At 28.9% G+C, this 242,667-nt stretch overlaps 9 protein-coding genes and 7 long non-coding RNA genes across 18 annotated transcripts; 6 read left to right on the forward strand and 10 right to left on the reverse strand.

Annotated features, from left to right (window-relative positions):
• Positions 1-1,224: 1,224 nt before the first annotated feature.
• Positions 1,225-32,044, reverse strand: LOC136976232 (centrosomal protein of 76 kDa-like). The gene is made up of 12 exons (XM_067271455.1): positions 31,830-32,044; positions 31,680-31,751; positions 26,553-26,814; positions 18,860-19,093; positions 15,439-15,624; positions 14,929-15,350; positions 14,697-14,860; positions 14,511-14,619; positions 11,830-12,027; positions 4,436-4,523; positions 4,191-4,320; positions 1,225-1,368 (listed from the first exon to the last, which is right to left on the reverse strand). The coding sequence occupies exons 1-12, from the start codon at positions 31,887-31,889 to the stop codon at positions 1,230-1,232; spliced, it is 2,064 nt and encodes a 687-aa protein (XP_067127556.1). The 5' UTR covers positions 31,890-32,044; the 3' UTR covers positions 1,225-1,229.
• A 210-nt stretch (positions 32,045-32,254) lies between these two features.
• Polr2C (RNA polymerase III subunit RpII33) lies at positions 32,255-54,952 on the forward strand. Its single transcript, XM_067271574.1, has 7 exons — positions 32,255-32,421; positions 41,393-41,564; positions 41,727-41,855; positions 50,659-50,710; positions 50,779-50,947; positions 51,032-51,069; positions 54,688-54,952. Exons 1-7 carry the CDS (start codon positions 32,336-32,338, stop codon positions 54,867-54,869), a joined length of 828 nt encoding a protein of 275 aa, XP_067127675.1. The 5' UTR covers positions 32,255-32,335; the 3' UTR covers positions 54,870-54,952.
• A 273-nt stretch (positions 54,953-55,225) lies between these two features.
• Positions 55,226-56,202, forward strand: LOC136976325 (uncharacterized). Its single transcript, XR_010880916.1, has 2 exons — positions 55,226-55,895; positions 56,087-56,202. It is a non-coding gene; the product is annotated as an uncharacterized lncRNA (long non-coding RNA).
• An 8,255-nt stretch (positions 56,203-64,457) lies between these two features.
• On the forward strand, positions 64,458-65,310 carry LOC136976347 (uncharacterized). The gene is made up of 3 exons (XR_010880923.1): positions 64,458-64,493; positions 65,008-65,093; positions 65,187-65,310. It is a non-coding gene; the product is annotated as an uncharacterized lncRNA (long non-coding RNA).
• A 16,618-nt stretch (positions 65,311-81,928) lies between these two features.
• LOC136976357 (shematrin-like protein 1) lies at positions 81,929-85,242 on the forward strand. Its single transcript, XM_067271605.1, has 4 exons — positions 81,929-81,943; positions 82,022-82,260; positions 84,859-84,922; positions 85,000-85,242. The coding sequence occupies exons 1-4, from the start codon at positions 81,929-81,931 to the stop codon at positions 85,240-85,242; spliced, it is 561 nt and encodes a 186-aa protein (XP_067127706.1).
• Positions 85,243-93,159: 7,917 nt separating this feature from the next.
• Positions 93,160-93,819, reverse strand: LOC136976326 (uncharacterized). Its single transcript, XR_010880917.1, has 4 exons — positions 93,805-93,819; positions 93,612-93,707; positions 93,369-93,540; positions 93,160-93,276 (listed from the first exon to the last, which is right to left on the reverse strand). It is a non-coding gene; the product is annotated as an uncharacterized lncRNA (long non-coding RNA).
• A 12,696-nt stretch (positions 93,820-106,515) lies between these two features.
• Positions 106,516-107,066, reverse strand: LOC136976240 (uncharacterized). Its single transcript, XR_010880897.1, has 3 exons — positions 107,042-107,066; positions 106,705-106,966; positions 106,516-106,634 (listed from the first exon to the last, which is right to left on the reverse strand). It is a non-coding gene; the product is annotated as an uncharacterized lncRNA (long non-coding RNA).
• A 17,816-nt stretch (positions 107,067-124,882) lies between these two features.
• LOC136976241 (uncharacterized) lies at positions 124,883-196,565 on the forward strand. 2 transcript variants are annotated; one of them, XR_010880899.1, is made up of 4 exons: positions 124,883-124,966; positions 125,035-125,255; positions 125,345-125,462; positions 196,548-196,565. It is a non-coding gene; the product is annotated as an uncharacterized lncRNA (long non-coding RNA). The 2 variants fall into 2 exon arrangements; XR_010880898.1 differs by lacking the exon at positions 196,548-196,565 and having other exon boundaries at positions 125,345-125,470.
• On the reverse strand, positions 131,234-131,823 carry LOC136976239 (glycine-rich protein-like). Its single transcript, XM_067271463.1, has 3 exons — positions 131,691-131,823; positions 131,390-131,615; positions 131,234-131,296 (listed from the first exon to the last, which is right to left on the reverse strand). The coding sequence occupies exons 1-2, from the start codon at positions 131,700-131,702 to the stop codon at positions 131,397-131,399; spliced, it is 231 nt and encodes a 76-aa protein (XP_067127564.1). The 5' UTR covers positions 131,703-131,823; the 3' UTR covers positions 131,234-131,296; positions 131,390-131,396.
• LOC136976327 (uncharacterized) lies at positions 140,249-140,900 on the reverse strand. Its single transcript, XR_010880918.1, has 3 exons — positions 140,790-140,900; positions 140,471-140,670; positions 140,249-140,386 (listed from the first exon to the last, which is right to left on the reverse strand). It is a non-coding gene; the product is annotated as an uncharacterized lncRNA (long non-coding RNA).
• LOC136976328 (neuropeptide-like protein 29) lies at positions 144,735-145,263 on the reverse strand. The gene is made up of 3 exons (XM_067271576.1): positions 145,234-145,263; positions 144,907-145,162; positions 144,735-144,829 (listed from the first exon to the last, which is right to left on the reverse strand). Exons 1-2 carry the CDS (start codon positions 145,243-145,245, stop codon positions 144,926-144,928), a joined length of 249 nt encoding a protein of 82 aa, XP_067127677.1. The 5' UTR covers positions 145,246-145,263; the 3' UTR covers positions 144,735-144,829; positions 144,907-144,925.
• LOC136976329 (chorion class A protein L11-like) lies at positions 153,872-155,013 on the reverse strand. Its single transcript, XM_067271577.1, has 4 exons — positions 154,966-155,013; positions 154,663-154,889; positions 154,039-154,583; positions 153,872-153,936 (listed from the first exon to the last, which is right to left on the reverse strand). The coding sequence occupies exons 2-3, from the start codon at positions 154,672-154,674 to the stop codon at positions 154,074-154,076; spliced, it is 522 nt and encodes a 173-aa protein (XP_067127678.1). The 5' UTR covers positions 154,675-154,889; positions 154,966-155,013; the 3' UTR covers positions 153,872-153,936; positions 154,039-154,073.
• On the reverse strand, positions 163,764-165,898 carry LOC136976330 (uncharacterized). Its single transcript, XR_010880919.1, has 3 exons — positions 165,753-165,898; positions 165,437-165,670; positions 163,764-163,992 (listed from the first exon to the last, which is right to left on the reverse strand). It is a non-coding gene; the product is annotated as an uncharacterized lncRNA (long non-coding RNA).
• On the reverse strand, positions 183,072-206,278 carry Tmem18 (transmembrane protein 18). The gene is made up of 5 exons (XM_067271462.1): positions 206,080-206,278; positions 190,878-190,995; positions 186,716-186,770; positions 186,442-186,535; positions 183,072-183,445 (listed from the first exon to the last, which is right to left on the reverse strand). The coding sequence occupies exons 1-5, from the start codon at positions 206,149-206,151 to the stop codon at positions 183,311-183,313; spliced, it is 474 nt and encodes a 157-aa protein (XP_067127563.1). The 5' UTR covers positions 206,152-206,278; the 3' UTR covers positions 183,072-183,310.
• Positions 206,279-208,351: 2,073 nt separating this feature from the next.
• Positions 208,352-213,247, forward strand: LOC136976331 (disintegrin and metalloproteinase domain-containing protein 10-like). Of its 2 annotated transcripts, XM_067271579.1 has the most exons (5): positions 208,352-208,408; positions 208,586-209,034; positions 209,299-209,969; positions 212,304-212,862; positions 212,934-213,247. In XM_067271579.1, exons 2-5 carry the CDS (start codon positions 208,667-208,669, stop codon positions 213,178-213,180), a joined length of 1,845 nt encoding a protein of 614 aa, XP_067127680.1. In that variant the 5' UTR covers positions 208,352-208,408; positions 208,586-208,666; the 3' UTR covers positions 213,181-213,247. The 2 variants fall into 2 exon arrangements, with proteins under 2 accessions (XP_067127680.1, XP_067127679.1); XM_067271578.1 differs by having other exon boundaries at positions 208,358-209,034.
• A 6,376-nt stretch (positions 213,248-219,623) lies between these two features.
• Positions 219,624-238,594, reverse strand: LOC136976358 (uncharacterized). Its single transcript, XM_067271606.1, has 20 exons — positions 238,540-238,594; positions 232,267-232,451; positions 231,952-232,185; positions 231,712-231,895; positions 231,518-231,642; positions 230,501-230,650; positions 230,277-230,409; positions 230,047-230,202; positions 229,892-229,977; positions 229,599-229,811; positions 224,769-224,781; positions 223,540-223,718; positions 223,226-223,459; positions 222,977-223,160; positions 222,784-222,908; positions 220,608-220,757; positions 220,397-220,529; positions 220,143-220,298; positions 219,985-220,070; positions 219,624-219,861 (listed from the first exon to the last, which is right to left on the reverse strand). Exons 1-20 carry the CDS (start codon positions 238,592-238,594, stop codon positions 219,640-219,642), a joined length of 3,003 nt encoding a protein of 1,000 aa, XP_067127707.1. The 3' UTR covers positions 219,624-219,639.
• Between the last annotated feature and the right edge of the window lie 4,073 nt (positions 238,595-242,667).

Raw genomic sequence — 242,667 nt, forward strand, 5'->3', positions numbered from 1 at the left:
AAGCTTTTTACCATTTTGTAATAATTAAAAATATAAAAAGTTTTAAATAATAAAATATCATGACAGATGATGCTACCAAACTTTTAAATGTTTCCAGGAAAGTCAAGAAATTCATTGCTGTATTTTTTATGAAGAAATACAATAATAATCTTACTCCACCATCTAATACTTGCAGAGAAAAATTGTTTATTAAACAAACTTTTCAACCTATTATCATAGGCCATTTTCAGATTTTTAAATTTGGTAATAAATCATTACAGAAATAGAATATTTAGATATTTGAATTTACTAAACTAAATTTCTAATTAAAAGTTTAAACTTAAACAAATAAAATAAATGTATAATGAACAAAATATGACAAATATAATATAAAAAATAGAAGTAAAAAACAAAATTGATTGTAGGGCCATATAGAGCAAGAGTTTTTATGCTCTAATTTATTTTCTATTATGTATTTCCATGCCAAGGGCAATGTGTTTGCATCCCTGACATTCAGGCATTGGTTATTAATTTTGTTCTTGTATGTTTCTATTTTTTCCATGTTCATTGCAAGAGTAGGAGAGTGTACTGCTTTCACAATGTTCACTTCCACTTTACATTCAAGCCTTCTATTTGTGACATTGTTGCTAATATTGTGTTAGTAATAATGCTTACTAAGAAACTGTCCTTACTAAGCAATTTCTCAGCAACATTAGGTGGTGAAGTAAGATTGTTGTATCTCTCTGTTGAGTGCAGTGTTTGTGAAATGCAATAAAAAACATGCAACATTTATTAATTTAAAATCATTTACATTTTTATTGAAGAAACATAATTGCAAATGAAAAAAAAAACAGTACAGAATTGATACAAATTAAAAGAAACTTTCTAAAATCTTTAAATAGTCAAATAAAAAAATTAAGTTTATTATTTTTTAAATAATCAGTAAAAAAAAACATATTTAAAAAATACAAATTATTATATAAATTTTAAAATGCTTTACAAATATTGTATATATAAAACAAGATCAATTCTATACAATAAATTTTGTATTTAGTTAATGGATTTATATTAGATTATTATATATAATTTTAAAATTTATTTTCAAAATGTTAAAACTTTTAATAACAAAGTTAATTTAGATTATAAGAATAAACTTTTATATTTATAAGAATACTTTTATTTATATACTATAAAAAGTCTCTTTAAGTACAAAAATTATTTTAAGTTTTCTTCAAGATTAAGAAATAAATTCAAATAACAGGTTTATATTTTACAGAAAACATTACCCATACAGATATGACATCTTCAACATATGTATAAATTCTGACCCGAACAGCCAGTCTCACCATATCACCTTGACAACAAATTATTTCTTGTCCTAACTGACTCCTAAAATTATAAGTATTATATACTATATTGAAATAATAATTTTGTAGGAAACAGAATCACAAATTCTTTCAATAGAAATTTTAAAGCTTAAAATATAACTTACATTTTATACATAGTTAAATCACTGTTAAAGTAATATTCTAATTTATGTTTATTTCATTTTTAACAACATATGAATATTAAAAAAAATGTTTAATATTTTAAAATGCAGTAAAGTCCCCAAAACTGGAAAACTGATTATCTCAAGGGTCTTGTTAAAGGAATGTGAAAAATAATGGATACACAGTACTATAAACAGAAATACTCTGTATATTTGTTATTCTAGTGTAAGGGTACGACTATGCAGACGCAACAGAGCAAATTTTCCAAGTGAGCGAGAATATGTGGCGAGAAGAGATAAATATCAAAACCTATCAGATATGTGCAAGAACTAGAAATTCGCTCTCGCCAGCATTATTTCTCGCTTCTCGCTTGTGCATGGTTTTCCTTTGCGAAAACTAAATCGCTCGCTCTAAATTCGCATCTGCATAGTCACACCCTAACACTACATAGTTACAAGGTTATTGTGAAGATATAGCAGAGGCTATTTACTACACTACACTATGCTGTAAGAAAATTTATTAATGCATCACATATCTTTTTATGTATTGTACACAAAAGTGTAATGCACAGTCTTAAATGTTTGATTTAAAGGGATCTGAAATGGACATTTGCTTTCTCTGTTTTAACTTTTTTTGCTAAGATGATGCTTTCAATATTTCTTTATTTGGTCAAACAGATCCCTCTTTAAGGCCAAATGGATTTAAAAACCACCTAAATCCCACTCAGTTTTGTCATTGTTATTTACCATTTTATCCATCCTATTAATGGAAAGATTAAATTCATTGGCTTTGTTATATTATTTAATTTTGTAAAAATAAACAGAAAAAGAATAAGGTTAGTAAGAATAAACAGAACATAAGAATAAAGCATATGTTAACTTATTGTTGAGGATATTAACAGAAAATTATGTATATCCTTCATGATATGACCTAATAGGAGAAATTAGAGACATTGAAGCTAGGAAAAAAGATTGAGACAAATTTTTACACATAGTGCAACAGAGCAACATGCCCAACATTGTACATGCCAATAGTTTTAATTTTATCATACCACAAGAATGATGAAACTGCTTGCCTTAAGAAAGGTATTTCACACAGAAATTATGAGTCTGGGTAGTCATTGGTCAGGTGAAGAAAGTTTTGCCTAAGGAGTATTAAAATTAATGATTCTGTGGAATAAAAATTCTGTTCTAAGAAAGTCTGGTCATCTACAGGGGTAATTATTTGGAATGGTTTTATCATATATGATAGCTCTTTTCGATTACTTAATAATAAATGAATATTAAAATAAATTATTATGGCAAAAATTTTAATAAATGTATTCTAACAGTGCAAAAAATTAAAATATGGACTGGAAAAAATTGTTCAATTGAAAACTGACTATTTGCAAAAAGTCAAAAAAATATATTTTTGAAACTAATATCTCAAATACTATAGTAGAGATAACAGAGACTTATCACACTGCTACTGGTAACATCAAAATGACACTTCTATTGTCAGAATGCAACTTTATTACTGGTATACATTTTGGTACACAAGACCCTCATCACCTATACATAAAAATATGTAGATATCTGTTGTAGAACAAATTAGCAGAGAAATTGATAACAATTAATGTCTGTCTATATGGGAGTGAAGCCATGATAATATGACAAATTCAAAATAAAAAACAAATTAATAGTAATAATTTTTATTAACTGTCATTGTTGATACATTGTTTTTAATTTAAATTGCTTTATATATATTAGGGTGTCCCTTAGTTTTATGGGAGCCCATAAACTAATTTGTAAACTTTTATTTCTTTATATCTGAATTTAAATGGATAGTGAACAAAGTGAATATTCTCTAAACCAATGAGCTTTCAGACTTCTATTACTAACACCCGTAGAGTATGAATAGAAGCAAATATCAGTTAGATTGGTTGGAAAATTATCAATATTGGATTATACAGCAGAATTCAGTATTGTATCATTTCTAATTAAAATATTTAGTTTTTTGTAACCATTATAATTTATGTGATTAAAAACTATGCTATAAATGAAAAATGACTTAAATAGAAGTGAGCAATTATTTATTGTGACATCATCACAATGCTGGGCTACAATTTTTAATCAATTTTTTAAATTTATTTAATTTAAAATATGTGCTCTACACCTCAAATTAGTAGTGTCTGGCTCCCCTGTACATAATAATTTTCCTGTTAGCAACAGAGTCATGCCATCATCTATCTAACTCCTTATAGGGGAAAACATTTTAATTGAATAATGTGGCTTAATGTAACTTCTGGTTTGCATTGGAAGTTTGTATACAGTTAATCAGGGCCTACTGTCCCTAAGCTTTCTGTATCTGGTCTTGGATTTCATCTATCTAACTTCATTCTCAAGATTAAGGAAAGACAGATGGAAGACAGTGGGAATTTATAGGTCTACAATTTTTTTCAAATTGTAGCCCAATAATTAATTTTTTACTTTTAAATTCCTATTTTGAAAATTAATGTATTTATTTTTAGAATAATAAAGAAAGAAAAAAAAAATAGAAACAAAATGTGAACATCAATTATTATTAGAATGTGTAGCTATATAATGTACTGTAGTGGATGGATTAAAAAAAAAATGTATAGAAGTTCCTAGATTTTTTAAAATAAAAAAAATTTTTAAGAATTCATATTACTTTGATAAATATAAACTTTTACTCAATAGAATAAAAGGCTTTTTTTCTTACCGCAAAATTTCTTGAAAGATTTGTTTGGCATTTCTATGTAGAAAGTGAACTGGGAGAGCTTTAAATGTATGGCCTTCTGGAACTATTCGATAAATAGCATCATGAAAATCATCATCTTCATTCAACATACCTATTTAAAATTTATAAAGATTTAAAACAATTTTTTAAAAATTATTATTCTAAATAAAAATATTAAATCATATTAAAATAAAATAGATTTGTATCTAAAAATATTAAAAATTAACCTGTTTTTCCTTGATACTCATAATTAGCAAGTGCTGAAGTTAATAACTGACAAAGATTTTCATCCCAAAAACAAGATAATTTTTTTCCCTAAAAGATACATTAGAAAAAAATTATTACAGTCATTTATTATTATCTTTTATAATTATGGCAATATTTATATAAGTATCTTATCTTTTATTAATATTGTTATAAAAATGAAATAGTAATGGATAGAATTTAAAATGTAAAAAAATTCTCATATATAACATCTAAAAGTAGAAAAAGTAACATTCTAAATTATTTAAAATTTAATATTAATAATAATAATAATAATAACTCTCCCGTGGTCACCACCTGGTCATGGTGGGAGAGCCCAGTAATTTTATTGAACCATAGAGCAATGCAGGCTGGAGCGCAAGCTCCTGGTAGGGACACCCGCGCCAGTAAGGTCTATGGGGAGAAATGAAGCTAAGAGTGACCACACCCATATTCTGTGGAGATATCTATCATGGTAGTAACCAGATCAAAGTGTGATACCGGCTCAGACATTGCCCGGGTTAACAAGGTAACAAGTTCATGGATTAGGCAAAGGCTCACGTTCAAAAAAATAGGCCGCAGTCTCCCTTGGTTACTGGTGGCAAAAGCAGCACTGGCCCAAGCATAGCTACTGCAATGCCCTCAAACAGATGTGAGGAACCAACCTAGCCTTCGTGTGTCTGTGGCAATGCATCCACAGACTACAAAGGCTGGAAAACCATGCCAATGGATGAAATGGACAACAGAAATAAACAAGTTTATCATCCATACTTACTACGCCTTCACAAAACTCGAAACAAACATGACAGCATACAACTACACTATAGATTCACACAACAATATCCTCACCTCACTGTGACCAAACAAAGGGTTGTTGATCAAAAAAGAACAATTATACACAACAACCTTATTCCACAAACAACATTTGAACTTATCAAACAACAGATTGCTGATCAAATACATCAACAGACAGAAACATTTAACATTATTAATGAAGATCACGTAGCCTGTCAGGATAATCCAGCAACAAGCATTGAACAAGCACACATACAACAACTACCACTAACGATACTGGAAACACTTCCTCATTCACCACTGATAACAGACATAGATTTAGTTAATACACTCACTTATATTTCAGGAAACACTCACTAAATATACAGGCACAGATCCCACACAAAGACCATGAATACCAAAAATCAACATGTCAAAGGAACTAGGAAAAACACTAAATTATGTAAACACTCACTTACTACCACACTACATTCATTCAATTTCTACACTCTCAGACATTCATACATTAGTTTATGCTGGGGCAGTCACAGTAGTAATGCACCATGGTCTGAAAATACAATCACAAACAGACACACACAAAACACAATTCTATCACAAGCCTGTCTGGCAGAGAAGAATAGAAATACAAATAAATGACATTAGACAGCAACGAGGCAGGCTGACACAATACACTAAAAACAACATAACACCCAAATTAAAGAAACAGCTCAAAAACATTTTCAAGAAAATCAAAACAAACACAAAACACGAACATCACAACACACACATTATAGAATACATCGATACACTAAAACAAAAACTCGCAGCCAAAGCACATAGACTCAAATGATACAAAACATGTTCACTACAAAAACAACAAAATAAATTATTCACAAACAATGAAAAACTCTTCTACAGACAAATCAGTACCAAAACAAACAATGATACACAGCACAGTGGCACACCAACAGAATAAGAACTCACAACTTATTGGTCTTCTCTTTGGTCCAGTGCTGTTATGCACAATGTAGGATTGTAATCCTTCAATGCAACCGTAGAATTGCATTGAAGGATTAATTAAGGATTGCAGAACAACACTGTTACCGAAAGGAAATCATAGAGAAATTAATCACAATCTTCCAAATAACTAAACAACATCATTCTATGGTGGACCCAAAACAAAGGATAGTTTTAAATTATGTCCCGTTTTTAAGACAAATACATAAAAAAACGGCCAAGACTAATAATTCCAGGTGATATATCGATGCAATCCTACAGTTTTCAAGCTCATAAGAAACGATAAGAAGCGATATGACTGGAAATTGGCTTCAGGGATCTATTCTATACCATTACACAATCAACATTTTAATTCTGATCTTGTCTATGTGGGCGCAACGATGTGCAACTTGCAGCAACATATCAAAGAGCATAAATATATGATTAATAAGAACCTTGACAACAACATGCTATCAGCTTACGCAAGACAACAAGACATTCAAGTCCATTGAGATCAGGCAGAAATAACTAAACCAACAACAAATTTACACACAATGAAATATCTGGAAAAGTTAGAGATCTCTAAAGTGCACAAGACAACTGGTTGCATCAACCATAGAGATGCAGACGCTTTAGCTATCGCATGGCATTCCTTTCACAAAAATTAATGATATTAAGAGACTTTATTTGTTTTAATTTTTTATTAAGGGACATTTTCAGCTTAATTTATATTATTTCTGTGTTTGTTTATTTTATCCACCACATCTACATTTCCATTATTTATAGTTTTTATTTTCATATTTATGTTCTATTTTGGTATTCGATTTTATCTTCTATTGTATTGTTAACAGAAGAAGATCGTTAAAAAATGGTTGAAAACGTTTTTATATTATTAATATTTATTTGCTGGATTATTAAAGGTGTGTTTTTATTCACACAAACATACACATGGCATATATTGATTACAGAAAAAATTCAACAGTGTCTAACACATTTGGCTGCTGCACACACTTTGCATCTACAAAATTCATCCCCAACTTATTAGTTTCCTTGGTTTTACTATGCTTCACTGGAGAACAATATTACATCTTAACCTCTATAACAATCAGATATAAGCAAATCAAAGATTCAAGGCGATTCCTTAAGTCTTCCTTGGTTCTGCCTTGCACTTAACTTTGTCTAACACATTGAACAAAACACAATATGGTTACAATATCAGACACGACAAAACAATACTGTTTACATTATCATATCTCATGTACTGTACAGTATATAGACGATATCAAACTTTATGCATCCACACAAAATCAGCTTCAACATCTCTTACAAACTACATACACAAAATCTAATGATATACAAATGGAGTTTGGTCTAGACCAGGGAAGGCAAATCTTTTTGGGTTCACATGCCATATTGTAAGCATTCTTAGTATTAAAGATGTTTATGCATGTCAAAGTTTTAGACTTTGAATAATGATACCTAAATAAATTAAAGGAATATGCTTTAATTAGAATAAATGTAAAAAAGCTGATTGAAAATCCAGATGCCAGATGATTTCTCCTTATGTGCCACTTTGGGTATGTGTGCCATAGGTTCGGCAGCCATGATCTAGACCCGTGGTTCTCAATCCGTGGTCCGTGGAACATGGGTGCACTGTAAAGCCACTTCAAGTATTCCGTGAAAAAATCAAATATACAATTAAAAATTGTTGCAAAAGAAAAATCAATACAATGTAAAATAATTTTTGTATAAAAATGTAATCTGCAAATGCCAATGACATCATATACTAGACCTCAAGTGTGCTCTTGATTTCAAAAAGATTTGCCACCCCTGCTTTAAAGCTAATGTATTTTAAGTGTTCCGCAAAAAAAAAAAATGTCAAGGTTTAGTGTTCCCTGACTTCAAAAAGATTGAGAATCATGGGAGATAAATGCAAAACACTCCACATTAAAAAAGGAGTTCTGAAGAAAGGAGATTTTGTACTCAGAAGTAGAAACATTATCAAATCCATGAAAGAGGGAGAGTTTTACAAATATATAGAATTCCAACAGGCCAAACTTACAGAACATGCACAGATAAAACAAAGATTAATGCTTGAAAATCAGAACAGATTACAAGCAGCACTAAGAACACACTATTAAAGCTATTAGTACATATGTTGTTCCTGTACTCACTTATTTTTTGGAGTTATACACTGGACATGCACGATCTCAAGCAACTCCAAAGAAAAACAAGATTAACACTTACTAAGCATAAACAATATAATCCAAAATCATCTGTAGAAAGACTAACTCTTCCTCGTAAAGGAGGCTGTGGCCTGACGAATATAGTTAACGTGCACTAAAAACTTCTGACACTGCAAGTTTTTCCACAAAAAACAAGAAACATCAATATTACATAAAGCTGTAATTCTGGCAGATAGTAACCATACACCTTTAAACTTACACTCTTGACATAAATATAAATAACATAGATAGCACTAAGCACTCATGGGCCCAAAAGGCACTTCATAGCAGACTTGTCTATGACCTAGCTCAGGACTATGTTGACAAAAACTGGATCAAACTACTGGCTGACTAGGATCTGTCAATTTGGAGAGACTGAAAAGTTTATGGTTACCATTCTGGTCATAAACAAACTAAAAAGTACATCCTGAAGAATATATCACTAACAAATGACTTTTGTAGAAAATGCCACATTCTGTTAGAAATAATACAACATATAACTACTGTAAGCTCTTAGCACAAACAAACTATTTACATAGGCATAATCAAATAGCAAATATAATACACTAAGACCCTCCACACAAATACAGATTATTAAACATACTACAAATATACTCCACAGGCAGTACTAGAAAATGACACACAAAATATACTATGACATAATCACAGATAAAACAATTCATCACAATAGACCTGACATCACTCTCATTGACAAATGCAGTAAGATCACTTATATAATAGACATCTCTGTTCCAAACACTCATAACTTAAAAATTGCTCATACTGAAATAATCAACAAGTAGACTCTACTCGCTCAAGAAATAAGACAGATGTGGAGGATGGATAAGGTATTTATTGTATTTGTTGTCTTCTCTTATACTGGTGTTATACTACACACACTACACAAAAGTCTAGAAACATTAAACCTTAATAAAAACATACACATGATACTACAGAAAGTTACAATATTGAACATGTCACATTGTTAGGAAGTTTCTAGATGTTGACACATACCAATAACACAGCTTAATGTTACACTTGTTTGGGTAGCTATGCTTTGACTTTAGTCTGGCATAGCACTTGGCACCATTATCAGCTGAGCATGACATTCTCAACAAAATAATAATTATTATTCTCTCCTCCATGTTGAAACTATGTCCTTTATTAAATTATATTTTGAGACACCATGAAGTGTTGATACTAGACACTGGACTTTTTCACATCCACTTTATTTTCTGATGTACAGTACTTTACAGTGTATAAACCAATTGTTCCAAATGCCAATATGTGTTTTGGGCTAGTACCCTCATCTGTTGACTAATATAAGTTTTCTACAATGGTTGTAAATGTATTAAGTTATAAAATAAATATTAAAACAATGGGATCGGTTATTGTATGCAAGAATGATTATTCTTAAAATTTACAATTTTTTAGAATTAACGAGTTAAAATTACTCTTTTTTATCTGACTTTGAGAAAATTAAACACAGAGATGGACACACAATTTAAAATTACTAATTATGTCTTACTTTATTCTCCATATGCATTTCACCTGTTAGCCTCATCAATGGCTAACAGGTGATGTATTGTCGTATTGTTGATATAAATGTATCGTTGACATACGTAAAACCAAACACCGTGTGTTGTAAACCAGTTAAAAATTCCTAAAATTTGAATAAAAATTTAAAAAGAAAATTGGTGCAATTTCCATTTTAAAAATTACTTCAAAGTTCCATTTTTACAGTGGTATATTTTACCATATAGTATGGATAACATTACAAATAACATCAGATGTTATTTGCAATGTTATCCAGAGATGTCTATTATATAACACTAGCTGTTACCTGCGACTTCGCCTGCGCAGATTTTGCAAGCAAACACCATTTATATTCAGAATTTCAACAACCATAGTAAGTGTTATATAACACCTACCACTGAGAATGATGAAAATTGCTGAGAATCAAATGAACTGTTTTCAATTTGATCAATTTTCTGGAACGTTTAAAATCGTTCTATAATCAAACCAATATGCAATAACAAATTCAAATTTAAAACGGTTTGAACATTTGGTTAAAAAATCGAAATATATAAAAATATTTATAACAATGTCTTAAATGTTATCAATTTAATACACCTAAGTACTCAATGAAGACTAAACGTAGTTAAAAACAAAAAAAATCACATCTAAAATAGCACAGTAGAAGCCGTTCTTCAGGTTAAACCTTAATGCTTTCCCTCTAACCCCGCGGGGGAATTTCGAAAAATCCCTTCTTAGTGTGCATTTTCATGATGTATCCTAACTGTGTACCAAATTTCACCACTTTAGGTTCAGCAGTTTGCTCTGGGCGATGATGAATCAATCAGTCAGTCAGGACAAGTAATTTTATATATTCAGATTACAAATACATCAGATATTATTTGCATCAGATGTATTTGTAACATCAGATGTTATTTGCAATGTTATCCATATTGAAATTAATAATTATAATAATTTACTATTTATTAAATAAGTTTTAGAGCAGTCTGGAAGAAAAAAGAATTGGCCCAAAGTGGGATTTGAACCCACAGCTCCCATTTACCAGACAGTGTGCTGCCAAACTGTTCTAAAAATTATTTAATAAATAATAAAGTATTATAATTATTTTGATAAGAGATAGTGCCTAATATCTACCTCTAATACCAAATTACTTAATATGTAATTATTAATAGCAACAAAAAATATCCCAATTAATTACAGCAATCATTTGGTTTAGTATATGTTGGGCTTTGTGATGCTTACATATAGAAAACTTGCACTATCAGTTTTCATTAAAGTAAACATGACAAAAGGCACAAAACAAATTGAAAATTTCAATATTCTACAATCCATGGTCAAATTTGAGACAATGCACATGTTTACTTGAATAAAAAACATCAAATAACAAGAGTTTGCACTAAAAATTGTGAAATTTTGTATGGAGAATTTCCCAAATCTTTGAACCATGTTGTACAGGATTTCCCCAAATTTTGAACTATATTAGAGTGAAACCATGTTGTATGAGGGATACCTGTACATATTTGAAAATATTTTATTCATTCTTGATATGAATAATGAATTTTCATAAGAAAGTTTCAAAAAAATATTTTAACTAAAAAAATATTGAATCTATATGTCATGAACATTGTTTTGAAATGCATTTATGATGAAATACATAGCTTAACAAAAATTTCTTATTTCTTAAGTTTATATTGTTACTAACAGCCAAACATTTGTACAGTATCCATTAATAAATACATTTCAGTTTAAAGTATGACAAGAATTATATCAACATATCATGAGGCCAACACTAATCAATTAAGACTTGTAATACAATCAAATTAAATTTATGAATAAATTATTTGTACCTTTCTAAATTCTGCAGTGAAATGTCTTAACTGTTCTTCCATATCATAACTTGCTTGCATTGAGTCCAATGAAGATGGAATTATCATTGGAACAGTTGGTACATAAGTTGTAACTAACTTCATGGCATCGGGTGACATAGATTTCCATTTTTCTGAATCCTCTAAATCAAAACTACATAATTCTACTGCGTCAGTTGGCTACAATATATAAAATTAAATATTATCTATTTTATTATTATTAAAATGTATAAATTAATGTTTCTAAAATTCAATTAATTAGTAAAAGTTAGACTGCTTTCTACTTTAAAAACATAACTTCAATAAAAATAAATTTACATACAGAAATAATAAAAACAACATTAACTCTGGTAAATAATATTTGATTACAATATACCTTAATTAATTTCAGGAATAATATCTATTTAACAATTAATGTCTTGCTGTTGTAAATTTTATTTCTCAATATAATGTACAGCAAGACATAATTTCCTGTCATCAGTAAGACATTTAATACTATTGCAGATCTTGCAGATAATAAAAGTTTTACCAATTTTGAGTATGTTTAGAAAAATTAATTACAACCATGGAAATTGTCATAAATTAATTGCCAAGAGTGCAAATGTATTAATATAGCCTCACTTGCAATGAATTTTCTTCACCAGTAAAACTTAAAATACAAAGCAAAGATGTTTTTTTTTGTAACAAAATGTAATTTATTATAAGGATAAATCATCATACAAGCATATCAGAAACTCAGATTTTGAAAAAATATTTTATTATTAAATACATATGTAATTGTTCTAACATGTGAGGATGGCATTGAGTCATCTTTGTTTTCAAAACTCTCCATATATTATAGGTCTGGGCTTCATGCTGGTCAGGGGTGTACACATATATGATTAGACTCTAGTCAAGCTTTGATTTACCTAGCATTGTGTGTACAGGCATTGTTGTGCTGAAAAATACAGACTTTGTTTTTGGAAAAAGTTTAAGTTTTGATTCACATAGATGTTGTTGAAGGATTAGAATATAGGCTTCAGAGATCACAATACCATTGCAAAAATGCAAATATCCAACTTTCTCCGTGCTATGCATCCCAAAACCATTACAGACTGTGGTTTCTGGACTTGTCTTGAATAGCATACTGGATTATTAGCTTCATCTTTAGTACAAATAACTTTCTTGCTTGTATTCCTATGGTTTACACGAAATGTTGATTGATCCAACCATAGTATTTCCATCCACTTCATATCAGTTCACTAAGCTAAACATCTGCACTTGCATGATTCATTTATGAGAGGTTTTCCCTTGGATTTGTACAACCTGTATTTGCACTCAGACTCCACAATGTGCATTCAAATAATGAGATATTAAAGTAATCTCTTGCCCACTTTGTTAAATCTTCTACGGAAACTGTTTTAGGAAATATAACATGAAAAGAACTGCAGTTGTCTGGAACTGAGAGATAGTTTTCTTCCTAAAGCTTTATCTGGATGAGTGTTTCACCTTTCTTGAAAACATTTTATAATTCCCTGGACTCTAGACTGAACTATCTGCATATCCTGTGCAATGCTGCATTGTACATCCTTCTTTATACTTCTGGATAATAATTTTCCTAATTAATTCCATTACTGCCTTACCTCACCCTTTTTCACAAACATTAATGTGAACAACTATAGATGACTGCCTTTTACATGCAAGACATGTGACATAAGAAAAACTATAAGAAATTCCAGAAAAGTCTCCAAAAACTCTCTCTGAGTGAACTTCATTTCAATGTGTTGCCAAGCAGTTGCAAGATTTGCATAGCTATGTATTCCAAACTAATGAAATCCAAGGTAATATGTTACTGGAATTAACTTGTTTATTTACAAAAGAAATTATTTATAGTACCTGGTTTAATATGTATGCAAGACTTTTAAATTTATATAAATTTCAAAAAGTTTAAATGGTGAACGAAGTCCATTGAAAGCATGGTGGTAAAATTTGTAAACAGGAAGAAGTTTTAATTTTATTTATTTATTCAATTCTTGAAATTAAAAGCATTAATGTCTTTATGGCATGAAGTCATAAGAAGTAAAGATACCTTTTTATATCAAAAATATTTTAATATTTTATAAACATAAAGTATAAAAGAACTGAATATGAATATTAGATGACATACTGATGAGGAGAAACCAAAACATACTTATGGCTAACTAAGTTATATAGTAGTAAAATAAAATTGATAACAGTATGACATACATTGTTAAATGGAAATTATTCAAGAGTAGGGCTTTTCAAATTTGAATAACCAAACTTAATGAATGTTTTAATTTTTACTTAAACTAGATACTTCATCTAAAACTCAAAAATTCAAATCCAAATTTTATTTGTTTTCACATTCATTATTCTTCATAAATTAAAGTAATAATCAAACAATAAATTCGATATATTGACTCTTTATACAAATCCAAGTTTATCATTAGCATATTAGAGATCTTCCCATAATAGACAAGACAGTTTGGATAGAGAACTCAATATGTGCTGTTGCTTTTATGAAAATGTAGCATCCATTCTCAGTAACTTGTAATTTTCAGTAGAAAAATGCAATTAACAATAAAATATTAGAAATATTCACAGTAAAATAACTTCTAGAAAAACATTCTCAATTAGAAAATGAGGCTATAATAAATTCTTACCTGGCAGTTTGCATAAAATCTATTATTATTAAATATGCATCCAACAGTTTTATATGGGTACTTCACTTGATTTAATTCATCATCTTTTATTACAGAAGTATAATTATATCTGTCTTTGAAAACAAAAATATTTGAATTTTTAAATGAGCTATTAAGATTTAATTTATATACATCTCAATACTGTACCTAGCAGCAGTAAGACTATTCCAGAATATAATTTTCTTATGTCTTCCAATTGTCACTACCCAGGAACAAGGCTGATTTGTTTTTAATGTTCCTAAGCAAACATAAGCATCTAGGCCAAAACCTAATAAGAGTGAGCAAAGTAAAACAGAATGATCTTCATAATCCTGCAATGAAAATATAAAATAAATCTAATGTTACAAAATAATTAATAAAAAAATCAAAAATTACTTACACCCTCTTTTACACAGAGAAATGTAGAAAGATTTTTCCATTGCTCATATTTTGTCCTATCAATATTGGTGTAGATAGACAGATTTTGTTTAAATAATGATATAAACCAAGCAGCTTCTCTGGGAGTTTCCAAAAGCCTATTTGTAGTGAGTGGAAATACATAACTAAACACAGGCCTAACAACTGCATTTTCATCTTGGGCAAAAATTTTAACAAGTCTTTGAGTATGTTCTGGTCTCATTTCAATATATTCTTTCCACCAAAGTTTTGCATAAGCAAGAAAAAGACGATCCCGTTCAGTTTTTCTGTTGTGTTCTAATGCTAACTGAGCTGAGACTATATTAGCTTGTAAAGGAAAAGTTAAAGATGGTTGCAATTCTAGATATAATTCTAACATTCCAGCAGGAACTTTGTTTTCAACTCCTAAAATAAATTTATATTTTAATAAGAAATTTGCTGAAATGATATATATTTGTTAAAAGAAACTTTATTAATTTATAAATAAAATTACCAATTCCCGGAAGTTCAATTGCCAAGCTCATCTTGGAGCCTACTTTAGTTAGTATTTGACGCCATTCCAAAAAGTATGATGATACTAAAAACTGATTTTGATCAGAATCTACTTTAGTTAATATAATATGTATTGGATCATTCTTTGATAAGAGAGTGCTAGGATCAAATGATAAATTTCCTTTATCTGAAATTAAAAATTGTAAATCCCAGTAAATGACATTTCTATTGGGTATAATTTTATTTATTTATACAAAATAAATTTATTTGTAAAAAGTTCAAATTTTTTAAAGATCAAATAACAGTTCAAATGTATTAGTCACAATATAAATTTAGAACAAAACTTTACAAGAACTTCTAAATGAAAATAAAATTTTCACTTAAAAATTAGTTAATTTTCATTGTAAGAGGATATATAAAATAGTTAACGCTTTTCATAATTAAAACAAATAGTGAGAAAATATAATATTTCTACTATTATCATCATTTATTGTCTATTGGAAATTTCTTCCCTATTACAAGGGGGTTACATTTACATTGTTTACTTGTTTTTTACTTTATAATACTTTTGATTTTAATTTACACCTATTTTTCCGCGAATACATTCCAAACATTTTTAATTTGAATCTTACAATTTTATTGTTCTATTTCATTAATAATAACATGTTTTAATACTTCATTAGTGTTAGTTTGTTTTGTTTTTATAAATGTCGATTATTTTACAAAAATAGTTATAAATTTTATATAAGTCTTTTTTACCCATTTTGTTGAAGTTTTTTAACAATTCTATTAGCGAGTTGCATTTATAAGTTCGAGTTATGTCATAGTGTTCACGAATATCATTTAATTTTGGACATTTTAATATTAAATGATAAGGTGTTGAATCATCGGAGTTACATAAGAAACATTTTGTTGATAAGCTTATGTAAGTGTTGTTAACATACAGCGAATTTTTATTTAAACGAAGTTGTGCTATAAAGCGTTTTACATTCAAGTTTACCGAATACAACATATATGATTGAACTGATGGTATTTTAAATATATCTAAGTACCACGGATGATATTTACTGCTATGTAATGAGAACTGATCTTTGTTTATGGATTGTGCCATAGCTGAGTTTAAAAGTAGTGAGTAGCCTGTTTTCCAATCTTGAATGTTATCTTGAAATAGTAGTTCTGATACTCCAAAAGAGTTGAAGATAGTTTTTAATTTGTTATGCCATAGCATATTTCTACTATTATTGTAAGCAATTTCTCACTTTATAATTAGCAGATAGAGGTCTGCATAATAACTTTGAATCTTCATTTTAGTATTATATTTGAAAATTCCATCAGTTAAACTCAATATTAAAAATATTTCTACAAGTATTTATGTATTATAAACTTTTAATTAAATATAGTTTTATTAAAAAAATATATATGCAATCATAACAACTGAAGAATAAATGATAGAAAATTATTTATTATGACCACTCTTGATCTTTATCTGAGGCAAAAATATATAAAGAGAATATATATAACCTTTATATGTGTAAAGCTTCGGAAGTGGGCCTACTATTTGTGCAAATAAGAAAATCTTTTTTTTCTAATTTTTGTATAGAAGCAAAATAATAATTGTTGTTATTATAGATTAACGTTGTAAAAAGAAACCGTCAGACAAGAAAAAAATAGTTAAACGAAAAGTGAATATTACATGTCCATAAAAGGACACGTCTGTAGAAATTTCTGAGAAAGTTATTCTTCTCAGGTTGAAACAATAGGTGAATTTGAGTGCTTAGATCGAACATCTTCGGTAGGAATCGAATTGTCAGTCGATGTTGACTCATCCGACGACCGGGGTTCCGATCTCGTTACGATGCGTAACGAGGGGGGGACCAATTAGAGAGCGGAGGCAAATCGACATCGACCTATCGGAATGTTCGATCTGGGACTCAAAAGAAAGTTATAAAAACCCTGAGAAAAAGGGATGTGACGTTCTCGGTTATTAGTCCTCTCGGTTCTTGGCTCTTAGAGCTTTGTCTCGCGATTGTACGACGGGATTTTTTCCCGTGATCTTCGGCAGTTGGATTACATCTCTTTTGGAAGGTCACCCACTCCCTTGGATTTGTCACCTGTAATTTGAATCGTCCCTGCTTCCGGAACTCTCCCTCGAGAAACTGAACAGTGCGCCCCGAGGCCATCATACTCCTGCGAAACATCGGAAGACTTTTCTTCTGGACTTTCGATTCCGAGAGAAGGCCAAGAAGACTCGAACGCCGCCGCTGATAAAAGTGTATCGTAGTTGTAAGCACCTTTTGTTATATAAACGGGTTACGAATGAAAACCTGTCTCTTGAGAGTTTCTTTCACTCCCACACGTGGATCGTGACCGCGCGACATTCTGACTAACGCAGTCGTTCGGCAAACCTCACATATGTATACTGTGCATGTATACACATATACAGACATACTCCAGGCTATGACCATCTCATGATAAAACAAACCACAGATACAACAGTCATATATTTCTACCCCTACTATGATCCAACTCAGCTATCCCCACCAATATAATGATTTGTCTGTAACTATTTGAAATTAATTGCATATCTTAAGCCTTTATAATAATCTTTGGACTAGGAATAATTTCTCAGTAAAAAAAAATAACTAAAAGACAAATTAAAACTAACTGAAAAGTAATTCCTTTATATATCATTAATAAAAAATAGTTTTTTCTGCTCAGCAAAGAGCACTAAAATACAAACTTTACATTCACTTCATATGCTTCCTATCCAAAGCACTTCTATGACAGATATAAGTAATGGTACTTTTTTGGAACTTCATATTAGAAACAAAAAAGAATTTTTAATCAAAATATATGCTGGAATTTTCTTATGTTTTACTTTGTAATATTTCTTCATAAATGTGAATCTCTTCTATAATGTATATGTAGAATGGTTCAGAAAAATTAACTATGTTTTCAGTCATTAAAGTTTGTTTGTAAAAAATAAAATAATGTCCATTTTTATGCTAATTATAAACTGAATCTGTATTTTAAAATCTCTTTTAAGACGTATATTCAGTTTATTAAAACTATGGATTTACTGTCTTAATCAAATACATTTATGCAAAACAGAACATCAAGTGAGAATGTTTGCTTCATATCCAAAAAATAAAATATCAAACTGTTGCTAGTTTTATATTCATATATGTTTGTTATCTTTCAAAATAAACATGTCACTGCAAAGCAATTTTGTCTGATAAAGAAAAATAATTTTTAAAAACATTTATATCTAATAACTGTAACGATACATTTAAAATGCAAGTATCATTAAAATAACAATTATAATAAATTTAATCATCATATTAATAACAAAGAATTAAAATCATCAGTTCCATTAATCTCAATTATTATAATTAATAAATTGTTTAAAAATAAACATTTACCATTTTTATGTAGAAATAATTTAATATCAAAGGAAAACTCAGGCTCACAGGTTGCTGGAGTTGGATGAGATTGGAATCTCTGACCACAAAAATAAACATATAAAAGAAGATATGATGCTGATTTTCCACTTAGAATAGCTGGCTCCAATAAATATTCAACAAAGGCTTTTCCTCTGATTACATTAAATCTTAAATAATGATTGGATTCATTTTTCTGTTCTATTAAAAAGCAATCTGAAAAAAATTTCAAAATATTTTATTAAAAATGAATAATATTTTAAAAATTCAAATCATTTAAATTTTATTCATTTAAAAACTATACAATAGCTTTTTTGTTTCTAAATAGTCTACTTGGACTTTATAAATAGCAAAGAGAGGAAATCTTAGTCAAAAGGTAAAACAAAATATCTTTATTTTCACCTGTATGCTCTTTTTATGTGTTTTGATCTGTAAGCTCCTCTTCAGCAAGTGTACAGTACACTATTCTATATGTTGTACACTCATTTATGCTCTGTTTTTTGGATACTTTATGTCAGTATTAGTGTTGTATCAATATAATAATAAAGAAAATGTAAGTAATTTTATTTTATCTCATTGTTGGGTGTAATAACACTGTTTAAGCTGTTTTAAACTATTATAGAACATTGTACAGCTGCTGAAGAGAGATCTACATGTCCTAAACACAAAAAAGAGGGTGTACAGATGAAAATAAAGATATTTTGTTTTACCTTTTGACCATAACTTCCTTTCTCTTTGCTAATCAGAAATTACACCAGTAAAATAAGTCCTATTTATATGTTGAATAACTTTTGCTTAGTAAATATTATTTATTTATTATAAAGATTTTTTAACTTAACAATTATTTTAACAAAAATATGGCTATGATTATTTTTAAAATTATAATGTTATCAATCATTCATGAATAATAAATCACTATTATATAAAAGCAATCCCCCTCCATAGGTATCTCCATCTTGTCCTGGTGGAGGATTTGCATATACTGATATTCCTGTGAGCTATGTCAACAGTAGCTTAGCTACTAGTAGTATTTTCCAGGCTGGACAGGTAAAAGGACATTACCCTGGTCCTCCAGGTTGGGTACTAGTCCAGGACTACTTATCTTGAAAAACACTATTTGTTATGAAACTTTGCCAAATAGTTAATAGGACTTATCCTCATCCTACACACCGGGGTGTATAAAATATAAATCGAACTCACTTGTGCCTATTGACCGGTGTGAAATAAATAAATTCAATTCAACGAACGTTTTCTGGACGCCTTCCGTGTCCTTCTTCAGGTTAACTGCTGGATTCTATTATTTTTAAAAAACTGCGTTCCGATCTTTTAAGAACAAATTCAAATGAAGATAGTTCGAAAGCGCGATGACCATCGCGCATGCGCTATATCTGTCGTGCTCCTTGTCGTACTGTATCATATTCTTTTTAATCTTTGTATTCTTTTTTATCTTTGGGTCACATGATTTCATGTGTTATCGGACCCAAATAAATCTTTATGCATCCTCTTGTAATAAAGTTTGCCAAGCAAGCGAAAGAGTTATCTCGTCGCGTGAATTAATGCATGTTGTTTTAGTTTGCGCTTTATGTATCTCTATCGCTTCCAGCCATTTGAGGTGTTCCATCCGAGTCGTTTTAGTTATTAGCGTGGCCCCCGCGAAGTCCACATTAATGCCCGGTTCAGAAGCGTACACTGCAAGCGACGTGGTAGCTCTGTTGTATCTTATATCCGCCTCGTGTTCTTTAACCCTGACTTCCATAGAGCGTTTCGTTGATCCTATGTAGATCAGATCCCTATTAAATCTCTCGTCCTTTATCGGGATTCGGTATACGCCTGCCATTCTATTCGGGTCCGATGGGTCCTTTCCGTTACGTAACAAAGTGTAAATGGTTGGGCCTCTCCTATAAGCAACGGTGACCTTACGTCTCCTTGCGATAGACGCGTATACGGATTTCAAGGTCGGGTTATATGTGATGGGTATTCTCTCCACCTCCGTATTTTGGTTGTTACTTTGTGCCACTGCAGGTGCGTTTTGGCTCATTCGTGCTCTTTGGCGTTCCGCCATTCTTGGAATAATGTTGCGGTAGCCGTGTATATCCGCAATCTTCTCAATATGTTTCAACTCTTTCTTAAGCGCTTGTTGAGTGGAAGAGTGCGTGTATGCCCGTCTGACCAATGATCTAAATGCTGCTATTTTGTATTGGATCGGGTCGCATGAGTCACTCGGGATGTATGTGGGGCTTGCACATTGTTTGCGATACACAGAGGTATGGATGTTGTGCGAGTCAATCCTGATATCCACATCCAAAAAATGCACATTGGTATCACTATGTTGCTCAACTTCGATTGACAGACCATACGTGTTATCATTCATCTTTTCTACGAATTGCGCCAAGTTCGGTGTTGTCTTCCATACGATGATGACGTCATCTATATAACGTCTGTATAGTAGGATATCGTTGGTGAATCCCGGGAGTGTTTTGGATTCGAGTTGTCTCACCACCAACTCACACAAGTCCCCTGACAGTGGACTTCCCATCGGGACACCCCGCGATTGTGTGTATGTTACATTTTTAAATTGAAACACCGACCCGTAACACATGAGGTGCGCTAATTCCAACACATTCTGGTGGAGGGCTGTGTCATTTACTTTCGTAAACAGGAAGTCTCGAAGTGCGCAAAAGCACGGTGGTATCTTGATGGAAGGATACAACGATTTAAAATCCAGCACCGTTATGTAAGCTGGGGAGGTGATCTGTTTCAACTGAATGATTAATTCTTCCGGATTAGAGATGGTGAACTGATATCCGCTCATGTGTGGAACAATTATGTTGTGAATCGCTTTTTCCAACTTACGGGTGGGAGCCTTGGTTTTATCCACAACCGGACGAAACTGTTGGCCTTCTTTGTGCGTTTTCGCGAACGCAAATAATTTGGGTACGTCCGGGGTATCCATTGTGATGTTCTTTAGTTCTAGCTTCTTGGCCAATTTCGAGCACGACAATCTCTTAACTCGTGAATGTAGTTTTTCTACCCAGTTACTTCCAACCTGATTGCATTGAGTTGCGTCTATGTATTCCTTCAGCCCTTTCTCGTATGTTTCCCTTTTCATGATTACTATGTTCTTGGTTTTGTCTGCTCTGGTGATCGTGACCTTGTTCAGACGTGCCCATCTAACCGTGCGTTTGATATTTTCTCTCAGAACTAGAAGTTCCTTGGAACTCCTGTTGTTTTTAATTTTGAGTGTGGCTACCCATCTGTAGTATTCTTTCTGCGTGTCGGTGAGGCCTCTTATCAATAGCTCTAAATCCGGTATCGTGGATGTGAAAGTTTCTGCATTAGGACGTGTCGGTGCGAATGTTGGCCCAAACTTGAGAATATCCTTGACAAATCCAGGGATTTGTAAATTATCCCACACAACGTACGGGCATTGATGTTGTCTTTGGTCTTTAGGGATTTGGAACCTTAAAATCCAATTCAGTTTCTTGCTGTACCGCTTTCTTAGATTCATTCGAAGTCTATCGGCCATGTTTATGATTCTATTATTTTCCATCTCCAAAAGGCGGGGGTCCTGTTGGAATAATATGTTTTCAACTTGTATTAGTTTCGCTAGACTGGAAAATACTAATTTTTTGGTCGTCTTTATGGCCCTGTTCAAACACATCCATCTGACTTTCTTCTTTATGCTCTCATTGCCTGGCGGTAGGTGGATGCGAAATATTGTCATTGGGAACACTCCGTTTCTCTTGCATGTGTTCAGGAAATCCAGCCTTTCTCTTGCCTTAGTTAGGCCTACTACTATCTTCCGGTAATCGTTAGTCGGCATCACTGATTAACATATCATCATCCTACACACCGGGGTGTATAAAATATAAATCGAACTCACTTGTGCCTATTGACCGGTGTGAAATAAATAACTTCAATTCAACGAACGTTTTCTGGACGCCTTCCGTGTCCTTCTTCAGGTTAACTGCTGGATTCTATTATTTTTAAAAAACTGCGTTCCGATCTTTTAAGAACAAATTCAAATGAAGATAGTTCGAAAGCGCGATGACCATCGCGCATGCGCTATATCTGTCGTGCTCCTTGTCGTACTGTATCATATTCTTTTTAATCTTTGTATTCTTTTTTATCTTTGGGTCACATGATTTCATGTGTTATCGGACCCAAATAAATCTTTATGCATCCTCTTGTAATAAAGTTTGCCAAGCAAGCGAAAGAGTTATCTCGTCGCGTGAATTAATGCATGTTGTTTTAGTTTGCGCTTTATGTATCTCTATCGCTTCCAGCCATTTGAGGTGTTCCATCCGAGTCGTTTTAGTTATTAGCGTGGCCCCCGCGAAGTCCACATTAATGCCCGGTTCAGAAGCGTACACTGCAAGCGACGTGGTAGCTCTGTTGTATCTTATATCCGCCTCGTGTTCTTTAACCCTGACTTCCATAGAGCGTTTCGTTGATCCTATGTAGATCAGATCCCTATTAAATCTCTCGTCCTTTATCGGGATTCGGTATACGCCTGCCATTCTATTCGGGTCCGTAATGGCGGAACGCCAAAGAGCACGAATGAGCCAAAACGCACCTGCAGTGGCACAAAGTAACAACCAAAATACGGAGGTGGGAAATACCCATCACATATAACCCGACCTTGAAATCCGTATGCAGTGTACGCTTCTGAACCGGGCATTAATGTGGACTTCGCGGGGGCCACGCTGATAACTAAAACGACTCGGATGGAACACCTCAAATGGCTGGAGGCGATAGAGATACATAAAGCGCAAACTAAAACAACATGCATTAATTCACGCGACGAGATAACTCTTTCGCTTGCTTGGCAAACTTTATTACAAGAGGATGCATGAAGATTTATTTGGGTCCGATAACACATGAAATCATGTGACCCAAAGATAAAAAAGAATACAAAGATTAAAAAGAATATGATACAGTACGACAAGGAGCACGACAGATATAGCGCATGCGCGATGGTCATCGCGCTTTCGAACTATCTTCATTTGAATTTGTTCTTAAAAGATCGGAACGCAGTTTTTTAAAAATAATAGAATCCAGCAGTTAACCTGAAGAAGGACACGGAAGGCGTCCAGAAAACGTTCGTTGAATTGAATTTATTTATTTCACACCGGTCAATAGGCACAAGTGAGTTCGATTTATAGTTAATAGGACTGACTCTGTGGATAACTGACCTAGGCTACAAAATAAAGGACTGGAGTTTATGATTTTGTACTGTACATGGAATGTTCTGAGCAGATACAGGCTTTTGCCAAAATAACTTACTCTTGAAAAATTAGTTAAGTACAAACTTAGTATTACAGCAATCTAGGAAACAAGATACTGGTACTGAGTCAATGAAATTCCAACAATTCACTGTGTTGTAAGGAGGGGCTACTAAGAACAAACTGAGAATTGGTTTTTCATTATTGCAAACAAGTACAGTAAATACATGGAGTTCTTCTCTGACAAGCTGTCATATATTAAAGTGGTTTAATTTGTCAAGTTTAGATTATGCTCCCAGTCATCCAACAAAACCTAATGATACGGGTTAAAATGTTAAAGTCATAATTTTTTACCATCCTATATGATTTCATTACTCCAGCCTATGGACTGAGGCGATTTCAACATTTGAAGTCTATTAACTATGTAATATTTTGATCCAGCAATTGAAAAATGTCAAAAGAATTTTGGGAAAATTTTAGCATAAAATGCTCTTGAAAATATTGATGAAGCATGGAAAGAAGTTACTGTAACAAACATGAGAGCTGTTTGTCAAAAACTTATTCTTGAATGCACAAATGATTTCAATTGATTAATAACACAATTTTGTGTCTAATCTAAAACAATGTCCATTTTTATGCTAATTATAAACTGAATCTGTATTTTAAGGATTATTCAAAGGATTGACTCTGAAATTAGTGGCACTCCAAAAATTACACAAAAACATATTAGATTTGGATTTGATTAAAATAGATACTATTTTAGTAACTCCAAATCCAATATGATTTTTTGTTCAAGAATTCCAATATGCAGGTGTTCACAATAAATGATCTTAGCAATGAAGAACTTATGAATGTTCAATAACAGTGAGCTGAGAAATAAAAAATGCAATTTGCTGTTATTAAGTCATGTAACAAAAAAAAAAAAAAAACCAGAAATCTTTGAATCAAAATGTCTCCTACATTATTTTTCTGAAAAACAGCTCATATGATTTTTTGTTTAATAATAATGTTTTAAAACTAAAAGCTACATTTATTACCTTCCTCCTTTAAAGTATGTACATAAGTAAATATCTAACATAATATTTAATATTTAAATTTCTAAGCATAATTTTGGAAATTCTTAGCAACAATCTCCTATTTTTCATATGTTATTTTTCTCAATTATTGTGATGTTTTTCTAGACAACATTAATCGCAATAATTGGGGTTTCCCTGTACTCCAGAGTTCTCATCAAAACAAATTTCTAAAACTTTTAAAGCTAAAAATTTACTGTACCATCACAATGCCTACTACAATTTATGGATATGAGATGTGGTACTCTTTGACAAGTAGAAAACAGATTATAAACCTTTGAAAATAAAATCTTAAAATTATGACCCAAATGATACAAGTAAACAGAGGAATGAAGAAGACCACACAACAAGAGTTGATTGAAAAATATAATAGTGACGGCATTACCTAGGTAATAAAGAAATGTAGATTGAGATAGCCTGGACATGTGGCTTGCAATGACCAGACAAAGCATATACATCAGCTCCTTACAATATATTAAAATATTTATTGAATATGTTTACATGATTAATGTTGGCACTACTGTTATCTTGAAAGAGGAATTAAATATAAAAACAGTGTTCATATTAAACACACATTTTCTTAAATTTTACTGAAGTGCAGGTATCGCTCGTATAACATGGTAGTTACATTCTGAAAAAATGCTGTTATGTGAATCCATGCTACACAAAACAAAAGCTAGTGCAAAACATAGGGTTAGGTTCTAAAAGTTAACAGAAGTATACTATTCTTTTTCATTACTAAGAGAAATATGTTTATTAACACGATCAATAATTTTTTTCCAATTGATAATTAACTAACAATCACAATTAAAAGTACTGTATTACACATTAATATTAATTTTAGTTAAATGAGGGTGTTTTCTTTTTTACAAAGAACCATCATCTGAGCTTTTATGTTGATCTTGATCAGTAATATCAGCAACATCTTCATTTTTTTATTTTTATCATAAAAATTTTTTATAGATAACAAAATAAAAGTAAAAATTTATTAATGAAAAATTTGGTTTTTATACCTTAGTGAATTTAATCATGTAGAACAACAATTTTTACATCATTTATAACACAGTTAATATAAAGTATTTGCATTAGGTTTAGGAATAAAAATGAATATTATTATATACAAAATAGACTGTTATAATGTAAGATAAACCATTAATATTACATTTTAATATTAATAGTTTGTCTTACATAAAAAGTTAAATAATAAAAGGTAACAGAAACAAATCATTTTGTAATACATGTTTCATTTTAAACTTTCTTTTTTAAATTACAGTATAAGAAAAGTAGTGTACTTACAGATTCATCTTGGATAATTGAGATTCTACTATATATGGAAAAGAGATATTTTATTTGTTTTATTATATATTAATATCTAACCTTGTTTTGTTGTTTTTTCAGTAGAGTTGGATTTATGAATTTCTGATGATTGTTTTAAATTTTCAGAAGCTTTAACAGGACTGGATTTTCCTTCTTTGGCTTTTTTCATATTAAAGTTTTTCAAAATTTCTTCAAAAACACCTTCTTTCTTTATTATTGAATATAGTTCTTCTTTTTTAAGTTCTTTTTTATTTACATTAACTACATTTTCTTCTTGTTTTTGTTGAGAAAGCAAATCTAAAATTTTAGTTTGAATGCCTGTCTGAAAATAAAATACTTTGTTTTAAATTTTAACACAGAATGCCTAACTTTTAACTTTTAATAAATTTATTTATTCATTTTTAATATTAACACAGTCAAACTTGTTTTTATGTGGTCTTTTTTTGTGCGATTTTTTATTTGTGTGATATAGTTGGCGACTAGTCTCGTGCGATTTGTCATGTCTCACGTTGACTTATTATAGCTAAATAAACTTATTATAGCATAAATGAACTTATTATAGTAATATTATTGCATGAATATGTGAAAAATGAAATAATTTATTTTTTAAGTCAACAAAACATCACCTGGACAAAAATTTGTAAAACAGACGATAGACGAGACGATGCAGTCAAGTGCTGACATCTGTTGTCAATAAATTCTATTTCGTAGATTTTGAGTTATTTTCTATGTCAGACTTTTTTTATGCGGTCCCTATTGACCGCATAAAAAAATATATTTTTAATTGTGTTGCGAAAACTATTTTTTATAGCCACTCGTGAAGTTTCGTGCGATTTTTTTTATGTGGTCCCTATCCACCGCATAAAAACAGGTTTGACTGTATTCATATCCATATACAAATCTAAAATGAATTAATTATAACATTAATTAATATGAAATCATTAATTAATTAATTAATGGTTTGATATTATCAATACTTAATTTAAAGCTAAATAAAATAAAAATAATTAAGGTTTTAATTTATTTGCTTTATCATCAATTGCTGATTATTTGAAATTATAAAACAAAAGTTATTGTAATATTTTAAAAGATTCTTTCAGCACAACTTTAGAGCTATTAATAACTCATTATTTATCAACTCATTATCTATTAATAAACATTCATTTTGGAAACTTTTTGTTGTCGCTGGGACTCAGGATTGAATTCTAATGAGCAACCCCAGGAATTTTCAAGAGTGTCTGTCCCAGATATGTTGGGCCCAGTCCCTCACCACTTGACTGCCCTCATTGTGGACCTGACTGAATCCACAATAAGCAGAATTAAAAGATCCTCTTGTTGCTTACAGGGTAAAACAGAATAAAAAAATAATAATTATATGGGCAATATCTACCCAATTTACATCAATTATATTAAGAGATGATTGATGAGAAACTTACTTAGAATATTGATAAACTTATTTTTAATTAAAATTTACCGAAAACTTTTGAATCTAGATGTAGAAAGATTAGCTAATAAGATTAGCTAATAACACAACTAATAAGTAGCTGATATTCATTATTGAGTTTATTTGATAAATATCAAGCTATTTTAATTTTTCAAAAATTGCAAAGATTTTAGATTTTATGATTCTTTAGTGTACAAAGAATTATCATTATGAGTATAAAAAATATTTCCAATAGTGTTTATGATGTCTGAGAAAACAATCTCTTTGGTCAATATCATCAATTAATTTGTACCAGTGGTGTGCGGTGACATTTGATGATAGGGAAGCTGTGCCTGCCCTGGATAAAATCATTGGAAGCATTATACAATATTTTGGTGTGCAGCATCCACAAACTAAACCGTGAGGTTGGTGCTCTGTAAAATGCATGTGCGACTGCATGTAATCTGGCTGCTTTACACCATTCAAATATTTTTGCCGTGGAAGCTGTCCCCATATTTGACAATACAGCATTTCCATTAGGAATATGCATATATGGATTTATATTCAAATATACAATAGCAATCTTATCAATTTTTTTTCACAGATAGTATAGAAATTTGTAATAAGACATATAATGCAGTTATAATAAAATATTAATTTTAATTAATTCAAAGTATGTTAAAATATGAAAATAATCGCACAATATGTATTTATATTTTAGAAATACAAGGGAAGTGGTGCTTCCACAGCTTTCATGGACAGCATGCCACTGATTTCTTCTCAGTGACAAAAGAGAGAAAGGCACTGTCAATTTCATGCTATTGTCATAATTTAAGAACAAGAAATTTGACTAGATCATTCATTAATTCCATAGAATTGTTCTCACTGCACAGAATAAGATCTATTTATTAGGAAATGTCCCATTTTAAGTGACAAAATAACAAAGGGACAAATGAATACAATGTTTTTTCCAATGTTTACTTACAATTTTATTTACACTTAATGATTTATCTTGGAACTTATTAAATTTAAGAATAGTTTATAAGAAAATGTAAAAATAACCCTGCTAACTATAGAGCTATTGCTTTGTTGCCTGATTTAGCAGAGTGATAAGTCCAATGATCACTAGGCAAAGGTTCAAGAATCACGGTATTTCAAATTCTATGATAAATCAAAAATTATTTGAAAATAACTTTGTGCAATAATAGACACTCCATTAATTTTTTATATGTCATAAGGAAGCTAAACTAAGTAAAATGCACAGTGCAATATAAAAAATGAAACTCATTACCAATCACAGAAATTTTATTCATTTAAAAATTATACAATAGCTTTTTTTGTTTCTAAATTATCTACTTGAACCTTGTTTATTAATAGAACTTATTTTACTGGTGTAGTTTCTGATTAGCAAAGAGAGTAAATCTTAGTCAAAGGTCAAAACAAAATATCTTTATTTTCACCTGTACACTCTTTTTGTTGTGTGTTTTGAATCAAAACACACAAAAAAGTATGTCCTATTAATAAACAAGGTCCAAGTAGACAATATAGAAACAAAAAAGTAAAACAGTAAGGACATAGAGGTAAAAAAACTATACAATAGCTTTTTAAATAAAAAATATGAGTAAGGTAATTAATTGTACTGTACATTAACTATGTTATATAAGGTTACATAACTATGAAAACTATAAATAGTACAATACATTAATTTAACAAACAATGTAAAGCCTGATGAGTACATATAAACATCCAATAATTGCCTAAATGATCTCCAGTAGCAAATTAATTTGTGTTAATTATTTAAAAATAGCCAAATTGTAGCCTGATCATTTAGGCAATCGTTGGATACAATACATTAACCTAAAAAAATCAACACTTTAACAACTAGAAATGCACTATTAGAACAATGTAATAAATTTTGTATATGTGTTCCTGCTGTCACCAACCATGGTAAATCAGCTCCCTAAATCAGGAGTTGACTGTAGAAAAATATCTAACTCGATTTTGGCAAATAGATTTAAACAATGGATTAATGGGTATAATTGTAAAGCAATTAATCAGTTCACTATCACCAAAAATCTTCATACAGAAGATGCATAATTCCAGTTAGTTTTGATGATAGAAACAATTCAAAAGATGCATAAAGTATATGTTTACTTTGTACATATAAATAAAGTTTTTGATTCAATAAATAAAGAAAAATTACTTAATAAACTACAGAAATATCAAACTGAAAATAAGTTTATTCATCTAATCAACAGATTATTTGGAAAAATATAATATTTGATGATGATACAAAATACAAATCTTTTGTGATAAAGAAAGGTCTATTACAAGGAGATCAGCTATCATCATATTTGTTCAATTTTCATTTAAGTGATATTGATCAAATTTTTATAAGATACAACTTTTCATTATATATGATATGCAGATGATATTGCGATACTTGTTATAAAAAAATATCTTTGCAATGAAAAATAAATTTATGAAATAACTAAACATTTGAAAGAAAACGATTTAAAATTAAATCTGAGTAAATCTAAAATAATTACTGTACTTTTAGAAACAGAATGAAGAAAATAATTGGAAATGATAAATTTTATATTGACAAAGTTGGGTTTGAGATAGTAACTGAAATTTAAGAATTTATTTTACTTAATTGTCATTTAAAGTATATTTTGATTATGTAAAAATAATCAAATGTAAAAATAATCAAATGTAAAAATTAATAATCTTATAATATAATTGAGATGGGTTGATAATAATAATAATTATTATTATTATAATAAGCACTGAGCCCAAACAGTTAGGAGTTGAAAGTTGGTACACAGTTAGGGTACATAACGAGAATGCACACTAAAAAGGGATTTTCGGAAATTCCCCCTGCAGGGAGAGAGAAAAGGTTAAGGATTACCTTGAAGAACTCTGCTTCTACCATACTATTTTAGATGTGGACTTTTGCATTTTGTGGGATATCAAGCATGTTTTTAGACCCATTTAAAAATTCTCTAATTAGTCTGTAAGAATACTGTAAATGAAATGGATTATGTCCATTTCATTTACTTGTTCATTTACTTGTTAATAGATTTTGTTAATTTTTTAGGCACCTGTGGGATTAGTTTTGTGCTGGATTACTGGACATTTTTGTATTTTTGCAAAATTCAATAAGCTATAGATATGTGAACTGAACATTATGGATATTGGGAATATTACCTGGTAAAGCAGCTTTAAATACAGTTGGATGAACAAATCCAACTGTATTTAAAGCTGCTTTACCAGGTAATATTCCCAATATCCATAATGTTCAGTTCACATATCTATAGCTTATTGAATTTTGCAAAAATACAAAAATGTCCAGTAATCCAGCACAAAACTAATCCCACAGGTGCCTAAAAAATTAACAAAATCTTACCGTACCGGTATATAGAAAGAATTACAACTGGATTATGTGACCATTCTGTATAAACAATGATAATGTTCATAAGTTATGACCATTGTGGTTAATGTAACCCTTGGTGTCAAGATGGCAGCTCGTCTCTGATTCCAGCAAGGAAACAGTGGGACGCACGTTCTAATCTAACCTAACCTAACCTATTCTAATAAATTACTATAATTATTAGCAATCAAATTATTAGAATAGGCTAGGTTAGGTTAGGTTAGAACGTGCATCCCACTGTTTCCTTGCTGGAATCAGAGACGAGCCGCCATCTTAGCACCAAGAGTTACATTGACCAAAATGGTTCTCGCTTATAGGAGATTATACTTACTTCTGTTAACTGCACATTAATTAATTTCTTTAAATTATCTAAATTCGAGAGATCAGCTTCTTTATTTTCAATCTAAAAATACCATTTAATTAATCAAACATTATTATTTATAATATTTCTTCATTGTGACAATACAGATTATAGAATTACCTCAATTAATTTCTGACGAATTTTATTCTCCAATTCGGATTTCGTAGATACTGTAGCCATGTGGATACTCTGCTATCACTTATCTATGTATATTTATCTAATTAAGTTAAAATTGACCGAGGAATTTCCATACGTTTACACATAAACGCCTAAACATCTCTATACGATCCCATTTAAACGGGAAAAAATAATTTCAAATATCAATAACGAACATGCGACTTTACTTTTGTCTGACATTTTCCATTATTTACAAAATTTTAATTGTGTATTTTTATATATCGTTTTTAATAATTTTAATCCGGTTTGAAATATTAAAACGTTGTTATTTTAAAAATTTGATTTAAAATTTTAATATAATTGATATTTTGTTTTCTTAAGGTATTATTTATCCGCTAGGGGGAAGAAATACATTCAAACGTTTTTTGACGCGGTTGGAGTCGTGTGTTACTTCTTTAATGTTTGATATTTTCCTATCAAATTGGTTATTTTTTAATTAGAAATTTAAAATGCCGTACGCAAATCAACCGAGTGTTCATATTACTGAACTGACCGAAGAAAATGTTAAGTTCTATATTGAAGATACCGATTTGAGGTAAGACACGGCTTTCGAGTGTGAAAATAAACAATAGATTTAATGAAAACTATGTAGAAAGCTTTTAAACAACGATCGAGTAAATTGTTACCAATGAATACAAAATTACGGTTAGGGTAAAGCAAAAGGTATCCAGCTAAAAAAAGGTCTTAAACTAAATATTAACGAATAGACATAGACATATTTAGATGTTATTTGACACGCTGAATCGATTGGTATTAAAAAAAAATTACTTACGATCAACCGTTTAAAAGTTACGAACGATTTTTTATTTCCGGCTACTTGTTTCGTTTAAGAACAACTTTATTAAGAAATACGCAGGAACTCATCGATATTAACAAAACGAATTACTTTAATTCATCATAATACATTCCATCTACGAGAGAAAGCGACATTAAAAATGCTAAAATGGTGTCGTTAGCCCGTGAACGCACGTACACGCGACAACCATGTAGGGACAACTGACGCAGGGAAATTTTCCCTGACCGGTGGGGAACATGTCGAGCGTGACGTCACTTCCACAATTCCCTACACACACGTGTGCGGTAACAAAAATACATGACACGAAAATATGATTTTTATATATTAAAACAAAAGTAAAAATTTACTAACAAGTTTAGTTTTCCACGTGTTTGTAACAACATTAACGTCTTTAGCTCTTTATCCCCAGATATCCGGCTGCTCTGTACTCTACCATCAGAAGTTAACGAAAAGGTCTCCAGCTATAATTGCGTTTTATACTCATTCTTTCCTCACTGTTTCTCGTCTAGGGGTTTAAACAGTGTGCATATAGTACACACTCGTCATTAAAGCCTTCCTACGCATCTTTTATGTCACTTATACAGCGACGAACGCTTTTACCCTAGATGCTGGCTGCTCTGTACTACGACCATCACAAGTAAAGCAAAAGGTATCCAGCTATAATTGCGTTTTATACGCATTCTTTCCTCACTGTTTCTCGTCTAGGGGTTTAAACAGTGTGCATATAGTACACACTCGTCATTAAAGCCTTCCTATGCCTTTTTTATCTCACTTATACAGCGACGAACGCTTTTACCCTAGATGCTGGCTGCTCTGTACTACTAACATTAAAAAGAAGTGACAATTGTAAAGTACAAAAATAGTATTACGTTATGTATGGGTGATTTTGTTCTAATGATTTTATAGAATTCGTAAAATTTATTATGAGCAATGTAGTAAACTTAGGTTAATATATTACGAAAATTTTTGCGTTTGAGGCATGCCAACGTTCTGCTGCTTTTTTTTTATTAATGTGACTGAGTTGTAGTGAGCGATAGTTGCTATCAGGAAACGTGCAAATACTTTCTTTCACTGAGTAGAGCATAATGTTGACAATAAAAATGAGATAAATATTTTATAATTGCATCTCTTCGAAAATTCACATCTTGTGAAAATATGAATGTTATTTTTCGTTCCGGTTATAATTGATCTGTGTTTTGAAGACTATTTGTTATAGAAAATGCAGGACACTGGTCCAGCATTTTCTATAACAAATAGTCTATAACAAAGCAGAAATAAGCAAGGTTAGTTCAAAACTAACAAATTCTACACAATTCGATTACTATAATCTTTTATACTTATTCATACCGTTTGATTTGAGAACAGTTTCTATTCTTCTACATTGTTAATTCTACTGTCATTTTTTATATTTTGATTTAATTTGTATCACAATTAGACAGTATGTTATCTAATTGTCCAGAAACGGCTGCCGGTGGTCAGTGTTGTTATTCATTCAGCCACTGATAGAGTCGAGTTAATGATAACTTATTTATTGCATACTTCATAATTTTGAATCACCTAGAGTTAGAAATAACTTGGTTAAATAAGTTAAAATCTACCTTTCATAGTTTATTGTAATGTATTAATAAGTTTAAGTGCAGGCTGCACATAATATACAAAAAAAAAACCATAAAAACTTTCAAATGAAAACTTATTTACCATAAACATTTTCAGTCTTTCTGGTTCATAATCACATGTCATTAGTTTAACAGATAATTACAACTTCTAGTTCTGACAGAATACTACAAAGTTCTTAAACTCTGATATTTTATTATTAAAAATATAAGTCAGAACCAAAATTTTACACATCAATATTTTCTTTCATTAAATAATCATGTTACATTTTATTTCTGTAAAAGTGTACATATTGATATATCTAATAAATTTCAGTAATTTCATTTTATTTCATTTGTTGTAATTTCAGCAAATGATTATCTATTAAACATTTTTTGAAGATGTAGAGTTTTTCATTGAATTTGTTAATATTTACAAGAAAGTTGCGAGATCTCACTAGAGCGCGTCGAAATTCTCAATGTAGAATTTTGTTACAAAAATATCACACAAGTCAATAACTTTAACTTTTATTTAAAGAATATTTATTTCTTCTTAAACAACTTTATTTTATCTACAATACAAAACTTGATAATATTTGAATAAATGCAATATGATGAGGACTCCACTAAATATAGTAAATGTTCTGCAATATAACAAAGTTTATTTAAAGTATTTCAACATTTATAATTTGGTTTTATATCATAAATATCTGTCGCTCTGAAAAATGTCCAAACAGCAGAACTTATTTGCTGCTTTAAACATTAGAAGAGACTTTAATCTCACAGTTACTGTTCTGAATTGTAAAAAACCATCATCACCCAGAAGTGAATCCAATTGAATATCCACATAAACACTATCAAAATTTTATTAAATTACTTAATACTTTTTTTTTTTTGACCCACCAAGAAGACCTATGAAGCCAGGGTCATCCTAGCGGTTTTTATATTTTGAATACTGATGATGAAAATATACAATGAAGGTGATGTAATAAATAGAATAATGTATAGAGAATAGAGAAGAAATGGAGGTTGGGATAACCGTTGAAGATAGAGACATTAATCAGTCCAGTGTGCAGTGGAAGCCCCCCAGCAGTGGCTCCCCGGCGGTAAGTCCCACCCCAGTGTTGATACAGCAGACCAGGTGCAGTATGGTGGCACCGACGGTATCGGGGCTTAAACTCCACAGGGGAGAAGGAATCGAACATGGGACCCTGCAGGGGAGTTCTTAATACGTTAATTAATGTTACGCAAACAATCTACATTTAAATAGAAGTTATCTATACATATCATATACATACTGCAAATGTGTTGCACAATTAATCTGACTAAAAATGACCAAAAACAATCTAGTGTACTATTTTGGGTTAGCTTCTCCTGTACAGTATAAGTAAGAATGGAATAACAGTGACTCACTGCTATTAAGCTAATTCGCTTGTGCGTTTCCTGACGGTAAAGTTAGTTGTTCGAAAATATTTTAGAGAAACTTGTTAATAAAGTGAACTCCAGTAAAGCAGCTTATTATTTTATTATATTTACTAAACTATATAACCTATCAGAATAAATCCATCTGTTCTAATGCTAAAGAGGGAAAAGTTCTGTTTGTGGGTTTAAATTCGTGTGGGTTATTAACTACTGAAAGAATGGGACTATAATGCTGTTGATATAATACTACTCTAACTGGTGTATGCTCTGCAAATGCATCATTCGCCAACTGCAGAAAACCGCCTCTAAAAGTTTCAGAAAGTTTTCTGAATTATTTACTGTATTTAAAAACATACCTTTACTAGACCTCATATCTAAATATATGTAAATTGGTCGACCTAATGCTATTGCGCAACTATAAATAGATATAGAATTAGCCCAAATATCTGTGTGCGAAATCGATGGATAATGCTGTTTTGCCATATTAAAAAGTCTATTGCTAACACTTATTCCGCGGACCATATGATCCAAAGTTACCTGCATTTGATTTTTTTCAATCAGTAAATGCATGCTGCTTTTATATTTAATGAAATAATAAAGGGTGCATAATCTTATTAATTCAACAAAAGTATTATTGCCGAACAGAAGAACTGACACGGAAGAATAAAAACAATCACCGTCACCTAAAACGGAAACAGGATGAAATTCAGTTAAAAATAAAGGGTGCAGTATCTTATAACTGGGATAATCTATTTTATATTTCACCTTATCAAAAGCACTAATCCTAGCATTTCGAAGTAATTTTATCATACAGGTAATTTTATTATATTTTTCAAGACTTGCTGATACAGTTAAAATACTAGTACATAGTAATTCTTCTAAAATATTTTTTGCATCAGTTTTTAATTCATTGTTTTCTGTACTACTTTCTTGATTTTTATTATAAACTATATTACTTTCTATATTTTTATTAGGATAAACCTTATTTTTTAGTTTTTTCTTAGCAACTACATTATTTTTACATTCCCCAAAATTATATACATTTAATTTTTTAATCTTACAGGCAGGTTCATATTCTAATGACGGCAATTGCCTTTTTGCCTTTACCATTCCTGGATATATTTGTTTAATATGATGTAGGAATGTTTTAAATCTAAATCCAAAATTATTGATAAATTCCCCTTTTTCATTTTTAAAATACCTCTCAAAATATAAAAATGTTCCTAAATACTGATCCACCATTTCAGACTCATAACTACTGACATTACTCTTAACAGATCGCCAGTGACGTTCCATTGTGTTGGTATGAACATCTTTGTTTTTAGGGTGGACAAAATACTTTTTGTGGCAAACGGTGTAATGTTCCATAAACCCATACTTTTTTAGACCCTGATACACTCTAGCACTATCTGTAATAATTACGGACTGCTCATCCACATATTTTAAAAGGAGAGGCGTAAGTGTGCTTTCCTTCCTATCTGCTACTCTAACTAAAAAGCTTTCCCTACTTTGCCTGCATATTCCTCCAAAAATCCAATCTTGTTCGGATATTAAAATCCTGCCTCTGTTGTACTTCCTAGTGCATAAATGTGCTTCGTCAACTTCTACTGTCAAACCTTTACCTCCAATTTTTTTATTTTCTAAGTTATTCATCATCGTTATTACACACACTTCCCTACAGAAACTGTACCAATCTATAGCTGTAGGTTTAGAAATGTTCGTATGTAGTGCAGCCTGTGTAACGGGTAATCGACAAATAAAACAAAAAGTTACTTTTAATACTTCTAACACAGTTAATTTTGTCCCCGAAAACCAAGTGTTTTCTAAAACTGAAATTCTATTATTACATTTTATCCCATCTATTCTATTATTACAAAAGAATCTGTAACCAAATTTGGATGATTGATGCTTAGCAATTCTCATATTACCATCACATTTTGGACATGGTATAAGTAAGGTAGAGTCATGGAAATCTGGCACTAAACCAAGTTTAAAACATATTTCTATACAGTTATCATCATTAAAATTTTTACTAAAAGTAAAAAAAGTTAAACCCTGAAATATTGACTCTGCATCCATTATGAAATTCTAAATTATAATCCTAAATTTCAAAAGTTATCTACTTTTTTATAATTATGAATACAATTAAACTATAACTCTAAAAGAAACTAAATCATATATATTTTTAATCTAAACGTTATAAATCTTATTACTTATTCTATTTATTATAAATGTAACCACTAGTGTCTAAAAGATCGATTAAATTAAAAAAAAAATTAAAATAGATTAAATTAAAATATAAAATATAATAAAACAATTTAAAAATGTATATATTGGGTATTACTAATATTAATATATACTAAATTTAAATTATAAATAATATAACCACTATCTTATTATATTAAATAATATATAAAATCGTCGAATAATTAATCTTCAGGTTTCTTCACAATAATATCTGCAATAAAATATAGCCGATGTATCAAAGCACTCAATCCTTGGAAGGTATCGAGAAAATGGGAATGAATTATAGTGAGCATGTGTATTTATAAAATTTAATAACTAGCTGTCACGTGATCTGTGCAAACCAATAGTGTACTCCACTATCATCCCATGAGAAATACGAATCGTTGATTTCATTAGCCATTGTTTGGAGTTTGCCAAATATGCAGGTGTGGTTGAACTGTAATGACTGCCCTCCAGACATTCTGTACCCGTATTGCACTTGAACAATTAAGAAATGAACAGCTTAAAATCTATCCGCTATACTGACCCCTCCGGAAAAACCGAACCACCGGAGCGAAATTTATACATTAAAATTACTTTATATTTGTACCTCGTTTTTATCATCCTCGTGAATGACATTACTATATATCTCTTCTGTTAGGTGTTTCAGTTAGATCAGGGGTCACCAAACTTTTCTTCACAGCGGGCCAGATAACTGAGAGAATGACGAGCGCGGGCCGCATTAATTAATAATTCTACTTTCTTTCAATTGTATACTTTCTCTTCGTTCATATCTTAACCAAAAATGAGATATATTTTTTTATCTTATTATTTTCTACCTTTTAAATGTTCGGAATTTTAAAATAATTTAAATATATTGTTTGACGCATTCCATATTCGAATTGTACTGGTCAAAAGCCTGAGTAAGATCATGATTATGGTCGAAAACGTTAGTTTTAATTAAAATTTGTCGTTACTGGGATATAATAAGGTTCTCGTGGGTTAATTATCCTTCCCAATGATTCTGAGAGGAAGTTTCTTTTTTAGATATATTTATTTACACCAGAACACTTGACATGGTTTGTTCCATCTAATATCACCTATGTTTTTGAACCTATTTGTAAATCCTTTCTTTGAGGAAGCGTTGCTCAGCCAACCAGCCAACAGACATTTGTTTAATTTAGAATACGTATTTAGGAATTGCTATTTGTTCCTCTTTGATCTCTTATTTTATAGATTTCATCTATACTTTTATCTTTTTTAAAATCATCATATTTGACATTATAAAATATATTAATTAATAAAAGTATATTCCATATATTGTACTCTAAGAAAAATTACATGTTTTATCCAGCTATGGCGTAGTAAGACGTTAATGATGGAATACATTTATATTACATTTCATACTATATGCACACTGTTTAAACCCCTAGACGAGAAACAGTGAGGAAAGAATGTGTATAAAACGCAATTATAGCTGGATACCTTTTGCTTTACTTGTGATGGTCGTAGTACAGAGCAGCCAGCATCTAGGGTAAAAGCGTTCGTTGCTGTATAAGTGACATAAAAGATGCGTAGGAAGGCTTTAATGACGAGTGTGTACTATATGCACACTGTTTAAACCCCTAGACGAGAAACAGTGAGGAAAGAATGTGTATAAAACGCAATTATAGCTGGATACCTTTTGCTTTACTTGTGATGGTCGTAGTACAGAGCAGCCAGCATCTAGGGTAAAAGCGTTCGTTGCTGTATAAGTGACATAAAAGATGCGTAGGAAGGCTTTAATGACGAGTGTGTACTATATGCACACTGTTTAAACCCCTAGACGAGAAACAGTGAGGAAAGAATGTGTATAAAACGCAATTATAGCTGGATACCTTTTGCTTTACTTGTGATGGTCGTAGTACAGAGCAGCCAGCATCTAGGGTAAAAGCGTTTGTTGCTGTATAAGTGACATAAAAGATGCATAGGAAGGCTTTAATGACGAGTGTGTACTATATGCACACTGTTTAAACCCCTAGACGAGAAACAGTGAGGAAAGAATGAGTATAAAACGCAATTATAGCTGGAGACCTTTTCGTTAACTTCTGATGGTAGAGTACAGAGCAGCCGGATATCTGGGGATAAAGAGCTAAAGACGTTAATGTTGTTACAAACACGTGGAAAACTAAACTTGTTAGTAAATTTTTACTTTTGTTTTAATATATAAAAATCATATTTTCGTGTCATGTATTTTTGTTACCGCACACGTGTGTGTAGGGAATTGTGGAAGTGACGTCACGCTCGACATGTTCCCCACCGGTCAGGGAAAATTTCCCTGCGTCAGTTGTCCCTACATGGTTGTCGCGTGTACGTGCGTTCGCGGGCTAACGACACCATTTTAGCATTTTTAATGTCGCTTTCTCTCGTAGATGGAATGTATTATGATGAATTAAAGTAATTCGTTTTGTTAATATCGATGAGTTCCTGCGTATTTCTTAGTAAAGTTGTTCTTAAACGAAGCAAGTAGCCGGAAATAAAAAATCGTTTGTAACTTTTAAACGGTTGATCGTAAGTAATTTTTTTTAATACCAATCGATTCAGCGTGTCAAATAACATCTAAATATGTCTATGTCTATTCGTTAATATTTAGTTTAAGACCTTTTTTTAGCTGGATACCTTTTGCTTTACCCTAACCCAAAATTACCAGTTGTAAGAACTAAAATTACTGCACAGCATGAGTTTCTTGGGACTATTCTGACACTCGTGTTGTCGAGATTCTGGAAGTGCTGCCATAGGGACTACCTAAGTAAACATCTACCTGATTTTGTTCTTATAAATAGCTTTGGTATCATAACTTTTGCAGCTTTCCATATTTTGTTCAGAAAATAAATTCTTTTTGAAGCAAAAAATATATTTAAACTTGGGAATCATTAATCATTGAACTATAATTTTTATTGTTTTGACATTAGCATACATGTGCACTCTTAAACTGGGATGCTGCTATTATATAAAATATTAACAAATTTGTGCATTGGTATTTTTTTTATGCTTATAAGTTTATAAGTAGCCTAATGTTGAACGTCGTAGCAATAGTGAATTACCATATTTATCTGTATATAAGACACAGTTTTTATTCATTTTTCACTGCTTCAAAAACCTGGGTTGTCCTATACACACGAGTGAAGGATTCTTTGCATTTTTTACCGGATGCTCACCCTCCAGTGTTTAGAAACAAAACTATTTTATCTGTGTCGTTTGAATCGTTCTTGTGTATTGTCAGGAGTAAACATGAATAGCAATAGGAAAATCAAAGCTTTTGAAATGAATTCCAAATTGAAATTTCAAAATAACATGGGAACGCGATATAAGTTTTAATTCGTTCCCACGTGAAAACAGATGATTATTCGAAAGTCAGAATTCTCATTCATTTTTCAAAATTTTAATTTTGAGTGTAATTATTAGAACTAACAATGTTTTGATATTTTTAGTGTTGCAAATAGCTTAAGAAGAGTGTTTATTGCGGAAGTTCCAACATTGGCTATTGATTGGGTGCAATTGGAAGCAAACTCAACTGTTATTCATGATGAATTTATAGCACATCGTCTTGGACTTATTCCTTTAACCAGTGATGAAGTTGTGGACAGGATGCAGTTTTCAAGGGTATGAATACTAGGGGGGATATGTTAAGGGCATGGGTATGTTAAAATTTTTAATAACTAAAATCATAAATAGAAAAATTATAAAAATAATAATTAAAAAATAGCTGAGTAATAACTAAAACTTTTAATTGTATTTTACAATGAATAAAATAAATTTTTACAGGATTGTAGTTGCAGAGATTTTTGTCCAGATTGTTCAATAGAGTTCACGCTAGATGTAAAATGCACTGATGATCAAACTCGACATGTAACAACTGCAGATTTAAAATCTAGTGATTCAAGAGTTGTTCCAGTAAGTAATAATTTTAAATTATATTCTATAAATTTTATAATATTATGACATGCATAATACAAAAGAGAAAAAGTAACTTTGTGATTTGCTAATAATTTTAGTGCCTTGTGTAAATTTATATTGATTCAGGACAAAAGCCCAATTTATGAATTTACAGATACATTAAAAAAATAAAATTAAAACAGAGTGAACAACAAATGTAACCTTTACAAAATTAATAACAATACTATAAAACCTAAATTAAATTTATGTAAAATCAAATTAAAAAAATAAATTACAGAGCAAAGAAGATATATATATATTGACACTGAGTGTGAGTAACAATAAACGGTAAAGCAAAAACAATGGTTATAAAATAAATGAAAATATCTGAAAAAGCCAAAAATATTGTTTAGTTAGTCAAATTGGAACCAAAACAATTACTCAAACATGGTGCCAACTAATAAATATATAAAAATATAAATATGACTATACAAAGATAAGACTTTGCTTTTGTCTTTCCTTCTCGCTGTTCACACCATTAGCAGTCCTTAGACGATTCACAAAATCTCGTGGTACTAAATCTCGCTGTACTAAAGTCTTATCTTTATATAGTCGTATTTATATTTTTATGTATTTATTAAATGTAAATAATGCCGGCCATGTACTTTTTATTAATTTTTTACTTTAAAATGGTGCCAACTGTTCACAGTATAGTGCTCTATATTTATGCAAACTGATGCTGTCAATAACAGTCTGCCATTTTGAATCTCAATGTCAATTTACCAATTATTGATAAATTTGTTTGTATAAAATATTTCATAAAAATTAATTTTGTAAATTTATTATAATCTTTTATTTTTAAAATATACAAATATAAACATTTGTAAGCCCAATATTAAAGCCAAGCAGTTGTCAGATTAAATTTCCTCAGAACAATAATTTTACCTCAGATGCATGACATATCATAAATATATAAGACTATCTTTGTACCAATATGAAATCCTGAAATTAATCTTATAATATAATCAAAATGGATTGATAATAATAAGTGCAGAGCCCAAGCAATTAGGAGTTGAAAGTTGAAATTTGGTACACAGGGTATGTCATGAGAATGTACACTAAGAAGGGATTTTTCAAAATTTCTCCCCTGTGGGGAGAGGGACAGGATTAAGGCTTATCCTAAGAAACAGCTTCTACTGTATTATTTTAGATGCAATTTTTTATTTTTAACTGTGCTTTAGTAGGGTACGCCACGAGAATGCACCCTAATAAAAAATGTTTGGAAATCCCCTGCAGGAAAGAGGTAGAGGGTTAAAAATTACCCTGAAGAACTTGGCTTCTACTGTACTATTTTAGATGTGGTTTTTTGTGTTTTTGACTGTGTTTTAGTAGGGTATGCTATGAAATGCACATTAAGAAGGGATTTTTGGAAATTCAGCTCTCCGAGGGAAAAGGGAGAGAGAGAGAGAGTTTTAGTCAGTATAATGTGTAAATAATAAAGAAGGAAATTAAATAGTGGCACATATAGTATACATTTTGGAAATTAATAAATATTTTAATCATTTCCACTTTTCGGGTAACGCAAAAACGATAAATATGAAATAAACGAATTTGAACGAATATTTGAAATTGTTCCAAATTTGAAAAATTCAAAATATAATGTTTCAAACAAGTTTTCTTAGATTTTAGAATTTAAAATTAATCATTTTATTCAAGTAAGGTTATCATAGTTCTTGCACCCAGTGAAAACGGATAAGATCAGCTATAATCTAATAATCTTAATCTTCACTACAGCTACTTTCTGCCCGAGCAACGCCGGGCTCATCTGCTAGTTATAAAATATTTACATAAAAAATTGTTTCTGCTTGCTGTCCAATCAGCACTCCTCAAATTTATTTGCCATATTTTTTTGATAATTTTCATCATTTGGAAAATGAAAAAGTTTATATACTTTATGTCTGCTATTATTGAAGATATTGTTCTATACTAAACTACTATATTATTTTTGAAAACTGAAATATAAAAAAACCCGTTTAATTAATACATAGTAGCCTGTGCTATCTTGAAATGAGATACAAAATGGTGGATTGTTATGCTTGTATATATATAGAGGGCTTTACACTAGTGAAGAACACTTTTATAAACAGCAATAACACTTCATGGTGGTTGAAGTAATGAAAATACTATATTAGCATATTCATTACAAAATAGAATAACTGATTATACATAGAAATATCATTAATAAAATTTTAAAAATATTTAATAAAAAGTATTCACTTAAACATTAATACTATATTAATACACTTAAACATTAATACTATTTGTTACCAAAGAAAGTACATATCCAAATCAAATAGTAAGTGTTAAGCAAAATTGGCTTACAAAAAAATCACAAAACTTTGTACTATTAATATTATACAATTTAACATATTATAATGTACTTTTAAGTTTAAATCACAATTTAAATAAGAAATATCCATATAGCTTTTGATACTTGATTCAAGAGCAGGGATAATATGACTCCTTTTAAGCTGGCAGATAAAAATCTTAGCAGAATGAATTGAAACCTACTTGAAAATTGAGTGCTATTTAATTACTCAATTTAAAAATTGAATACTTGATTATTTTTTTAAAAATTACATGGCATTTGACTGTCTGCTAGCTTAAATAAAAGTTAGCAGGCAGTCAAACAAATAATGAGCAAAATAAATAAATACTTAATGAAAAATTTGTTTAATATTAATTAAGTACTAATTGAGTGCTTCAAAAATTTACAATTTTCACACAAAATTAGTAAAATATAAAACAATTATATTATTATATAGTATTCCACTGGTATTAGATGTAAAAGAGTGAAATATAAAATTATTTTTAAAGTTGTTTAAATATTTCAGTGCTCTATCTAAAAATTGAGTACTTATTTAGTTTTTTAAATTTGTATATATGCTTTATCATTTCAACTGTTATTAAATTTGCAATTGTTTGGTGACAATTTTATTGTAAAAAGTATATATTGGTTGAAACTGAGTCATTATTTTATGTCTTCTATTTTGCAGTAATTGTCCACATTGTTTTACTGATATTGGCATTTCATCTTTAGATGAAATGTGATCTAATGATGAAGTTTGTACTGACATAGCCTTATTTTTAAACACCTATTTCGAATATCTTTTGTAAAAGCACATATTTTGTCATGGTACTTTCAATTTCTGTAAAACATTACCTTTCAAATTGACAAAATTAAGGGTTAATTTTCCTAATTTTTCAAATGGGGAAAATGTGATCAATTGTTAATTTAGAGAGGTGATGATTCTTAGAAACTATGGGTGCAATGTCAATACTTCGTCAGATTAAGAAAATTTTATTTAATCAGATGTTGGGTAAAGTAATAATGACTAATGAAAACATATATACTCAGAGGCTATATTCAAGGAAGCGTTGGAAGACAGTGATTTTGGGATCAAGGTAAATGGCAAATTAATTAACAACATTAGATATGCAGATGATGCAGTGGTTATAGCAAGTAGTCCTGAAGAATTACAACAACTGATGGACCATATTGTCGAGTACAGTGAACTGCATGCTCTTTTTATGAATTTTGCCAAAACCAAACTTCTTGTGTTCTCAAAAACAAGAAAAAGTGCTAATCTTGTCATTCACAGGAACACTATCGAGCAGGTATCATCTCTCAAATACCTTGGCACAATAATAAACGAACAAGGATCAGCGTAAAGAAATAAAGAGCAAGGATCGAACAAGCCAGAACATCATTTATGAGTATGAAAAAATTTTTTATTAGATCCAATTTGAATTTATGTCTGAGGATTCGAATGTTAAGGTGCTACATCTTCTCTGTCCTGCTGTATGGATGAGAAAGTTGGACTCTGTACTCCCAAACTGAGAAAAGAATTGAAGCTTTCGAAATGCATTTGTACAGGCGAATACCTCGAATATCATGGGTGCAAAGGATTACTAATGTTGAAGTTCTGAACCACACGAACATCAAACAAAAACAACTCCTGCTAACCATCAAGATCAGGAAAACACAGTACATTGGTCATATAATGAGAGGAGAGAAATATTGAATACTTAGACTAATATTAGAGAGGAAAATACAAGGAAAAGGTCTGTTGGGAGACCAAAGAATCATTGGTTGAAAGACATCACAAGGTGGTTCGAGCGAACATCTATGGAGATATTCCAAGCTGCTATATTGAGGACTACATTAGCTATATGAATCGCCTACCTTCGACAAGAGATGGCGCATTAAGAAGAAGAATGAAAACATATTCATGTAACCAATCAATATTAGTTTTATCACCTGATACTTCCATTACAATAAATTTTTTAGAACTAAAAATTTTCCTGCCAAGCATGATGGACTACTTTCTATGAGAAAGTAGAGATTGAAGAATTGCAGATTTCAAGTAATTCAAGAAGAGTAGCTAATATTTCTACAAATTAAATAGCCTATACTGTCCATTGAAACATAATTGATGCATGATAATACATTCTAAACAAAAGGCTTATTAGATTGTTACTTCTGATTGGATAATAGAATGTCACATAGTCACTACAAGAATATTTTTTTAATTGTTGTAGAAGCAACATGATGAGGTTGTGTTTTAAAATTTAATGTGTAAATTTTAAATTTAATAAAGTAAATTTAAAATTATGTCATTTGCTAAAATATTTAAAACTGCAACTTACAATAAATGACATCACTGATGTCACTGCAATGTAAGTAACATCAATGAGCCAAATTTGATAAAAACCCTTTTTATAACAAATAACTAATATTTCCATTGAAACACACAAAAAAAATAAAAGAATATAACCAAAATTTCACCTGAATTGGAAAAAAATAGCAAGAGATATAGGAAATTTACAAACACACACAGTCGATGGATTTTATATTATTAATAGAATAAATGACAACTAACAATCGAAAAAAAAACTGTATAACAATTTATTAAATTACATTCCATATAATTTCATATGAAATGAAATCCAGTTCTGTCAATTTCTTTACTCTTGTCCATAACAACTATTATATAAAATATGAATAATCATTTTATATTTTACTAATTTTGTGTAAAAAGTATAAATTTTTGAAGTATTCAATTAGCACTTAATTAATATTAAACAAATTTTTCATTAAGTATTTATTTTGCTCATTATTTGTTTATCTATTTGCTAACTTTTATTTAAGCTAGCAGACTAATTTTTTTTTAAAATTATTAAGCACTCAATTTTTCAAGTAAGTTTCAATTTATATTGTATAATTGTCATGTTTCATAATGTGATATGTTTATCAGAAAAAAGTGTTATTCTTTAATTTTCTTTCAAAATTTTAAATAATAGTTGCCAACCATAAATGCAAAAAGATTATCTAATTGAAAATTATTAATTTAAACCATATTTCCATAGTAGTCATGTGTTTTTAAGATATGAACTAATGTTTTACTACAATGGAAGAACAAACATCTATGTAGCTTTTGGTACATATTATGTAGATCTAAATAAATTTTGATAAATTATAAGATTTTAAACCAAATAAAGATTCTCTTAAAAATAAAAAATTCAAATGGCAGGGACTGAAATGTCAAATAGAAGACATTTAATGGAGCTTATTTTTTCAAACTATACAATTATATTATAAAATTTCCAAATATACATTCAAATCTAAAACTCCAATCAATATCCCACACTTCGGCTGCATATAAAAACAACAGACTGTAACAATTAAGGGTTGCAAATTCACCAACTTTTTTATTATCAGTAAAATAGTAAATTTTCAAAATATTATTGTTTTACTAGTAAATTACCAATAATTTTTAAATTTGACTCCAAATGAAAAAATTAATGCATTAGTTATTGCTTAATTGCTGATTCATCAATAAGTGGAAACTAAACAACCACTAGTGTACAAATTAATTCCTTTCTTCTGTTTTGAAAAGCAACAGTTTTGTTGATCAAAAAATAGGCCATGACTAAAAGGTGGCCAGTGCAATTGCTCATATTCAAATAACATTTTAGTTGACAAAATGGGACACATAAATGTGTTCCATTTTGCCAAATAAAATGTTATCCATGTTAGCTTAATATGATATTGTGGCATACTTGCCTGTCTTTAGGTCAAATTCCATAATTCAAATCAGCATAAATGTAGCCTGAAAATTCAGTAGTTTAGATTTATTATTAATCTGGGCTTTGATCATTAATATACATGTATAATAAATTATGCCAGGATGAACTCAAAGTCAGTTAAAAATCTTAGAAGGGTGTGGATATAGACATTTCAAGTCTGTTCAATAACTAGCCTATATTAGGGCTCCGATGGTCTTTAGAAATCTTTAAAAAGTGCTTACATTTTTTTATGGTGCTTAAAAGTATTTAATTTTTACAAAAATGTGAAAAAAGCTTTATAAATACTTAATTATTTATAATTGAAGACTAAAACAAACATATAAAAAACAAAGTTGAAAAAATTGATTGTTCTGAACAGTTAGAAACCAAATGACAGAACAACTAATACCAACATTTGATTGGTTCATTCTTTTTGCAGGGGTAGGCCAGGTAAGGAATTAGGGAAGACACTGTGAGAAATTGAAAATTTTAATTATGAAATTTCCTCATGCAAAGAATCATTATTTGTTTATTTGTTTTGTCAAACCGTGCCTTCTTTTTCTTGTTTTGTTTGGTGTCACAACTTGGTGAATTTATAGACACTTGGCAAATTCATCTATTTAATCCATAATGTTTACAGAGACGCGTTTCGGGCTTTCGCCCGTCTTCAGTCTATTACGTGATATACATATGTTGTATCTGGTGGGCATCTGTCCGGCACCTTCCGCACTACGTCTTCCCACTTACTTTCCCCTCCCTGCTAACTTGACTGCTTCCCCTGCATGTCTCACAGCGTGTAACTTCTCCCTCCCAGAATGCTGCACACAGCCACGCCTACGACTGTATAAATATACTTTTAAGATATTCTATTTAATAGTTGTAACCAGCTTTTATGAATTTCTGTGCTTAGGTTCTTGTTAACATTATTTTTGTCTGTAGTAATTTTGTAGCTTTCTTTAAATTTTCTTTTGTACCAATTTTTTTCTTTGCGTACTATTTTATCATCAGTTTTATCTATGCTGCAGTTATGAGTTGTGCAATGTTCGTAAAAAACAGAGTTTATTGTATTATATTTGAAATCCGCGACGTGTTCTTTTAATCTTGTTTCCAATCTTCTTTTTGTTTCTCCAATGTATGCTTTTGGTGGTTCACATGTGCAAGGTATTTTGTAAACGACATCAGTAGTGTTGTATTTATTTGGTTGTTTATTTACGCCAGGTTTAGTCTGCTGGATTCTTTTTTGTAAGTTTCTATAAGTTGGTGCCAGTTTTATATTTATTTTATTGAAACTTTTATTTATCTGTTCGAATAAGCCACGAATGTAGGGGGAAGGATATGTATCTTAATCTGCTTTTATCTTTGTTTTGTTTATTTTCCAGTCTTTTTCCAGTAAAATCTTCACTGGAAAAAGACTGGAAAATAAACAAAACAAAGATAAAGGCAGATTAAGATACATATCCTTCCCCCTACATTCGTGGCTTATTCGAACAGATAAATAAAAGTTTCAATAAAATAAATATAAAACTGGCACCAACTTATAGAAACTTACAAAAAAGAATCCAGCAGACTAAACCTGGCGTAAATAAACAACCAAATAAATACAACACTACTGATGTCGTTTACAAAATACCTTGCACATGTGAACCACCAAAAGCATACATTGGAGAAACAAAAAGAAGATTGGAAACAAGATTAAAAGAACACGTCGCGGATTTCAAATATAATACAATAAACTCTGTTTTTTACGAACATTGCACAACTCATAACTGCAGCATAGATAAAACTGATGATAAAATAGTACGCAAAGAAAAAAATTGGTACAAAAGAAAATTTAAAGAAAGCTACAAAATTACTACAGACAAAAATAATGTTAACAAGAACCTAAGCACAGAAATTCATAAAAGCTGGTTACAACTATTAAATAGAATATCTTAAAAGTATATTTATACAGTCGTAGGCGTGGCTGTGTGCAGCATTCTGGGAGGGAGAAGTTACACGCTGTGAGACATGCAGGGGAAGCAGTCAAGTTAGCAGGGAGGGGAAAGTAAGTGGGAAGACGTAGTGCGGAAGGTGCCGGACAGATGCCCACCAGATACAACATATGTATATCACGTAATAGACTGAAGACGGGCGAAAGCCCGAAACGCGTCTCTGTAAACATTATGGATTAAATAGATGAATTTGCCAAGTGTCTATAAATTCACCAAGTTGTGACACCAAACAAAACAATCATTATTTGATTATATAAGAAATTGTGAAATTACTAAACAGCTATGGCTCTCTCTCTGGTGGTAGACAGAAATATATATTTTTTTATCTTTCATAGAAGTAAGATGAAAATAAATATGCCAACCAGTGACTATATATTTGTATAATACCACTGAACATTGTGTGGATTTTCATCTCACTAGTAGGTTGGCTATGTGGAGTTTTCTGGGTTTACTTCATGTGTCAAACATATAAATAGGGGCCAGTTTTCTATAGAAGTTTTCTGGAAGATATCTTTCTTTGGAGATTGTGTGTGTTGTGTTGTTGTATTGCATCAAATCAAACTGAAAAGAAATAAAATAAATGTACTTGTTTATTTCCAAAGTTTCATTTTAAGTATAATATTTCTGTTTATTTTTTAAGGAATTTAGTTTACATGATCAGTAATTAAATAACTATTTTTATTTATTATTATTTTTTTTAGGTTACTTCCAGACATAGAGAGGATGATACTAGTGAATATGGAGAAACAGATGGTATGTTTTTTAATGTAATGTAATTCTGTTATTTAGATTATCATTACACAAATGTATGTATCTTATAGATATCCTTTTGGTTAAGTTGCGTAAAGGACAAGAATTGAAGATAAGAGCCTATGCAAAGAAAGGTTTTGGAAAAGAACATGCAAAATGGATTCCGACATGTGGTGTTGCATTTGAATATGATCCTGATAATGCTTTTCGTCATACAACTTATCCAAAACCAGAAGAATGGTACTTAAACATTTTTTAAAACGTTAAATGATTTTGTAATATTTTTGTTATACACTTTTATTGAAAGACATTTTATCACTTCAGGCAGAAGAGTGAATACTCAGAATTAGATGAAGATAAGTGTAAGTCACAATTAATATCACATTTATTGACAACTATATTTGATTTATAAAAAAAAAATCAGATATTGTATTTATTTTTAATATGATAAATATAATAATTATTGGAATTTTCTATTATTAACATAGAGGGCATTTATATTGCTATTATTTTATTTTATTTTTCTAATTATTAGAATAATTAAACATTTTTAGAAATAAGATTAATTTCCATATTTCATGTTCAAATTTAAAACATTACAAGAATTAAAAAGTTTAGCTTAAACAAGTTTTATAAAAAAAATTCAAATATTTATTTTATTTTTAATATTAATCTGTTTTCCATGACAATGATTATTTTTAAAAATATTATCAGATAGAAGAAAAATTTGGAAAATCTTCAAGATGGGAATTAAAATTAAATTTTTCCAGTGAAAGGATTCATTTTAACATATTTATTTTTTCACTTGATATCAAAATATAAAGTGAAAAGCTTTTATATGAAAATACCACAAAATTCAAAACAAAAGAAAGATACAGTACAGTAATTTGAACTACTATGTTTTTGTATAGTTAATGATTTATCTATCTTTCAATAAATTTTGTATCTATATATATAATCAAGATGGGTTGTTGATGATAAGTGCAAAACCAAAATGATTAGGAGTTGAAAGTTGGTGCACAGTTAGGATACACCATGAGAATGCACACTAAGAAAGAATTTTTGGAAATTCCACCCATGACAGAAGAGGGAAGAGAGTCAATATAAAGTGTAAATAATAATGAAGATCAATAAATAGTGGCACATAGAGTACACGGTATACAATTTTGGCAATTAATAAATATTTTAATCATTTCCACCTTTCAGATAACCCCAAAACAATAAATTTTAAAATAAACAAATTTGAACGAATATTTGAATTCGTTACAAATTCGAAAATACGAAAAATTTGAAATATAATGCTCCAAACAAGTTTTCTTTAGATTTTAGAATTTTAAATTAATCATTTTATTAAAGTAAGGTTATCATTAAGTTAATTTTCTTTATAATGAAAATTTTTTGATTTTTTATTATATAGGTTATTCAGTTTTTTAGTTTTTAAGTTACTTAAATAAAAATCTTTTTAAATACTAAAGATTTATTCAGTTAAAATTCAATAATGATTTTAATCATTCATTATTATTTTTTTCTATTAGATATACAATAATTAGAAGAGTGAAAACAAAATTTCTCATAAATTTGACCCTAATCTTATAATGTAATCAAGATTGATTGATAATAATAAGTGCATGCCCAAATGATTAGGAGTCGAAAGTTGAAATTTAATACACAGTTAGGTTAAGTCATGAGAATGTACACAAAGAAGGGATTTTTTTTGAAATTTCCCTGTGGGGAGAGGTAGAGGGTTAAGGATTACTCTGAACTCAGATTCTACTGTACTATTTTAGATGTGTTTTTTTTTTTTTTTTACATTTTTGTGGGAAATCAAACATATTTTTAGACCCATCTAAAAATTCCTTGGAAGAGAGGGGCCTAATTCTTGCACCTGGTGAAAATGGGTAAGATCAGCTATAATTGAACAATCTTAATCTTTGCTATCATTACTTTTTTCCCAAGCAATGTCAGACTCATCCACTAGTTTAGTAATAAAATTTTCTAATTACAGTGGAATTTGGTTGACTTGAACCCAGATAACTCGAAGTCATTTTCTTTCCCTGATTGTTCAGCTTAGGGATTTACATGTTAAATCAAACTGTTTAACTTGAATGGGTTTTGATATGGTATTTTCATAAACTCTCCAGAATTTTAATTTTTTCATTAAATAAAATAATTAACGTTTATCTCTTGAATAAATGATCAGAAACAAGTGTGGAAAAATATCTTAAGAACTAGGGTTTGATTTATGCAACAGGTAGAAAATACAAACCTTTATAACAGAATGGTAAACAAGCAGAACAGTGTTTCTAACAGTTTGCTGTGTACCTCTTACTGTAACTTCAGCAGACTGCCACAAATATTTCCAAGTAAAATAAAAATAATATGGATTAAAATATGTTATTTTTATTTAGCTTATTGACATAGAAATTAATATAATAATAAAAATGTAGTATAAATGAGAACTATACCACATACTATTTCCAACAGTTGATATGCCTCATTGATGCAATTAGTAGAGCATAAAGAGAGACATTCTACAGTATTCAACTGTCATATATGATATATAATGATACTTTACCACATAAACTATTAATGCTGTATTAGAAGTGTAGATTTTGGTGTGGATATGTTTACCAGTAGACCTTTTGTATAATAGGTTAATTCTTACCAACATAACATGTTGAACATTTTTAGCAGTTGCTTGATATTCTATGAAGATCTTGTTGGCACATTCTTTTTCACATGGGCTATGTAATGTATTGAAAGATGTGATTATTTTTTCAATATAAGCAGTGTGGCCTTATGACATACTTTTATTATAAGCCATGTAGCCTATATCATATATTGCAGATTTAACCAACTGTATATTTGGAAGATTAACTTAAATCACAGGTATGAGTTTAAACAAGAATTTTGAGCTGAAAACCTGAGTTGATTTATATATCAGGATAGTTTGACTTATTGTATTGTATTGTTTAAAGTTCCTTTTTACAGAATAAAAATAGAGACTGTTTTACAGAATATTTGGACAAATTGTTTTAAGTTATTGATTATTAATTGATACCAATAAGGTTTTGAGTCTTGACTATTTTTTTATTTTCTCAGCTCTAGGCATTTCTGTTTTCAAGTTTTGAGGATTCCCAAGATACAATTTCAATCATGAAATTGTTTTTAAATTATACTTATTATATATTTTATTGCCATTTTAATATATTTATGCACAGAATTAAATACCAATTTTAAATTAAAACAAAAAGTTTTATTATAGCACATTTTTTTAGGAATTAATGCATATAAAGTAAAAACATTTAAGTTTAAAATAAGCAAAACATATCAAAAAGAAATATAATTTTTATTATATGCAATTAATAATATAGAAAATTATATAGTTGATTCTGCTTAATTGGACATATCAAGACTTGACTAATTTGTCCTGATTAAGTGGCTGCCTGAATAAAGCAAATTTTAAGGGAACAGACAAAATTAAAATGAAAAATGGGTAATTAAGACAAGAATCATTTATTGGAAAATATGATCAATATTCAGTATTTTGTATGTACAGTACATATGTATAAATAAATTCTAGTAAAAAAAAGTAACATCAAAATGTAATTGTTAGACCAAAAAAAAAGTTATTTTTACAGAAATTTATTGAGCATATATTGAATGAGTTTTCTTTATATTTTGCAAGTGGATAAATCAGTGCAGGTATCCATTGCAGAAATGGTAATCCTTCATTTCCATCTTGCATAAAATACCATCTTAGTTCAGAAATAAACTTTCTGCCTTCCTAGCTGGAGTATTGTCTGTAAATAATATAATAATAATATTGTTATTATTCTCAAATGATTTTACATGAGATATAATAATTATTTCAGATTTTATTAAGCTCCTAAAAGTATATATAAAATATATGTTTAAATAGATTAATCTTCATTAACGATTTTACAATAGTTTAAAGTCATTCATAACTATATTTTCAGACGAAAGTGATTTTATTTGCGAAGGAAAACCAGACAAATTCTACTTCAATGTGGAATCTTCGGGAACTCTTCGTCCAGAAAACATAGTACTTTCCGGTCTGAACATCATGAAGAAAAAATTAAGCGATTTGCAAACACAACTAAGTCACGAAATGCAACACGACGCTCTCGCTATTAATTAGTGAATTTTGTATAATTGTATATTTATCTTAACCTTATGTAATTTCGAATTTTGATCAAATAAATGTAATTTTCTTACAAAATATTTTACTTGATATTTTTGGCTGTGAGAAATTTGGTAGAATTTAAATACTAACAGTTTTTAGCTATTAAAACATAATAGAAGATTATTAATAATTATCTTTTATCTTAAAAAATCAAATAGAATCGTAAATATAAATTTGCTTATTTTTTGGAGAGTTTTATTTGCCAAAGATAAACAAAATAGACAAAAAACTAGTAGAATCTAACGATACGATTTTATACCTGTACCTTTTATCATTTATTTCCTTACATTATAAAATATTTCTAGGTAGTTTTTAGGTCAATTATAATTACTTTCTCGATATAATTTTTGTGGTATTCTTCAATTGAATTTTAAATTTGCATTTAACTTTCTTTGATGATATTTTCTAATAGAATAAAAAAATAAGTAGAGTCATCAAGACCGCACATGTCCTTGGTTTATCAGAATTTATGAAAGAAACAATGAAAATGTCTGGCCTTAGTGCCTGTCACTAATGGCCACACCCAATTATTTGAATCATTAAACTGACCTATTTTCAATCCTAGTTACGTTTTTATACTTTCTTTGATTAAAAAAAAAGTGATGTCATTTGTGAAGTCGACAATATTTTATACATTATCCGAGTTTATCAACGAAATTTCTACAGTAATAAGTGTAGAAATTATGTAAAATCGTTCAAAAATGATTATTAAAAAATTTCTCTTCCTAAATGAATTACATATTTCCTGTTCCACTAACCTTCAAATGAGAGCGGTTAGAGTTACTGACCGCTCTACGCGTTCTAGTTTCCATCTAGTTCTTATATGCTGCTACATAGGTGCGAATCCGCACGTATGTTACCGTAAACCTTTCGGGAGCTTAAATGACTGATTTTAGATGGATCTATGGTGCATTCCTTTTAACCTGTCTTCAACTTATCTTGGCTATTTTTCTATCTCTCTTCGATAGAAAAATTCAACCGGTAAGTTCAGTTTATTATTATCAAAATAGCAACGAAAGGGAATTAATAGCGTTTTGCAAAATGTAACTAGGAGTTCTATAAAATTACTCTTGGCATTTAGATGAAACAAAGATTAATTTCTCTACATCCAAAATTGTATTATTAAATAATATCTACTGTAATAATAATAAACTCAATTTATGTTCATACAGGTAGACTGTTTATCATCTGACGTTCAAGACTCCAGTTTTTGCTTATCTCCACCTCAATGGCTCCATCACAATCACGAAAGGTTTCATTTATTATAATAAAATAATGATTAAATTGATTTCTGCATTTGTTTCATTTACTGAAAATATAGCACTACAGCAAATAACTGTTTAAATTATATTATTTTTTTCTTCACTAAAATATTGAAATTTATTTAGATTAGAATTAACAGAGTAGAACAAACTCGCCATTTATAGAAACCAGTCTTTCGAGAAGGACGAAATTTTATGATTATTCAACGTTTGAATTCTTTGAATTAAATCTTGAACGTGGAATATATCTTCGGTGAAATCTGTTCGACATTTAAGATTCCAAGGTTCGTTTTCAAGAACCTTGAAATTGAAATGCGATATTTCACATTTAAAAGTTTGGTAAAAATAATTAAATATTGAATTTTAAGTTTTCAGTATTTCAAACCTCTAATGGTTAATTTAAACACATTAAAAACCTGTATTTTTATTTTTATTTTTAAAATAATAATACATTTAATACCTAAGCTCGTTCTGTACTATTTATAATACTCGTTTAATTAGATTTTCGTCAGTTACAAAATAAAAATATATCAGAAATGTCTTGTTTTTACACTGATATACATCGATAAATGTCTATAAGGTTTATTTAAATTCGTGTTTAAAAAATATATATATTCTATCAATCTGATCCTATTTATCTTCTCCAATTTTGTTAAATTAAAAAATTAAGTTTTGGGCACATTTTTCTCTATTTTTTGTCAAATTTTCGAAAAAATAAAGATTTGAAAGAGGTTTGAATGAAACTCTCATTAGAGGATCGTCTAAGCCCAACAAAGGAATACAGTAACCATTTCAACTTCTTTAAACCTCAATTTAAAAATATTTTGATAATATTTAAAGTATATAAAATATATGTATTATCGAAATGGGAAGCTCTTCTTTCAATTTATGACACCGAAACAGAACAATTCACTCTTGAAATTTTCAAATTTGTCTGTGAATTTAAATATCGTCAATCTCGCCAACAATGAAAAAATTCTCTCTATATTAAAATGTTAATATATCCTCTCTATATATGTAATATTTAGATATTTTTATCTATATAGGTTGTGTTTGTTCTTCGTTCTAGATTCCGCATGCAAATCACATAATATATATATATTGTACTGTACATATGTACATATAAATACATTTTCTGCAATAAATTTCTCCAGTCTTTCATGAAATTTACTTAAACTTTTAAATTTAAAATTAAAAAAATAAGAATTGTCTCAAAAGTTTAAAAAATTCCGTACAGATGGCAGCATATGCAATCAAATGCAAGCAAATTATTCTATTAAGCTTTGGTTATTTAATTACATTTAGAATGCAATCAAAAGATAAAATACCAAAATACGACACTACTCTACGAAGGAGCTACTAGTTTTAGTTTATTATAATCAACTACACGTAGAAAGGCGTAGTTTTTTTTTTTATAGAGGATTGTCCATAAATGACGTCCACACTGGAAGGGAGGGAGGGAGGAGATTGTAGGATAGTAGGATAAAGTAGGACAAGAGGTAAGGGAGGAGTTGAGCTTCGGTGGACGTTCGTTTATTTCATTAAATTTTACACAGTATGCATTTTATTGTATTTATTTCAAAATTTCTTGTATGTTTCGTTTCTACTTACGGTATCTATCATTCGTAAAGTGATAAAGGTTTTGAAGGGGTTGTTGGACGTCCGAACTCATGGACAAACTGGGATAAGAGGGGTAGGGAGAGTAAAAATTTCCTGAAAAATGCGGACGAAATTTATGGACAGCCCCATAGCCATAAATGCATGCGTGTAAGAAAATATTCGCCCGTTGAGCAAGAATTTTGTGTTTGCACGTTCGATGTACTTAGACTCCTATAACCGTGTCTGTAGATGAATTACCTCCCTCGGGTAAAAATGTTTCTACACAAAACATTTTGCTGGATACTAAAACATTTCAATGAATACCGATCAAACTAAAGCATCTTTAGACAAAGCATTTTGTCGATAAATATTCTGGTTTATCGCGTTTTTGCCTTTTGATCAATGTACTGTACGTTGGAATCTATATAAATCGGATTTTTGGAAAACAATTTTCCCATAGAAAAAGCATTACATTTTTATCGCCATCTGCTGGAGATCGCGTGGATAACCAAGAGGTTACAATCAGCCTTAACAGTTCTGAACAGAATTATCCTTATCATTTAAATTTCGAATTAGCAGGATAGCAGATATTATTGTAAAGCATTTCAGAAAATAAACAGGAATTACGAAGAATTTGTTGAAATAAATAACGAGTACGTTGCTATCAGTAAAAGCAACAATAATTATGTACTTAATTATTGTTGCTTCTTTTGTATTGTTGCTTAATTATTGTTGTAGTGCTTATATCATTATATAGGCTACACACGACACATTTTTTTTTTTAAATTTGAAATTAATAAACTTATTCCACAAATTAAACTATGTATTTTGTAAATTAGATAAAAGTGTTGTTGTCGATCTGAAAGATTATATCGAAAAAAATAAAAATGATTAAACTGTATTTAAACAAAAGTTATTATAATTTAAAATATGATCAAAATTTTATTATACTGAAAAATATATCTACTTAACTGCAGTATAATAATTTAATAAGTATTTATTATAAACTATAATTCTATATATGTTGGCAGATTGTCATTTAAAAATCTTTTTTAGTGACAACATACATAATGCTTGACCTATATTTGCATTTTGATGTAGTGAAAATTAGTTATTAAGGATATTGAAATAAAAAACAAAATATATTGTCCTTTCCTTAGACAAGTTTTGACTGCAATTACAGTTACATTCGTTACAAAGTATAACTACTGTATATACAAGTATTTTCTGTACATCCTCGACAGAAACAGTAATAAATATTCGCTAATATTTTAATCAAAAATTCAATAAAACTTTTTCTATTAATAATATAGGTTTTCAAATTTTTATAATTCTTTTCTCGCATATACTCTACAATCTTTTCCCTTTTGTTTTGCAGTAATGGCTCCAATATATTTTATAATTATTATTTCCACTGTTTAACTAAAATGTTGGCATTTTCTGTAACCTTACGTTTTGTTTTTGACATACATTTTGATCATATTTATTATCCTTTCTCACTTTCCTGGAATCTTTTTCTCATTTTGCAAGTTGTGTATCATGTAATAAACGTTTTTTCTAAATTCTAAAAGCATAGAAAAGGCCTATTATACAGAAAGTTTTTCATTTTCTGCATCAGTTATTTATCAAATAATGTTAGTGTATAATTCGATATCTATAATGTATAATGTATAATATATAATGTATAATTTGATAATCTAGATGGTGACTATATCCTCCATAACGAAAGCCATAGGGAGAGAAACCAAAGTGGACGATGATCGTATCTATAACTGACTCCATGTCCACCAAATCCTGGATGAAAGGTTACTTCTCCTGCCAAACACGCATCTACAAAAGCTAAAATGAAGGCGACGAAAATCTAGAATAAAATAGTAATAATAATGAAGCCCGATAACAAAATAATTTTATATTATCATAAAATGCAGCCTTACTGTTATTATCACAGATTTAAGCATTTTTCCCTGAGATGTTTAAATGTATGGATTCAATATCGAATGCATTTATATATACGGCTAAACAAATAATAAATCATTTAGTTCAATTCCACGACTTATAATAGTCTTTCACCTTTAACCGAGTAAGTAGTAATATTCGTTAATCGGAACAAGGTCGATAGAGGTCGAAATCTATTCGATTTAATTTTAATTTCGTAATTATTAAATTATTCATGCTAATGCTGGAACTTAAAATTTTTCCTGTTCGAATATTAATTGATATTAGTTCGTTCTTGCTATCACACAGGCCTACGAAGAGGCAATAAAATAAAAAATGCATTGGATTATTATTACTTATAATATTCATTACACCTATACCAATATGTCACGTCTTTCTTATTTCTATTAGAAAATATAAAAATGCAATGGACTTATAAAGACAGCATTCACTTTTATCGGGTGGTCATTATATCGAGAGTCAACTGTATTTGAAATATCAATTTTTAACACAGCTTATATTCATGAGACGTTTATAAATGTATTAGTAATCAACAGTACTATAGAATTGAATCAAATATCCACAGAATTTATGAAATTCGTATTTTGCTCTTCTTCGGCCAGTATAAAGAGGTTCATTATAAATGAACATTTATATAATAGCAGATTATTCTATAAGCGAACTAAGTGCTTGTTTGAAACTCCTAGAAAAGGAAATAATTTTATATTAAATTCTATATTAGCTAGACCTTAGTTTCTAGTTATTTTAATTAGCTATTGTTATTATTTTTCTTTTGCTATCTCTAGAATAACTGAAAAAAGTATACTTACTTATTAAGATATACTTTTTCATCAATTAAGTATTAAGTATTTGTAAAAATTTGTTTCTTCTGCTCATCTTTTCTGTATTGGTTTTCATTTCAGGTTTATTCGATCTATTTTCATGATATATAAGACTTTTACAAATTATTTTTAATGCTTTTATTCATAATAGTGCATTTCAATTTCGACAATTTGGTATAAAATCAAAGGGAATTTGCTTAGAATTTTATCGAAATACATAATATTATTATATAAATTATTTTCTATTAATACGTAATGAAACAAATAGAGGATTCAGTTTTTCAAATCAGAAAAATTTTTTAATTGTAATAACTTCACATATTCTTCTTCGAGATATTTATGTGCCATATAATCATAATCGCAATGAAACAAAATGAATAATATTTACAATTCCACAAAATTAAATAATTTGACATTTTAATAATTAGACTAGTATATATCTACACGGAAAGTCTACACGGAATTTTTCAGTTTGGGACATGACCTAAAGGCAAAAATACGTGACACGATTTTTACAATATGTTGACAAATATTATTAGAGAACAAAAGTAAGTAGATAATATTTTTTCTTTATTTCAGAAATTTAATTGTAAAGTTAATAATATATACTTCACATCGTTTCATTTATTTATAAAGTTAATCAATAGCAATTAGCAAATTCATCATCCTTAATTTTCTGTTAAACATTTAATACTAATAGATTTATGATCTTTTCACATCTTGGTTATTCATCAGTTGTGTACTTTTATACTAACTAGGTTAAGACTTTTACCGATTACATGAATAAGGTTTCATACAGTTTTTTAAAATCGTGTAACTGATAAATTAAATTGTATTTAGAAGCATTTTATGATAAATTTTTTATATTATTATATTATTATATTATATTTATATTTTTTATATTTTATGATAAATTTTTTAATTTTTAAAATAATTTATATAGAAATTTCTTATGAGATATTAGCGAAGTATTTGATATATATACATACTCTTCTATATTTAACAAAATACAGTGGTGCCTCATATAACGTACTTAATCCGTTCCAGGTGCACGTCCGTTAAGTGAAACGTCCGTTATACGAAACGCATTTTCCCATAGAAATACATGTTAAAACATCTAATTCGTTCCGCAGCATAAGATAACCGTACTGTATCATAAAAAAAAGAACATGGGTGCGTTCTTTTATTCCTCCGCGTAACGCTGCGCGAGCGACATCCGTTTAAAAATTCCTGCGGAACGCGTTCCTAAATTCCGGTGGGAGTGCGCGCCGTCGAACGGCAAAAACGGCCGCTTGTAACAGTGGTTTACGGTGGAAAGCAACGTGGTGTCCTTCATGGCTCAGATAGTTTCGTTTTCGGGTCCATTATGTGGTTTTATGAATGAGAATTTAGAAATTGTGAAAGCGCAAGTTAGCGCACGCGGTGATGTAAGTGTCTTTACGAATTTTTTTTCGAGGCTATTTTGAATGCTCTTTCAACAAATAATCCATTTTATGGTTAAATTTTACAATTGGGACCCTTCTTTTGCCTTTTAAAGCTCTTATTTTAGAATTATAGATTCCTCCATCACGATACTACCGATAGTGCGGGCGCCGCCATCTTTCTTTCTTTCACAGTCGTTCCTAAATGCCTACAAACAGCAGCGCACTCCCGTAATAGCGGAGACGCAGAGCGACCGCTATTAAAGAACGCACCCATGGAGCAGTCACCAATTATGCCGGAAAGTCCGTTGTTCGCAGCCAGTCCGTAGCTCGAGTCACGTAACGGCCAAACAGAAAGTCCGTTGTTCGCAGCGTCCGTTATGCGAGGCGTACGTTATACGAGGCACCACTGTATTATAACTTGTCATTACACTTATAATTTACAATTAACATGAATTATTTTAAACATTTTTGATATTAAAGCATTTTTAATTTTATTTAAAACTATAAAAATTGTTTAATTAAATGTTTAAATCTGTAAATATTACAAATAATTTTTAATATTCAACAATGTATATATTAACTTCTTATAATTTAATATATGAATAATAAATTATAAGAAGTTTTTAAATTTTAAAATGATTTTATTTGAAAAATTTAATTTATTTGAAGTTTAGAATTCAAAATAACATCTTGCAAATCTATTTGTTTCTATTAAAACATTTAAAAAAATTAAATATTAACCGTAAAAGCTCATTACATGTCAGTAGTAAGTGTCAGTCTCTTATAGTAACTATCATTAAATATTTTGATAAATGCAGTTTGAATGTTATATTCATCTTAATTTGTTATTTATACAGTTCCAATATTCTAATAATTAAAAATACAATTCAAAATAAACATGTAAAAATAAATCTGAAAAAAATTTACGAGCTATTTTCCTAATTTTTTTCTTAAATCACCACAACAAAGTTGTAGAAAAACTCTAGAATTTTTATAAATATCTCTGGTATGATTGTATGAATTGTATTTTTCGGGCAAGAAGACCCCTAATTCGCCGAGTACGGCCTGCAATGTATCGAGCCAAAAACTGAATCCTTCTGCACGATAACGAACCTTTCCACACTTGTTTCAAGTGCGCCAGTTTTTGGCCAAAAATGGGGTAAGTGTACTCGATCTATTTACTGGACTTGGCTCCCGCAGACTTCGCCTTGTTCCCCAAGTTAAAACTGGCGCTCAAGGGGCAGCACAACGTTGACCTAGAGGGCACCCAGAAAAACGTGACGAGCGTCCTCGGCACCGTAACTTTGGAAGAATATTCGAAAATGTTTGAATGGCTGTACGAGCGTTCCAAAAATGTATCGACATGGGAGGGGATTACATTGAATAAAACAAAAAATTTCGTTCATAACATAATATTATAATATACAAGTAGTTATATGTCTATTAAACAATAGTATCTTGTTGAAAGAATAATAGCTGTGATGGTATCAGTTATCCCACTGTAATAGAAAGGATAATAACCAGTTATAATCATAGACTGTTACACACAGTCTATGATTATAACTGTCAAAATAAAGTTCAGTGCTGTAATAGTAATTCAATAGATTTCTGACAGAACAAAAACAAGAAAAAGTAATGAATTATACTATAAAATTTTTGTTAAACATAAAAATATGTAGGCCTATATATTTTTATTCTAAACATTGCTTTTGTTTAGGAAACATAATTTTTCCGTGAATCAATTGATTGGTTAATTGATCTAAATCGTATATGTAACAAAATCTTGTCGGCACTCTTGAGCAATAAAGTATTTTTATTACCATGATTTGTAAAACTTGCTATAAATGTAAAAAATGATTATATAGAATAATATTAATACTTTTAATGTACAGTACAAACAATATCTAATAATAATATTTACAGAAAATACAAATATTGAGAGTATATTTAAATATACGAGTATATATATATATGTATTGATAGTGTAGAAAATTGATAGTATATATATCATGCATTTAAAATATCTTATATCACGTCTCATCTGATAGCATCTTAATCAGAATTAGCTAAGTAATGATCGATAACGACTAATTTAAAAAAAAAAAAATTCAAATTAAGCATGCAACTAAAAGATTTTTATTAAAAGTCATTCAGTATCGATACTATCAGAACATGAAAATTAATAAATGCAATTAATAATTAAGATATGTGTCTTATTATATAAATGTTCTAATTACAATAGTTTTTTTATTATCAGAGTAAATCATTTAAAGAAAATAGAGAAGTGAAAAACGTGTGAAAGAAGATAACGAAGGCCATCTTCTTTCTCATTAAATCTTATTTAAAGAATTACTCCTCAGACCTTCAATATTTTTTATTTTTTGTGGTTTCCCTTGACATTGACAAAAAGCCATTAATTTCAAGGTGATTTCGAAGTGCACCCAGTTCTTTCAGATTAAAAAGTGTAGAAGAGAAAAGAGTGAACTCAGTAGATAAAATTTGAGAAAACACAATGAGGTAAATATATTTTTAAAATATGTTTGCTGTTAAAGTTTGTCTAAAACATTTTATTATATACAGTAGAGCATCGATTATCCGACCTCCGATTAACCGATTTATCGGTTAACCGACCGCGTTCTAGTCGGCAAATTCAAATGTCCGCTAGTGATGTGGCGCTACAATATTTGGTTATGTCTTGGCTACTTTAATATTATTTTTGTTAAATTTTTGCATGTTTTAGCTGGCAGCACTGGCTCGACCATGAAAGGGAGGATAGTATTTAAACCAGGTCTAATACACTATACTAATAATGTATTTTTTCGTACTTTTCAGTTATCCGACCAACCCCAGTCCCCAATTGAGTCGGATAATCGATGCTCTACTGTAATTATATAAATATATATGTATATATTATCATTATATCTTTTGTCTATTCTCACATGCTTTAAAGAAGAAAAAGATATGATACGATAAAAATTTTGTTACAAGAGAAATTTTAAAATAATTCTCGTAAATTTATATTTATTTTTAGTTAGCTATCACGATAATTTACAATACTTCGGATAATTATGAACACTTCAGACACTCGTCACGAGGTTAATTTTTAAGCAATGTAAGGTAAGAGTTTATGGTTTTATTTATTTATTTTTGATAGATTTAGATATTATTTTCAAAAATCAAAACATTAATATATTTTTTAAATTTTTGTAGAATCATTCATGAATTTTTGGAGATCTTTCTATCTACTGGGATCCATTTAGGGCATTATTAATAACATTAATAACCTTTCTTAATTTTTTGTAACCATTTATATGGGTAAATAAAAAGTTTATTATCTAAAAATAATATAATTTTATTTAATACCGTTTACAACTCCTGGATAATTTTAGTCAATTCTGGAGATTCCCATCTCTTCGTGACGATATTCACATACTAAAAATAGAGATCTTAGCTATCACCAACGCCTAGAAGTACATTTTATTGTTATTATTTTTTAAAATAAATATTAAAATTTGTTTTAAAGTTTTAAATTTTTAATTCATTTCGTAGCACCCAATTTATTCTTTATACAAAAATTCTATATTTTTGATAATTAGTCATAAAATTAATGACAAAACATAGAATATTCGAATTAGGATGTTGATTTTCTTTACATTCAATTTTAAGTTTTCTTCGTAGTTTCTTTACGTAAAAAAATTTTTTTCTCAAGTTTTCAAATGTAATGTGAAAGTAAAGAAGAAATTATTTTTGATTTTTGCGATAAACAAAAACATTGGAACGTTCTTCATCAAAATTAACTATTGCTATCTGTTGTTGTCGATCTCTTGAAATATACTAGATATATCTAAATGTATCTAGTTCATTTGTCAAACAAAATATTTAAAAAAATTAAAAATTAAATTTTTTGAAGGCGTGAACTAATTAATATGCAACCTGCAACCTTTAATAAAAACACATTTTTTAGTAAATAAATAAACTTTTTGCATACTTTTTCTATTTTGTTTTTTATTTGTTACATACTTGTTCTATTTTATATAAAATTTTATCTACTAGAAAAACCGTTTTTAAGGAAATAAGAATTATTATAACTTATTTAATTTTTCAATCTGTAATTTTAAAATAATTGATTAGGCTGTAATAATTTTACTCATTTACGTAGTATAATTATTAAAGAAATTTGAGGTTTCATAGATTTTTTTTTAGTGCTTATTTATGATTTCTGATAGGCACGTACTGTACACTTTATTTTGCTCTTCTCACAAGATAAATTTTAGTTTAGTGTAATTTATTAAATATTAATTCTTGTTTAATCGTCAAGAGTAATTTGATATTGTGGTACTGAATAACGTATATTTTAGACTTTTTATCTTAAAATTCCTTGAATTATAATCAGGGACGACGACAAATAGGGGGGCATGTGTGGGTACATGCCCCTCTTTGTCGTCGGGTTTCCCTTTTCGTAATCCCCAAGGAAGCTCTAACTTTTTATTTTATTTTTAAAATTAATTACTCATTTTTATTTCAGAAAACTTTTTACTGGTGACAAAATTAAAATAAACATATTTGTTGTTAACCGAAAATTTGTTCTAGCGAATCGTGATTGTTAGGTCGAGTATTTGATTAACGCGATTTTGATATACTAGGCATCTTACAGGGATTAATCAAACTGCTTCAATCAAGGAAACCCCGTATTATACCTGTATACAGTAATACCCCCGAGTTATCTAAGACCTTTACGTAACTCGAATTTGTAAAGTGCTTAAGTGTAACTAGTAATTAATAACTCAATACTGTACTATATGTGTACTGTATATGTATTATTTATTTTTTAATATAAAAGAATTATTTACGAGAAAGAGTGCCCGGTTCGCTTGCGTGCGTGCTTACAATTAGACCGCAAAGCAAAGGATTAGCAGAGCAATAAAGTAATAAATCTTTAATTCTTAATTTTTTGTAAAATCACATATTACGCTACTTGGACTTTTTCCCCAATTTTTTACATTCACATTTTACGTAACTGCGAATTTACGTAAGTCGCGTGTTACGTAACTCGGGGTATTACTGTATATACTGTATATATATTATACCATACTGTATATTTGATATAATGTACAATACTGTACGTATGATGTCTTTTTTTATAGCTTGTGCTCCCCTTTCATAGTTTGCGGGTGTCGCTGATTGTAATAATTATTTATTGTTCAAAATCGTCGGTCGAATAACTAATATCCTTAGCCTCGAGAACACCTTGAATAACCAAGAAAAAAGATATTGAGGAAAACGAATTTCGAATTATTATTATTATTTTTAGTGTACAAATATTATTAAATATTAATGATCCATGTGATACAACTATCGATAAATGAGAACAAACGCGACATCTGTCGTTATGAAATGCACATAGATTACTTCATTTTTCGTTCATTTCTTCAGTCTTGCCATAGAACATTCTAATTATAATAGTCGTTTCTTTATGTATTAATCTGTTTAATTCGTTTGCTGTATCTAGATTTATCAATAATAAAATTAATAAATAAATTCGCATTAAAATTATTTAAAACGAAATATAAATTTATTTGCAAACTAAATAAATCTGAAACGTTAATTTTTATCATCTTAATCAACCTCAGCAGACCTATTCAAAATAAATCAACAAGAAAATGAAATGTTTGAATAAAGGATATGTCAAGAAAATGAAATGGATAGTGAATAAGGAAATACCAAAAGACAGAAAGAATAGTTCACCATTTATCTATGGGGCCAAATGGAAGTCTCGAAAAATGTTAGGGAGGTCCTCGAAAAAGGCCCGAACTTTGTTCCAGCTAATGCAGGGCCGTGGCAAACCTCAATTCTAGTACTGGGAGAGAGGAATTTTGGATCTTGGTGATATGGAAAAAGATTACTTCAGATGGAAAGCAATTATACAAGACCAAACAAAAAAGACAAAGAAAAGCATCAGCAAGAAGGATAGAGGAATAAGCTTCAGTGGGAGAACAAAATCGTGTCACACACACAACATCCATAGAGACGGAAAAACCACATTTTTTTTTTTTTCCTCGACGTCTCAAGGTTCCCTGAATTCAAAAATATAAAATCTTGGGACGGTCATTTTTTGAACGATCGCCATACTCCCCACTGTTAATTATGACATGTAAAAATAAGACATTCGAGGATTAACCGATTAACCAGCAAGACAATAAAAAAAAAATATTTTTCAGAAGTCAACCAAATCATCTTAAAAACTTGTAAAATTTTTAAAAATAGTATTTTTAGTAAATGTTATTTTCAACAAAATTGATAAAATAAAAATAAACTTTTTCAATAAAAAGCTCACATTTATTTACAATATAATAGGCCTATATATTTACATTACATAAATCGCATTGTCCTAAGGATTATTTACAATTTAAAAAATAATAATGACCATACAAATTTAGGTCTATTTAAATCTTTATCGTTTTGCTGAAATGTAAATATATTTAAAAAATAATATTTTTTGAATATATTTACGTCTTCAGCAAAAGCTCTGTACTTTTACACAACAATGAATTGAGACGAGTGGCATCTTTCAGACGATAAGAGTCATTTTTTATGAAATTTCTACCAGTAATGAGAATAATACGGATAGCCTCCGTAATAATGTCCTAAACCGTATCCGTAATATCCTCTAGGATATACTCCATAGCCTCCATAACGATAACCATACGGGGAGTAGCCGTAATGATAGGGATAGTACCGTCGATCGTATCTATAACTCACTCCATGACCGTAACCAGCGAATCCTGGATGAAATACGTCTCCAGCCAAGCTCAGGGCTACGCACGCCGCCAAAACAACAAATATCTAGAAAATATTTCGAAAAATTTTTAACAGAGTTCAAACTATATTAAATATAAAGAAACACAATACTTACCAAAGACTTATACATTCTTTTTCGAAGTAGAGTAGTTTGACTAAATCCGAAATTTTTCTAAGATTCCTTGTGTGAAAACGAATTATAAGAACTGCCTTTATATACAAAATTGCGGAAGGCCATACTAGAATAAACCATGACCTTTAATGAAACTACAGTTAAATCAACAATAATAGCGCTTAAGGTGGAGTCGTGTTAATAGAACAAGGTCAATAAAGGACAAAGTTTATTTAAGTTTATTCTTTTACGAATAAAAAATAAATTTACATTAATAGTTGAAAATACTGTACATGGTCATGCATATTGTCGTAAAAATGTATTTGAATTTAATGTATAATTATTTTATAAAACTTAAAAGAACCAATAATATGAAGTTAAAAACTTTAAGAGAAATAATATATATACCTAATTAAATAATTTTGTTCAAAAATTACAACTTTGTCTAAAGATAGAGCTGATACTTATAGATGTCGAATTATATCTCATAAACGTATTAAAATTTATAAAAAAGTTGAAACTAGCTTTTAACAGAGAACAATAAAAAAGCTCTTACCTGCTCTCTACTCAACTAAAAGTTTTGTTATATCTAACACAGTAGATTTCTCTAATTACTAATTAAACGTCTCTACAAGCGAGTTTAAATAAATATTTATAAAATGCAATACCGAATTCAAATATATATACCGGTATAACGATAAGACGATACTCTCTAATCCAGAGGTCATCAAACTTTTTTCACAGCTGGCCAGATGACTAGTGAGAATGACGAGCGCGGGCCGCATAATCACTTTTTTCAAAACAGCACACTAAATACACAAAAAATAAAGACAACCAACATATTTATTTATCGATACACAAACGTGATCGCTGCAGCAAGCTCGTAATTGTTTTCTTAGAAACTTCATTGTAGGTACTGTACTACACAAAAAGCGCTCTAATACCCGAAGTCGCAAAAAGTCACTAAATTTTTATTTCACTGATTTTCCTAAAAATTATATTACTGTCAGATGCAAAAATCAGGTTAGACCAATTTTGACATTTTTACTTATTTTACACTTATTTTAATTTTTTCTATATAGTAAGTTTACCTACAATTTATGATATTTCTATATCATTAATTATATTTTAGCTCATTTGCGGCACAGTGCGGCAGCGGGCCGGATAAACTGACCTCGCGGGCCGTAGTTTGGTGACCAATGCTCTAATCTTTCAGCATCAGGATACCGATATCAAAACCAATTTTTTTAAACTGTCCTGAGAACACTGAGAGAGTTATTTTAATCATACTCATTATCAGTACAGCCACACTGCCAATGGAATTGGCCAGATGAAAAACGGGGTCCGAATATGCCCAGAACGGACCATTTATGAGGTTCGGACCTAGATCCTAATAAGATCCAAATTCCGATCTTTATAGAGGTCATTGTCCCTTCGACCATCTGCTGTCAAAAATGCTATATTTAAAAATCTGTATTATTCGTCTATAAATTGAAAAATTTTTAATTTATTGATAAAACTTAACAAAAATAGAAGTAATAAGATCATCAATAATTTTAAGTTTCAGTTATTGACTCAGTCTTGATTAAGCCAGCCCTTAAAAAGCAGAAACTATTGTTTAAACGTATATAGAATTTTGTGCAAATCTGGATTTTTCCTACTGAAAAAGTCCCTTTGACTCACACTTTTCGATGAAATTCTGAATGAATAGTCGTACACAAGTTTCAAATTCAAGTGTTTAATACTTTCATTTTGAAAATACACGATTTCATTTTAATAGCCTTTTTCGATGCCAAAAATGCTTTAACTTTAAGGATTTTGACTTTCTGTTCTATAACTAATCATAGTCTTCTAGGAATCAGTAACTCGTTATCCTACGGACAAAAAGGACAATCTTTTATAAGAAAATATTTCTTCCAAAAATTTACCCCGAAGAATCAACACTGTACAGTACGTAAGGTCCTGTAATTCAGATACGCTTGGGCTCCATAAAGCTATAACGCGCCACTGCCAAGAACATGCCACTAGAGGATGCAATTAACATTTACGACTAGAAATGATATAAGTTTCTTTTCTTTTTTTTCAAATTAAATATAATTTGTTTAGTCAAAATAGTTGTAGTATCGGTATGTTTTTTTTTTCTTTGGCATCACTCTGTACGTTGGTTCATTCTAACAAAGTACAAAAACAAATTAACATAAATTTCTTTAGTACATAAAAAAACAAATATTTTATTGATAAACAAAATATTTTGTAAACACGCCTAAAAATGCTTATATACGGAACACGTAAAAATAGTAAGGTACAGTACAATCGTTTATAACGATTGAAGAATAAACAAGCAATTATTTTATTGTGACACCGACACAATGTCAGACTGCAATTTTTAATTATGTTTTTTATTTATTTAATTTCTCCCATTTGCTCTCCATCTACAAATAGCTGTGTCTTGCCCCTGTACATCATACTTTTCCTTTTCTAATCGAGTGGTGTCTAACACCTTTTAGAGGAAAATTTTGAATTGAAATAACATGACTTCCGGTTTTTATTCAAAGTTCATATATAGTTAATCGGGACTTCCTATTTTCTATATCTCGACTTGTATTTCATTTATCTAACTCCGTTCTCGACATTAAGGAAAGATAGGCGGACAGACGGACAACAGTGGGAATTTATAGATCTACAATTTTTTCAAATTAAAGCTCAATTACATCAAAAAAATTAAATTAGCCATTTAAAAGTACAACAGTCTAATCCATTCCTCTACATAGTCGCACGTAAGTTAGATAAATTTGATATCATTATTTAATGTCGCCTCTATAAAGTTTTAAACGATTAAATAAATATTTATGAAAGTTAATTACAAAAATTTTTAATGGTATGAATAACAAAAAAGAAAACAATTAAAATTATTCAAAAACAATACTATAAATTATTAAATTTAATTCAACAGGTATATTTAAAACTAAATATAAAGTTTAAGAAACTATTGTTTTATTATTGCGAATATAAACAGAAAAATTATTAATAACACTACTTTCCCGTTAAACATTTCAAGCTATTTTTATGTCGATTGTTTTTAATCGTAGATAGGTTCAGGTAATAAAGTAAAATTGATGTTAACGCTCTCGATTAAATTAATGTGTCCGTTATCTTTGAAATCTATTCTATAGTAAAATAAACACAGAGAGGCTTTATTTAAAAGTCTAAAAGCTTGAATAAATATTTCCAACGAAGTTATTTTACGTTCAAACTAATTAAATAATTCATACTGAACTCATTCATACAGCAATTCACCATCATAGCTGTAATTACAACTTTATGACAGAAAATACTATAGCCGTTTTATATACTGTTAAATAGTTTTAGCGAATGAACAGCTGATGAATCTAAACTCCGAGTATAAACAGAAAAAAAATGAATAAAACCATAAGAATAAATATAAAAGCCTAACAAAGCAATTGAATTTGACAAAAATTCTCCATTATACAATTTTTTTATTTATTTTAAAACAGAATTCTGTGAAAACTGAAATAGTCATAGACTTATAAAAGTAAATAAAAAATATAAAGACGTTCTTTAACTTTTTTCGAAGCTCTCGAGCTGCATCTATAATATAAAATATCATAAAAACTAACGACGTTGATACAGTTTTCACTATAATATTACATATTTATTGCCAATTGAAATCTGGTTTTTTATTCTTCTGCTTTAAAATATTGTTTTCGTTTCTAAAACTTATTGAAGCGAAAATATTAAATTTTAGTAAGCGTGAATTTTGCAAAATTCGATATATACTTAGCTCTTTCACTATAGTCTTTTCGGTAAGTTAAAATAATGAAAATAAACTTTACTGATAAAAAGCTCATATTTATTTACAAACAAATATATATTTACATCTTCAACAAAAGTTCTGTACTTTTACACAACAATGAATTGAGACGAGTGACATCTTTCAGAAGCTAATGATTATTTTTCATAAAATTTCTACCAGTAATGTGAATAATACGGATAGCCTCCGTAATAATGTCCTAAACCGTATCCGTAATATCCTCTAGGATATACTCCATAGCCTCCATAACGATAACCATACGGGGAGTAGCCGTAATGATAGGGATAGTACCGTCGATCGTATCTATAACTCACTCCATGACCGTAACCAGCGAATCCTGGATGAAATACGTCTCCAGCCAAGCTCAGGGCTACGCATGCCACCAAAAGGACAAATATCTAAAATTATTAATACGAGAGCATTAATAGTAGAATTATAGAAAGATATGCTAAATTTTTCACAAAGTGTAACGAAACCGATACTTACCATGGATTTGTACATTTTTTATTCACGAAATACTCTGAGTATATCTAAGATTTCTCTAAGATTTTCTGAGTAAAAACGAACTTCGGAATTCTCTTTATATACAGAAATTTCAAAAGGTCAAATTTGAAGTAACCATGACTCTCAGTGGAAATACAATAAAATTATTTTAAGGTGGAGTCGCGTTAATGGATCAAGGTCAAAAGTGATGAAAGTTTATTCAACTTTAAATTAATTCTGTTTACGGAATTAAAACTTTTGTAAACAGAATTAATTTAAAGTTGAATAAACTTTCATCACTTTTGACCTTGATCCATTAACGCGACTCCACCTTAAAATAATTTTATTGTATTTCCACTGAGAGTCATGGTTACTTCAAATTTGACCTTTTGAAATTTCTGTATATAAAGAGAATTCCGAAGTTCGTTTTTACTCAGAAAATCTTAGAGAAATCTTAGATATACTCAGAGTATTTCGTGAATAAAAAATGTACAAATCCATGGTAAGTATCGGTTTCGTTACACTTTGTGAAAAATTTAGCATATCTTTCTATAATTCTACTATTAATGCTCTCGTATTAATAATTTTAGATATTTGTCCTTTTGGTGGCATGCGTAGCCCTGAGCTTGGCTGGAGACGTATTTCATCCAGGATTCGCTGGTTACGGTCATGGAGTGAGTTATAGATACGATCGACGGTACTATCCCTATCATTACGGCTACTCCCCGTATGGTTATCGTTATGGAGGCTATGGAGTATATCCTAGAGGATATTACGGATACGGTTTAGGACATTATTACGGAGGCTATCCGTATTATTCACATTACTGGTAGAAATTTTATGAAAAATAATCATTAGCTTCTGAAAGATGTCACTCGTCTCAATTCATTGTTGTGTAAAAGTACAGAACTTTTGTTGAAGATGTAAATATATATTTGTTTGTAAATAAATATGAGCTTTTTATCAGTAAAGTTTATTTTCATTATTTTAACTTACCGAAAAGACTATAGTGAAAGAGCTAAGTATATATCGAATTTTGCAAAATTCACGCTTACTAAAATTTAATATTTTCGCTTCAATAAGTTTTAGAAACGAAAACAATATTTTAAAGCAGAAGAATAAAAAACCAGATTTCAATTGGCAATAAATATGTAATATTATAGTGAAAACTGTATCAACGTCGTTAGTTTTTATGATATTTTATATTATAGATGCAGCTCGAGAGCTTCGAAAAAAGTTAAAGAACGTCTTTATATTTTTTATTTACTTTTATAAGTCTATGACTATTTCAGTTTTCACAGAATTCTGTTTTAAAATAAATAAAAAAATTGTATAATGGAGAATTTTTGTCAAATTCAATTGCTTTGTTAGGCTTTTATATTTATTCTTATGGTTTTATTCATTTTTTTTCTGTTTATACTCGGAGTTTAGATTCATCAGCTGTTCATTCGCTAAAACTATTTAACAGTATATAAAACGGCTATAGTATTTTCTGTCATAAAGTTGTAATTACAGCTATGATGGTGAATTGCTGTATGAATGAGTTCAGTATGAATTATTTAATTAGTTTGAACGTAAAATAACTTCGTTGGAAATATTTATTCAAGCTTTTAGACTTTTAAATAAAGCCTCTCTGTGTTTATTTTACTATAGAATAGATTTCAAAGATAACGGACACATTAATTTAATCGAGAGCGTTAACATCAATTTTACTTTATTACCTGAACCTATCTACGATTAAAAACAATCGACATAAAAATAGCTTGAAATGTTTAACGGGAAAGTAGTGTTATTAATAATTTTTCTGTTTATATTCGCAATAATAAAACAATAGTTTCTTAAACTTTATATTTAGTTTTAAATATACCTGTTGAATTAAATTTAATAATTTATAGTATTGTTTTTGAATAATTTTAATTGTTTTCTTTTTTGTTATTCATACCATTAAAAATTTTTGTAATTAACTTTCATAAATATTTATTTAATCGTTTAAAACTTTATAGAGGCGACATTAAATAATGATATCAAATTTATCTAACTTACGTGCGACTATGTAGAGGAATGGATTAGACTGTTGTACTTTTAAATGGCTAATTTAATTTTTTTGATGTAATTGAGCTTTAATTTGAAAAAATTGTAGATCTATAAATTCCCACTGTTGTCCGTCTGTCCGCCTATCTTTCCTTAATGTCGAGAACGGAGTTAGATAAATGAAATACAAGTCGAGATATAGAAAATAGGAAGTCCCGATTAACTATATATGAACTTTGAATAAAAACCGGAAGTCATGTTATTTCAATTCAAAATTTTCCTCTAAAAGGTGTTAGACACCACTCGATTAGAAAAGGAAAAGTATGATGTACAGGGGCAAGACACAGCTATTTGTAGATGGAGAGCAAATGGGAGAAATTAAATAAATAAAAAACATAATTAAAAATTGCAGTCTGACATTGTGTCGGTGTCACAATAAAATAATTGCTTGTTTATTCTTCAATCGTTATAAACGATTGTACTGTACCTTACTATTTTTACGTGTTCCGTATATAAGCATTTTTAGGCGTGTTTACAAAATATTTTGTTTATCAATAAAATATTTGTTTTTTTATGTACTAAAGAAATTTATGTTAATTTGTTTTTGTACTTTGTTAGAATGAACCAACGTACAGAGTGATGCCAAAGAAAAAAAAAACATACCGATACTACAACTATTTTGACTAAACAAATTATATTTAATTTGAAAAAAAAGAAAAGAAACTTATATCATTTCTAGTCGTAAATGTTAATTGCATCCTCTAGTGGCATGTTCTTGGCAGTGGCGCGTTATAGCTTTATGGAGCCCAAGCGTATCTGAATTACGGGACCTTACGTACTGTACAGTGTTGATTCTTCGGGGTAAATTTTTGGAAGAAATATTTTCTTATAAAAGATTGTCCTTTTTGTCCGTAGGATAACGAGTTACTGATTCCTAGAAGACTATGATTAGTTATAGAACAGAAAGTCAAAATCCTTAAAGTTAAAGCATTTTTGGCATCGAAAAAGGCTATTAAAATGAAATCGTGTATTTTCAAAATGAAAGTATTAAACACTTGAATTTGAAACTTGTGTACGACTATTCATTCAGAATTTCATCGAAAAGTGTGAGTCAAAGGGACTTTTTCAGTAGGAAAAATCCAGATTTGCACAAAATTCTATATACGTTTAAACAATAGCCTCTGCTTTTTAAGGGCTGGCTTAATCAAGACTGAGTCAATAACTGAAACTTAAAATTATTGATGATCTTATTACTTCTATTTTTGTTAAGTTTTATCAATAAATTAAAAATTTTTCAATTTATAGACGAATATACAGATTTTTAGATATAGCATTTTTGACAGCAGATGGTCGAGGTGACAAAGGCCTCTATAAGGATTGGAATTTTGATTCCATTTGGATCTGGGTTTGAACCTCAGTGAACGCTTATTGGTTAACTTCTAACTTTTGATTTTCGGTTATGAATACAGCCGTTAGTGTTCTCAAAAGAAAGTGTGTTAAAAAATGGGCATTGATATCAGTATCCTGGTATTGCAAAATTAGAATATCGTCATACCGGTATATATATTTTAATTCAGTATTGCATTTTCTAAATATTTATTTAAACCCGCCTGTAGAGAGTTTAATTAATAATTTGAGAAATCTATGAATTTAGACACGAAAGAACGTTTAGATGAGTAGACATGAGTAGATAGCGTGTAAGAGCGAAGAGCAATCTTCTTTTATTGCTTTTTGATAAAAACTAGTCTGAATTTTTTAATATATATATATATATGAGATATAAATTTAGAAAAATAAAAAATATATATATATATATCATAGTTAAGCATAATCACAATTAAATTGACTAGTGACTTGTTTCACTGAGTATTATTTGAATAAATTACCTGTAGGCATCTCACCGGTTTTTTCCTATCTTTTGTTAAATTAATTTTTAATTTAAATTATTAATTATTATATTTTTATAACATTTAACTTAAGTATAGGGTAAAATTGGTGAGATGTCTAGTCGGGAGAGACGTCTAGAGGTTGTTTATTTAAATAATACTCAGTAAAATAAGTCACTAGTCACTTTAATGGTAACTATGCTTAACGTTTTTGAATTTCATTATTTTTCGAATGGTTGTTTGATTTTTTCGTTAAAAATAAGTTTATATTTATTACGGCTCTACAAACGTTTTTGGGACATTTACGTTTGTACGAAATGTTCCGAAATTCGAATAGGCTACGCTTATGTGATATTTCTGTTTTGTGTGAATGTAGGATTAGTTGGTTGTGTTGTAATCGAAACCACAGGTCCTCCTAATAATTCTAGTCTAAAATATAGAAATAGGCATATCTCTCATATGGCTTGAGTGAGATGCCTAGTGGATTTAAGGGATGCATATTTTTTCTAAAATATTTTATTATGAACTTAATTAAATTTATTAACTTTAGATACCTATTGAATACAAAAGAAAGGAAACTGGTGCCAATAGAGGAAAATGGGCAAATAGGACTTGGCTTTTCCAGCTGAAACAGTACATACTAGTCGTCTAAATTACTATCAAGCAAGCAGAGTTAAACATTCTGTATCATACGCTTCGCAGAAGACTTAAAGATAGTAATTTAGCAAAGCGAGCTTTTGGATTAAATTCAATGTTAGGCACCTAAAATGAAAAAACTGTTTATCATATAATTGAGTCACAAAATCGTGACAAGTAAAGCCGATTGGATTCTATGCACAATGTTCAAAAAATGAAGGCACGAAACATGCACACTGCATATTACAGAGTATAATAAGTATGCAAAATACAAAAAGTGCTAAATGCTGATTAAATTAAATGTTAAGTAAAACAGGCATCTCATTCTTTAGCATTAGGCGACTCTGCTATCACTCTGTTACATCGAGCTTTAATTTAACTTTGTTCACTTTTCTTAAGGAATAACTCTTGGCTGTATTTGCATTATATATTTATTTCTTCTGAAAATCACAGTTAAGCGAGATGTATGCGTTGTAAAAACTATAGGCATCTCACCCAGTTTTATCATATATAGGGTAATAGTTATACATTAAATTCAAATAAATTTTTTTTTTTTTACAATGTGATGTATATATGCGTGACCATATACAGTATTTTCAACTATTGTATATAAATTCATTTTTCATTCGTAAAAGAATAAACTTAAATAAACTTTGTCCTTTATTGACCTTGTTCTATTAACACGACTCCACCTTAAGCGCTATTATTGTTGATTTAACTGTAGTTTCATTAAAGGTCATGGTTTATTCTAGTATGGCCTTCCGCAATTTTGTATATAAAGGCAGTTCTTATAATTCGTTTTCACACAAGGAATCTTAGAAAAATTTCGGATTTAGTCAAACTACTCTACTTCGAAAAAGAATGTATAAGTCTTTGGTAAGTATTGTGTTTCTTTATATTTAATATAGTTTGAACTCTGTTAAAAATTTTTCGAAATATTTTCTAGATATTTGTTGTTTTGGCGGCGTGCGTAGCCCTGAGCTTGGCTGGAGACGTATTTCATCCAGGATTCGCTGGTTACGGTCATGGAGTGAGTTATAGATACGATCGTCGGTACTATCCCTATCATTACGGCTACTCCCCGTATGGTTATCGTTATGGAGGCTATGGAGTATATCCTAGAGGATATTACGGATACGGTTTAGGACATTATTACGGAGGCTATCCGTATTATTCACATTACTGGTAGAAATAATTCAAAAATTTAATTTTGTTGCCGAGAGCCATTTCTGTACGATTTACAAATGTTTGTTTTAAAAATGTAAATATATTCTTTTTGTAAATAAATCTTTATTTTTAGCATCAAAAATTTTATGTTGTTCCAATAATATTAATTAATTAATATTTTAATTTATAAAATTCCAATAAATTAATTAAATACATAAACAAAATTATGCAATAACTGGAGGGTCGTTTAAATATACAGTAGCATAACGGCCATACGTTTCCCATTTATTCGTCGTTTCAAAACATTGCTATTCCTTTCAATGGCGATATATGTTGTTTATATATTTTTTTAGAAAACTTAGAATTTCTAGAACTCACAAGTTAGTTTTTGTTTTATTTGTGTAATATAACTTCATATTTTCGGTATTAAACGCAATAAAATTGACTCCTCTCTCTCTCAGAGAGGGAGAATTAGTTGTAGATTATTATGAGGATAATGGATGTGAAGTGATTACTAGCAAAAGTTACATGTTTGCAGTAAACTTATCCTGTAACAGCAAAAGTACAAGATAGTTTACCAGCATTTCAGTCTTAAACAAAAATCACTTTTGTATTTTATATCTGTTCATCAGTTCATGAATTGGCTATATCTAATAGACCGCTTACTGCTATGACTTTAAAACAATATATGCAATTAAAGTGACCAAATCTTGAAATGTAAAAAGCATAACTCTAGAAGGGTGCTTCGATATGACGTCAGATGAGTCACATGATCGATTTCAGTCGATTTGCTTTATGATAGCATCGATGAGAGATGTTACGAACAACTAATGAACATTTTACTTATCCGTAAAGTCTTGTTTTTAAAATAACGACATACAACAATAGCTTTAATAAATAGTTAATTACGGCTCCGAATATAATTTTGCTTGCTTTATTGACAGTGAAAGAAAAAAATACGAAAACGGATACTGCTGTCTGTCGGAGAACAGTGACTTTGTACTGCACAGTATTGTGCAGTACAAAGTCACTTTGTGCAGTACAAAGTCACTGTTCTCCGACTAACCACACACCATGTGCGGATCGGTTATAAAAAGGAGTTGATGGTTTGTGCTAATTATCTGAATTAAAATAAGTAAATGCAGCATCTAATTATTTTAATTTTTATAAGAATAGCGAAATTTTATGACAATTTTTTTGATTGCTATTGATACTGTATTAGTATCGTGTTTGGCAGCCGTTTAATTGCTGTTAAATCAGAATTAGTACATTTAATCAATTCTTTTCCTAGAGAGAGAGATAAACGGTGCTCCACTATATCTATTATCTTCAAAGTCATTCACATGGAGTTTTGAGAAGATTTAACTCCTTCATTTGAGAAAAGTTTAAAAATTAAATTAACAAAAATAACATTTATTTTGTACCCTTTACTTCCTTTTAGAGTAAAAAATTAGGTTACTCTACATTTGTATATTGTAGAGATTAATAAACTACGATATGAAAAAATACTGTCTTTTAAACCCCGCCTTTTTAAAAATTCTGCGTATGAGCCAGATTGTTACATTTTTTTATTTCAATAATTCTCATTCAAAACTGATTTGCATATTCAGAATATTTTTGTTCGAATAAATTAAAGTGGAACGTGCATCTTTTGAAGTGAAAACTGTTGTATTACATCATCGCTCCTTTAGTACTGTAATCAAATCTAGATTCTACAAATGAGTTATATATATATATATATATGTGTGTGTGTGTGTGTGTGTTTGCAAATAGTAATTTAATTTAGAATTTAAAATACTTAATGGTTAACTATAGTATTCTATGGGGGAGGATATGGATTAATGTAGTCTATAAGAATCGTTCACTGCCATTGCGAAACAGAGGCATTGAAAAACTAAAATAAAGAAAAATTTCTGTCCTTTCTCGTTTCCATAAAGGACAAGGCAGTTTAGCTAAAATGAAGGATTGTTCTTTGAAATAAAGGGAGACTGTACAAAAAAAAAAGAAAAAAAAAATGTAATAATGAGTCAATAAAATATCTTACTTTTTAAAATGGTTTATTTAATTTTTACAATTTAAAGTAAGCTATTGACAATTTTTTAAATTTATTAAATCTAAATTAATTTTGTAAAAATGTAAAATTTAATGAAGTTATGAAGTCCTTAATTTATATAATTTGTATATTTTTAAAGGTAGGCGTACAATTATATTGAATTAATAAAAAAACACGTTTTAAATAATAAGAAAGATAAAGTATTTGCGATCTTTGTTTCATTAATTCAATTCCATCTCAAATTATAACATTATATATATCTTAAGTTCTGCAAAGATAATTCTACTTTCTGTGATTTTTCAAATTTAAACTTCCGCTGTTTCTAAATGTAAGGAGATTTCTTCAAATTTTATTCAAAAATTATGAAATTAACTTTAATTTTTTCGGGAAAAAAGCATCCAAATATATATTTTTAATATACAGTATTAACATTATTTTTGCGTGCTGTAATTTATATTAAATTTTTATCTATAAAAAATATTATTAAAAATACTCGTAATTAATTTTAAATGGCTGAAAGGTATCATCAATTCTTTAATACTTGTACAGTGCACAGTTTTTGTAACATTACATTTCATTTAATTATTATTAGTGTAATATATTTCATAATTATTATATTTTTAATTTATAATGAATTACTTTGAATATATTTTTTCGTTTTAAGTTAGTTTAATCGTGTATTATTGAAATATATAGAAGATATTGCAATACAAGTATTTCCATTAATTCTTTTTTCTAAATATTATTATTATTATAGTGTATAATGAACTAACGACTTTAAGTGTATCGACCTTGCTTTGCAAACCTGCTTTAACCTCTAAAATAATTATTAATTATATTTATTATAAAAGAGTTCAAGGTGTAATTGGAAGACCTTCATAGTTTGTATATATAAAGGATCTTTCTTCGATTCAGATCAAAAGCATCAGAAGTACTGTACAACAACATTCGAAAATGTCCAAGTCTCTGGTAAGTTAGGAGTTTTCTAATCCTTAACAACTTAACATCGACCAAGATTTATTCTAATAGATTGTTTTATAATTCTAGGTTATCGTCCTTCTTTTGGCTTTCGTAGCCATGAGTTTGGCAGGAGATGTGACTTTTCATCCAGGATACGCTGGTTATGGACACGGGGTCAGTTATAGATACGATCATCGCTACTATCCCTTCCATTTTGGATTTTCTCCGTATGGATTTCGTTATGGGGGATATAAAGCGGGTTATTATGGTTACGGATTAGGAGATTATTATAGTGATTACTACGATTATCCATATATCAACTACTGGTAAAGACAATAAAGCTAAACAATGTGCTATTACCTCATTCAATTACCAATAATTAAAATACTAAAATATGTAAATATATTTTTTGTAAATAAATAATTATTTTAAAATATAATTCTTCTTGCCCGTTATTTTATATTTATGGATTTTTATTGGGTGAAAAATAAATACGATAATTACACATTTTTGCCTCTAAATTATAAGTACAGTAGAGCGTCGATAAGTGGAACCAATTGGGGACTGGGGTCCTTCCAGTTAATGATTTGTTCCAGTTTCCGACTTTGTACGAAAAAATACATTAACCTGTCCGATGTTCAAATTTTTCTCCGTTGCGTATCGCTTCGTGTTGAATTTTCGTCGATTTTATTTAAGCCTAACGAAAATTTTTATAATAATCATCGAGGCTATCGTATCGTTAAAAATTATTTCTGCATTTTGTACAAACAAAATAAATATATTAAAGAATATAAAAAACATGAAAATTATACTTTAGAAGTAAATTTAGTATCAAAAACATTCGATTCAGCACGACACAGTCCGACTGAAAATCGTTCCACTTTCCGGCCATTCCACTTATCGACGCTCTACTGTAATACATAAATCACAGTTGATTTTTATTGTATATTAAAAAGAGACTTTTTAAAATTAAATTCTATTTTTCAATGATATTTAAATATAACATTAATACTTTAAATGAGACTAAAATTGACTTCAGATTTTTAATATGTACGAATGGAAAAATTTAATAAAACAAAACAAATTTTTTTTTTCTTGTAAAGATTTTAAAATAAAATCAATTAATTACATATTTATAAAAACTGGTTAGAATCGCAAACAGAATTGACGCAGAGGAATCGTTAGAAGCTCTCTATTTTTATTATTTACCGATCTGTTAATTAAAAAATCCCGTAAAGTTTTAGTCAGTCAGTAAAATTTCGTTTGAATTTATTAAAATTACTTTCTAACATTTTATGATTTCATCGATATTTATATTGTTGGTGTAACAATATGAACAGAACAGAATAATAGGATATAAATTTATTATCTTTATATACTTTTAGGCCTACGTTAAATAACTTTCGTTCCGATCCGTGTAAAAGAGTGACGATCGGAAAACTAATACGTCATGTTTACTAGAAAAAATTATCAAAATAAATCAAATCTGTTGATTGCTAGAAAACAAATTCGAAGTGAAACAATTTTTTCAATTTAAAAAATTAACTTAAATCATTTTAATTAAAAATATGAATACAAATTATTTAAAATTATATTAAAATTCGGCTGTAATTTCCTAATATAATGTAGACATAGTACATATGTAGACTACGGTACAGTATAGCTATCGTGAAAATCTCAAATCTTTATCTCAAACAAGTTTCGAACATATAAAGACTCACAGATAGATAAAGCGATAACACATCCATTTATTTAATGTTCGAAGATGTTTAATATCCTCCTTTTTTGCATAAAATTCCAGTTATATTTGGGGTCCGAATTTGGAGCACTTTTCCAAGTCATTTTTGATACCGCTTCTAATGAAAGGAATTCCTGAACAACTAATCAAAAACTGTTCGGCGTTTAAAAAATGTTAGGTTCAATTTTATTACAGTTACAGAAGTAAAAAGAAATGGAGGTACAGTACAGTACAACTTTGGCGTATTTCATCTATAATAATTAGACAATAATACGTCTGAATATCGTCTCGGAAACCATATTAAGCATGCTCACAGGAACGGTATTAGGCACTTACCGTCATAAAAATGACTGATAACTGATTTTTCCAAGATCTTGAAAAATTGAGCATTGAAATTTATCTGTTGACATCTCCAAGTACATAATTTTTTATAAAAAATCACCTTTGTCAGTTTTTTGAAAATTTTTTGAAGACATGTCGTTTACACTTGTTCTTTCAAACTCTCGCTAGTGAACACTGGCGAGAGTTTGAAAGAACAAGTGTAACACCACAACTTGTAGCACCACTAATTCAATACTTCACCATAAGATGTTTAACAATTTGTATTGTTAAACATTGCGGGAGGATATTAGGTCGAGAATCGACATTTCGAAGAAAAGGAAGTTTAAAATCTTTTATAAATTTGTATGATAAAGAAAATACAGTATAGGAAGTTCGACTTAAAAAAATAATTTAAATATAAGACTGAATAAAAATAAATTTTAAGAAAAATTTTATTTATTATAGCCTATTGAAATATAATTATTTTATCACTTCTAGTTCACATTTAGTGTATAATTATTAGCATTTCTGTAAAACAATTTTTATGATTTAATAGTTACTTATTTGATTTTTAAAAGTTATATTAAATGAAATGCCGAGTTCACTCTCAATATTATTTGAAATATAAAACTCAACATTATTTTAAAGAAAAAATTAAAAACAAAGACATTAACATTAATACATTATGAATATTAATTACGCGTTGACTAAACTATCGACTTTGATTTTATCAACCTTGCTCTATAAACTTGATCCAACCTTCAAAATTGAACGTTCTAAATTATAAACACTAATTTTACTAATTTTGATTTTTTAAAAAGTTCAAGATCGTGTTAAAAGACCTTCATAATTTGTATATATAAAGGACATTTCTTCGATTCCGATCAAAAGCATCAGAAGTACAACATTCGAAAATGTCCAAGTCTCTGGTAAGTTAGGAGTTTTCTAATCTTAACAACTTAACATCGACCAAGATTTATTCTAATAGATTGTTTTATAATTCTAGGTTATCGTCCTTCTTTTGGCTTTCGTAGCCATGAGTTTGGCAGGAGATGTGACTTTTCATCCAGGATACGCTGGTTATGGACACGGAGTCAGTTATAGATACGATCATCGCTACTATCCCTTCCATTTTGGATTTTCTCCGTATGGATTTCGTTATGGGGGATATAAAGCGGGTTATTATGGTTACGGATTAGGGGATTATTACAGTGATTACTACGATTATCCCTATACTCACTATTGGTAAAATCATGTAACGCAACTACAATATATTTGTTATTTTGTACGATAATCATTCCTAATTATTAGAAATATAAGAGATGTAAATATATTATTTCTGTAAATAAATAAATATTTTTAATGCAAATTTTTATGTCTTGTTTTAAATATGAAATGTAAATAATACAATATTTTAACACATTGAAACTCGTATTGCAATTCATCTTGATATGATTATTTTGAAAATTACGATTTTTTCCTTTTGATAACAAAGAGGAAAACTTGATTCTCAAAATAATCATAAATTTTAAAATAGTTTCAGTAAAATAGTTATACAAGTAAAACAAATTCATTGAAATGAGTTCCCTAGCTATTTTTTTTATTCTATGTAAATAAATGTTTAAAATAGTCAGGGCGAGATTTACAAATAAGAAAATTAGCTGAAGTTTACGATCTCGCATTATGAGTTTAGTTAGGACCTTACATTTTTAACGTATCATTATTTGGTGGAGGAAGTACTGTTATTACTTAGGGATAACAAGTCAAGTCCAGATCTGAAAATATGATTTTAAAATTAAAAACTGAAACAGGAAAATTATCATGAAAATATTAAATAAATTTAAACTTTTATTCCTTAGAGTAGTTTTTCGGACATTTTCTTAAGGCGAATCTCGAATATTACACTATTACACATGTGCATGTCCAACACTTTTCATCACACGCATCTTATTGTATTCGTGATTGTTGCACAGTATTAAGTAATATTTTATATAAATTATAATAATAAAGTTTTATAAAAATTTTTATTACTTTTTCTTTCCAATTATAAAACTATTTAAATTAATTTTTAAGCAATCTACTGAAATGCATTTTACTTTCTCGACTGTTATGCGTATATAACAAAAGAAAAGTATTGGAATTGTATAAAATTTCAACCTCCGAGGTTTTTGCAAATCTTTACGTTTTGAAACCTCCTGAACCCTCCAAAAAATAAAATAAAACCGGAAAAATATTTATGGATGTGTGTGTATTTTAGTGTCTATTTCGTTTTATATATCAGGATAGGGTAATCATTAAGAAAGGAAATTTGGCATGGTAGTTTATGTATGAGGGGCATTGATGTCCCTCATATATAAGCTATCATACCTCAAAATTAAGTATTTTGCCATTCTATAACAATTTCTTTCCAGGATTGTAAATGGTTTATTATACAGAAAATTACAAATTATGTTCTTTTTGCAAGAAATCTTTTAATTAATGTCATTATCAACAAGTAATAATGAATTTCTAAGCTGGTGTCGTTGATAGCAATCACTAATATTGATGAACTTAAAAATAAAGAAAGTTTTTGTAACAAGATCGCATAACAGATGGCATTACACACAATTTTATTTATTATGCTTAATAATATAAAAGTTATTTTTTAAAATTTTATAACAGCCGGGAAAGTTACTCAACTCGTTGCTGGACCTTTTCTTTTTCTCAGCTACTCAACAGCGAACGACATATTGAGAAATTCTGCTGAATAATATTGTTATTTTATAAATTATTTAACTTTATGCCTAAAATAATATCAAAACAGAAGTTAATTTCTTCGAATAGCAGATTATCTAGATCAGGAGTGGCGAACTCATGGCACGCGTGCTCAAAGTGGCACATAAGGAGAAATCATCGTAATGTATCATATTATTTCGATTTATCATCTTTTTTTTCAATCATCCTTTAGGTTTATCACCCAATAATTCTTTCTTCAGTCAGTTTTTTTTGCATTTATTCTAATTAAAGCATATTCGTTTAATTTCTTTAAATATCGTTATTTGAATCAAACTTTAGCACGCATAAACATCTTTAATGCTAAGTATCATTACTATATAACATGCAGGCTCAGAAAGGTTCGCCACCCTGATTTAGACCAAAGGTCGGAAACCCTTTTAAATGGTGGACCAGATAAAATGTGAAGTTACATGTACGGGGCTAAACTTTCTAGGTTTTTTACGATTTATAGACAGTTTGGTTAAGAAAGCGATTGCGATTGACCAATCAATTGAAAAAATACAGCGAAAACAGAAAAAAAACGTACGCAGAAATAATATATCGGGCAACAAACAAAGAAGTAATTGATTTCATTATAAATTTTATAATAGAAATCCGGCAAAATTTTTGTTTTCTCCGTTTATAGTTTCTGGTTACGTAGCTGATCTAGACATAGAAAATTATGAATATTTTGTTATACGAATTAATTAGTATTGGATTTATTAGACAAAAATAAACGATTATTCGAGATATTTCGAATGATCGTTTATTATTATTATTTTTTCCTGTACTATGTAATATTAAAATTAAGAAAAAATCGCTCAAGAAATTACAAAAGTCATTTAGTCTATAGTAGAAATTTCTCATACAAATTATTTTCGCCTCTCAAACATTTAAAAATAGGCGATATTCTATCATAATCATTTTATTACTCAGACTATTTAAATTCTAAAAATTCGTTTAAGAAAATCACTCAAAAAAAACCCAGCATAGAATTAATTAAAAAAAACATCTAATTTTATTAATTTAATCCGATGGTTTGAAATCTCGTATTCTGTTTGTATGCATAATGTAATTTAGCATGAATAGATGATATAATTATTCTGACAGAAAAATATTTATTATCTGTTAGATAAAAGATGTGAAAAAAGATGACCTTCGTAACACTTCGCTTCTCTTCGTTCCTGTTGCCTTGACCTTGGCAACGTTGACAAATTCCGTTATGTGACTAATTTAAATATAAAATAGATTTACTGTTTATATCTCTGCACATTAAATATCAACATTATATATTTAAACATTAATCATTAAAAAGTTTTATTGGAACAACATGAATTTAATTTACAGCATTCAATTTAATGAGCACGAAAATTATGAAATGTGACAAATTAAAACTTTCTAAATAATTTATTTTCCCATCAGAAGAATAAATAGTAAAATCAGTTTTAAAAATAATGTCAATGATAAAAGAATTTGGATTTTTCGGATATTTAATTTAATTTTTCTTACGAATCATTGATTGTTTATTAATTTCTTCAATCAATTATTTATTATTGATTAATTACAGAATAATCTTTCATTTTTTCATAAATTATTGATATATATTTCTCAGTAAAGTTGTTATTAGTCAAATGCAATTCACGTACAGTACATCATTTTTAACATATGAACAATAGAATTGACATAAATGATAATTAACTTTTTTTTCTGAAACTAAACAATGTGATTGTTATTACAATTAATTTTTCATTTTATGAAAGAACTATATACAAATAAAATCACTTTATTTATTCCGTAAATTTAATTAAATTTAAAGATTTACATAAATTAATTAGACTATTGTATCTTATAGAAATTTTTTAAAATTTTATTTTATTAAACTAATGAAATAAAGTTTAATTACATACATTAGCAATTACATACATTAATTTAATATGTGTAATTGCTCAAAATTTAAAATTTTTATTTCTATTTCCTGTTATGAAGACAGGTGTGCTTAATTTGAAAATATAGTTAAAGTTATGGTAAATCTAAAAAGGTTGTTAAAAGAAATTTACTAATTTTTTCTAATTTAAATTTCTTACGCATTTTTCGGACACAGAATAGAAAATTTAATATCTTTCATATTTTTAAAAATTAAGAGTTAAAGCAATTTTAAAAGTAAAACTTTAACGTTGGTAACAGGTAAGGATCTTCATATAGACTAACTTACTTCTATTTTTTCTGCTAAGAATTTCAACGTTTTTATTTTTACATATGCCCAAATGTTAGATGTTAATAAGGTTAAATTCATCTATAATTTGATTATAAATTAAAGAAAATTAATTTTCAAATTAAGCTTATTATTTTAATAGGCTTCTTAAAGCACGTTTTGCATAATAATAATAGTAATAATGTATTTTTTAATACATTATTACTTTTATTATTAGAATCTTATAAGATGATTTTTATTTCATATTTTAATTTAATCTTATTTATTTATGTATAATTTTTAATTCGATTTTTGAAATTATTATTTATAAAAGTCTTAAACTTAAAAAATAAATAAATAAATAAAAATGTAGAAAAATTAGGAAATTATTTGATAAAGCAGCACACATCAAAATTAAGTAAATGAAATAAAATTAAATTAAAAAATAATGAAAATTTTAAAATAAAATAAAATAAAATTTTAAAAATTTATTTATTTATTTATAACTTTGATATTATATTTTCTTTTAAGGGGGACGAGTGGCCTCAAAAGAAAGGTCGACTTCGTTCATGAAACTTATTTCCTGAGGTGTTAAAAAAAAAAAAAAAATGAAAGACACTTTTGAAGTATTGTCTATTTGGATAATTATTTTATAAATTTTTATAAATTTATTTATTTAATTTAATATAATCTCGATTACAAAACTCACAAAATTTTAAATATAAAAATATCTGTAATTGTATCTTTTTCGAAAAGATTCAAAACGTGGAAATATAATTTAAGTAATTTTTATAAATGTTTAAAAATATATTTTACAGCAGTTAATGTATATAAATTTACTATACAGTATTATTAATACTAAACTTTTTTAAATTCGGAAATTTTTTAGAATAATATATAATACTTAAATTAAAACAAAGTTTTATAGTTTATAAGTTTATAAACTGCCATTCATGAGATACTCTAATTCATTTACATTTTAAATTTATCATATTGTCACGATTATCATGATAAAATAGAAATAATAATAAGAAAAATAAATAAATGAAATTCATTTTAACTTTCGGATGAAAATTTGTGTCGTTTAAGATTAACATAAGAATTTAGAACTAAATTAAAATTTGAATTTTTCAACCTTGCTCTATTAACGTAACCTTATTCTAGGTCTCTGTTATTAAAGATTCGATTGTATTAGTCTTTCTCTCATTAACGGTCACGGTCTCATCTAAAGACCTTCTATTATCTGTATATAAAAGAATTTTCCACTTTGAACCTCATAGAATACTTCAATATCTCCAACAACTTAATATGTTCAAATCGATGGTAAGTGCTTATTCTTTTATAGTGTTTAGAAATTTTAAAATAGATAGCTGGACTCTAAATTTTTTACATTATTCTAGATTTTCGTTCTTCTTTTGGCTTTCGTGGCCGTGAGTTTGGCAGGAGATGTAACCTTTCATTCAGGATTCGCTGGTTACGGACATGGAGTCAGTTATAGATACGATCATCGATACTATCCTTTCCATTTTGGCTTCTCTCCTTACGGCTTTCGTTATGGAGGATATGACAGTTACTACAATTATCCATATTATCATCATTATTGGTAGGATATCAAGCAAAAAGAAAAACAACAACTAAGCATAGTAGTATTTTGAACAAAATATTGATATGTAAATAACTTTATTGTAAATAAATATATATACTTTATAGATAAAAGTTTTAATTTTTGAAAAAGTTTTAATTTTTAGTTTTAATTTTGTTTATTAAATTTATTAATTAATAATTTATAACAAACAAGAATATATAGAATATATTATAGGCCTATACTAAATGTAGGCTTTCGAGTATATTTATAACTAATGTCATAATCTATAATATCCTGCAAAATTTTTCGGAAACTCCTATTAATCTAAGAAAAATGAAAATCGAATTTATTCAATATTTTTTTTAACATTAAATGAAAAAAAAATTTTAATAACTTTTTTACAATAATATATGTAATTTTAAAAATATTAAAATTTCAAAAACATTCAAGCAATAGCGGCCTCTAAATCTTCGAGATCCCTTTAGCTCTTCCCCTGTTTATAATATAAAATATAAATTTGCGTTATTATATAATTTATTAATTTAGGATGTGAGTTGGTTGTATTATTTTCGATTGCCAATATTAGTAGAACTTATTTTTTCATCTTTAGATACAACATTTTTGAAAGTTACGGTCTTTAATTATTTACAAAGTTTTGAATAGCTGATTATGAATGATATTCGCAAAAATAAAAAGAAGAATCTCTATCTTGGCATAAAATTAAATTTATAAAAATTAATTTAAAATTTTTGTCTGTTTTTTTTATTTTAAAATATAAAAATATAAAAAATTAGATTGTGGTATCTGTTACGTGATTTATATACAATCTGCAATCGTCTAGAATTACAACAAATTCAGTAAAGCAAATTATACATTGTAGACATGTTGAATGCAAATTGAGGAAGAAAAATATTATTAATAATAAGACACATTCGCCAAATAAGGTCTATCTTTCTTTTTATAAAGAGAACGCTAACATTTCGACAGTTTTTTTTTAATGTTTTTGTAGGTAGATCAGAAACTACATCAGTGAAAGAAGACGATTTCTCAGTGTTTGATACAATTGAAGTATGAACACTGGCAGAATCCGTTCTTACTATTTCAACTAATTTAATAAATGTTTTTCATCTTTTGATAACTTGACGCACAGTACATGAACAAGTTATATGTCATATTAAAGTATGTGATGAGTAGAATAAGATATAAGTACTGATTTTTTTCCAGTTAATGTGCATTTATTTATCTGTTAGTAAAACACTGATCGAAAGCGTGGGTTAACAAGAGCTCTAAATAAGATCCGTCACTGATGAACCAAATAAGGCCCACGGACTTATCGATTATCTTGCATGCGTTTTGTTATTGTAAGCCTCATAAACATATTCTGTAAGATACATATATAATAATAATCCGGAAGTTGCCGGAAGAAAGGCTCTAAAGTATAAACCTGAGTAGGGCTGCAAAAATCAATAGATGTGTTGTCAGCGGCTATTTTGATAAGTTGAAGAATGTATTGACCCGATTAGGTGTTTTCGACAAGCCCAGCTAACCTACAATATAGATGAGAAAGACTGTAGACTTGCTCTCCATAAACAACAAAATATGTATGTCAGAAAAGGAGAAAAAAGACTGCACCTTGTAGCACCTGAACACGGTGAAAACATGTCTTGTCTCGTGTAGAAATGCACTAAGTCAAGTCATACCGCCTATGATTATTTTAAAAGTAAAAAGATTAAATTTCGAATGGAAGGATAACCTTTCAACTAGCACTGAGGTTAAGATGGCTGAGGAAGGATTAATGACCACAGCAAGTTTCATCAAATGGGTTTATTAATTTGCAAAATTCAAACTTTAAAATTTGCAAAATGATGTGTTATTGTGCAAACTTTGTGTTAAATACCTTTTTTGTTACTCTTACTTTTTACTTAATTAATAAATTATTTCTTTACGTATGGGCCTTATTTGGGACTACTAATGGGCCTTATTTGAAACAGGGGAGTTCCAAATAAGATCCATTACATAACTTTTGGAAAATGTATTATTAAAGAAAACTTTCCTAATGCAGCCAACTTTAATTTCACATTTCCGCAAGTACACATCTTACAGTATGTTGCAGTACAACTTTCAGACTTTTTCCTCTAATAGTGAAAATACAAAACGTCTTTAAACATTAGATGGGCTTTATTTGGCGAATGTACTGTACTTTATATCTAACTTAATTTTCGAACATTTTGTTTTAATTAATAAATTTGAAGACTTATTTAGAATTGATTACAGTCTAATATGGTTACGCGAAGAAATATAATAAGTTTATTTAATTAGTTTTAAGTTTAAATAATTATTCTATCTTGATATAAAAAAAGTTGTTTTAAATCTACAAGAAACGAATAAATTTAATGCTATTATGCATTTATTTAAATGTTAAACCTTAATAGGTTTAAGATATAATCTTTAAAATTTAAATTTATCTGGGCAATTAAAATTATATGCATTTAAAAAATATTTTAAATTATAAACTGCTTTTATAAATTGTGATTCTATTAATAAAGTTAAAACTGAGTTCCTAAATATATAAATATAATAATTTTAAAAGTATTTTTAATGTACTTGTATAGTTTAAAAACAGAATACAACAAAAATTTTATAAAATGCTTTTTTTTTATTTATTTATAAAGAAACTTTACAACGCAAGAGTTCATAGTTTTGTCTTTCAGCTGCAGACTGAAGAAAAGATAGCTGACAGTACAAAGATAGTTCTGTCAAAAAAAAAAAAAAAAATATTTCTAATTAGAAATATTAGAATTATACTAAGAAATAAGTAATTTAATTAAATCAATTAAAATCATACTTTGTTTTTAATAATGTCTCAGGCCATAATAATTTCCGTAAACTCCTGGGATATAGGAAGAACCATAATAGCTGGATCCGTAAGGATATCCAGCATAGCTTCCGTAGTTATATCCGGTATAAGGATAAACAGCAAGAGTGGCAACCACAAGGGCCAAAAAGATGAGGGCAACCTAAAACATGAGAATTAGTATTGCAGAAAGTCCATTGATAAAATATAGATATAAAAATCAAGAATACTCACCAAAGTTTTCATGATGATAGAGATATTGCTGTACTTCTTTGAAGTTAAGCAGAATGATTCTCTGAGTGAAAGAGCTCCTTTTATACATACTCTTCTCTATAAAAAAAAAAAAAAATAAAATGATTATGACGTAATCTTTTAAAGATGACCAATTGAAGATTTTTATTATAATTTCAGAAATATCTTCACTTACAGCATTCGTTGATTTGTTAAAACAACTTGATTCGAATCCTCCCCACTTTCACCTTGAATTTTCAATGTCCAGATGGTCACATAAGCAATAAGTGAAGGGAGAATAAAGATACGACCTTCGACAACGCCTCATCTTTACGTTTCTTGGCCTTGATATTGATTAGTTTTCATTTAATTAATTTTAATTATTTTGATGAAGTTAAAATATTAAGTTAATTTTGACTTGATTTATAATATTCTACATCAGGATTTTGTGAAAAAACGAATCTATAATTATAAAATACTAAACGATCATAAAACTATCATAAAATGAGTCATAAAAATTAAAGATCCGGTCATTAGTTTCTCCTATTGAGGCGAAATGGTCTACATTTTATAACATATACATATATTTCTAAAATTTAATAATGTCAATTAAATTCCAAAATTAAACCAATGTTAAAATTCTTTATCCTTTTTAATGAATGAATTTATACGAAAGTTACTGTATATATTTTAACAATAAATTGAATTTTAAAAGTGTTTGGCGCAACGCCATTTTAATTGATAACGAGTGAATAATCAAAAATATTTGTTTTAAAAACTTCAAATTAAATCTTAATTTTTATGTTAATAATATGAAGCCATTCCATGAATAAAAGTTTGCTTAATATTGAGAAACGTTAAGCCTCATAAATTAATGCTGAACGATAATGTATTGATAAATAAAAAGTAGAGTTGCAACGAATAGTATATTCGGCCAAAACATTACGCTTGATTAACGCACGTACGAAAATGGGCGCGCAAACCGCATTATGGCAAGGACCCTGCTCTCTATTGGCCCGCTGTCACTACGCTTCACCAATCGCGTTAATTCTTGATAGTTGTAGCGGACAGACAAGAGCGTCATGGCAGTATGTGATAAATGATGATATCAAGTGTGGATAACAATGAAATGACCTACATGTGTAAATAACGGAAAAAGAACAGAGGACCGCGAAGTGAAAATGTGAAAATAAATATAAAATTGAGTCGATAACATAATCGAACAAGTCGAGGCAGCTTATTGACGCGAAATTCGCGGCCGTCAATGCCAAATAATTGTTCTCATAGACTTTGGAAAGCTAAATGCTTGTAATGAAAGTCACTTAGCGTGCACGGGCGAAAGCCTGGGGCCGTTCGGGCTGCCAAGCTGTCTCGAATCTGTGAAATCATAACTGTGACTTATACCGACGTCCTATCTGTCTCTTTTCTCCATTATCACCAGGCTATGAGTCACGTAATTGTAAAATGGGAAATCTACGACGGAAAAAGTGACGAATCGAAAGTATCGTGCGAGCACATTAGGATGTACGCATAGGTATACGTGGACTAGAGCGATAGAGGAAAGAAAAAGGGAAGAGCAAAGACGGGCGCTTAAAAACAAGGATAGGCAGGGTCAGACCCTCAGATGTGCGACGATTCTCGAACGAATAGGTGTGTACGTGTGCTGATCTTTGTAATTATAAATTGTGAATACATGTGACTAATATTATTTTGTTTTTTATTTTTGCAAGTTATAAGTTATAAATAAATATAAACAAACAACACTAACCCGATAACATTAAATCTAAATACCAAAATGATTAATTTAATGTGTTTTTGTTATTTCTTACTCCTGTTAGATATTCGGTATTCGGCCGAATAACGAAAAATAGGCCGAATAGACCGAATACCGTATAGTAACCGAATATTCGTTGCATCACTAATAAAAAAGTAAATATATGATTGTAATAGTGAACTTAATATGTAACTGTTTGGTAATTATAATTAAAAATATAAAATATGCAAAATATACTTTTATATACTTTTATAGAAGTGCATAATTTATATTCCAGCATACAAAAATTTACGAGTGTGAATATAACTTGATTTGAAGTAATATAACTTAGTTTCCATTTAGAAACATTAAAACAATTACAATTTGTCAATGATATCTTACAAATTTTTTTTCTCTTATGACACAAATATAAAATAATTTTGCATTAATTATTGCCTAGACAAAGCTAACATAACGAGATAAATTTAGCTTTCGAAAATTCACTCGTTAACTATCTAATCTGCTTAAATTTTACAAAATTTGAATGAATAACAACGCTATCTTCTACAGTAATGGTATTCAAACATTTTAACAGTGCGATCCCAAGGTAATTTTCCGCGACCCCATTTGGGGTCGCGACCCATAGATTGAATAGCACTGTTCTAGGGTAACAACTTTTTATTCTTTCTCAACTTATTAGTTAAATATTTAATTAATTAATTATTTATTTATAATTTTAAGTACGATAAAATGTTAAAGCAAATAAATAACTTAAAATCTTGAAATTTAAAATACTTATTTAAGTTCTGCATCAACTTTTGAACATGACAATATATTAGGCGGATAATATAGGCAATTTATATGGGAAGATTATATTTTAAAATATCATAAAAAGCATAGATTATTTCGTTTTTGCATACTGTACAGTACATTTAATTGAGAATACTTTATTTAAATATGATGAAATTAATTAATTTGGCGTTAAATAAAACTGTATAACTATAACTATATGAAATTAAATTGCATTGAATTTCAGACTTTTAACAAGATAAAGGTCTAGTTGTAATAATTTCAATAAGGTGAATGAACTGAATAAAGGGAGTTAACCTATAGCAACTTAACCTTGCTCTAGAAACGTTTGTCTCACCCAATTACAAAACATTAATATTGTTGTCACTATTGAAGGTTAACTTTAGCTTTATGCATATAAATTTAACATAAAACTATATGTTTAACGCTTTTCATTTCAATTTAGTATATTTATATACTATATTTTCATTTTAAGAAAAATTTATGGCTCAAAATAAGACGAAGAAACAAGGTAGTAGGTAACGCTGATTGAAAAAAATATGGATTATCCTGGTAATAAGGAAACTCAGAACGAAATGGGCTGGGCATTTGGCTCCCATTGACAAAAGTAGACATTAGTAGCGTAACTAGAACCGATATTCGGAGCCCAAATTAGAACATACATTCACGGCTGTGACATTGTGGATGTAACCATTAGCACTGTAGATGAAGAATAAACTCAGATATTATATAGGCCTATACATGTGTGTAAGTGCGTATGTAACATTCACTGTTTTTTCTGTACTTATTGGATTTTTTTCTTAATTAATTTATTTACAAAGGTAAGGAGAACGGAAGTCCTGGCTACACTACTTCTATATCAGCTCCTTTAGGAAGGCCATCTCTCAGATGGGAGGACGAAGTAAAGGAAGATAATAAAGGAAGTAATATCCTTCAGGAAGGAACAAAATGATATTATATACATGTTATTATCGTCTTGTCGTTAATAAGAATAATTTAATAATTTCCCGAACAGCTATGTAATTTGGAATATCCCTGCAAAAATTATCTAATAAAAATTATAATCTTAATTTTTTCAACAGTCTTTTTTATTTTATAATATATACAATTTAATAAAAAATATTAATATAAATTTTTAAAAACATTCAAGCAGCGCGTGGCTCTCAGCCTTCAGGCTATCCCCATTAAGGGTTCTCAGAACGTTAAATTGCCCTGGATTTTGAAAGACTGATTTGTGTTCTCTGTTCCGAAATAAATCGATACATTATACATTCTGACAGGCTTTTCATGTGTTATTTTCCATGCTGAATAAAGACAGAATAATTTTTCTTCTGCTATATGGTTTGCAATAGGTTGATTCCATTCTACGTGTGTAACACTATAATAAATTTGAATTTTTCAATATAATAATATTTAGCTTAATGTTTAAAATATAAGAAGGCTCTTTATTATTTTAAACATTGCTTCAAATAGATCCAAATAAAATGGTTTTAATGACTACTTTATTTTTTACACAAACCGAGATATTTATTGTAAATGTTCAAATATAACTCTAGTATAAAAATATATTTTTTGTTGAAATTTTTATATTTTGCGTACTAAAATAAAGAATTTTTATAGAATTATTTACTTTTTAAATTTAAGGAAAAAAATTCCAGAATTAAATTTTCTTTATCTAAAAAAAAAAAAAAAAAAAATACTTTACTAATGAAATTGTCTGAACTCATCTATGAATTTTTATTTTTCCAATTATATTTTCAAAATATAATGATTAAAACATTGTGTAATTTGTAATCTAAGCAATATATGAGACGTTTCCCGGCGTAAAAGAAATTATAAAAATATTTCAAATGCTTACTACTGTATACTAAATTAAAATTCCAAATCTTATTTTAACAATAATAAGAGAACAATGACATAAATTTTATAAATGCTATTTTTTATTCAAAATCATAGAAATTTTACAAAATATAGCAAAATCGTTGGAAGGAAAACAGTATTGACTTTCAACTGTAGACTGGAGAAATACAAATAGAAGATTACAGCACGAAGCTATCTAGCGCTGTGAAAAATTAATACATATATTAGAATACTATAATGACATTAAAAGATAAGTAAATAAATAAAAGTAATTAAAATATTACTTGTTTCTAAATGTGTTTAACGCCATAATAACTTCCGTAAAATCCTGGAACGTGGGAAGCAGAATAGTAGCTGGCTCCATAGGGATGTCCAGCGTAACTTCCATAGCTAAATCCAGTGTAAGGATAAGCGGCAAGAGTGGCAACCACAAGGGCCAAAAACATAAGGGCAATCTAAAATACAACAGTAATTAATAAAATCTCATGAAAACATAAACGTAAATAAGAAAATTTTAAAATACTTACCAAAGTCTTCATGATGATAGAATATTGCTGTACTTCTTTGAAGTTAAGCAGAATGATTTTTCTAAATGAGATGGTTCCTTTTATACACATTTTCCTTAATAATAAAAAAAATCTATTTTAAAATATGACCAATAGAAATTTTAGATTATTAATTTCGGAGAAATTTTTCTAGTAACAACGTTGATTTGTTGAAACAAATTTGATTCGAATCCACCCCAGTATAACCTTGAATTCTGAAGTGTAAGTCCAGGTGCATGAGTACAAGTGACATTGAAAACATTGACCTTCAACAACACCTCAACTTTTACATTTCCTGGCTTTGACGTTAATTATTACGCATTATATATATATATTTAAAATAATCTTCGTAGTATATAGTTTTTATAATTTTCAATAAATTCGGTAAAAAATTATCAGAATATTACTTTAAAAATATGTCTACAAGTTTTTCTTATTTAAGATATTTTTAACAAAAAAAGATAATAATTTCAAAGCATTCAAGTTCTAATATATAAAAGATGTATAAAAGAATATATAAACTAAAGAATAAAATTTTGTAGATAATAAATAAATATAAATAATTTAATATTTTAGATTAGATATTTTTCAAGTTATTTAGATACTTTTCTTTGCTAGTACTTTTAAACAGATAAATTGGAGCTCAACAAATGCTCCTAATTTTTATCACTTGAATTTATAATTAATTATTTATTAAAAAACTAATAAGTAATTTTTTAACGGATTAAAATTGAACTTTTGCATTTATTATTATTATTATTATTATTGACGTATTTTAATATGATAGTCAAGTATACTAAGGACTGTTAAGTATAAAAAGGTGTTATGAATGTAATTAGAATAAATTATTATTTCTGGTTTAGGCTTATTCTTTTTCTTTTAAAACTAATTTTTAATTATATCTTTTTAGTACTTTGTATTACTACATATAACTTATAAAAATATGACATTTCAATATACGACTTTTATTAAATTTATAACCTTAGAAACAGGATAATATAATTAAAATAAATAAGTTTTCAGGAGCTTTAAGGTTTTTTTTTTTTTTAAATTTCCAAAAAATCTAGTAAATATTACTTTTATAATTGAAAAAACTTTAATCAATATATAATGGTATTGTTTATGACCGAAATACTTTAAACTTTGTGTAAAAATAAGTGATGTATTAATACATCTACGAAAGTACTCTTAGGAAGTTATATAACTTTATTAAAAATCTCATCAGTTTATTAACTATTTTACAAATATTAGTGAAAAATATTATAATCATTTTTATGAAATTCTCACGAATAATATTTTATTATTTTTCACACATCCTTTTTAATGCTATTGAAAATATTCTTAGTGTTAGAAAAATGATAGAACTTAATTTCATCGTTTTTATCATTTATGTTTGTACAGAATTATTTTTTTTTACTGTATAATCTTTTATTTTTTCAGCCGAAAGTTAACATTCGAAATAATGCATTCCTTTCAATCTTCCAATTGTTTTTCTAAAAAGTAAAATTAAGACTTATAAAATGTATTTATTATTTTCTATTAAAAGATATTAAACTATATATATTATTATTATATTTTTATTGACATAAATTTAATTTAAATAATAAGCAAAGAGCAATCTAATAAATGCTTTTGTGTGCGTGGAAATGTTTTTGAACTACTCTTTTGTTTCCTACAAAAATAAATAAAATAATAATAAGCTCTTATTTATTGTCACAAAACCGGGCTGCAGTTTTTAACCATCTTTTAATTTAGAAGTTCGTATATAGTTAATCGGAGCTTTCGACCCTCTAAGCTTTCTATATCTTATTTTTCGATTTTCATTTATCTAACTCTGTTCAAGAGATTAACGAAGAACAGAGGGATAAACAGTAGAAATGTATTGTCTGCAATTTGCAAATTGTAGTCCATTGATATTTATTACAAATTTATAAATACATTATTAATTATAGCCTAATAAACAATTAAACAACTATATCTGTTCAAATTTAAGATTAAAATACAATTGTTTAATTGTATTTTAATCTTAAATTTGAAAAAACGGGCAAAATTAGCAATTTAGCAAACATCAACTTATAAATAATATTATTTTGATAGTGTAAATTTTTTTTTTTAAATTTTCATCAAAGTAAAAGCTTGCATTGGGTTATTCCATTTTTTAAATCCTGTATACACTGTCGTTATTAAATAAATTTGGTTTTCATTTAATTTCCTTAGAAATAAAATCAGCACACTAATTTTAAATTAATCAAAAATTATTTTGTTATAGAAATAGATTAAGTTTGTTCTGAGATAAAATATATTTTAAATAATTTATAGGTTTATATGTTAAATAATTCTAAATTTCAGATTTTAATTTTAATTATATTAATAAATACATATTTCATAACAGAAAAAAATGTTTAACGTATTTACTTATAAATTTTAAAGTAATATCATTACATTTTTCTGTTTTTTATTGTCAAACAAATTCTAATATTTAAATTCATTTTAAGTGTAAAATTAGTGTGCAAAAATTTGTTACAGTCAAACGATTTTCATTTCAATTTTATATTCCATAGACATATATTGAATGCTTAATAATTCAATGATTGACATATGGCATAAATACTATACGTTAAATGTTTAGTTACTCATATATTCATTTTATCTTCAAAATTATTTAAATATTTGCTTCCAGAAATCCAAGAAAATAATCTTTAGAAAAAGAAATAAACTTCATTATTTTTATTTGTTTCCCTTAATGACATTAAACTGCAAATCATTTCATAGCGTTTCATATGAATCTGTTTAGCTGCTAATCCAAAAAAAACATATACTATTTTAATCTCAAAATATATTAATGCTCAGTCCCTTCTAAAATGAAACATTCATTCAGCAACAAACTTTAGTTTACAATATTTATAATTTTTGTTATGCTGCTCTTATTTGGATAACAATTACTTCTCTCTGTTTTTATATTTACAGATTCTTCAGTGGACTAGAAACATTTCAGGATTTATTAATCAATGTGCTAACTATCAGGATCTTATTTCTATATAAAATTATAAATTGTTTTACTAATATTCTCGTATATTGTTTCTTGACTCCTCTCCAATGACTCCTGGTCGCTGGAGAGGAGTCAGGAAACAATATACACAATCATCATTAAAAAAACATCATTATACAGTCTCATTTCAATTGTTTCAATCGCCACAAATTAAATATCAATCAAATATCTTCATAATGAAAAATGATTAATCTTGTAATTTTTTTTATTTATTTTGTAAGGAAATGCAATTTTATATTATTCATTTGTCCTCACTTTTTTGCATAAAATTAAATCTTATCTCTGTTATCAATTATCCTAAAGGTAATTTATCATCTTTCATCTTTCAATAATTTATCATCTTTCATCATTCAATAATTTATCATCTTTCATCATTCAATAATTTATCATCTTTCATCATTCACTAATTTCATCATTGTCATATTCAAATTACTGTAATCCATTCTGATCTGAATTTTATCTCAACATGTGACTAGAATCTTATTTATTTATTTCTTATGTTTGTCATTCGTAATCATTTTTTTAAAAATTTTCCACAGTGTTACTTTTATTTTAGCTTAATTTTTTTTACACTACATAATATTATGTGTTTCATTTTATGATATCAATGATATTTAATTTTGTATTAATTGTATGAATTTTTAAATGTCGCCTTCCTACAAGGACTTTTAACTCAATTAATTATCATGACCGTTACATATCGAGACAAAGAACAGACTCGCACACTTGACTGTTACGTAAAAAGGGATCGTTTCTTTCTCCAGCTCATCCGGCACTCCCTGCCCTTAGGCGATGATTTACAACCTTGAAGGTACAGATGTTTATTTGTCGACAGATTTAAGAATTTTCCCACTATACAATGAAATTCGATTTAAATAATTTTTAGAGAAAAAAATTGTAGAAAAATTTTAAAATCGAATTTTAAATCGATATATGATTGACCTCTATTATGGAAAAAAATTAGCTTTGTATTTGCAAATGTTTGCACGAATAAGTATATTGAATATTACGTAAAGATGGATAAACAATATCAATTTTACGAATTGTAGCACAAAATATTCATTTAAAATGATTTACTGTATACAGTATATCACATGAAAATGTAATTTAATTTAAAATATATTATCATTTTAAAATATTGTTTATTTAAGTAAGCATTATGATTCAATTGTAATTTTAAAATGCAGCTTTAGTTAGTCTAGGATTAATTTCTTTATATCACGAATTTTATAGAATAATAAAAAAAATATTTAACTGTGTTTTCAATAATGAATTAGATATTTAATCTGAGTATATTAAAGAAAATAATAATGTATAACAATTTAGATTTTAAAAATAACTTATTACAACTTGATTATAAACTTATTGTTCAATATTTATTTTCATCTTCTTTAATAATTTATTAATAATGACAACAAACAAAATTGTGATGTTAAAAATGAAATTCTTATTCAAATATCAAAATGAAATGACAAGCAGATTCAACAGTACAAAAAAAGTCAAAGCTCTAAAAATATCAAGTAAAAATTAATATAAAATATATAAAATGCTTTGTCACGTATCATTTATTTACCAAATAATAGTAAGTTTTTGATACAAGTAATTAAATATAAGAAATGAAATACTGTTATTTCGAACATAAAAAAAAATCATGAAAATAGTCTTAATAAAGATTTTAAAAAATTTTAAGCAGAGAAAACAAATAAATTTATTAAATTTAATTCTAAGACAGTAATGCAAAACCATTTATAACCATTGATTGAACTGAAGAGAGAATGTTACTACATTATACTGTAACTAAAGGACTACTATTTTATTATAAGTCGTAGAATAATGAAGACCAGCGCCGGATTAAGCCTCTAGCGGGCCCTAGACAAAATTTTAATTGGGGCCCCATTTAAATAAGTTGCTTCTAAACAAATCTTATATAATGTGACATTAGCGTAGCTAGCATGGGTGACACCCGGTGCGGATATAGTGATGTCACCCCAAGTCACACCGTAGTGTCACCCTTTTTAACTCTTTTATAAAACAGCTATTGAATTGTAATATCTTCGCACTCGAGCAACTTGAACGCTATATCGAATATGCGATGTCGCGACGTATAAGTTTAGATTTAGAAAATAAATCATAACCATACATTAGTACTACCACGAGAGGCGGCCCTAGGAATATTTCTAGATGGTGCGAGAGATCTCGTGGCGCACATTACTTCTGACGCACGCGTGGCTGTTGACCTTTTTTTTAGGTAATGGCTGGTCGAGCGGAGCTTAGTAAGATTGTTAAATACAGCCTTTTCTGTCCTATCGAATTTCTTAAATAATTTTTAACTCGTTTTAAAACAGAGAAATCTTCTGCACTGAAGCCGGGCCCCTCCGAATTACGGGCCCTAGACATTTGTCTAATTTGTCTATTCGATAATCCGGCCCTGATGAAGACGTGTAATGTAACAATTTTATTGTAAATAAGAATTTATTATAGAAAAACAAAACATGACTTCAAAATCAAAATAAAATGTTCGATATGTACAGTACTGTACAGGGTGGGCTTGAATTATATACTGTACAGTACGGTACCTACAACTCCGATGTTCAAATATAGATATACACAATTTTTTAATTAAATATTCATGAAAATACTGAGCATTGTATACATAACCTATGTACGCTATAGTAATGTACAGTATCAAAATCTACCTTTATCTTGAGACTCTCCGCCTTAATATGCAAAACGTGAGATTTATGTTCCTGAGATATAAAGAAAGGAAGAAACGTGAAGACATTTATTTTGTTACATTGTTTCTTTTAATTTTTAATGAATTTCTAAAGTAATATTATAAACAGTTATTCAAACTTTGTAATTTCTAATTGTTAATATATATGTAAAAAAGAATAACATAATAAAAAAATTTAAACAAAATTATTGAACACGTAACTAAACATACTTGTATTAAAACTAAACTAAAAAATCTTTTTAATCTAATGAACGTTTGATAAGAGGGGAGTAATTCTATAAACTAGTGACGGCAAACCTTTATCCGAAGGTGGGTCAAAACTAAATTCAAAATTTAGTAACTCCAAATCGCGGATCAAATATTTGAGTAATTAAAAAACTAATAAGAAATGCTTACAAATTTTGCTTTATTTACCTTTTTAATTTATATCAGAAAAATAAAAATAAACTGTAGTTTATATAAGTGAAAAGAAAATAATAATGTGATTATAATATCAACAAATATTTCTTTTAATGGGAAATCTACTGTTGTTTATTTGATAATTTTTTCTATCAAAGATTCATAATCAAGACTTTTCTCGAGAGCTGTAGGACTGCTTTTACATTACATATGCAAAGTTTTGAAATCTAGAAAAAATATATATTTTTTTAATTTATAAAAACGTAAAACTTTCTAAATATTCAATGCAGTAGCTTGAAATCGTCGCGCGAGTCACAGGTGCGCCATTACTGGTATGGGCATAAACGAAGCTTTGTTTAAAGCGTAATAAAAATGTTTATTACGTTGACTGTTTTGTTGCACTTGATTTATATTTGTATTATCATATAATGATATTATTGTATTATATTGAAATTGATTATAAATCTACGTAAAAAATAACAAATGACATTGTATTTATTGCGGTCATTACATAGTTTCATTAATTCGTTATAAAATTTTAATCATCGTTTATGATCTGTAAGATACAACATTCATTTCTACTAAAAAAAAAAAAAAAATTAAAAAATCATAATTGGATACTTTTCTGTTTCAGATATATAAATCTAATTTTATAATGGTTTCGTGCCTTGAGCTGTTTTTTTTTGGGGGGGGATTCGCGACTGAAAACTAAATTTTCTAGAAATTCTTGGGTAAAAAACATTTATTTAAATCATATTATAATGATTAGTAGTAATCGAGAAAAAACGGGTGGTAAACCGAGAAGAGTCAATGCTAAAATATTGAGTGTTCACTTAAAATAGGCCCGGCTGAGATAATGAAGCATTAGTGAAGTAAATTTTATAGGAAATATTTAAAAAAGAAAGTGTATAAGACTAATCCTAGAACTATACGCGAATCGAATAAAAGCATTCTCAGAAGTATTGAAACTATCGATGTCATTGTTACTTAACGTCAGTCTGAATAAGATTATTTTCCTACAAAAAAGTGAATAAGTTAGACGCACAAGGACACACCTTTTAGTATCTGTAAGTTTCTATAGGCCTACATTTAAATAATGTTAAAATAAAATTTTCAACGAGTGTCCTTTGCATCTAAAATCGGTCTATTGGGTACGATTCAAATGAATCTTTTTCAGTAGACCGATTTTAACTGGGGCGTCCTGTATTATAGATATTTGGTAAATTTTTGAAATCTGAATTTATCAATACTCTAATATCTATGCTAAATACTTTTTGCAATAGATTTTTTTTTTCAAAGTTTCTTTCAAATAAATACAAGTGTTCTCCTTCCTTAATCTTGGATCTTGATACTGTACTGTACATTATTATTAATCAATTTTTTAATTTCCAACCGGTATTAACAGATACCATTTTAGAAACCACTCTAATACTATTTTTATTATGAAATTAACTTTATTAGAACATTATTTGTTAATATCTGTCTAAAATTATAATTAATTGATTAGTATTTTCTTTAAAATAGCATTGTAAATTTTGACAATCTTTCCTCTTAGAGCTTCAAAATGCCAGTAATTGCAATAAAATCGAATCGATTCAATTAACTTTTTTTTTCTTTTACAAATGATAATAACCTTGATATAGCTTATTAATTAAATCAATTTTTATTCAAATTTAAACTAATTTTACCACTTTATGAGAATTTTTAAATGCTAACTCATGCATTTAACCTATAATTAAAATGAAATACAACAAAAATAAACATGAACAAAATATTTTTATTTATTTTTTCATTTAAAATATTACAAAAAGAAGAAAATAATCTGTAGACCTACATCGACTTTTGACTGGGCAGAAGAAATATTATTTCATTAAGTCTGTAAAAAGAAAAATTATCAATTTAAATAGATTTTAAGAGAAAGTTAATATATTATTAGTTATGCTTACTATCAGTCTGTTATTAATAACCATAAACTTTGGGATAGCCATAATAACCGCCGTAGATTTTAGAATTTTTTAAATAATCGCCGTAAATTCCGGGAGTGTATCCATAATGCCCACCGTAAATTTTGGAATTATAGGGAGATTGGTCGTTTCCGTAGGGATATCCATATCCTCCATAGATATCATGGCCGTATCCAGTAAACGGATGTACGTCTATAGTAGCTCCGAGAGTAGCAACGATAAAAGCAAAAAGCAAAAGGGATACCTGAAAAAATGAATAATCATTTAATATAAAAGTTGCAAAAATTCGTATAAATTTGTTAAGAGTAAATCTACTTACCAAAGCTTTCATGATGTTAAAGGTTACACTTGTTTGAAATTAACAAGAATGAGTTTTTGAGAATAACCAGTCTCCTTTTTATAGTAAACTGAAAGAGAAAATGAAAAAATTCATTAAGATAACGGCATAAATTATGTTACTTGAGATTAGAGATTCCTTCCAATAAAATGATTACATTTTCGAATGTGACTAAAATTTATTTAATTAAAAAATTTGATTTGTGCGAAAATATTATCTGAATCCTCCTTCCTTTCACCTTGAAATATCAAATACAAATCCGATTGTTTTTTCCAGACTTTTGTGGTCGTGATGTAGATTGTCTGTGATAATAGATAGCTTTTGTTAATAGGCCTATCACTCTGTCATTCTTAACGTGGAGTTGTGAATTCCGTGATTATGTTTCAAAAATTAAGCTCTAATTCACGATATTCGTGATAAATTCATTTATATAGCCTATTATATCCGTTAAGTATTTAAAATGTTTAGAATTTTAATTAAAATCCCCATAAAAATTAATTATGTAAAACACAAGATAGTCAGAAATTATCTCGACTAACTCAATATAGGTTACTAAAAAAGCGTTGTAGTTGAGAGAACCTAGTGAAAATTGATACACAAGTTACACCAATCCAAGCTTAGGATATGTAAATAAGTTACGTGGCACGATTACGATTAAAGATATTATAACTCAAAACTTTTGAATGAAAGTACCCGAGTTTAATACAATAAGAATAAAAAAAAACTATAAATACATCATTTTTCATATCTCTAGATCTAATAATGACGGCGCTATCGCGGAATAAAAATGGTCAACGCTAGAACCATTGGCTAATATTATCTCACTTGCTGAACTGATCATTTAATTAGTTTAATATTTCCAGTTCCGTTATTTCATTTATTTAATTTGATGAAATAAACTTATGATTTAAACAAATTAGAGGACGTCCATTATAGATGAAACTAATTGTATGCTGTTTGTGTGCTGTCCTACTGTAGTTGTGCTGTCGCAACTGAGATAGCACTCGAACAAATCAAGAATGAAATTTACATTAAAACGAAATTATTAAAGTTTATACCGTGAATGGCTATAATGCTGCCGACGCATTGTAATACTTAGGATTAAGTCAAGCTGTGCATGATTTAAGCTTACAAAATTTATTTACAGTAATAATTATAATATTTGTATTTGAAGCTTAATGCAAATTTCTAAGTTTGTAAAATAACATTTTATAAATAATTTATAGCAAAGTTCTTCGTGAAAATAATTGCAGAAATAGTAAAATAGTACAGATTCTTAAAATATTTTTGTTGTGTTTATATTTTTATCCACTTTTTTTTAATATTTTTAAACGTTAAAACAGCGTCCTAGTGTATAAAACGCCTCGATGCAATGCTTATCCTGCTTACCGCCTAATGTAGTCTCTGACAAGAAGTGCACGAAGTGTCCCATGCAATTTATTGATGGCCGTATAATTACCGTGAAAGAGATTCCTTCCGCATCACTGTCATCTAACTCAGAACGGATGGAGACTAACAATCCAGCGAACTTTATGAAACTGTAGCGTCGACATTTTTTACATCTTAAAGATGCTATTTAAAGCCAAATGATTTTTGATTCCGATAATATTAAATTTAAGTACTGTACAGTACAGTATTTCTATTCGATATCTTTAAGTTACGGTACTGTTAACCGTAATTGTGGAGCGTAGTAAGTTATCTGCTTTCAATTTTACATATCCGAGCTTAATCGAGTAGTAAGTAGGCTACCTCTTCACTTAGAATATTCAGTTGCAGCTATTTCTACATGTTGAGTTGGTCAGGTTACATTGTAACAACCTTACAATTTTGAAAGTGGGAATGAAGAATTATTATTTATAAAGTATAATTATAAGTCTAACTATTGTAACTATATAGTTATTATGAGTTCATTAAAATATAAGTAAACTTATATTTAAATGAACTAAGAGTCTAATAATTTTAAAAAAAATGAAAATATTTAAACAGCTTAAACAAATATAAATGTTTTAGCTGCATTACTTTATTTAAAAAACAACATAAATTTTAATAATTTTGGAGTAAATTAATTATAAGTTATGATAAAATATAGGCTTATTTATTGTGATAAAATATTCAATTCAATTATGTGAAAAATAATTCAATTTTAAACTGTAATACGATTTATTTTATTAGTAGAATTTCTAATAACATAAATAGCTTTAAAATATGATTATTTCTTTCATTGTATTTGTTTAAGTATATCATTATTTAGTAATAATTAATTAAATATAACTTTTAACTGCAATATAATGTGTATTAATATATAAATTATGTTTATTGAAAATATTTATCTGCTCTTAAAAATATCCAATATTAATCAGAGCTAATGTAAAAATAGGTAAAGAATATTCTTTATTGGAGAATACGATTGAAAGTAGTCCAATGAGGTGTTAGTAGGTGGAGTTAAATTATACATAACTATATGCTGATTGGTTAACAAAATTTTATTATATTAGCGATGTTGAAGCCGAAGTTTTAAACGCAAAAACGTGTACGTCTGACGTTCAGCACCACTTTCCTGTAAGCCTAGAAGTTTGACAATGGTGTTTGGTGTTTGGAAAGTCAGTGGAATCATGCTCGACATTTTAAACTCCATTGTCAGACTTCTCGGTTTACAGGAAAGCAGTGCCGAACGCCCGACGTACACGTTTTCGCATTTAAAACTTCGGCCTCAACATCTCTATTATTTAGTTATATAAACGTTTTCTTGCACATTTTTCTAAACAGAATATTTTAAAAGAATATTTTGTTTAGTTCTTTAATTATTTACATGTTATATTATAGATAGACTATACTCTATACAAGCTTCAGTTTTAAAGCTTAAAATACATTTAAATTTAAAAATATGTTTTTCCATACAAGATTCGTTTTTAAAATACGTAAACAGTATTAAAACGTTCATTATTAAAAAAAAATATATATTTTGGTAAAGATCTTTATTATTATTATTATTATTGATTTTTATTGTTAAAATATTTATATTTGATATTTTATTTTTGTAAATAATTTTAATTTTGATTATTTTTGATAGGAAAACATTTAAAAATATAGGCCTATTATAATATGAAACTTACTTTATTCCAATTTTTAAAATTTTTAAAATAAACCCGTTCGATTTTATTTAAAATTTGACATTTTATATGAAATATTGTTTTCCGTATACCAAAATTAGAACTTAATAAACACATGACAACTGAATTTAAGAATGCTTTTTTGTATTTTATTTTAAAATAGAAAAAATTTCACAAAAAGAAACATAAAACAGGAAAAGAGTGAATTTGGACGTCCAACTTCAGAAGGAATTAGGAAGAAACTTTACAAAACAATTTTCTGAAAAAGAAAATAAATATGTGTAAAAATTGAGTAAAAAGATTTAATTGATGGTTTTACATTTTAATTTAAAATGCTCACTTTTCTAATAATAATATTTGTGACCGTAATAACCACCATAAACACCGGGAACGTAAGATGAGTAGTAGCCGTAGGGATGTCCGTAGCCGTAGCCGTAGCCGTACGAATATGGTGAATATACGACGGCGCCAAGAGTGGCGATCACAAGGGCCAAGAAAATGAGAGCAATCTGTAAAATTTTAATTAGTTAATATAAGACTTACTAGGAAGAATGTACAATGCTGATAAGGATGAATTAAAGATTCGTACTTACCAGGGTCTTCATATTGTTAGAATTGATAATGCTTCTTCAAAGATAAGCAGAATGAATATTGAGGGAACAGAGTTCCTTTTATATATCTCTAAATGGGGGGATGGTAGTGAGAAGGTGTGTGCATGTACTGCAAATTACGCAATCAAAAATAAAACCTTAAATGTCATATTTCCTGATTTGATAGAATAGACGTCCGAATACACACCCCTCCTTTTTTTTACCTTGAGACAGGGTCTATCTGATCGTTATAGGAACCATGTGAGAATCTCAAACTTGCTTCCTTCAGCGATGCTTCATCTGGCAAATAGTTGTATCTGTAAGGAGATGACCTTCATTCACGTCTCATCCCACTTTTTACAGGTTCTTCTGACCTTGACCATGACGTTTCGAACTTTCCAGTAAATTTCCTTAGAAAATAAATAGATGAATATTTTAACTTAATACACTTATTTTATATTTAATCATTAAAAATTTGAAATTTTTATTTAATTATTGACGATTTACCTTCATTATTTTTTAAAAAAATTTACAGGATTTTTCTGATCCGAATGAAAAAGATTAGTGCTTATATTTTTGTTCTAAGAGTCTTTCGAAAGTTTTAACACTTGAAATTATACTGTTAAAATAATTTTTTCAGTTGCAAATAAGTCCATTCAAGTTTCAATTTAAATAACAATTTAATATATAGGCCCTACGGGCCTACAGTATATATAAAATTTGAGGCATTACATTTTATATGTATAAAGAAATTAAAAACATATATAATGTGCAATTATTTATGATATTAAAGTGTCATTAAAAATTTTTAAATTATAACAAAATTTATATCTAAAATTTTATTTTTAATTTTACAAAGTTTTTTTTTAATGATTTAGGCCCATATTAATTTTATCGACGAGTTATAATGAAAACAATGGCAAATAATTTATAGACAATAAATAAATTTTAGATCATTAAAAATTATACTGAATAATAATTAATAGCTTATGCTTTTTCCAACGAAGAGTTGTGTTTTAATTTTTTAAAATTTTACTTTAAACTAAAAGATGTTAATAAAATGTTCAACAGTGTTATCCTTTTATAATTCTGTATATGTCTTGCTATCGTGTAAATGCAGTAGGTTAAGTGGAATAATAATTAACTATATCAAGGTCAAGGATACTCGTAAAATTCCATCTATTAAAAATGATAATATAAAAGAATTTTTTCGACTTATATAAGTAAGATATATTGAGGCTAATAATAAATTTGGTATAATACCGAAATGTTCAGATATTGTTTTAAGCGCTAAATAAGTTGCTATATTATTTTAATTTTTATGCTTAAAGCAAATACGATAAAATAAGAAAGAAAACGCGTAAAAAAGTATTTAAAAAGTCCTGAAAAATATAAGAAAAAAAAACGGTAATTTTTAATAAGATAATCTCCAAATGTGGTTTTATTACAAAATACTTGGAGAAAATTCAAAAAGTTTTATTAAATAATAAATAGGTAACTTAATTTCGTATAGGTTTTATCTAGCAAATATTAAAAGTTTTAAAAACATTTGTAATACAGTAATATATTGTAAAAATATTTAATATTTATAACTTATATTAAATATGGCTATATATAAGCCTAATATTCTTAATTTGTAAGCTATCATTTAAGTTAATATGATTAAAAATTTACAACAGTTAGATTAAAATTTATAAAATAATATTTAATGTTTCCAAAATAAATTTGTCAACTTGTTTAACTTATTTATAACGATTTCAAACTATAAACTTGTGGAAAAAGTAACTATAACCTAATTAAGGATTTTGCTTCAGGAAATTATTATATGAAGTAACTTATTTTTAAGCAGTAATTATGATCGACTAAACATTCTTTTTAATGAAATGCTTTTAATTTTTATAAATATAACTTTTGAATTAATTAAATAATTTTAATACACTTTAATTAAAAACAAAAATTAGAGTTTTTTACAATTTCTATATTTGCTAGATAAGGAAATTATACGTAAAAGATAAATGCAAGTTTTACATTAATTTTTTTAAAATTACGAATAATAAAAAATTTAACTATTTACGAAATTGTTCGCCATTTAAATAAATATATCTATGTAAGTTTGATAATCTAAATTTGTAAGATGTCATTTAACGAAAGGTAATTTAAATATTTTCAAATGAAACCCCAGAGACAGTGGGCAGATAGATTAAAACGAGGAAGAAATAGTGTCAAGGTGATGTGCACAAGATGACCATGATTTGTATCCGGAGGCGTTCTGATATATTTGGGCGGATCCTTTTGTGACATCATCTTATTGTCTAATGAACATTTCAAGGACGTCATTGCGTAATTTGTATTAATTTATTCGAACTTTGCTTATCATTTCTGCTCTTATTTTATATACAATATTTTAATTTCAGAAATGATCTACAGATGAATTAACTTGTAAAACTTTTAAATATAGTATAATCTATATTTTTGTATTATGCTTATAGCGAGTGAAGATTGTCTAATTTTATATCAGAAAATAATTGACTTAATAAAACAGGTTTCACAATAAATTGTATTGAGAATTTGTGAAAAAAAACGTTTGAATTAAAATTATTATTAAACAATGTGAATATTAATATAGAATTTGATCGTATTTATCTTGTTTTCTAAATATTTTGCTAATTCGGAATGATTATAAATAACTTATTTATAAAAAGCGAATGTCTTCTATATATTAATATCAATGTGACATGCTAAATTAAAATGAAATAATTTTATCGAAGCTAGGAAAAGAGGTGGTGACTGGTTACCTCCGTTTTATAGGCCTATATAGGCTATAAGTTTTATAAATATAGCCTATTGAAGATAGATAAAAATTCAAATAACAAAACTGCAGAATACAGACTTAAATTATTAGTAGTTAGTTATTTTCTTAACAGTAAAAGAATATTGAAATAAAAGTGAAATATGTAATGACGCAGAAATAGGTTCTATTTTGGAATACAAATGAATTCCAAAACATATTTCTGAAGATTTTTTTTCTTGTTAATTAAATTAGTTAATTAAATACTAAGCAATAGCAAACTATTTTATTTAATGAAACAAATACATAAATAAATATACAAAATAATTCATTAATTAAAATTTGCCAGATAAACTTTTTAAAATTATTTTTTCAAAGTCCGTATTTTACTCTAATTTTTCGACTATCTCTTAAATTATGTCTAACAAAGTATTTAAGTTATTTATTCCTACCTTATTATATTCTAAATCTTCTAATTGATATTTAGTATTTATTTACATTTTCGAATGAACAATTTTGATATTTTTAACTCTGTTCTAATATGGAACAATCTGTTAATGAATTATCGTTGTATATTTTATACAAAATATTACATAAAGCATATATAATTTATTAAAATGATAAAAATAAGTGTTAGTTTTTAAACACACAATGCAGTATATTCAGAAAACACTCGACCATTCAACGTTGACCATTTTATTCAATAACTTATTGATAAAATAAAATGCTTACAGCCATTGCTTCCTTGTATATCATCTGTCGGGATGAGTAATGCTTTAAGATTTTGTAATGTATAGTACTGTACACTTTACTGTGTCAATTGATGAGGAGAAATAAGCGCCCGAAACATGCCGAACACGTCTTGACAGATGTAAGAGATAATTGAATAAAGGATGTTGAATGGTCAAGTGTTTTTTGAATACACTACACTGTTTTTTAAAATGAATTAAAGATGCGGAAACACTGTTCTAAGGCAACCAAAATTATAATGTTACTAAAACATAAATTTCTGATACATTTATTGCCGTATCCGCAAGTAAAAAATGCTAACATATTTTTAAAATAAAATTTAAATTGAGAAACATTAAATAGATGTTTATTATATATAAAGATATTAACATTTTATTGCTGCTTAATTATAATGTAATATTAAGTATATGCATCAAACTAATATCATAAAAAATATATGTATTGTGTCTGTTGATAGACTTACATTCTTATGCAATAAGTAATTAATATACAGTACTCTATAATTTGCATTTATAGAAAATTGCCTGTTTAGTTATTATCCCGTTTAAATATTTTTCATAAATTTTCGAACTAACTTATTAAAACGAATATTGATGCGAAACAGTTTAATAAAAGAAATTTTCTTATATGGCTAGAAAAGCAAGAGAATGAGAAATATGCAATAAATTCGGCAGTAAATTTTATAATTATAAAAACGATTAAAAATTGTTTAAATAAATTATATAAGTTAAACTTAAATGAATTGGCAAATAAATTTAATTTATCGAGACTTAGATATACTTTATAGTGTTGAAACTGATATATAAATATGAAAAAATACTGGATAAAACATTCTATAAAAATTATTCATTTTTATGAATTTTTATATATAAAATTTGAAAATTTGAAATTATAAAATTTTTTAAAATTTGAAATCTTAGATTCATTAAAATTTGCTTTCATTTAAATAGGTCTATGAACAATTAATGTTTCGTAAGATATTATTAGTTAAAAAAAATTAATTTAGCTCAAACTTCATTCATTGTTCATTTAATTCATTAAGAAAGAAGAAGACTAAAACAGGGGAAATTCTATATTACGACATCTTTCAATTATTCAAGGAACAAAGACAATCCATGACAGTTTTAGAATATTAAATACCACCTTTACGTCACTGAATCCTTTAGAAAAATCAAGGTCACGTTGGAAAAAATTTCGTCTATCGTGATAATTATAAATTATATCTATAATTAGAAGAAATCTAATTACTGCTTTTACTGTATAGAAAAGAATTTCTAACTTGAAATTTTTAAATACAGTATTTTAAAGATGTTGGTCGAAAAGAGAAAGTAATAAAAACAAGTGAAATTTAGGTCAAATAAGGAACCTAGTACATCCTAGTACTCAATTCTCCCTTCTCGTTGTTTTTACTTCTAGAATCTCTAGATTTTTAATTCATCAATGATATAGTCGTTAAGAAAAATGAATGTTATAGTAATTCATTTTTTCTATTGCTGGTTGTTATAATTTTTATGATTTTATCAGCTAATTACGCTCAATTTGGAGATATTCCTAAACTTTAAAATCTGTAAATTAATCTAAACATAGCAATATTTAATTATGTAATGAATTTCACAACAGATAATTTGAATACGGATGAAATATTAAAATATTTATAATTTTGCAACATCCTTTAGTTCTAATGAAATAATTTACATTTTTTCCAAGGAGAATTTTTTTTATTACGTTTTCTATTTTAATTTTATAATTTAAATAATTTAAAAGTAGTCGTAGTTTAAAATTTGCATTTTGGCTAAGGTGTTATTATTTAATGTCTAGCTGAAAGCTTTCATTATTATTAAAATTTATTATATTTGGTATGTGTAGGGTTAAAAAATTACAAAGTTTAATATTTATTTATAATTCGTTTAATTTTATATTTAAAAATTTTTATATACAAGTAACAAATATCAATTGTAGATTATACGTTTTGCATTATAAAACATGTTTAAAATTAAAAGATTATTCGTAAGCAGAAAAAGTTAATTAAAAGTTAATATTTGGAATTCAAAATTAGTAAATTCATTTATTCGTAAAACATGAAAGTTAGATATTTTATTTATTTATTTAACTAATAAAAAGATATTCAATTAAAGAATATTATTATTAATAACTTTTGGCACAGACAAATCGATTGAAAATATCTATAAAAATATGAAATAAATTAATAAATATTCTTGCATTCAATTTTGGGGAGAGTAATTCTCCTTCAAAGAAACAGGATGTAGTAAATAATTTATTTTATCTTCTTGTTAAGATTTCTAGTTAATTATGGTTATGTAGTGTTGGGTGGAATCTAAAAAAGATGAATATTTTATTGTGTTTCACCATACTACTACAGTATTTTTTCCATTCAAATTTTTCTTAAATTCTTCCCGTTAAAAGTCCTAAAAATTATCTTTTGTATTCATTTTGATATTTTTTTTTACTGTTTCAATTGTCTTCAATTAAACCTTTTTTATTTTATTGATATAAATTTTCAATATTTATAAAGCTTTTTAAATACTAAATAATAATTTTATAAATATTAAAGATTAGATTTTACTATATTTTATAGTATCTTTAGAAACTATATTTAGAGTAAAGCAAAAAAATATTTGAACGAAAAGTATTTAATTTTTAAGAATTATTAAAATAAAAATTTAATGAAAAAATTAATCCGAGTAACTCAACATATTAACAACATTTTTGTTTATCTTTTAAAAATCTTAATTCAACACATTTTAAAATCAGTAATAGTAGAAAATAAAAAAAATAATAATTATAATTAAATTATAAAAAAATATTTTTAAATACTTTAAATATTAAATAATTAATTACACTATTTAATAACTAATTATATTATTATATATACAAAGTATAATTATTAACATTGTGTTTTATTAATAGATTTGCACGATAAAGTAAATTATAAGTATTTTATTTTTATATTATTTGCATTCCTTTCCTATTATTTCTAATTAATCCTATGATCAATATTATGCAAACATTTAAAAAAGATATTATTCTAGATGTGCTAACTTCTATTTAAATCAATAAAAGTTATAAACTTAAAATGAAATTATTTTACAATTATTAACGGATAATTCTAACAAAACCTAAACTGATCATCACACCATCAAACTGTTCTTATCAATCTAAATTAAATTTTCTCCGCACGATTTGAATGTTTACCAGGCGCGACACTTTAAACCGGTTGTCTTTTCGTCTTTAATGTCATTGAAGTCTGCAAAAAAATGATACGGCTTTTAAATTAGGTACTTTTCACTAATTTGATTTCTAAACTCGATTACAAATAGATTTACTACATTAAACTAACCAGAAAAAGTAAAAATATAACTATGCTTTTCGCTTAATACTTCGTAAGATCAAATTATTGATTTTTCAAAAACAAGCATATAAGCAGATAAGCAGATCAGCATTGGCATTCGTTGGCATTTAATGGTTTGTTTTTCATGTTAGATGAAAGAATAGAAAGCGAAAGTGATATACAAGTATCTCTTTATTGACTTAAAAAATTATAAATGTTATAACTAATTTCCCAAATACATACGTATACACAAAGAAATAGTTTACTGGATTCTAATCTAATATATTAAGTTTACATAACAACGACATGCATGAAAAAAGGAAAGAGGAATAAGGAAAAAATCAACCAAAAATACAAGGTCACTTCTCTGTATTTGAAGTCTTTCAGAGACGACTTTATTAAATCTTTTTTCCATTCCTCGACTTAACAAAAAAATAAAACAAAATAGGAAAGAAAAAATGCAGTTAATGCCCATGGTTGATAAAGACTTAAACATAGTCACCACTCCTTAAAAACTTCTCCGAGGACGTAAAGTGCATAAAATGACCTTGTATTTTTGACATAATCGCTTCATCATCATCTTTTTCGTGTTTCTTTACACTTATTTTTTTACACGTGTTCTTTCCGTAGTGAATTTGCAACACGGATTTGTTTGGTGCAATTAATGGTTAGTTCGCTTCCATAAACATATTAGGCAATGAGAGTTCTTCATAATGATTATATACTCATCACGAAGACTAATATTACATGGCGTAGAACTCATTATGAAATGTTTAATAAAACGATATGTACTGAAAATTTATTTATATTAACTTTAAATAAAATTTAATCTATATCGAATTTAAGATTAGCTATAGACCTATACGTTAATAGAAACATTTTAATTGAATCACTTAAACTTAATTTTAAACTTTTTGATTATAAAATTTATAACATATTTGGTAAGAGTTCAAAATATCGTATTTTATACAAACTTATAGAATTTAGAATGGTACTCGAAGTTTAATAATAATCTGATGCTTTTAAGTGACCTTTCATCAGCATGTACTGTATATCTTTATTTTTATACTATTTATTTTTAAAAATAATTCATATTTTCCATTTTATTTAAAAATTATAATACACGCTACTTCAATGCTGCAATTTGAGGCAACTTTCAACTTTTACACATTTAAAAGAAGTACAGTATTTAGTTATATAATTCTCATTATAATTTCCAAGGAAAGATAAACATGCTTTTAAATTATTTAGAATTAATTTTTTCGATATAATTTTGACATTATTATTGTTTAATATATCCTTTACAATAATTTTATACGTTATATGAAACTAAAGTAAAAATTATCTTCTTTTTGTTTCAATTTAGATTATCAATATTTTGAGGGTTGACTAGAGAATAGTGATATCAAACCCAAACTTTATAATATGATAGATAATTTAATCACTTATCGTCACGAATTGATTGATTAGTTAACAAAATATTGGGCTCAGTTAAATTCAGTATAATGTATAGTTTCTTTTTTCGTTATTCTTACGAAATAAGTTTGAATTTCATTTCCAGGAATTTTTTAAATCATTATTTTGAAATACTGTTATTTGTTTATGATCGAATTCCCAAAATCATGATAAGATAGCTGATCGAAATTTAATATTTTTTTCGTATCTGCAAAAACAATCGCTAACGCTTCCACGTTACGTAACAGCGTTGGGTGTTTTTATTTATTATCCTGATCTTAATCACAATTTTAAAAAAGTACGTCATTATTTCCACATTATTAATTAGTATAATTATATAATTAGCTATTAATAATGGAGGCTATAAAAAGTAAAAATAATACTGTAAAAGTATTGTACCATCTTATTTAGCGTTAATCTGAACTTACATATATTATTTATACCTTCTCAATCATATTTTACATCATTCTTCGTAGTCAAAGTTACTTATCTTTTTCGCAATTTGAAACAAACAAAAAAAGAGGTAATTCTTGCATATATATATAAACTGGGTAGATATTTTACTGCCTAATTTAACGTTAATTCAAATTTCATATATCTATCTATCGAAAACATTGGACGCGTTGCTTGATAAAGTGGTCTTAATATAGCAAATCAATAAGCAAATCAATGACATACTTTGTAGTTTGTTTCAAATGAAAGGGGACATATGATTAGCTCGCTTATCCATCTCTGTTAAAGCTGCTTTACTAGGCAAAGCGCCTATAGCAGGTTTATATCACTTTTCCCATAGAAAAAGTATGCAACTTCGATAAAATGTACGACCTCTGTCGACAAAAACCAGAAGTTCTGCTCCAGCACTTTTCCTATTGCTTGCTGACACCCTGCCTGGCCTGCAGTATAAAGTAGGATATAGTTTCGGTTGTTTTATATACATGCCAATTACTAGAGGGCACCACGCTCAACGTAGCTGCATCATATTTTATGGTTCATTACAAAGCTTTTGCATTAGTTATATAATCTAGCAATGCTTTGCTGAATATTGTAGTGTTAAAATTGAAGTATTACACAATGAACCAATAACATTTCTATTTTAGTAAAGGAATATCTTATTGCACTATTATATGATTATATGAATTAGAAGCCCAAACCTAAAAACATGAATTTAAAATAAAAAAGGCATAATAATACAGGCTATATACAATGAAAAATGTATAAAATTGCTAAAAAGTAATTTATACATGTTTAATCTACAAAAATAAGAATATAACTTGTTTTATTATTATTATTAAATACCTTATTTTACGAAGATCAGTAACAAATTTGCATTAACATAAATACAATATTTGATGCCATATTTAGATAAATTATTGAAAAAAATTCCATCCCGATGAAGGCATTCTTCAATAATATCGTCGTCTATTTTGCCAGAACAGAATTATTTTTAAATCATTCTGTCCAGAAATATTGACAAAATATGGAATTAAATTTAAAATATGTTCGAAAATTTTAAATATTTGAAGTTTTACAAACTTAAATAATATTAATTGTTAAATAAATATAATTTTACTGTTTAAGTTCTTGTAGTTTGTAACCACTAACTTATAGTTAATTCGCATAATAAACAAAATTATAGTAACAATAACTTCTAAAAAGTTAAAATAGTGTTATGTAATTACATTACAATTTCACATTTACGTTACATTAACATTATATGCTGTATATAATGTCACTATGTAGTAAAGGCAAAGGAAAATTATTATTAGAAAAGTTAATTTCGTGTGCACTTTCGTTATTAGTTTTCACAAGAAAAGCTTTTAAATTATACTTTTTATTGAATTTTTTATTCATAAATCTTATCAATTTTTAAAAAATTGACAAGATACAACTTTAAATAATCTAAAACTTTAATTTCCCCATTATTTATAATTTTAAGTAATTGCAGCAAACATGATGCGATGTATAAACCGTAATTTTCCATAATATAAAAAAATTCTCGAGGTATTTTTCAACTTACAGAACTGCTAGAATTTAATCAATGTATTTCGAACATGTAAATATATTTATATTACTATAACAGGAATCATAGACACATTTTCCTGTTATACTAGACGTATGTATCATATAAAAACTTGAATTTCTAGATACTACAAATTAATCGAGCTACCGAATTAGGAATAATCATATGATCAAGTGAACATTATTGTAAATTACACGCTTTATAACATGTAAATTATAAAGATGAAAGATTGGTTAACCATATACCTCAAGGTTTTCGAGTAACATTTTTCTTATTTTTTTACCCAATTATGTTCGTATTTATCTATTTACATAACCTTTTTACTTTGTAATATATTATTCTTATTTAAAAAATAAAGCGAAATAAAATATTGTAAATAATTAATTATTAAATTCAAAATTAATTATTAGTCAATTGATAATTCCACTTATTTACAATAGATGGCAGCATCGATAAGAAATCACAATTATTATTATTTTTTTAAATAAATTTTATTTTTTTTAATTAATGTATTTTAATAAATTAATTAAAAAAGATTTTTCTGAATAATGATTTAAAAAATATAAAATAACAATAATAAAATAAAATAATATTTGTTAAAATTTAATTACGTTAACACATAATATTAATATATTTACTCTCTTTTATGAAATAAGACGATGATTCGTTATTATTACATATCACACGCAATTTTAGGAGATGCGACATTGCATCGTGTTTTAAGATGGAAAATATTGTTAGAAATTCATCATTAAAACTTGAAGTATAAGATTTCCTAGCTGAATTAATAATTAAAATTACTGAGATGCAGTTAATAATTAATAAAATATGACAAAAATAGTTAAATTTGATAATATAACTACAGAGGGATTTACACATCGTCATTTTGTAAGTTATATTTAATTATTAAATATATTTTTAACATATTTGAAATATAATGGTAATTCTACACACTTTAATTATAAATTTTACAAGTATTTTTAAAAGAGAAATAGAATATGAAATTCTTAAGTTCAAAATAGAATAACATTAATATGTTGAAAATTTAAAACGTATTTCTGAAAATAAGAATCAATATTAACTTTCACTTTGCATAAATTAACATAAAAATAATTTAATTCTATAAAATTCTATTAAGTAAGAATTGTTAAAATCATTGTTTAGTATTTTATATTTAATTTATTTTCATCCGATATTCTGATAAAAATACGATCTTTCGTCTTAAATAAAATTAAAAATAAATTTTATTTTACACGAAATAATAACTTTTTAAAATATTTTTACGTACAACAAATTAATAATTATAATTTAAATCTTCTTGAATGTTTACACGTGCCACCAAATAAAAATTATAAATAAATATATAAATAATTCTTAAAATTATATACAACATAATTTAAAATTCTCATATATTTATACATAAAAGTAAAATTTATTTAATTTTATTTTTATTTAAAAAAATTAAAAGCAAAATAACTCGAGTGGAACTTAAATTTTTTTTATTTGGTATAATAACACAATTATATAATTCTATAAAATAGTAAAAATGTTATTATTTTTGTACTTGGCTTATTGCAATTCAATGTCACAAATTAAATTGTTGAACTCAAGGTGAATGTTATCGTTCAATATATCACGTGATATTGATTTAAAAAATAAAAAATAAAAACTATTGTTATAATTAAATATTTAAAAGGTTGTTTAAAATATATTGAATGTATTTACTGTACTTTTAACAATAGAAACCATTATTTAAGCTCATCTCCTTCGAATAACGTCGAATCAGCGTTACTATATTCGTTTTAATACAGTTTAAATAATATAATGTTACTGATGTGTATCAAACTTTCTAATATTCTTATATTTATCTATTGATTTATCTATTATTTTGTTGACGTAATAATAGGAATTTAACCGCTTGATATGCCACAGCATATCTTGTTTAATATTTTGTAATGCTTTTTGTTTTTATAAAAAATAATTAACAAAGTTTTAATTAGATAATAAGAAAAACAATGTTTTTACTTTTGTTACAGGCATAAACACACACACACACACACATATATATATAGGAACTTTAAATTGAAAAAAAGTATTAAAATAATTAACAGAATTATTTATAAATCTAAATATTTCTATAAGTGTATAGCCTAGTTTTATTTTCTAAAAAAGATACGAAATGTTGAAATATTTTACTACGTAAATTAACTGGAATAGTTTTATAATTATTTTTAATTATTTCTTGAAATTATGTAAGGAATTTTTAAGAAGAATTACTTTCTTTTCAAGTCATAACACAAGGTAGGAGGTATCGAGTTGTGTAATTAGGCCTATAAAATTATAATAGTATATGAATGAAAATATGCCTAAAGGAAGGTTTGTTTATTGTTAAAAAAATAAGCTATATATACGTATGTGTGTATAGATATTTAATATGTAATCAACCAAATGTTGAGAAAAGGTTTAGCAGTTTATTCAAAAAAAGTAACGAAATATTTGTAAGAACTTATGAAATTACATTAATTCTGTAATATCTACGTTCTTGTATATAATAATAAATCTGTTATTTATTTTTTTAAATCTATTTAAGGACACGATAACATAATTATTTTTCTCAGAGGAAAGTTAAACACAAATATACGTAATTTACACTTTTCCACAATGTCTTTTCCCCTTTTAATTAATTTGACAAAGGCAAACCTTTTACATTTCAACACAATTATTTTCAGTTACAACAGATTGCCAGTAAATTGAAATAAATATGCACATATTTCAAACTTTCCTACAGATAGAGCAGAGACTTGGAAGGTGTAAACCTTATCAAAATATTATTTAAAAAGATATTGTACAGAAAACATTGCTGAAAACTTTTTAAAAGTTATGGAAATTATTGTTTCCATTAAAAATAGCACAGAAAATTATATTTATGACTGGAAAGATGAGAGTTCGTTGTTTCTTGAGTTTAAAGAGATATTTCTCAATCTGAAGCAATGTAATCTAATGATGTCATATATTTAATTGCAGAATTGAACTCGTGGTGAATGTCATTTTACCGTTGGTCACGTAACGTTACTAAAGAAAAATCAACTATCGGATATTGTTATTTAAATAACTTGTAAAATTCTATTGTTAGTATCCTATAAATAGCCATTTTTCAAGTTCAATAATAAACTATAGCCATATTTTATACAATAATAAAATTAATAATAGCATATTAAATTTTATAGCTTTCTGTGAATCTATATTTTAAAACGAAACACGTTTTGGAAAGTTAACAACATTTAAATTTTAATCATTTAGTCAATTTAAAAGACAATTTTCGAAACTGTAAAATCGTAAACTTGATTTCCTATTTAAAGTTTCATCTGAATGTCAATAAATATTAGTTTAAATTACTTAATATAAGTGTAAATGGTTTACATCTTTCACGGCTTACGCTAATGATTTGTTATATGATAAAATATAATCAAAAAGGCATCAAAATTATTTTATTTTTGTTAAACTCCCTTCTTAAACGAAGCAAAACTTCCCTTATAAACTTTCTTCGAAACCCAAAGGTTACTTTTTTCAATAAACTTCTAACCTTGTCCTATTATCCCTGATTATTGAGTCATTATTATTGACATCTAAAAAAGACCTTGAAATATCCTCGAATAAATGAATATTATTTTTCTCTGCTTGGCTGATTTCTCCAGAATTTCACTGGCTCTTTTACCTTATATAAATAAAACGGGGAAATTTGTAGGGATGTAATAATATATAAAGCACCCGCAACTCGCTTATCTATCGACTTCGCAATAGTCGTGATCAGAACAAGTACAGTACTGTACATCATGAAGACTTTGGTAAGTTCTCACCTCTTTTAATGATACAAAAACACAAATTTTTCTAATTTCTTCATTTTATTTTTTAGTTTTTCGTGCTTTTCTTTGCCATCTTGGCTACAATCGCTTTTGCTGGATTCTATCACGGACATTTTTATAAGCCTTACTATTATGGCTATCCCTATTATCGCCATCACTACTACGGTTATCCCTATTACGGATATAAGAACTATTATGGATTTGGTTATCCCTTTTACGGATATTATAAAAAGCATTGGTGGTAATTATCGCCTACACGCTTACTTCTAAGGTATGCTCATTAAGTTTTAACTATTTAGAGATAATATTTAAAGTTTTATATAAAGAATACACTATAATGTCTATACTTACATTTTTCAGGATGCAATTGTATTAACGAATTTTTCAACAAGACCTCTTTATCATTCAAACTTTTCAATTTTACTGTTTAAATTTCAAGCTGCTGTAAATAAAATGAATTGCAATTAAAATTTTAACTGTTTTTTTATTTATCTGTTTTATTGTGTGTTAAATGTACACTACACGATAGCCTATTATTTACGATTGATAATCAAAGTTAAGAGACTATTAATCAACCATTAACAACTATCACATGTTTTCCTGTAAGGTAATAATGTTTAACAGGGAAAACATTTTGTAATTTTATACACAATATTTGCGTAAATGTTACTAAAATATATATATATATTTTAAAATAAAATAATTACACATTATAATCATAATTTATGCTGAATATTATTTACGATTATAGTGAAAGCTATTAAAGAAATAATATTTATGCTTGATAAATTAGAGAATTATTTTGCTTTGGGGAAAATGAGATTGAATTTTTATACAAAAATCTTAATTATGACTTCAAATTCGAGCATTAGACATACATTACAACAATTTTAAGTGATTTAAATGCTATAATCAGGTTATTCAGAAAATACTTTCATTTTTAAGCTGAATTTTGAATTTATTTTGGTTTTCTTCTATTTTATGGATAGCATTCTTCAATTGCAACTATTAAAAAAAAAAAAAAAAAAAAAACTGGCAAGAGCACTTACACGAATGTTCAGACACTCGAACAGAAGGTTAAGGAAACCAAAAAGAAAATATTATAATTTTCTATTATAGATTCTAATAGAAAAAGGCAAGCAAAAATCTTATTTCAAGGGATAGGGTTGAGTTTTATAAACTTGTAGATGAAAATAACATTTGTTTTTAACAAGCTAAAACTCGTACAAGTAAAATTTTCATAAAGTCTGACTCCACTCGAGATATCATCTCCTTCTCATTCTCATCTACCCCTTGATTTATTATCTACAAAATATATCCCCATATGTAAAATATTCTTGCCAAATTTCGATATTGGTTTATAGAATCCTGAGATATAAAACAAAATCAGACCAACGCACATAAACACATATACAAAATTCTATTGGCTTTTTTTCTTTTTGGAATCAGGGGATCTTAAAACGTCGGGAAATGCAAAAAAATACCCGGAGGTTTCACAATACCTTCCCTCTGCTACTTTAACAGCCGGAAAAGTCTCATTTATAATGAAAAGCTTAAAATAATTGCAATTTAATGACTTTATAGAGTGCATTAATAATGGTTTCTCATATAATCATACAGTAAAAGTAAAGAAACTTGCTAAGCAACAATTGAATTTAAAATAAGAAGTGAGAAGTTTGTAAATAAGGGATTTAAGAGATGTATGTATTTTGTTTTATTTTAATTTTTTGAACCTTAATTAATTTATCGACTCGGAGGAGAAGCCTTATGATAAATCTCACTTAGATTTAAGAATATAATTTTTTTTAAATTTGTTTTTGTCATCTCTACTTGTCTAAAACCTATGTAGAAAGTATTCAAGTGAAAAATATTATTCTCTAATAAATAAAATGAATGATTTTAAAGATTTTATTTATTAATAAAAAAATTGGAAAAATTGATATTCTTATAGGAAAAGAATTGTCAGGAAAGAATAAAAATATAAATTTTTTATTTATAGTATTTGATAAGCATTAAAATATTTTTATTCAATTATTCAATTATATAATTAAATACAGCTTATTAGTAACCTTCGTATAATACGATAGTTGGATTCTTATAGAATCTCATATAGCGCCAAACCGTGTTGTAGGAAAGTAGGAACGAATACAAAGAGAGCGATTTTATTTCAAAAGCTAACTGATGTGGTGTTAATCCTGTGTTCTTCAATAATTTTTTGAAATTCTTTTGGATATTTCTTAGAAATATTATTATCGGCCTTTGAATTCTTATATAATGAAAAGCAGTTTTTAAATCTCTCATATCAACCTTTGCTGGTAAGAAGCTTGTGGTTAAAGAAAGATTTACCATTTATTTGAAATGGTTATACATTTCTAGTACTTTTTGTTTAATTACATTGTATAAGAGTCCACTTTTTTTTATGCTATCGTCATTTTAAACATTAAGTTCTTTTTCCATTTTCGCTATTATTTTAAGTCTGAGATGTGCTATCATATTTGTAGAGAAATTGGTAATCTTGCAGCAAGAAAAATTAACATAAAAATTAGAACTGCAACAGAACAACGATTTGTGTTAATTTTTTTTAAATCTATTGTCAGATTGTTGCTTTATTTAAGTTTTTTACCACGTATGACAGCATTTAAAATGATATCAGAGAAATGGTGTTTTCTTTTTTTACTTTTACTTGGTTTAATTTATGGAATTTAATTTACAACAAAGTTTTTAGTGATATATTCCTAGAAAATTTTAAAATCAATCAAATAAAACCTAAAATAACCTTATAAAAATCTTTAAATCAAGAATTGAACGATTTGGAGTCACAATTTTTAATGGACTCAAACAAGCACAAGTTCAATAGCATAGCAGCTAGCGTGGGGATTTCCCAACAAAATAAAATACATGATTTCTTCATAATTTTTTCTTTTTGAGTAACTGTTAGCAAATTAACTGCGGGGATTTACCATAAAGAATGGAAAAATTAATTCAGCATAAGAAGATTTTCTCAAAATCCTACTATGTTAACTGTAATTTTTAAACTAAATACAGAAACTAAAAAAAAGGTGCTATTTTAATGGAAAATTTACTCAGTTTTTTAATCGTGTTGGAGTGAATATATTTCAGAATTATTTTCCATATAAAAATATTCAAATAATTTAATAACTTGTATCACAATGTGACTGAAAGCAGAACGTGACTGGCATCTATATATATTCGCATGAAATTAAATCATCAACTTTTAAACATGACATAGAACAAAAGCAAGTGCTTATTATCTTAAATTATTATAAAGAAATAAAATAAAACAAGAATAACAAAAATAAATAAAAATAATATTTATTTCGATACGGAGCTTCGATGTATTTGATAGATAAAAATTTTATTTATTATAAAAATATAAAATATTTTATATATGAATAAATCTATAATAATAAAAAAAAAAAAAACAAATCCAGCAACGAGTTGTTTAACTTTTCCGGCAACATTTAAAACCGCGTGTGGCGCTATCTGTTATGATATTTTATTTTAAAAACTTTTTACATTTTTAACTATTATAAAATGGCAGAAAGCTTAATTTTGAGGGTAGAAATGAGTTTTATAATCATATATATATATATATAATGTAAATGGTAATAACGAGTAAAATCGTCATTAATTCAGACCCTTCTGGAGAAACAGATGATCCCTTTAACTCCCCTTCTCCCATTTCCCACAACCTTTACTCACCAAAATTAATACCGTCAATCACCCTAATAAACAAACCACCTTGTAAAATTTCAGAAATTTTCGACTAAAAATACAGGAGTTATTAAGCTTCAAAGAGAGTGAACAAAATCGTGTCCCCCACACACACTAGCATCCATACATACATATTTGCATTTCTCGACGTTTGAAGATCCCGAGTCCAAAAATGTAAGTCTTGGAGGGCCATTTTTTGATCGATTGCCATACTTTTCCTCTTAATATATGAGCCGAGAAAGTAATAATTAGATAAATTACTAAAAGTATGTTTTGTATAAGAATATTTTCGATATCTTATTTATTATGTGAAAAACTTGACTCATTTCTTAAAAAGTTTGTTCAGAATTTCCCTATTCTAAAACCACGAATCGGTCGTAAAGTAAACAAGGTCTTACGAAACGGGTCACGGTCGAACAGGAGGTGAATGTCTCTATTGATCAAAAGATTTTTAAAGTCCAACCACTCCTTTATCCTTGAAGAACTGCATACTTTCTCTCCTGATTTATAGAAATATAAAAAAATTGATAAAACTATCCACTTTAAGGTTAAAGATGGGCAAGGAAAGTAATAAATTATAATAATAAAAAAGATTGTAATTTGTAGACATTAACAGAAAGCTATTTTTTATTATTTATATTTTATCCATCACTTGAATTTTATGAATTATTTTGTATTTCATCTTAATACATTAATACGAATATTATATTTTAAAAATCCTTTTTATATTTTTAATCTTATTGAAGCGAATACACACCATAAAATTTCCGGTATTTTATTTTAAAAATTAAAAAATATGTATATTTGTATAATTTAATTAACGAAATAGCTACATTAAAATGCAAATAAAAGATAAGTGTAGTAAAATAACGATTTTATATTTTAAATATTTGATAAATTAGATTATTTTTTAACTCAACAAACCTCAATATCCTTGTAAAGTTATTTTAATAATTAAATTAGATCGAGTAGTTTATTCATTCGTTGACAATTGTTTGCTGCGGTGTTTAAACATCAACCTCGAGTTTCTTGCACTTCCAGTCTTTTCATTTAAAGATGAAATAAATTTATAATTTTTCACTCCACCCAACTTACTATGACCTCGCTCTCACCTACTTTCACCTACTTTAATTTTAATTTTCTTAGATATAATAAAAGAGTATTATTAATTAAAAATTATCGTAATTTATAGAAAAAGAAAAAAATTAATTAAATTTAATTTAAGATATTTTGTTTTATATAAGAAAGTAAAAATTTATTAAATTGTATTTTTTTAAATAAATAAAAATTCGAAAAAGAAATGTTCTTTAGAATAAAGGTTTAACAACGGGGGATATCCGTGTATCTGGAAATTTCTCATACAAAATTAGAAAGATTACTTATTCTAGGAATAAAGTTAGTGCAGTATTTTAGAACTTAATTAAAATTTTTTTTCTAAAGAAAAAATTTTCTTTAGATCTACTTTTAGAATGAATTTTCCCGTGTCTTTACTAATAATTACTTTGTCTAAATTTCAACGGACTTACTAAAGCAATGATTAATACATAAACTTACGCTGCTTATAAATGTTACATAAATTTATTTCTGTAGTATATATTGGTATATTTTAATATACAGATATTTATAAAATAAATTTATTAACTTATATATTTATTTACTAAAACAATACATTTTATTGTCATAAATAGAATGAACCTAAAACATTTTTGCTCCAGTTTTTGTTCAAGAAAATTATAATGATATAAAGTATCATAAAGATTCAATAAATAATTTTAAAATAATAATGTTTATTAATAGGCTATTTGTTCTTTTAACATTTATTAAGAAACAAATAATGAAAATAATTAAAATTTTATGATTATAGCTTTTATACACATTTCGACATTTGCTTCTGTCAGAAATGATATTAATAGTGAATTAAGAAACATTTATATTTTTTTTTCACATAAAGTATTTAAAATTATGAAGGAAAATGAAAAATAAATTTTATTTTTTTCGTTTGGCATAATTTAATACACGAACATAAATTAAAAATCTCAATTTTCCAATTGTTTACAACCGTTCCTATATGTGCAGAAAGTGGCAACGAGGTTAGCCAACATGGTCTTAGAAGTGTTTATTAATTAATTAAAACAAATTGAAGAAATATTTAAATAATTTTCAGTTTTTTCGATGTTTTTTAAATCCATCGCTTTCAACAATTTTTAAACTTTTATTAAAAATATAAAAGTTGTAGATGCGAAGTTAATAAAGAAATATTTAAAGCATTTAATAGTAATGTATTAAATATATCATAATTACTTATTTTTCTTTAAAATGTTTGTAAAAGAAAATAAATAAAACTGTACACAAACCGTAAATAACGTAAATAAAACCGTAATTTAAAAAGAATAATTAGTAAGCGATAACAAACACGTTTACATCTTTGTACTAGCGTTTATAAAATCGTTTGATTGTTTAATAATTCAACTGAAGCATTTTTGAATGAAATGTTATTTTATTATAATAATATTAGTTTCGTTACACTTTCCAGAAATGTAATTAATTCGGTGGCTTCGCAGGAACAAGATTTTGTAGCTGAAAGATAAAGAAAATACACGTGTTATATATATATGCAAGCAATATAACTTTTTACAGGTTAAATTTAATTGGAGCTCGAACTCTGCTCACCTGATCATCACCAGTACTTTCCAAATGCTCCATACGCTCCATAACGGTATGGGGCACCAAAACCGTAGTGTCCTAATCCGTATCCATAATGTCCTAATCCATAACCGTATCCGTATCCACGATAAGCTCCGTAATATCCTGGATAACCCGCATAATAACCGGCATAACCAGCGTAAGGAGCTAAGTATCCTGCCATGGCCATTGCCAAAAGAGCAAACAAAACGATCTGAAAAAATGTTAAGGTATTTAAGATAAATTTTACTATAAAGCAGTATAAGATTTTGATATTGTCTCTACTTACCAGAGTCTTCATGTTTGTTCGATTGTTCACTTGTTAGACTGAGCAACTGATGGTCGATGATGAATTTTCGAAGCTTTATATACTCACTTCTCCGTCCTTGTATACGTGAATTACCGGTCCTATTGTTTGCACCGGTGAACCTTGACACTTGTATCTTTGTACCGTGTACCACTTTACACGGGTGCCTCCCTCTAGAAGTTCGAAACTTGGCCATTGGTAAAAGCAAAATTAGACCTTGGAGTACGTAAACAAAAGTCACGTTTGTTTCGGAAAGACAATCTGAATAAAACAATTTTATTGAATACGATAGATTTCTGTTTCTTTATTTTTTCTTTTAATAATATTTCTATGTTTCTACTATTGTTTCACTCTATAACGTGCTACACTTGATTTTAATTAGCGTGTGATTTTATAACAATTTATTTCATTAAAAATTTAAAAAAATAAAGTTTTGTTGTTAAAATAGTATAGTAAAATTTTATGATATTTAAATGCATTATATTATTATCGAATTTCATATCTTAAGTTCTAAATAGCATTAATTCAGATCGATGAAATGACGTTCAATTATGGAAATATAAAATAAAAGGAAATTTAGTTATAATAAATGTCCTATTATATTTATTATATATGTATGTTTGTGTATGTTAAAGCTTAAAACATACAAAACTGAGATACTAGTGTTTAAAGATTGAAATGTGCTGGATTTAAAAATAAGGATAAGCGAGATAAAAACTAAAATAAAAGATTAAAGATCAAATAATATAAATAAATAAAATATTTACTTATAAAAAGCATAAATTTTAATACTTTATAATATTGATATTTAATATAAATTTATAGCGTATTTTCTCTAATTACATCTGTATAAAAAGATATAAAATATGACTGTAAACTATATAAGATAAACTGGATTATTTAATCATATAATTATATAATTATTAAATTTGGCTATTATAACCATTCTATGGGTTATTTTAAAAAAAATCTGACAAAAATATGTTTTGTTAATTTAATTAAATATATAAAATAATGAATTTAAAATTGAATTTTTTGAATTGAAGATATTTTCCAATTAATAATTGTAAGTATAGCTGTCAACACGTAAATTGATTAACTTTTTCTGAGCTGGCTTTTTTCACGTAAATGTAAAAGATCCTCGTAAAAATAAATGAGGATACCTGAAAAAACAAAGAGGGTCCACCTAAAAGAGCGTGTGAAAAGTGCTGTGGGTGGATTTAAGAAGACAAGTCCAAGGTAAACGACTTAAAAACTGTGAGAACACCATTAGGACATTACACTTTATATATGGAATAAGATATGATTTCAGTGAGAATGAGGTGAAGCATGCTCAAATTTATGAATTTAGTTAATAAACTTTTCTAAATAAAGGCTCTTTTTCTACATATAAACATTATTATATTTCAAGAATTCAGCCAAATATGCATAACAAAGTCGGTTTATTTTTTCCTTAAAGTTTTAAAACGTTTTTAAAGAATGAAAATTACTTATTCACGTTAGAAACTGATACGATTATCAATATTGATGACTAATATTTGTAAGTTCCTTCTGATATTTTAATATTCAAATTTTTAATTTTTATAAAAGATAAAGCAATATAATTTAAAATGATGACATTTTTTCCTGATTTTTGTCTCAAATTGCGAAATTCCTTGATAAAACAATAGTCCATTGTCTTTTTTTCAAGAAATTATAAAAATCAACTATTGTTTGTTTTCTCACCTTAACTTCTGTAAGTAATTATCATCATGCCTTGTAACATTCTACAATTACAAGCTATTTTATTTCTCTGTCATGTAAAACTTTTTTGCCTTACATATTCGATTTAAAGTTATTTTAATGTTATACGTAACATTATAAAATGGTTTATTTTTCTTCCAATTAAGATTTGAAAAAGTGTAATTCGATAACTTTCATAAATTCGTTTGTATAATACTCAATTTAATACGTAAAACTACAAATTTCGGTTTATAATTGAAACTTACGTTAAAAATTCAAGGTATTTAGAGCTTTAAAAAATTGAATTTATAGTTTTCATTTATATAATAAAACTTGTTTTATTAAATTAAATATTCTATAAATCAATAGCTTGTATCTGATTTAAATTTGATATAAACTGAATGGATAACTTTTAATGTTTAGTTTATTAATAGAATTAGCTAATGGGAAACACTAGAATTTGATTAAACTTAGCTTTATATTGTTTAAAAATAGGAAAAGATAGTTTTCTAGAAAAGGAGTAAAAGTGGTAAGTTCGTTTTATTGTATTGATGTTTGGTTAAGATCATTTGTTACATAAATGAACTGGAGAGGTGCTGAAATTAATTCTTTTTCTTTTCGTTTTTATAAATATATAACAGTTTATCTACATTTAACTTATCTTTAAAATTTATTACTGTTTATTATAATAAAATTATATTTGATGATTAATTGTAATTAAGTGTAAAAGAATTGATTACTTTCAGCATTAAGAATTAATTTATCCATGACAAACAAAAAAAACCTAAATATTTTAAAATGATTTTTAATGTATTTGTTTTTTATTCTTTATATTTTAATAATTACTTAAAATTTGAGTGGTTACATTATTCTGAAAATACTTATTATTTTAACATTAAATTTTTCATTTATATTATAAACATTGTATTATGGAAAGTCAAATGAAAGTGGGCCTATGTAACTTATTCACAAACTGTTACCTGTAAGTTAAAAGTAATGACCACTAGCATTGAAACATTTGTCTCATTGAATAACGAGCTTGGCGAATCCGTGCTCGTAGAAGACCTTTAGTTTCTGCTTTAGAAAGTCTGCGACCACCTCTTGCACCTCTACTTCCGAAACAAGCCTGTAACCTTCAATTCACCGAACATACGAAAATCGCACGGTGAAAGGTACGGATTGTTTGCTTGATGCTGAAGAATTTTACATTCGAAGTCCTCAAGCTTGTCAGAAATCACATTGGCAGTGTGTAGTCTCGCATTGTCATGCAAGAAAATCACACCATCTGGCAACAAGCTTCTTTGCTCAATCCAGAAATCTTTTCAAGGAATGTAGAAAGAAAACAATACTCCTTACAAAAATTTTTACTATCTGAGGTACTCGGTTATACTCGAGAAATACTTCAGAAAGGGGTGTAGCTGTGTCCTGTGCACCTCTCGAAATCCGTCACTATTTGCACTTATTTGTGTGAAGTCGTTGCAAAGTTTCACACTATAACATGGACCTTTCATCGTTAAACTTCATGTGTTTAATGAATAATTGCAGAAGCACCTAAAGGGTCTCAATTTTTCCTCGGATGCAGATAAGCAGAAACCAAGATCTATGAGCATGGAATCACAACGCTCGTTACCCAGTAGGACAAATGCCTCAATGCTAGTTATTATTACTTTTAACTTACAAGTAACAGCTTGCAAACAAATTATACTTGACTACTATTAGGCGAGTCAAATGAAAATGAGCCAATCAATTAATTAAAATTAATGTCGGTTCGTGATTTAATCTTATTAAAATTGTATGTAATTCGGCAATGAATGTAAGAACCTATTAACAATTAGTTTGTTAAATATATATTTTTTGATATGGTAGCTTTTATTCCTTTAAGTCTACTGTTAAAGAACTTATATTTCGTATTTAGAGCAGTGGTTTTCAACTGGCGTACGCGGCACGTTAGGGTGCAGCAACGACACTTCTTACATGTATGTTAATAACTACATTGATAAAGAAATAGAGAAAGAATTGGGAATGATGTTATCAGAAAAAGCTTGAAAAACATTGCTTTAGAGAATAACGTCATGGAAATGCTATTAATATAAAATTATCTTTAATATGAAAGAATTAATTATTACATAAGATAACATTTAATTGTACTCTACTAATATTATACAATTATAATAGCAGTTATAATTGTATAATATTTTTTTTCTACTTCAAGAGATCTTGACGGTCGTACGTTATCTATTGTTTTAACATACTCATAAGATGTGTTATATCTTCTATAAGCCGAATTTGATATGCTTTGTGAGGTTTCTCCGGTTATTTAACTATTAGTAGCATTATACAATCAATAACAATTAAACATCATTACATCTCCATCGGTTAAAAATGAAAACAGACAAGAGATGCAGTAAGATTTGAAGATATAGAAACATTGAAAGTCATACAACGTACAGTACCCATATTATATGAATACGCTGTAAGAATTATAAGTTTCAACTACGAGTACTTATGTAATATGTATTCTTTTTATTTTAATTCTAATCCGATAGCTTTTCACAAGTAATTTTCTTTATATTTAGTTTATTTTTTACAAGGCATTTTGATTTAAAAATTTCCAGTTTTCAGATCTTTTCATTTTAAATTCTGTTTTAGTTGAATGAGTCATAATTGGTAGTACAATGATTTCATGCAATTTACTTTATATTTATATTTTTCTTTTTAGTTTTCCACATTTTTATCTACGTCTAATTCATCAGGCTATATTCAATTTTATCGTTCAAGAAAATTAAATTACTTAATTATTAATTAATTAATTTTTAAACTGTTAAATTTTTAAATTTGCTCTAAGGATTTATCATTAAAAGTAAAATTTATTTCTTTCTGGTTTATCATCATACCACATCATCTTATTGTTTTATCTTTTGATCAAGTAGCTAATCTATATCGTTATTAGCATATTCTTTGTGATTTAACTGATATCCATTAACTTCATTTTATCTTCTTTATCTAAGGCTTTTGTGACTTTTTTATGTATAGATAAAGATAGTATAAGAAAGGCTATCCTAGATCAATTTTTTTATTTATAATAATTATAAATAGAGAAATTTATCAGAATAATAAATTAATTATTATTTTATTAGTGGCTAGAATTTATTATATATATATTTTTTGTATAATAAGATATTTTTAGAAAAATTTTGACTATTTTGTTACGTGATTTTCGCTCTAGTATTTCAGTCTACTTGTTGTATTCCCAGTAATATTTCACTATTCTTTGAATTGTAAAAATTGAATCGTTTATTGTCTTATTTGAATCTAAATTTTATAATTCTTAGTTACCGTGTATTCAACTATTTCTCTAAGCAACTATTCCAATTTGAACGTTGTTCATTTCTTGCCATATTTTGCGATCATTAGTTTGACTCATCATATGAGAGAAATCATGTTCTGTTCTGTCATGAATTCGACACGAATTTAGAAAATCCTTACTCAAATACTTTCATCGCATAATTGATTTATTTTTATTTTTACTCTTTTTATCTCATGTGCCTTTAACAAGACCATCGTGAGTTTAGCCAGACCCACAATGGAACAGCAGAGTAGTGAGGAACGGAGCCCGACATATCGGAGTCAGATCACTCCCGAAAATTCCTATGGTTTTACGACGTGGATTGTATTCCGGATCCGACGTTTTAACTGCCTCGGCCATTTGACGGTTAACATTAACAAAATTTCAATAGTTTGACTTCACTGAAAGTAACTTTGAGAACGACCTGCTTGCTGTTATTATAGTAATACTTAATAAAGTATGTGGCAAATCCGAAAAGATTGGATCCACTGTTCTACAACACAAGATAAACTTCATCTATCAGTATTCATAAAGATTAATATTTCTCGGCTTGTTCTAAAGTTCTCTATATTATCGATGTATGTGTTAAATCTGTTTTTACTTCTTTCCAATTTGTTTTTTCTTTTAAGTTATTTTCATTTCAAATACAGTACAGTACTATACTTCTAGTGTTGCTTTCATCTATTTATCCTTGAAACTCGTCTATTGATTTGGCTATTGACATATCGAATATCTTATATTATTTATAATTATTTTTTAATTTTCTGTATATACATTTATTTACAATGTTTTACAATGTTACCTATGCTAATAATTATTGATTGTGAGAATAATTGAAACGAAGTGAGGTAAGCGAGTATCTCTGACGAATATCTTTTCAATTTGATATCAGAATTACTCTTGAATTTGATGATCTTTTGATTTTGTTTAAATTTTATTATTATTAATTAATTTATTTTTTTGTTGAAATCTATGCTTTGTATCCATTCTAGACGCTTGGGAGTTTTCATATTGTTTATTGATTTTAGCCGGTTTTCTTAAATTTAGATACACTGTGGTCTATGCAAATTTTGTGAAAACATCAGGTAAGGTGTAGACGTACTAAATTACTTGTATGGTAAAAAAAGTATTGTTTATTGCAAGGTTGTTTTCCTTGAAAAACTCTAATAAAATTTCTTCAGTATCATATACTTCTCCAAATTCGATTTTTCATATTTTATCGCTTTTTTTCATTACTTAATTGTTTAATACAGCATTTTCTTTAAAATCTTACATTCACGTTTACGTTTTTATAAATATTTTTTATTTGATTATGTGAGAGCCTAGATTTTCTCTCGCGTTTTTCTATAGCCTTTTATGTAGAGAAAGGGTTATAAATAACGGGTATGAAAAAGCTATTAATGTTTAAAATTTATATTAACCACAAAGCAAATTGTTTCAAAGAGAAAATTTTTTATAAGAAAAAAACTTTTTTTCCACAATTAATAAAAGATGGAAGGATGTGATTGTGTTTTCCACCGGATTTACCTCCTTCACAAGGTGACACATCTTCCGAATGTGTCACCCGGAACTTCCACCGAAATTCATCTATTGGCTACGACCTATAACATTTCCAAAAAAGGGCAGAAGGAAACACGAAGTAGACCCCCCAATAAAAAGGAGGGTCGGATGACGATCGGGGTCGTGACTACGAGTCGGTCCTCGCCTTGCTCCTCGAGCGGATACCTCCGTAACCCTCCTCGGCCTAGAGTGAACATCTATAGAAAATAACTTCTTGGAAAAGTGAACCCCTTAAAGGTGACGTCTTCGAAAGGAGAACTCCTCAAGCGACAAAGGGAAAGAGAAGAAACGACTTCCAGCGAGCTTCATCAATCCAGCAATTTTAAGGTATCTATACAACTTACCTAAGATGTAAACTCTCTCTCTCTCTCGATCTAGAACGCGAATTTGTTAAATCGCAGACGAAACCTTTATTATAAAGTATTAATCTTTTTGTATAATTAGTTAAATAAACGGATGATTGTTATTGTTTTAATGGATGTTTGGTGCACTTCTCCTAATCGCGTTGTCTCTCGTATCTCTCACGTCGTCTCCATCCGGATCCGGCCGCCTTTAATACGTAACCGCTCGCGCGAGAACGAGATCCTTATTGCGATCGTATGTCGACTCCGACATACCGGTGTCATCCCGACAAGGCATCGTGACGTGGTGCCGACCTTATGGTCACAATTACAAAAGTTTTTAATTTCTTACTTATTTATGATTTGAATAATTTGACTGTTTATTCCTTTCTATTTCATTTTTATTTCGTGATATAATTATTGGGAAATAATTTCTGCGCCAATGATTTTCTAATAGACGTATGGTATTCCGTTTTATTTTCATTGTTTTCTTGGAAGATTTTTTGTTTAATATATTTGATTTATACTGTATTATGCACTCAACAAAACTGAATTTTCATCTAGTTTATGTCTGTCCGATTGTCGGTTTTTTCGTATACAGAAACACTGATTTAAAATCTTTCTTTCACGTAATAATAGAGATGATTGACAAGAGTAATTATTGTTGTAGAATATCTTCAAAGATAAGATCCTTTTCAGATTTCAATCTCGGAATGTAGATTCATTAGCATCTTCCGGGAGAACCACGAAGAAACAAAATTATGTTTCCTCAAATTGTATGTAAGTATTTAAATAGAATAAATATAACGCCATTTTAATAAACTACAATAGTAATATTTTCATTGATATGATTTAAAGGAAGATTAATATTTTTAATGTTCTAATCATTCTAATACTATAATATGCAAAAATTAATTTAAAATATAATTTTTGTCGTTTTTATTTTTTATATTTTACATTAAATGCATACATTTTTTATATTCTTTTCGCTAAATTAAAACTGTTAATTAAAGTAAAACTGGAAAATTTTATATATATATATATATTTAGTATATATCTGTAAGAATTATGGTAGATATACCTATATCAACAGAAATGCATAAATTCATTTATTTATTTTATGGTTTTTAGATAATTACTTAAATGTATGTACTGTACTGATACATCAGTGTATTTCTATGTATCCGCGTAGAATTTAATTTAGCATTTGTATATGAAAATGATCTTGTCAATATATTCATGTTAAATAAATATATAAATAAATTTTATATAAAAATAACCTTACATTATGTTGGAAATTTATTTATTTGATTCTTTAAGAAATTAATTAACATTTTTAATATTTTAAATTACTGTATTATTCTGGCTATAATTTATTAAGTTTAATTTTAGTCCAGTAAAAAATAAATTTTGATATTTCAGTCATTTTCGATTAATTTTTAAATTATAATTTAAAAAAATTTAAATGTTACACGATTAATTTTATTATAAAATCTTGTTTAGAAAGATTTATTCGCCAACGCCACGTCTCAATTTCTTAAAATATGAAATAAAAACTGAGGAAAGACATATTTTTAAAGTGTAAAACTTTTTATTTACAGTTTTTTAAGAAGAATTACAGAAAACTAGAAATATTACAGCGAAGGAAATCATGGAGAGTAGAAATTTTCAGAAGTTGAAGAAGGGAAACTCGAAATTCACTGCAGGATCTACAATTTAAAAAAGAAAATTGTATGAGTTTTGAAAAATACATTTAACACATGCAATGCAAACATCAAATATTTCAAACTTACCTTTCAGAGTTACTATTAATTTACCAGAGATATCTGCCATAGTGACCATAGCTGTAAGGATAGCCATAACCACCGTAGTGGCCAAGACCGCCGTAATAGCCTCCATAAAGACCACGGTATCCACCATAGTATCCTGGATAATATCCAGAGTATAAGCCAGCCATGGCTACGGCGATGAGGGCGAAGAGGAAGATGGCAAGCTGTAAAACATTAAAATTTTTCAACGACATACTAAAAATATCAATTATAAGAACTACAAAAGTAGTTTCCAGTCTATTAGAGAAATTCGTATAGAGTAAAATATGAATTGCATACTTACCACAGTTTTCATTTTGATTCGGTTGCTTAGTGAAGTTCACAAGCTACTGAAGATCGAAGCAGATCCTAGCCCTTTTATAGGACCAAAACGACCTTGGTAACCTCTTGTGAAAGGCTAAGATCATGTAAGGCGATCGGACGATGCGGGGAATCCGTTATAAGGGCGGGGCGATGATCTTATAGAATCGATCTAACGAAGGCTTGGCGACCTTGGTACAGAAAACAGACTGGTCCAAGGTAGCCGATGGTGAAAAAATATCACGTGTTAACCCGGATTGTCACGAGATGTGAGTTAATCGAACGCAGAGGAAGAAAGTCGATACATCTCCCATTGTCTTTTCTTCGTTATATTTTTAATGGGCGTGGGATATTTAACCTAATTTCATAAGAAGAAAAATTTCCTATTCTTATATTGATACTTTTTTAGGCGTGATATGCTTCAGACATGAGATTAATAGCTTCAAATCTTTCGTTTCGTAAAATCGTTTATCTCCAGGATATTTTATTAGAAATTAATTTATTATTCTTATTATATACAGATAAAATTAGGCAGAAATTATTATTTTTATTTTATAAATAAATAAATAAATTTATATATACTGTAAATCTGTAAAATAATAAAATAGAATTATAATGATATATAGAACTTATGCAAGCTACTTTTTTATTTTATTAATTTTTATATTTTATAAATTATAAAAATAATAATTATAATAAAATTATTCCGTAAGAAGAAAATAATTTTTATAATTAATATGTTTTAAAATAGTTCGAAAGGTTTTTTAATAGATGTTTTATATAATTATATACATTTTAATAAGACGAAAGTGTAACAAGTAAAAATAATTACTAGGGTATTATTATTTTGTTATTAATAACTATTATTACATTGAATTAAGGATAATAATAATGAATGTATCGAGTTAAAAAGTGGATAAATTGAAGGTTGTTGAGGTATGTGACTATAAAACAGAATTATTTCAAATAAATATGGATCTTTTGAACTAAATATTAAATTTTAAATTTAAAATGAAAATATATAAAGTAAATTATAAAATTTTTGAATGAAATTAAAGTAAAATGTAATACAATTAAATACATTTAAAATGGTATTTTGCGATTACAATAGTTTTGTTATGGAATAAAGCAATAGATTTAAATTTCCAAAAGAAAAATGTATTTTTATTTCTATTATTTAAGGAGCTTTTTGAGTTTAACTAATATATCATTTTATAATATGAAAAATTGAAGGTTGTTGATGAATGCAGATAACTCCTTCGGAAAAAAACGGAAACACGAAAAACCAGCCATTTCTTACGTCAAAATATCGATAGCTGGGGGCATTTTGAAAGATATTTGAGTGGATGTTGCAATCTGTTGACGCCAAAGTACAAATCCGTATAGAGACAATAAAAAAAATCACTTAAAAATTTATTTAAAGTATTGTACATTCCCTAATAAGATTAGTAACAAGTGTAGAACAAACTCTGTTTTTTACTTTATTCTGTTTTTGTTTTATTAGATAAAAAGTATTTATACAACTTTAAAAAATCCATTATAACCATCATTATATTTTGTCAGAAAAAAATAGAGAAAATGTTAAAAAAAATTTAATGACATTCCAATTGTATCCTTGATTATTCACTTTAAAACAAGATTATAGTTATTAATCATCTTGATCTTTTCATGGGAATTCCTTATGAATCAATTTACAATCTGGATTTTGGCCAAATTATAATATCAAATTAGTTTATTATTAAATCTTTTATGTTAATTAAAACATGCTAATTACTCTTTTCCATTAACTTGTTTTAGCCAGTCTTGAAAATGAAATTTGGCCAAGAATGCAACGAATCAAGCTTACAATAGGAAATATTAAATTACCTTTGTTTTTCTAGGTTTTTTTTTTTTTTTATATTTCCGTTTGACTATGAGTTTGTTGAACGCATTTATTCAGAACCGTACTTCCACTTTCGGGCCTGAGGCGCTAAGCTCTTCTCTTGTAGTCTTCTATAAAGATACGAAAGCCGAAAAGAAGAGAGAAAAGACGGTAGTATCAATTTCTTTCCAGAATATTATATATAACAGAAGGAAAGTGTGGCGATCGGTCAAAGACCCCCATTTTTGGACTTGGGAACCTTGAAACGCCGAGAAATGCAAAAAGCAGGGGCTTTCTTTCTGTATGTATGGGAAACGTTTTTTCCACTTTCCTTGAAGTTTAACAACTGTGTTTTTTGTCGAAAATTTCTGAAATTTTGCAGGGTGGTTTGTGTTTTAGGAGACTGATGCTATTAAGTTTTGGTGGTTAAAGATCGACGAGGTGGAGAGATAAAAAGGGATCGTGTGTCATATTTCGGTTAGGGTCGGATTTAATGACGATTTTACTAGTTATCAGCATTTACAATTTTTTTTTTTTAATAAAACCCATCCCTATCCTCAAAGTTAAGTATTTTGTCATTTTATAATAATTTAAAATATAAAGAGTTTTTTAAAATAAAATATCATGGCGCCATACACGCCGTTTTAAACGTTGCCAGGAAAGTTAAGCAACTCGTTGCTGGATTTTTTCTATTAGATTGTTTTATATATATATATAATATTTAATTATATATTATATATATATTATATATAAATATATTATATTTAATTATTATATATAATATATAATTAAATATTACAATTTATTATATTAATATTTAAATTATTAAATTATTTATTTTATTTGTAATAATTTATATATTATAAATGATTACAAATAAAAAAAAATATATATAGTATATATATATATTTATTTATTTATTAAAGAAAAGAAACGAAAATACAAAACACGGTTTCCTCAAGATAGTACTTCTTTATTGTTTTTTTAATACAACAATAATTATAAAATGTCATTTTACATCATCTTTACATATGATAAAAATGCCGTGAGAAACAAGTGAGGATGCGCTAGGTCCACCATTACTCGAGTGGATAAAATCACTGAACAGTCGCGAGTTCGTGCCTAACAATGGGCTGGCTACGTTGAGTTCTTCGGGTTTTCTTCAAGTGTCTAACACTCAAGTAGGGGCCAATTTCTTATAGAAAGTTCTCCCGAGAAGCTCACGTCTTTGACAGATCGCCGTGTGTTGCATTGTCTTGTTCCATCGATACAGTCCATGGGGACGTGAAAAACAGGAGCTTCGAATCTAGGAATCACCGATCGATAAAGCACAAAACGTTTGATATTTTAATTAGAAATGATGACATAATTTTGTTATTAGTTGCCATAGAAATATAGAAATCTGCACACAATATTACAAAAGGAAATATTTGGTGTAGCTCGTGTCCTGATTTGGCTTACTCATTGTAGTGCGGTTTAATATTTTATTTCATGTAAGTAAGAGAGATCTCAATTTCTTCTGGAACCCGGACCCCAAGTACTATGCACGACCATGTATCATTGCAATTTTTTACGGAATAAAATTCGTGTTTGTTTGCCAAAATTAACTTTATTGGGATCTCTATACACGGAGCCTTAAATATGGAACACGAGGTTCGCGCTTCATACACATGCACTAAATCGGTCTTGAATCCATTATACGAAATCAAATATATGGAGTATGCACATATAAAATTTTTTTTGGAAAACTCAAGAAATTTAAGTTAACGTTTTACTTCAACGGTTTAACTTTATAAGGCGCGAAACCTTGACCCTCATCTGTTTATCTTGAAACAGGTTGTGACGTATTTCAAAATGTTCTTTCGTCAATGCGTTACCTGTTTGACGTCATCAAACTATAAAACTTAATCATAATAATGAAGTAGTTGTATGTTAGATAGTAGTCTGATAAATTATTTTTTTAAAGTTTCATCTAACCTTTCGTTAAAAAATATGGTAAAGTTTTACCTTTTTGACTTTTTGTTTGAGATATATGAAGAATTTTATAAAACAGAATAACTAAAAATATTAAAAGATAGAACAAAGATTTTTATTTATCAATTTAAGAAACATATTACAGGAAAATTTTAAAGAAATTCGTAGAAACAAAGTCAGAGCACGATCTGAAATGGAAAAGATGAAATTTAATAATTTTTTTGGATACTTTACGATAATTTTTAATAAGATTTGATATACTCACGGTCTCTTCATCGGAACCTTTACCAATAATAACCGCCATAACCTTTGTGGTAAGGATATCCTCCCCAATGACCTCCATACAATCCACGTCCATATCCATAACCTCCATACAATCCACGTCCATAGTATCCTAAATGTCCATAACCTCCGTAGAGACCACGGCCATAATATCCTGGATGTCCATAATATCCCGAATAATAATCTCCAATATAAGCAGATGCAGTGATAGCAATAAAAGCAAGCAAGATAAGTGCAATCTACAATCAAGAAGTTTACAAAATATGAATTCTGCAATGTAAAATACTTCTAAGAACACTAAAGAACTTACCACAGTTTTCATCTCTACGGTTTTGTAGGATTTGCAAACTACTGCCATTCGAAGAGGATGTTTGGTTTATATAGGATTTGACAGACCTTGCAACTTATGCATTGAAAAAACTAATTGGCTTGCTAAGAGACAACACACACAACAAATAAGATTAATAAATAAGCTAACGTGATGATTTTTAACAAAAATCGAAAAAATTGAATTAATGAAATAAACCGACCTTGGTACATAAAGTAAACTGGTACAAAGAGCAGAAAAAAACGAGTAAAGTACCACGTTCCGACACGAATTTACTATAACGATGATCAGTTCGAAGAATATTAAAATCTTAAAGAAGATTAATGTTAAAAGTTAAAGAAGATTAATTTTAAATATGATTAATGTGAAAAATTATCCTTTATATGCGATAAACGTAACATAATTTCTTTTAAAAGATGTTTTCAGAGAGTAATTGAGTTGCATATTGCGAATCGTTAAAACATATTTTGATAGATTACAGCAATATACATAAATATAAAATTTTCATTTATGCTGATGATTTTTATTAGTTTCGTCATATATAAATTTGTGTTTCGTTTTTATTTAAAGTTTAAAAAATAAAAAATTTAAATATTTAAATAGTTATAGACTACTGACAGTCATATCAGTAATTAATATACCTGTTTCATATTTTATGGAAAATAGTTTTCATTGCATACTTTTAAAGAGTATTTTTTATATTTTCGATAATTAAAGCTGCGGGGAAAATTGACCTACATACGTACATCAGAGATAATTTATATGTTAAATCTAAGCATAAATACTTTTCTATTCATCATTTTCGTATCCTGCTCCATAAAATACTTTAAAATGAATACAAAAGATGTAAACGTCCATAAATCTGCCTGTCATAAAACATTAAAAAAAATAAAAATAAAAAAATAATCTATTAATATTAAAATTTTTCTTGTATTAATGACATTTGTGACATTATCCTGTGATAAATAAGATTCATAGAATGGATTTTATATCCCAAAAATGTTTTCAGGCATTCCATTAAAGGAAATTTTATTATCGGAGCAAAATATCTTATTGTACTTCTTTAATCTAATATTTTTAAAAATATGTTTTTATTAAACTTTAATGAAAACCATACCATAAAAAAGGAAAGGCAGTTTGTTTCCATTGTTTTCCTTTACACAGTAATCATTTCGATCTCAATGTCTGCACAGGTGTGCTACGGTACAAGGCACGGAAGCTGCCATTTCGTTAGGCTGAAGCAGCAGCGCAGTACTACGACAGAGCAGAAAACCTGCACTCATCGGCTGACAAGTTTACCTTTTTTGCAATAAAAGCCGTTGAAAATGCCAAATTATTTTAATCGAAACGGTACATGTTACAACGTTGTTTCGCATAAAAATATGGCTTATTTTACTACAACAATGAATTTAGAGCAGTGTTTCTCATCCGCCGGTCCGCGATAAGAAAAAAACGGTTTAGAACAAACTTTTCTAAGAGAAGATTATGATCCGTTTGTTAGTTTAAAATATATCAAAAGTGGATTTAACATTGCATAACAGCTTTTCATATGCTCCTTGTATCAGGATTTATGGTGAGGATAACTAATGAGAACATTAAAATAACGAATGATTTAATTTGTAATTAAAACTGTGATATCTATCAAAGAAACAAATATTAATATTGAAAAATAAACTTATTTAGATCACACAAATTGGTATGAATGAGTGAATTATTCAATAAAATACACTAAAAGCAAACTGACAAATATTTATCTTACAATATCGTTAATGAGTTTATGTATCGTATGCCTTTTATTAAAGATATATTTATTATAAAAATATTTTATAACAAATATAGTCGGTTATAATATTTAACCTTGCGTAACTTCGAGTAATATCAGAGGCAATTTAGTTTAAATGCGATATTAGAACACATATTTTCCAGCATCAATCTCATTATGGATGAACAGACCTTTCGAATTTTGGTTCCTTATAAATTCCAAGATTCTCGTAAACCCAGAATACAAAATTCCCGTAATTAACACGAAAAATCCTTATTTTTGATTATTTTTAAATACAGATATATTACCTCATCGTACAAAGAATGTTATACTATTCTAATAAATGTACAGTACATTTAAATTTACATGATTCGTATTTTATTTATCATTGTTTCTAATATAACTTAATGTCTTCAACTTGCTTCCTTTCTCATTAATGAATTTAATTCTTATTATAGAGTTATTAAATTATTTAATTATATTTTTGTCTTCCTGGTTAGTGTTAATTTATAAATTCACCTCATTGGAATTTTAAACAGTAATATTTTTAGTCTGTTGAAATTTTATATTACGTTTTTGTAATCTATTAAAGGAATAACTGGTTTAAAATATGTTTAATTATAGTTTCAGTGTAAGATAAATATAGTTCCTGTAAATATAAATAAATATATTTCCTCTACAAAGAATTTTTGTATAAAAAATAGATTTTAAAATATTTGACGTATCGTGCATATAAATATATTATTAATTTATTAACATTATTAAAACAAAATATAAATTATTTTTTAAATTTGTATACATATCGATTTGCGTTGATTTATTATATATTGTTTAATCGCTATCTACCTAATATAATGTAAATGATATGATTTTAGGCACAATAGTATAATAAGTGGAACACAATAGGCTTGTAGACATCAATGGATGTATACTGGCACAGTATAATGCTTTGCTGCATTTGCCCATCAAAAATAACTCCTCAAATACAGAGTGTAATAAAAATGTGATATAAAATTAATGAAAAAAATTTAAATTTCTGCTCTCTTATATAAGAAAATTCAAAATTTGAAGTGAAATTTTTAAATATACGTCAAAACTCTAAATAACATACAAAAAGAATAATTTTTAATTCTCATTATCTGTTTTTCTTAAATTTTTCGATTAATCATGTACAATTTTTCTACATTTTATATTGAAATTATTATTCTCCAGGTCTATATAACTCATAATTTTTAATTAGCTTAAAAAACAAAGTTATATATGGTATAGATATAGGTATAGATTGTAGAATATAGATAATCAAAAGAGCAAATGACAGTAGCCAAAATACCCAAAGGTGATCTAACTCAAATAATTAAAAATATTTGAATGATTGATTTATTAGGTTACAGCAACGCGACAAGTGGGCGATCTGTTGAGGTGGGATGTCTCCCTGGAGGACTTCTGCGGAAAACTGGATTCTACTTAGATGCTACAAACGTGAAGAAAACCCGGAAAAATCCACGTGCCTGACCAACGGGCTGGGACGAACCCACGACCAACTACCAGTGTTTATCAGTTTTATCCACTCGGCCGCTGGTGGGCCCTTTAAATAATCAATAAGGACTTTTTATTAACACGTGCACGACGAATGTATTGCGAATGGTCCTATAAACCATAATTTACATCTTAAACGTATTGAAGTTCGAACAAATAAATTTTTATTTATTTTTTTGTATCTGTCGATAGGGCCATGTAGCCTTTTCTTGTATTTGCCACTGGTAAACTGATATTGCATTTTTTAAAAACATCTAAAAAATATATTTTTATTATTTATGAACCATATTTATGTTTATTTTTGACACAATATTTATATCTGATCATCAATTATATTCATTTCTTTAACTATAGCGTAAAGTATTGATTTACGTTTCATTCAGATTAATAAGTTACAGAAAATAAATCATTGCGTAAGTACTGTACATCTGTCAAGTGAATAATTAGCGTGAATGATGGCGGTTAACCTGTTTCGTTTTTGTTGTTATTAAATCATATTCACAATAGACATTAACAAATTATTCATTTGTCAACGTGAAAAATAGAAACGATGCGCTTCAAGGCTCAAGACTAGTTAAGCAATACAAATTTAATCTGTTTTCTTGTTTTTATTAAATCGTTTACCTATTTCTAAAATAATTTTTAAATAGATTTTACTAAAAATAGATGTGTATTATTTTATTATGTCTCATCCATTATACAATAACACACATATTACTGTATGAGACAGACCTAAAAATACATAATATGCACTTCGTCTTAGCTCTAAGGAAGCCGCAGTTACAATAAGGTCACTTGAAACGTGTTCAGAGTAAATACTAACAAAGTAGTCTTTATTGGAAATCTTTTCGGCATCCAGGATAGGCGCAACAATTAACCAGGCTTGTGTCCAGAATATTTTAAAAGAGTAGGCGTAGAAACATTTCGTGATGTTATCTTATATAAATTTGCGAATTCATCAGATAGAGCAATATACCACTAAGTGTAGTATAGTTTAGAGGAAAAATTTGGCCGAAAATACATAAAATTAAATTGAAAAACAAAGATCTTGCATTAAAAGAGATCGCTGTAACATTCCCTGTGCTCCCTTTTAAATACCCTTGAAATTGGCCATAGCAAGAACCATTGAAAAAATGACAAGTCTTAATAGTGGGATAATTAAATCTCATTACGATGAGTTAAATATAAAAAAGTAATTGTTTATGATAGCTTTCGTATTGACTCTTTTTGAATCTTCCGATGGTTAAGAACTTAAGAGAGTCATCAGAAGATTTAAGATGATTTAGGAATTTATTATATAATTTGACAGGCAATTAAAATTTATGACATTTAAATTCAATCAATAAATCAATGTTTTATTCATATATTTGTCTTGTATTATGAATTCATGTGCACCGCGGAGATGCCTAATAGAAAATATACAAGAAAAAAGAACAATGGCAAATATTTAAAGTTGAGTAAGTTATTATTACATTAATAATAACTTGTTAATAATAATATTTTAATGCTAACTAATTTAGAAGGATTTTTATTTTAATTTAATAGATTAACAATTTTCGGGATCTTTTATTTAAGGACGAATATTATTCCACATTCCATTAGTATTAAAGCATTGACTTAACACATGCTTATGACTCGATAAGCAAGTAATCTCTGAGCTTTCTGGATAACGCTCAATCTGCTAGAATTTTCATTTATGTTATAATAAGAAGAAAAAGTATGCTGATTTGAGTATTAGATAAAGTTTTAAAGTTTGGATACACGATATCTTGCACATCGAATGATCTAATATGATTGATAACAGATAAAACTTTACATAAATTATATTACTTGATATCTTATCAGTGGCGTACCCAGGGGAGACCAAGGGGGCCTGACACCCTCCAAAGAAAAAAGAAAATTTTCCTAATTAAAATTCATTTTTTATTTATACTGTGTCCTGTTTTTTTTATTTCTATAACAGTATGAATTAGGGACACATAAGGTGGGAATTTTATTGAATTCGCATTAAATAAGATTTTTTATCCGTTCATCTCTGCTCCCCCCAAGATTAAATCCTAAGTGTGCCAATGTATCGTATAGTAACTAGTAAAAAATCAAAATATGTATCTGGTAATTGTCTCTTTAATCCGAAAAAAATGACGGTAGACTGCCTCACAGCTTTACAGGTTCCAAAAAACTCCTTTATTGCCTTTTTACAAATGCATTTCGGATCAGTATTAGGGTTTTTTCTGACCCCTCTTCAGTGCTATAAAACAAAGGTTTTATATTAACAAAACTAACGCGAGCAGAAAAAACAAGAAACACTTTTAAAAAACCGTTTTCTAATACCTTAATATGTATGTTTGAAACAATTTTATGTCTTATAAATAATAATTTCATCAACTGATATAAATTGACATAATTGATAGTTATGAAATACCATTTTTATTAGTATAAAGCTAATATCGTTTTATTCCCATTAAAACTATAAATGTGCTTTGTTTTCCTTAAAAAATTAAATAACATGTATAACATTCTTTTTTACGTGTGAAATGTATAGAGACAGTCTTTAATTAAGTTATTGCAAGAGAAAGTCAAATAACTCGTCGGCATTTTAAGCGCAATATGACCAAAAACCTCATGTAACATGGCGGACGAATTGCATAAGAGAGAATTGGTGCCTCAATGCAAAACTGCTGCTCTAGTTATACTTTTTTATTTTATGATGACATTATATTTTTGAGATTTTTGTTTATAGTATTAACTACACAATTATGCTCAGTAAGACGTAAGGCATCGAATAAATCATAAGGCACTTTCGATGAGTTTATCACTCCTATTATCCGTAATGGAAATGATCAAACATATAGACTAAATGCAAATCATTCTAAAAATTGTCAAAATATGAAAGAATTTAGATACTATTTCTCTTTAAGTACATTTAAATGTTTGTCTTAAAGTTGAATTTAACTTTTACAAAGATAAAATATTTATTCCAGACAAAACTGGTAATTAATATATTGTAGACTATCCGAGTTTAATTAGTTGGTATTTTCGTTACTGTTGGAATGTATGACTGTAAGACATAAATCAATATGCTTGATTTGAAGTAACTTCAGTATGAGGAGATACTAGCGACCTTCAGCTGTGCATCACCTTGTTACATTTGTAAAGTTATTAACACTTTTTGTGTTGCAGATCCTATTTAAAGACTTTGTAAATTACTTGTATGTACTGTATTGTACAATAGCATATTGTATTCTTTCTGTTTTTACCACAATAAAGAAGGATCTTCCTACTACCGAGTTATTGTTTCGTTGTTTTCTGTTAACTCTATACACAGACTCCTCGTTATAGCCACTGTTTACCATTTTTAGTTTTATATGATAATATTTTGAGATGAATTTGGAGTAAAACAATAAATGAATACTAAGAATGTTAATTTAAAGAACTGAAATGATCAACAAGAAATATATTGCCCTAAAAAGAAAGAAAATAATAATAAGTTTAGAAAACAGGCTCATTTATAAGTGAAGGTAATTCATTTCCTTCTGTAAACACGTGCATATAGATAGGCCTTTGCATAGACATTATATAAATTTGTCTATGTCTAAGAGTTTTGTTTAAAAGGCATTTAAATATCATAGATCTATTTATTAATTTTTTTCGAAGAACATTCCTTTTAATATAAAGTTGAATCTATTATTGTAAAACACAACTTAATCTATCGATCTTAAAATATCTTAGGGTTTATTAACAAAAAATAAAAAAAATTATGAATTATAAATGCAACGTAATATCGATTTATGTAAATATAATTACAGAAGTTTGTAAGAAGTAAAAGCACTTTTATTCAAGAGAGGAGGAAAATTTAATAAAAAATATATGCAGAGGCAGAAGTCGAAAATGATATTAAAAATCAATATTTTAACGAGGTTATTCTACAATTATTTATTTTTATGTAACTTAGCTATTTAGCATGAGCGAGATCAAACGAGGAAGGAAGTGTTTAGACTGACCCACTTACACCTTTTACCTTCAGGCTGTACGAATTAGATTCCACACATTGATAATAGTTTTACCAGCTTATTACAAATAGAATATGTATAATTTATTGCCATTGTTAAACAATAACCAACGAAAATTTTACAAACCAAACAGACTAAATTTTTCATCGATACGCATAAACAATTTTATAATTGGCATTCGATTTAAATTTCAAGGCTTTCTATTTATCTATGAACGTGGGCATTCGTTCTTTGTGTATTCCATTTGAATTAGAATAGTAAAATAAATGTTAAACACATAATTTCCTATTATTTGCAGAAGAATTTCGGTTTTCTGGGGTAAAATTTATGCATTCTTATAATTGGGATCGTTTTATAATTCAACCCACGAAGCTAGAAGAATAAATGTGATATGCCATTCTTTAAATAACGAAAATTCTTTTAATATTTTAAAGAGATATTAGAAAAATATTATTATTATTTAAACTTAATTGATCCGAATATTAAATATTTTTGAAAATTAAAAATTACCGAGTAATGCATTAATTGTTTTATAATTAACACAATTTTATACCATTATTAATAAATCTATTGCAAAATAATATATTTTAACTAATTATTATCAAATTTTTTTGATTCTCAATGAAGAAACGATAAATTTTCGAATATATTTTATTTTTTGGATTTAAATTGGTGTAAATTGATTAAAATTATATTACAAAATTATTTAATATTTATATTTTTTTAAAAATAAAAGTACAGATTATTTTCAAAATCATTTCCTACTTATGGTAATAAAGTGTAAGTGAAAAATAAGAAATATTTGAAATTAATAATTAATATAAAATTAATCTCCGACTTCACCTCTTAAAGATATGTCTTCAATTTAAATTTTAACAAATATTTAATTATTATCTTATGATGCATTAATTATAATTAACAACGCTTATCTTATGATGCATTAATTATAATTAACAACGCATTGTAAAATGAACTCATGATAATTAATGTAGAATTTATAATTTCCATTTTAATTGATCCGGATGCGTGTCTCGAATTGTCGTTGAAGGAAACCAGAACTGGAAAATTTCCAGAAGGTGATTCACCAATCAGGTTCATTCTGTTTTATGAATTGTACGGAATTTTAATGATATTTTTCAACAATATATTCGTTGTTTTTATAATTATTTTATAAATTAAATTTAAAGTTCTTTTTTTTTGGATTTCGTGTCTGTTAAATATTAAACATATCGAACAGTTTTTTTAAGGTGGGAAACAAATAATTTATTGAAAAATAACAAATTTTACAAAACTATACATAAAACAAATTGGGGCACATGTACAACAACAAAACGTAGTTTTGGCAGGGGGTTTTTCAGTGAAATGATTACCTTGGTTCTGTAATAGATAAGTAAATCTTAATAACGTGTTATTGTCCATGATTATAGTAAAAAACATTTGTTACCTGTTTAAAATTTTGTAAGAATTAATATTACAGACCTGAGTATTAAGTTACTTGGTTATATTCTTCTTAATTAACCAATAAAGGGTAACTGGCCAACACCAGCTGGAATACCAAAGCCGTGCCCACCAACGAAAGGTATTCCTCCGTGACCTCCGTGTCCAAGACCGTGATGGCCGATACCATGATGACCTATACCAATTCCATGTCCGAGACCGTGATGTCCGATACCATGTCCGAGCCCATGTCCGAGCCCGTGTCCGAGTCCGTGATGACCAATTCCATGTCCGAGTCCGTGATGACCGATACCAATTCCATGACCTAATCCGTGTCCGAGTCCATGATGTAAGACGGCAGGATTCACGGGTTTATGCCCATAGGTTGCGTGACCCAAACCGTGACTCAATAGTCCAACGGGGCGAATGAAGCGATAATCGGGGATGAAACGATAATCGTATCTCGTACTCTTTCCGACTCCACCCTTACCGTGATAGTTGGGATGAAGACTCACCACTTCGTAACTGGGAGTGCCGTGAGTCGCTAAAACGGCGCTAAATACTACCGAAGCGATAACTGTGACTAGCTGGAGATATAAAATGTTTGGATTTATGAATTATTCAATTAATTCGGAATTACGAAACTAAAACTAATGCTGTACTTACTGAGAACTTCATAATGAGAGAACCGTTCGAGTAAAGTTCGTTGAGCGAATATATTTGAATTTATTGGATCACCCGCCTTATATATCACCTTTATAATAATTACAACCATTTTTTTATTTCCTCATAAGAAAGCAATTTTTAATGCAGGTCAATGGGTGGCGGTTTCTTTTCTGCAGTCACCAGGTGTCAGACCGTGACAAATCCCGAAGTGGTGTTTAAGTTCACTTCTTTTGAAGGGAAGTTGATAACATTTAATCGTATTTAAAAAAGGAAAATTTATTCTAATATAAGATCAATCGTCACCTATTTTCTTTGTTTAAAATCATCTCAACCTTTCGACGGTTATGCATCGTGAGATATAATTAATATCGAGAGATATTTCCACTTATTCTTATGAGTTTTTGAAATCTATATAAAGAAAAAGTTCCGTGTAATTATATTTAATATTAGGTAGTATCTAAATTTTGATTTTCTATATTTAGATTTTAAACACATTTGTTATTATGATTATTATTATTAAAATTAATTATTTTAAAAAATGTCATAAAGCTTTAAAACTTCTTAAACTTATTATATTGCTTACTAAAAGACCTAAATTTAATTTCATTGTTATTAATTTAATTGTTTATAACTATTAATGCAATAATTATAGGCCTATATTAAATAACTCAATTTAATGTAGATTAAACTTTCTCGAGACCTTTTTTCACTAATTTCTTGCTGTTTAGACGTCACGTAAATTTTCTGTATTACGTATTACTTTTACTTTTCTTGATTTGACCCGAAAAGCCTATCTTTTCGTATACGGAAGTAAATATTTTATACCAGGAAGTGACGTTGTACTCCTGTTTTTTCCATTGACCTACTACTATCTGTGTCAACTTCCTGATCGATATTTTCTTTTGTTTTCGTTTTATTTTCTATTTATTATTACTAGTTTGAAACTTTTGTTCGACTCTATAACATTGAATTTCCAGTTTTATAACGCTCGAGAGGTCAAAAGTATAGATAAGGATAAAGTGTTACTTTGTGTAAGCAGTAGTAAAGATAAACCTATTATAACTTGTTAGAAATTTTCTATTTGGAAGCTATAAAAATATAACTACAGCATTAAATAGTTTAAATTTAAGAATCTAAACTTAGATCCCATAATAAAATCAACGATTAAATATAGAAAGAAAATAGAACCAGTTTTAATTAGATAATTTTTCAAATAACTAAAAAATATAGAGTTAAATATAATAAAACGACTAAGAAATCTTTAACAAAACTAGATTACTTTTTAAAATACAGTATTATAGAAAAATTATATTTTTCTCTAAATCTTGATTATAATTACAAATAAAATAAGTCAGAAAAATGAAATTTATCATTAATTAAAGAGGATAAAATAAGATTTATCTAGTTAAAGAGTGCAAAAGTCCTAAAAGAAAGTGTAAGCTACTTACTTCACTAGTACAATCACGTCTACATCATTACACTCCTTTCCTACACTGTTTCCTTTTCAAATAAAGATCACTGAGCTCGGTGTCGTTTTTAAACTATAGGCAAGCTCTCACGAATTAAATTTTTCCTCCTTACTCCTTAATATAACATCGAGATAGGTCACCATTGTTTCATTAAAATGTAACACTTGACAACAATACTCTATTAATATAATCAGTAATTATCCGATGGTAGAATATTCTCAACCGTGTAAATAAGGTTATATAAGTAGAAAATGTATATAAATGGGTTTATATACTTTCAAATTAGACCTAAATTCACTTGTAAAAACGTTAAGATATTACGCACGATAGATTAATAAATAGGAAGTAATTATATCGATCAAAGTCACATTTAGATAAAAATGATTTAATTAGAATTGGGTAAACGTTATGAAAGTTTTATTTTTGCATAGAATAATTGAGTTTTTATCATTATAATATATATATTTTTAAAGTATATAGAAAATTATTTAATTTCATTTTATTTTCCAAAATTTTATATGAGAATCTTGGACTCTTTGATCTCCTAACGAAATTTGATTTGAAAGTATTTAAATTAAAAAATATACCCAAGAAATTTTATGTATTTCTCACGAGGTTTTCGAACGTATATAGATAATCACTATACGAATATAGAATATTAAAATAAATACTAAATTTTATAATAAAGAAGTAAATCCTAAAGCAATAAACAGCAACTTTCAACGTTTCTCCCCATATTCTTTAAATAAATTTCGAAATTTAATTATGTTAAAATAAATTTAAATATGTTTAATTTACAAATTTTCATATTATATTTATTTTAAAAAACTTATTAAAATATAGAAAACTCTACAGTTTATTGTCATGTTTGTATTTTCTAAACTGAACAGATTCTAACTTAATTATTAAACTCGCGAATTAGAATATAGTTTAAGAAATTAATTAAAATTTAAGTTAAACCCGTTAAATCAGTTTAATATTAAATGTCGTTAAAGTAATTTTAGTAAAATGCAAGTAAAACAAGATTCCGACTCAAGTCTTTTTTAAAGTAATTTACCGATTTTAAAATAACGTTAATTTTCGTGAAATCTGATTGATCAATTCTCGAAACACTTCAAAAAATAGACTAACGGGAACAAGGAAAACTTTTTTATAATTTTTAAATATAAAATAGTGAAATATTTTTCATTATTTTGTCGAGAAATTTGAGGAAATATTATTTATTTATTTGCGGAAAACTCAACTAATAACTAATATTTATTTATTTATTTTTTCTCGAATTATATTTTTATAGCCTACTTGATAAGTTATTTTCTTATTACTCTTTATTCTTATTACTCTTATTACCCTTTTCTTATTATTATTAGTTTTATTGAATGAAAATTAAACGTAAACTAATTTCTATTTTATTTAAAGAACTATATTAAGTTTATGATCTCTTATTACTGTTAAAAAGTATTAATATTCTGTAATTTTAATATTTTTATTATAAAATATATAAAATTTTTATGTATTTTATTCTATTTTAATTTTATATATGATTTATTTAAAAAGTATTTAAAATAAATATTAAAATATAGGTGTAAAAGTATATACAGTAAAACCTCTGAACAACGGCCACAAACGGAAACATTAATATAAAGAAATTTAAATGACTATTCAATTAAAACAGTGATAATTTAAAAATTTTATATTTATTTAATTTTAGCATTATTCATATTGAATAATGTAACTACGGTAATATAAAAATCAAAGGAAGGTTAGTCAAACACTGCTGCCATCTGTTATGAAAATTCAACATTAAAATTAATAGAAAATAATTAAATAAAATTAAATATTTACTATTAATTTTAGTAATTCAGCTTGTTAATTAAAATATGAATAATTTAATATTTTATTATCTGATTACTTTTGAAATAATTTAATAATAATTCATTACTTTATATGTAAAATATATTTATTTCAGAAAATTTAATTATTTAATTGATAATATCAGAATATCTTTAATAGTGTATTTTAAATATGTTAAAGTCAGAGCTTAACCAATTCAGTTTTAAGCTAATTGGTTAAATGCTTATTTTTTAGAGGATTGGATGAATTGAGAGTGATATACGTAATTGTTTCGTCATAATTGTAAACATAATGAAATGATTTTTGTATAGAGATTCATTATTTTAATATAATAATGTCTGATATTCATAACTACAGCTTCTTAAAAGAAGGGAAATGCAAAAATGTCTAGCGAAAATATAAATATCTACGATAAAATTAGTTTTAATAATATACTTAAGAAAAACAAAACCAAAGTGTTCATTTACAGCGTAGCAAAGATTAAAAATTCCAATTAAAATATTACACGTCATTATCACGAATTTAAACGAAATACAGCAAGTTTGTTATCAATATCCGATGCAAAATCCACAATTTTGGCACTCATTTTTAATAAATTTCTTTATATCAAATTGCTCATTTATTGAAATTAATTTTTTCTACAACTACTACAAAGTTATTTCTTTAAATTTTATTGATATTTTTATATTAGGTTACTTACTCACAAACAGAAATAATTTGTTGAAAAGTATAATTATATAAGATTCTATCTGGTATAATCAATATGCCATAAGTTACTGTTAGAATTATTACATTTTATATATTTACTTTCTCATTTATTTAAATCTGATATAAATAGATAAGTTTTGATAAGGTTAACAAAATTTTAGCATTTTAAACGCCATGAAAATTTTCCGAAAATAATTATTTCGATACAATTGTCAACACGACATTTTTAGGGCTTTTTATTGTGTTAAAACCAACTTAATAATTATAAAATTCATTGTGTTTGTTTGTATTATAGCACCATCTATGGATAAATATTGTAAACTACTTTAGCTTACTTTTAATAAATTTACTTATTTTAATAATTAACTTTTATTATAAATTTATAAAATGTTAATATTAGAACAGCCCTTTTAAAAGAAATTAGTTAACTCTTTTATATTGATAGAATAGACTAAATTAATTTTTCTTTTCTATATGTAAAACTATTTAAAATCTAAATGTTTAAAATTTTAATAAAAACCTTTAATTATTTTTTTGCTTTAAATAATTTTTTAGTAATTTAATTAACAATTCTTAAAACATAGGCAATTTTATATAGTCAGATACATGTTAACGCACAAAACTTTATTACTCCTTTATATAAAACGTTTTAAAATTAGTTATTAGAGTTAAACTTTATATTTTTAAAATGAATTTGGTAACATATATCAGTTAGAATTTAAAAAGTAAAATATATGTATTAATAGGGCATGAGAGAGAGGTGAGACGAGACTGGAACTAGTCACAAATGTGTAGAACCACACCTCCAATAGCTATAAACACTAATAAGACAAATGAAAACAGACTTTATTTTTCATGGCTTATCAAAAGAAACTTTATATTCCTTTCATATTATATTTTTTATATAAAAGATTAAATTTTGTAAGAGCAAAGTTTTAATTATTTGAAAACTAGATTTATTTGTGAAGCCAATTTGTTGTATAATTAGAAAGAATACACGTGATATTTTAGATTAAATAAAAATGACAGTAAAGGTTGTTACACTTATAAAATAAGTTATATTAAGATTTGTTTCTAGGTCGTTCTCTCTGCCTACAATGAGTTTTCTTAGAAACGTATCCGATGAATTCTACTAGATTTATTTTCACAAGATTTTGTTTCAGGTAAAAATAGATAAAATTTATTATTATTTTATATCTATTGAATACAGAAGTTAAAAACTTAATCAGATTGTTTAAAATAAACATTATGCATAATGTAACATGTGTGTTATGTATTTATATATATTAAGTAATTTATCAGTTTTATTATGTATAATATATGTTATCGTACTAACAAAAATTTATATATTTCTTCATAAGTTCATTAATTTGTAAGCAGTTTCGATAGGAATATTTAAATATTGTAAAAGGACAACAATCCCATCAATTTTTCTTACGTTAAAAATAAAAGTTGCACGTCACGAGCAATAGAAGATAAGTCAGTCATTCAATGAATTTTTTTTTTATAAACGAAATTTATTTTATCTCAAAAAGCACATATATACAAATTAAATCTGTAATAAGACAAAATATAAGAAAAAAATGTAAATCGATTAAGAACCACAGCACAGCTGCATATAAAACGATGCATCCGTCCTATAAAATAAACGAAATAATCAATAATCAAATACGATTAATAATAGAATCATATAGAAAGATAAGAGACAAACCTGACGTAAAATTTCTATAAAGCTGTTAGAATATAATTAACAGCCTTTATGTCCTCCACCGAGGAGGCCGAGAGCTCCGAGTCCGAGACCGGGACTAAGTCCTCCTCCGAGGCCATGTCCGAGTCCTCCTCCGAGACCGTGTCCGAGTCCTCCCAAATGACCGAGAGAAGGTACGACAGCCTTTCCGTGTCCTACGTGTTCCAGAGCAGGTACCACTGCCTTACCGAGTCCGAAATGTGCCAAAGTTGGTACGACGGCTTTTCCAACTCCTATGTGTCCAACTGCTGGTACCACGGCTTTACCCACGCCTCCCACGTGTCCTAGACCATGTCCGAGTCCTCCGAGACCTCCGAGTCCTCCGAGACCTCCGAGACCATGTCCCAGTCCTCCTTTTCCTCCGAGACCTCCGAGTCCTCCGAGACCTCCGAGACCATGTCCCAGTCCTCCTTTTCCTCCGAGACCTCCGAGACCATGTCCCAGTCCTCCTCCAAGACCGTGTCCTCCTTTTCCTCCGAGACCGTGTCCGAGTCCTCCAAGTCCTAAACCTCCGAGACCACCGTGTCCTAGACCCCCGCCTACCCCGAGGATGTTGTAAGGATGATGTTTGCTAAAATATCGGTGACTTAACCCTTTATGGCCAAATTTATCGTAATGAGGGATGACATCCTTCTTGTGATCGGTAATGGCTCCTCCCGTACCTACTACTGCTCTAGTGAAAGTAACAGCCAAAAGGCTAACTAACAAGAAAACCTAAAAAAGAAATTTTCAACGTTAGATAAACGTTCTTATCGATCTGTTGTAAATTCACCTATTCTATGACTTACCAGAAGCTTAACCATTGTAAAGTAATTGAAGTTGGATGCGAATTGCTTGCTAGTCGATTGCTTCACCAATGTTTATATAGAAAATTGACCAACTGGTACGGGTCAACTCGATCTATACATAGTAAGCAAACCTGAAAATTTGGTGAAGTAAAAAGTTCATTGGAGGTATACCGCTAGTAAAACGAGCTTTATTTGATACCAGAACTAGGTGGTGGGTAATATTTTTCGAAACACCTATAATTAACATCGTTTCCTGTTTGGGGTTAACGTAGACAGGAAGACAAATTAGCATTAAAAAAAAGTGAAAGCGAAATTAAAAATTAAGATTCTGTAATATAACTCTTCGGCGTGTGATATAATAATTTTAATCGATAAGATTTAGGTATTAATTATAAAACAGATTTTTAAAAAAATGATCGGTATCAGAATCAAATAGTAGTTTGAAAAGCCTGATTTTTCTAAATATTATTATTTTTCTTTTTATTATCTATAACATAAATGGGACAATTTATTTTTCTTTATTTTTTACGAATAAATAAACAGCTATGTTGAAAGTTTTTGCTTAAATTTAACCACTTTAACAACCTATTAACATTAATTTTCCACAGCCAAAACTGTATCTAATGATATCTTCCCAATAATTATACACATAAAACAGTAAAAACAGCTACTATTTATTATTAATATATATTAAACATTATTCGCTTTTGATAAAAATTATATAGAGTACGTTAATTTAATTCAAAAATTTTATTCTAGTTATTATTAACCGCGAGAAATGGGATGAAAATCTTAAATTTAATATCAATAAAACTTTAAAACGAGATAAAATAAGTTAAGCGTAAAAAGCTGTCTCCATTCATTCTTGTTTAATAGCATTTAAAAATGAACATCCTGTTATTCCAGTAAATAAAATATCGCTTTATCTTCTAATCAAGATCGTTAGTAAAAGAAAAATCGAGAATTATTCTTGAATTTGATAAAATAAAATGAAAAAAACAATGATAAAAAGTCGATAGTTATCTAATCGAGATATCTCTTTCGGGATATTTATTTATAAAAATTTATTCCTGTCGCATTTTTATTTAGAATAAGCCTATATAAGGTATACATCTATATATAGAATCTTTAGAAGTAATCTATTCATTTGTCTATTTAAAAAATTCTGACACGATAAAATTTATTTATAAGACACCATTCAAAATCAAATTATCTTCAAAGATATACCGAAAAATAATTTATTCTTTAACATTGTTTTAACCTTCATAACAATCGAAGGCAAAGAATTTTAATGAACTTACTTATATCATTTAATTGAAAAATTTTTAAAAATGTAAATTATCTTTTTGCTTTATCCTTGTAAATAAATTTAGAATTAAAAAAAATTAATTAGAATTACAAATTAAATTCGAAAAATTATTTAAAAATAAGCGAAAGTTCTGTAAGCAGTAGCAATACATAAAGATTTTAAGTAGTGTATTAATGTACAGGAACGGTAAAATTTTAAATATTATGAATGTTAAACTATTAGTGGTCGAGTTGTCTACTAGAATGGCAAGGTTATTAATACTTTCGTGATATATAAACGTAAAAAGAAACAGCTTATTTTTTAAATTCTATTCATGAAAGCACAAGTTTTATGAGTACTATTCGACACGAATAAAAATTTTAAATTTATGAATTTTATATTTAAAATTTCTTAAAATTTTCTTTGCTAGTTGTTTGATTATAGATTAAGTTTTATATTAAAAAAATTCGTTTTAAAATTCGCCACGATATACACGGAATATATGTAATAGAGAGGTTGAGGCCGAAGTTTTAAACGCGAAAACGTGTACGTCGGACGTTCAGCGCCGCTTTTCTGTAAGCCTAGAAGTTTGACAATGGCGTTTGGAATGTCGAACATGATGTCCACTGACTTTCCAAACGCCATTGTCAAACTTCTAGGCTTACAGGAAAGCGGTGCTGAACGTCCGACGTACACGTTTTCGCGTTTAAAACTTCGGCCTCAACCTCGCTAATATATATAAGTATAACCGACAACGCAAAGCCCGATTTAAGTATATAGAAACATCCAGGCGATTGTTGGATGTTTCTATATATAATATATGCAAATTAAGAATTGTAAATAAACATAAAATATACGGAATATTCTGATTAAAATTTTAAAATAAATGTATACAAGATTGAGGCGAAAATTTAAATTAGATCACACGGTAATTTGTACACGTTACGTTAAAATGTTTTATAATTTTTCACACTTTTAAAGATTTTTATATTATTCTTTTTATATTTTAAATAATTCACATTAAATTAACGATTAGAAAAGAGTTTGCTGGCTTCTAATAAAGTTTATTTGAAAGATATTTAGGTCCATTTATAGTGATAAAAATAATAATAAAGTTATCTATTCGGATTTGATTATTAAATTAAAATTTTTCGAAATAAATATCACATTTCTATCTTAAAATAATAATATTTTAAAACTATTTGTATGCAAAATATGATTTTTTCCCCTGTTTTGAAACTTTTATAAGCCATAATTTATGGATGGTTTATATAACGGCAAAAGTTATTTTAAAATTTTATTAATGATCAAAATTTTTAAACACGCATATAAATTATAAATATATACAAGTTAATTTCAACATCAGAACTTAATTAATCATTTTGTAAACTTATATAAAGTTAATTAATTTAATAATGTTCTTGATACGACGTCTTGAACGATAACTTTGCAAAAGAACGTAAAGTGGATGTGACATTCCTAAAAAATAAAAGAAAAAAATTATTATTATTATTATTATTATTAAATTTATAAATTTATGACAATTAAGTATTACTTGACAATTCAATAATATAATCACAAATTCATAATCATTTAGTAATTTATAAAATCGTATAACTGAATACCAAAACGATGAATTGCAGCAAAGTCAATTCAAAATACTGTAATATTTTATAAATATATTATGAAATTTTGCATTAAACAATACTTTTTAAGTCATTTCAGTATATTTAATAAATGCATTCTTAAAGACCTCGTAAACAATTTACTTTCAAAACAATTTAAAATAACCGGTTATATACGATTACAGTATTTGTTTTTTTTTTTTTTATCTGAAGGTAATACAGTTTCACCTTGTATATATTTTTAACCAGAAATCTGAATATTTATCATCTACAACTTTAAAAAAAATAAATTTTTAATAAAATCTGTAAAGTTTTATCAGTCGAAAAGGCAGTAAACTGTATTTTTAAAAACTTTTTGTGTTTGGTTTATACGAGAAAATGTTGATAACAATTTTTGTTTTGTGAATAAATAGATAAATATACAATAATTAAATTAAATATACATTTTTATAAATTTTAAAATCGCTATAAATCACGTATAAATGAATAAATTATTATTATTATTATTATTATTTTAATATTCTTTGTTTGAAAGTTATTTACGACAACCGTGCACGCAACCCTGAATATATGATAAATATGACTGATTTTCACGCGATATTTAAATACAATATATAAAAATTAAAATAATTTAAATAAATACACGTTTTTATATAACCTAAATAATGCATATAGAGATAAATTAACATTTTAAAGACATTTATTTATTATGTGTATTGAACACGAAATTGTTGTTTATTTAATGAAATAAACATTTCGATATGGAAAGAAAGATATGGAATTATTTAGTTTTTAATTGTATTGTTTGAATTTGTTAAGTTGTTTAGAAAGAACGTTTATTTCTGAAGAGAAGAATTCTTAACGAGAGATTAATGTATTTTATAAAAGCTACGAAAGTTGCTGTTACGAGACTGGACGAACGAGTGTAATAGTCTTTTTTAAACGAGCTATAAAGTTCATTGATTATGCCCTTGACCCGAATACAAAATATTTGCTCGATCGGGCATTGCTTGCGATGACAATGAAAGATAAACTTACCTTTTTTTTTGTATTTAAAAGGTAGTGGTTAGCCGACTTAACTATTAATAATAGACTATTTCAAATAATAATTATTGATCAAAATTTTATATTAAAATAGTGAAAATAGTGAGAAAAATCGCTTTTATTTCATCAAAACAATCCGATTTTAAAAAATAGATAATAAAAAGTTTTGATCGAATTGAAACATAAGCTATCCCTTATCGCATAAAATTAGTTAAGCTGGAGTTTAAAGTTTGTAAATCAGCTATCAAACTCACCACATGGCTTCCTTATCAATAGTGGTGACCGTGTACTCTTCTGTAGTGTCCACGGCTTCTATAATAGCTGCCATGAGGCCTATTACCAGAAGCATGGCTCCGAGTGATAGAACCTCCGTAAAATCCTCTAGATCTATGTCCTCCTCCTCGAGGTCCATGATAGGTATCATAGGCAGGGTGTCCTGCGAATACTTCCAACGCTAGGAAGCAAAATACTAAGAAAATAACTGCAACCTATAAAATGAAACTACATATATTATTATCGGATGCACTCATTCGTAAATTGAACGTAATTTAAACTAGTAATTGAACGTACCTTAAATTTTGACATTTTTCGATACCCATGTTGAAGTCTTGATTTCTTTTATACCGTTTGAATGTTATGAAGTTGTTCTCCTCCGCGATTATGAGATAGGATGCTACAAGGTCGTAGGATAAACAAATCAGATTCCTGGGAATTCAGAACGAGGACGTCTAGAATACAGTAAATGATTTTGCGTATATACCTTGAACAAAAATAAATTTTAAGTTAATTCTATTATGTGTATTATATTATTTGGTTACATTGATTAAATTAATTTTCTAACCATCAAAATTGTTTGAAATTGCATGTAATATCTTTGAATTTTAAAATATTTCTATCTAACAATCATTGGCTAGATAGACTATCAACATACATTCAGTGTAATGACTGGCAATAATTAATTAGTATCGATTTCTCGATAATAATTATTTAAAAATTTAATTTAACTTGTAAATTTTCTTTTCTCTAATTATAAATACAATTTTTAATCCTTCGAGATCGTTTGAACATCTACGTTGACGTACTTTTCGATTATCTTCTCTCGGCTGCAAATTCTTTTCTTTTCAATAGAAAAAAAAATTTCAAAAGCTGAAACAATTGAAATTTTTGAATGTTGGAAATTTTCCAAATATCCACATAATTTAAAATTAATGACAGTTTAAGGCAAAAAGAATTTTTTAAAATTATTTTATTGGGATTCGGATTATAAACGAAAAAAGCGAGAGAATAAATTTTTTTAAAGATTATTTCTATAAAGATCTCATTGATAACAACATATTATAAAAAATATAGTTTTGTGCTACATTCCTATATCAATGGATCTATGATTATCCTCTCACTTTTATATCACGGTAATACGGTTCTACTCTTATGACAGGAAGTGTAGAGTATGTCGGTCAAGGAAGGAGTTGTTCTCACATTATCTTTAGAGAGAATTTTTTTCTGATAATTCTATCACATTTCTTTCTTCTGGTGTTCTTAATCGAATTGTAGAAGCTGATGAATTATGACTTGGATTCTTGTAAAGTTCCTTCTTAGAACACACAATTTTACTTTTTTCACTTTTCGTTAATTGATAATGATATTTTTTCAGATATACAACGTTATTTTCTTAAAAGATGCTTGTACAAGTATCAAAAGAGTTTGCAGGATTTCTGCTTATAATTTATTCACCTTCGTAAATAGAGGTCGTAGTTCGAAATTTTAATGCGTTTCTCACACCTCTCAACCTCACTCCGCCTCAAAGGATTGGGACTAGCATTCCGCCTAAAAAACCTTTAACTGTTGACTGAAATAAAAAGGATCATGAGTCCCCGTTGGCTCCAGATCCTGATTCGGCCGAACCAATCCGAGCTATTTAGTTCCACTATTGTTTGTAATTCATTTTTCCACAAAGGAATACGGCAAGAAGGAATCAAAGACTAATGTAAAACGGAATTATAAAAGAACACAACTAACAAAGAATTATGACAGCACTAATGCTCTCTAAAAACAATACTGGAATAAAGTGCCTCCTGTAATTAACACATTCTCGCTTCCGGTCAGAAGAGTAGAACGTCTTATTATGATATAAAAAGAAGAGGACGAACTTAGATCCATGGATATGGGCGTTAACACAAAACTATATATTTTATTATATGCTGTTATCAACAAGACTAGAAATAATGTTAAAAAGGATATGAACTGAGAGAAGACAGTCAAAAATGTTTATCCACTATTAAATAAAGGTTCAACATTCCTTTAATACGGAAATTAATTTAAATTTTAAATCAATAGCACACTTGTAAAATTTACCATTGAAAAGTTTTAATTCGATGAAAAATAACATTAATATTTTATGCACGTGAATGTTAATATATTCACTTTTTTTATTCGAATTATTTTAAAAAATGTTTTAATTTGTATATTTATTTGTTTGCATTTAATCTTTATTATATTTTTACAGACGTAGAAAAACATAAGATCTAAATTTCTATTAAAAAAGAATTTATTTTAATTTTTTTAATCTTAAATGGAAAGACCAGAAATGAATTAAATTAAATGCTATTACAATATTTTACGAGTATTAAACTATGTTTAAAATATTATGCTGCACATTAACGAATAAAATCAACACAAAATTTAATATAGTATAAACATTTTTATTGATTTAATAATTCAAATATTGTATCAAGAGGATAAGAGCATCAAATGTTTACATTCCTAAATGGTTGTCTAAGATGCTTAACCGAAAAAAAAATGTCTAGATTGATTTGGATTTAACTATAAATATAAAAGAAACCTCCGCAGCATCAGGATATATAAATATCAAATCGAACAATAAGATATTTGGAAGAAGTGGAATGAACGGAAAATAAAGAGAAAGTGACTTCTTCTATTGGAAACAAACAAGAAAAAGATTGAAATTTATTACAAATATTAGGAATGAAAGAAGAAATAATTATTGGAGAATTATTTGCGTAACAGAAGTAAATCTATTGGGCTTTGATCAGATTTACGAAAAAATTACTAGAAGAAAACGAATGAAATATGCTGCCCACTAGTGACCAAGTTGATAAAATCACTAGGCCTCTGGTGGATACTGCTCAACAACACTGGTGACGGGTTTGCACATCGCTAACGGGCCAGCCGTTAGTTTCCCGGGTTTTCTTTATGTGAATAACACCTAAATTTGGGCCAGTTTCCTATAAAAGTTCTCTCGAAAAGTATCTCTCCTTGGCAGATCGCCCATATGCTACGTTGCCTCGTACTATCAATCCAGTCCAATCCATGAAGCGTGCTAAGACTGATATATCGAAATATAAAGAAGTTCGTTAATGGCTCGGAAATGCATTACATCAAAAAGTTTGAGTTATCTTTAGTCGAATCAATGCAAATCTTGCTACCGTTCATTGTCTTCGTTACCTTTCTTGTCCTTGAAAAACAATCTTATAAGATGACAACGACCCTAAGAACTGCCTTGCGAGTCAAAACATTGCTAAATCAAAAAATCGAATGCTTAAATGACCGCATATTACCCAATCACCGGATCTAAACATCACGAAATACGTCTCGTTTGAATTAAAAAGAAAAAAAAAATTTTTCAGATATAGAATAAGTAATATATAATCAAACATAGAAAAACTTTGGGCAAGAATAGAAGCCATTTCAAATAATATTAAACTCGTCATAATATCTAATAGAACTTAGGCAAAAGGGAAATAAAGCTTACACAAAGCTTTGAAGTATGATTTTGTATCAAATCATTATAAAATTTTGCAAATTCTCTAATATTAATCACCATGTTACATTCTGTTGAATTCAAATTTGTATTTAATTAATAATTTATTAAGTTTTTAATGTTTAAATTTGATAAAATTTATTAAAGATTAATCTAATATATCAAAAATGTAGAATAACGAAACTTATTATCAAAATAATCGAGTTTTATTTGAGTTATAGAGCATGACATGGAATAATTTATTATTATTTTTTAATTTCTTAATTTTTATATTTTATTTACATAATTAGTTTAGTGCTTTTAAAATTTAATCGCTATATATGTATACAATTATACGTTTGTTCTATTATATACCTATTATAATTGATACGGTACTAAAAATATTATATCGATTATCCAGTAACCGGTAGTCCAGCACCTTCTTTAATTGATTGAAATTGAGATCGTGGTTGAAATTCCCACAACTGCAAGACTAAATTATTGGGTATCACAAATAGCATTATGTGTAGCGAGCGATTTTTTGGGACGGGCTATTTATATTTTAAGTAGCTAACTCACTATTGGAAATATTTTCTTATGCCAGTAGTAAAATATGCTTATTGTAATCATTTTAGAACCGCTTATACTGATAACAATAACCGACTAATTAAGAAAGATAAGTGAATAAGAAGATGGTTAATAGAAATTCTGGTCTTATTGATTAACATTAAAGGGCATGCTCAAACAATTATAAAACGTAATTTGAAGATTTATTAACTATAAAAATTATTATTAGTTAATGTAATTCATCTAACATTTTTCTTGCCGGTTTTTATACTACCATTTTTAACAGCAGCATCTAACTGAAGGAATGATTAAATTTTAACCTATTTTACTGCGAGAAAATAATGAGTAAAATAATTACATTAACATTTAACATAAAAAGCGCTAGTTAAGACTGATAACGAATAACGATTGCCCGTTATTGGTCACGTATTGAGGCAAATAGCGCGAAAACACATCTTTTTGGTTATTCATCTGAAAATAATGAAGATTGTCATCAATTACAATAAATGGTTCTTTGTTTTTTAATTTTGTTTGTTTGGTTCTGTGTTTTTTAATTTGTATGTTTGAAGACGTGGTAGTTTTGATATTAAACGACTGATAATATTATCTGTGATTACAATACGCGGATTATACTACGAGTATATTAAAACAGTAACTCAAACTACATGGTTTTTCAGGAATGTTATGAAGAGTATGTCTAGTTAACTCGACAAGATACAAGTATATGGTTTCGATTTATTTCTTCCGTTTTTTACAACGCAAAATGTTTCTTGTAGTCTGTGGTGCTTTATTGAGGAAAGGAACGAGAATAATAAGTAGATCAGATGTGCATTTTTAAGTTATAATTATGTGACTTCTGTTGATCAGACAAAAGGATAATTCGGCAAGGCTCTGGACGCTGATCAACGATGTCAGAAAATTGATGATCTACCTATAATTTTAATTTTGTTGATTATCCGTTTGAAATCTCTAAATTTCTGAAAAATATTCTTTCAATAAATTTGAATAAGACATAAATTATAGATCACTTATAATTTTAGTATCCGGTGTTACCATCTCCAACTCCACGATTGTCTCTTTCTCCTCCATATCCTACACTTTTGTGCTCTATTCTATTTCTATTATCATCACTTCCTCTGTAACTTCCATTTTTGCTTATGCCTCCTCCATATCTCTCGCTTTTACCGTTACCTGCGTATCCTCCGTTGTTACCACCTCCCCTGTATCCTCCGTTGTTGCCACCTCCGCCGTATCCTCCGTTGTTGCCACCTCCGCCGTATCCTCCGTTGTTGCCACCTCCTCCGTATCCTCCGTTGTTGCCACCTCCTCCGTATCCTCCGTTGTTGCCACCTCCGCCGTATCCTCCGTTGTTGCCACCTCCCCTGTAGCCTCCGTTGTTACCACCTCCCCTGTAGCCTCCGTTGTTACCACCTCCCCTGTGGCCTCCGTTGTTGCCACCTCCGCCGTATCCTCCGTTGTTGCCACCTCCCCGTATCCTCCATTGTTGCTCTTTATTTTCATATTTTGCTATTTTCTCTTCTCTTCCATATTCTACACCATAATTTTTATATTCTCTATTATTCTTAGTTCTACCTTCATATTCTCCACCACCACCTCCAAAATTATGTCCATAATCTTCCATATTGCCTCCGTATCCTCCAATACTACCACCTCCGTATCCTCCAGTACTGCCACCTCCGTATCCTCCAGTACTGCCACCTCCGTATCCTCCAGTACTGCCACCTCCATATCCTCCAGTACTGCCACCTCCATATCCTCCAATACTACCACCTCCATATCCTCCAATACTACCACCTCCATATCCTCCAATACTACCACCTTCGTATCCTCCAATACTACCACCTCCATATCCTCCAATACTACCACCTTCGTATCCTCCAATACTGCCACCTCCGTATCCCTCATGTCCTCCTTCATAGCCACCATGACCACTATGATAGAAACGATTATCATATCTTTGGCTAGTTCCTCCTCCTCCTACTCCTTTCTTGCATTTTTGAGGATAATGATGTATAACATCGCCATACATTTTACCACTCATAACAAAATGATGAGGCAATATGATTACAATAAACACCTAAAACGAGAACAAAACTCATATATTTGAAATATTTTTAAAAACTAAAAATTTAAAATATTAAAAAATCTTACATCTATGAAATTAACCATTTCAAATCTCTCAGTACAATCAAAGGAGACAAAATAAAAACTGCTTTTATATCAATTATAAAAGATTCAAACATTTTTAAAATAATTGCTTTCAAGATATGGACGAAAAGAAATCTTTCGAAAGTAATTAGGTTATTCACTTTTATTGTTTTGATTTGAATGCTTTTCCTTATTGTATTTACTAAAGGAACATATTCATAAAGAAATATCAAGTAATAAGGAAGATAAATAAACAGAAGAAAGTGAACATTAATAAATAAAAGATTTTAATTACAATATTTCCCAATCAGATTGTTACTTATAAGTTACGTATTCGTGGTTATACAAATTGATAATTTCTATACTTCAAGGAAAATAGAACAAATGAGAAACCACACTACATGCTACTTTACCAGGTCATGCACGATATGAGATTTCGAAATGCACACTTGATCTTTAAATCCTTTTATTTTTGAGAGCGTTAACCTATCTCTATTAGAAAGTTTTTTTTAAAATACATTTTCAGTCTTTTATAAATTAAGTAAACATTATTCATGGAGTTTGTTTTCAAATTATATATTCAATTTTTTTTTTTAAACTTTATTTTGATTTTTGGTCCGTGACCCAAATAGCTACAACTTGCATTATGATGATGCTTAGTCATCGTTGGTATAGCGTCCATCATTTAATGTTAATGAATTACCAGTTAAACTAGAAAGTTAGGCGAGATAAAAGCATATCTTGATGTTTGTCAATAGCCTTAAACCAATTTTCCCACAAACCCATTTATTTATCATCTGTCACTGTCCAGATAAACAAGTAGTAGCCATCAATCTGTTTTGAAGAATGTTAATTTCTAATTAATAGTGTACAAAATAATATGATAAATAGTTTATAATATATTTCATATTGGAAATAATTATGTGATTTATAAACGCACGATAAAGTGTTTAAATTATGTATTTAATAGCAAAAATAAGTTTAAATTGGCGCTGCTTTGTGTATAGTTAATATTTAGATGTAATATTTGAGATTTGTTTATTACAAGCTGTTTATAGCATAGTTTATAATCAAATTTATATTACTGTATATAAAAAAAATTATGCGATAATTTATTATTGACACTTATAGCAACAGAACTATTCATTTTACCTGTACACAATTAGTATTCGTTGATATTGATAGTGCAGACCTTGAAAATGATAATTATTAATTAGTACCTTGAAAATTACTTTTCATTATTACAGTAGTGTTTCTCTACCTGTACAGAATTATCACTCCCTTTATAAGTGTCAAAACATAAATTTTAATATCGCCCTCTTTTCTTTATCAAATATTATTTTATTCTTTTTATGTTTTACGTTTTATATAAAAAAATCGCAAATAATTGTTTATTTATTCAAATACGAATTTCGCAACAATTAGATGTCAATTCTAGAGTTGTATGTTAAGATAATTATTATTTATTAACGTAATCTTCTAGGTCAACGAAGTTGAGCCGACTTGTTTATTTTGTTTATTGTTTTGTTTTGTTTTGTTTACTATTTTGTTGTTTTGTTTATTGTTTATTTTGTTGGAAACTGGTTAAAAATAATCTCAAATCACTTTTTCTAGTAACTGTATTTGCGAACGAATTCAGTTGTTCTTTGCACAACAACTGAAGAACGGCACTAAATCCTTATCTACGACACAAGAAGTTGGAAATGCCATGATTAGCAATTTTATTTCATTCCATAGCGTTTTAAACTCGTTTCTAGTTTAAAACACTCGTTTACTCAAAATATTTCAGTTTTATCTTGTGTAAATAAAATTTAGGCTTCGAAGTTGATTGAGTTCTTTTGCAAACGAGTGGGCATCGTATTTACATCTACATTAAAAGGGTTAAAAAACGTAGAGTTCAATATAACTATAAAACGCCAAGAAAAATACGTCCGATACACTCGAATACAAAAACGCAAACGAATCGATGGAGACCTTTGCCGAAATAAATAGGCCCACCAGTGGCCAAGCAGTTCCGTTCCCTGAACACTGGGAGTTCGGTAGTGGGTTCGCGCCTCGCCAAGGATGGGCTGGCCACGTGGAGTTTTCCGGGTTTTGTCCGCCTGAATAGGGGCCAGTTACCCTTAAAAAGACCTCCCGGAAGGCATTCCCCCTAGGCAGATCGCCCAAGTGTTGCGTTGCCGTAACTTAACCAAAACAAAAATCACCCTTCTATAATAATCGTAATTGTCTAATCGAGTTCGTATTGTGTATGACGTCGCGATAACTTATTTGCTTGTCTAGCCAGTTATCACTAACACGTCACTGCGTTATATTCAATACGAACTTGGTTAGCATTAGATACACGTACAGTACTGTACATACAGTAGAGCATCGATTATCTGACTTATCGGTTAACCGATTGCGTTCTAATCGGCAAATTCAAATGTCCGCTAGTGATGTGGCGCTACAAAATTTGGTTATGTCTTGGCTACTTTAATATTATTTTTGTTAAATTTTTGCGTGTTTTAGCTGGCAGCACTGGCTCGACCATGAAAGGGAGGCCAGTATTTAAACCAGGCCTAATACACTATACTAATAATGTATTTTTTCATACTTTTCAGTTATCCGACCAACCCCAGTCCCCAATTAAATCGGATAACCGATGCTCTACTGTAATTACGACTACATAGTGCGGCCTTCAGTCGCTAGAAATAATATATATTAATGTCAATTATATTTACAATTTTTATATTTGGAAGGTTTTGAAAAGATTTTCACTGGTTGTATTTACTAAATAATTATTATTACATATACACGTGTAGGCTATATAATAAGATCTTATTCGCTCATCGACACAGTTTTTTTTTAACTCTTTCCGCCCTGTGGGCACTAAGAGGGCCTCTTTTAGTAGGCCCATTATGGGTTCGGCCAGGCCCACAATGGGGCGACCGGGTGGTGAGGGACGGGGCCCGACATATCCGAACGGACCACCCCCCGAAAAATTCCTGGGGATTATTCGACCCGTTCGGATTCGATCCCGGATCCCCCAGAGCGGTAGGCTGCCACCTTTACCGCTCGGCCATCCGGCCGTCTCATCGACACTGTTGGGTACCTCTGGTCTAGATCTTTCCTTTCAAACTTTTTTTCTTTTTGAGAAACGTGCTGTATAAAAGAATTACAGTAGAGCATCGATTATCTGACTCAATTGGGGACTGAGGTTGGTCGGATAACTGAAAAAACGGATAACCGAAAAGTATGAAAAAATACATTATTAGTATAGTGTGTTAGTATATCCCATGTAATAAGCATATTAGTATATTGCTATTAACCTACTTCGCGTTGAATTTTCATCGATGTTAAGCCTAACAAAATTTTTTAAAAATAATAATCATCGTTAAATTATTTCTTTATTTTGCACAAAATAAATACAGAAATAAAGAAAAAATAGAAAATTAAGCCTGGTTTAAATACTGGCCTCCCTTTCATGGTCGAGCCAGTGTTTCCAGCTAAAACACGCGAAAATTTAACAAAAATAATATTAAAGTAGCCAAGACATAGCCAAATATTGTAGCGCATCACCACTAGCGGACATTTGCCCACTAGAATGCGATCGGTTAACCGATGTGACGGTTGATCGGTGGTCGGATAATCGATGCTCTACTGTATATATTTTTTCAATTATTGATTATACAGGGGGGTGCAAAAGTAGGTATACAGTTATTATGGGAGGAATATACACATTTATTTTTATGTACACATTAAATCACAAATAAGGAATACGAATTAATAAAATAACGATTAAAAAAAATAATGAACACCAAACGTTTGTATTTCTCAGATTCTCAATTGTATACATACTTTTGCACCCCTCTGTATATATATTATTTAAACTATAAATAATTTATATAAAAAGATGTTATTTAGATTGACTTGGAATAAAATCAAAATTGATATTTACTATTTGACGTCCATTATCTATTTGTTTACATTTTAAAATGAGAAATAGTGGCAAAAATTAGTATTACAAAATATAAAGCACAATACTACGAAAACGTAGTATTGTGCTTTATATTATTTCACAGATTCGTTTTACTTTTATTTACTAGGAGCTGGACTATATCTTTTTTATTTTTACTGTGAAAAGTCTGCTTCTATCTTAACATTTCGTATTAGCGAGCGATATATTTCACGAATGATGTCAACATAGCTTTATTATCAGTCACGAGACTCCCGGTTTACGATCGTTCATTTTATTAATCTTAAAAACGGATAAGTTGTAGTTTTCAGGAATTAATTCAGAAATCATAAAACTAGACGTTTCTAGTTTTTTATTCTGCCACTAGAACAGTTCGTTCGACAGACAGCTATTCTATCACCAGGACGGATTCGCATCCGAATCCTATTGGAACTCTGTTTTTCTGGATAAGATGGATTTATTTTATAATCATCAGTCAAAACAGCCCGATCCTATTCCGAAGAACGGATGGTAAACAAACAGTAAATACAAACCTATTAACTCGTCTAGAAGTCGAACGGCGTAAGTTTTGACTAAGATTTCCGAACAGGGAGTTCTAGGTCGGATGACCGAGCAGGACAAGGGGGAAAAGGGAATGTTTTAATAGACTTGAGCACGCGCTTATTATAGCAAATTTTACAGTAGTTTTTTGAATAAAGGTACAGTACATGATGGTAAATTACTTTATATATAAATGCCCTTACTGTTACGAAATTTTTTAAATTCATAACATTCTAAGGATGAGTAAGCCAATCTATTCATGGCAAATGTAAGCCATACTCCTAGCATGTTTATTCGTTTTGCAAATGAAATGTTAAACAAAGTATAGCTTATTACCGTCCAAATTTGACTGTAAATACACTAACCTATTAAGTTTTCCATTATAGTTCGTTTCGTAGTGAAGTATGAATACCAATATATACATGAAAATTATTCTATCTAATTAGTCAAATTTTTTTTTTATGGGTACTTGAGATTAAAGCTTCAAGGAGCATGCCACGGGAAGTAAGCTGTCATGTCGCTTATGAAACGAGCGGTCTACTTAAATTACTTATTTGAAATCAATGTAAAGTGTGCAAGAACTATGTAAAGCTTCTAATCGATATAATATTATAGTGACATTGCTATTATTTAAAAAAATGCTAAAACTGCCTTGTTAATGTTTTTGGTTACCTAATAAATTAAAATTTAAATTAGCATGTGCATAATTATTCAATTATTTTAATAAAACACCTTAAAAACTTTCATGAAGTTTTGAGAAAAGCAATCAAATTAAAATTTAAAAATAAAGTATTTTAAGATTTTTGAATTTCTATTAAAATTTTACAACCATCAATCAACAATTAAAAACATGAAAAAAATCAACAGTTTAGATTATAAAAATATTTTTACTTTATAATACATTTACATAATTTGATGAAATTAAACATAATATACACATTAACACAGATATTGTCCATAATAATTCTACATAATTGAAACAAATTGTACAAAGAAAGTTCTTGGTACTTTATCTATATTAAGTACTCATACAGTAAATTCTATCATCTGGATAGTTTCTCACACAATTGCATATGTAAAAATCATCATGTAAACATGTTTATTGGGATTTAATGCAGAATAAAGCTCGCTATCTTTCTTGAGAAAATAATGTCTTTATAAACAGAGGCATTAACATACTCAATACAGAAATTTTTCATAAACATGTAATTGCTACAAAATAGACTCAAGACCATATATAAGCATCTAATACTGAAATTTTTATTTGCCTGCTATTATATTCAGGTTGACAAATACAGAAAATCTCCAATTGTTAAAATACACAACTTAAATATACCTCATACATGGCAATGGTATTAACTTAATTTTAAATATATCCTAATACAATAAATGTTGAATATCATCATCAAAAAAATTTTAAAATGCTGATTATATAAAATTATAATTTATATATATTTTATCAATTATACAGGTAAATTATGTGAGTTGAAATGTATCTACCAATACTTTCAATACTCTCTCCTACATCAGTATCTAGATAATTTTTTTTTTAAGAATGAGAATTATAGAAGTGCAAATATTTTTAGAACTATAATTCATGTGCATAGTATATACTAAATTAATAAAATGATTATGAATTGTTCTCCACAGGGAAATCCAATATTTTTAAAGCAGCTTCTTAATAATAATAATACAAAATTTATTATTATTATGATCTATCTCAAACAATTTGTTATTTAAAATACATGCGGTTTTGGATTTATAATAAAAACTGAATGTAAAACTGGTCCCAAATTTGTACTAATATAGTATACAGTATTTTTACTTATATATTTTCCAAAACATAACTGAAAGTATTTAAAAAAATTAGAAAAACTGAAGAAAAATTTATTTTTAAATTGAATGTCAGTATATTTTTGTCACATTTTAGCAGTTGTCAAAAATATAGGAGATAAGTTTCTGCAATGAACTTCATCTTTAATTCAGTTTCACATAACGAAATTAAAACAAAAAAATTAAATGTTATTTGTTGTGTATTATGACTGGCACAGATGAGCAGTTATAATATATATCACTATAATGCTATACTATATAGAAAACAATGCAGTATTGAACAAAAATTGCATACACTGCATATAGTTTGTAGTGCACTATAAACTGTATGGGGGGGCTTTTGTAGCATTACAGCTCTATATATCAGTCAGTGCACACCAACCTTTCTAAATAAATATATTCAATTTTGATTTCTTTGAATAAAGATTGCTTAGAATCTTTCTATAAATACAATTTAAAATTTGATGAATTTCATTCATTTTTTTCCTAGACTAGGCATTTGGTATTGCATAATTAAAAATGTATTGTGTTTAAATCTAAATTATAGTTTTTATTTAAATTTGCTGGTTTAATTTCTGAATGTAATATTTTGTGATAAGTTTGAGCAAAAATTATTTTTGTAATCCAATAAATATGACAAAAGAAAGAATTTATTAACTAGAAACTAAGTAAATATAGAATTCTTATACATTTCAATCCATCATTTGCAGTATATTTATGTAAAAAATAACTTATTAATTTATGAACTATTACAGATAAAAATTATTTTAATTATTAAAAATATCATAAAAATAAATTTATATAAAGTATTTTAAATCAATTAATTTTTCATTTTATATGTTTGGCATTTATTTAGAATCTATTTTATTTAGTTAAGTCTAGTTCTGAAGTCACAAGCTTATAAATACAAAAAGAGAGAAAAAAAATTTGTAGGTCAAATTAAAATATAAAAATTCTAGAGAAAAAAAACTGAAGATCAAAATATTTTGTTTTACTGTCAAGTATTTCATTGACTTTTTTCATCATAATGAAATTTTAAATGATCATGATCATCTCTAAAAGCAGGCGTAATTTGTAACAATAGAATACAAAGTAATGTAATATTAATTAATATTAAAAATTAAGAACAATGCAAACCAACATTTTAATTCTTAATCACATTAATATTTTATTAGTTTATTTTTGTCTTAAGAAATATTCAAAATGCCAAAGAATACGTTTCTTAATAGTGTTTATAATACTTTAAAATAATATTCTATTTTTACATATTGAACATAAAATCAATCTTCCATTTTTCAAATTATTTTTATAAATTCCATAAAGCCAATTACAAACATATTTAAAATGTATTATTATTAATACTTTGAAGTGAAGATTAATGTTCTTACAAATATTAGTATTAAACAAATTTAATCTAGATTAAAAATTACTATATAATATTAACACATTAAACGGTAGATGTTAATTTTCTTATTTATATTACATTTAAAAATTTTCTCTAAAATAAATTGTCTGTATATTTGCAATTATATTTGAAAATATAGAAAAAAATTGCAAATTTTAAAATTATAATTGAAATATATATTAAAATAATTTTATCCTAACGAAGAAAATTATAAAGTAGAAATTGTACTTTAAAATTATTTATGGCTTATCTCTAACAGTTATATGGCACAATGTGGAATGATATCAACATACCCCTTTATGAAATAATTATTTTTTAACAGTAATGTCAGATTAAATATTCTTGTCTTTGTTGGTATTAGTTTAAGAAAAAAGAATTTGGTTCTTTAATCTCAAGGTCTATGACACAATTTTCTAATTTATCAATTTTAAATCTTTTGGAAGTATTTTTTTTTTTTTATATATCAATATATTACTGAAAGTTGAATACAGGATATAATTCTTAAAATTTATTGCATTTTATATATGGATTATTTCATAATTTCAGTAAAAATTTATAAGAGTTTAAGTACAAATGTTTTTAAGTTTAGAAATAAAATTCTATATATTACTAAAATGTTTCTTTGATATGTTTAACAAGATATTTAGGTATTAGGCATTTGTAGATAGCTCTTAGGAAAATTATTTTTACTGAAGACAGTTTTTATAGTGCTTTAATAAAATTTTATAAGAAAAAGCATTTAAATATCTTTAAATTTTAATACAAATAAAAACTTATTTTTCCACTCAAATTTTCAAAATGAAAAATTTGTGATAATAAATTTTAATCCAAAACTTTCTGTATTATAATAAATATAGAAATTTGAGTTAAAAGTAATTTTGAACTCATTTTCATTCACTTATTTGTGAAAATTAGATTAACTAATGCAATTTACGATAAAGCTTTTTAAAATTACAGTATTTTATGTAAATCTTTCACCTTTACTTTTATGAAGTTGTAAGTTTGGAATAAATCTGTAGTTCAATTTAAAATGTTATATTTTACAAATATGGAGTTAGAAAATACTTTGCTTCATTTACTCACATTTTCCATAAACAAACTGATTGGTGCTCTATAAAAAATTACTACTACTTTCATGAAAATTGCAAAATAACTAACAAAATAATAATCACGGAAGATATTATTTTGAAATTATATTTTATAACTGAAGTGAATAATTATTTTAGTTTAAATTTTATTTTACATATTCAACCATATTTGAAAAAGGAATAGTGAAAAATTACTGTATTTACTCGCATATAAGATGAGGTTTTTATTCATTTATCACAGCTTCAAACTCCTAGGTCATCCTATATGTGCGAGCAAAAGATTCTTTGCATTTTTGCAAATAATTTTTGTGAACCGTGTATTTGCATTTTTTACTGGATGCTTACCCTCTTGTATTTAAAAACATAAGTATTTTATCTGGTTGTTTGAATCGTTCTTGTATAGTATTGGGGAGTAAAGATGAATAGCAATAGAAAAAGCAAAGCTTTTGAATTGAATTCCAAATTGAAATTTAAAAAAATCACAGGAGAGCCTGATATAATTTTTAATCCATTCCCACATGAAAACATACTGTATGATTATTAGGAAATCAGAATTCGGAGAAACTCTTAAGTGTAATCGAGGGAAAGTGGATTCGACTGTTAAGAATTGGCAAAAAAGTTCCTGACTGTCCAGCTTTAGGTGAACATGTCGTTGATTTTACAGGATTTTTCCTTAAAGTTTAAAATGCCAGTAATTTTTGCGGGACAATGTGTGCATTTACATTTATTTGATATTTTACTTGTGATTAAACAAAATAAAATTAAAATTGTATTAATAAATCTAATTTTCTTTATTTTGATCTTTAAAGTCACGCTTCGTCCTATATGTGAGGCCATCTTATATGCGAGTAAATACGGTACAATATCAGTTTACAAAAGATTAATTTGTATAGATAACAGAAGATAATCCCACACTTTTAAAGGAAATCTCATAATTAAGAACTTACAAAACTTTAATCTATTCCAAATTAAAAAAATTATAGAAAAATCATCACCTGATATCTAATTTGATACTTCTTAATGTTCACAAGTTTCAGATATAATTTTATATCTTCAAAAAAATTATCATCTATTACTATAAATATATATAATGTATATTTACTTTAAATTTTGAAAAGTTAAATGCAAATTATACAAAATCGTTTGTATGAAATTAATATATTATTTAAGTAAAATTAAGTATGTTTAACAGAATTCTTAATGTCATCTAATGTGATACAGAATATAAAAGTTTATTATATAGCTTATAGCATTCTTACAAAACAAATTTGATATACAACAGTCATAAGCAACCTGCATCTCCTGGTGGCATGCAGTCCCTGGAGTTTTGGCAATTAATTTTATTTTCATATTTTCTGTCTCATGCCATTATGCAATATTAAGCTGTTGTTTGTCATGAAGAACATTCAAAACTAAACATGACCAATGAAAAGATGAAAATAAACTATATATTACTAGTTAACATATATTATTTTGGTATGCAGTGTACTGGCAGCTATGGAGTATGTTGGTATTCAGCAGGCTTAAAGCCTACAAGAAAAGAAATGTATGCAGCCTACTGGAAGCCTATGATATTTCCTTGCAGCTTGCACCAAGAAATGAGAAAATGGTTGCTTAACACTGTTATATAATGACTGGAAATTTTCTGATTACTGCAAACTAAGAAATAATTACTTATTTTTTATGAATTAAATATGAAGCTAGATATCACTTTAAATTGGAAAATAATGTTGATGGAGTTGACAAACACTCACTGTATAATGTAAGGAGTCACACTATTTTAATTCTGATTTAAAAAGTCCAAGACAGTCTCATCTCATCATCAGATTGAATAATCTCAAAGCCTTTAATTTGAATTAAAATAGAGTGACTCCTTAAATTACATAGCAAGTGTTTGAATATAATAAAACAAGATAAATATCAAATTAAAACATCAAACAATGAATAATTTTAAATGGCTAACTCTAAATTTTGTTATATTGCAATATATTCAAATTTATAACAAATTTGAATTATAATTTTTATAAACATATTTCTTATTAGCAAGAAACATTCTAATAACTCCTATCATTTACAATAATAAAATATTTGAAAAATGTTTTGAAGCCAATCCTTTAATATAAATTCTCTCACAAATTAATCACTTAATGGTGTTTTTCTACAATAAAATAAGAGATGAGTCAACTAAACATTTAATGATGTGCTGGCTTTGTTTTGTTCATTTTTAAATGTGACTGATATTTTGTTATTTTAAGGCTTTTTAACTTCTAAAAATTGAAAGTGAAAAGATATTTAAAACATGAAAACTGCTTTTTCTGTATAATGAACTTAACAATATGAAATGTTTTAAAATAAATTCTTTTTAATTTAATGCTTTAAATTTCAATAATAAACTTTTTACAAGTTTTTCTACTTTTTTTATAAATGAATTTTGAATATACACTATTTAAAAAAAGGATTAATTTTCATTTAAAATGTAACTGCCAATATTAAAATACTTATAATATACGAATTATTCAAAATTAAAACAATTCTAAAATTGCAAAATGTGTTTCTAAAATAGAATATAAAGTTTTAGTATACTGAAACAATCCAATATATTGTCAAATTTGAAAACAAAATTAGAATTACATACATTTCAATTTTGAAGAAAGACAGCCACTACAATCCCATTAAAAAAAAAAAAAGTGTATTTTAATATACATCTAAATGTATATGATATTTTTTGAGATCTGCTTTATAGCAGCAGTTCTTTAATTGGCAAGTTAGATCTAGGCAATAGTATTATTAATAGAGAGAAAACTGACTAACTCATTCATTTTTTTTAAAAATGTCACCATCTTTTATAGATGATGCTTTATTTAATTCTTTCTCTTTTATTTCTTTCCTCAATTGGGCTTGTTTTAATTTTACCATAAGATTACCGGATGTCCATAGCCATTGGCCCTAGAAAAATAAAAAAAAAAAACGTAATTATAATGAAATTTTTTTTTATTAGTAAAAATTAAGAACTAAACTTAAAATTTACTATTAATATGCATAGTGTACTTTCAAATTTTACAGCGAAATATTAATTCTGCCATGATAAAGTAGGAAAAATAATTGAATTATGCTAATTTATAAGACTATGATTCAGATGTCAAGCCATCAATACAGAGGGTGTCACATTTTAATTAGTCATCCAAAATATCTTGAAAAATATGCATCCTATGAAAAAAATGTTCTAGACAAAAATTCATGATCATTAATAGAACTCAAGAATTAATAGTTAATTGAAGGATCAAGTTACAAAATTATTAAAGATGTTTATAATTTTGAAGCAATGAAAGCCAAGGAAATATTAAATAGCAGCAAACAGATTATAAACAACATAATTCAAAAATAATCGCATTTGCTCTTTAAATCAAAGATCTGTAACATGTCTTTTCCAGTAAAATGGCTTATGTTTAATTTGTTTTTTTATTCAAGTTAATTTTACATAATTTAATGTTTGTTAAATGTCAATTCTCTACTTTTGCTAAAGTTCCACTTAAAAAAAATTTCAGCTCCAAAATTCAATTTATCAGAACTGATGTAAAACGTTTTCTAAAGATAACAAACAAACACATTTATCAAACTGGTTCCAATATATATAAATATAAAAAATAATTTAATAATGTTATGTTTACTGATTTTTCCAAAAAAGTATTATTCAGTATCATTTTTAATATAAAGTGATAATTTTTTAAACTGACTTCAATAAAGATCATATGAAAAATATCATTACACTTGGAAGCCAATATAATGTAACTCAAAAGAATGTAGTATTATTTACAATGCTATTTCATTGATTCCAATTTTGGTATCATACTTTTCACACACAAGCTTTATGTTACATTCAATTGAATAAATTTATTTGATTTTGCACCTTTTAACATTTTTGTTTTTTAGCCCTGTACTTTGATGGTTATCTCATGCATATTAAATAATAACCCTTTGTACTGCAGTTAATTAACATAGCATCATGCAACAGGATGATTAAGTTCTTTCCCTCATGAATGCTACATTAATTATAAAGAAGAAAAATGAATCTCTCTTGCTTAGCAAGCACATTTTGATAAATATTTATGATTTAATTACTTCAGCCATCTATACACATCTGATTAGTAGTTTTCAATTTTAAAGTACATCTTGTTCTTTAGAATATTCCATTTTTTAATATTACTTGAAGATGATAGTAAAGAAACCAAAAATGTTTGTTTTTACAAAGAAATAACTAATTGCTGGACTAGATCAAGTACTGTGATGGTGTATTTGTATTCCTCATTCAGTTTTAGTGAGATATTTGCTTTGAATTCCCTCAAATATCAAAGTCAGCTCTCTACCACATCATAACAGAGAAACTCAGTGACAATCATAAAACTCAATAAATTGACTTAACCTTGATATTTCTGCTGTGCTACCATACAGAGGGCAATGAGTTTTTGGCAAGACAGTGATGGACAATGAGCAATGGGTCAAGTTTGAAAATGTAGCAACAAGAGAGCAACTAGTGGATTCACACTGGGTCTCAACTTTCAAGAGTTCAAGCAAACAATTTTTAACAAAAAGCTTATGACAACTGAGTTTGGGACTGAAGAGTTTTGTTGACCAAATTCATGGAGTGTGGATGACCATCATTGCAACTGCATACTGTGTCTCTCTTCAATAACTACAATAAGCAATAAAAAAATAAAAGAAGAGAAATGTTATCATTGGGTATAATGTTTATCCTCACACTGATACAGACATGGGAACTCCAGAAGTTCAAAGGGAAGTGTTTGATAATCTGCAACACAGTCCAGACTCAGGACAATGTGATTTCCAACTGTTCACTTACACGAAGCAGTGGGCAAGAGGGTCCACTAACTTGATTCCAAACTAACTGAAGTCCAGTATGAAAGGTTGGCTGAGCAACTAATCAGCCACAGTCTTTGATAAAGATATAGAAAATTGTTTAATAAAAAGTAATAAACATTACAGATGGATACTAGTCCAATCTTCTCTATGTTTATTACATTTTATTAAATTGTAATTCTGCCAGCCCATTTTTACAAATATAGAAAACTGGTTCCATGGTATGATAAATGCCTAAATTGAAATAGTAATTATGCAGAAAAGTAGCTAAAAAGGCTGTCTAACTGTTATAAATAAAATATTTTTGATCTTAACTGTTCATTTTTCTTGGCACACTGGGAGGTAAAAAATTATACATAATTTGACTAGTTTTAAAATTCCTGTTATATATATGAGATGTAAAAACAATTGATGTATTTCTGTACAATGTGGACACAAAACTAAGAAGAAAACAGCTATAGCAGTTTTGAAAATAAATCTATGAAAAATTTTTCATCCAGTCAAAATGGCTAAACACTACAAAAATCCATTTATTCAAAATTTTACACCCAAAAAGTAGAACAAAATAGGACAAGGAGGAGTTGGGAAGATAGTCATTATTAAAAACATAGCAATTTATTTTTTTGAATCATTTGGCATTACATCCTACTTCAGGAATCATTGTAAATAAATTATTTCAAAGTGTACTTTTTGTCCATTTTTTTGTTTTATGGTGATAAATGCATGGTTTTTTAAGTAATATAATATGGGTATTTTAATTTTTATTTATATATGCATGTATTAAAATGAAGTATTCAACAGAAAATAATAATAATGTATTTTCTTCCCCCCTATGTTTAGCAATCAGTTGCTGGTACATCTCTTTCTATCAAAATATGTTAATTTGATAGAATATAGATGTAATTATAATATGAAATGATATTTTGGATCCAGAGACTTGTTACATTAGATCACAAGTAAATTATTTAAAAAAAAAAAAAAAATTTAAACCTAAAAGTAAACAGATTTATAATTTCTACAGAAATATTATTATTATAACATATAAAATATGAAAACATTTTACTTACAACCATCACAAGACAATTTAAAAGTAATGGTGTAGAGAAAACAATGGATATGAATAATCCACTGCTATCAAAATACTGATGTCTGGCAAAATACCTGTTGAAAATATTTGAAAAATATTTTATTTTATAAACATTTAAATAAATAATGATAAACACCATTAATTAAAAATAAATTACTTTACATGTAATTTTTCAAACAATTAAATTTTTACCTCAAGTTATACTTTATTTGAAAATTATTAATATTTTTTAAGTAAAATCTTACTGAACTTACTTCCAATTTTTTGCAGCAATCTCATTTAGTGTTTCAGAGAAATACACTAGTAATACTGTAAAATATATTTAATGTAAATTAAAAACTAGTATAATCAATAATAATTATTTATAATTAAAAAATAAAATTCATTTAAAAAAATATGCATTTCAATAAATTCATATTTCCTTGTTAAATGTGCTTTATATACTAATAATTAGACAATGAATTTTTTAAAGACTTAACTGTTAAAATTTAGAACCTGTTATAGTAGGCATCGTTTAATACAAATAATGTTTTGAAAAAAATAAGAATTAAAATAAAAATGCTTTAAGATGTAGCATTTAAAAACTTTTTCAAAGTCAATTATTCAAAAATGTTGATGAGTTGATTGATGAAAGATCCCTTTTATTTTATTACTTCAATATTTTTCATCAAAGATTTTTACAAACTAACTCATTTATTTGAGAAAATTAATGCATGCAACAAATGTATGAATGATAATTATTGCATTGCTTCATTAAAACTAACAGCTTACAAGAAATAAATCTAATTTCTAAATGAAAATATTCCAAAATATGTTTTATCTATATCTACAAAATTATATATAGATTAAATCAGCAAAAAAAATTAAATGAATAATGTACTGTATATGAATTAAGGTAGTCCTTAAAACTTGGCACTATAATAATTTAGAAATTATAATTACTTACTCAGGAAACCAAAATTATTTTATGAAATTTTTGACTTCCTGAACAAGCAGTTATAATTGCTAAAGTACATGAATCAATTTTGATTAATTACAGTCAGTTTAAATTATGTCACAATTACTATAAGCTTTCCACGAAGAATACAAAACAGTTTTTCTAATAAATATTTCTGAAATTTCAACGACAAATTTCTAACCAATTTATCATCATCTATTAAAAAAACAATGAATATTGTAAATGTGAGTGCCAAAAGTAGATTAAGTCCTCATTTATTGATGCTGATAGGATCTTGGAAATTGCAACTTTAAGCAAAATGATATATAACAAAACCAATTTTGCCATAGTTCAATTGATAAAAACAAGAGTTAAGATCTTGTGGCATGTTTCTGTTCACAAAATCATCACCAAACTTCTAAATAAAGACCCAAAGCATTTCTAATATTAAACATTGAAATAAATTTGAGTTTTTCATAGACAGATTAATATAAACAAGTAAACTAATTAATTATCCAAGTTTTTGTGAATATCAGTGAGTGATGGCAGTCATAGTGGTGATGGGTGATATGGGGGAAAAGGGATTTAATCTTCATCACTGATGATGCTAAAGATAATTAATAAAGAATGTTTGTAAAGCAAAAATTATAAGAACCTCCTACCACCACATAGTTCAAGTACAGACAATTGGCAATTCCAACCAACTGCAGAAGGCACTGCATAAATTTAAAATGGAAAATTCAAACAGGGCAAGTTTGTTTACAATTTTACATTGACATTATATGTCGTCTTATGTATTATTAATGTGGATATAGGTTACATTCCAAAGTAGGTGAACGTATAATAATTAAAAACTGTTAAATCAGATTTTGGAAGAAGAATTTGGTTATTATTCTTATTGGATTCGTTTTTGTAACCTCTAATATTTAATTCCTACCTCAAAAAAATCAAATTTTATTGTTTATAAAGAAAATTCAATAATAATTAAGAGAACAATAATTGTAAAGGTTTATAAATTATTTTTTCTCATCAATTTTATAACAAAATGACATTGAAGACTTACTACCGTATTTTACGGACTATAAGACGCACTTTTTTTCTTCGAAAAATTGCCTCCAAAATTCAGGTGTGTCTTATAGTCCGTAGCATCTTATAGGTATTTTTTAAAAAAAAGTTGCTTAAAAATTAAGGTGCGTCTTATAGTCTGTAGCGTCTTATAGTCCGTAAAATACGGTATATAATATATCCAGATTTTTCTAATATCTAGTTTAATATACATATTTTAAAAAGTTTAATAATTGTAAATGAATAAAGTTATTAATAGCTGTAATTTACAGTGTCATGAAAATACATTTCCATCCTATAAATTAAGAAATTCGTAGAAATGTGCTTTTATATTTGATTCCTTGCTATTACTCTATTATTTATATTTAACATTGGTAGTATTATAAATTAGAAATTCTATTTTTGGAATAATGTCATCAGTATAAAAGAACCTTTACAATTACATTAAAACCATTGTGTATATTCAATTTAATTTATTAAATTTTCAATACTTCAAACTTTTATCGGTGATTATTACGAATTTACAGTATAATACTTAAAAAAATTTATTGCATATACCAAAATTAATCATGATGCATATAGAGACTCCTCAAAAGCTGGAAGTTTCATGAGACTATCTTCCTTACTTTTTCCAGCAAACAATTTTATTATTATACTCAATTTTTTGTTTAAAAACCTGATGCAGGTCCCTAAACAAAGCCAAAAATATTTGTGTTACAATAAAATTGTGTGATGGAATAAGTAAGATTCCAAAATTCACAGATGCTCAATTTCCTTATATAAACTTGCGTAGTATTTGCACATAATCTATGTGCATTCTTCTATAAGTTATACTTTAAATCATCCCTAGATTACTTCAAATATCTAATACAATGTAAATGTTATGTACATTATTGTTATACAGGTATCCCTTGCTTAACACAGAATTTAATTAACAAATGAAATTAATTGCAGCAATCTCTTTATATATGCAGCAGAAGTTTTAATTCACACAGCTTTACCAGATGTCTTTACTTAACATAGATATCAGATTTTGATTAATGCAATTTTGAAATACACGGTAGGATTGAGGGATTAATTACCCATGTTAATCAAGGAATATCTATATTGTATTGTTCATGAAATAATGACAAGGAAAAGGACTATATGTTGAGTACAGATTAACCATCTCAAGGTTAACTACATACTATACAGCAGCAATGTAACATTTTTTTTTCTTTCAACACTTTAAGTTCATGGAACAAAAGCAATCTGTAAGAAAAATACATAGAGCAACACAGAATATTTAAAATACAAGCAAATTCCCGTTTTGCTTTTTGGAACTTTTTTAGAATTCTAAAATTTTCGATCTTAATTGGCTAAATCTGTGAATGAAGAACCTGCAGATAATATTGATTACAGTCTATAAGTTGTATCTGCTAACAAATCACAAAAACAATACAAAAGTCAAAATAGCATTGGAAATAGCACTGCTGGAAATTCCCTCTTCACATAACATTAAATGGAAAATTATTATATCTTGAAGACATCTTAAGTATCAAAACAATTTAAATGCTCTTGTTACTAAAAAAACTCTTTTTGTATTGATGTAACAAGTGAGTGAATGTATAGTACAAACAATGAGTATAGCTATAAACATCTATTAATTTATTGAATGACTGCTAATTCTTGTTTCAGACTGAATGCAAGTCATTATCAACAGCATAAATTGCAAGACAAAATATGGATTAAAAAATATGTATGTATATAAAATACAGTAAATAAATTAAATTCAATTTAATTAAGAACAAAAACACCTATTTTCATCATTCACAATAGATAAAGTTTATTTATGTATAATAAATTAATATAAATTTTAAATGATTTAATTAGTAATTAAAAAATTCTGTATTAAAATTCCAAAAAACTAGTTTAACTGATATAAACTAATAATAAACTTTTGATGTATTAATCACAAATCAAACTGATTGTATATGCAGCAAATAGCACAAATGATGTTCATTGTAGATGAATCATTTACATGATTTAGATGAACATTAGTATCATAGAATATTTTTGCTTTTCATTGAATTCTTTGGTGTTTTTGTGTTAATAACTTTTGGATTAATCAAAAATTAAAATTAAATTAGTTAAATTAGATAAAATAAGACATACTAATAATATATCTCAATAAATAACAAATGTTTTCATATTATGAAAACATTTGTTATTTATTGACTTAGCTGTACTTTGTACCAGTTATTGGTTATAAAATGTCTTATTTTATTGTTATCCAGGTGTGGTACTGCAGATATGAGTTAATTTTTACAATGGAAAATTCTAATTTAAGCTTATCTGTTCATAGACACAATAAAAATAATTCATAAACAATTTTCATTAATTAGTTTATATATAAAAATAAAATGCAATCTTACATAATATACAAAAGAATCCTGCTTGAAAGTTTCCATGATGTCTAGTAACTAATGTTAGAAATGTAATAAAACCATGTGTCATCATTAGGATTATTATCCAGGGTTCAGTCCATTCAACCTGAAATATAGCAAAATTTTATTTTATATAAAATTAAAAATTTACAAATATTTATAAAATCAGTGTTTGAAAAATATATTGTTGTAGTATTTACATTGTAGTATCATTGTGTATATACAGGTCTCCCTAGTATAACATGATAGTTATGATTGTGTGAGGACCGAATTAAGCCGATCCGATTTTAAAATTTCATTGTTTCAAATCCCCTCGGGAGATAACAATCAAAATCAGAGATAACAATCACAAGTCAAAGGATGTACAGTCTTCCGCCGTCAAACTCGCTTCTCTCCTCTCCGGAATCGCCTTCTGCGTCACGGAGCCCGAATCATAGCCCTCCGTCGCGATTGGTGATCTTAGTGGACGCGATCGGGAGTATAAATAGGGGGGGGGATATCTGAGAACGGGGTGGCTGACGTCCGAAGAAAACAAACGTCCCGGCGAAACCGAGTCCCAAACGAAGGTCAATTCGAAGACGCCGGAGCCTCCATCTACAAGCCCGATCCTGCCGCACACCGCCAGAGAAGACGCCCGAAGAACCTTCTGCGATTGTTGTCGATATCCGAGAGGTATGAACCCCCCAACAATTGTGAACTCTCTCTCTCCCACGAGTAGGGACAGAACGTGGTAGATTTTTGTATTTTGTTTGTCCGTCTAAATAAATCGCCATGTGTTTTCATCCTGGGTCCGTTTATTCGAATATCGCCTTACTTTTATCGTCGAACCCACACACTTCCTCCACTCGACCTGACAATTAATTACCCGATCCCAATAAAATGGGATATCGTGAAAAATTAGCCATCCTTGACAGTGGGGTGGGTCTTGCCGACCTGTTCGCCGACAAAAAGGAGGTAGAACGGAGTCGTACCTCACGGCGTTCCCACAATTGGAAAAAGTGCAGTGTTATGCAAATCTGTGCTATAGAAAACAAAGGACTAACACAAAACATGGAGTTAAGTTCTAGAAGTTAGCAAAAGCATACAATTCTTTTTAGTTACTAAGTGAAATATGTTTATTAAGGCACTCAATAATTTATTTCCAATCAATAATTAATTAACAATCACAATCAAAAATATTGTATTATGCCTTAATATTAATTTTAGTTAAATGAAAGCATTTTCTTTTTACGAAGTATTGTAGTCATCTCAGCTCTTTTAAATCTATTAAAAAAAGATTGAAAAATTATTCTTAACTTTCTGTATTTACCAAAGTTGGGATGAACTACTTAAAATTATATTAGGAATGTATAAATTTTTGATATAACTTTGTAGTAATTCCTCTCACTTTCCTGACTTTTCACCTGAAGTGAATATTAAAATAACCATAAACAAGAATTAAAAACTTTAAAACCATTATTTTATGTTATTTCCATTATTTTTCTCATAAATGCATTTCGATCTTCCGATTCTCATCAGCGTTATTACACATCATAAGATATAGTTTTGCTTATAAACAATAAATATCATCATAAAACTAAAAATACAAAGGTACATAAATACTTTTTAAACAACTTAAAACTGCTGCTTTACAAAATTTTTCCATAACATTCAAGTTCTCATGTAGACACACACACACATTCAAATTTAAGAAATTTATATTTTCTCTTAATTTTTTCATAATAGCAATATGCTCTCTTATTTTCCTTTTTTCATTATTTCAGTGAAATGATATTTCAATATTATCTTGATTTATTATACATTACTTTTGATGTTCTATCCCAGGTGACCAATGATGTTTAGTCTTAATAATGTTAAATGTTTTTTGACTCTAGTCTTAAGTTCTGTCAAATCTGTTTATATATAAATTTATTATTATTATTATTAGAATTTAATTCATATACTATATCCACTGAATTCATTTTTTCTTCATTTTGTTTTTTCTTTTTCCTAACTGTAAATTTTAGTTTGTTGGTTAATATAGGTACTAATTGATGTCTTGTTTAAATTTTTCTTTCAGGTATCTATCAAGTAAGGACAGGATTGATGCGGATTGGAAGATCGAAATACATTTACGAAAAAAATAAAGAAAATAACAAAGTAATTGTTTTAAAGTTTTTAATACTGGTTTATGATTACTTCAACATTCGCCTTGGATGAAAAGTCAGGGAAGTGAAAAGGATAACTATGAAATTTTATCAAAGTTTTATCAAAATTTATATATTTTTAATATAATTTTAAGTATCTCAGCTTTTTTTGTTGATCTTGATCAGAAATATCAGCAATATAATTTTTTTATTTTTATCATAATGTTTTTTTTATAGATGACTAAATAAAATTAAAAAGTTGTTATTAATCAAAAATATTTTCTAGAGGGTTGCATTCATTCATCGAGTAATAAGCAATTTTTTCCAGAATTTGTGTTTGAATACCAAGTTGTTCGAGTACTGAGATACCATCTTATTTCATTCGTCATTATACAAATGATTACTTACCTACAGTTAGAAATAAGTTTAATAGCACTTATGTAAAAATATTTAAATAAATTTTACTAAATACAAAGGATAATCTATAAAAACAAAACACAATGATAGTCTATTGATAGGAAAGTTAGTCCAATTTTTTTCTTCCTTGTTCTATCAGTTTTCATTAATTAAAGTAAACGTGATAAAAAGCACAAAATTTGAAACATGTATGCTTACTTGAATAAAAAAATATTAAATAACGAAGTATACACTTAAAAGTTGTGAAATTCTGTATAGAGAATTTCTGAAACTGTGTTAGAATGAAACCAGAAGTCATGTTTTATGGGGATATCCCCAATTTTCAAACCATGTTGTAGAAGTACCATGTCGTACAAGGGATACCTATACACACACACAAATATATATATATATTATTTGAAATATATAATTATGTAAATCAAAAATATATCTATAAATAAAAAAAAAGATACATCAATCTTAATTGTAATTAGAATTAAAAGGTTAAAAAACCAAACCAGTTTTTCAACCTTTTAATTCTAATTCTATTTTATTTTTAGTAAATGGTTTAGAGTTGAGAAACTTTTAGTCCTCCATAAGTCAGATAAGGAGGAAAATTTAAATTTTCGTGTACTCTCTGATAGTACATGATTAAGTAAGATTGAAAAAGTCTGACTCCATTGTTTTAAATAATTTATTTAATTTTTACAGATACATCATTTAGCAACTGATTCACATTAGTGTGGTTTATATTATGCACTTGAGAATTCAATTAATATGCAATGATTTATTATAATGTGGTCACTGCCAGTATAACACAGATAAAAACTTAATCATAGTTTTAACAATATTTTTTAACAAAAATAGAATAAATTAAGTGACAGAATGAATCAACACAATTTTAAATGTGCTACTAACTTATAAATTTCTAAAATGATACAAAACTTTTTAAAATTAAAAGTGCAGAGAAATTTGTACTTGCACTTACTTATTTAGTGATTACAAATTTTAAAAGAAAAATACGATATTACACACTGCTGGGAGTAATGGTACCAATTTACATTCAGAAGAATTGGTTAAATGGCTAACATCACTTAATCCAATCACTTACTACTTACCTGTTATCTTTTGGTGGCACACACAATCTGGATTTTTATCATGCTTATTTTTAAAAGAACTGCTGGCACAATTTTAAATAATGATCCAAATGAAGACTACATCATTTACTCAAAAAAGCATTCAAAAACAATTCAAAGCTTTTTTCTGCTTCATGCAGAAAAAGAGAGGAGAGTTACAGAAATTGGACAGTTTCTCTCTCTTAACAGATTTAAATATTTAGTTGTAAAGTATAGTAATAACATTTTAGGTTTAGTAGCATCACAATTAAAAAGAACTACAAGAGGATGAAATAAAAACAGAAAATAAGTCATAAAATTCATTATCTTTTGATAAGAGGCACACTGAGTGCAGAAATAACAGTTTTTTTTTTATTTTTGCTAGTGCTTTCAACAAGCTTATGTTCATCATCAGGCAAACAAAACTTTAAAAATGGAATACAATGTTCTAATGTGAGAGGAACATACATGTAAATTAAAATTAAAAAACCTTTATGAACATGCTACAAAGTTCCATTATGCTAGATGTTGTGACATCTTGCAGCACTTGCACGGATATAGACCCACGTTAAAGGTGTGATAGCAGATGTCTATTATCATTATTTAACTGTTTATAAAGGGCAACTCACATGCTGGGCAGGTCAAGTGAGGGGGTGTTGCACAGTTCCAAGGTTGTTGTGAGGAGAGATTCCCAAATAAAGACAAGTTTTTGGTCACTACAGCATCTGAGTAATGTTATTTAAGCCCATAATGGGTTGTATTTCTGTTCAAGCATTTTTTTTTGCAAGCTCTGTGGTGTGCTTTCCTTTCACCGTATCATCCTGGTGCTCAGCTAGATGGCTAGTGAGCATTCTTGTTGTGGCTACAATGTGTCGGAAATAATTTGATACAAACCTTTTCTTTTATACTATAAAAATTAGACTAACGGAATATCGTAAGTCCCTTCATGCAATTTTTAATAAACATTCATCAGTAATTTAACATGTAGAATTTAGTGCCCTTTATAAGTAGGTAAAACTATTTGCATGAATATATAAGGAGAAAATTTGAAAAGAAATTTATCTGTATTTCTAGGTGCTCATTTTTAACTTCATTATAAATACTGGCAGGTTTATATTTATAAGTACCATTTACAATTACCCTTTCCTCTGCTTTTGGTTTGGGTAATTGTAAATGCCAAATTTTGCAGTTTCTATGGTACAGAGCCAAAATAGGAAGATATAAATTTACCTTAGTGTAACTCATTAATTAATACAAAAATATGATACAAGAGCTCACTAATGATGGTGGCACTCTTTTTTATGACGACACCAAATCCTGAGAGAAAAAAAATTGACACCTCATTTTTAGTAAACAAAATGAAATATTAAATACAGCAATGGACCATAATAAAGACTTTGATAAATAAGTATCTCCTGCATTTTAAAAAAAAATCTGCATTAGCTTTTCAAATTGTGCTACACAAGAATAAGGGAAAAATTTACAATTGTCCCAACCAACCATAAAATGGAACCTGATAAAAGACCAACAGTTTGTTGCCACTCGTCCAGTTTTTAATTCATTGTCTGGGATTTCGTAGAAATTGTAAAATTACGATGAAACAAAGTACTAGCAAATATTTTTATAAATTTACTTTATTTTAACAGTGAAAGACTTCACACTCTTGCCTCACCAAAAAAAACTTAATTCACCATCTTACTCCGACGTATGTCGCAACCTGTCAACTTTTTTTTTGGCTTCTCAGCTCTTTAAAGCTAAGTTATTTAATTATGTTGCCCTAGACAAGTTCTAACTGGTTTAGAACTGGAGAACACATTTTTCTTTGCATGGTAAAATAACATTGCGCATGCATCAGGGACTTCTGTTCGAACAAACCTGACCTGTGTCCGGATCAGCAATTTTGAGAAGGTGGCAACACTACCAACAGTCATAATGCTGACACAATTAAAATCCCACTATTGTATGAATTCTGTGTTCTCTTGACACAATATCAATTTTTTTTTTTTGAAATTTTCAAATAGATTTTTTTTAAAAAAAAACCTTTAATAACTTACATGTTATAAGTAAAATAACACAAAATACTGAAAATAACTAATTTGTAAAATTTATAGAAGCTAACAAAATGCTTTCTTTGAAATTGTTTAATTTTCATTTGTTGGGCTTTTCATACATTGGAATTTTAAATATCAAAATATTGATTTGTTGGGGTTTTGAATCAAATCCATATTTAATATGTAACATCCCTAATCTCAGTGCAAAGAATTCAACACAACATAAAATTTAATTTCACATTTTACAAAAGCTTCAAGTTAAGACATTATTCACCATCAATTGTCTATTCTAGTTGACCTCAAAATAACCAGATTATCTGTAATAGGCAAGATTATAGTATATGCTGTACTTCAAGAAAAATAAAATCCAAAAGAATTTGAAATATCAATGAGCATTTATTTATTGTGACATCATCACAATGCTGGGCTGCAATTTTTAATCACATTTTAAATTTTTTTCATTTAAAATATATGCTCTTTACCACAAATTAGCATTGGCTTGCTCCTGTACATCATACTTTTCCTTTAACAACAGAGTTGTACAGTACCAGTCATCTATCTAACACTTTTCAGGAGAAAATTTTTAAATTGAAACATTACTTTCAGTTTGCATCAAGTTTGTATATAGTTAATCGAGCCTCCTGTCTCTAAGATTCCCATATCTGGTCTTGGATTTCATCTAACTCCATTTGAGATTAAGGAAAGAGACACGGATGACTGGGAATTTATAGGTCTACAATTTTTTCAAATTGCAGCCTAATTATTGAAATATCTACATACTTATAGATATTTAAAGTCGCACCCTATGATATATTTATCACTTATTAAAATTCAAAAGTACTAATTCCTATAAATATCATTAGAAACTGAATATTGTGAAAGAAACCCAGATCTAAAATACATAATAAAATTAAAATAGAAAATACCTTACATTCATAAAAGGTACGCCACAAATTTCACAAAAAGAAAAGTTATCTACAATTGTAATATTAAAGATTTTATGTTGATACATAAAATCTTTTAATATTACAATTGTAGATGACTTTGTGAAATTTGTAGTGTATCAAAATGAGAATAAAATGTTTGAAAAATAAACTCAAATATTGAGAACGTTTTAAAAAGTTTACAAAAGTTTGAATTTTAAATAGATTAAATAGAATATTGTTTATCTAGTGTGCAATATAAACAAACAAAATGTTTGTAAGATCGCCTTTGGCGGCCTGAGTCAAAGAAATCGCCCGACTGAGATAATTGCTCCCACCTGGAGCTGGGGCCATAAACGGCCGGAAGGATCAAAGGTGGAGCGTCCCCACTTAAGGGTCAATGTGTTGGCCACGTGCCGGCCAGCTTGAGAAAACAAAAATAAATAAAGCACGGACGCAAATGTGAGCTACGTCGGCGGGAGATAGGGCGGACGTCTTGGAAGGCTCTAAGAAGGGGAAGGAAGTGATTGGTCGCAGGAGGCAGTGCCAGAATCCCTTAAATTGGAAGGGTGGCAAAAAAGCGAGGAGAAAGGGCGAGGGACCTGGTACGTGGCGGTCTCTAACAACAGGCAGACCTTTGAGGCGGATAGAGAGAGTGTTCTCCTCTTGGAAAGTCCTCTGGAGAAAGGTTGTTGTAGAGACGGACGGCCACGAGGTTAAGCCATCTCCGGAAGAGTGACTCGTGTTCCCAGGCCAGCTAAGTCGACGTGCTGCATCACAGCTTCGATACTGTAGTGTACGTAATGCTATTGCATAGTGTATATCTTTGTAAATATTTGTAAATAAACTGTATATAACTAATCATTGAGTGTGGAGGTGTGACTTTCCGACGGACCTTCTAACGGAACATTTGTAAAGATCACGAGACGAGTAAGAAGGATCTTCACTGGCGCAGTCTTCGACAGGATATTCTTGCAAATCTTCAGGAGATTCTCGCAAGACGACAGGAAAGTACTGAGCCCACATTCGAGATTTGGATACTTACGGAAGGAAGAGTAGCCGGAAATCAAGGCGGAACAGAACTCAACATTGGTAAGTTGTTCTTGATTGTTTGTATTCAGAATGCCGGGACGCGGAAGGACTCAAGGGTCAAAAAGGGGTATGCCATGTTCTGAGGATCAGGGAGGTCGGGCTGATCTTAGTCAATCCCAGGAAATGGATACGGAGCCGGAAAGGGAAATTTTGGACCCCGAGGTCGAGGTTACGGACAACCAGAATGAAATAGAGGGACGTGAGTCTGACGAGTTAGAGAAGTTACGCTTGCAGATTAGACTAGCCGAAATAGACTCTAAAAACAAGGAAATAAAGACATAGAAAAAGCGAAAGAAATGGACATTAGAAAGAGCGAAAAAGAAATGGAAATGCAAATTAGACTAGCCGAAATAGAGTTAGAGAGAGATCGTCTACGAAGTGATTCTAGGACTAGTAATAACTCTGAGCTGGGAGGTAACTTGGATAGCCTAGCTAGAAAAATCAGATGGGCGTTACCTAAAATGCCAGACAAGGAGGCGGAAGTACCGTCGTGGTTTCGGGCCGTAGAGGTAGTGTTACAAACGTACGATGTGCCGGAAGAACTTCAGGGGCAGCTAGTTTTAACGGTGCTATCGGAGAAATGTAAAACGGCGTTAAATAGGCTTACGGCAGACGAGATCAGGGATTACCAAACCTTAAAACAATTCCTACTAGACGAGCTGAGACTGTCTGCCGCTGAGTACCTCAAAGAGTTCACTTCCGCTGAAAAGGGAAGCAAAGAAACGTGGCCCCAATTTGCAGCTAGAATGGAGGATCTGTATCGGTATTATCTAAATAGTAGAGGCGTAGATTCTTTTGAGCAGCTAACAAAATTAGTGGTCTCGGATCACCTTAAGACTAAGTTAGATGCTGACACTAAGCGTTATGTTTTGTTGCAAGAAGGTAAAGGCTGGTTCCCACCGGAAGAGTTAGCCAGATACGCAGATAAGCATGCGGAGGCTGTGGAAAAGGGTGACGTTAGACTTATACCTGAACGCGAAAGGGATAGAACAGTCACTAGAACTGGAGGCATGAGCGCGAACAATGGAGGATCAAGAATGAGATGCTATGTCTGTGACCAAATGGGTCATCTCAGAAGGGATTGTCCTCGGAGAAATATTAAAGAGGAAGGACCAAAGCCTAAAGCAACGCGAGCGGTTAAAATAGACGAAACAGTAGAATCGGACGAGCAGCTAGTAGCTAGGGTAAAGGTGAACAGGGAAACGATCAGCGGAAACGTACCCGTTAGTAGAAACGAAAATCTCCTGCTCACTTGTAAAGGTAATAAATTTTCTGCAATAGTGGACACGGGGGTAGATATGACGGTAATTAGGAAATCTGTAGTGCCTGTTTACGTGTCGCGGGCAGCGAGAAAGGTTAAGTTGATCAGCGCATTTGGGCAGCAGGTATCAGCAGTGTTAGCGACAATACCTGTAAGACTAGAAGGGAGGTCGAATAAAAAGAAAAATGATTACGCTCCAGCCTTGATAACTTGCGCATTAACTGACGAACTTAGCTGCGGTACAGATGCATTACTTTCGGCAGCCGATTATTGCGTTTTGAGGAGAGTCGAACGGACGAAAACGAATAGGCGACGGAAACCAGTCGCGAGGGTTACGGTTGCGAAAGAAAGCGGGGAAAATAGGACGAGCCCCACGACAAATAAAAAGAGCGATGCTAGAAAATATTGTAAGGCGGGTCATGGTCGGCAGGCAAGCGTTCCCCTTCGGCTAGTTGACCGCACGCCTCTTAAGGAACAATCGGTCCCTAGGGCATTGGTAGCGCGGGATAATAAGGCAAAAATCGCGCACAGAAGAGGGAAAAATCGTAATGAGATCGACGTACTATCCAGACGGGAAATCAGGAGCAATCCGGAACCCCCAGATCGTGCAGACAAGGCAGTTTAATTTCGGTATTAAGTCCTTCGGATCGATGTAATCAGTATCTACCAGGCGATTCTGAATGCAATGTGACGGGACAATTTGCCGAAGATGTTATTGACTGTGTAAAATATCTTTTTCTGTAAAATATTAAATACTGTATATTGTTAGTATAGTTTATTATTTGTAGTAACTTGATCCTTGTAATAAGAAAGGAGGAAGTGTAGTGTAACAAAATAATTTGTACGGTAAAGATTGCTGTGTGTCGTGGCAGTATTGTTTAGGTCAAACCGGCTTTTGTTGAAGCGCAGTTTGAACCTTGTCGGTGGGAGGTGTAAAGGTCGCCTTTGGCGGCCTGAGTCAAAGAAATCGCCCGACTGAGATAATTGCTCCCACCTGGAGCTGGGGCCATAAACGGCCGGAAGGATCAAAGGTGGAGCGTCCCCACTTAAGGGTCAATGTGTTGGCCACGTGCCGGCCAGCTTGAGAAAACAAAAATAAATAAAGCACGGACGCAAATGTGAGCTACGTCGGCGGGAGATAGGGCGGACGTCTTGGAAGGCTCTAAGAAGGGGAAGGAAGTGATTGGTCGCAGGAGGCAGTGCCAGAATCCCTTAAATTGGAAGGGTGGCAAAAAAGCGAGGAGAAAGGGCGAGGGACCTGGTACGTGGCGGTCTCTAACAACAGGCAGACCTTTGAGGCGGATAGAGAGAGTGTTCTCCTCTTGGAAAGTCCTCTGGAGAAAGGTTGTTGTAGAGACGGACGGCCACGAGGTTAAGCCATCTCCGGAAGAGTGACTCGTGTTCCCAGGCCAGCTAAGTCGACGTGCTGCATCACAGCTTCGATACTGTAGTGTACGTAATGCTATTGCATAGTGTATATCTTTGTAAATATTTGTAAATAAACTGTATATAACTAATCATTGAGTGTGGAGGTGTGACTTTCCGACGGACCTTCTAACGGAACATTTGTAAAGATCACGAGACGAGTAAGAAGGATCTTCACTAACAAAATGTTAATAATTATACTTCAGACAACAGATCTTCTGTCAGAAATATATTATTAATTAGAATATAGAATTATATATAATTAGATTATCTAAATATAGAATTAATATGAAATTGTCCCATACCATACACTACTTTTTCAAATTAAAATATACGCTCAGAAATACCATTTCTACATTAATCGAGTAATATTCATAATGATTTAAAACTAACTAAAATTTCAATTTTTTTCAGGAAAAAAAAAAAAAAAACCACAACATATTGACACATATATCAATGTTAAAAATATAATGTAGCAAAGACTTCATAACTAACTATAAATATCCTGATTTTTTCATTTCAAATATGCTCCACTCAAAATTTTAGCATTAAAAAAATATTTCAATGATGTATTTTTTATATTCAAGAAACTTTTTAATAAAAAACCTTTTCCATTGTTTATCATTTGTGTATCATTGCCTATTTAGGGATGTATACTAGATTATGCATTACTGAAAGAATTCAAACATAATATGGTACAATATTCATCGTGATAATTATTTTTGCATTACTTAACAAAGTGTTGAAGTAATAAAAAGAGAAAACAATTAAAAATGAGGAAATATTATTGAAAAACATTGCAAGACACATATAACAACATAATTTTGATAAAATTGTGTAACATACAACAGTATTAATTGAACATAGAGAAAATGTTTGCAAAACTTCAAAACAATATTTTATATTTATTGGTTTAATAGGAAATAATAATAAGGAAAACAAATGATTTCATTTATTAAAAAATATTTATTTCCATTATAAAAACATATCAGATTAATTAAAAAGAATTAAATTTTCTTTAGAGATGTTTTAAGCTCTTGAAAAATTTTTTCAATTAGTCAATTCAATTTCATAATAAATACTCCATATTTTAATCATTTCATTCTAACACTTAAATTATTACGGTAAACTCTTTCAAATTAAAAATGTTTTTTAATTCAAGTTTTATCTTCAAATTTCTTTAATTCTAATTGCATACATTTTATAAATTATTTTTAAGAAAATTTTAAAGAATTACTTAATATCATTAATAATGTATTAAATATAATCTAAGATAAAGTAGAGCATCGATTATCCAACTTAATTGGGAACTGGGGTTAATTGGATAACTGAAAAGTCGGATAACTGAAAAGTCGGATAACCGAAAAGTACGAAAAAATACATTATTAGTATAGTGTATTAGGCCTGGTTTAAATACTGGCCTCCCTTTCATGGTCAAGCCAGTGCTGCCAGCTAAAACATGCAAAAATTTAACAAAAATAATATTAAAGTAGCCAAGACATAACCAAATATTGTAGCGTCACATCACTGGCGGAGATTTGAATTTGCCGACTAGAACGCGGTCAGTTAATTGGGGGTCGGATAATCAATGCTCTACTGTATGTTTATACATTGTGCATGTATTTATTAAAAAAATCAAACATCATGAATAAAAAGGCAAATAAGTTTACAAGCAAGACATTTGCTGCTTTTGCTATTTAATTCTTGATTCTTTTGTTCAGTTATATGATTAAGCATTCAGAAAAGTAAAATGAGACCTTATTTGAAGATTTCATGTAAGCTAATTATTTGAATTGCAAATTCACACATTTGTGAGTTGAGATACCTAATGTACTGTACAGTACACACAATTCTGTTTTAACATTGATATTTTTTTACATGATTCTGATTTAACAGGGTCTGGAAACAAAATTCAGTTCTCTATGCTTTGTTTTGATCTAACATTTCAATAAATTTGCCTTTTTAAAAATTTCATTTTGATTTTAATTTTTAAGATAAAATTTTCAAATTTTCTTTTCTAGAAAATTTAGAATTTACATTTAAGGCTGCTATACACACTCAATTTTACAATTTTGCTGTTTTTTCCATGACTTATTTGGATGTATGGTTTGTCAATCCAACTTTTTCCCCATGATTAAAACAGAGAAAAACTTGATTCAAAGTTGGACACTATTTATATAATTTCATTTCTTTTGATTTCTTTCAATACAGAATTGTCTTTGTATACCATTTGGTGTTAAATGCTCAAGACATTTTGGTATTTACTTGCAATTGAAAAATGAATATAATATAATATTAAAATAAAATGTGTATAATATAAATTTATTAAATTTTGCAAATAAGTTAGTTAAAATTGTTCCTTTTCTAATTTATTAACTAAAACTGAAATATTTTGTTTAAGCACATTTTATTATGTTAATAAAATGTGCTTTATTTCTTTTAGATAAATTATATTATTTTTACTGGTTTTTAAGATCCGGAACCAATCTTATTTCCCTTATGAACTCCTTTTTTTTAAACAGATTTTTCAGAAACTTATCTATCATGTAAAGACAGAATTGGATATGATTTTGAAGCTGTAGTGATTTAATCAAAGATTTTATGATAATTTGGTCAAAAGTGTTTATAATTAAAGGGACTGCTTTTTAAGAAAGTTATAGTGTTTTAATTTTGATTTAAATAAATAATTTTTGCTTTATTGGAAACTATAAGACTAAATTTTGTATTAATGATGGCAATAGTATTATGTGAGCAATAATATTACACTTATATTATTATTCACACACACACACACAATAATTTTCTATATTACATAGGCTAAAATAAGATAACAATCATGGAGTATATTTTGCTTAACTCAAAGTGAAGAAACTCTATTTTTGATATTAAATACCAATAACATTCTCATAGGCTATATTTGAAAGGTATACAGGGTGAGTGAAAGTCCCCTGCAGTCTTTTCATTCCAAAAAGTACTGAAGTATTGAAGATATATTTTATTAATGTAATTACATAGGAAGTCATGTGTGGAGAATTGGATGGGACCTTGAAAATGATTTTTGAGGTCATTTGTATCGTAACTTTTTATTAAGTAAAAGTAATGTAAAAGTTCTAATGACAAAGTTAAAGTCTACAATTTATCTAAAGGTATTTTTTAGATTCAAATAAATACATTAGGACTGCATAATTTGCAACTTTAAATTTATGACGAGTAAAAGTAATTTCATTTTACGACTTTTCAAGGTCATGTAAAACAAAATCACTTTTCAATATAGATTTGATAGTGTAACTCAGAGTTAAGAAGTAACAATAGAGGGAAATTCCCCTATGTTAAGAATATGAAATTTTGGAGGTCTGTAACATGCTGTTTATCATATAGTTGCCACCAGCTACCATATGATAAACTATATGCTAGTCAGCACCAAATGCTGATGGTGCTGACTAGCAGCATTTTGTATGCTCCGTCAGCGGACAAGCCGCTTTTCCCTTTTGTTGATGTTTTTAAAGAATTTGATATCATTACAAACACTTCATTTAACGACTCTAACACCAATCTTTTGTTCAGTTATATGATTAAGCATTCAGAAAAGTAAAATGAGACCTTATTTGAAGATTTCATGTACCAAAGACATTGTATGCATTTTATTACAAATGGCTGAAGTGAATCAGAATGATGTTCTGAGATTCCTTCAATTGGGAAAAAAACAAGATTAATATATTTGCATGAGAATTATATATATAATTGAATATATATATATATATATGCATGAGAATTTTAGCACAAATTTGATAATTTTAAATGGCAGATAAGATAAATTGCATCTTGAAGTTTGACAACTTTACTGCCATCATACTGGCAGTTAAATCAATTATGACTGACTGATCGGCAAAAGGAAACAAGTTAGTTTTACAGTTATACAAATTATTGGAGCAGCACTACAGTTTCTCCACCCAAAAAGAAGAAACATCCGATTCATTACTTATGAATGTACAGGATGTATGGTATAAATTTTCTCAAGGAAAAATAATAGATGGTTCTTTGAAATTTATGAGATTATACAAAGATTTGTAAACTTTGTAAAATAGTAAAAGTAATAGTGGTAAAACCATCAACAGCCATACTATTAAAAGGAAAAGATATTCAGTTCGGTAGGATAAAGACAGACAGAAAATAAATAACCAGATAAATTATTTTCCTTAATAATTGTGGTGAAAGTCAATAAACTGACTGATAGCAACTGTCATGAAATTAACAAAGCAAAACAATGCACAAAGGGACATAACAGCAGACACTCATCATAAAATATTAAATTTCATGATACATCAAGATGAAACACATCATAAATCTAGGTGTACATTTATGATATGTCCCATAAAATATTTGATCATTTTTAAATTGTGACGTTAAAGAGCATAAAAAGCTATTGCCATACTCTTAAGTGTTTATAGTAATAGCTTTGTAAGATATATGGAGAGATAACATTAAATTTTTGCTTATTAAAGGTATTTAATTAAAACGCAAACCCTTAAATATCTGGATTTAAAGATAAACGGACTTAGGCTACTTTCAAAATAAGCGGCTCATTTATTGGTTTTTAATAGAAAGAAATTGTTACATATACGCATATCTGGCGCGAGTAAGTGCGTGTATTACTCAATATGGCGGAAGACACTGGTAAAAGTGTTTTCGAAGTCCGTGTGAAATTTAAATTTCATTTAATCAATTTCAAGAAAAGATAAATACAGTTCACACAGTTTATCAGATATATTACTGTATTTTAAATAATGTTAAATTCACTTACATCTTTTAAAATGCTTAATATGCTGAATTCTTTACTCATGTAAGGTGATATCTTAATACTCCGTTCACTCATTTTGAATTAATCGAAGAGCAAAAAACAAAAATTCTAAAAAAAAATCATCTTTCACAAGCAGACATGTTCGAAAGGATCCTCCTCCTAACCAGATGGCAACAGCATTATTTTTTGTCATTTGTAAGAGCAGTGTTGCCAGTTAAATAGATATAACTTTAATCCTTTTATATGGAAATTTTAATATAATTTAAAATTTATCGAATCGTCTTAAATATTTTAATATTAACTAAAATAAATATTATTACATATAAATGAAGTCCAGAATATACTTTTTCTTTTTTTTTTTCGTTTCGTTCGGATTCGTTCGCGGATCCTCCAGAGCGGTAGGCTAACACTTTAACCATTTAGCCATCCGGCAATTATCTAAAAATATAATATCAAAATGATATCGTCCAATTTTAATCTTGTCTATAATATGCCTAATTCATTATTTCTATATTATGTAACACTACTATCTTGTATTTAATTTAATAATTTAAAAGACGAGGGAATAAATTAATTTAAAACATTCTGGAAGAAAATATCGATTCGGAAAGGAACTAACTTCTACTTGTTTGTTTAGTAGTAAGGCGGGCATCATCTCTGGCTAGTTCGCTCAATGATATGTGTAAGCTCATTGGCTAGTTTTAATAGTTGGATAAGTTTATCCATATGGTGGAAGTAACGCCTTCCTCTTTAAGGGTAACTGGCCCATATTCAGGCGTTACAGATGTGGAGAAAACCGAAAATTCCAGTCCGAACTCTCAATGTTCAAGGAACGGAACCGCTTGGCCACTGGTGGCATAACTTCTACTCACTATGCGGATTCATTTTCTTATTATTTTTGCCATCTGTGGGCAGTAAAAGCCTTTTTTTTTCCAGGCCCATCGGAGATCCGGCCAAAACCATAACAGGATGGTCTAGTGTTCCGTCTCTCCAGGAATTTTTCGACCAGTGCTGATTCGGTCTCGGCCTCCCAGAGTATGATGTACAAGGGCAAGACACTACTGATTTGAGGTGGAGAGCATATACAGTGAAAACTGCTTAGGCGACCACCTGCATTCGACGGGCACCTGTCAAAACGGGCAAAAATTTTTGGCACGGAATAGTTTATACATAGAGTCTTCGTATAAGTTACCCGTATTAGACGACTACCTGTGTAACGCAACCGCGGGCATCGATTTTTGGTCCGAAACAACATACAACAACTGTAATAAGCGACCACTTCCTCGAATATATCTGGTCTAAACTATTGTTCGAACCCATCTCAACAACGTTTTCCCCTCCTAATATAATGAATTAGTCTAAACTCTTGTTCGAACCCACTCTCCCACCTTTGAAATTAGGTGCAGGTGTTAATGAATTAGTCTAGCAACAAAAGAAATTCATTTCAGTTTGTTCGAAATTGTCCGAAAAACGAAAGAAATGCCAAGTGCTGTCGTTAGAAAATCGTATTAAAGTTATCAGAGAAAGTGAAAATGGTTTATCACAACGGCAATTTAGCTAAGAAGTTTAACTGTGAGAAAACGAAATTCGAAAAATCTCCTCTTACTGTACATTCCCATGGCATACCCTAACTGACTGCCAGATTGCCGAACGGTGAAGGTGGCAGCCTACCGGGATCGAATCCAGACGGGTCGAAAAATCCCCAGGAATTTTTCGGGGTGGTCCGTCCGGATATATTGGCCCACCAGTGGCTTTCCCCGGACACTGGGAGTTTGGTCGTGGGTTCACCAGGACGGGCTGGCCACGTGGAGTTTTCCGGGTTTTCTCCACGTTTGTAACGCCAGTTACCCTTAAAAAGACCTCCCAGAAGGTATCCCCCCTAGGCAGATCGCCCAAGTGTTGCGTTGCTGTAATTTAACTAAACAAACAAACCTGATATGTCGGGCCCAGTCCCTCAACATCCAGCCGCCCCATTGTAGGACTGGCCGAATCCATAATAGGCTTGATAAAAGGGGTTTTCTTAGTGCCCAAAGAACAGAAAGAGTTTTAAAAAAGACGTACTCCAATTGTGTACCAAATTTCAACTTTCAATTCCTAACCGTTTGGGTTCTGCGCTTATTATTATCAACTTTTCTTTATATATATAGTTAGTCACAGTTAGGCCGTATATATATAGTTTTAAAATATTTTAATTGAATAAAATAAATAAATAAATAGATGTATAGGGAAAAAATAACATAAAATATTTTTAAAAATTCGAATTAGATCTTGTTTATAATTCATTTTTCAAATTCGTTCTATTGATAACTGTAAAGAACATGGATTTTAAAATGTAAATATGGATAGAAATGTTTTATTTATTCTTTTAGAATTAATTGCTTTTGTTAATTTTGCTAAATGTGACTCGATAACAACTGATTCATATGAAATTAAGAATATATCCCGAACTAATATCGTAGTAACTTCGGACGATTCTAAAAATATTAAATATTTCCAATTTTTTTTAAAGACAAAAATCTTAAACCTCGTTACGTTGGAAGATGTTAGTGTTTTCTCTTCGGCAGCCAAGATATTTATCCATGGAGAAAAAATGATCAAAAAGATGCATTTAAAAAATATGGCAAAGTTATCTATAAGGAAAGGATATATTCTGAAAGATTATTCCAATACAAATGAAGGAATAAATGCTTATGGGTATTCGCTCAATAACGAATTTACCGGAAGATTTCAGTATGAAAATGAGACGTATTATATCGAACCAGAATATTTTCATACAAAGAAAAAATCGTTCAGACAAGACGATAACATTGTTTATAGATTGAAGGACGTGATTTTTAAATTTACATATCAAGATGATAAGATTAGCTGCGACGATGTAATCGAAGAGGAGCCATTTCAACCATTGGTTTACGATCTTTCGTTTATTCATATATCCCATAATTTCATGAAACACGGGAAGTAAGTTAACTTATAATTTATTAACGAAACAAAAATTTTAAATATATATATATATTTGATTCACTCTTATATTTACGATTTATGATAACTATAATTAAATATTAAATACTGTATTGGCATTGTTATTCAACCACAATACATATTTTTCAAATAAATTTATTATATCGCCGTTGATAACGATTGCACAAAGATAACAGTTTACAACATGTATAAAAAAAATAGTTGACACATTAATTCTAAATAGTTTTTATTTATTTTTTTTAGTAATCAAAGAAGTTGTTCTCTCGAACTATTCGCCGATCATACATATTTCGAGTATATGGACAAGGATCACCAACAGATCGTATCAGAAATGATCTTTTATGCCATGAATGCAGACTTTATTTTCCGAAATGCAGATATAGACGAAGACGGGCAACCGGACGGAATTGGATTTAACATTGAGAAGATTACAATTTTCGAAAATGAACGTCATCTATTTTATCCTTTACGTAAATTTAAAACAAAAGATGCTAAAAGGTTTCTGGAAAACTTAGCTCAATATTCTCATCCATATTGTATGATGATTTGTTTTACTAACCGAGATTTCTCGACTCCATCTACTTGTACTACTGGAAGAATGAATAAAATTGGTGGAATTTGTTTTAATGACTCGCAGGATTCCATTTCAAGAAGTAACGTTGCTTTTGTGACAAACAGACAAAACAATAAATTGATACCAAGAGTCAAAGTAGCTGCAAATTTAGTACATATATTAGGACACGCTTTTGGATGTCAACACGACTCGGAAGACAATAATTTCTGTAATTCCGAGAACGATACAGTAAATGGAAATTTCATCATGCATCCAGAAATACCTTTCGGAACATTATCAAACAATTGGAAATTTTCTTCTTGTTGTAGAAAAGCCATGAAAAAAGTTATTGAAAAAAAAGGTCAGAATTTACATAATCTATATTTAAAATATAACGATTTTATTTTTAAAAGCTTTATAGAATATCTATCTGATTATTAACGTGAAGTATAAATACATTATGAACGTATACATCGCGATAACAAATCATTCTTATGACCCGCTCCTAATGAGCAATCCGTAGCCAAGCTACAGCTGGTTTCAATTTTATTCATTATGGGCGAGTCATAATCAGGGGCGGAGTGGCTAAGCAAGAAATTTCTCAGTAGGTAATTTTGGCAAAATGATGAAATCTCATCAGAATTTAGTCAAGTTGATAAATCTCGACAGACCTTTTTGATACTAACATTACAAAGAGATGTCGCATTTTATTGTAACATGTTACAAAGTTTTTGTAAAATTTCAAAATCCAATTAATTTAGTAACGACGTACGTCAGAAAGAGAAAACTATTTTGGATTTATTAATCCATTTTTAAACAATTAACTGCTGAATTATTTTTTGTAAATTTTTTGGCACACATTTACATTATATAAATAAGATAGCTATCAAATCAATTAATACATATCTAATTGCTTATCAGTCATGTACGGCCAACCCGATATTGAAGCTTATCAATCATTTGTTAATATTTTAAATTAATTTAATTTATAATATTCTAATTTATTCTAATGATTAAATTTAAATGTACACTGCTGTTACGTGGCAATAACGATCTCGAACAAGTTATAATCGAGCAACGCGATCGTGATCGTTTAGAATTAACAAGAGATAATTGAAGGTTAGAAATACTACACATAAACTAACAACAATAAAACTATTTAATTATTCGATTAGTCTACATGACACATTTAGAAGAACACATGTAAGATTACATTAATATTAGGTTCTACACAGCGAACTATATACAGACTATACTCTAAAATCGTTAGTATAATAATATACAATACAATAATCTAAATCTACCTATAATATCTTTGTTTATGATCGATCTCCGCACTACAACCAAGTTGTACTTTCTGCGATTTTCGAAAGGAATATTAACACACTTATCTTAGGTCAGGGAGTTGTCCTCGAAGCTTCTTTGTACAACAGTTAAGGCAGCTTCTCAGGCAACTGGATTATCTCTGGAGGCAAGTCAAGAGTCCGACGATATAGTGGGGAGTCAGGGAGATGGAAGGGCTGAAAACGACCATGGGTCTCACTGACTTACCTCAAGTTTCAAACCCAATTTTTGGCTACGCACCTTGAGTCACTATTGACCATCCGCACTCTAATTCGAATAGTCTCTGGCATCACAAGCGAGGAGCTACTTCGGATTAAAGACGACTCACTCTTTTCGAAGAATACATATCCATCTCTACTTACTAGACTACTTTTTAATCTTCAGACAGCGCACTATCTTACTTCGAAATTCCTCGGGATGCAGAGATGTAGCATTACTCTACTAAGGTGAATCAGCTAATTCTTCTGTTGTGTTTCGAATTTTAGAGTGCATGACTCGCTTCCGTCTTTACACGGCACACAATACGAAAGGTCTCGAGTAGATCACATTGATCTTTTATTTGGATTTGTCATAACCGCCAACCCCTTTTAAACAACTTTAATGCGATATTTGTAAAATACGTGTAAAATAATCATATTTTATAAATTATAAACACACTCCTCTGACGGTCATAGAAAATAACACACGCAAAGTATATTATGACCGTGTGATAATCATAGACAAAACAATATATCACATAAATTATAGACAGTTATACCAAATACGAACAACATATAAAATACAGTACATAAACTGAAAAAAAATGGTAAATATCTCGGAATTTGTCCACAATCAGTACTTTATTCATATGTGAAGAATGAATAAGGTACTGATTGTACCAATAGTTAGATTTGATTGTTTTTATATGGCAAGAGACACGTGGACGAGATGCCAAAATGGGGAATGCCTTCCGAGAAGTACTACAGGCACAATGAGCTATTGGTGGGCCCATTGTGCCGGTAGTACTTCTTCCACAGGCGTCATACGACATACACTACACAAAAGTCTAGAAACATTAAGGCTTCATAATAGCACTTATTCAAATACATCACACTACAAAAGTGTACCTTATCACACATACCACGTAGTCAGGAATTTCTTAAACACAAATATAGACACGAACAGTAAACGAAGCAATTTTTTCTGTCGCTATTCTTTGAATTTGGACTTATGGCGTTAGGCACGAGTATATATATATTTGGTATAAACCGAATAGGACATAGTACATTAATATGGTCTAACACCATCAAAATAACAATGACAATAATATATTTATTAGCTTATTAACATTTTACCACAAATTTTTGCATAGATAATTGCTTGAAGATAATACAAAAGTCTGTTTGTGGAAATGGTATTGTGGAAGAAGGGGAGTCTTGTGATTGTAAGTTTGACACTGGAGAATGTGAAGAAGTTAAAAATTGCTGCAACATTAAAGGATCTCCATTACAATGTACTCTTCAAAAAGATAAAGAATGTACTCCCGGGGTAGAAGAATGCTGTGATAAAGCTTGCCGTATTTCAAACGAAGTAAATAGAACTTGCGTCAGTGAAGAGCCTTGCTTTAAAGCGTTTGGTACATGTAACAAAGATTCACCATTCTGTCCCGGATTACCCGAAAGTGATGGAACACCCTGCTTTGGCACATCTAGAACTTGTCTAAAGGGTAAATGTGTAAGTAATATTTGTGAAGATCACAATCTAAAAGTTTGCGAATGTTCATCTCTCGATTGGGAATGCCACATCTGTTGTCAAAGCAGTCCTAAAATCTGTCAAAGTGCTAAAACACTTAACTTTTTTACTTCAAAATACGAATTATATTTGAAAAAGACGGGGTCACCTTGTGATAATAATTACGGAACATGTTCGAGGTAAAGTATTTTATACAAATAAATTAGCACTTTAATGTATTTTCCTATTAATTTTATAATTAATTTTATAGTGATGGAATTTGTAAATCAAGAAAAGGTTTCAGTGTTTGGTATTATGTTTCGTTATTACCTTTCGTCATATTGTTTTGTATCGTCATCATATTAATCCCAAGAAGACAGAAGATGCGTACCAGTATAGAAAATCTGACAACTAGGGTACAGAAAATAACCAAGAAGAAAGACAATAAACCGAAAACAAAAATTAAGAAAATTCTTAATTTAAATATAAAAAAAAAGAAATCACCTAAATTACAATAATTTATTGATTTATTGTGATTGGACGACAATTTCTGACCTTAATCATAATTTATTTAAAATATCTGGTTTTATACAATATAAATACAATACATGTATACAGTCCATACGTCATAGTTCTTAAATTTTATTTTAAAAATTTGATCAAAATAAATTCATTTTTATTTACTCTGCTTCAAAATTTGCTTTAATTAACAATTCGAATTTATAGTGGTTGTTATAAGAAAAAAATTGTACTTTATAATATTATAAAATTAATTTATGGTTTACAGAAATCCTTTTTAGTTTGAAATTCAGTGACGAAATATTCGCGACTTCGAATTATCCGAGATTTACATATTTCTGTATAATATGCCAAATGCCGCGTAACTGATGTAATTTATTAAGCGAACGGAATGCTATTACATATACAGAACGCTATTTTCGTTAATTAATAACTAAAAATAATATAACGGTGGATCAAATGAAAACATAACAGTAGCCGTTATTTATCTTCAAATGTAATCACCAAAATTACACAAGCACTTGTCCCACTGTTTTATCAAGCGGTGAATATCTTTTTTTTTTTTTTTTTTAACTCTTTCCGCCCTGTGGGCACTAAGAGGGCCTCTTTTAGTAGGCCCATTATGGGTTCGGCCAGGCCCACAATGGGGCGACCGGGTGGTGACAGACGGGGCCCGACATATCCGAACGGACCACCCCCCGAAAAATTCCTGGGGATTATTCGACCCGCTCGGATTCGATCCCGGGTCCCCCAGAGCGGTAGGCTGCCACCTTTACCGCTCGGCCATCCGGCCGTCAGCGGTGAATACCTCGTTCGTAGAAAGAGTTTGGCTGAGATTGAAACCAGTTTCGAACAGTCCATGACTTCGCTGTCCGATTGAAAATGTCGACCCCGCAATGCTTTTTTTAGCGGACCAAAGATGCGAAAATCACACGGTAAAAGGTTGGGGCTGTATGGTGGGTGTTCCAACACACTCCGCCGAAACTTCGCAAGCATGCTCAGTGCGCGAGTGGCCGTATGTGGCCGCGCATTGTCGTGTAGTAAAAGCACTCCAGAGGACAACATTCCTGGCCGCTTGGCATTGATTGCTGCACGCAAACGTTCCAGGTTATTGCAGTACCGATCAGCGTTGCTCGTTTGACCTTAGGCCAAGAACTCAATGAAAAGCGGGCCTTTCGTATCGAAAAAAACGTCAGCATGATTTTGCCCTTACTCTGCATCATCCTGGACTTCTTTGGCGGTGGGGAGCTGGGATGTTTCCACTGTTTGCTTTGTCGTTTACTTTCTGGTTGGTAGTGAGGCACCAAGATTCATCACCTGCCGCAACTCTGCCCAAGAAATTGTCCTCAGCACGATATCGGAGAAGATGCTGCAAGGACAATCCCATGCGAAGCCACCTCTGATTGTCTGAGATTGTGTGGCACCCACAATTCACTCAGTTTCCTGTAATGCAGTTTCTCCGTAATGATGGCACCAACAGAACCAAAACTCACACCCACCTCCTCGCCGATGTCCTCTATTGTGCGTCGTCTATTTGACGGATGATCTGATCATCTTCATTCACCAAAGCGTCCGTGATGACGAGGTGACTTTGACCAGGTCGCGGATCATCTTTCAAAGAATCCCGTCCCTCGCGGAAAAGCTTGTGCCAGTCCTGCACACGAGTCAGTGACAGTGAGTGTTCTCCGTACACTGTTTTCATTCGCCGATGCACTTCACGAACTCCAACGTCCTCTGCCGCTAAAAAACGAATAACACCACGTTGCTCTTCTTTAGTTGCAAACATGACGCAGACTGATTGCCTGCCGGACGACACTCCTGGCCGACCGCCAGCTCATACACAGAATATTAACATAATTTCAATTTTAAAATAATTATCAAATTAGTAAAATGTGTTCAATATAATTTCTTTAATTTTGAAATAAATTTCTTTTACAATAAACAAATATGAACGATGATAAATGGTAACGATATAACAACAAATGCTAAATAAATATTTTTATGAATTTCATCAGTAAAAATTGTGAATCTAAATTAAAATTTGAAACTTCCGATTAAAAATAAGCAAATTCTCATCTGGAATTATCATCAACACTAAATTCACAGATAATTTAATAAGCAATATTAAAACATTTGTAGCTTTAAATATTTACAATCCGATGAACTATATTATTAATGTTTACATTAAAACTAAAACTTGATTTTGCTAATTTGAAACATTATTTAATCCATAATATAGGAAGTGTAAATCTTGGCGTCAGAATATGATTGTAAGTGAAAGTTTAGTACAAAATATCAATTATATTATAAATCTAAACCCCGAAAAAAATAGAGAATATTTTCTAACTTTTTTTTTTTCATATTCGGAGGTAAATTCCTCTTCAGATAAACATTCGTAATCATCGTTTTTCTTACCTGCAGATTCGGTTAATTCAATTAAGAGTTGTGTTTTGTCGGTTTCCTTGTTTTTTCTAAAAATAATAATTTCATAATTTAAATTCTATTTTCTCATTAAAAGTATAATAAATACGCCATTAACTACAAGTAAAAAGATAAAAATATAGCAGGATATAAATATAATTGTAAAATATTTAATTACATTTCTTTTCACAAATTAATAAAATAACAAATAATTGATGTATTTCAAATAGTAATTAAATCAATAAAAATTAGAACACTCGAAAAACGTTATGCTGGAAAACTGGAAACCACGCTGTCATATTACTAAAAAAATGCGTGAATAAGAATAACGATTGTCCCTGGTGCATGCTGAATGTTCATTTCTAAATAAATTTTAATTATTTAACGCTACTTAACATTACTATATTTGCTACATTTTACTGGTTTTTCTGTTATTCGTTCGTCAAGGAATCTCAATTTAATATTTTTCTTCGGCTTGTCACGAGGCGTTGTGTTTCTTTATTTGTTTTTATTTATTACGGCTTTGTGTCCACGGGACGGAAAGAGTAAAATAAATTGCAGACAGTAAGAAAAATTAAAGTAATGATGTCAGTAAAGAATTTTGAAACTACATTCCTTTGGCTTCTTCCGTAGATATGTCGTATGTTGAATTTGTATGAGGTGGCTAAATTATCTGTAAATCTATCTCTTTACTTAGAATCGTAGGAAGATTATGCACTATTTTATTTTTTTATATAGTGTATAATCTTCACGTATTTTATTTTAATTATTTCTCATTTAACGTTATCACGTGTCTTCTGTAGTGTCTTTTTTTCGCAAACGAACAATACTGTTGTCTATCAACACTATTTGTTACATTTCTATAGTCTGTATCCATTATTTCTTTTTGTTTCAATAATTTTAAATATTGAAATCGAAGAAATATTTTAAATTAGAAATAAAATAGAATGAATTTATTGAATTAAAAAGTGTCAATGATGAAATTTATGAAACCTACTTGCTTAGTAAATTCATTTCGGACAAAGATTTTCTACAGAAAGTTGCTAAAATATATTTTTATTGAATTTATTACTTTTATATTTGGATATTTTGATAATATTCGTGGCACTAATTGCTTCTTGGGCATTAAAGAAAATATATTTTAAAGACGAGACGAAACCGGTCGGTACAAAGATTTATTTCATCCACAATAAAGTAGTAACTAGGTTAGGCATGTAGGGTAGCAGTTATTATACGTACTGTACATACATACAAGAAAGACTTCGGCCGTACACGAGGTGTTTAGCCGGCGGAAAAGAGGGTAAGGGAAAGGGGAGTGGAAGAAGGAGGGAGAGCAGATAGATAGCAGAGAAAGGTGGGATCCCTCTGAATGGCATATGGCTACAGTACCCTCTATGCTTGATGTTGGCGTGCAGTTTTTAGGCTGTAAGGCCGTAGTTCCCCGAAAGATCTAAAAGAATGTAGCGAACACCAATGATCCAGTGCCGCCACGAATAGCTAAGTGTTGAAGTTAGTGCCAAGTGGCTGTTAGTAGGAAGACTTATAACTACTTAAAAAGACCTCCCCGAAGGCAGCCCCTTAGGCTGATCGGCTAAGTGTTGCGTTGCTGTAAATTAACAAGTGTAAAATTAATAAACATTTATATTTGTATAATCTTTATACAACATACATAAATTTTTCCTATAGTTAATTTATAAACTCAATTCTTAAAATCAGACTTTCAACTACAGAACACTGTCGATGATCTGAACTAATTTTCGGCCGGATGGCCGAGCAATCAAGGTGGCAACCTACCGCTCTGGGGGACCCGGGATCAAATCCTCCCCAGAAATTTTTCGGGGGTGGTCCATCCGAATATGTCGGGCCCCGCCCTCACCACTCCCCCGCCCAATTTTGGGCTGGCCGAACCCATAATGGGCTTACTAAAAGAGGCCCTCTTAGTGCCCACAGGACAAAAAAAAAAAAAAAAAAAAAAAAAAAGAGAGAGGAAAAAATAGATCTAGATACACACACATGTAAGTACTTTTAATGTTGTCTAGATGTTCCTCCAAAATTTATAGCATGTGGTCTAATGAATTTAGATGTTTTATTTTTTCATCCGGTTATTTTTTTCACAGTATTTATAATAGCATGTAACCTATGAGATCCAGATATTTTTATTTCAGTTAGCAACACTGAAACTTACACTGTCACGTCATTGTTGAGCACATCCTGTCTTAGTCGAGTTCAAATTGCTAGTCTGCATTTGCGATTATTTTGTACTGTGCACTAAATTAATTTAATCTGTAAGATGCCAGAAGGAACTGTGTGTTTACTGATGAATTAAAAAAGGATTATCTGTTTTTGAAAAAGTTTGCGATCGTATTGACAAAGTGAAATGTAAACTGTTCTTTTCAGAATTTTCGACATTCGGACATTAAAAATCACTTGAAATGTGCGAAACATAAGGCAAGCCTAGTAGCAGCAGAAGGGACTTTCTCAAACATATTATCATATTTTAAAGGTGAGTATTTTCTCAAAATTGTCCCGATTTGAGAAAAAATATTATGGCAAGCCTAGTTATAAATGTAATATATATCCCATCATAAAAATCTGGTGAAACCAGGTTGAAAAGTATAGCGTAAAAGCTCGAAGCCTTTTTCTGTGACGATGTTTATTTTCACGATTCATTATCATGGTGACATTGCGTCTTCCAAAACTTCCTGTAGTTGTAGTCTGTGCACTTTATTCACATGTTTAGCCTTACTTTTAAGTCTGATTTAGTATTCTTATGTCAAATTTTCAAAAAATTCCTCTATTTAGATGTTTTCTCTGAGCTTTACTTTTGAAAACTTGGTTCCACTTATGTATATATATATATTATATATTATATTTTTAAATGGGATTTCAAGTATTTTTCAGTCACCAATAACATCATAATTATAGAATTTTTTGAAAATTCTCACACTTGCTAGTCACGCGATATCCTGCAGTACATGATTGACCAATAATATGTTAAAATTTTTAAAATGGGCTATCATTTTATACGAGGGCGGTTTCTTTTTCAACCTCCGATGGTTCATAAAACAAAGACCCAGTGTAAATAAAAAAATTAATTTGTTTTATGGACCATCGGAGGTTGAAAAAAAAAAACAGCCTACGTAAATACCCAATATTTTAAAATAAAACTTTCAAAAGGGCCTTAGGCGAAATCAGCTCTCTAACGAGCTATTAAACATACGCAGACTCTTTCTAGATTGTTCGGTAGCTTGGTGCCATTATTTTCTCTCATTGTAAATCTAAGGGACAAAATGCTGATCGCGTAAGTCCAACTGACATAACGAATTTATTCAAAATTTAAGGCGTCCATAGTATTCTTCATGGACACTAAATATTTTAAATTTTTAATCAAAATCGGGAGATTGTCGCGGAAATATTAAAGGTCAAACTTGGCACTTTAACATTAAATGTGTGGCAGAACTATAATTCTTTTTCATAAAGCGCGGTAACAAGTTCTATAATAACAAATTGTATAACCACAAAGGACTTTATGATCATTTAATAATATCTACTCGAAAATTATTCGAATGTTTGAAGCTATAATATATAATTTATTGTATGAATTCAATAATATATAATATAATTATCTAAAGTTTTGATTCATTATAAAAAATTAATATAGTTTAATATTGACTTTTTCATATAATTTAGATTTAAACAAAAAAATGTATCACAACAGATAAAAATTATAATTTTACATATATACAGTACATGACATCATATGATTATGACATTGTATTAAGAAAAATTGAAACTTCTTAATAGAAAATTGAATAATTTCATATATCAAGAAGAAATATCGCTTTATTTTCTTGAAGGCAAAACAGTTTTGATATCTTTTTCATTTTCTTTGTTGTAATTCGAAAACTTAATTTAAGGTAAAAAGTAACGTAAGATTTGTTGTATTTAATTAAACTATTTCTTATTAAATAAAAACAATACAGGTCTTATATTATTATAAAATATTACTACTCCAATCATAAATAAGAATAACTGTGTCATTGTATTTGTCCGCGCGAACTTGCGACACAATTTAAAGGATCAGAATTACGTTCTTTACTGATTTCTTCTTCAGTTAACGATGGTGAACTTTGTATAATAAAAGGATATTTGGCCCATGGCTGAACTTCGGCCGAACCCCATATCAAAAAGCAGATCCCACCAGATATTAGTACTCCAGCCATAATATATAACACGGAATTCCACTGATCTATCGTTTGCTTAAAGTAAAGAAATAAAGTACTTCAGTAAGAACAATTTTAAAAAGAAGCAATTGCAAATTAAAACATTACAAAACTACTAAGAAAAATGACACCGTTTTTTAAAAATTTAATAGAACTTACTCCTTCTTGAGTTATATAACCAGTTACCATAGGACCCAAGAAAGCACCGACTGTTGGCAAAGTTGCTAATAATCCGCACATAGTACCTATTTAGAAAAAAATAAGAATATTTTTAAAAAATTTTCTAAATAAAACAAAATTTTATTGTAAATACTTGCCAGCGAAATCTGGAGCCATATCCACGATGGTTGGAGTGCTACCTCCTGCATTGAATCCGAATAAAAATAGTCCAGCAGATAAAATAGTTATAATTAAAGGTATGTTGCATCCAATTCGGGGAAGAGCAATTAAGCATACACCACAACCAACTAATCCTATAAGAGATTTTTTATGAACGAATATGTACTTTTGTATTCGGAGGAATATTCTGCCCTAAACGCAAAGTACAAATTCACAAACATTTTGATCTTACCAGAACATTCGAAACTCTTTCTAATGACAGTTATAGAAAAATGCCTTTTTTGTCTAAGATAATCGGAAACATAACCCGAAACAATCATTCCTAAACAGAGGAATGTGTAAATAATTGCAGTAGCGATACCATTCTGTAATTGTTTGAAATTAACACAATGTAATTCCCATAAGTTTAAAAAAATTACATGAAATATATCTATGAAAATTACCTGTTTCAAAGTCATGTTGAAAACCGATTCGAGATATGAAGGTAGTTCGGCAGTAACGGTAAACAACCCCCAAAAATTTGCGAATCTCGCGTAGAGGAGAGCCCAAAATGGAATTGAAGTAAATATGCTCTTCCATGGAACGGGTAATTGCTTAAAAAGAAATGTAATAACAAGGTTACAAAATTAATTTTATAACGAAAATACTAATATTGTATATTTGAAGCAAATTTACAGATTGGGTTACGTCGGTCAAGACGAACGTATTATTGTATTATAAAAGTTTTTAAACATTTTGGTTGTATTCCCAAAAAATGTCTGTATTGTTTAAAAACTATTAATAATTATTGGATTTTATTTTGTACGCACTATATAAAATAAGTTTGAAGCGTAGAGCGCTACAAATGTCCTATTACTTGCACCTTGTATATCTATAGACCGTACTAAATAAAAGTACTTATTGATTATTCGTTAAATAATTTGTGTTGAATATTACCTTAGTTTGAATCTTCAGATATTGTTGACAAGCCAATAGGAACAGATCGGACCACTTTTTGCCGCCAACCTTATTAATGCAATTCTAATTTCAAACCACCTGCTAGCGTGCAACAGTCAAACCAATATTTCTCCTAACTTTGGAAAATATAACATTCCACCGCTTATATACTGTACTGTACATTTGCACTTTAATGATGCGTGTTTAGATTTGTCTTAAGAATTAGAAACATTGGATATGTTACTGTTATTTCTTTAACGTTTAAAACACGTACAATTAATGTAATCACAGTACTAAGCAACTAAATCTCGCCTTATTCCAAGAAAAACTAACGCTTAGAAAGTCCATTAATAATATTTTTTAGAATTTTCTCTGCCCTGTGGGCATCAAAAGGGCCTTTGTTAGTAAGCCCATGACAGGTTCGGTCAGATCCACAATGGAGCGGCAGGGTGGTGAAGGACGGGTGATTAATCCAATTTAGCAATCATTGATATACTATATATATATTATACCGTAAATCCTCCAATAGACACCGGGTCTCCTATAAACGCCAACTATGTAGTTTAAACTGCTAAATAGAAGCCGGAAGTCTAAATTTCTACTCGCAGCTCGCCAAGCTTAAGAGATTTCTGTACGTGCTGTGGTAATTTTCCCTGGGAACTCTTAAAAATGTTTTTACCACGACATGGTACTGTAGTATACGGTAAATAATACTTTAATAGGTGCATCTTACTGTATTTTCTGTTTCGAACTGTTTATTTTACACAGATCAGTGAATAAAACATCGATCGAAACGACCACCAAGAGGTCTTACAGCGTTGCCTTCACCTGGATGCATGTGCACACGCAAAAGAACACTCCGGAGCAGCAGCAGCGCGGAAATTCAAAGTGCATCCAAAGCGGATTCGCGATTGGAGAGGCTAAGAATAAGAATGAAGCAAAGAGGCTGACAGGAGGAGGGCGAAAGAAGATCAGCGAAGAATTAGAAGAAAAGGTTCTGCGCAGTGGATCTGTGAACAGCGAAAGAAAAATAACCGTATCTCCAGACGGATAGTGACGGGTAAGGAGAAATATCACCCAATTAGATGAAAGTGGTAAACAAAACGCGGTGTTCACAGCTAATAGAGGATGGCTAAAAAAATTCACGAAACGTAGCTACGTTCATATCGCAATAACTTCATGCTTACGGTAATGTTGTAGTACAGTAGTGTGCTTTTCTTTTAAATAAAAAGGAAAGTTCTTGTTAACTTCCCGCAGTGTTTATTATTTGGAAGGGAATGGATGGAGAAACCACGGAGTTGGTGATGGTGGAAAGAAAAACCGCAATTTCCCGTCTTTATATCATTAGTTTAGATGCGAAATTCTGCGAGAATAGAATAGACGCCGGGCTCTAAGTATATTCTGTCCAATAGACGTCCGGATGTCTATTAGAAAATTTACAATATTATAATAATAAATTATACATTAATAATATAAATACACAAACTTTTAATATAGATGTTTAAATAACAATTCAAATTAATATATTGGCCTAATTAAAATTTAAAACGCAGATTTTTAAAGAATGTTTTATATTTATTTACGTCAATGCAAAACTGAATGCTTAAGGTTTTTTTTTATTTATTAAAAACTAGTATATTTAATTCGTTTAAATGCTATTTTATAAAAATAAAATTTATTCACCTTTCTCGTGGAATTGGGATCTTGTTCTAAATATATTTTTTCCAGTTTATTAATACCAGGATGTTCTGCGGGTTTGTTAAATACGGTGAACGCCCAGAGGACAAACCATAAACAACCACAAATACCTAACAAAAATCTGTTTAAAATCACAATTGATAGAAGATAACAGTTACCGAAACGAAACTTATCTTACCGAGAACGTAAAATACGGACGGCCATCCACCGGCAAATTCACTTTCACAAAGATGGGCAGCGATGGGAGTTGCAATAATAGATCCTACGTTAGCTCCCATACAAGCGATGCCTAAGAGAAAACTCCTTTCTTTCAACGTGCTCCAATATACTATCATAATGAACATGGCCGGATAAGTTGCCCCCTTTAATATTAAACAAAATAAATCATTCTACTCTACATTAAAACTCATTCGTGTGTCGGGCTTACCTCACCGAATCCACTTAAAATACGAACAACGATTAAGACGTCGTATCCGGCTCTGGCAGCAACAGGAAACAGTAAATTTAGTAACGAAGAACAGAATACTCCTCCTCCGAACAACCATTTTCCACCAATTTTTTCGGCCAACCATCCTCCCGGTAGCTGCGTGAAAATATAACCGTAAAAGAAAGACGCTAAAACAATCCCTTGTATGTAAGGATCCCAATCAAATTCCTTTTTCTATAGAAGAAAATAACAATTACTTTTACTGGCCTTAGAATATTTATGACACCTTTTAAAATGTACATTTATAATGTTACATTTTCTAATTCGTAAGTTGAATTGGCTTCTGGATTATGACAGCGATCGCTGCTGATAGGCGTTTTGGTGTTATTTGTCATGGCAACTAGAGCGATGCTCAGGCCAACTCGAAAACATAACACGATGCACAAACCCGAAAAAAACATAAAAGTTAAGAAGTAACGAGCCGGTATATAATCTGAAAAGTTTATAAAAAAAATTTAAAATATATTATTACTCCAAATTTAAAATTTCATTATTAGCGAAGTTGAGGCCGAAGTTTTCAACGCGAAAACGTGTACGTCGGACGTTGAGAGCCGCTTTCCTGTAAGCCTAGAAGTTTGGCAATGGCGTTTGGAAAGTCAGTGGAATCATGCTCGACATTCCAAAGGCCATTGCCAAACTTCTAGGCCTACAGGAAAGCGGCGCCGAACGTCCGACGTACACGTTTTCGCGTTTAAAACTTTGGCCTCAACCTCGCTATTATTTCCATTTTTTTTTTTTTTTAAGTTAAAATATGTCAAATACCAATTTGAAAATTTATTATCGTGTAACTATTGTATCAATAATTAGTTTATAACATATAAGAAATATTTCTATAAAATCACTAAAAAAATACAGTCGAAAGATATTTTATTAAATTTTCCGATTATTTTAATAAAATAAAACTCGAGTTATAATGTGCTTTCTCTTTAAAACTTCCATTAAGTTCAACGTCTAATGTAATTTAGGGTTACAGATAAAGAAGATAAAATTATCAGAGTAAATGATAAACTTAAAAATTAGTCAAAAAGCAACTATAAAACTAGAATCAACAACGAAAAGCGGAAGATTTTGGCAGTTCCAAATACATAAAAAAAAAAAAAAAAAAAAAAAAAAAAAAAAAAAAAAATGGAATTATGGAAATTTGTTTGCAAACAATTCAATAACTAGTACTGAAAGTGAACTACAGAATATTAGTAAATAATCCAAGAAACAGATTATAGAATAATATCATTTGCTATTCATTCTGTGCTCAATTGATCATATTTGGTCTTATTTGCATTAAATAGAGTTCGTTTAGAAACTTTAAATTCGGTTAAATTTAGCTTCTAAATGTTTTACTTGTAGATCATACGGTATGTTTAATAAGTAAAGGTTTACTTACCCCAAATAGACCATTTTGTTTTATCTAATAGAGAGTCTTGATTTTCTTCCTCCATTGTTGTTTTTAACGTCAAGTGGGGCGGAATTTATTATTGCTTATTACTGATTATGCTTATCTACGGATAGAAGATTAAAATCTATCAATTATATTAAATAATTTAATATATTCTTTTAAAATATTAGTATAAAAGCTATGAATGATAAAGATATTACCGAGTATGAAATGTAAATTTTCTCAGTACTGTATATTAATGTAATTAATTTTGCATTTTATTATATTTTAAGTTGATTTATTACTACATTCGATAAGTAACTGATAATGTCATTTTATATAATTATTTGCTGCATAATTCATATAATCTATTAAATAAAACTTACTATTATCTATTAAATTGTTCTTTCTATCATTTAATAATTAAAAGTAATTTTATAATCAAACATATCTAATCGTTAAATCATAAAGTCAACTGAGCGTTCAAATAACAAACATTGATTTTAATAAATATAATATTACTACATAAGTTTTTAATTTGTTGCCAACAGAAATAAATTCCTCTAAATTAACACTCATGTTTTACTTCCCATAATACAGTAAATTCAGTATAAACGGCGTCAGGTTTCAAAAATCGCCCGTTAGTAAATCTATACATATATAATCGAGACGAGTTGATAATAATAATAATCAGCGCAGAGCCCAAACGGTTGGGAGTTGAAAGTTAAAATTTGGTACACAGTTAGGGTACGTCACGAGAACGCACGCTAAGAAGGGATTTTTCGAAATTCCTCCCCACGGGGAAGAAAGACAGGATTAAGGCTTAACACTTCCATCAACAATGGAAGTGTCAAGTAACAATGGAATTGTTAAGAGAAAGCGACGTGCAAGACGCAGATGCAGTTTTTTTTTGTTTTTGCGGGAAATCGAACATATTTTTAAACCCATCTAAAAATTCTCTAATTAGTCTGGAAAAAGGAGATCCAAATTCTTGCATTCTGTGAAAACGGTTAAGGTTGACTATAATGTAATAATCTTAATCTTCACTATCATTAATTTTGCCCGAGCAACGCCGGGCCCACCCGCTAGTAATTAATAAACAAAACATTCTTTATCAAAATGAGCAGAAATACAATTGTTTTCCGTAGGTTTAAAGCGCTTCATTTTTATTTTTGAAATCCATTCTCGTAATAAACTGGACCTTGAATGAGAGGAAAGATGGCAAGATATTGCCCCTTTTCAATCTTTCTTTCGATTTTCGTGTGTATATCAAAATATACCGTATTTTACGGACTATAAGACGCTACGGACTATAAGACGCACCTTAATTTTTAAGCAATTTAAAAAAAAAAAAAAATACCTATAAGACGCTACGGACTATAAGACGCACCTGAATTTTGGGGGCAATTTTTCGAAGAAAAAAGTGCGTCTTATAGTCCGTAAAATACGGTATAACATGAAGTGGACAAAATAGGTTCTAAAATTGTTTGAACTTAGGAGGTTATTTTTTTTTAAAACTTTATTTATTTATTGATCTATAAATTAGTGATATAAACACGTTTTTACATATCACATGTGCCACCAAGTCACATAATAATACCTCGTTATTCGAATTCAATAGGAATAAAAATACTAGAAGTTTCATTCCTGTCTTTCTAGGGACCAACATCGGCGTTTCGCATTGTTTTGCGACGCTTTTCTTATTCGTGTTGCAAATATAAACAATCCAGTGGTGCCTCGTACTTTGAATTTAATTCGTTCCAAGAGGCCGTTCGAAACTATTCATTAGTCCGAATCAATTTTTCCGTTAAAAATAATGGAAAGTAAATTAATCCGTTTTTAGACTCTAAACAATACCCATTTCGATAAAATTAAACAGAAAATACATATAATTTAAAGTACAAATAAAACAATTAAATGCCCTAAGCAATAAATTAGAACCTTGCGTGCAGTTCGAACGCAGAAGCATCGTTCGAACTCCGGGCCGAATTTCTCTAGAATTTAGCGTTCGAACTCTAACATTCGAAGATACCAATGTATTATCTTTATGTTAAACTGATTAAATAACTGTAAAGATATTTTAAAACTTTAATGAAGAGTAATTAATTAATAATAAAACAAAAGAAAACGTATTTTAAAATAATAGGAAATAGTGTTTCTCTACCGGGATCTTAGTTGCTTTTTAAACATTTAAATTTTCGGGGAAATTACGCAAAAATTTTAAGTCGGAGAAATTTTGCCAATAGAAAATATAATAGTACATGTATATAAACAACAACTCCATAAACTCGATTATTAATTAAAGACAAATAAACTGTCAAATTATCGGGTTATAATAAGGCCAATTAAATGAATTGATACGAATTAATTTGTCTAGAAGTAGACGTCATCTCATGCTAATTTTTATAATTATAATATTTTTATATTTCATTGAGATTTTCTTCCAGAAATTCTAAATTAAAATTAAAATTATTATATTTTGTGGCATCGCTGGAGCCATTAAAAGCTAAGCAACAGAGGATCATCAGAATACATCTTTTTCTTTTATTTTAAATGAGTCAAATCAACTGAAAACACCGTTTTGGAGACTAAAGGAGTCGCATGGTCGATGGATTCTCCAGATAGCTTCACTTTATATACATACATATTATTTTCTGTGACTATTCATGTGTCAAGATAATTTCTTCTTCATTCTTATATTTATTCCGTAATAATTTCGTTAATTTCTTTTGTATTTGTGTAAATTTTAAATTTCTATAAAATGAGCTGGCTTTCGGAATAAGATATTTGGTAGAATTGTTACCGAAAACAGTCGTTAAAACGCTACCACCTTATTTTTTGTCTTTAACTTTTAAAATTCATACTGGAGATTACGACGATTCAGATTTATAGAAATTTCTTCATTCACATTTTAATTTTCATTGTTTGAAATTTTGAATTTTCTACATTCTGACTAACAAGTAAGGGCATTATTAACTTTTTGAATCTTAATTGCTGGGATTTTAAATGTTAAGCTTTGAGCCTATATTGTTCACTTTTTAATAAGATAAGGTATAAGGTACTATTAAAAAGTGTGATAATATGATATCCTATACTTGTACTGTACATTTGTGCCTCTACGCAAATTTGAACAACCCGGTGCTGTGGTACCACGAGCGAAAGGGTGGTGCAGATTTAATCTGTATTTCAAATAGGTTTATTTTTAACAACTCAATATTTTTCAAGCAGCACGGTACTGCTGATTACATTTTCTTCTTTTCTTTCACGACAGATAATTTACATTAAATTCAAATCCTATTTAATTGAACTCAATGCACAGTGATTGTAACATTTTATTCTTGGCAACTTGAACATTTCCAAGTGAAAGAAGCTAGGTGGTGGAAAAAAATGATTATTTTTCTTACTATTTTATAAATTTCAATACGTTGTATTGTATTTTACAATATAGTTTAATAAATCTTGTTTAGTTAATCTGTACAGTAGTAATGGAATTAACTTGTCTTTTTGAATTTGAGTGTATTAAACGTTTAGGAGCATTTGAATTACTTGGCGAGTGAAATAAGAAAGCGTTATGTTGTACAGTTGGAATAGAAAAATCCCGACGACCTAACCGACTTACTGTGAAATAACATCATATAATTTCAGTTGAAACTGAAATATTACTAAAAATATAGTGTAAAATAAATTTCATAGCTCAATAAAGATGCTTAGTTTTAAGTAAAATCAAATTTGTTTTATTTCTCTGTCATTCTCGATTTAGTTACAGCAAGTAGATAATAAAAGATACATAAAACCAATATTTTTGCCAAAATACAGGCCAATATTCTCGATTATATTTCTATTCAATTTTATCTGTATCCTGGATGATAGTATTGCCTCCATTTTCTTAGGTCTGTATAGATTATAGAGTTTTACGGAAATATAACAATCTTAAAATAAATGTTTTAGTATAAAATAAGTTTAGTCTTACTCCTTAACACCCACTTTTTTTTTAAAACTCTTTCCGCCCTGTGGGCACTAAGAGGGCCTCTTTTAAAAGGGTCATTATGGGTTTGGCCAGGCCCACAATGGGGCGACCGGGTGGTGAGGGAAGGGGCCCGACGTATCCGAACGGACCACCCCCTGAAAAATTCCTGGGGATTATTCGACCTGTTCGGATTCAATCCCGGGTCCCCCAGAGAGGTAGGCTGCCACCTTGACCGCTCGACCATCCGGCCACTTAACACCCACTTTGCTGGTAATACTACCCGCATTATAAACCCGAGATGATGTTTTTTAACATAAAAAGATTTAGAACGAAAACGTTCTTGGCCCTTATTTTCATATTATTAAACACTACTACAACATTGTTTTCCATTTGAATATGATGTTATAACATTATTAAAACGTGAAATTATTATGTAACATTGTTTCTATTGTGAACTATGGCAAACAGACAGTAGAACGAATTAAAAATAATTCGTGAATATGCAAGATTTACAATGAAAGTTAAAATTGATCGTTTTTCTTTATATAATTTCTGAGTTGTAACGATTTTCAAAACAAAATATTTCTTTGATAGAATTCTCATTGAGACGAGACGTCGAGACATTACAGAGACGAGATTATGGGATTCTGGATGATAGAAATGTCATTAAAATAGACAAAGTTACGGTTAGTGAAGTTTAAATGAATATTGTGAATTATTGCAATAACAAGTCTGAATACAATAATTCTTATATTATTGAAAGATATATTAAATAATTACCGTTTTAATACATTTAATTTACATTGAAATTATACTGTATTTACTACTTATTCTTTTAATTACTGAATACGCATAAAATATAGAACAACAACAATAGTAATAAATAGAATAATTATAACGTGTTCATAAAGTAGAATAATTTGTTATTATTGATATAATTCATTTACTCTCCACTAGTTCCATTAAAATTTCACCGAATCGTTTTGAAAACTTGCCACACAATTCAAAGATTTAGGGTTTTCAACTTTGTTACTTTCTATAGTCGAGATGGAAGTATTATCCATAATTGACGGTACTTTAGCCCACGGTTGAACCTCGGCCGAACCCCATATCAAAAAGCAAGTTCCACCGGACAATATGATTCCAGCCGTGATGTAAAATACCAGATTCCATTGATCTATGGTTTCCTTGGATTAAAACAAAATTTTAAAAATCAACAAAAATAGGTAAAAAAATTCAATTAAAATCTTTTAAATGAAAAGCTTACTCCGTCATGAGTTATTAAACCAGTGACCATAGGTCCTAAGAAAGCCCCGGTAGATGGTAATGTTGCCAATATTCCGCACATAATTCCTAATTGGACAAACAAATGACTTCAAATTAAAATGGCCGAAAGGAAAACATTTTACGTGAAATGCTTACCAGAAAAGTCGGGAGCCATATCTGCTATGGTTGGTGTGCTTCCTCCAGTATTGAAACCGAAGAAAAACAGACCAATAGACATGGCTGTTGTTATTAAAGGTACGTTGCATCCAATTTGCGGAATAATTATTAAGCATGTGCCACAACCAACTAATCCTACAAAATATTCTTTATTAAAAATTTGTTTGAAAACTTATTCGAAGTCAAAATGTTAATCCTTCCAGATTTACCTGTAAATTCAAAACCTTTTCGAATGGCACTAATAGAGAAACGCTTCTTTTCTCTGAGGTAATCGGAAACGTAACCAGCAAAAATCATTCCAACGCAGAGAACTATATTTACAATTGAAGAAATGTCACCATTCTAAAATACGTATAAATAAAAATATATCATTGTAACTTTTACATGAAATTTTTAAATCATATAAATATTTTTCTGGATGTCTGTGTGTTACCTCTTTTAATGTCACACTAAAAACTGATTCAAGGTAGGATGGAAGTTCGGTAAGAATAATAAAAAGACCCCAGGCAATCGCAAATCTTGCGTAGAAGAGAGCCCAAAATGGAATGGAAGTAAACATACCCTTCCAAGGAATTGGCAATTTCTGAAAAAGAAATAAAATCGTAATTTTACAAAGTTTTTCAACTTATTTTATCGTATCGTAAAAACCAACAATATCGTAATAACAAATAAAGATTGTAAGTATGGAGTTAAGAAAAGTGAATAAGTTCAAATACCTAGGAAACATTATCGTAAAAGAAAGAAATAAGTTAGTTAAAAACAATCAGCAAGATTAGTGTCCATCAGTGCGTAAAAGTTATGCTACGGAGAAGGAAACACTTGTTAACGTTCTTACAATAGCCTTTACACTTATGAAAAATTGTAAATAATAATAACAATAATAATAATTCAATGGAAAATAATTTTACGTAGAAACAATTCTTGAAGGAATTAGTACAAATGAAAAGCTTTAGTAGTAATAATATGTGAATATATTTTGCAAGAATAGGTAATATAACGATAAAATTGGCAGCAGTGTCTTTTCCTTTCGATATTTGAAAATCAGTAAGAATACAATTACTGCAAAATTAAAATTATAAAATGGAATCATTCGGTGAAAAATTTGCACTATTCGTTTGGGGTCGCCTACATGTTGTAGGCATATTTCTAAATGCGCCATTGATGAGGATGCTATGACAGCTCTAATAACTTACAAATATGCATGCTCCGAACTTGGAATCGCTACGGCAATAGGCTGACAGCTTACAGCTATTTTACAAATACATACAGTATATGTTCGTAAATGTGTATATGTCGGGTATATAAAAGTTATGTATTCGATAACACATAAGAACATAATAAGTACTAATAAAACTTAATTCTTAAAACATTAAGAAATTCGCAATTAAAATATTCAATGGCATTTTATAAGATTTACCAGATCGTAATTTTAAATAAAAGATATATTCACCTTCTCCACTATGTCTGTATTTATTTCTAAATATGATCTTTCTCTTTCGCTAATCCAAGGATGTTCTGCAGGCTTATCAAAAACGCTAAAGACCCAGACGAGAAACCACAAACATCCCCAAACACCTAGAAAATTTGAACTGTGTCAAAATTAATTAAATACAGTCATACTAACTGATATTCATACAATCTTACCAGATACGTAAAATACCGAAGGCCAACCACCTGCAAATCCTTTTTCGCAGAGGAAAGCGGCTAAAGGAGTGGCAATGATTGCTCCTACGTTTCCTCCCATGCAAGCGATGGCTAACAGAAGGCTCCGTTCTTTCAAAGTACTCCAATGTACCATCATGGAGAACATGGCCGGATATGTCACACCCTTAAGATTAACGGAAATTAGTATTCCTTAAGTTTAAAAACTTTTTTACGGCTTACCTCACAGATTCCACTCAGTATACGGACAACAATAAAAATGTCATATCCTGCTCTGGCACTAACAGGAAACGTAAGATTTAATAAACAAGATAAAAATACTCCTCCCCCAAAAAACCATTTTCCGCCTAGTTTTTCCGATAACCATCCTCCTGGTATTTGCGTTAGTATAAAACCGTAAAAGAAAGATGCAAGAATGATACTTCGTAAATAAGGATTCCAATGAAACTCCCCTTGCTAGAAAGAAAAATCAGTAAAGATAAGCATTTTATATGCGAGATGTTATTTATATTTCAATTGAAAATTTTGAAATGTTACATTTTCAAACGAGTAAGTCGATCCATTTTCGGATATCGGGCAACGATCTTGTGGGTGTCTAGTCGAATTTTTAGTGATGTTTACCATAGCGACTATAGCAATACTCAGTCCACCTCGAACACAGTATGTGATGCATAAACCCATGAACAACATAAAAGTTACAAAGTAACGAAGTGGTATGTAATCTGGCAAAATTTATTTTTAAAAAATATATCGTCATTTTATGCATTGATGGACATAAAACAAGAAAAAATACAAAATGATTTCGAAAGTGAAATGAAAAAATAATAAAAATAAAACAATTAGTTGACAAGCAAGAGATTCTAAATTATTTAAATAAAAACATTATAGAAAATTTAATAGAATACATTTTTCTGATAATTTCCTAACTTCTGCTCTTTTTTAGTTTCCTGGTTATTACGTATTTTGAATCTTTCGATTCTTATTTTCGGATCCATTTACAAGCCTGATTCAGCGCTGTAAATTGAGCCTAAATCGTTTGTTCTGTCATTTAAGTTATTGCTGGAGAAGGATGAAAGGTGTGTTTCGTGAGTTTATCGTTAAACCTCAGGTTATTTATAGAAAAAAGTGAATCTTTTTGAGTTGGCTACTTTGGAGCTTTTCTTTAGAAAATTTTTAGCTACAAAAGTTAAAAACAACGTTAGTGCCCACTGGGCGGAAAGACATTCACAAACTGGCGTCATAAAACATGTCTGTTCCGCTAGAAATATTGTATATTACAATAAATAATGAGTGTGCAAAATGTGTCTGAATATAGTGAGATTAAAGATAATTTCAACAAACAGCTAATGGAGTTCTACGCAAAACAGCGTGAAAATGTGAAGAAACCATGGATTAGAGAAAGAATTCTTGAGGCTAAAAGATATATATAAAAAGTGGTAACATGGCCATAGATTCCGGTGCACAGCGGATGTCTATCGAATATTATTGGTGTTCCAAGTATGATGTCTCATTTCTAAGAAAAAGTTACCTGAAGATCCTACGGTACATATACGTACTGAACAGTATTTTGATGTGTTGATGGAAATTCATAAATTCTGCGGACATGGTGGTCGTGACAAAATGCTATGCAGTATTAAACATATTTTATATACTAAAGAGCAGTTGAAATATTTGTTGCTTTATGTCCTGTCTGTAAACCAAACGCAATATAGCCCACCTAAGAGAAGTATTGTGTTCCGACCAATAGTTTCTAAAGATTTTAATGTACGTGGGCAAGTGGATTTAATTGATTTACAGTCAGCACCAGATGGAGAGTATAAATGGCTGTTAAACTATCAAGATAATTCTACTAAATATTTACACTTTAGACCGCTTTAATCAAAGTAGACGTCTGAAGTAGCTGTGGAACTGTTAAATTTTTTTTTACAGTTTGGAGCTCCATATATCGTACAGAGTGACAATGGCCAGGAATTCACCGCAAAAATCTTCGAAGAACTTGTAAATATGTGGCCAGAATGTAAAATTGTGCATAACGGTCCTCGACATCCACAAACACAAGGTAATGTTAAACGCAGTAACCGAGATGTTAAAAATATGCTTAGATCTTGGATGCGCGACAATAATTCGACAAAATGGTGGATTGGGTGCTATTTTGTGCAATATCAAAAAAGGCATCGTATTATCGATTCATTGGCAGATCGCCAAATCGAGCCTAAAACTGGTTTACAAAGTTCTGATATTCCTGATAGTATTCTTTCATCTATTGAAACTGAGGATGTAGAGCAGCGGTCAGCAACCTTTCTGACCTCACGGACCACTAAACCCACAATTTTGAATCCCGCGGACCACGGTCATGAATTTTTTAAACGATACGAAATCTGTAGAATAATGATCATAAAAGTTTAATTTTACTATATTAATATGAAACTCGCGTGTTTAATTATAACAAATTAATGAAAGCCTAAAGTTCATTGCTGCTTGTTTGAAATAAGTTTATGGATTCTTAGCGCTTTTCCACGAAGGACGACGATCGCACTCACAATATTGTTTATTGTTCATTATTTATTGATAACAGTCACTTCGTTTTTCGTTTTAGATTCGAATAAAAAATGCCTGTGAGTGAAAAAAGTAACTAAGCATTTTGCGTTTCTTTCGTAATATTTTACAGAACATTCAATTGATCAATGTCCAAATTTCTCCACGGACCATCCAAATTTTCTCGCGGACGAGACCACCGGTTGCCGACCGTTGATCTAGAGAACCTTGCCAACAGTGATCTAAAAGTTGTAAAAGACGTAGAAAACATTCAATATGATATTTCACAACGGAAATTGCACAGTTCTGGTAATTTTATTAGTGGAAATACATTTTATAACACAATAACCACAGAAAATAATGAAAATTTATCACCTGATCTAACCTGTACAGTGTTTCAAAATGAAACCGGTGTAGTTCTCACTTTAAACATATTCATGCTATTTGCGGATTAACTGAAGGCAATGAAGATTATGGGTCAAAGATGATCTGTTTTATATGCAAAATCGAGCTTAATATATAAATTGAAAGAGAAAAAGCGCACAAAGAAGTAAACCGACTGCAGAGAAAATGGTTGACGATACTTTTAATGGTTTTAAAGTGTTTACTCATCTTTATAATTTAATTTTGCACTGTTTAGTATGTCAAACTACCTCTTTATTTATGTCGTGATTTTACAAAAGTTATTCTTAATTATAATAAAGTACCTAAATATTAATAATACTTAATAGCAATACATATTTTTAAATTTAAATGAGCAATGAGAAGTTGATTAGTTATTATAAATAATTATATTATCTCCCAAAAGCAGGAAGTAATTCAAATACTGCTAGTTTTTATAATTTTCAAGTTTATAAATAAATAATTTCGATTGTGCAATATATGTTTTTTTTTTGTTTTTATTTCCTAATATTTTTGTTTCTAACTTTAATGAATAATTCACATTTTAGTAGAGGCTGAGATTTCCGCCGCTTTACAATACAACTAAACGTAGCAAGCCGCATTGTAAAACGGGATGTAACGACAATCCGGCTGAACGTTATTTAGTTTTATTACAAAAGGCTAGACGCTTTGTAAAGCGGCTAAATTAACAATCAGCTGTGACAGATACATAACAAGGAAAAATACTGAAATCGTGTCAAATTTGACACTCCCGGTTGGTTTTGGGCGTGTGTTGGGATCTATTTCATTTAATATCTCTGGATGAGGTAAAGATTAAGAAACGAAATTTGGCCAGGTGGCTAGTGTATAAGGGACATGATGCTATTAAATTTTGGTGGTTGAATGTCGAGGGGGTGAGATAGTGGATAGTTACTTGTCATATCGCGGGAGGGGTTAGACTTAATGAAGATTTTACTCGTTATTAACATTTACAACTTCTTTAAAAATAAAACTCGCCTCTACCCCAAAATTACGCGTTTTGCCATTTTTTAATAATATAAAATTTTTCTAAGAAAATTTCATAACAGATGGCGCCACATACAATTTTATTTATTATGATTAATAATACAAAAAATTTTTAAATAAAATTTCCTAATAGTCGGAAAAGTCACGTAACTCGTTGCTGGTTTTTGTATTCTAAAAGAAAGAGCAGAAATTACGAGAAAATTAGAAAAAAGAGATTTTAAAAAGTACGTTAAAACATCGAAGCGAGGCACTGCAGACTTCAAACACTAAAGTCTATTCTTACTAGTGTTTAAAAATCTCAGAAAATATGATGGTGATTGCAATTAGTTTCACAAAGATTACACGGATTTGTATAGATTTCACGATTGAATACATTTATTTTTTAAAAAACTTTTCCTGCCCTGTGGACATGAAGAAGACCCACAATGGGGTGGCCAGGTAGTGAGGGACCAAGGCCCAACATATCCGGACGGACCACCCCGTGAAAAATTCTTGGAGATTTTTCGACACGTTCGGATTCGATCCCGGGTCCCCAGAGCGGTAAGCTGCCACCTTGACCGCTCGGCCATCCGGTCTCGCGATTGAATACAGAGGGTGATCAGTTAATTTAACGAACATAATCCGTTCCAAGACCATGTCGAGACCCGAATTGTTCGTTAGCCAATTATCGATTTATCACAGCGTTTTTTGGTAATTTGATTAATTCGTTCTGGAGACCCCAAAAATAAACAAATTATATTCTTTCTTACTACGTTTATTTACATGTAGTAACAAACTAAAAGCAATCTCTCCATTTTTTCATGGATGGCACATCTTTGTTTCTTAGATGTGATTTTCGTTACTCCTTTATCTACTTGAGTCTTTTTGATTATATCTTTCTTAGCGACGATTGTGCTTACAGTACTGTAGACCTGTTGAAGCCATACTGCCTGACAACATCAGACATCTTCCCACTCTCTATCTTGATTATCTCTTGCTTATTTTCTATAGTGAACACAGTTCTTGACACTCCACTCTTTTTAGGCCCCATAATATTATCAGTTTTCTTAAATAAAAAGTTCAGAAAAGCACTTACAAAAATTCAGAGAAACATAAATTAACTAGTGCAAAAAAGGTTATGTATACAACTGTAAAAGTCTCGCTTCATAAACCATTCATAGATGCCATTAAAATATAGTTTTACTAATGTTTAGAAGCGACGCTGCGTTTGTTTGCTCTGTGAGGTGTTCGTTGTCCAAACATAAAAATCTTTCGCGAAAGTGTTCGTTGTCTGATTTGTTCGCAGTCCGAACTGTTCGTTAACCGATCACCCACTCGACGGCCAGATGGCCGAGCGGTCAAGGTGGCAACCTACCGCTCTGGGGAACCCGGAATCGAATCCGGACGTCGAAAATCCCAGGAATTTTTCGAGAATGATCTGACCGGATATGTCGACCACCGTTCCTCACCACCCGGCCGCCCCATTGTGGGTCTGGCCGAACCCATAATGGACTTGCGACAAGAGGACCTCTCAGTGCCTACAGGGCGGAAGGAGTTAATCTATATCAGCACAACACAGAACGTTATTCAACTTTCTTTTTCGATAATGTCTTTTTAAGTTCGATAAATTCGTTCATTAATCTCTGATCAGCAGATACGTTGACGGAACTTCGTTCTATTTCCCGTACAATACAGAAAATATAGTTTCTCGTATGTTTGCAAAATTCAATGAGTGTATTAATTTTATAATTTTCTCGAACTGAGTAGATCGATGGCAACCGCTAGAAACTATCTTATATCTTCAATGATCCGAGAAATAGGAGATAATTTCGATAGTGGCGTCTCTATGAGTGTAACGAAATGTTATTCATAAATATATGTTATATAATATATTAAAATAAATAAAACAATGGGATCGATTATTAGAATCAATAAAAATTAAAATGTTTAAAATACTTAAACACAGTGAGTCAAAATACTCAATTTTCCCCGACTTCGAAGCAGTTGACACAAGACAAGCGGAAATACTCAAAGACAACAATACCTTTTATTAAACAATTATCACCATATTACGCTACAAATAGCCTCCTCAGTGGTTACTCTGAACAATATTCGTGCTTTTATATTTGACAAATACATCTCAACATGCATCAGTGCTTACTCCTGTATTCAAATTAATTGTATTTGCATATTTTGGTGATAATTGTTTAATAAAAGGTATTGTTGTCTTTGAGTATTTCCGCTTGTCTTGTGTCAACTGCTTCGAAGTCGGGGAAAATTGAGTATTTTGACTCGCTGTGTTTAAGTATTTTAAACATTTTAATTTTTAATGTTACATAATGATTAAAACCTAGTTCTTAAAAAAAATATATCTTAATGTCAAATTTCTTATCTTCTTATATAATAAATTGATTAAAAAATAGATATAATTTATCAGTGATAAATAGCTTACTATTAGTTTTTAAAATAAAAAAAAAACAACAAAAGACCAACCATTACAAAACAATCATTAAAAAGTGAGAAATAATTTTAAAAATTATTATTTTGTATATAATTTGATATTTATGTTAAACAACTGTTGTTTTCTACCAATGCTGAATTTATAAGATATTCCAAAGATCCCTCGCTTTAGCAATGTAATTGGTGTCGGGTCATTTGTTCTATTTACCATAAGTTCGATGCCAGAATTGAGATTACGTTCTCGGAAACGCAATTTGAACTCTTAACATAAAGTCGGCCAACCAAAACGTGGACTTAAATTTGGCATTTCGTATAAAAATAATAGAAAATTTATACTAAATCATAAAAACAGATTGTAAAGAGGTCGTAAATCGGAAACTATTACTCATTATTACTAATTTTTTAATAACAATTTAAGACCTTACTTACTCCATATGGACCATTTCGGTTTGTTTTGCTGAGTAACTTCCTTTACTTCATCCATTGTGTTACTTCAAACAATACGCGGGGTGGGATACGTTTCTATTCATTAGATATCAACCGATCAGATTTATCTAATGATGATAATTACTTAAAATATACTGTATTGTAATTTAATGCACCAAAGAGCAACGACATTCACTTTTTAATATTTTCAATGAAACAGACCTGGGCGTTCTTTTTGACCAAAGTGAAATTTTCTTTTACGTATTATTATTTAAATATTCAGCCCGTTTAAACATTTTATGCTTTAGAATGTTAAAACTTACAGTATTAAAGGTTTTTGACTCTCCACATCGTGGGCACCAAGAGGGCTTTTATCGAGCCCATTGTGAGTTCGGCCAGTTCTACGAGGTCGGATAATGCGGGATAGACTACCCTCGAAAAATTCCTGGGGTTTATCGACCCGTTCGGATTCTCCAGAGCCGTAGCCTGATACCTTAACCGATCGGCCAACCGGAGAGAATTAAAGGTTTTAAACTTCCTATCCTATGAAGCAGAAAAATTTTATATGCTGAAAAATTATCGCTTCTACGCAGGCTCATAGAGTATGGACGTATTGGGCATAGCTCATCCTGAGAATCTACTCTTCGGATCTTAGATCCAACCCACATCAAGCATTGCATTTATGTATAAGAATCTTCAAACTTTTGTCGAAAGACTTCAAAACAATATTTGAAATGGAAAATTTGTTTTCATTGTGAAAAAAGCAATGAGATAATTTGTTAAAAGCTGTAATCCTGTCATAGAAACTATTAGCTGTTTTGTGACGTATGTTGATTTAAATTTCGAATATACGGAGTCTTGGTCTGGTTCCTTGAAGCAAACTACTACACTATCAATTTTTTCAGAATGACTATCATTTAACATGCTATTTTTTAATATATTTTGTTTAAAATGTTTTATGTATTATAAATGAATTCGTGTAACGTTGTTGTTGTTATTTATTCATTCTTCAACGAAATATTCGTAGAAATGAAATAAATCACTAATATTTTTTGGAAGTTTTAATGATAATTTTGAAAAAATATTGATAAACTTTCATTTTTACACTTACAAAATAATCTAACACACAGTTAATTCTAATAATTCTAAATTTTTGTATATTAATAAAAATAGAACAAGAAACTGGTGTCTTACAGATAACTTTTATTGACATGAAAATGCAATTCAGCAAATTACAGATCACAATGATTTTCAGGAAAGACAGTAGTGATGTGACAATCCAGGAAATACTCCATCACTCCCAACTATTTGGGCACATGTATATAACTTTTATATAAATATGTGTGCATAAATGCATATACACACACAGATACTATTTTAATTGTGCATAAAACTCCCATCACACTCCAAGAAAGACATTTCCTTCTGATACAGATAAGAATTAAGTTACATTTGGTGAGGTACAACAGTTCTTAACTCAAGTGCTGATATGTATGATAGAACTCAACACAATTGACTATTCTAAATCTCTTATAGCCTGGCAGCCATTCACATAATTTATAGGCAAATTATTCTAAGGCATAATTAAATTGCTGCCAATATTTGGTATAGTTAGCAGCATGGCACATAACTTTTATCTATCTCAACTCGATTTATATGCACAACACTTTACAACAAATGGACACAACTAAGTAGGGGGATTTTTATTCTTAAATACCACAGTCTCAGGTTTATTTATCATCCGTTACACACCAAAAAAATTTAATCTAAACTAAGCAATGTATAAAGAATTTGGCATAAGCCAGCTTTAAAGTACTCTAAAGTAAATCTCAAATTATACAGTATAGGCAACATAACAAGTGATATGATGAAATGTCATGATATGTTTATCATTAATTACATAAACTTGGTGGGTAATGACCTGAGACGGTTCCCAACATTCCCCGTAAAAAGCTCGCAGAGCTGCCCTTCTATATTAAAAATTTTAAATTTTGTTTGCAACAGCTATATAATGAAAGTGCACATCTGAGTGGCTTGTGCGAGCAAAGAACATACTATTTAGTTATTCATATACAGACTGGCTCAACCATTCTTTTAACTATTTTTATACAACAAATATAACTAAATAATTTGTCCCTTGTTAGATAAGCCACATAGCAAAAACAAAGAAAAACAGCTGCTCAAGACAGCAATTGTATTTGTATGATTAAAAATTGTGCACCTTTTTCAAATGATTAATTTGAGCCTTTAAAATGGAGGGATTTGAAAGCTGTACATACATTGACAAGCTAACATATCACATAGTTACTTTTTGTTAAAAGCAATTTCCTTTATCAATTTTTAAATGGATATCACATTAGATTATTCAATTCTGAATTTAATTACATATTTTAATTTACATATTTCATTTGCCTATTTTTATTTTTTTAATCAAGGGGACATTTCATTATATACAATTTGATGCATAATTACAAATCAAAGCACTTTTCAACAAAGAAAATTTTTGCACTTTTCCAAAAACAAACCTTTTAATCATTCTCAAGATTTTTCTTTGATAAAAATAACTGTTAATCATCATAGGAAACAAATTGCTTTTATACATTTAATACATTCAGTACAATTGTTAACATGATGAGGATGGGGAAGATGAACAGTAGATCAACAAAATGTTATGATTTGGCTTTAAAGGTCACAAATCACCAAAGTTCATAAAAATGACTACAAAATTGAAATTCAATTGTTACACATGATCGTAAATATGTAAAATTTTAAATCTCTGGGAATTTACAAGACAGACTAAATTTAATTTGTTAATAAAGTAAAATGGTTCTCACAAAAGTGCCCATGGAAAGAAAGAAAACAAATATATGGAAAGAGACAAAAAAAACAAAAAACAAACATTTGTCAAACACAAATGACAAGAAATATGAATCTGATTATGACAAGCATCGAATTCATTTGTTTATTTTTTTAAATATTAAATAATTGACTCCCATTGGGAATGACCGAGAACCATCAGTTAAAAAAATTAAAATATTTAATTTAGTTATAAATAAAAATTCAAAGTTAAATACTGATTAATTAATGGCACATTCAAAATTGACTTTTTTTTTCTTTTACACCTTATACTTCAATTCGATAGTGTGGTCTTTTGATTGCATTGTTTTTTTTTTATCTAAGCACAAATTTTTAAAATATAAAAATCAAACTTTAAAACAGTGGTCAATTACTACATTATTTTTTCCTGTTAACAGTAATAGTAATATTTCAAAAATACCACACTATATAACAGTTACATACAAAATAACATTAAGTAGTAATCAATTAGTAAAATGGTTTTCAGTTAATCCAAATATTTATATATATTTATATATAATTTTTTTTTCAGTTTACAAAGATCCTCATATGGCCTACTTTCAATTATATATTTGATTTTTTTTTTCTTTCTTTTTATTATATATATATATAAATGTTAACACCTATACTCAACTTCTAGAATGTGCGATTAAGTTTTTAATTGCCCATATTAATTAATGCACATTTATAACTATCTAGATCAGTGGTGTCCAAAAGTGGAATGCAAATTGGAGCCACATGAGCTAATTTAATAGATATGCAGCATTTTGACTGCATGAGCAAAGTTTTTGGAATAGTTCCGCAACTTCTGTTTTAAGTTCAATTGCACCAAATTTAAATTTACAATTCTTCCATTTTCATGAATTGTAGCATGGACAGTAATTGTATGTAACTAGATTCCCTTCTTCTATCACTTCAATATTCATCCTTGACATATTCTGAGCACCTTTCAGTTTCAATTCAAAACAGAACTTCTCACAACAAATGGATTAAATGTTTTTAATTATAATTTGAAAATCATAATTGATTTTTTTCGCTAAGATATGTTTCTGAACAAACTTTAAAGATATGTCCAGACTTATATATTGTTTCAGTGTTTCTAGACTTGATCAGGATAAGTTGCTCCTGAATTTCAATAATAATTCTGTCTGCATCAATAAGTAATATTAATACACATGAAAATATTTGAGAGGCATGTTTCTATTTTCCACAAAAAAATAAGAAGTAATACAGGTTTTGTCTACAGGTTTGCAGATAGGCTGAGATATTTAAACA

Source organism: Centruroides vittatus, unplaced genomic scaffold, assembly GCF_030686945.1.
Source record: "Centruroides vittatus isolate TY-2023 unplaced genomic scaffold, ASM3068694v2 contig_4, whole genome shotgun sequence".
NCBI classification, from domain to species: Eukaryota; Metazoa; Arthropoda; class Arachnida; order Scorpiones; family Buthidae; genus Centruroides; species Centruroides vittatus.

Bases quoted from the DNA above. Each gene is read 5' to 3' on its own strand.
- LOC136976232 (XM_067271455.1), bottom strand. From the start codon at position 31,889: ATGGCTACAGTATCTACGAAATCCGAATTGGAGAATAAAATTCGTCAG. The intron at 26,815-31,679 runs GTAAGTATAATC...TTTTATTTTCAG, and splicing joins TTAATGTGCAGTTAACAGAA to ACAGGCATTCAAACTAAAAT. The intron at 15,351-15,438 runs GTAATTTTATTT...AATTTATTTTAG, and splicing joins AATTGAACTTCCGGGAATTG to GAGTTGAAAACAAAGTTCCT.
- LOC136976358 (XM_067271606.1), bottom strand. From the start codon at position 238,594: ATGGATGAAGTAAAGGAAGTTACTCAGCAAAACAAACCGAAATGGTCC. The intron at 223,460-223,539 runs GTAACATTATAA...TTTCTTCTATAG, and splicing joins CAACTTACGAATTAGAAAAT to AAAAAGGAATTTGATTGGGA. The intron at 223,161-223,225 runs GTAAGCCCGACA...TTAATATTAAAG, and splicing joins TTTTAAGTGGATTCGGTGAG to GGGGCAACTTATCCGGCCAT.
- Tmem18 (XM_067271462.1), bottom strand. From the start codon at position 206,151: ATGAGTGAACGGAGTATTAAGATATCACCTTACATGAGTAAAGAATTC. The intron at 190,996-206,079 runs GTAAGTGAATTT...GCTATATTTCAG, and splicing joins TATTAAGCATTTTAAAAGAT to GTTGAATGGACTGAACCCTG. The intron at 186,771-190,877 runs GTAAGATTGCAT...TATATTTTACAG, and splicing joins AGGATTCTTTTGTATATTAT to TATTACTAGTGTATTTCTCT.
- Polr2C (XM_067271574.1), top strand. From the start codon at position 32,336: ATGCCGTACGCAAATCAACCGAGTGTTCATATTACTGAACTGACCGAA. The intron at 41,565-41,726 runs GTATGAATACTA...AAATTTTTACAG, and splicing joins ACAGGATGCAGTTTTCAAGG to GATTGTAGTTGCAGAGATTT. The intron at 51,070-54,687 runs GTAAGTCACAAT...CTATATTTTCAG, and splicing joins AGAATTAGATGAAGATAAGT to ACGAAAGTGATTTTATTTGC.
- LOC136976331 (XM_067271578.1), top strand. From the start codon at position 208,415: ATGGATAGAAATGTTTTATTTATTCTTTTAGAATTAATTGCTTTTGTT. The intron at 209,970-212,303 runs GTCAGAATTTAC...ATTTTTGCATAG, and splicing joins AAAAGTTATTGAAAAAAAAG to ATAATTGCTTGAAGATAATA. The intron at 212,863-212,933 runs GTAAAGTATTTT...TTAATTTTATAG, and splicing joins AATTACGGAACATGTTCGAG to TGATGGAATTTGTAAATCAA.
- LOC136976357 (XM_067271605.1), top strand. The intron at 82,261-84,858 runs GTAAAGACAATA...GTATATATAAAG, and splicing joins TATCCATATATCAACTACTG to GACATTTCTTCGATTCCGAT. The intron at 84,923-84,999 runs GTAAGTTAGGAG...TTATAATTCTAG, and splicing joins CGAAAATGTCCAAGTCTCTG to GTTATCGTCCTTCTTTTGGC.